The sequence below is a fragment of the Cannabis sativa genome, unplaced genomic scaffold (genome assembly GCF_029168945.1).
Source record: "Cannabis sativa cultivar Pink pepper isolate KNU-18-1 unplaced genomic scaffold, ASM2916894v1 Contig5, whole genome shotgun sequence".
Taxonomy (NCBI): domain Eukaryota; kingdom Viridiplantae; phylum Streptophyta; class Magnoliopsida; order Rosales; family Cannabaceae; genus Cannabis; species Cannabis sativa.
The window spans coordinates 89,820-378,177 of NW_026870041.1; the positions used below are offsets into that span (position 1 = coordinate 89,820).

The 288,358-nt window shown below is 31.5% G+C and overlaps 24 protein-coding genes, 2 long non-coding RNA genes, 2 other non-coding genes and 4 pseudogenes across 37 annotated transcripts; 17 read left to right on the forward strand and 15 right to left on the reverse strand.

Moving 5' to 3' along the window:
- Nucleotides 1-25,594: 25,594 nt before the first annotated feature.
- Nucleotides 25,595-29,350, forward strand: LOC133033363 (uncharacterized). The gene is made up of 12 exons (XM_061108079.1): nt 25,595-25,866; nt 25,983-26,081; nt 26,159-26,243; nt 26,551-26,620; nt 27,010-27,070; nt 27,178-27,231; nt 27,368-27,524; nt 27,763-27,853; nt 28,042-28,151; nt 28,386-28,492; nt 28,619-28,729; nt 28,801-29,350. Exons 1-12 carry the CDS (start codon nt 25,663-25,665, stop codon nt 28,918-28,920), a joined length of 1,269 nt encoding a protein of 422 aa, XP_060964062.1. The 5' UTR covers nt 25,595-25,662; the 3' UTR covers nt 28,921-29,350.
- Nucleotides 29,351-33,705: 4,355 nt separating this feature from the next.
- LOC115714805 (xanthine dehydrogenase 1) lies at nt 33,706-43,056 on the reverse strand. 2 transcript variants are annotated; one of them, XM_061108099.1, is made up of 17 exons: nt 42,906-43,040; nt 42,037-42,086; nt 41,830-41,946; nt 41,030-41,229; nt 40,802-40,901; nt 40,299-40,407; nt 38,675-40,189; nt 38,307-38,549; nt 37,801-38,115; nt 37,429-37,668; nt 36,977-37,261; nt 36,639-36,860; nt 36,396-36,557; nt 35,723-35,857; nt 35,407-35,643; nt 34,713-34,886; nt 33,706-34,200 (listed from the first exon to the last, which is right to left on the reverse strand). In XM_061108099.1, the coding sequence occupies exons 4-17, from the start codon at nt 41,148-41,150 to the stop codon at nt 33,958-33,960; spliced, it is 4,101 nt and encodes a 1,366-aa protein (XP_060964082.1). In that variant the 5' UTR covers nt 41,151-41,229; nt 41,830-41,946; nt 42,037-42,086; nt 42,906-43,040; the 3' UTR covers nt 33,706-33,957. The 2 variants fall into 2 exon arrangements, with proteins under 2 accessions (XP_060964082.1, XP_030499422.1); XM_030643562.2 differs by lacking the exons at nt 41,830-41,946; nt 42,037-42,086 and having other exon boundaries at nt 42,906-43,056.
- A 2,805-nt stretch (nt 43,057-45,861) lies between these two features.
- On the forward strand, nt 45,862-49,949 carry LOC133033382 (putative E3 ubiquitin-protein ligase RF298). The gene is made up of 3 exons (XM_061108100.1): nt 45,862-46,103; nt 46,947-49,108; nt 49,222-49,949. Exons 1-3 carry the CDS (start codon nt 45,926-45,928, stop codon nt 49,738-49,740), a joined length of 2,859 nt encoding a protein of 952 aa, XP_060964083.1. The 5' UTR covers nt 45,862-45,925; the 3' UTR covers nt 49,741-49,949.
- Nucleotides 49,950-51,275: 1,326 nt separating this feature from the next.
- Nucleotides 51,276-53,387, reverse strand: LOC133033383 (reticulon-like protein B14). The gene is made up of 4 exons (XM_061108101.1): nt 53,198-53,387; nt 52,368-52,497; nt 52,117-52,186; nt 51,276-51,552 (listed from the first exon to the last, which is right to left on the reverse strand). The coding sequence occupies exons 1-4, from the start codon at nt 53,242-53,244 to the stop codon at nt 51,383-51,385; spliced, it is 417 nt and encodes a 138-aa protein (XP_060964084.1). The 5' UTR covers nt 53,245-53,387; the 3' UTR covers nt 51,276-51,382.
- A 2,619-nt stretch (nt 53,388-56,006) lies between these two features.
- LOC133033373 (LEAF RUST 10 DISEASE-RESISTANCE LOCUS RECEPTOR-LIKE PROTEIN KINASE-like 2.4) lies at nt 56,007-57,145 on the reverse strand (annotated as a pseudogene).
- A 19,510-nt stretch (nt 57,146-76,655) lies between these two features.
- On the reverse strand, nt 76,656-80,168 carry LOC133033376 (LEAF RUST 10 DISEASE-RESISTANCE LOCUS RECEPTOR-LIKE PROTEIN KINASE-like 1.1). The gene is made up of 4 exons (XM_061108094.1): nt 79,431-80,168; nt 79,221-79,268; nt 78,278-78,523; nt 76,656-77,744 (listed from the first exon to the last, which is right to left on the reverse strand). The coding sequence occupies exons 1-4, from the start codon at nt 80,119-80,121 to the stop codon at nt 76,798-76,800; spliced, it is 1,932 nt and encodes a 643-aa protein (XP_060964077.1). The 5' UTR covers nt 80,122-80,168; the 3' UTR covers nt 76,656-76,797.
- A 1,473-nt stretch (nt 80,169-81,641) lies between these two features.
- Nucleotides 81,642-83,823, reverse strand: LOC133033368 (uncharacterized). The gene is made up of 3 exons (XM_061108088.1): nt 83,634-83,823; nt 83,352-83,557; nt 81,642-82,183 (listed from the first exon to the last, which is right to left on the reverse strand). The coding sequence occupies exons 1-3, from the start codon at nt 83,724-83,726 to the stop codon at nt 81,850-81,852; spliced, it is 633 nt and encodes a 210-aa protein (XP_060964071.1). The 5' UTR covers nt 83,727-83,823; the 3' UTR covers nt 81,642-81,849.
- A 2,187-nt stretch (nt 83,824-86,010) lies between these two features.
- LOC115715477 (U5 spliceosomal RNA) lies at nt 86,011-86,126 on the forward strand. The gene has a single exon (XR_004011346.2). It is a non-coding gene; the product is annotated as a U5 spliceosomal RNA (small nuclear RNA).
- A 593-nt stretch (nt 86,127-86,719) lies between these two features.
- LOC133033375 (uncharacterized) lies at nt 86,720-91,613 on the reverse strand. The gene is made up of 6 exons (XM_061108093.1): nt 90,833-91,613; nt 90,489-90,697; nt 89,456-89,741; nt 89,284-89,369; nt 89,105-89,196; nt 86,720-87,455 (listed from the first exon to the last, which is right to left on the reverse strand). Exons 1-6 carry the CDS (start codon nt 91,163-91,165, stop codon nt 87,223-87,225), a joined length of 1,239 nt encoding a protein of 412 aa, XP_060964076.1. The 5' UTR covers nt 91,166-91,613; the 3' UTR covers nt 86,720-87,222.
- A 14,884-nt stretch (nt 91,614-106,497) lies between these two features.
- On the reverse strand, nt 106,498-107,920 carry LOC133033377 (uncharacterized). The gene is made up of 2 exons (XM_061108095.1): nt 107,058-107,920; nt 106,498-106,944 (listed from the first exon to the last, which is right to left on the reverse strand). The coding sequence occupies exons 1-2, from the start codon at nt 107,376-107,378 to the stop codon at nt 106,498-106,500; spliced, it is 768 nt and encodes a 255-aa protein (XP_060964078.1). The 5' UTR covers nt 107,379-107,920.
- A 99-nt stretch (nt 107,921-108,019) lies between these two features.
- Nucleotides 108,020-116,495, reverse strand: LOC133033372 (uncharacterized). Its single transcript, XM_061108091.1, has 2 exons — nt 116,246-116,495; nt 108,020-108,928 (listed from the first exon to the last, which is right to left on the reverse strand). Exons 1-2 carry the CDS (start codon nt 116,252-116,254, stop codon nt 108,131-108,133), a joined length of 807 nt encoding a protein of 268 aa, XP_060964074.1. The 5' UTR covers nt 116,255-116,495; the 3' UTR covers nt 108,020-108,130.
- Nucleotides 110,972-111,078, reverse strand: LOC115711769 (small nucleolar RNA R71). Its single transcript, XR_004010645.2, has one exon. It is a non-coding gene; the product is annotated as a small nucleolar RNA R71 (small nucleolar RNA).
- A 6,123-nt stretch (nt 116,496-122,618) lies between the features above and the next one.
- LOC133028924 (uncharacterized) lies at nt 122,619-125,482 on the reverse strand. 3 transcript variants are annotated; one of them, XM_061108084.1, is made up of 2 exons: nt 125,340-125,482; nt 122,619-124,276 (listed from the first exon to the last, which is right to left on the reverse strand). In XM_061108084.1, exon 2 carries the CDS (start codon nt 124,248-124,250, stop codon nt 122,931-122,933), a length of 1,320 nt encoding a protein of 439 aa, XP_060964067.1. In that variant the 5' UTR covers nt 124,251-124,276; nt 125,340-125,482; the 3' UTR covers nt 122,619-122,930. The 3 variants fall into 3 exon arrangements, with proteins under 3 accessions (XP_060964067.1, XP_060964068.1, XP_060964069.1); XM_061108085.1 differs by having other exon boundaries at nt 122,619-124,306; nt 125,340-125,480; XM_061108086.1 differs by having other exon boundaries at nt 122,619-124,271; nt 125,340-125,467.
- A 608-nt stretch (nt 125,483-126,090) lies between these two features.
- On the forward strand, nt 126,091-128,868 carry LOC115714304 (monooxygenase 2). Of its 2 annotated transcripts, XM_030642953.2 has the most exons (6): nt 126,091-126,350; nt 126,441-126,587; nt 126,987-127,052; nt 127,570-127,732; nt 127,849-128,077; nt 128,178-128,868. In XM_030642953.2, exons 1-6 carry the CDS (start codon nt 126,148-126,150, stop codon nt 128,684-128,686), a joined length of 1,317 nt encoding a protein of 438 aa, XP_030498813.2. In that variant the 5' UTR covers nt 126,091-126,147; the 3' UTR covers nt 128,687-128,868. The 2 variants fall into 2 exon arrangements, with proteins under 2 accessions (XP_030498813.2, XP_030498815.2); XM_030642955.2 differs by lacking the exon at nt 126,091-126,350 and having other exon boundaries at nt 126,446-126,587; nt 126,979-127,052.
- Nucleotides 128,869-130,143: 1,275 nt separating this feature from the next.
- On the reverse strand, nt 130,144-133,129 carry LOC115714305 (uncharacterized). Its single transcript, XR_004011041.2, has 3 exons — nt 132,866-133,129; nt 132,487-132,564; nt 130,144-130,218 (listed from the first exon to the last, which is right to left on the reverse strand). It is a non-coding gene; the product is annotated as an uncharacterized LOC115714305 (long non-coding RNA).
- Nucleotides 133,130-135,251: 2,122 nt separating this feature from the next.
- On the forward strand, nt 135,252-136,732 carry LOC133033378 (LEAF RUST 10 DISEASE-RESISTANCE LOCUS RECEPTOR-LIKE PROTEIN KINASE-like 1.2). The gene has a single exon (XM_061108096.1). It carries the CDS (start codon nt 135,950-135,952, stop codon nt 136,730-136,732), a length of 783 nt encoding a protein of 260 aa, XP_060964079.1. The 5' UTR covers nt 135,252-135,949.
- A 4,158-nt stretch (nt 136,733-140,890) lies between these two features.
- Nucleotides 140,891-156,585, forward strand: LOC115712167 (LEAF RUST 10 DISEASE-RESISTANCE LOCUS RECEPTOR-LIKE PROTEIN KINASE-like 1.2). 3 transcript variants are annotated; one of them, XM_030640416.2, is made up of 4 exons: nt 140,891-141,970; nt 154,576-154,614; nt 154,713-154,952; nt 155,278-156,585. In XM_030640416.2, exons 1-4 carry the CDS (start codon nt 141,151-141,153, stop codon nt 156,225-156,227), a joined length of 2,049 nt encoding a protein of 682 aa, XP_030496276.2. In that variant the 5' UTR covers nt 140,891-141,150; the 3' UTR covers nt 156,228-156,585. The 3 variants fall into 3 exon arrangements, with proteins under 3 accessions (XP_030496276.2, XP_030496278.2, XP_030496277.2); XM_030640418.2 differs by lacking the exon at nt 140,891-141,970 and adding an exon at nt 149,330-150,144; XM_030640417.2 differs by lacking the exon at nt 140,891-141,970 and adding an exon at nt 151,984-154,234.
- Nucleotides 145,422-148,938, forward strand: LOC115712170 (LEAF RUST 10 DISEASE-RESISTANCE LOCUS RECEPTOR-LIKE PROTEIN KINASE-like 1.2). The gene has a single exon (XM_030640421.2). It carries the CDS (start codon nt 146,730-146,732, stop codon nt 147,597-147,599), a length of 870 nt encoding a protein of 289 aa, XP_030496281.2. The 5' UTR covers nt 145,422-146,729; the 3' UTR covers nt 147,600-148,938.
- A 1,485-nt stretch (nt 156,586-158,070) lies between the features above and the next one.
- On the forward strand, nt 158,071-159,221 carry LOC133033374 (uncharacterized). Its single transcript, XM_061108092.1, has one exon. The coding sequence runs from the start codon at nt 158,296-158,298 to the stop codon at nt 159,016-159,018; it is 723 nt and encodes a 240-aa protein (XP_060964075.1). The 5' UTR covers nt 158,071-158,295; the 3' UTR covers nt 159,019-159,221.
- A 2,322-nt stretch (nt 159,222-161,543) lies between these two features.
- On the reverse strand, nt 161,544-164,855 carry LOC133033364 (nicotinamide adenine dinucleotide transporter 1, chloroplastic-like). Of its 2 annotated transcripts, none has more exons than XM_061108081.1 (9): nt 164,336-164,855; nt 164,124-164,207; nt 163,582-163,688; nt 163,331-163,379; nt 163,092-163,201; nt 162,595-162,689; nt 162,383-162,471; nt 162,212-162,306; nt 161,544-162,123 (listed from the first exon to the last, which is right to left on the reverse strand). In XM_061108081.1, the coding sequence occupies exons 1-9, from the start codon at nt 164,412-164,414 to the stop codon at nt 161,776-161,778; spliced, it is 1,056 nt and encodes a 351-aa protein (XP_060964064.1). In that variant the 5' UTR covers nt 164,415-164,855; the 3' UTR covers nt 161,544-161,775. The 2 variants fall into 2 exon arrangements, with proteins under 2 accessions (XP_060964064.1, XP_060964063.1); XM_061108080.1 differs by having other exon boundaries at nt 163,092-163,210; nt 164,336-164,853.
- A 13,120-nt stretch (nt 164,856-177,975) lies between these two features.
- LOC115712168 (probable protein phosphatase 2C 15) lies at nt 177,976-181,112 on the forward strand. The gene is made up of 9 exons (XM_030640419.2): nt 177,976-178,483; nt 178,808-179,144; nt 179,338-179,509; nt 179,590-179,743; nt 179,825-179,888; nt 179,975-180,082; nt 180,162-180,287; nt 180,386-180,615; nt 180,702-181,112. Exons 2-9 carry the CDS (start codon nt 178,935-178,937, stop codon nt 180,919-180,921), a joined length of 1,284 nt encoding a protein of 427 aa, XP_030496279.1. The 5' UTR covers nt 177,976-178,483; nt 178,808-178,934; the 3' UTR covers nt 180,922-181,112.
- A 7,970-nt stretch (nt 181,113-189,082) lies between these two features.
- LOC133033379 (receptor-like kinase TMK4) lies at nt 189,083-190,427 on the forward strand. Its single transcript, XM_061108097.1, has 2 exons — nt 189,083-189,598; nt 189,918-190,427. Exons 1-2 carry the CDS (start codon nt 189,083-189,085, stop codon nt 190,425-190,427), a joined length of 1,026 nt encoding a protein of 341 aa, XP_060964080.1.
- A 1,625-nt stretch (nt 190,428-192,052) lies between these two features.
- Nucleotides 192,053-193,198, forward strand: LOC133033380 (rust resistance kinase Lr10-like; annotated as a pseudogene).
- A 6,434-nt stretch (nt 193,199-199,632) lies between these two features.
- LOC115712166 (receptor protein kinase TMK1) lies at nt 199,633-203,953 on the forward strand. The gene is made up of 4 exons (XM_030640414.2): nt 199,633-200,603; nt 200,872-201,450; nt 201,597-201,632; nt 202,666-203,953. The coding sequence occupies exons 1-4, from the start codon at nt 199,784-199,786 to the stop codon at nt 203,781-203,783; spliced, it is 2,553 nt and encodes an 850-aa protein (XP_030496274.2). The 5' UTR covers nt 199,633-199,783; the 3' UTR covers nt 203,784-203,953.
- A 7,806-nt stretch (nt 203,954-211,759) lies between these two features.
- On the forward strand, nt 211,760-212,395 carry LOC133033381 (uncharacterized). Its single transcript, XM_061108098.1, has one exon. It carries the CDS (start codon nt 211,760-211,762, stop codon nt 212,393-212,395), a length of 636 nt encoding a protein of 211 aa, XP_060964081.1.
- Nucleotides 212,396-225,637: 13,242 nt separating this feature from the next.
- Nucleotides 225,638-228,350, forward strand: LOC133033366 (rust resistance kinase Lr10-like). The gene is made up of 3 exons (XM_061108083.1): nt 225,638-226,453; nt 226,610-226,648; nt 227,164-228,350. The coding sequence occupies exons 1-3, from the start codon at nt 225,760-225,762 to the stop codon at nt 228,282-228,284; spliced, it is 1,854 nt and encodes a 617-aa protein (XP_060964066.1). The 5' UTR covers nt 225,638-225,759; the 3' UTR covers nt 228,285-228,350.
- Nucleotides 228,351-230,088: 1,738 nt separating this feature from the next.
- Nucleotides 230,089-233,404, reverse strand: LOC115712381 (phenolic glucoside malonyltransferase 1-like; annotated as a pseudogene).
- A 9,350-nt stretch (nt 233,405-242,754) lies between these two features.
- LOC133033367 (phenolic glucoside malonyltransferase 1-like) lies at nt 242,755-248,282 on the reverse strand. Its single transcript, XM_061108087.1, has 2 exons — nt 247,832-248,282; nt 242,755-243,869 (listed from the first exon to the last, which is right to left on the reverse strand). The coding sequence occupies exons 1-2, from the start codon at nt 248,168-248,170 to the stop codon at nt 242,850-242,852; spliced, it is 1,359 nt and encodes a 452-aa protein (XP_060964070.1). The 5' UTR covers nt 248,171-248,282; the 3' UTR covers nt 242,755-242,849.
- Nucleotides 248,283-255,664: 7,382 nt separating this feature from the next.
- Nucleotides 255,665-257,325, reverse strand: LOC133033371 (phenolic glucoside malonyltransferase 1-like). The gene has a single exon (XM_061108090.1). It carries the CDS (start codon nt 257,212-257,214, stop codon nt 255,775-255,777), a length of 1,440 nt encoding a protein of 479 aa, XP_060964073.1. The 5' UTR covers nt 257,215-257,325; the 3' UTR covers nt 255,665-255,774.
- A 7,601-nt stretch (nt 257,326-264,926) lies between these two features.
- LOC133033370 (uncharacterized) lies at nt 264,927-266,845 on the forward strand. Of its 3 annotated transcripts, XR_009685591.1 has the most exons (4): nt 264,927-265,933; nt 266,077-266,173; nt 266,275-266,357; nt 266,447-266,844. It is a non-coding gene; the product is annotated as an uncharacterized LOC133033370 (long non-coding RNA). The 3 variants fall into 3 exon arrangements; XR_009685590.1 differs by having other exon boundaries at nt 266,063-266,173; nt 266,275-266,845; XR_009685589.1 differs by having other exon boundaries at nt 266,275-266,843.
- A 614-nt stretch (nt 266,846-267,459) lies between these two features.
- LOC115714776 (uncharacterized acetyltransferase At3g50280-like) lies at nt 267,460-269,360 on the forward strand (annotated as a pseudogene).
- A 2,697-nt stretch (nt 269,361-272,057) lies between these two features.
- On the forward strand, nt 272,058-277,686 carry LOC133033369 (rust resistance kinase Lr10-like). The gene is made up of 3 exons (XM_061108089.1): nt 272,058-272,944; nt 275,325-275,357; nt 276,586-277,686. Exons 1-3 carry the CDS (start codon nt 272,116-272,118, stop codon nt 277,680-277,682), a joined length of 1,959 nt encoding a protein of 652 aa, XP_060964072.1. The 5' UTR covers nt 272,058-272,115; the 3' UTR covers nt 277,683-277,686.
- Nucleotides 277,687-288,358: the final 10,672 nt, after the last annotated feature.

Below are 288,358 nucleotides of genomic sequence, written 5' to 3' on the forward strand. Positions count from 1 at the left end.
TTTTCTCTCAACGTGTCCAAGAGAAAAGTGATGCACAACGGTCTTGGCTAGGCCCCCGTGAAATTTCATGATCTTTGGAGATGTGTAGGTTGAGATTTTAACAGATAACTAACGAGTGTAAGAGTAAGGAAAAACTTGTTAAAATTTCCCCTGGAAAGAAGAATATTTTCAATTAGGGGGCCATTTCAACAAATTTTAACCCAAAACCATTCTTCATATTCATTTCTTAGTAGTACAAATTGATTGTGACTAGTGGCAAAAAATATTCCGAGATTGGTCCGGCCACATTTCACAAAGGGGTACCACTATCGTAAATGTGAGATTTTCACTATTTCGATTAAAACGATCGTTAGTGCAAGAAAACTAATTTTTCTCTCAACGTGTCCAAGAGAAAAGTGATGCACAACGGTCTTGGCTAGGCCCCCGTGAAATTTCATGATCTTTGGAGATGTGTAGGTTGAGATTTTAACAGATAACTAACGAGTGTAAGAGTAAGGAAAAAACTTGTTAAAATTTCCCCGAAAAGAAGAATATTTTCAATTAGGGGGCCATTTCAACAAATTTTAACCCAAAACCATTCTTCATATTCATTTCTTAGTAGTACAAATTGATTGTGACTAGTGGCAAAAAATATTCCGAGATTGGTCCGGCCACATTTCACAAAGGGGTACCACTATCAATGTGAGATTTTCACTATTTCGATTAAAACGATCGTTAGTGCAAGAAAACTAATTTTTCTCTCAACGTGTCCAAGAGAAAAGTGATGCACAACGGTCTTGGCTAGGCCCCCGTGAAATTTCATGATCTTTGGAGATGTGTAGGTTGAGATTTTAACAGATAACTAACGAGTGTAAGAGTAAGGAAAAACTTGTTAAAATTTCCCCGAAAAGAAGAATATTTTCAATTAGGGGGCCATTTCAACAAATTTTAACCCAAAACCATTCTTCATATTCATTTCTTAGTAGTACAAATTGATTGTGACTAGTGGCAAAAAATATTCCGAGATTGGTCCGGCCACATTTCACAAAGGGGTACCACTATCGAAATGTGAGATTTTCACTATTTCGATTAAAACGATCGTTAGTGCAAGAAAACTAATTTTTCTCTCAACGTGTCCAAGAGAAAAGTGATGCACAACGGTCTTGGCTAGGCCCCCGTGAAATTTCATGATCTTTGGAGATGTGTAGGTTGAGATTTTAACAGTATAACTAACGAGTGTAAGAGTAAGGAAAAACTTGTTAAAATTTCCCCGAAAAGAAGAATATTTTCAATTAGGGGGCCATTTCAACAAATTTTAACCCAAAACCATTCTTCATATTCATTTCTTAGTAGTACAAATTGATTGTGACTAGTGGCAAAAAAAATTCCGAGATTGGTCCGGCCACATTTCACAAAGGGGTACCACTATCGAAATGTGAGATTTTCACTATTTCGATTAAAACGATCGTTAGTGCAAGAAAACTAATTTTTCTCTCAACGTGTCCAAGAGAAAAGTGATGCACAACGGTCTTGGCTAGGCCCCCGTGAAATTTCATGATCTTTGGAGATGTGTAGGTTGAGATTTTAACAGATAACTAACGAGTGTAAGAGTAAGGAAAAAACTTGTTAAAATTTCCCCTGAAAGAAGAATATTTTCAATTAGGGGGCCATTTCAACAAATTTTAACCCAAAACCATTCTTCATATTCATTTCTTAGTAGTACAAATTGATTGTGACTAGTGGCAAAAAAAATTCCGAGATTGGTCCGGCCACATTTCACAAAGGGGTACCACTATCTGAAATGTGAGATTTTCACTATTTCGATTAAAACGATCGTTAGTGCAAGAAAACTAATTTTTCTCTCAACGTGTCCAAGAGAAAAGTGATGCACAACGGTCTTGGCTAGGCCCCCGTGAAATTTCATGATCTTTGGAGATGTGTAGGTTGAGATTTTAACAGATAACTAACGAGTGTAAGAGTAAGGAAAAACTTGTTAAAATTTCCCCGAAAAGAAGAATATTTTCAATTAGGGGGCCATTTCAACAAATTTTAACCCAAAACCATTCTTCATATTCATTTCTTAGTAGTACAAATTGATTGTGACTAGTGGCAAAAAAAATTCCGAGATTGGTCCGGCCACATTTCACAAAGGGGTACCACTATCAGAAATGTGAGATTTTCACTATTTCGATTAAAACGATCGTTAGTGCAAGAAAACTAATTTTTCTCTCAACGTGTCCAAGAGAAAAGTGATGCACAACGGTCTTGGCTAGGCCCCCGTGAAATTTCATGATCTTTGGAGATGTGTAGGTTGAGATTTTAACAGATAACTAACGAGTGTAAGAGTAAGGAAAAAACTTGTTAAAATTTTCCCTGAAAAGAAGAATATTTTCAATTAGGGGGCCATTTCAACAAATTTTAACCCAAAACCATTCTTCATATTCATTTCTTAGTAGTACAAATTGATTGTGACTAGTGGCAAAAAATATTCCGAGATTTGTCCGGGCCACATTTCACAAAGGGGTACCACTATCTAAATGTGAGATTTTCACTATTTCGATTAAAACGATCGTTAGTGCAAGAAAACTAATTTTTCTCTCAACGTGTCCAAGAGAAAAGTGATGCACAACGGTCTTGGCTAGGCCCCCGTGAAATTTCATGATCTTTGGAGATGTGTAGGTTGAGATTTTAACAGATAACTAACGAGTGTAAGAGTAAGGAAAAACTTGTTAAAATTTCCCCGAAAAGAAGAATATTTTCAATTAGGGGGCCATTTCAACAAATTTTAACCCAAAACCATTCTTCATATTCATTTCTTAGTAGTACAAATTGATTGTGACTAGTGGCAAAAAATATTCCGAGATTGGTCCGGCCACATTTCACAAAGGGGTACCACTATCGAAATGTGAGATTTTCACTATTTCGATTAAAACGATCGTTAGTGCAAGAAAACTAATTTTTCTCTCAACGTGTCCAAGAGAAAAGTGATGCACAACGGTCTTGGCTAGGCCCCCGTGAAATTTCATGATCTTTGGAGATGTGTAGGTTGAGATTTTAACAGATAACTAACGAGTGTAAGAGTAAGGAAAAAACTTGTTAAAATTTCCCCGAAAAGAAGAATATTTTCAATTAGGGGGCCATTTCAACAAATTTTAACCCAAAACCATTCTTCATATTCATTTCTTAGTAGTACAAATTGATTGTGACTAGTGGCAAAAAATATTCCGAGATTGGTCCGGTCCACATTTCACAAAGGGGTACCACTATCATAAATGTGAGATTTTCACTATTTCGATTAAAACGATCGTTAGTGCAAGAAAACTAATTTTTCTCTCAACGTGTCCAAGAGAAAAGTGATGCACAACGGTCTTGGCTAGGCCCCCGTGAAATTTCATGATCTTTGGAGATGTGTAGGTTGAGATTTTAACAGTATAACTAACGAGTGTAAGAGTAAGGAAAAAACTTGTTAAAATTTCCCCGAAAAGAAGAATATTTTCAATTAGGGGGCCATTTCAACAAATTTTAACCCAAAACCATTCTTCATATTCATTTCTTAGTAGTACAAATTGATTGTGACTAGTGGCAAAAAAAATTCCGAGATTGGTCCGGCCCACATTTCACAAAGGGGTACCACTATCAGAAATGTGAGATTTTCACTATTTCGATTAAAACGATCGTTAGTGCAAGAAAACTAATTTTTCTCTCAACGTGTCCAAGAGAAAAGTGATGCACAACGGTCTTGGCTAGGCCCCCGTGAAATTTCATGATCTTTGGAGATGTGTAGGTTGAGATTTTAACAGATAACTAACGAGTGTAAGAGTAAGGAAAAAACTTGTTAAAATTTCCCCTAAAAGAAGAATATTTTCAATTAGGGGGCCATTTCAACAAATTTTAACCCAAAACCATTCTTCATATTCATTTCTTAGTAGTACAAATTGATTGTGACTAGTGGCAAAAAAAATTCCGAGATTGGTCCGGCCACATTTCACAAAGGGGTACCACTATCGTAAATGTGAGATTTTCACTATTTCGATTAAAACGATCGTTAGTGCAAGAAAACTAATTTTTCTCTCAACGTGTCCAAGAGAAAAGTGATGCACAACGGTCTTGGCTAGGCCCCCGTGAAATTTCATGATCTTTGGAGATGTGTAGGTTGAGATTTTAACAGATAACTAACGAGTGTAAGAGTAAGGAAAAACTTGTTAAAATTTCCCCGAAAAGAAGAATATTTTCAATTAGGGGGCCATTTCAACAAATTTTAACCCAAAACCATTCTTCATATTCATTTCTTAGTAGTACAAATTGATTGTGACTAGTGGCAAAAAAAATTCCGAGATTGGTCCGGCCACATTTCACAAAGGGGTACCACTATCAGAAATGTGAGATTTTCACTATTTCGATTAAAACGATCGTTAGTGCAAGAAAACTAATTTTTCTCTCAACGTGTCCAAGAGAAAAGTGATGCACAACGGTCTTGGCTAGGCCCCCGTGAAATTTCATGATCTTTGGAGATGTGTAGGTTGAGATTTTAACAGATAACTAACGAGTGTAAGAGTAAGGAAAAACTTGTTAAAATTTTCCCCGAAAAGAAGAATATTTTCAATTAGGGGGCCATTTCAACAAATTTTAACCCAAAACCATTCTTCATATTCATTTCTTAGTAGTACAAATTGATTGTGACTAGTGGCAAAAAATATTCCGAGATTGGTCCGGCCACATTTCACAAAGGGGTACCACTATCGTAAATGTGAGATTTTCACTATTTCGATTAAAACGATCGTTAGTGCAAGAAAACTAATTTTTCTCTCAACGTGTCCAAGAGAAAAGTGATGCACAACGGTCTTGGCTAGGCCCCCGTGAAATTTCATGATCTTTGGAGATGTGTAGGTTGAGATTTTAACAGTATAACTAACGAGTGTAAGAGTAAGGAAAAACTTGTTAAAATTTCCCCGAAAAGAAGAATATTTTCAATTAGGGGGCCATTTCAACAAATTTTAACCCAAAACCATTCTTCATATTCATTTCTTAGTAGTACAAATTGATTGTGACTAGTGGCAAAAAATATTCCGAGATTGGTCCGGCCACATTTCACAAAGGGGTACCACTATCGAAATGTGAGATTTTCACTATTTCGATTAAAACGATCGTTAGTGCAAGAAAACTAATTTTTCTCTCAACGTGTCCAAGAGAAAAGTGATGCACAACGGTCTTGGCTAGGCCCCCGTGAAATTTCATGATCTTTGGAGATGTGTAGGTTGAGATTTTAACAGATAACTAACGAGTGTAAGAGTAAGGAAAAAACTTGTTAAAATTTCCCCGAAAAGAAGAATATTTTCAATTAGGGGGCCATTTCAACAAATTTTAACCCAAAACCATTCTTCATATTCATTTCTTAGTAGTACAAATTGATTGTGACTAGTGGCAAAAAATATTCCGAGATTGGTCCGGCCACATTTCACAAAGGGGTACCACTATCGTAAATGTGAGATTTTCACTATTTCGATTAAAACGATCGTTAGTGCAAGAAAACTAATTTTTCTCTCAACGTGTCCAAGAGAAAAGTGATGCACAACGGTCTTGGCTAGGCCCCCGTGAAATTTCATGATCTTTGGAGATGTGTAGGTTGAGATTTTAACAGATAACTAACGAGTGTAAGAGTAAGGAAAAACTTGTTAAAATTTCCCCGAAAAGAAGAATATTTTCAATTAGGGGGCCATTTCAACAAATTTTAACCCAAAACCATTCTTCATATTCATTTCTTAGTAGTACAAATTGATTGTGACTAGTGGCAAAAAATATTCCGAGATTGGTCCGGCCACATTTCACAAAGGGGTACCACTATCGAAATGTGAGATTTTCACTATTTCGATTAAAACGATCGTTAGTGCAAGAAAACTAATTTTTCTCTCAACGTGTCCAAGAGAAAAGTGATGCACAACGGTCTTGGCTAGGCCCCCGTGAAATTTCATGATCTTTGGAGATGTGTAGGTTGAGATTTTAACAGATAACTAACGAGTGTAAGAGTAAGGAAAAACTTGTTAAAATTTCCCCGAAAAGAAGAATATTTTCAATTAGGGGGCCATTTCAACAAATTTTAACCCAAAACCATTCTTCATATTCATTTCTTAGTAGTACAAATTGATTGTGACTAGTGGCAAAAAATATTCCGAGATTGGTCCGGCCACATTTCACAAAGGGGTACCACTATCAGAAATGTGAGATTTTCACTATTTCGATTAAAACGATCGTTAGTGCAAGAAAACTAATTTTTCTCTCAACGTGTCCAAGAGAAAAGTGATGCACAACGGTCTTGGCTAGGCCCCCGTGAAATTTCATGATCTTTGGAGATGTGTAGGTTGAGATTTTAACAGATAACTAACGAGTGTAAGAGTAAGGAAAAACTTGTTAAAATTTCCCCGAAAAGAAGAATATTTTCAATTAGGGGGCCATTTCAACAAATTTTAACCCAAAACCATTCTTCATATTCATTTCTTAGTAGTACAAATTGATTGTGACTAGTGGCAAAAAAAATTCCGAGATTGGTCCGGCCACATTTCACAAAGGGGTACCACTATCAGAAATGTGAGATTTTCACTATTTCGATTAAAACGATCGTTAGTGCAAGAAAACTAATTTTTCTCTCAACGTGTCCAAGAGAAAAGTGATGCACAACGGTCTTGGCTAGGCCCCCGTGAAATTTCATGATCTTTGGAGATGTGTAGGTTGAGATTTTAACACATAACTAACGAGTGTAAGAGTAAGGAAAAAACTTGTTAAAATTTACCCTGAAAAGAAGAATATTTTCAATTAGGGGGCCATTTCAACAAATTTTAACCCAAAACCATTCTTCATATTCATTTCTTAGTAGTACAAATTGATTGTGACTAGTGGCAAAAAATATTCCGAGATTGGTCCGGCCACATTTCACAAAGGGGTACCACTATCAGAAATGTGAGATTTTCACTATTTCGATTAAAACGATCGTTAGTGCAAGAAAACTAATTTTTCTCTCAACGTGTCCAAGAGAAAAGTGATGCACAACGGTCTTGGCTAGGCCCCCGTGAAATTTCATGATCTTTGGAGATGTGTAGGTTGAGATTTTAACAGATAACTAACGAGTGTAAGAGTAAGGAAAAACTTGTTAAAATTTCCCCTGAAAAGAAGAATATTTTCAATTAGGGGGCCATTTCAACAAATTTTAACCCAAAACCATTCTTCATATTCATTTCTTAGTAGTACAAATTGATTGTGACTAGTGGCAAAAAATATTCCGAGATTGGTCCGGCCACATTTCACAAAGGGGTACCACTATCAGAAATGTGAGATTTTCACTATTTCGATTAAAACGATCGTTAGTGCAAGAAAACTAATTTTTCTCTCAACGTGTCCAAGAGAAAAGTGATGCACAACGGTCTTGGCTAGGCCCCCGTGAAATTTCATGATCTTTGGAGATGTGTAGGTTGAGATTTTAACAGATAACTAACGAGTGTAAGAGTAAGGCAAAACTTGTTAAAATTTCCCCGAAAAGAAGAATATTTTCAATTAGGGGGCCATTTCAACAAATTTTAACCCAAAACCATTCTTCATATTCATTTCTTAGTAGTACAAATTGATTGTGACTAGTGGCAAAAAAAATTCCGAGATTGGTCCGGCCACATTTCACAAAGGGGTACCACTATCGAAATGTGAGATTTTCACTATTTCGATTAAAACGATCGTTAGTGCAAGAAAACTAATTTTTCTCTCAACGTGTCCAAGAGAAAAGTGATGCACAACGGTCTTGGCTAGGCCCCCGTGAAATTTCATGATCTTTGGAGATGTGTAGGTTGAGATTTTAATAGATAACTAACGAGTGTAAGAGTAAGGAAAAACTTGTTAAAATTTCCCCGAAAAGAAGAATATTTTCAATTAGGGGGCCATTTCAACAAATTTTAACCCAAAACCATTCTTCATATTCATTTCTTAGTAGTACAAATTGATTGTGACTAGTGGCAAAAAAAATTCCGAGATTGGTCCGGCCACATTTCACAAAGGGGTACCACTATCGAAATGTGAGATTTTCACTATTTCGATTAAAACGATCGTTAGTGCAAGAAAACTAATTTTTCTCTCAACGTGTCCAAGAGAAAAGTGATGCACAACGGTCTTGGCTAGGCCCCCGTGAAATTTCATGATCTTTGGAGATGTGTAGGTTGAGATTTTAACAGATAACTAACGAGTGTAAGAGTAAGGAAAAAACTTGTTAAAATTTTCCCTGAAAAGAAGAATATTTTCAATTAGGGGGCCATTTCAACAAATTTTAACCCAAAACCATTCTTCATATTCATTTCTTAGTAGTACAAATTGATTGTGACTAGTGGCAAAAAATATTCCGAGATTGGTCCAGGCCACATTTCACAAAGGGGTACCACTATCAGAAATGTGAGATTTTCACTATTTCGATTAAAACGATCGTTAGTGCAAGAAAACTAATTTTTCTCTCAACGTGTCCAAGAGAAAAGTGATGCACAACGGTCTTGGCTAGGCCCCCGTGAAATTTCATGATCTTTGGAGATGTGTAGGTTGAGATTTTAACAGATAACTAACGAGTGTAAGAGTAAGGAAAAACTTGTTAAAATTTCCCCGAAAAGAAGAATATTTTCAATTAGGGGGCCATTTCAACAAATTTTAACCCAAAACCATTCTTCATATTCATTTCTTAGTAGTACAAATTGATTGTGACTAGTGGCAAAAAAAATTCCGAGATTGGTCCGGCCCACATTTCACAAAGGGGTACCACTATCATAAATGTGAGATTTTCACTATTTCGATTAAAACGATCGTTAGTGCAAGAAAACTAATTTTTCTCTCAACGTGTCCAAGAGAAAAGTGATGCACAACGGTCTTGGCTAGGCCCCCGTGAAATTTCATGATCTTTGGAGATGTGTAGGTTGAGATTTTAATAGATAACTAACGAGTGTAAGAGTAAGGAAAAAACTTGTTAAAATTTCCCCTGAAAGAAGAATATTTTCAATTAGGGGGCCATTTCAACAAATTTTAACCCAAAACCATTCTTCATATTCATTTCTTAGTAGTACAAATTGATTGTGACTAGTGGCAAAAAAAATTCCGAGATTGGTCCGGGCCACATTTCACAAAGGGGTACCACTATCAGAAATGTGAGATTTTCACTATTTCGATTAAAACGATCGTTAGTGCAAGAAAACTAATTTTTCTCTCAACGTGTCCAAGAGAAAAGTGATGCACAACGGTCTTGGCTAGGCCCCCGTGAAATTTCATGATCTTTGGAGATGTGTAGGTTGAGATTTTAACAGATAACTAACGAGTGTAAGAGTAAGGTAAAAACTTGTAAAAATTTTCCCTGAAAAGAAGAATATTTTCAATTAGGGGGCCATTTCAACAAATTTTAACCCAAAACCATTCTTCATATTCATTTCTTAGTAGTACAAATTGATTGTGACTAGTGGCAAAAAATATTCCGAGATTGGTCCGGGCCACATTTCACAAAGGGGCACCACTATCAGAAATGTGAGATTTTCACTATTTCGATTAAAACGATCGTTAGTGCAAGAAAACTAATTTTTCTCTCAACGTGTCCAAGAGAAAAGTGATGCACAACGGTCTTGGCTAGGCCCCCGTGAAATTTCATGATCTTTGGAGATGTGTAGGTTGAGATTTTAACAGATAACTAACGAGTGTAAGAGTAAGGAAAAAGTTGTTAAAATTTCCCCGAAAAGAAGAATATTTTCAATTAGGGGGCCATTTCAACAAATTTTAACCCAAAACCATTCTTCATATTCATTTCTTAGTAGTACAAATTGATTGTGACTAGTGGCAAAAAAAATTCCGAGATTGGTCCGGCCACATTTCACAAAGGGGTACCACTATCGAAATGTGAGATTTTCACTATTTCGATTAAAACGATCGTTAGTGCAAGAAAACTAATTTTTCTCTCAACGTGTCCAAGAGAAAAGTGATGCACAACGGTCTTGGCTAGGCCCCCGTGAAATTTCATGATCTTTGGAGATGTGTAGGTTGAGATTTTAATAGATAACTAACGAGTGTAAGAGTAAGGAAAAACTTGTTAAAATTTCCCCGAAAAGAAGAATATTTTCAATTAGGGGGCCATTTCAACAAATTTTAACCCAAAACCATTCTTCATATTCATTTCTTAGTAGTACAAATTGATTGTGACTAGTGGCAAAAAATTCCGAGATTGGTCCGGGCCACATTTCACAAAGGGGTACCACTATCGTAAATGTGAGATTTTCACTATTTCGATTAAAACGATCGTTAGTGCAAGAAAACTAATTTTTCTCTCAACGTGTCCAAGAGAAAAGTGATGCACAACGGTCTTGGCTAGGCCCCCGTGAAATTTCATGATCTTTGGAGATGTGTAGGTTGAGATTTTAACAGATAACTAACGAGTGTAAGAGTAAGGAAAAACTTGTTAAAATTTTCCCTGAAAAGAAGAATATTTTCAATTAGGGGGCCATTTCAACAAATTTTAACCCAAAACCATTCTTCATATTCATTTCTTAGTAGTACAAATTGATTGTGACTAGTGGCAAAAAATATTCCGAGATTGGTCCGGGCCACATTTCACAAAGGGGTACCACTATCGAAATGTGAGATTTTCACTATTTCGATTAAAACGATCGTTAGTGCAAGAAAACTAATTTTTCTCTCAACGTGTCCAAGAGAAAAGTGATGCACAACGGTCTTGGCTAGGCCCCCGTGAAATTTCATGATCTTTGGAGATGTGTAGGTTGAGATTTTAACAGATAACTAACGAGTGTAAGAGTAAGGCAAAACTTGTTAAAATTTCCCCTGAAAGAAGAATATTTTCAATTAGGGGGCCATTTCAACAAATTTTAACCCAAAACCATTCTTCATATTCATTTCTTAGTAGTACAAATTGATTGTGACTAGTGGCAAAAAATATTCCGAGATTGGTCCGGCCACATTTCACAAAGGGGTACCACTATCAGAAATGTGAGATTTTCACTATTTCGATTAAAACGATCGTTAGTGCAAGAAAACTAATTTTTCTCTCAACGTGTCCAAGAGAAAAGTGATGCACAACGGTCTTGGCTAGGCCCCCGTGAAATTTCATGATCTTTGGAGATGTGTAGGTTGAGATTTTAACAGATAACTAACGAGTGTAAGAGTAAGGCAAAACTTGTTAAGAATATTTTCAATTAGGGGGCCATTTCAACAAATTTTAACCCAAAACCATTCTTCATATTCATTTCTTAGTAGTACAAATTGATTGTGACTAGTGGCAAAAAAAATTCCGAGATTGGTCCGGCCACATTTCACAAAGGGGTACCACTATCAGAAATGTGAGATTTTCACTATTTCGATTAAAACGATCGTTAGTGCAAGAAAACTAATTTTTCTCTCAACGTGTCCAAGAGAAAAGTGATGCACAACGGTCTTGGCTAGGCCCCCGTGAAATTTCATGATCTTTGGAGATGTGTAGGTTGAGATTTTAATAGATAACTAACGAGTGTAAGAGTAAGGAAAAACTTGTTAAAATTTCCCCGAAAAGAAGAATATTTTCAATTAGGGGGCCATTTCAACAAATTTTAACCCAAAACCATTCTTCATATTCATTTCTTAGTAGTACAAATTGATTGTGACTAGTGGCAAAAAAAATTCCGAGATTGGTCCGGCCACATTTCACAAAGGGGTACCACTATCGTAAATGTGAGATTTTCACTATTTCGATTAAAACGATCGTTAGTGCAAGAAAACTAATTTTTCTCTCAACGTGTCCAAGAGAAAAGTGATGCACAACGGTCTTGGCTAGGCCCCCGTGAAATTTCATGATCTTTGGAGATGTGTAGGTTGAGATTTTAACAGATAACTAACGAGTGTAAGAGTAAGGAAAAAACTTGTTAAAATTTTCCCTGAAAAGAAGAATATTTTCAATTAGGGGGCCATTTCAACAAATTTTAACCCAAAACCATTCTTCATATTCATTTCTTAGTAGTACAAATTGATTGTGACTAGTGGCAAAAAATATTCCGAGATTGGTCCGGCCACATTTCACAAAGGGGTACCACTATCGAAATGTGAGATTTTCACTATTTCGATTAAAACGATCGTTAGTGCAAGAAAACTAATTTTTCTCTCAACGTGTCCAAGAGAAAAGTGATGCACAACGGTCTTGGCTAGGCCCCCGTGAAATTTCATGATCTTTGGAGATGTGTAGGTTGAGATTTTAACAGTATAACTAACGAGTGTAAGAGTAAGGAAAAAACTTGTTAAAATTTCCCCTGAAAAGAAGAATATTTTCAATTAGGGGGCCATTTCAACAAATTTTAACCCAAAACCATTCTTCATATTCATTTCTTAGTAGTACAAATTGATTGTGACTAGTGGCAAAAAATATTCCGAGATTGGTCCTGGCCACATTTCACAAAGGGGTACCACTATCATAAATGTGAGATTTTCACTATTTCGATTAAAACGATCGTTAGTGCAAGAAAACTAATTTTTCTCTCAACGTGTCCAAGAGAAAAGTGATGCACAACGGTCTTGGCTAGGCCCCCGTGAAATTTCATGATCTTTGGAGATGTGTAGGTTGAGATTTTAACAGATAACTAACGAGTGTAAGAGTAAGGAAAAAACTTGTTAAAATTTCCCCTAAAAGAAGAATATTTTCAATTAGGGGGCCATTTCAACAAATTTTAACCCAAAACCATTCTTCATATTCATTTCTTAGTAGTACAAATTGATTGTGACTAGTGGCAAAAAAAATTCCGAGATTGGTCCGTGCCACATTTCACAAAGGGGTACCACTATCATAAATGTGAGATTTTCACTATTTCGATTAAAACGATCGTTAGTGCAAGAAAACTAATTTTTCTCTCAACGTGTCCAAGAGAAAAGTGATGCACAACGGTCTTGGCTAGGCCCCCGTGAAATTTCATGATCTTTGGAGATGTGTAGGTTGAGATTTTAATAGATAACTAACGAGTGTAAGAGTAAGGAAAAACCTTGTTAAAATTTCCCCTGAAAGAAGAATATTTTCAATTAGGGGGCCATTTCAACAAATTTTAACCCAAAACCATTCTTCATATTCATTTCTTAGTAGTACAAATTGATTGTGACTAGTGGCAAAAAAAATTCCGAGATTGGTCCGTGCCACATTTCACAAAGGGGTACCACTATCAGAAATGTGAGATTTTCACTATTTCGATTAAAACGATCGTTAGTGCAAGAAAACTAATTTTTCTCTCAACGTGTCCAAGAGAAAAGTGATGCACAACGGTCTTGGCTAGGCCCCCGTGAAATTTCATGATCTTTGGAGATGTGTAGGTTGAGATTTTAAATGATAACTAACGAGTGTAAGAGTAAGGAAAAAACTTGTAAAAATTTTCCCTGAAAAGAAGAATATTTTCAATTAGGGGGCCATTTCAACAAATTTTAACCCAAAACCATTCTTCATATTCATTTCTTAGTAGTACAAATTGATTGTGACTAGTGGCAAAAAATATTCCGAGATTGGTCCGTGCCACATTTCACAAAGGGGTACCACTATCAGAAATGTGAGATTTTCACTATTTCGATTAAAACGATCGTTAGTGCAAGAAAACTAATTTTTCTCTCAACGTGTCCAAGAGAAAAGTGATGCACAACGGTCTTGGCTAGGCCCCCGTGAAATTTCATGATCTTTGGAGATGTGTAGGTTGAGATTTTAACAGATAACTAACGAGTGTAAGAGTAAGGAAAAAACTTGTTAAAATTTCTCCCGAAAAGAAGAATATTTTCAATTAGGGGGCCATTTCAACAAATTTTAACCCAAAACCATTCTTCATATTCATTTCTTAGTAGTACAAATTGATTGTGACTAGTGGCAAAAAATATTCCGAGATTGGTCCGGCCACATTTCACAAAGGGGTACCACTATCGGAAATGTGAGATTTTCACTATTTCGATTAAAACGATCGTTAGTGCAAGAAAACTAATTTTTCTCTCAACGTGTCCAAGAGAAAAGTGATGCACAACGGTCTTGGCTAGGCCCCCGTGAAATTTCATGATCTTTGGAGATGTGTAGGTTGAGATTTTAACAGATAACTAACGAGTGTAAGAGTAAGGAAAAACTTGTTAAAATTTCCCCGAAAAGAAGAATATTTTCAATTAGGGGGCCATTTCAACAAATTTTAACCCAAAACCATTCTTCATATTCATTTCTTAGTAGTACAAATTGATTGTGACTAGTGGCAAAAAATATTCCGAGATTGGTCCGGCCACATTTCACAAAGGGGTACCACTATCTTAAATGTGAGATTTTCACTATTTCGATTAAAACGATCGTTAGTGCAAGAAAACTAATTTTTCTCTCAACGTGTCCAAGAGAAAAGTGATGCACAACGGTCTTGGCTAGGCCCCCGTGAAATTTCATGATCTTTGGAGATGTGTAGGTTGAGATTTTAACAGATAACTAACGAGTGTAAGAGTAAGGAAAAAACTTGTTAAAATTTCCCCGAAAAGAAGAATATTTTCAATTAGGGGGCCATTTCAACAAATTTTAACCCAAAACCATTCTTCATATTCATTTCTTAGTAGTACAAATTGATTGTGACTAGTGGCAAAAAAAATTCCGAGATTGGTCCGGTCCACATTTCACAAAGGGGTACCACTATCAGAATGTGAGATTTTCACTATTTCGATTAAAACGATCGTTAGTGCAAGAAAACTAATTTTTCTCTCAACGTGTCCAAGAGAAAAGTGATGCACAACGGTCTTGGCTAGGCCCCCGTGAAATTTCATGATCTTTGGAGATGTGTAGGTTGAGATTTTAACAGATAACTAACGAGTGTAAGAGTAAGGAAAAACTTGTTAAAATTTCCCCGAAAAGAAGAATATTTTCAATTAGGGGGCCATTTCAACAAATTTTAACCCAAAACCATTCTTCATATTCATTTCTTAGTAGTACAAATTGATTGTGACTAGTGGCAAAAAATATTCCGAGATTGGTCCGGTCCACATTTCACAAAGGGGTACCACTATCAGAATGTGAGATTTTCACTATTTCGATTAAAACGATCGTTAGTGCAAGAAAACTAATTTTTCTCTCAACGTGTCCAAGAGAAAAGTGATGCACAACGGTCTTGGCTAGGCCCCCGTGAAATTTCATGATCTTTGGAGATGTGTAGGTTGAGATTTTAACAGATAACTAACGAGTGTAAGAGTAAGGAAAAACTTGTTAAAATTTCCCCGAAAAGAAGAATATTTTCAATTAGGGGGCCATTTCAACAAATTTTAACCCAAAACCATTCTTCATATTCATTTCTTAGTAGTACAAATTGATTGTGACTAGTGGCAAAAAATATTCCGAGATTGGTCCGGCCACATTTCACAAAGGGGTACCACTATCGAAATGTGAGATTTTCACTATTTCGATTAAAACGATCGTTAGTGCAAGAAAACTAATTTTTCTCTCAACGTGTCCAAGAGAAAAGTGATGCACAACGGTCTTGGCTAGGCCCCCGTGAAATTTCATGATCTTTGGAGATGTGTAGGTTGAGATTTTAACAGATAACTAACGAGTGTAAGAGTAAGGAAAAACTTGTTAAAATTTCCCCTGAAAAGAAGAATATTTTCAATTAGGGGGCCATTTCAACAAATTTTAACCCAAAACCATTCTTCATATTCATTTCTTAGTAGTACAAATTGATTGTGACTAGTGGCAAAAAATATTCCGAGATTGGTCCGGCCACATTTCACAAAGGGGTACCACTATCGAAATGTGAGATTTTCACTATTTCGATTAAAACGATCGTTAGTGCAAGAAAACTAATTTTTCTCTCAACGTGTCCAAGAGAAAAGTGATGCACAACGGTCTTGGCTAGGCCCCCGTGAAATTTCATGATCTTTGGAGATGTGTAGGTTGAGATTTTAACAGTATAACTAACGAGTGTAAGAGTAAGGAAAAACTTGTTAAAATTTCCCCGAAAAGAAGAATATTTTCAATTAGGGGGCCATTTCAACAAATTTTAACCCAAAACCATTCTTCATATTCATTTCTTAGTAGTACAAATTGATTGTGACTAGTGGCAAAAAATATTCCGAGATTGGTCCGGGCCACATTTCACAAAGGGGTACCACTATACGAAATGTGAGATTTTCACTATTTCGATTAAAACGATCGTTAGTGCAAGAAAACTAATTTTTCTCTCAACGTGTCCAAGAGAAAAGTGATGCACAACGGTCTTGGCTAGGCCCCCGTGAAATTTCATGATCTTTGGAGATGTGTAGGTTGAGATTTTAACAGATAACTAACGAGTGTAAGAGTAAGGAAAAACTTGTTAAAATTTCCCCGAAAAGAAGAATATTTTCAATTAGGGGGCCATTTCAACAAATTTTAACCCAAAACCATTCTTCATATTCATTTCTTAGTAGTACAAATTGATTGTGACTAGTGGCAAAAAAAATTCCGAGATTGGTCCGGCCACATTTCACAAAGGGGTACCACTATCGTAAATGTGAGATTTTCACTATTTCGATTAAAACGATCGTTAGTGCAAGAAAACTAATTTTTCTCTCAACGTGTCCAAGAGAAAAGTGATGCACAACGGTCTTGGCTAGGCCCCCGTGAAATTTCATGATCTTTGGAGATGTGTAGGTTGAGATTTTAACAGATAACTAACGAGTGTAAGAGTAAGGAAAAACTTGTTAAAATTTCCCCGAAAAGAAGAATATTTTCAATTAGGGGGCCATTTCAACAAATTTTAACCCAAAACCATTCTTCATATTCATTTCTTAGTAGTACAAATTGATTGTGACTAGTGGCAAAAAAAATTCCGAGATTGGTCCGGCCACATTTCACAAAGGGGTACCACTATCGAAATGTGAGATTTTCACTATTTCGATTAAAACGATCGTTAGTGCAAGAAAACTAATTTTTCTCTCAACGTGTCCAAGAGAAAAGTGATGCACAACGGTCTTGGCTAGGCCCCCGTGAAATTTCATGATCTTTGGAGATGTGTAGGTTGAGATTTTAACAGTATAACTAACGAGTGTAAGAGTAAGGAAAAACTTGTTAAAATTTTCCCTGAAAAGAAGAATATTTTCAATTAGGGGGCCATTTCAACAAATTTTAACCCAAAACCATTCTTCATATTCATTTCTTAGTAGTACAAATTGATTGTGACTAGTGGCAAAAAATATTCCGAGATTGGTCTCGGCCACATTTCACAAAGGGGTACCACTATCAGAAATGTGAGATTTTCACTATTTCGATTAAAACGATCGTTAGTGCAAGAAAACTAATTTTTCTCTCAACGTGTCCAAGAGAAAAGTGATGCACAACGGTCTTGGCTAGGCCCCCGTGAAATTTCATGATCTTTGGAGATGTGTAGGTTGAGATTTTAACAGATAACTAACGAGTGTAAGAGTAAGGAAAAACTTGTTAAAATTTCCCCTGAAAAGAAGAATATTTTCAATTAGGGGGCCATTTCAACAAATTTTAACCCAAAACCATTCTTCATATTCATTTCTTAGTAGTACAAATTGATTGTGACTAGTGGCAAAAAAAATTCCGAGATTGGTCCGGGCCACATTTCACAAAGGGGTACCACTATCAGAAATGTGAGATTTTCACTATTTCGATTAAAACGATCGTTAGTGCAAGAAAACTAATTTTTCTCTCAACGTGTCCAAGAGAAAAGTGATGCACAACGGTCTTGGCTAGGCCCCCGTGAAATTTCATGATCTTTGGAGATGTGTAGGTTGAGATTTTAACAGATAACTAACGAGTGTAAGAGTAAGGAAAAAACTTGTTAAAATTTTCCCTGAAAAGAAGAATATTTTCAATTAGGGGGCCATTTCAACAAATTTTAACCCAAAACCATTCTTCATATTCATTTCTTAGTAGTACAAATTGATTGTGACTAGTGGCAAAAAATATTCCGAGATTGGTCACGGCCACATTTCACAAAGGGGTACCACTATCAGAAATGTGAGATTTTCACTATTTCGATTAAAACGATCGTTAGTGCAAGAAAACTAATTTTTCTCTCAACGTGTCCAAGAGAAAAGTGATGCACAACGGTCTTGGCTAGGCTCCCGTGAAATTTCATGATCTTTGGAGATGTGTAGGTTGAGATTTTAACAGATAACTAACGAGTGTAAGAGTAAGGAAAAACTTGTTAAAATTTCCCCTGAAAAGAAGAATATTTTCAATTAGGGGGCCATTTCAACAAATTTTAACCCAAAACCATTCTTCATATTCATTTCTTAGTAGTACAAATTGATTGTGACTAGTGGCAAAAAATATTCCGAGATTGGTCCGGCCACATTTCACAAAGGGGTACCACTATCAGAAATGTGAGATTTTCACTATTTCGATTAAAACGATCGTTAGTGCAAGAAAACTAATTTTTCTCTCAACGTGTCCAAGAGAAAAGTGATGCACAACGGTCTTGGCTAGGCCCCCGTGAAATTTCATGATCTTTGGAGATGTGTAGGTTGAGATTTTAACAGATAACTAACGAGTGTAAGAGTAAGGAAAAACTTGTTAAAATTTCCCCTGAAAAGAAGAATATTTTCAATTAGGGGGCCATTTCAACAAATTTTAACCCAAAACCATTCTTCATATTCATTTCTTAGTAGTACAAATTGATTGTGACTAGTGGCAAAAAATATTCCGAGATTGGTCCGGCCACATTTCACAAAGGGGTACCACTATCAGAATGTGAGATTTTCACTATTTCGATTAAAACGATCGTTAGTGCAAGAAAACTAATTTTTCTCTCAACGTGTCCAAGAGAAAAGTGATGCACAACGGTCTTGGCTAGGCCCCCGTGAAATTTCATGATCTTTGGAGATGTGTAGGTTGAGATTTTAACAGATAACTAACGTAAGAATATTTTCAATTAGGGGGCCATTTCAACAAATTTTAACCCAAAACCATTCTTCATATTCATTTCTTAGTAGTACAAATTGATTGTGACTAGTGGCAAAAAATATTCCGAGATTGGTCCGGCCACATTTCACAAAGGGGTACCACTATCAGAAATGTGAGATTTTCACTATTTCGATTAAAACGATCGTTAGTGCAAGAAAACTAATTTTTCTCTCAACGTGTCCAAGAGAAAAGTGATGCACAACGGTCTTGGCTAGGCCCCCGTGAAATTTCATGATCTTTGGAGATGTGTAGGTTGAGATTTTAACAGATAACTAACGAGTGTAAGAGTAAGGAAAAAACTTGTTAAAATTTCCCCTGAAAAGAAGAATATTTTCAATTAGGGGGCCATTTCAACAAATTTTAACCCAAAACCATTCTTCATATTCATTTCTTAGTAGTACAAATTGATTGTGACTAGTGGCAAAAAATATTCCGAGATTGGTCCAAGCCACATTTCACAAAGGGGTACCACTATCAGAAATGTGAGATTTTCACTATTTCGATTAAAACGATCGTTAGTGCAAGAAAACTAATTTTTCTCTCAACGTGTCCAAGAGAAAAGTGATGCACAACGGTCTTGGCTAGGCCCCCGTGAAATTTCATGATCTTTGGAGATGTGTAGGTTGAGATTTTAACAGATAACTAACGAGTGTAAGAGTAAGGAAAAAACTTGTTAAAATTTCCCTTAAAAGAAGAATATTTCCAATTAGGGGGCCATTTCAACAAATTTTAACCCAAAACCATTCTTCATATTCATTTCTTAGTAGTACAAATTAATTGTGACTAGTGGCAAAAAATATTCCGAGATTGGTCCGGGCCACATTTCACAAAGGGGTACCACTATCAGAAATGTGAGATTTTCACTATTTCGATTAAAACGATCGTTAGTGCAAGAAAACTAATTTTTCTCTCAACGTGTCCAAGAGAAAAGTGATGCACAACGGTCTTGGCTAGGCCCCCGTGAAATTTCATGATCTTTGGAGATGTGTAGGTTGAGATTTTAACAGATAACTAACGAGTGTAAGAGTAAGGAAAAACTTGTTAAAATTTCCCCTGAAAAGAAGAATATTTTCAATTAGGGGGCCATTTCAACAAATTTTAACCCAAAACCATTCTTCATATTCATTTCTTAGTAGTACAAATTGATTGTGACTAGTGGCAAAAAAAATTCCGAGATTGGTCCGGGCCACATTTCACAAAGGGGTACCACTATCAGAAATGTGAGATTTTCACTATTTCGATTAAAACGATCGTTAGTGCAAGAAAACTAATTTTTCTCTCAACGTGTCCAAGAGAAAAGTGATGCACAACGGTCTTGGCTAGGCTCCCGTGAAATTTCATGATCTTTGGACATGTGTAGGTTGAGATTTTAACAGATAACTAACGAGTGTAAGAGTAAGGAAAAAACTTGTTAAAATTTCCCCTGAAAAGAAGAATATTTTCAATTAGGGGGCCATTTCAACAAATTTTAACCCAAAACCATTCTTCATATTCATTTCTTAGTAGTACAAATTGATTGTGACTAGTGGCAAAAAATATTCCGAGATTGGTCCGGGCCACATTTCACAAAGGGGTACCACTATCAGAAATGTGAGATTTTCACTATTTCGATTAAAACGATCGTTAGTGCAAGAAAACTAATTTTTCTCTCAACGTGTCCAAGAGAAAAGTGATGCACAACGGTCTTGGCTAGGCCCCCGTGAAATTTCATGATCTTTGGAGATGTGTAGGTTGAGATTTTAACATATAACTAACGAGTGTAAGAGTAAGGAAAAACTTGTTAAAATTTCCCCTGAAAAGAAGAATATTTTCAATTAGGGGGCCATTTCAACAAATTTTAACCCAAAACCATTCTTCATATTCATTTCTTAGTAGTACAAATTGATTGTGACTAGTGGCAAAAAAAATTCCGAGATTGGTCCGGGCCACATTTCACAAAGGGGTACCACTATCAGAAATGTGAGATTTTCACTATTTCGATTAAAACGATCGTTAGTGCAAGAAAACTAATTTTTCTCTCAACGTGTCCAAGAGAAAAGTGATGCACAACGGTCTTGGCTAGGCCCCCGTGAAATTTCATGATCTTTGGAGATGTGTAGGTTGAGATTTTAACAGATAACTAACGAGTGTAAGAGTAAGGAAAAACTTGTTAAAATTTCCCCTGAAAAGAAGAATATTTTCAATTAGGGGGCCATTTCAACAAATTTTAACCCAAAACCATTCTTCATATTCATTTCTTAGTAGTACAAATTGATTGTGACTAGTGGCAAAAAAAATTCCGAGATTGGTCCGGCCACATTTCACAAAGGGGTACCACTATCGTAAATGTGAGATTTTCACTATTTCGATTAAAACGATCGTTAGTGCAAGAAAACTAATTTTTCTCTCAACGTGTCCAAGAGAAAAGTGATGCACAACGGTCTTGGCTAGGCCCCCGTGAAATTTCATGATCTTTGGAGATGTGTAGGTTGAGATTTTAACAGATAACTAACGAGTGTAAGAGTAAGGAAAAACTTGTTAAAATTTCCCCTGAAAAGAAGAATATTTTCAATTAGGGGGCCATTTCAACAAATTTTAACCCAAAACCATTCTTCATATTCATTTCTTAGTAGTACAAATTGATTGTGACTAGTGGCAAAAAATATTCCGAGATTGGTCCGGCCACATTTCACAAAGGGGTACCACTATCGAAATGTGAGATTTTCACTATTTCGATTAAAACGATCGTTAGTGCAAGAAAACTAATTTTTCTCTCAACGTGTCCAAGAGAAAAGTGATGCACAACGGTCTTGGCTAGGCCCCCGTGAAATTTCATGATCTTTGGAGATGTGTAGGTTGAGATTTTAACAGATAACTAACGAGTGTAAGAGTAAGGAAAAACTTGTTAAAATTTCCCCTGAAAAGAAGAATATTTTCAATTAGGGGGCCATTTCAACAAATTTTAACCCAAAACCATTCTTCATATTCATTTCTTAGTAGTACAAATTGATTGTGACTAGTGGCAAAAAATATTCCGAGATTGGTCCGGCCACATTTCACAAAGGGGTACCACTATCGTAAATGTGAGATTTTCACTATTTCGATTAAAACGATCGTTAGTGCAAGAAAACTAATTTTTCTCTCAACGTGTCCAAGAGAAAAGTGATGCACAACGGTCTTGGCTAGGCCCCCGTGAAATTTCATGATCTTTGGAGATGTGTAGGTTGAGATTTTAACATAACTAACGAGTGTAAGAGTAAGGAAAAACTTGTTAAAATTTCCCCGAAAAGAAGAATATTTTCAATTAGGGGGCCATTTCAACAAATTTTAACCCAAAACCATTCTTCATATTCATTTCTTAGTAGTACAAATTGATTGTGACTAGTGGCAAAAAATATTCCGAGATTGGTCCGGCCACATTTCACAAAGGGGTACCACTATCAGAAATGTGAGATTTTCACTATTTCGATTAAAACGATCGTTAGTGCAAGAAAACTAATTTTTCTCTCAACGTGTCCAAGAGAAAAGTGATGCACAACGGTCTTGGCTAGGCCCCCGTGAAATTTCATGATCTTTGGAGATGTGTAGGTTGAGATTTTAACAGATAACTAACGAGTGTAAGAGTAAGGAAAAACTTGTTAAAATTTCCCCGAAAAGAAGAATATTTTCAATTAGGGGGCCATTTCAACAAATTTTAACCCAAAACCATTCTTCATATTCATTTCTTAGTAGTACAAATTGATTGTGACTAGTGGCAAAAAAAATTCCGAGATTGGTCCGGCCACATTTCACAAAGGGGTACCACTATCGAAATGTGAGATTTTCACTATTTCGATTAAAACGATCGTTAGTGCAAGAAAACTAATTTTTCTCTCAACGTGTCCAAGAGAAAAGTGATGCACAACGGTCTTGGCTAGGCCCCCGTGAAATTTCATGATCTTTGGAGATGTGTAGGTTGAGATTTTAACAGATAACTAACGAGTGTAAGAGTAAGGAAAAAACTTGTTAAAATTTCCCCTGAAAAGAAGAATATTTTCAATTAGGGGGCCATTTCAACAAATTTTAACCCAAAACCATTCTTCATATTCATTTCTTAGTAGTACAAATTGATTGTGACTAGTGGCAAAAAATATTCCGAGATTGGTCCGGCCACATTTCACAAAGGGGTACCACTATCATAAATGTGAGATTTTCACTATTTCGATTAAAACGATCGTTAGTGCAAGAAAACTAATTTTTCTCTCAACGTGTCCAAGAGAAAAGTGATGCACAACGGTCTTGGCTAGGCCCCCGTGAAATTTCATGATCTTTGGAGATGTGTAGGTTGAGATTTTAACAGATAACTAACGAGTGTAAGAGTAAGGAAAAACTTGTTAAAATTTCCCTTAAAAGAAGAATATTTTCAATTAGGGGGCCATTTCAACAAATTTTAACCCAAAACCATTCTTCATATTCATTTCTTAGTAGTACAAATTGATTGTGACTAGTGGCAAAAAATATTCCGAGATTGGTCCGGGCCACATTTCACAAAGGGGTACCACTATCATAAATGTGAGATTTTCACTATTTCGATTAAAACGATCGTTAGTGCAAGAAAACTAATTTTTCTCTCAACGTGTCCAAGAGAAAAGTGATGCACAACGGTCTTGGCTAGGCCCCCGTGAAATTTCATGATCTTTGGAGATGTGTAGGTTGAGATTTTAACAGATAACTAACGAGTGTAAGAGTAAGGAAAAACTTGTTAAAATTTCCCCTGAAAAGAAGAATATTTTCAATTAGGGGGCCATTTCAACAAATTTTAACCCAAAACCATTCTTCATATTCATTTCTTAGTAGTACAAATTGATTGTGACTAGTGGCAAAAAAAATTCCGAGATTGGTCCCGGCCACATTTCACAAAGGGGTACCACTATCAGAAATGTGAGATTTTCACTATTTCGATTAAAACGATCGTTAGTGCAAGAAAACTAATTTTTCTCTCAACGTGTCCAAGAGAAAAGTGATGCACAACGGTCTTGGCTAGGCTCCCGTGAAATTTCATGATCTTTGGAGATGTGTAGGTTGAGATTTTAACGGATAACTAACGAGTGTAAGAGTAAGGAAAAACTTGTTAAAATTTCCCCTGAAAAGAAGAATATTTTCAATTAGGGGGCCATTTCAACAAATTTTAACCCAAAACCATTCTTCATATTCATTTCTTAGTAGTACAAATTGATTGTGACTAGTGGCAAAAAATATTCCGAGATTGGTCCGGGCCACATTTCACAAAGGGGTACCACTATCAGAAATGTGAGATTTTCACTATTTCGATTAAAACGATCGTTAGTGCAAGAAAACTAATTTTTCTCTCAACATGTCCAAGAGAAAAGTGATGCACAACGGTCTTGGCTAGGCCCCCGTGAAATTTCATGATCTTTGGAGATGTGTAGGTTGAGATTTTAACAGATAACTAACGAGTGTAAGAGTAAGGAAAAAACTTGTTAAAATTTCCCTTAAAAGAAGAATATTTTCAATTAGGGGGCCATTTCAACAAATTTTAACCCAAAACCATTCTTCATATTCATTTCTTAGTAGTACAAATTGATTGTGACTAGTGGCAAAAAAAATTCCGAGATTGGTCCGGGCCACATTTCACAAAGGGGTACCACTATCAGAAATGTGAGATTTTCACTATTTCGATTAAAACGATCGTTAGTGCAAGAAAACTAATTTTTCTCTCAACGTGTCCAAGAGAAAAGTGATGCACAACGGTCTTGGCTAGGCCCGCGTGAAATTTCATGATCTTTGGAGATGTGTAGGTGGAGATTTTAACAGATAACTAACGAGTGTAAGAGTAAGGAAAAAACTTGTTAAAATTTCCCCTGAAAAGAAGAATATTTTCAATTAGGGGGCCATTTCAACAAATTTTATCCCAAAAAACTTTAGTTCGAGCTTCATGTCAGTAAACTACTTTGGAAGTTAACCAATTTTCCTTACAGTCATTCGAGAACAAATAACCTCCTGAATCCCTAAACGGTCGAGGCATGCTTACGCAACAGTCCGGGCATATTTCACGTTTTGGCTTTAAACTTCTTTTAGTATAAGTTTCTAAAAATCTCAATAAGCACTAACTAATCACTAATCCAATTTTTTAAAACTCAAATAACAATAAACAACCCACTACAACCAATTAAATTGCAAAATATAAATTCCACAAAACAAATTCAAATTTGTATTTCAAATTCATTTTTCAATTTTCCAATCACAAGTCTTTGTTTTTGCTTTGATTGAAATTATTGGGTCTTTCATAAACAATAATAATAATTGGAAAATTATATAATGCAACCTCTTAAAAGGATGCAGTGATACATTTTTATCTTTTTTAATATTCGAAATAATTTTTTAGTCTAACTTTTTTGTATGGTCATTAAATTTTAGTTATTTAAGACATCCTGTAAAAATTTAAGAAATTTGAAAAAGTTCAAAATACCAAAAATTGTGTTTAACCAATGTGTCACACGCGTGATTATTTTATTTTATCTTGCGTGTAAAATAAACTATTTAAACATTATTTTCTATATATTGTAAATTATTTCAAATTTCTCAAAATTTTGTGCAGAATTATGTTAAATAGTTATAGCGTATTAGAGTAAAAAATGCTGAAACAAAAGATGCATTCAAAGAATCACCTGTAATAATATTTATAAAAAAAGTCAAATCTAATACACTTATTTTATATATTGAACGTGTGAATTCGTGAGAGGAGAAGGAACAAAAACACGTGACACTGTCGTTTTACACTGATGAATAAAACGACGTCGTTTACAAGTCTTAATCAATCATCAGAGATCGGAGAAGAAGAAGACAAAGACAGAAATCGTTGTACGGAAACGAAGAAAACAACCACCACAAAATCCATGGCGGACTCTCGTATCAAACCTTTAGTCGATGCAATTCACGCTACTCCAACTAAGTGCGTCCTCTACCTCGCCGGCGGAGCCTCACAGGTCCACTCTCTCTCTCTCTCTCTCTCTCTCTCTCTCTCTCTCTCTCCAATTTCTCACGCGCCGCCGTATATGTAACTAAAACTAATCGAATTGAGTGACTGTTAATTAATAATCAGGCGATTGGGTATTTGCTATCGGTGCCTGGAGCTTCCAATACAGTTCTCGAAACTGTAGTCCCTTACTCTCGGATGTCCTTGATTCAGTTACTTGGGAAGGTGAAACGACGTCGTTTTAAGTCTTCGTATTCATTTTCTTTTACTGAAGATTCTGATTTTATAATGTGAATTTGCAGATTCCAACCCAGTTTTGTAGCCAGAATACTGCTGAAGAAATGGCTTTGATGGCTTATAATCGCGCTCTCAAGCTCTCCCCACCAGGTTCTTAAACATTATTCCATATTTTTTTCGATAAAATCTGTAAAATTTTCAAATGTAAAAACGTAATATAAACTGTATGAAAATTTTCAAAAAATTGGAGATTTTTTATTTTCATGACGATTTTGGATATAGTTACTGTAAATTTCCAGAAAATTCTGATTACGACAAAGATTCTGATATTCCAATTTATTGCTTGTTCAAAATGTAAGATTTAAACTTATTTTCGGTACTGTAAACTATTTAAAACTTATTTTCGGTACAACTATGTAGTTAGTATGTTGACACTATAATATTGATTCTGCAATAGGTTCTCCAGTTCTTGGTGTGGGTTTTACTGGTGCTTTAGCTAGCATGCCTCCAAAGCGTGGGGATCACAGGTATGGTTTATGTAAAATTCGGTTTGTGACAAGTTCATGTACATCTCAGTCAACATACACATGCATGAGAATGTTATCTTGATTGGATTGAATCTAGTGTTATTGCCTTGGCTTGTTTTTATGGTTTTGAAACTGTTTATCTGAACCCAACCCATGATGCATTTGTCAAGGCTTTGTTATATACGTATAGAAAGCAGTAAAATTAAGTACTTGATTTTGCCATTTTTCTTATTCTTTTTGTTCAGTTTGTATATTCATTGGTTAATTATTGACTGAGATGTATGTTAGTCTCATAGTCTGAAATGAAATGTTGCACAAAATATTAGCTTAATTTTCGGATTTTTTAGTTTTTGACTAGCTATTTACCCTGTTGTTTAAACTATTAACAGGTTTTACTTGTCAACAAGAACATCTGACCGGCTTTGTATATCGACAGTTACCTTTACTAAGGTGATTGTACGATCATTCTTGCTCTATCTTTTTATGCAATCCATACTTGAACAAGTAGAATTGCGAAGTGTAACTTGGCTCAGCTATTGTGTTTCTCATCTTTTTAGGGTTTGCGAACCAGAGAGCAAGAAGATCATCTGTCAAGTCAAATTTTTCTGAAGGTATGTGTGTTACACTTAAACATGATTTCTAATGATTAGGCTGTTTGTATAAAATTCATAAAAAAATATAAATCTGAAAATCTTATATTTTGACAATGTTTCTCATGTGGCTATGTTATAATGTTGTTGCTTACAGGCAATTGCAAATGCATGCAAAGTACCAGGAACATTTGTCCCAGATTTAATAGAATCTGATGTATCTGATGAACAAGAAAGAGAGTTCAGTGAAGATCAAGAGCTAGAGCAACTTATAAATGGGGAAATAAGCTTCAAGGTTTATCCATTTTCAAAAGGTATGATTTAGTCCTTGGTTTCAACCAAACCAATGTACATATATGATATATTAGCGAAAAAACTGGAAGAAAATTCTTAGTTCTATGATTTGATCAATAGCTGAATGATTTACTGGGAAAACAACCTTACACAAAACACGCATCACCAGTAATCAAAAGCAGAAAGTAATCCATATCAATCCTTCATCAGTGTGCATCTACATATAATCATGTACTGGATTACCATCTCTTGTCGCAGATAACTCAAACGGAGAAAGAAGGATAATATTACCCGGTTCTTTCAATCCACTGCATGAAGGTCACCTCAAGCTTTTGGAAGTTGCTACCAGGTACGTATGAATTTGTTTTCAAGCTCAAATTCTTTTGATCTTCAGAATCTCAATTTCTATCTTCGAAATAATAAAACAGAGTTTTAGTATCTTAACACTTCTGAAGTAAGGAGGATTAATGTAGTAATGCATGTCCAAGACATTTAACCTCTGAAAATATTAGTGAGTGGTTAATTATTCTCATGCAGCATATGTGGAGGTGGATATCCATGCTTTGAAATATCAGCAATCAATGCTGACAAACCCCCACTTTCAATATCTCAAATCAAAGATCGTGTTAAGCAGTTTGAAAAGGCTGGTGAGTCTAGTTGTGTTTCTTCCATCTTGGTCCTACAACATGCCGTTTATTGTGACCTTTAGTTTCTTTGGCATGACAATATAGTGCGTTGACTATACCTTAGTAGCTTTGCACTTAAGCTAATCCCAATCCTTCTGTCATACTCTGCATATTTTATAATTGAACCTTTTTTTAAGTGAGCTCAGCTTCTTATTTTAGTTTACATGTATTAATTTAATTCTCTTTGTGTGTCAGGTAAGACGATAATCTTATCTAATCAACCTTATTTTTATAAGAAAGCTGAAATATTTCCAGGCAGTGCTTTCGTAATTGGCGCTGACACAGCAGCCAGGCTTATTAACGTATGGTCCTCTCAATACAATTAGTAAATTTTGCATCAGTTGTGGTCCCAAAAAAATATTATCAGCAACAAAATCATTCTATGAACTACAAATTATAATCATCATATCTGTTTTCTCATTTTCCAGCCCAAATACTATGATGGGGACTACAATAAGATGTTGATGATTCTTAATGGATGCAAAGCAACCGGCTGCACTTTTCTTGTGGGTGGTCGTAATGTAGATGGCGTTTTCAAGGTACTATTCTAAGCCTTGAAAATAACTACTTTGTGGGAAATTCCAATGCTTATTGTTGTACAATTCTATAGGTGCTTGATGATTTAGATATTCCAGAAGAGTTGAAAGACATGTTCATCACAATACCCGAAGAGAAATTTCGTATCGATATATCTTCCACAGAACTTAGGAAAAAGCTTGGAAAGCAATAGAGAAGTCCACTGTTTCTCGTTTACAAACATTTGATACTGAATAAAAGGACAATAAATTGACTAAGGAAGAAAATTGAAGCATATTTGAATTGAATTTTTTTGTTAATTGTGTGAAGATTTAGAGAAAGAAAGAACACAGATGTATTGGAATAAAAGATATTGAGAGTTAGTTACAGATCTTATTCTTTTGCTTGTACAGAGAGCATGGGTAGGATTGTCATTTTCAGGAATATATATATATGTGTGTGTATAAAATTGAAAATTGGATGAATCTTTTGTTACTTTGTATTTGTCTTTGTTATTCTATACTCTTTTAGATGTAGTTTCCTAAATCAACTTGGCATAGAGTATATGGACCATGTGTAATGGTACTTTGTCTTTGTAACTTTTTTATCATACTTTTCTTATGTAATGGAATTTTTTATCATTATAATGTTGACATTTATATATATTAATATTATTATTCCAAAGATGGGTAGGTTGTAAACAATGGTAGCACCCTACCCTTGTAATTAGGTGTGACATATGTATTGACTAGACATTGATTTTTTTAATACAAGAGGTCATTATTGCCATAAACAAAAGAGCAATGTCAAAAAATATCTATGATGTCTAGCATTCTTTTCGTTGTCATCCTGTTATTAATGCAATCAAGTGTTAGATTTTATATAATTTAATATAATAATTTTCAAAGAAGATCATTAACTAATCACGGGATGTCACCTTTAGAAATCTTAAGCACTACTAATGCATAATAATAATGCTCTAAACAAAAATTATTTAAGAAAATAATAACAAAATTACTCCATATACTATTTTTTAACTTTTTTTTTATTTACGATTTGGGTTGCTATAGTGATTTCTTCGGTAGTTTCTATGTGGGTTGCTATACGGATTTTGGTTGCGATTTATGTTGCTCCGTTAGTTGCTATAGGGGTTTCTGTGTGGAATTTCGTGAAAAAAAAAAAAAACTATTTTAAAGGGTTAAAATGAAAAAATTCCAAAATAATATTACTTTACTTACACTATATTTGGTAAGGTAGACAAAGGTGGAGGGGTTGATGAATTCTTCCCTTTGACAAGAGGAAGAGGAGAGAGGAGGGAAACACAATCCCTTGAAATACACAAATTTCAATTCTTTCAAATATAGTAGATTTCAAGAAAACCCATTTAAAATGTCTCTTGTACCCTATAAAAATAATATATAATTGTATTAAAAATGATAAGATAGTAATTTTAATATTTATTTTACATATTTCTAACTTTACTCTTAATACGAATCAACAGAAAGTAAAACGACCAATTATACTCTCCATCCCTCTTACCTCTATTTCTTTTCGAAATTCTCTCCAATCATACTCTCCTTCATTCTTACGAAACATATCCTTAAAGCAATGATGCATGTCTCGATTCAAACTCACAACTCGAATCACGTGATTGCTCGGTATTTACACGAGTCTCAACTAATACCGAGCAATCACATCACATAGTTCGAATTATGGGTTTCAATCATAATCAAACACTTCATTTTAATATTTGAATCATATATAACTCGTTCTTTTTTCTTTCTTTTAAACTATTTTCATTATTTGCTAAGCACAATTAGTACTGCAATCATGTATATTAGAGCTCAAACTGACTGAATTAAACAGTGTTATAGATTGTATTGTAAGTTATTAACAGTTACATCAATAATAACTAACTTATCCACACAAAAAAACCAGTTGGGCAGTTCATATATTTTTTTTATTATGAACTGTAAATTCTGAAATATATAATTTTCTATGTATATATATATATAAATATATATATATATATATATATAAAAATATAACTAACAGAAGAGAAACAACGTAACCGAATCTTTAACCGCCGCAACCGCCACCACAACCACCGCCACCGCAGCCAGCACCTCCGCAGCCACCGCTGCCGTAAGTATTACCGGAATCTTTTCCTTCTTTAGAGGGTCCATCGGCACAGACGAAGACCAGAGCCGATATGAGAGCCAGAGTCATCAAAAGAGCCAATAATACTGTTACGAAGCCGGCTAAGCTCCCTGTTGAGCCGAAGCCGATCTCTTTCAAAACTCTCACCATTGATATATAATCTCTCTCTATATTTTCTCTTTGGATCACTAAATCTTGTTCCTTATATATATATATTATGAAAGTGAAATGATAAGGCTCTTTCCTTTCACAGCTGACTATTCTAAACTAATTGTAATTTAATTAAATTAATTAATTAATGATTATATAAAAAATGTGAGAGTATTAAGTTTTAAGTATTATTAACTAGGGGAAGTGGCTAATATGATTCTTCTTTGAGGATTGAAGTCAAAGTCAAGAATAATTTTATATTCATGTAATAACCAATTATGATGAGCCACATAATATTTAAGCATTGGTATTAGGGCCTAGTGCATTCTAGACTTGTCGTTTTGTGATTGGTTAACGATACTATTTAAAAATTATTACATTAAATTATATAGAACCCGATACTTAATTGGACTAATAACGATATTGACATGTTGTAGGAGGGCGCTAGGCACTACTGGTATATTTTAGTATTTCTCTTTTGGTAACAATATAATTAGATCATTGCTATGACATCTTATAATTAGTTAGTTGTTCTCTATAATCTTTATTAAATTAAAATAAGAAGAACCCAATATTGAATTACATCAATAGCAATATTACATCTCATAAGGGTACCCTTTAGCATTTCTCATATAATTAAGGCACCAATGTGTTTAGCACTACTAATAGGTGGCGCCTTACATTGGAAAATTTGACTAATTAGGCATTTATTGGGTCAAAATTGTTTTTCTATAATCAATATTAGTAAAATAGGTCATTTTTTCTTAAAACCCCATTCTACCCCTCCCATTTGAACATCTCTCTCTGTGTGTGTGTGTAAACACGCACACGGAGGAGCAAACAATCAGACCACCTTGACCTTGTGACCACATATCTTCGTCAAAGGTAATCCCTAATTTTTTTCATGAATTTTTAACTGTAATCGTTTTATTTTATTTTTCATGATTTAGGGTTAAAGCAATTATATTTAGGGTTAAGTCTGTATTTTTAGGGGAAAATATGTAATTTTTGAGAGTTTTAGGCTCAAATCTGTGTTTTGGGGGGGGGGGGGGGGGGGGGGGGGGATTTGCGATTTTCGCCTGGTTCGATGCAGGTATGATGTAGGCCCAATATAGGGCCCGATGGTAGGTTAATGTTAGAGGGGTTTAAGGTTGAAGAAGATAGCTCGATAGGTTCGATATAGGGCCCAATAGTAGCCCGATGATCCTCATAATTTTAATTTTTATTGTGAAACAATGGGTCTGATATCAACGAGACAATATCAGACCTATTGGGCCTTATATCGAGCCCATCGTGTCATAATAAAACTTAAAATTATGAGGACTATCGGGCCCTATATCAGACCTATCGGGCTATCTTCTTCAACCTTCAACCCCTTCAGCATTAAACTACCATCGGGCCCTATATCAGACCTGCATTGGGCTAGGCAAAAATCGCAAATTCTTTCCCAAAACACAGATCCGAGCCTAAAAATCTCAAAAATCACATATTCTCTACTAAAAACACAGACATAACCCTAAATCTAATTGCTTTAATTCTAAATCATTAAAAAATTAGGGATTACCTTTGACGAAGATATTGTTGGTGTTGGGTGGTGGTTGCGGTGGTTCGTGGGTCGTGTGGTCGCGAAGTCAAGGTGGTTCGTGAGTCGTGGATCGTGTGGGTGGTCCAATTGTGTGTTCCTCCATGGGTGTGTTTACAGAGAAAGAGAAAATAATTTTAACTTAATAAATGTGTAATTAATAAAAAAATTCTCTTTATATTTCATTCGCAATATTTTATAAAAATTGTTATGTTAAATTATATAAAATTCAATCAAAGTTGATATGCAAAGGTGGGAAATGGTATTATATGCAACGACATTGAAAATTAAAGTTCATATGGGGAGAGACGACTTAGTCTAAATCTTATCTTTTTCAATTTTTCAATTTTTTCTTTTTCTTCAAGGCAAGCTTCATATTCACAAAAAAATAAATTAAAAAAAGAAATAGAAAAATTGTGGAAATGACTTGGAAAGTGGAACTAGTTTATTACGGATTAAGTTACAAAGAGATCCAATCCAAGCAAGTTAGATAGATTATACTTTATTTATTAAGGCTCTTTGGATTTGATGTGCTCATGTACACTAAAAAGTGTTTGGTTAACTAGTTTTTAAATACTTAATTAATATATGATTATATATGTGGTTAAGAATCTACACATACATGAGGGGACATTTGCCCCTTCAAATTAATTTTGTTATTTTATTTTTTTTAGTTATTTAGAGTGATAATACTCAATTTTTTAGGTAAATTTTTACAATATTATGTTTTTTTTTTGTTTTATTTATAACTTTACGATTTAAAATTTTTAATTACAAAAATATGCCTATAATGTTTTAAAGTTACAAAAATACATTTTGTTCAGTAAAAAGTAAAAATAAAAATAAAAACTGAAAAATAATAAGAAATTAACTTCACGACAACTATAAATCATCTATAAAACACCAAAAAAAAACTAAAAAAATAATTTCATGACAATTATAAATAAATTTAAAAAACCACAAAAGTAGTTTATTATTTTTAGTGAAGATGTATTTTTGTAGAGAGAACTAAGAACAAGATATTTTAGGATAAAGAGTTCCCTAATGTAAAGAGATTTGTGCAAAATGTTAAACAAGTTGTTTGTATTAGAATTAAAGTCTTAGACATAAAGAAAATAATTTGTTTAATTTGTATAGTCTGTTTAAGCAAAAATCTTTGTACATATTGTTGAGGATGGAATATACATGTACTTGTTTACCAAAAAATCATAATGGTACTATAATAAATAAAAAACGTAAAATTTATTGTGAGCTAAATTTGACACAATACTATATCTTGTATCAAATTTGGCACAATTTTTAACATGCGTTAAATTTGATACATTTTTTATTTGACTACTAGAGGAGGAGAGAGTCGAACTAGACGCTAAGTTTAGGCTGAAAATCGGAACCAATGAAAGGCGCTGTGAATTTATCTAAACAAGCCATTCGGATTCTTTCGGGTGTAGCTGGATTATCAAGAGGGAACCAGTCAGTGTTCCCCACTTCTGCTCTTGAAGCTGCAATGGCATCTTTGATTGCAAAGAACACTGCTGATGCTAGAAAGAATGGGGGCTCTCCAACAGCTTTAGATGAATGGATTGCTTTTACATTTGGATGTCCCTACAATACAATACACAACTCAGAAATCAGTGTATGCAATTGCAAGCTATCCAAATCAGAGTAAGTTATGAGTTTAGGTCCATTGATGGAATAACTTTTCATTGCTAACAAATAAACTCAGCAATGTAAAACATGAAAGAGTGAGCAAATCATGTACTAAATCATGTCCTGCATTTTTTTGACCGTTAAAAGAGTAAGCAAATTATGAACTAAATCATACTTCCCAAACTTTGATATATACCAAATCATGTTTCTCGAACTTTAACTTATACTAAATCATGTCCCCTGAGTTTCATTTCCTTATTAAAATTAGACAAAAGTCTTTAAATCCAACAATCTCAATAGTTCATGGGAGATTTTTAACAGCCTTAAAAAGTTCAGGAAACATGATTTGGTATATGTCAAAATTCGGGAGACAAAAATCCTAATTAGCCTTTCTTTTATTCTACATGCAAGGTATTCGCGTTCTATTATAATTTTGTGTTTCATTAAGAGAGAGAGAGAGAGCATACCTTCAAGAGTGAAACATTGAATTTGAATGGAACATCATTTAGAGAAGGAATTTTGTAACTCCCAGGGCCACATGTGTATAGATGACCTGGGAGTATCCACTTATGAGCTGGATCTCCCCATTTCAGTTCTTCTAATGCCACCCAACCCAAACCTTGCATGAAAGCTCCTTCAATCTGCATTTTCAAGTATATCATTCCTTTATGTTTGCTTAATCTAATTCTAGATTTGCTTGCAAGTGTCAGAATAGTAGGATATGAAAATGATGATATGATATGTTGTTAATAGAGATGGAGATTTATACTGCCCCGCCGCTAAAGGGGTGGCTTGGCGGTTAATGGGTCGGTGGTGGAGGTGATTTCAATACCGAAGCGAGGATAGGGCGGGGTCGGAGATAATACTATCCGTACCATATTCAATAGATATATATATAGTTTCCTTTCATTTTTTAATTTAAAAGTTTTTTCAATTATTTTAAATTATTATATATTTTTTCCATGTTATTTTAATGGATACCCGATAGATTTCCCATAACTGGTAGTTATTTCCTTACTCTGAATCTGTTAGTTATTAGATGGGGATGAGGCGGGGATAGGGGCATAAATAAGTAGCGGGAATGGGGTTGGGGATTGTATTCTCCGTACATTAACTGTCCAATTTCCATCTCTAGTTGCTAAGGGAAAGGCAGATACATACCTGCCCAACATCAATGGCTGGGTTGAGAGAATATCCAAGGTCCAAAATAATGTTTGTCACTCTAGTGTGAAAATCCCCAGTCAATGTGTCAATTTCAACCTCTGAGAATGCTGCCCCATATGTGAAGTACCGGAATGGGTTCCCTTTACCAGTCACCCAGTCAAAGTCGATGTCTGGTGTAATGTAAAATCCATGAGCAGATAGGTCTATTCTAGCCACATAGCACGCATTGGCAAGCTGAAGATTATAACAAATCACAAAGTGTGAACATTCTTCGACTGATCTGCGAAACAGAAATACAAGGCAATAATAGTACCTCGGCAAAAGAGCTGAAATTGTTCTGTGAAGCTATGGGCTCCATACGCGCCTTAATTTGCTCACAGGCATCCAAAACTGCAGCTCCATAGATATCTGAACTTGCAGAAGCGGCCGTGGGTGATGAATTGGGAACCTTATTAGAGAACAAACACAAAACACATTAACACAACAATATCACAGCTTATCAAAGAAATATACTCAAATCAGTTTTGTTGTGTTTGGTCATCAAGTGAGGTTGTTTCTCTTTTTAAACAGTTCCTAACTGTTTTAACTAACTGTCGGTTATAGCCAACTCTTTCTATATCATTTGGTATTAGTTTTTAGAGAGATCATTACAAGTAGAGTGAGCTAGTTCATTCAGAGAGAAAAGAAGAGCGAAAGAGTGTTGTAATTGAAGCAAAGCTTCATTGAGAGATTGTGTCCGAGAATACATTTGTGTACAACAGCTTGTAATCGATTCTTTCTAGCTCAATAACAATCTAAAGCCACTGGGGCTGTTCTGACCGAGGAGTAGGCAGGTGATACTACAATCACTCTGTTCGAACCTCGTATGTTCAGTTCTACATGTGTTTAAGTTTTAGTTCACATCTAATTCTTGATCAAGTTATTGATCACAACAAGTTTCAAGGAAAATGCAAAACATTTAAACAATGCAATGTATTGCCCATTACCTTATCAGTACTTGTTTCTGATATAAAGACAGAACTGAGAGGGATATTGAAGGCAGAAGCAGCAACCTGAGCAATTTTAGTGTGTAAACCTTGTCCCATTTCAACACCCCCATGTGTAACTAAAACCGTTCCATCGGTGTAAACATGAACAAGAGCACCTGCCTTTACTCATTAAGGAAAACAAAGTTAATAATCAACTACATCTGCTTGAACCTTTAGAATGATAATGACACTCAACCCTACCTGATTCATAAGCTTTAAAGTAAAAGATATGCCAAATTTTGTAGGTATCATGGAGATACCACGCTTCTTCCACCGATTTTGACTATTAAATTGATCAACTTCTTTGCGAGCTTCTGAAAAGAGACAAGATAACTTGAGCTCATTCCAGACCTGGGACAAAGTACTGTGTTCAATCTTTTGGCCGTAATGTAAAACTGATCCTTCGCCTTGAAAATTAATTTCCTAGAAAAATATTGAAGTTAGAAAATCAATGATGCAGGAAAACCACAACAGAGATTGTAGTGCTAACGAATTTCCTAGGCAAAGAAACTCTAGTCTGAAACTACTACATAACTTACTCTAATTTCCTCTGGACTTCTTTTGAGCTCTGCAGCGATTCTTTGAATCCAATTCTCGGTTATAATCATTCCCTGAGGACCACCAAATCCTCTAAAGGCAGTGTTACTAGTGATATTAGTGAAACACACTCTTCCCATAATCCTTACATTTGGTATCTCATAAACATTATCAGAGTGAAACATAGCACGCTCAAGCACGGCAAGAGACAAGTCTAATGAGTTTCCAGCATTATTATAGATTTGAAGATCCAAAGCCAGCACTTTCCCATCAGTTGTGAATCCAACCTGAGCCACCAAAGTAAATTTCCACAATCATTCCAATAGATAAGAAGTAAACAGCTCAAGGAAATGTAAAAGCAAACCATAATAAGCAAAATATTCATAGAAAGACCATGCTTTGAACAAGATGAAAATAAATGAATTATGAATCGATAGTGAGAACATGAATGAACCTTGTATTTCCCAAGAAAGCTATGCCGTTGCCCAGATACCATCATGTCTATATCGCGATCTAGTGTTATTTTAACTGGACGATTCAATAGATATGCAGGGATTGCAGCTGCAGCAGCAATGAAAGCAGATCTTGTCTCCTTCCCACCAAAACCACCACCGATACGCTTTGTTTTACAAACTACTTTTGACATTGGAATGCCAAGAACATGGGAAACATATTTCTGATGCTTTTGTGGGGCCTGCACAGTGATAATTGATAATTACAATCTGAATATTCAATTTCAACTGAGCCTAAGGAAAACTAGCTCAATTTACATACAAGTTGATTCAGATTGCTAATCATATCAGTTAATAAATGGGATATCACATACTTGTGTTGATGAAACCATATGAACTTCATTACCGCCATCTATTGTCCAAACTACACTACTATTCGGCTCCAAGTAAAAGTGTTCCTGTCCTCCAACATGAACATCCCCCTCTATAACCTTATCGCATTTCCCTGATTGGAAACATAGATCAACATCCCCTTTCTTCATCCACTTCTCTGTATTAGGATGGAAACTTTTAGCATTGATGGCATCTTCAATCGATAAAATTGCTGGAAGCTCTGCATACTCAACATGAACCTTTCTTGCCGCTAACTTTGCATTTTCATGCGTATCAGCAACAACAACTCCTATAGGCTGTATTTAAATAAACAAAGCCTCTTATTAGCATCAGTGAGAGCTAGAGTATGAATATCAGAAAATGCTTGTTGCCAATTGTGTTTGTTGAAACATTTCTGGCAATCAAGGAAATATAGAACATTACTTTTGGTTGGTTTTCCATCTAAGAAGAAATTGAAGAATTCATATCAATTAAAAGCTAATCATACCTGACCAACACAAGTTACAAATTCTGAAGCAAATAATTCCTCATCAGGAATAACTGGTCCAATCTTATTATCACCTGGAACATTGTTTGCAAAGTAAATTCCTACAAACCCAGGTGAAGATTTTGCTTCTGAATCGTCTATTGAAAGTATCCGAGCATGAGGTTTTTTGCTTAGTACTAAAGCAGCATGCAAACCATTAGGAGGTAATGTTGTGTCATCAGCATATTCAGCCTCCCCAGTAACCTGGTTAAAGTTCATATATGAAAATCATCGTGGAGCTTAAAAGCATAATGTTTCTACAATCTTCAACTAAAATTTCACTGGAAAGAAATAGAAAACAATGCAACTTTTACCATTGAAATACATACCTGGAGTCTAGCTGACATATGAATCTCAGGAGATCCCACAGCTGTTCCATGTTTTATGATCTCATAGTCTTGACTTCCTATAACGGTTGGTCGGGGAGATGATTCAACAGCAGATAGATGAGATAATGGAAAGCTCTTGGGAACACATTGTGTTGCATCCATTTGATGAGAAACCCATAGGAAAAATTTGAAAAAGAAGCTAAGAGTTAGTGATTTCCTAAACTCCACCATGCCACCAGGGGCATCATCCTTGATTAAAACATCCTTTTGTAAGACTCTTAAAGCATCCTGAAGTAGCTCTTGGTTCCAACTCTTTCCCATGAGATATTCTTTTGTTGTTCTTGCAGAAAGAGAGAGAGGAGCCACTCCACCATAAGCAATAGATGCATCTGAAACAATCCGATTTTCACCTTTGTCCTTGAAATAAACACGAAATCCAGCATTTACAATTGCAATATCATCCTCTCTTCGGTGAGCCTGCTTAAACTCTTTAACAAACTCAAAAGGTCTAGTCCATGGTAAGAACACTGACAACAAAATTTCATTCATTTCTAAATCCACCTTACGATAACCCAAAAAAAAGCTTTCTGCAGGAGTTGTTCTGATGATTCCTTTGCAATCAATAATTCGAAACTCTGCTCTAGCCACCATCCACAAAGGGTTCAAGTCAGATATTGGACTTGCAGTGCATATGTTCCCACCAACAGATGCAACATTTTTTATCTGTGTCCCAGCAAACCATTTTAATTGTTCAATAAAGGCCTTGCAAGATGTGGTTTCATGTGCAGCACGCTGTGCCACGACCTTTCTGAAAAATTTCATTAGTTCAGATAGTCTTACTGCTGCACCTATCTCTATACCACTGTCTGTTTCATTCAATGTATTGAGTTCAGGTACATGTGTAACACAAATCAATATCTTATACTGAATTCTTTTCAATCTCATCTCAATTCCCACTTCGGTATTACCTACCAAAATCTTAGCATCTGGAAGCAATGCTTTCAAATCCAGCAATTGTTGAAGTTTCAAGGGTCGAAACCACTTAAGCCCACCAAATCCGCTCAAACTCAAAGACTTTGATTTCCTCAACAAAAGTTCAGGAGGAAAAATTAATTCTTTGTCACTATAAGTGCTTCCATCTATTTCAGTAAACGATATAGGTTCATACCTCTCAGCAAAAGCAGTCCCTTGTCCGGCTGCACATTTGTCATTGCTTTCAACTTTTGATCTACATGAGCAAGGCTTTCCAGTAGAAGGGCAAATGAACTCATGTTCTTCAGGACTTCGAGAAGAAGATATATCTGTATATAGCTTGTCATCCGTTTTAGCAAAGACTCGAAATGCATCAACTATTGGCCTGTAACCTGTGCATCTACACAAGTTTCCCGCAAGGCATTCTTCAATCAGCTCCTCGGTAGGAGCTGTTTTACTTGATCTTAGCAATGCATACATAGACATAATAAACCCAGGTGTACAAAACCCACACTGTGAGCCATGAGACCGTGCTAATGATTCCTGTCGAACAAACCATAGAATAAGAATATGAATCTACCACAAGAAAAAACAAATAGTGAGAAATGAGAGCATAATATAAAGAAAATAGTACAGAAGAAGGTAATGTTACTTGAATGGGGTGCAGGCCAGTTTTGCGGTTTCCTACTCCTTCCACTGTGATAACATGCATCCCTTCGACTGAGTACAAAGGAGCCAAGCAAGCATTGATAGCATAGTGCCTATTGGTTTTTTCATCATACATTTGGCAGTTTATATTATGACTTGGGATAGGAAAGTAAGAAATGACAATTCATATTATCGTGTTATTTCGTGATACATGTAGCACAAAGACACAACAAAATCATTACTTCGCATCATCATAGGCATATCAAAACACGAACAAACAGTTAACACACGACATGACACGAATTACCCCACTCGGGCATTTGGCAAAAACACATCTTCTTAATATTACTTTGTTCATTCTTTTGACAATGCTTTGACTATCAAGTTTACTTGACACCTTATCTTGTTCATTTTTAGATATCTCATTAATTATCTGTTTAATGAATTATAAGGTATATATATTCCATTACAACATGTGTGTGTGTGGAGAAAAAGAGGAAGACTTACACACATTTCTTCAACTTCTCATCATAATAGGAAACCATAACAGTACAAGCTCCACAACCACCTTCACCACAGCCAAGCTTTGTTCCAGTCAAACCAATATCTTTATCACCAAAACCACAAAAAAAAGTAACAATAATGATCAAAAACCTTTTCAATACACAAAAATACAAAAAAAAAAGTAAATGGAAATTGTCAAAAATAAGCCTATCCCACAACAAGATTCCATACCTCTGAGGTACTCAAGAAGGGTGAGGTGAGCCAGCCCGTCAGGCAAAAGTCTTCGAAGTCCATTAACATAGAGAATTGCTTCCATTGAATCCTCTCCACCAATTTGTTCCAAAGATCCCATATTTTGATAAATTACCAGCTTTCTTCTTCTTTTTCTAAACTAATCAAGCTTATTCTTCTTTGAATGCCATTTGGTATACCTGCAAATGGCATTCAAAGATGTTGTTAGTTGCTCTAATATATACATTAGAAAAGTATTCTAAAAAGGAGCAACTTGTTTGCAAAAGAGACACCAACAAACATGATAATTCTTCTTGAATTGAGAAAAGTACTACTTAAATGTCATTAAGTAGTTGTTCCACAATATACTTGTCCATGATCTATATAACATAATTAAGTTTAATAAATATAAAAGTAAATAGCGGCATAAGTACTCAATGTTTATAAAATTACTCTGTTATTATCTTAAACAGGACACATATAAAGCCCAAATTCTAGATCATTGGGTCTAGATAGAAATATATAGTATTAGTTACTTCCAAATATTCTTTTAATAAATTCAATCAATACTGACGAAACTGGAAAAAAATTACAATTTTACAAATATTGAGTACTTATGCCGCTAAAAATAAATATTGAGTTTATGCCGCTTACAAACTTAAAACTTTAAATACTTATGTTTCTATTTACCCTAAATATAAACATGAATATATCAATACTTAGAAGCCTAAAATTTAAAGGATAAAACAAAGCTAATCTTGTAGTACAATAAGACCAAGATAAAGAAGTCAATATCCTACCTTTTTAAATACCAAAAACAAAGCAACAAGGGAAGTATACGCAGTAGTCAGTATTCCGGCCTCGTCCTCAGCCGAAATAGGCAGTTGATGTTGTTATGGTGGCTGAGTTTGCAGCCTCTGCAGTTAGAATTTATTAGTTTTTTTAAGAAAAAAAAAGAACTTGAGCAATGTGAATTATTGGTATTGGCAAAGAGAGAAGAGCCTTGCCTGATTAGGGTGTTCTTGATCTTTTCTTGAGCTGTGTTCATACAGAGAACCTAACAGTAATTAGAAACAGCATAAGAAAATAAAATTGATTAAAGCCATTAATTTTTTGAGTTCTTTTACAGCTTTAAAACAAATGCGTTATAAACTATGAAGACCTTCTTCAAGAGTTTAAACTTTTCATAATTAAATATAGGGTAAATAGCAGCATAAGTACCCAAAATTTTATGTTTGTAAACGACATAAACTAATGTTTATTTTTAGCGGCATAAGTACTCAATATTTGTAAAACTGTAATTTTTCTCTAATTTTGTCAGTACATACTCTATTATTGTCTTAAACACGGCACATATAAGGCCTAAATTCTTGATCATTGGTCTAGATAGAAATATGTAGTATCAATTACTTCCAAATATTCTTTTAATAAATTCAAAACAGAGTCTGTACTGATAAAATTGGAAGAAAATCACAGTTTTACAAACATTGGGTACTTATACCGCTTACAAACATAAAATTTTAGACACTTATGCTGCTATTTACACTTAAATATATAATAAACTCTGATTCAGGAAGTGTTAAGTTCTTCATAATTTTCCATACAACAATATGAATAACAAATACATATACATACACATACACAACAATTAAAAAAGAAAGATGAAAATCATTACTACCCATGTGAGCAAATTGGAAAATTATTCAAGAGACCAAAAATAAAAAGAATCGAATCCATATGCATCTGTTAAAACATATTATAAATCAATAAACAAATTAAATTGAAATTATCAAATCTACAATTTTAAAAAAATCAGACCCTTCTCATCAAAAACCCTCAAAATCTTATTGGGACCCGAATATGTAGAAACAAATACCTGGAGTAAGCTTAAACTGAATCTGTCTCTGCTTCAGAAATGAACAGTTGAGAAAGAATCGGAAAAAATAAGAAGAAAAGATCCTTTCTTTAACTATTGACAGAAAGAAACAAATTAGAAAAAGACAAAATAGTTGAAGTTTATATAAATTGTACAGAAAAGATAAGTTAAAAAAATGTGGAGATGACTTGGAAAGTGGAATGTTTGGTACACAGGCTTCCTTTACTCAGGAATGGAATACTAAGTCTAACCTGTGTTTGGTTTCTATTTTTATGTTTGGTATTACATTTTTATTTTTTTTTTAGCTGGGGATTCATTTTACTATGGGCTCAACATGGAGGTAATAACCACCTCTTGATAACACAAGCAGAGCATGGGTTGGGAGCAATGATATGTTTCATTGATATATATTTATGGTGATTTCAAGTTTTTTGAGCCAAGACATAATACATGGTTTTGGAAAATTCTACAATACATCCCCTTAAAATGGATATATTGATGCACCCCTATCTGTTTTAGCATTCGAAATAATTTTTTAGTTAATTTTTTTCTCATGGTCATGTACGTTATAGTTATTTAAGAAATCCTGCAAAATTTTAAGAAATTTGGAAAAGTTTAACACGCCGAAAACTATGTTCAAACAGTGTGTTGCATGCGTGACTATTTTATTTTATACGCGTGTAAAAGAGACTGTTTGAACATTGTTTTCTATATTGTAAATTATTCCGATTTTTTCAAAATTTTGTAGGATATCTTAAATAGCTATAACGTACATGAATATGAAAAAAAATTAGATTAAAAAATTCTTCTGGATGTCGAAACAAGTTAAAAGTGCATCAGTACATCTCTTTTAAGATGGTGCATTGTAGAATCAGCCCATGGTTTTTACTTTGATTTTGTTTTCTACATTGTAAAATACAATTGTACTATCACCAGTGCTCAGTTTTCATACTCATACGTGAAATTAATGATATCTTGATAAATGAGGGTCTCTTCTATTTTATGTATTTTTTTGTGTAAGCCACTAATGATGGACTAATATGTTGGATGTTAAGCTAACATACATAGGGGAAGATAATTATTTTATACGCATATATTTTAAAGGCTTTTTTCATAAATGTACAACAAAAATAAAATAATTACAAAAAATATAAAAAAAAAAAATTATTTGAAAAATTATACATTTTGAAAATTTATTACATAAAACTATAAATTTTAATCATTAAATAATATAAATCATTAATGATTAAACTAATTACCATAAATAGATTACTGTAATTAATGTTTCTAATATTATTTTTAATATCTTATTTTTATGTTTATTATATTAATGTTTTAAAAATTATTAATAATAAAACATGTTTATTAAAATTAAAAATGAAGAATTCTATAAAATTAACTAAATAAATAATAAAAAGTCTTATAAAAATAAACAAATTAAATATTTTTTTTTATTAAAGAATAAATGTTTATTATCTATTTTAGTATGAATTATTATAATTTAATAAGTTTTTTTTTTTTCAATAAAATACAATATCAAAATTATAAATGTTAATGTATATAAATATAAATCAATGCTTAAAATTACTAAAAATAAACATTTACACAATGTAGCCGATATAATAAACATATCTGAATATTATTATTTTGTTTATTAAATTAGTATGTTTAATAAATAGAAAACAAAATAAACATATATATACAAAGTATTTTATATTATTAGTATGTTTATTATAATTGTAAATATAAAAATAGACATAGCCAATTTATACTATACTAAAATAAATGTATTTTCTTTTTATTGTGTCTATATATTTATTATTTTTTAATGATTTAGTGGACGAATTTTCTATTGAAATACAATTCTTACATCAAAAAATAAATAAACAAACATAACTTTATAAACTCCAAATATTATTTAATTAGAAAAAATAAACAGGATACAATAAACAAAACAAAAAAAAAGATAAACAATTTTTTTTATAAATATTATTTATTCTCTAAAAAATTACTAAAAAATAAACATGACACTAATATAATAAACCTATGTAAATATTATTATTTTGTTTATTAAATTAGTATGTTTAATTAATAGAAAATAAAGTAAACATATATACATACAAAATATTTTCAAAGATTTTTCAAAAAAAATGTCATAATACATATTATGAATATTAAATTAAACAACATAATAGCATTACCAATATGATAATATATAGGACATATATGACATATTTTAATAAAAAAATCATGATTATATATGTATTGATTTTAAAAGATATACCATGCAATTATTAATATACAGATTATATACGTCATATTAGTAATATTGTAATACAAATTTTATTATTAATGTACAGATTATATACGTGATATTATATACCATGCCTAATACAAATTTTATTATTTATTAGTAATATTATTGATTATGGTTTGAAAGCTTACTCATTAAATGTTGTACAATTTAGCCATAAAATAATTATAAAAAGGATAAAAATATAATTATAGTAATCATTTTCATTAAATATATCCAATATAATTAAATTAAGAATTTGTATGATTTTATGTAAAAATATTTTCAAATGTGTACATTGTAACAATTAATTTTTTTTTGTACATTTTTTGTAATTATTTAAGAAAATATATACAGTTATGTATAAAATATCATATATTTAAATACTGTTTTTTATATTGTAAATTATTTTAAATTTATCAAAATTTTACAGAATTATAACTTATCCAAAAACACAAGGTCCAATCTGTAATTTTTGCAAAACACAATGTCCAAAATGTTATTTATCTAAAAAAAAATAAGTGAGGAAAAAAAAAGTAATATAGGATTTGTATTTTCAATTTTTTTTTTCAAGAAATTTAAGTTCATTCTATTATTAGAGTACACAAATCTATTTTTACTTCTAAAACTTATATATATATAGTTTCTTTTTTCTTTCTTAGTATTCTTTTTTTTCTCACTTACCAAACAATACAATACATTGTCTAGATTGAACTAAAGACAAAAAATGGGAGACCAAAGCAAAAATAATACATCACAATTTCACACCCACATGACTCCCAAACTCACTCCTACATCCCTTCCTCAACGCAATAACCAGGATTGGTCGCCGCCGGTCGACGAGGCTTCCTCCACTGCACCCACATCTCCTCCTTCATCTACTACTCAAGATTCTTCTGTTCATAGTAATCAACTTTTTTTTTTTTTTTGCATTTACTTTGTTTCTCTGTAAATCATTTTCCTTGCGTTTCTTGAACAATGAAATTGGGTACATATGGTATTTTATTGCTTGGTTTTTGGATAATTTATGTCTCCAAGAATCATAAGATAGGATGATTTGGCTTTGCCAGCTGATGAGATTGTCTTGCTGTATGATTCTCCGATGATGTTCTGAGACTGGCCTGTATATTTTGATTGCTATAACAATATCTTGAATCGGGTGTGTCTCGATTGTTTGAGTGCTGATTAAGTACCTTAAGTATCTGTTTTCAGAATCTATAGATTGACAGACTTTTACAAGAACTATATTGGATTTTTGCATTTCTTGGGATTCATTTGGTGTGTTCTTGATCTATGGGCTGGTTTTAATTGCAAGTTTGTATTGATATCGGAAAGATAGCTTATAATTCTTTTGGTTTAATCAACTGGGTATGTGGCAAGTGCATTGAGTGTTTAATTTGGCTTCTAGGTAGTTTATTTATTTGTTAATGTAATTTCTTTTTAGTTTATGTATGAATATATTGTATTGTCATTGGTTTTGATTATAATTTGTAATGATACGCTGTCTTTTTCTTCTTCAATGCAATCCTTTAATGCGTCGGTGTTATTTGTTGGTCCTGTTTTCAATATCAGTAGATTAATTTGTGTTTTTTGAGCTGGTTAATGTTCAAGAATTATCGAATTTGATTATAATATTTTCGCACCATCTTGTTCTGATAGAGTTATTCCATTTCTATTTCTTAGTGTTGTTGCATTAGGGACTGATAAAACGGACTTTGAATGTACTAAAAGTGGATTGTGTTTTGCAGCTGAAATGACTTCAATGGTTGCTAAGGCAGGTAGTTGTAGCGGCCAAGTATCTTCACCAGTAGCTGTTCAAGAAAAGGGAAGTAGGAATAAGAGGAAATTTCGGGCCGATCCACCTTTTGGTGGCACACATAAGATTGTCTCTTTACCTCAAAGTGAATGTTCAGCTTATGAATTCTCTGCTGACAAATTTGAAATTGCCCCAGGTCATGAGCAATCTGGTGTCTGTGACTATTGTAGTTCCAATCTAGAGCAATCTGATAATTTAAAACTTGACCTTGGCTTGTCTAGTAACGTTAGTTCATCTGAAGTTGGGCTTAGCCAACCTAGTGAGGAATTAGAGGTAGATGAATGTGAAGATGCTGGTTGGAATGATCTTACGGAAGCCCAGCTTGAAGAACTTGTTTTGAGTAATTTGGACACTACCTTTAGGACTGCAATAATAAAAGTTATGACTTGCGGCTACACTGAGGAAGTTGCTAGAAAGGCAGTCTTAAGGTCTGGCCATTGTTATGGGAGTAAAGACACGGTTTCAAATATAGTGGATAATACTTTAGCATTTCTTAAAGGTGGACAAGAGAATGATCCTTCAAGGGAGCATTGTTTTGACAGCCTACAACAGCTGGAGAAGTATGTATTGGCAGAATTGATCTGTGTTCTTCAAGAGGTTCGGCCTTTTTTCAGCACTGGGGATGCAATGTGGTGCTTGTTAATCTGCGATATGAATGTGTCTCATGCTTGTGCAATGGATGGTGATCCCTCGTATACTTCTGGTAATGATGATGCTCCAAGTGGGAGTTCATCTACTTTAAACCAACCTCAACTTAAAGTGGAATGTAAAAGTTCAGAATTGCATCTTTGTTCGCATAGTTGTCAATCTGAGGCACCTGCTGTAGCTTCAGTACCCAGCATAACAAAGCCAAAGGCTTCCCTTGGATGTGGTAGATTGGTTTCGAAGGAGGGAAAGAATTCCATTTCTGATTCTATGGATAAATCTTTCAGTGCTACTGGAACATCTCAATCTACCGCGTCAGAGGAGAAGCTTGGAAGCAGTAGAAGGGTCCATTCTGAAAGTAGCAAGAGAGAATACATGCTTCGGCAGAAGTCACTTCACCTGGACAAAGGTTTCAGGACTTATGGAAAAGGGACTTCAAGGTCAGGTAAGTATAGTGGTTTGGGTGGTTTAATGTTGGATAAGAAACCAAAATCTATGTCAGATTCTACTGCTGTAAATTTAAAGCATGCTTCCTCAAAGATAAGCAAGGCTATGGGAGTTGATGTGCCTCAAGATAATGGGAACAATAAGACTTCTGTCAATGCTGCAACCTCTTTCCCAGTAGCATCAAGCCTGGATACCGATAATGCATGTTCAATTTCTGTCCCTAAGAAGGATAATAGTCAGTCAACGTTACCTGCAGTCAGTAGTGTAACAGCAGTACCTGTGGTCGACACAGAAGTGTCATTACCTGCATCAGATACTCACCATGCTTTATCAGCTGCCGATACTGAGCTTTCTCTATCACTTTCTACAAAAAATAACTCTGCTGCTATTCCAACCCATTGTACTGCCGAGGCATCAAATTCTAGTTATGCTGGAATACCATATGATAAGTCTTTGGGGCAATGGGTTCCTCGTGATAAAAAGGATGAAATGGTTCTGAAGTTGGTACCAAGGATAAGGGAATTGCAAAATCTGATGCAAGTGTGGACAGAATGGGCAAATCAAAAGGTTATGCAGGCTGCCCGTAGGTTGGGTATGGAAAAAGAGGAACTTAAGATCCTAAGGCAGGAGAAAGAAGAAGTGGAGCGCCTAAAGAAAGAGAAGCAAACTCTAGAGGAAAACACCATGAAGAAGCTTTCTGAGATGGAGTTTGCTTTGAGCAAAGCTAGTGGTCAAGTTGAACGAGCTAATTCTGCTGTTCGGAAGCTTGATGAAGAGAATGCAGCACTGAGGCAGGAAATGGAAGCTGCAGAACAACGTGCTGCAACGTCTGCTGCAAGCTGTGAGGAAGCATCAAAGAGGGAGAAGAAAACGTCAGTGGAGTTTCAGTCATGGGAAAAGCATAAGACCTTTCTGCAGGAAGAATTAACAATGGAGAAGCACAAGCTATCGAAGATGATCCAGGAGCTAGAGCAGGCAAAGTATAGGCATGAACAACTTGAGGTATGCGTGAGAAAAAATTGTCATTTCTGATTTCTATAAACTTCCTTGGTCCTTTTAGTAATCTTAAGTTACTGTTTTGAGCTCTTTTCTCATTCAAAAGAAAAATATCACAGGCTAGATGGCAACAAGAGAAGAAATTAAAGGAGGAACTATATATGCAGTCAAGTTCAGTGAGAAAAGATAGAGAGCAACTAGAGGTTTCAGCAAAATCATCGGAGAACATGATGAAATTTAAAGCAGAAAACAATCTAAAGAAGAACAAAGATGATATTCAGAAGCTCGAAAAAGAAATCTCTCAACTCAGACTGAAAATTGAGTCTCCAAAAATTGCTGCGCTCCGAAGGGGGAATGATGGAAGCAATGGTCGCAAGTTGGCAGATGTCAAAAGTGACCAGTATCAAAATCAAGCAGCTGCAAAGATGAATGACCACTCGGAGACAGGCAGTGTAAAACGCGAAAGAGAGTGTGTTATGTGCCTCTCAGAGGAAATCTCTGTAGTATTCCTTCCATGTGCTCACCAAGTGGTTTGCACAAAGTGCAATGAGCTCCATGAGAAACAGGGTATGAAAGATTGTCCTTCTTGTAGGAGCCCCATACAGAGGCGTATTTCAGTACGTTATTCTCGCTCTTAATTTTTTTAATTTTTATTTCATTTTTGTTCTGGAATTTGATTTGAGTGGTTTTGAATAATAGATTGTGGGACTCCATATGAATATTGGATAATCCATTTGAGTTCCAAATTGGTCTCTTCACAACATATGATGTTAAATGTACCTATAAAAACAGTTTTGTTGACTCATTTAAAATGAGTCTAAGATATAATATTGCAAATTTTAAAGAATACCATTACACTCTCTCTCTCTAGTGAAATAGAAATTGGAATTGAATTTGCACATCTTGAGTAATGTTTTGAATTTTCTTTGAGAATTAGTGAATTTCTTAAAATAAAATTGATGAGGATAATACCCTTTTGACTTATGCTAGGGAAAGAAGGGGAAATTATTTTGCTCAAATTTTATGATTTCTTTTGAATCATTTTATAAAAATTTTGTTAAATTGAAATTTCCTTTTCTAATTTCTCAAAAAAAAAAAAAAATCTTTTTCTAAAAATGTGTTCTCTCATTTTCATTAGTGTTGACCTCGCTTTTAGCTAACAACAGTGAGTAAAAAATAAAGCGATTAAGTAAGATAATTAAAAGAAAGTAAAAACAGTATAGTAGAGTGAACACCAAATTTAAAGAGGTTTGGTCCCGTAAGTATGGTAATAGTCTTTTCTCCTAGTATTTCTCTTGAAAGCTCTTACAATTGATCACTGAGTAACTTTTTCTCTTAGATCACTCTTTTCTCTCTAGAGTATATTTCTGCAACAATTTTCTCGATCCCTTTTATAGTGAGGATTCTGTTATAAATATAATATATAAAAATAGATAAGGATTCTGTTATAAATATAATATATATTGTTATATAAAAAAATTGAGATAAAATTACTCTAGATGTCAAAAATAGAAAACATTAGTATGAGAAAAAATAATGCCGTCTAAGAATCTCCCCATATAAATCGAAGTCTATTTATCATTTAAAAAAGAAAAATATAAGGTTTAATAATTTAACATTAAAGAATGAATTGTATCATAATAATGTTTATTAGTGGTCTTAAGTTTTTTTTTTCATTGTTTGGTTCCTTTTAAGATAATATTATTGTATTCATTCCATTGTTATAATGAAATCTAAATAAAGGGATGAGTAATTGTGTGTTTTTAAATATCTTCTTAGCTCTGCCAAAGATTTTAAAATCTTAGTTTTGGATAACGATAAAGAGTCTCTTGCGATCACAACAACAAGGCTAGAATTATGTTCGTACAAGGCAATAATAAATTTCACAATTGGAATTGAAAATTTTCGATATCTGACAATTATACTTGTTTCAAATTCAAATTTTCTCTTTCAAATGTTAAACTTTATCTTATTTTGTACGAACATAATTCTAGCATTGTGGTCGTGATCGAAAGAGTCTCTCTATTGTTTTCCACCACTAATATTTGAAGGCTTTTGGTAAATTTAATAACATAGTTGAACACACAATTTTTTTTTTTTTAATTTTGATTTGGCTATAGTAATGTAATCATACAGTAATAATTACATAGAAGGAATGAAAGAGTGAAAAAAATAGATAGAGTGAATTGGACAATTCATGTTACATTGATATATAATTACATATTTTCCAATACATTTTCTCATTATTAACAACTTAAATTATATTTAATTTGATTCTAATCAATAATATTTGTTTTGTTTGGCTGGTCCTCTTGGAATTTTGTTGAGAACATTGTGTTCAAATTTGATGTACAATTTTTGGGAGTCTCGATAGAGTTTTGCAGCAAGATTATCCACTTCATTTCGATGTCGTTCATACAAACCTGGAAGTGTTTCGAAGCACAACACCACTTCATAGTTCCATCCACACCAATAAAATTAAACAAAGTTAGTTGAAATTGAAATTATTAAATGTAATAGCTAGCAATAAATTTGTACTTTGTATGCAATAACTCTAAATATCATGTATTCTTTGTATGAAAAGAGTTATTTATATTGTAAAAATTATCGATTGAATTCTGTTTTATAAAATGATACATTGGCTCTTGTAATTTTCCAAATAATACAAAATGGTTACTTGAACTCAATTTTTGATAATTTTTTTTATAATCTACTTGAAAATAATTCTTAACACGAACAAATACAATTTATGTACCAAGTTTTGTCATAATAACTCTAGATCAAGTTATTATTAACTTTTATTTTGACAAAAAAAATAATCCAGTGTACTATTTTGTATCATTTTAGAAAATACGCAGTCTAATTGTCATTTAATAAAACAAATGATTTTGTAGAATATAAAAATATAGAATCTATAATAATATTTAGCATAATATATAGCTGAAATAATTGTAATTATTGATTGTGGAAGGTATAAATATGTAATTCTAATAGTTATATTTTGTTATTCTTACCAATGTAGAAAAGATTCAAAGTGTCCACATAATTCCCAATAATTGATAACATCCAAAGAGTTAATATTGCCTGCACAAATTGAGAATCCAAGAGTGTAAATTGATGAAAAAAATGAATTTTTCTTTGTTGACAATTTTGAAAATACTACATAAAAAATGTCATTTTTGCAAAAAGAGTATGATATTCACATATGCATATTTGGGAGGATATAAATATAAATATAAATGAACAAGTGTTTTTTCATAATTACCAGAAAAAAGAGTCGAATATCTCTTCCACTTGAAATGTCATAAAATTTCATTAAAACCCAATTCACATTTCTAAAGAAAGATCTACATGTTGATTCTGGCAGAGTAAATTCATCAAAATGTGGTGGATTCCTGTAATAATTAATAAACAGTAAAATTTCAATGTAAAAATATACTTTAAACTAAACAAATTATATTTTAATTGAGATATTATAATTAATAAATAGAATATACTCGAAAAAAATATCTAAAATATCACTGTAATAACAATAATTATAAATAATTTTTAATACTGTGTCATAATAAAATTATTTTGAGTAAATATAATATTTAAATATGATTATAATTTAGAAAAAAAACTATTAATTTTACATAAACATGTACGTATATATTTTATTAAAATATAATTATTCTTATATAGAGATATACTTTTTTAATATATGATTTAAAAAATATATAATTAATTACGATTTAGAGATTATTCTTATGCATTTCAAAAAAAAAAAGAGATTATTCTTATTTATAACTGTCCTAAATTGATACTTAATTTTTTTTATATAACAAATTATAAATTATTCTTGAACAGACTCGGCCTTGAGCATAGGCGGACTAGACTTGTGACTAGGGCCTACCTAAAAAAATAATCTTTTAAAATTACATAATTTTTTTTACTAATTTTTAAAAATACTATATATTTTTTTAAATATTTTCTTTTATAACCCACTAAATTTTAAACTGGACCTATTCTTGAATTAAATATTCTTAAATATTACATTGTAAGATTTTTTAACTAATATGTAAAGAAAAGATGTATGTATTTATATAATAATACCTATTGAATAGCCATGCTGCTCGAAACCAAAGGCATATGGTTACCATTGTGAAAAGAAGAATATAAGAGAGAAGAGTAACTAAATGGAACTCAGCTACTTCGAAAAGAAACCATATAATTGTTAACCCAGCTAATATTGCACCAGATACTTTCTTGTTCCTCCATAACAACACATCAGCAACTGCATTAATTTATATATTAACAATAATTAATATTAATTCTCAATTATCTAAAATTATTATACCCTTCTTTTAGGAATATTTGTTTTTATGTAACACCAAAAAATAATGCATTGTATATGTAAGTAGTCTTGACTTCTAAATTAGTTAAAATAGTGAAAATTACATATTTTATGAATTTTTATATAATTTGTGTAAAAATGTAAATTTTTAAATAGTTATTTTGTGGGAAAATTTAAAAAAATAAAAAATATGGAAAAATAATATAAGGTAACTAGTTACCCTAAGGAGGTAACTAGTTACCCTAAGGAGGTAACTAGTTACTCATTTGATAATGGGTAACTGAATAACCTATATTCCCCAATAAAATATGATATTTTAAAAAGTTTAAGGTTTCTTGTAAATAAAAAAAGTGGTATTTATAACAAAAAATGGGGCCAAAATTAAAACAAAAGGCCGTGTCAAAACTTTATAAAATCAAGAAACTAGAAAAAATTAGTGCATGTTTGACATCATAACTAAAAAATTGTTTTTTGTTTTTAAAAACAGAAAATTATTTTTAAAAACAATTTGGCTTGTTTGGCCTTGTTTTTTAAAAACAGTTACAAAAAACAAGTTTTCTGTTTTAAAAACCAATTCACTTTTAGTCAATATTGTTTTTAAAAATCACTAAACAAACGTGACTTGTGTTTTAAAAACTTCAAAAACTATTTTTTGTTCTCATTTCTAAAAACAATTTTTTAAAACAAAAAACAAAAAACAATACCAAACATGCTCTTAAGCTCTACACAATTTAATAGAGGATTCCAAAACAAATTATATTTGGTTCTTTATTATTATTATTAGAGAACTTATTGAATTTTTGGTCATGAATTAAATTCTATGGTAGCTAGTTGGCCATTCAAAACAAAAAGAAAAAAAAAACAAAGTGTAGTGTTTAATTTATTATATATAAAAACTATATAGTATATAGAATTATTTCATGAACAAAAACAATTAATACCTTTTCCTCCTCCAAAGGTGGCATGAAGAGACCTTCCACGACCATATAACCTAACTGGTTTTGTATGGGGACCAATCTGATCACGATGAAGATGATGATCAATATCAGAATCAGATGATATTGAATCATTATTATTATTATTATACATGATTATTATATATATATGTATGTGTGTTTAATTTATTTTGTCAAATAATTATAAGACAATTAATATGGATGATAGTAGTTTATATATGAAACCAATTAAATTCTAAACTTGAAAGCCAAGAAAGTCATAATCATAACATAACAAAGAAAAGAATGGCTTACTTACAAGGTTTGCTTCACACACACGTGCATGCATGCATGTCTCTAATCTTAGCACACGTCACATAATATTAATTATTAACAAAACCCCTTTGAATCATTAACTTTAATTAATTAAAAAAATTAAATTTAATTAATTAATTAATATTAAGGACTATTCATATTGTTGGGTATAGGTATATGCTTTTCCCTAATAATATAATATATATACTCTAATATGGGGATTTGGTGTGCTTGAGAGTTGAGACATTTGTCCTTCAACAATATATAAATTAAATTTCAGTCCCTTTTATTTAATCTACGATCCTTTAATTAGTTCTAATTTTAAATTCATTCGTTATAATTTAGAAATAGAATTACAACATTTCGTCCCATAATATGACAGAAAGTTATTTTACAGGCATATATATAAGAGAAAACTATAAATTTTATGTTTTTATATTATCTCTGCAAAAATTTTACTTTTATTTTTCAAAAAAATTATCTTATAAAAAAAAAATTTAACAAAAAGTTAAAAAAATATACGAAAACCTAACCAAATATATATATTTAGGTAACTACAGGGGTACTCACACTATAAATTTTTTTTACCTCTAGTCACAATAAAATTTGTGACTAAAAGTGAAACGTTGTGACTAATTATAAATTGTTATTCTTATGTTGTGACTAAAATGTTCGTGACTATAAATTATTATTGAGAATATGTGATATTTTTAAAAATTACTAAAATATTTTATGTATTTTTTAAAAGTATATTTTTTATAGGAGTTTTTGTTTGAATTTATGATAAGGTGTATGAGTTTCATGTAAAAATTAATTGACAATGAAATGAGTAATTCATTCATCTTATATATAATATTATTTTTCTACATATTAATAATGTGGGACTATTTCTAATACACAGGCTAAATTGGTAGAATTTGTGAGTGTACATGTCCGAAAATTTATGGATTTTTTCAAAATAAGTCAAAGACTACAATATTAGAAAATGGTACACATATGCCGAAATAAATAGAGGTTAAAGGCGAAGACAATTGATGCTTTTAATTGTTCTAATACCGTGTTAGAATTTAAAAAGTGTGTGATTAAAATGCATGTTTCATCGCAAAGTTAATTGTCTCTGAGAAGAATAGCTCATTATCTTATATATTGTATTATTTTTGTAAATATAGAACTATTTCTAATAGTCTCTTGATTGAGAGATGTGATGTGATTATAGGGAAAATTCTAGGTAACTTATTTGTCATTTCAATATTGAATATGAAAAACTGTTAATTAATTATAGAGTGACAAGTGTGGATAATTAATTCAAGAATGATTTTCAACTTTCCTGTCTTTTAACTCAAGAAGGTGATATGATAATGATCACAAATGGCTTGCTTATATAATGCATTACAATATATATGAGTGATGAGATCCATGAGGTGGATACAAATATTTACAATTATACAAATGTTTGAGAAGATTCTAGGGGTGGTGATCTTGGAGGTGAATACAAGAATGGTTTGGGTGGAATTTCCAAAGAATCAACACTCCCTTCCAACATTTCAATAACTCGACTCATAGCTGGTCGATTTGAAGGATTGGTTTGAATACACCACAAACTTACTATTATCATCTTCTTCACTTTCACACTATCTTCTTCATTAACAATTCTCTTCAATCCAATATATGTCACTTGTATTATTAGCTTGGATATTAACATTTTTTCTTCCTCCAATCATTTCTAACACCATCATTCCATAACTGTAAACATCTGACTTATGTGACACACTTCCAAAGCTTCTGTTAAAAACTTCAGGAGCAATGTATCCAACTGTCCCTCTTGGACCAAACATTGAAACAATACTTTCTTCTCTTTTACAGATTTTGGCCAAGCCAAAATCTGAAATTTTGGGGACAAAGTCAACATCAAGAAGAATATTATGAGGTTTGATGTCAAAATGTAAGATTCTTGTGTTGCAACCGCGATGCAGATACTCGAGTCCTCTGGCAATGCCGAGTGAGATTTGATAGTATGTTTCCCAATCCAACTGATGAATGTTTTCATTAGTTGTTCTGTCATCAAATATAAACTTCTCAAGAGATCCATTGGGCATGAACTCGTATATTAAAGCTCTTTTAGAACCTTCAAAGCAAAATCCCAATAAAGTAACAACATTGACATGGGAAGTTCTGCTTATGGTTGCTACCTCATTCATGAAATCTTCCCCATCTTTACCTTTGGATTGGTTCAACACCTTCACTGCAATAAGAGAGCCATCATCCAAGTTTCCTTTGTAGACATCACCAAAGCCTCCTTGGCCTAATTTTTGAGTGAATGAGTTTGTCATTTTCTTAATTTTTGAGTAACTGTATCTTCTAAGTTGAAGGTGTCCATGGATTTTCAGGAAGTTGTCAACATTTTCATAAGTTTGACTCTGTTTTTCCCAAAGTCGGAAGAGTACTATAAGTACTACAATTCCAATTCCACCAAGTGCACCCCCTGCAAGAATTTTGTAAGGATAATCTCACATAAGTATATATATATATATATGGTCATATTAACTGTATCATCTATCAAAATTGAAATGAATGTAAGAACAATTTGAGATGATGTATCTTACCTACTCCTACTCCTATCTTTATTAGCTTTCTCATCTTCTTTTGTCCTGAAACAATATTCATGTAGAAAACATGTGTTAACTAGTTAAAGAAATAAATAACAATAAATAAGAATAATTAGAATGTATGAGTAGTGAGGAACTAACTCCCCAAGATTATTAGTGCCTTGTGCTCCAATACCAAATACCTTTTGAATGCAAAACACACCGAAATTTATTATCTTTATCATTGTAGCATTTCCCTCCATGAAAAAAGCGGCATTTAAAACAATCACGATTTATTTCCACTTGAAAGATCAATTGATGAGGATAAGGATATGGAGGTGGAGGTGGATGTGAAAATGGAAGAGTGATAATTGGACATTGTTGTTTGAAGAAGCAAAATAGCCACTCACGACGAACCTTTCCATACTCTTGGATTTATTAATCTCATTCAAGGCCTTCACTCTTTGCTTTTCAAAGTCTTTATAAAATGTTTCATTTGGACCCTAAAATACGGCAAAAGAAAAAACACACAAGGACTAGTGAACATGATGATGTTTGTGGCTTGTGGGGTCATTCATCACTTTGAGTCTGATGTTGATATACTTACTAAAAGGGAATCAGACCCAAGTGGTTATTCTGAACCCATGACTGTTTCCCAGTCTTCATCCAGGTACAATTAATCTTTTATGGTCTGTATTCTATCCTCAGTTAAGGCTTTTACATCTAATTTTTTTTCTAGTTCCTGTTGACAAAATTTGGAGTTGGTTGTGTCGTTTTTCCTGGAAAAATCATAACTATGATTTCCAACTTAATGTTTTTTTCTTTTTGGCTTGTTTGATCCATAATTTCCTCATGGATCAAGCTTGAAATTAGAGAGAAATGAGGTGATTATAGTCAGCTCTAGTTGTTTTTGGTTTTGTTTCTCATGAGTCTGGACAGTTAGTTTGTTTCAAGTTTAGTTCTTTTCAGATCAAAAATTTCCTAATCTCTCTATCTCTCTTGTGTATTGTGTTCTTGTCTTACTGAAAAGAAACTTATACACAGAAAACTTAAGCAAAGAAGCTTGCATTTTCTAGACTCACTCTTCAACAAGCTTATTCATGTTTAGAGGATTGTAGTAGAAATCATAGTCTGTGCACATAATTTTATTAGTATTTTTAGTGTTCAGGCCAGGATTGTAATTGTGGCTGCACTTGTAAAGGGTTGTTGAGTTGTCAGCTGTATAATTATAGGAAGAGAAATGAGATGGATCAGTTGGGCTGGGAAGGGAGTAATAATTGATATGTTCACAACGGAAATTAGAGAATCTGAGTGAGAGATGGTGTCAATGTCAATTCTATACCAGTGCCCTTTTGCTTTCAATTGGATCTTCAGTCCATCTTCGAAACATTTCTGTTTGAGCACCCCACATTCATGGTTCATCTGGTCATCATCTCCACAAAGAAATTGTGGACATTTTGGAGGGAATCCCTCTTCTTCAGCTGAGCTTAGAAGCAGAGAATGTACCTGTATATTTTACCAAATATATATTGAGATGTTACTGTTAAGCCAAAATTTCACATTTAGAATATTAAAAATAAATGCAAAACACAATTTCACCTATGCCAAAATTATAGCATAAGAGTTTATTAACTTAAGTTCGACCCATCCAAGATTATAAGAATAATCTCTTAATTACAATCCTTTTATTTAAAGGAAATACCCTTTGATTCCAATTACAATGACATTAAATAATTAAAATAAATTTGGGAAATTTGGGGTAAATTTGGAATTGCGGCTGAACTCAGTCGATTTAATTAACCGAGCTGCCTACATACCTTCTTTGTGAAGGATCAAGCCACTTGTAGTTCAGAATGCGGTATTTTAGAATTTGGATATAAGGATTCCGGTAGATGACCATTTTCAGGAATCCTTTGCTATTTTTGAAAATTTGGAAAAATTCTTAGGTGTATGACCTTTTATGGAATTTTAAGATTTGTATTTTTTTCATACCATTTTGCGGTATTGGCGACTGCACTTAGTCTTAGCAACTAAGTTGCCTACGTATCCTTTTGTAGGAATCAAGTCAAACGTAGTTCCGAATTTTAATTTTTTATGAGGTGAATGACCTCTCTTTTGGAATGCCATTTAATTTGTATGGCTTTGAATTTTAGTGCACTTTTTTAATTTTTTAGGTAAAATTACCATTTTTGAGATTTTTGTGAGGTTAATGACCTCTTTGAAATTTGGTGAGGTAAGTGACCTCTTTAATATTCCAATATTAATTTTGGTGAGCTCATTTGGAATTTTGTGCCATTTTGTATGGCTTTGGAATTTTACCATTTTTTGTGATGAATTTGAGATTTGAGATCTTTTTATTATATTTTATAAATAAAAAGATTATTTGGCTGATATTTTAATTAATTTAATATAATTTCCAAAATTAGAAAAAGAAATAATTAAATTAATTATCTTTTTTTACACCTGCCATTTAAATTTAAAAATCGTAATTTTTAAATTTGAGATATGATCTATTGCTTAGATATATATCTCTATATAAACTTTACTGCTGCCCACTGAAGCATCCTTAAAAAAATTAGATTCCTCAATAATATTATATTATTTTTTTTACTTCATGTTGATCAATTTTCTTTGAGTATACTCAAGCGTTGGACTTTTAGCAGCATTCTGTGTTCTCTTTCTTTTTCCGAAGACTTCTCGGTTGTTGTGGTAATATACCGCAATTTAGGTGAGTGATTATAATCTTCCCATTTGTTCATACTAATTGTATATACATTTTGAATCAGATTTTTTTATATATGTATGTGCCTTGTATGTATTATTTTTACTCAGCAGTATATACATATCTTTCGTCTCTTCCTTTTTTGTAATCATTAGGATGATATGGCATATTTTTAAATTTAAGAAAATCCTTTGTTTTCTTTGGCCACGTGAGAGCCATGAAGTGTAATATATATGTATATATATACTTAACAGAAAACTTTTAGTATTTATACATATAAATATACTATACATATATCTATAACTGAACTGACGTATATACATATATATATATACACATATTACTTTTACTGATTCATACATATATAATAGCGAACCATCAAATCAGATTTTTTTGATGAAAAATCATGTCTTTTGGTATACTATTATTATAGCAGGTTTGTTTTCACAATCACTCTCGAGTAGTCGTATATCACTTTAACACACCACTCGGCCCACATATCATCGTAACTAATTTATATGTATATATAATTTCAGATGATCCAACAGAAAGATGATATTTCGACTGCAATTTTTTTATACCATTCGAGTAGTATATTTTATATTTTATACATTTCAGATACAAGCCATATCAAATTTTATATATACTTTCGATGGTGTCTTTTTTTCTTTGAATGGGAGGATTTTTTTATAAAAATATCCAATTTTTTTAGTGGAATGAGAGCATTCCATGGATGAGAGCATCCAATTTTTTAGTGGAATGAGGGCATTCCATGGATGAGAGCATCCAATTTTTTAGTGGAATGAGGGCATTCCATGGATGAGGGCATCCATAAATTTAATGGAATGAGGGCATTCCATAAATTTAATTTTAGTGGAATAAGAGTATTCCAGAGATGAAAGCATCCAAATTTTTAGTGGAATGAGGGCATCCCATGGATGAGGGCATCCATTTTCATTTATGGAATGAGGGCATTCCATAAATGAATAGAGAAACAACAAAAAAAAAATCAGAACGAGAGAGGAGCAAAATAAACATCAAAAGAAAAAAAAAAAAATAGGAATGAGATCATTCCCTGAACACTTACCCAAGCTTTTTGATTGTTGGTAGAAAAGTATCGTAGTTTTTTTTTTGTGTTTCTTTTCTCTCCTTCTCAGATTTTTTTTTCAAAATATCGATCCTTTTTCATTCTCAACTTCTCCTATTTATAGACCCTATTTTTTCCAATAAAATTATTATTTTTTTTTATCCTGTAACGTAAAGGATGAGTAAAAATAGGGGAGTGGGGAGTTGAGATCCTATTTTCTCTCTATTTGACTGATATTTTTTTTTATTATTATTTTAAAAACCAATAATGAAATAATAATAAATTTATTTATTCCTCTTCTTTTTTTTTTATCGTTCAACAGATGCCCCCTCAAGCAAGTGCGTGTCATTTATGTACACACATCTTGCTTGAGAATTTTGTATTTTATTTTGTCTGACCTACTTTTTTTGTGCAGTATGTCTAATTTTAGGGGACTTGGCTCTCAAAGAGCTCCGAACAATTTAGGAAGAGAAATAGAGGTTGGACCATCTTATCGACGCTCCATTTCATTGAATGAAGTAAAAGCATCCAATGACCATCAAGATCCTGTTTCTTTGTGTAAGATTGAAGATGTAATCTCGGGTGACTTACAATATAATTCTTCGCTTGATGATAATGTTGTCCAGCACACTCGAGGCTTTGGTCCCAATTTTCAAGCTAAAGTTCTTGGGGATATTGACAATAAACAGGATGCTGATATGGATCACCAAGTCACAGTGGACTTTTATCCAAGCCTTCATCGTGTTTTAGCAGAGAAAAAGGCCAATAACAATTTTTTCTTTCATGGACATGCTATATTTGCGACATATCTTATTGAATGGACAGACCTTATTTTGCGCACAAATCGAGATACTTTGAATCATGCTGGGATTTATGGAGCTGTTTATATATCGAGATATCCATTCAACTATGAGAGATCTGTATGGCGAGCTTTTTCTGAACTCTGGGGTCCTCTGTCTAACACATTTCATCATAGCAGTGGTGAGATGGGAATATCTCTGTATGATTTGAAGGTTATTGGAGGGTTACCTATTTTAGGAATTCCTTATGAAGAGTTCATACCTCTTAACAAAAAATTGGTTGGTGGCACTCCATATCATTCTACTACTGCAGAGCTTTTAAGGTTCCACACTCAAATTTATAATTATTTGAAGAGTGTCAAAGTTTATGCCAAATCAAATGATATAAATGTATCTTGGGAGCAGTGGATAGAATTTTTCTATAGAGGGAAAAAGATGTTTCAAGGTGTGAGACAAAACTCGACTTGTGAGGCCATTGGAGAAGACGACCAAAGGAAAGGTAAATCAAAAGTTAATCTTCACTCTATTCCATTGAACATTTCAAAAGAGGGTAGTCTTGCAGCCTTTCTGTCTTTATGGCTAAGTCGTTTTGTTTTTCCTACTGAGGGCTCCAACATTAGACCTGAAACTTTTTATATGGCTTCAATGATGGCCCACGGACACAAAGTTTCACTTGCACCCTCTGTTTTGGGATACATTTATCGAGCTTTGTATGATTCAGCCATACATGGCCAGGGACGAGGTCAAGCCTTCTTACCTATGCATTATGTGATAGGTTGGTTAGCCGAGCATTTTCGCCATCTCTATAGTGGTTGGGATCTTATGGATCTTCCTCATTTAAGTAAGTATGGCGGGATCCCTGCTGAACGTCGAAGCATGAATGGGGCTAGACATATTTTAAGGGGAGAGGATTATGTTATGCATCGGCCATATTCATTTCCCATGGAGAAAGATCTAGACTTTCTAGATAATGAAGATTTATCTGATGAGAAATTTGAGTTACTGATTTCTATGCGCTCTTCTTTGCTACCCGTAAGAGTGGGTAATGATGCATATTTAGAACCTTATTATCCTAACAGATTTGCTCGCCAGTTTGGTTTCGATCAAGGTGTGCCCTCAGATAAGTTTTGTCTGAGTGTTCCTAGGAGGAGGCAGTGTGGAATAAGCGAAATCGCTAAAGCTTGGGTTTTAATATTAAGGAGAAATACTGGCATCCACTTTCACATTCCTAGGACTCTCCGTATGGGTCAATGCACGTGGTGGTACTGTCGTTGGTGGGTGAGGAGTTGCATTCCATACTTGGGGAGATCTGTGAAGGCCATTCATTCAACATTGTCCAAGCAACCATTCAAAGAAGAGGAGTCAAATTATGTGATCAAAGACATTCGCTTACTTTACTCCAACCACCGAAGAAGTTTTTGAGAGATGTCCTCCCCAACATAATGAATTCTACGGCGCCAACTATGCTGATACTGAGTCGGACATTGGATCAGAAAATGTCCATTCCTTAGTCCCACATTTCAAGCAAAAGAAACGTGCGAAGCATGACGAGTCTAGTCGTATTGAAGATGTCTTCTTCCCACTAACTCAGAGTTCAGAAATGCCACCATCTGATACTTGCTTCGGAGCTTCTAGCTCTAGGGATGAACAACTTATCGACTTTGATGGGTTTGATGATTATGTTAACAAAGAATTTGACAGTGAGGCATTGCCTGCAGAGCCAACCATTCCACCAGAACCGATTGTCTCAGCAAAGACGGGTACTCCATCATCACTTGTTCCTTCAGATTTGCTTATCCCTCGACCGAACCCGGTGTTGACAGTGTCAGCTTCAGCAATCACCAACTCAGACTTGAATGAGCATACCAAAAAGTTTGTGATTGAATGCATGAAAGACATTCTTCATTTGTCATCTTCTCCTCTGACCACATCAGACATTTCAAAACATCGTGCTGACGTGAGTATGCAACTCGACGTGTTGAGTACCCTTTGCGGGCATTATAAATGTGGCTTAGCAGAAGTTGCATGGTTCACTGATAATGTTAATGACTTGCTCAAAACTCAAGAAAAGTTTCTCGCTTCTGCTCAAGTTGTTGAGAATGCCCTTAGTCTTGATGAATCTCTTATCATAGATCTTCTTCGTCGTGATAAGGATAATTTGGCAGCTATAGATCATTTGTCCATATCTGTTACTAACAAGACAAAGGATTTTGAAGATTTTAAAGCAAAGGAAGCAGAGATTATTGCGGCAGAACTAGCCATACAACAGCGGCGAGCTGAGTTCGAAGCTGAAAAAGCATCATTTGAAGTAGATCTTTCTAGTCTCAATGATTCCTTGAAGGAGAAACGACATCTCGCTGAGGAGATAGATCAGTCAAAGAACCAAGCTAATGTGGAAAAATTCCATGAAGCTGAGAGAGCGAAAGCAACACTCAAGATTCAAGAAGAAGAGATCCAGAGGAGACTCGGCGCTTTGACTTTATTTCTCCAGATGGACTGAAGATCTTACAACTTTGCTTAAAAATTTTTTTTTAGCTTTAGTTTTAGTTTTTGTTAGCCCTTTTTTTTGTTTATTAGCCTTGAGGACTAATAGTATTTTGTCATTTAGACCTTTTAGAATTTTGACTCCTTTGTTAGGAGGAATAAAGAATATTTATTTTTTTATTTTGTGGCTGCATCCAATTTTTGTTCAGATTGCCTACGTACCCTTTTAAGGGATCAAGCCGTTCGTAGTTCTTTACAATTTTTTTTTTTTTTGAGGAGATAATTTTTTTATTTTGTGTGGCTGGGCCTAGTTATAAACTAGATTGCCTACGTACCCGGAGTGGGATCAAGCCTTACGTAGTTCATTGCACACTCGCTTTTTTTAAGTGCGCTGTCTACACCATGGGTAAATACCCTTTTGTTTAAATGTAGAACTTTTTGATGAACTTCCCATTAACACACGGATAAACGCGTTGGCCTTCTGCATTTGAAAGTTCATATGCCCCTCTTAAGAAGACCTTAGTAACAACATAAGGTCCTTCCCATTTTGCCTCAAATTTGCCTTTCATCCTTCTAGTTATGACAATTGGTCGTTTCACAGTAAGCACTAGATCTCCAACCGAAAAAGATCGAAATTTAACTTTCTTGTTGAATGCCCCAGCTACCTGGGCTTGGTAAATTTCGAGCTTTTGTTGAATAGCAAGCCGCTTTTCATCTAATGCTTCAAGCTCGGCTAGACGGACTTGCACATTTTCATCTGGGTTTGTTAGTTGAGTAGCAATTCTTAATGAAGGTATTTGTACCTCCAGAGGTAACACTGCCTCAGACCCAAACACCAAGTTATAAGGTGTACAACCAGTCGCAGTCCTCACAGTGGTTCTATATGCCCACAAAGCTTCTAAGAGGCGTTCATGCCAATCCCTCTTATTCTTTGTCGCTGTCTTCTTCATGATTTTGCATAACACTTTGTTAAATGCTTCTGCTTGACCATTTGAAGACGGGTTGTAACTAGCCGAGAAACTGTGGTTGAATTTGTACTTGTTCATCAATTTGACCATTGCCTTACACTTGAAATAAAGGGCATTGTCGGAGATAATTTTTGAAGGAACCCCGTATCGATAAATTACGTGGGTCCTTATAAAATCAGCGACATCTTCCGCCCGTACTTCTTTTAGTGGTACGGCTTCGGCCCATTTAGAGAAGTAATCTGTGATGGCCAAAATATACTTATGGGCTTTGGAAGAGGGTGGCGTAAAAGGACCAATGACGTCCATTCCCCAAGTTTCGAAAGGCCATGACAGTATAGAAGGATGGAGTGGTTGAGGGGGTTGATGGATGAAATCTCCATGTAATTGGCATGACTTACAACATTTAGCAAAATTAATTGCATCTTGAACCATAGTAGGCCAATAGTAACCCAACCGCTTTAATTGAGCTGACAATTTTGGGCCAGCTTGATGGGCGCCACATGCACCGGCATGAGTCTCTTGAAGTGCATGTGCCGCTTCTTCTATCGAGAGACATCTCAATAATATTCCATCGAATGAACGCTTGTACAATGTGTCATTAAAGACCACAAATCGAGGCGCTCTTCTTCTTACATCCACTCTTTTCTTCAAGTCTTCTGGCAAGACTCCTTTTTGGATGTAGTCTTTGATTGGCTGACGCCAGTCATTTTCATTTGCACTATCCAGAAAGTTATCAAGTTATTTGTATTTCCTTCTTCAACTCTTTCCATAGATTGGGATAATACATGGCGTTCCCCTATGGTAATTTGAAGATCCCTTTCTTCGAAGTGTTAGTGATGCAGCTAAATTAGCCAATGCATCAGCTTTACCATTTTTTGATCTGGGGATGTGATTTAGAGTTATATCTTGAAATTGGCCAAGCAAATATTTAGCCTTTTCGTGATAAGGGACTAAATTCTCATGCTTGACCGCAAATTCACCACTCATTTGTTTAATAACCAAAAGAGAATCACCAAATACCTCCAATGATTGTATTTTCATTTCGAGTGCAACTTCGAGGCCGATAACTAATGCTTCATATTCTGCTACATTATTTGTGCATATAGCTAGAATATGGAAAGAGTAAGGTATTAGGCCTCCTGACGGTGTCACAAAGACAATTCCCGCACCTGCCCCACTACTTCTTGCTGCCCCATCAAAATATAATTGCCACGATGAAGTATCAATTGCGAAGACTTCTTCATCTGGAAGATCCTCTCGCAACTCCATATCATCTGGAATTGGGTGTGCTGCCAGAAAATCAGCCAAAGCTTGTCCTTTTATTGCTTTTTGCGGGACAAAGTTAATTTCAAATTCTGACAACATCATGGACCATTTGGCAAGTCTTCCAGACAACACGGGCTTGGATAGGATATATCTTAGCGAGTCAGCTTTTGACACTAAAGTCACAGGATGTGAGAGCAAATAGTGTCGTAGTTTTGTGACAGCAAAGATTAAAGCCAAACGCACTTTCTCAATTGGAGGGTAGTTTTGTTCTGCCCCTACTAAAGTTCTACTTAAATAGTAAAGAGCAACTTCTTTTCCCTCCTCATTATTTTGCGCTAGCATTGCTCCCAAGGAGCGGTCGAGTGAAGTGATATATAATATCAATGGCTTTCCTAAGATTGGAGCTCTCAACACTGGTGGGTGCAACAGGTACTTTTTAATGCTTTCAAAAGCATTCTGGCATGCCTCATCCCAAATGAATGGGACATTTTTCTGCATCAATCTCGAAAAAGGTTGACATCTACCAGACAGGTTTGAGATGAATCTTCGAATATACGCAAGTTTTCCCTGTAGTCCACGTAGTTGACGTAAATTACGCGGGGGAGGCATTTCCAAAATTGCTTTGATCTTTGCAGGGTCGATTTCAATTCCTCGATGTCTGACGATAAACCCGAGGAACTTTCCAGATGTTACCCCAAATGCACATTTTAAAGGATTCATCTTGAGATTGTGTTGCCTGAGCCTGTCAAAGACTCGTTTTAAATCATCAAGATGATTTGTCCTTTCTTTTGTTTTGACCACTAGATCGTCGACATAACATTCGACAGTATTGTGCATCATGTCTTCAAAAATTGTGGTCATTGCTCTTTGGTAGGTTGCCCCTGCATTCTTGAGGCCAAATGGCATAACTGTATAACAAAATATGCCTTTTGGTGTCCGAAAAGCAGTGAGCTCTTCGTCCTCGTGTGCCATTTTGATTTGGTTGTACCCAGAAAATCCATCCATGAATGATAAGGCATCAAAACCAGTGGTAGCATCTATCAATAACTCAGTGATGGGGAGTGGGAATTCATCTTTTGGGCAAGCCCGATTAAGATCTCGATAATCCACGCATATGCGGAGTTGCCCATTTTTCTTCATCACTATGACGATGTTTGCAAGCCAAGTAGGATACTGAACTTCCCGAATAAACCGACAATCTCTTAACTTGTCAATTTCTGCCTCGACTTTGGGAAGTAATTCCGGTCGAATCCTTCTTTGAGATTGTTTAACAGGGGTAGCGTCTTTTGATACTGCCAACCTGTGGACAGCAACCTTTCGGTTCAACCCCGGCATGTCTCGGTATAACCAAGCAAATACATCTTTGTTCTCGCGAAGGACTTGTATGTACTGTGGTAACTCTTCTTCGGATAATAAAGCACTGACAAACACAGGCTTTGGATCATCCTCGGTCCCGAGGTTGATCTCTATTAAGTCATCCACAGTTGCTTGTCCTCCATCTTCGAATTCCTGAGGTGCTGGTTGAAAGATGTCTATAAAATCTTCCGAAGGGTTTGAGCTTGAGCCTTCATCTTCTACGGTCAAGCTTTCTTCGAAAGAGAGGTAATTGACTTGAGCAAAATTTTCTCCATCTTCTTGTGTTTCATGTCCCTGAATAGTAATTCTCAAAGATTTCTTCTGTTTTGGCATCCACCGTTTTTGCTTTTTAGTTCCCTTTGACTGTGGAGCACTTGGGAAAACAAGCCTTTCAAATGCTGACACTCGTGGGGTGGATGTGCTTGGCTCAAGTCTATCAAATACTGAGACTCGCGGGGAAGGTGTAGGAGCATCGTTGCTGTGAAACATCTTTTGTTCCTCCTCTGTTAACTCATCTGGTTCAAAAGAAGCTTTTAAACAATCACTATTTTGATGGATTGTGACTCCTTTTTGCTTCTTAAAATGAACATTTTTCTTCGTTGTTTTGAAGGTTTTCGGAGTTACAGAAGTGGAGGACGTTTTATTGAGAGTAATGACTCTTTTATTTTTCTTGCTATCTTTACCAAAGGAAACCGAAATTTGCATTTTACCCTTGGGTAGTGACTGATCGATTTTCCTTAGTGGTAAAGTAAAGCTTGTCATCAAGGCTGTCATCGAATCTTCGATCGGTGTCAAAGCTTTTTGCCCTACTCCTCGTTGACTTTTAGGGATATACTTGAAGGTTCGTTTTTGGCTAGATACCTTCAAGTTCTCCTCTTTGGACTGAGGAGATTTCACAAGGGATAGTCGCTTAATTTGTGGAGAGTTTTGTACGACTGAGTTTTCGTGACGTTTGCTCTCCTCAGGTTTCCCTTTCAAGATGGTGACATTAGCTGGCTTGTAAAACTTTGCATCAGCATAATTCACTTGTTCCCCATAAAAGGGATTCGGGTCTGCATTGACACTTTTGACTTTGCCTTCCTTGCAAAACTTAAAGCATTGGTGGAGTGTTGAAGGAATGACTCCATATTCATGAAGCCATGGTCGCCCTAACAACACATTGTAGGATGTGTCTGAATCGATAACATGAAATAAGGCTTCAGAATTTAACTCGCCTATTTCAATTTTTAGTGTGATACTTCCCCTTACTTTTTCTCCAGCTTGGTTAAAACCTTGAATAGTCAATGATGATGGAGACAATTGACGTGGGTGTAACCCGACATCTCTCAAGGTTTTTAAGGGGAGTACATTCACAGCCGATCCACAATCCAACATGATGCGGCTCACGCGATTATCAGCAACCATACCCGTCACGTACAGAGGTCGATTATGTAAGGCAGCTCCCAACTGACGATCTTTATCATCGAAAGTTATGCATGCCATACAAGAGGTGTGCGTCTCAAGTGATATAGGTTTCATTGGCTCTATTTTCTCCGTATAAAATTCAGGACTTGTCAATGCGACAACAAGTGCATTTCTATGCTCAGGAGACATTTGCAGTGCATCGTAAACGCTTAAAAGGGCAGGGATGCGTTTTAGATGAGCCAATATGTCATATTTTGCTCGTGTCATCTCATCTTCACCAGTGTTTTTACATCTTCGATTGTCAATGGCGGATTCTTGGTTGGCCGAAGATGAAGGCTTTTGAAGGTCTTGTTTAGCTTTTTCAAGCTCTTTCGCCTCTTTTTCCTTCTTTGCAAAAATTTTCCGCCGCATATCTTGCAAGGTAATTTCATCTACCTCTTTTTCACTTTCAGGTGAGATAGATTCAGGATCTTCTTTTGTTAAAGTCATGCAGCAATCCGACACACTGTCATTACAACTAGCTGCCTTGCCCCGTAACTCTTTTGGTAAAAACTCCTCCAGAGTTACTAGATTTCGTTTTGGTTGTTCGAGTTCATTTCTTTTGGAAACGGCCTTTTGCTTGCCGATCCTTTTCTTACTCTTTTGATCCTTTATATCTGGTCTACTCCGAAATTTGACTCCGGAGCTTCCAGATGGCTTCCGAGATGGAATTTTTGCCGGTTTTTTTCGAGTATATGTTTGCCATGTACTTTCTAAATCCTCTTCACTATCATACCAGTCCTCCCAAATTTCTAAATTAGGCTCTGTCATGAGCTCATATAATGTAGGAATATTTGGGTTTCCTGGCCTTGGCATGTCTGAGTGGGCTTGGACTATTGTAACTTCCTTGTCGACTTCAAATGCCACAGAAATTATGTCCCTTTGTGTGGGATCATTTGGTATTTGGTCATTCTCGGTTAAGGAAGTTGTATTTGTCGTCGCTTTTCCGAGAGAAGAGTCAATCTCGATCTCTTTTCTCTTGATCATGCCTTCGATAATGTTTTTAAGGATGTAACAATCCGACAATGGGTGACTCACAATTTGGTGGTACCGACAATAATTTGGATCATTTGTCATACTAACCTCGTTGGGTCGTTTCGGCTCGGGGAGTCGTATTGCCTTAGCTTTTAACAACTCATCGAAAATTTGGTCGACGTCATCATCGTCGAATGAGTACTTAACTTCTTTCCTTTCTTTGAGAGTTAATTTCTTTTGCGGCTCCCGTGCCTTCCCTTTATCTTTGTTGCCGGTATTGACAAAAGTTGCCATTGATTCTCCCTTCTTGAATGGCTTTTTATTTTCGAATCTCGGTGAAGGTTTGCCACCCCTTTGTCGAGAAATTTGTATCTCAACGTTGCAAGCCTTCGAGACGAGCTCATTAAAAGTTTTGGGTTCTGCTGTGCCCACAAAAGTTGCCACCTCAGGGTTGAGGTTTTTGGCGCACATTGAAACCGCCGCTTGTTCCGATATCCTTTCTGGACATTGGAGATTGAGGTTTCTCCATCTGGTTATGAACTCATTAGCGTTTTCACTAATTCTTTGCTTTGTTTCCACCAGGTCATGGAGACTTATGGTCTTCTTTGAGCTCACGAATTGTGCCAGGAAAGCTTTTTGCATGTCATCCCAAGTAGTTATCGATCCTGCGGGTAACTGAGTATACCAGGTGAATGCTGCCTCTTTTAGAGATTGCACAAATTGCCGGATCAATAGTGCATCTGATTGGGCAGATTCACCACATGCAGAGGTGAAATAGGCCAAATGCTCATGAGGAGAACCATTAATTCCATCAAACTTTTCAAACTTTTGTCTAATGTAGTTTGGTGGAAATGGAATTTGATCATAGTAAGCCGGGTATGGCTTATGATATCCAAGAATAGGCATTGTTGCAGCCTGATATTCCCGAATACCCTCCATGATAAGAGCCTTCAGGTCCTGCTGAGGTTGGACACCCGCTATTGGTGGTTGCACACCTTGTGGTGGCGGTTGTGTGTTGCCTACAGGCGGCACTGAGGACGAGGATTGTTGCCCAATCTCATTCTCCTTTTGTCTCATATTAACTTGATGAGATAATTCTGTTGAGAGTCGAGCTACTTCTTCGTCCCTCTCAGCCAATAACCTTTGCAGTTCCTGAATCTTCTCTTCATTACTGATTGTCCCAGTTACTAACACCGGCATATTTTTATCATTGCCAATGGTTAGTGCTTCGAACTGAGTAATGAGATCAGCAGACACCCCCTCACTGTGTTCAATAAGGGGAGTGTCTTCTAAAGAGTGTTCAGATGTACACCCTTCTTCCTGAACTTTTTGAAAAGAGGGATTCACTGATTCCTGCATGGCACGAGCTTTCGATCGAGTTACAGGGCCCGTATAGGAGGGCAGCTTAGCAGTTGAGGTGACCCTTGTTGGTCGGTAGCCCTGGAGAAACATCCAGTCGCCATGTTCTCTTCGGAATGAGTTAGGGCTTGCTTTGGGAACCCTTACACTATCGCTTCTAGCCTTCTTTGGGAAGGAGAAAGGCGTCCTACACCCTTCATCTAATAAAGGGCGTTCATTGATCTCAGCAGATGCCCCCTGTTGACCTTGGCGGTTGACAGAGATTACGATCGGAGGCCTAATCGGGGTGCCTCCTACTAATTCCCTCATTTCAAGAGGGTTTGGTGAAGGTGAAGTGTTTGTCCCCCTCCTCCCTTTTGTCGCCTTCCTACCTCTCCGAGGTTGAGAAGTCGGTGTTGCCTCAGTTTCCTCCGCAGAGGTAACCATTACTGAGACGATAGTGGGCAAGAAAATAGGAACAGAACCAATCAAGATACGCTCCCATTCCTGGATCATTACGGGGGAGCCAGTCTTCGTTGGCTTCCCTTCGGTCTTGGCAACCTTCGCTGCAGACCTTTTCACTGCCCGGGCTTGCCTCTTTCTAAAGCCCTTTGCTGCCTTGCCTCTTAAGGCCTGTGCAGTCTTAGTAATGTTTTTCACACCTTTCCCTCTGCCAGCCTTTTTAGCTGGTGTAGGTGTCTTCACATTCTTTATTGGTTCGGGCACCCTGCATGAAATGGGTGCTCGATCAATAGAGAATGCTGCCAAAAAGCGGCTCTTTTTCCCTCCTTGGGCAGAAGAGGTTGTTGGTAACTTGTGGAAGTAAACCGTGACTTGTGGTGCCATTTTTTCCTAAAAACAGTAAACATGATTAGCACCATAAAGTTAAAGTTGAATAATAATCATCATATTTGGAGATGAAAAGGAGAATGGGTCCCACGTGTACGTGCCAAAAATTATGTTAAGCCAAAATTTCACATTTAGAATATTAAAAATAAATGCAAAACACAATTTCACCTATGCCAAAATTATAGCATAAGAGTTTATTAACTTAAGTTCGACCCATCCAAGATTATAAGAATAATCTCTTAATTACAATCCTTTTATTTAAAGGAAATACCCTTTGATTCCAATTACAATGACATTAAATAATTAAAATAAATTTGGGAAATTTGGGGTAAATTTGGAATTGCAGCTGAACTCAGTCGATTTAATTAACCGAGCTGCCTACATACCTTCTTTGTGAAGGATCAAGCCACTTGTAGTTCAGAATGCGGTATTTTAGAATTTGGATATAAGGATTCCGGTAGATGACCATTTTCAGGAATCCTTTGCTATTTTTGAAAATTTGGAAAAATTCTTAGGTGTATGACCTTTTATGGAATTTTAAGATTTGTATTTTTTTCATACCATTTTGCGGTATTGGCGACTGCACTTAGTCTTAGCAACTAAGTTGCCTACGTATCCTTTTGTAGGAATCAAGTCAAACGTAGTTCCGAATTTTAATTTTTTATGAGGTGAATGACCTCTCTTTTGGAATGCCATTTAATTTGTATGGCTTTGAATTTTAGTGCACTTTTTTAATTTTTTAGGTAAAATTACCATTTTTGAGATTTTTGTGAGGTTAATGACCTCTTTGAAATTTGGTGAGGTAAGTGACCTCTTTAATATTCCAATATTAATTTTGGTGAGCTCATTTGGAATTTTGTGCCATTTTGTATGGCTTTGGAATTTTACCATTTTTTGTGATGAATTTGAGATTTGAGATCTTTTTATTATATTTTATAAATAAAAAGATTATTTGGCTGATATTTTAATTAATTTAATATAATTTCCAAAATTAGAAAAAGAAATAATTAAATTAATTATCTTTTTTTACACACCATTTAAATTTAAAAATCGTAATTTTTAAATTTGAGATATGATCTATTGCTTAGATATATATCTCTATATAAACTTTCTTGCCCACCGAAGCATCCTTAAAAAAATTAGATTCCTCAATAATATTATATTATTTTTTTTACTTCATGTTGATCAATTTTCTTTGAGTATACTCAAGCGTTGGACTTTTAGCAGCATTCTGTGTTCTCTTTCTTTTTCCGAAGACTTCTCGGTTGTTGTGGTAATATACCGCAATTTAGGTGAGTGATTATAATCTTCCCATTTGTTCATACTAATTGTATATACATTTTGAATCAGATTTTTTTATATATGTATGTGCCTTGTATGTATTATTTTTACTCAGCAGTATATACATATCTTTCGTCTCTTCCTTTTTTGTAATCATTAGGATGATATGGCATATTTTTAAATTTAAGAAAATCCTTTGTTTTCTTTGGCCACGTGAGAGCCATGAAGTGTAATATATATGTATATATATACTTAACAGAAAACTTTTAGTATTTATACATATAAATATACTATACATATATCTATAACTGAACTGACGTATATACATATATATATATACACATATTACTTTTGCGATTCATACATATATAATAGCGAACCATCAAATCGATTTTTTTGATGAAAAATCATGTCTTTTGGTATACTATTATTATAGCGGAGTTTGTTTTCACAATCACTCTCGAGTAGTCGTATATCACTTTAACACACCACTCGGCCCACTTATCATCGTAACTAATTTATATGTATATATAATTTCGGATGATCCAACGTAAAGATGATATTTCGACCGCAATTTTTTTATACCATTCGAGTAGTATATTTTATATTTTATACATTTCAGATACAAGCCATATCAAATTTTATATATACTTTCGATGGTGTCTTTTTTTCTTTGAATGGGAGGATTTTTTTATAAAAATATCCAATTTTTTTAGTGGAATGAGAGCATTCCATGGATGAGAGCATCCAATTTTTTAGTGGAATGAGGGCATTCCATGGATGAGAGCATCCAATTTTTTAGTGGAATGAGGGCATTCCATGGATGAGGGCATCCATAAATTTAATGGAATGAGGGCATTCCATAAATTTAATTTTAGTGGAATAAGAGTATTCCAGAGATGAAAGCATCCAAATTTTTAGTGGAATGAGGGCATCCCATGGATGAGGGCATCCATTTTCATTTATGGAATGAGGGCATTCCATAAATGAATAGAGAAACAACAAAAAAAAAATCAGAACGAGAGAGGAGCAAAATAAACATCAAAAGAAAAAAAAAAAAATAGGAATGAGATCATTCCCTGAACACTTACCCAAGCTTTTTGATTGTTGGTAGAAAAGTATCGTAGTTTTTTTTTTGTGTTTCTTTTCTCTCCTTCTCAGATTTTTTTTCAAAATATCGATCCTTTTTCTGTTCTCAACTTCTCCTATTTATAGACCCTATTTTTTCCAATAAAATTATTATTTTTTTTTATCCTGTAACGTAAAGGATGAGTAAAAATAGGGGAGTGGGGAGTTGAGATCCTATTTTCTCTCTATTTGACTGATATTTTTTTTTATTATTATTTTAAAAACCAATAATGAAATAATAATAAATTTATTTATTCCTCTTCTTTTTTTTTTATCGTTCAACAGTTACCTTTTAAATTTGTGATTGCTTTAGTTTAGCATTAATATTCTTAACAATTTTGACAAAAGGTTGTATGTGTTGTGTACATTGTCCCACATAAAATAAAGGGTAGAGAATTGAGCCATATATAGGAACATGACTACTCCACTGATTGTTAATTGGTTTTGAGATGGAACCCATGATTCTCAACAGTACTAAATAAATTAGTGATTTGGAACTAAGAGGATCTACAATAGAGACTCCAAAATCTATAAATACGGTAAAAGTTGTGACAAATTTTTTCAGCTCATAATAAATACCACATTTTTTAATGAATATTAATGGTGGTATTACAGGAACACACATACAAAAATGATGTTAAATTTAACTCAAAATAGATGGTCTAATGGTTGAAGAGGCCATGAAAATGGAGTGGTTGAGAAAACTAACATTGGGCGGAATACACTTAAGAGGTTGAGGCTTATCTGGGCAGAAGCATGTGAAACGATTAATATGAGAAAGGAATCCACACTTGCCATTGGTGTCCTCGCATAAGATTCGTAGTAAGGGTCTGATGCAGCTTCAATTACTGAGTAATATGAAGAAATGAAAATGAAGAATATTAATAGGAGATAGAAGAAGAAGAAGATTTTCATATTGAAACTTGAACATGAAGATGAACATAGTCCTGTTAAAGTGAAGACCATTTATGTATTTCCTTGACTCTTGTTAAGTTTCCATAAGTCAAGATCTAAAATTTGTGTTGAATTTAGGCCATGAGTTTGTGCTATATTTGTGTTTTAATTTAGTATTCTAAACCACAATGTTAGTATTACAAATGCTCTTCTTCACTGCAATGTTCACAGCCAAAAAGATGGCTATAAATTTTGCTTCAAGCACACGACAAATAGCTAAAGCCATCTTGTACTTGCTTTGGATCCTTCCAAGGAACCCACGATTACTGTACGGAAGTATAGTGTTGAGAAGCTATTGTTGAAGTCTTGCTCTTACTTTGTTATCTCTCCAAGACATCATCAACATCAATAGCTAAGAACTACTGAACCTTGTAATCAAGGGAGTTCAGACAAGGGGATTAGGCTCCCAAAGTTATTTGGGGAAGTTCAAACCTCTTTAAATTGATTGTGTTCATTCTCTATTTTGTGTTCTTAATGTTTTTGATGATTGTTAATGATAAACCTGTACAACAGTGTGTGTTTGTGTAGTGTGTGCAGGTTGTTGCTTAGCTATATATTATAGTTATAAGATCTTTTATTGTCTTCCAATAATCTCTATATAATATGAGATTTTATACTCGTAACTATAGACATCCGACTTATGTGAGACACTTCCAAAGCTTCTGTTAAAAAATGACAATAGAAGGGCAAACTATCTAGTGCATCAATGATACTTTTACACTAAAATAGAATTTATCCAATTATCAAAACTCTACATGGGTTATGGTTTAGTAGCTATTACTAGGTGTAATTGTATCATTAATCTCAACAGCACAATCAACCAAACATGACTAATTATACACTTCTATTCAAATTTTAGCAAAAGAACTAAATTTAGGCACTGAAATTAGGAGTGGTAGGCGTACTAGTACTAGGCCAATTTTCAATCACAGCATTGGGAGATGGCAATTGCTCATGTTTCATTTTCTTTGACAATCCAACATTACTCATATTGATCAACTCAGAAGAACTATTTCCACCAACAACCTCATAATTCTCAATTTCAATTCTCTTAAGTCTCTCCAAAACCTCATCCATTGTAGGCCTCATTTCCTTATCTTGTTGTAAACACTCAAAAGCCAACTCTGCAACACCAATAGTCATATTTCTAACTTCAATATTTGAACCAAACCCAAGTTGTTCATCAATCAACTCATTATAAGCCCTTTTTTGAATCTTGCATATAGCTAAGTTAGAGAGATTGATCTCATCTCTATGTCTTGTTATATCAACAGCAGGCATAGATGATAAGAGCTCAACAAGAACAACTCCAAAACTATAAACATCGCTCTTACTCGTCAGTTGATAACACTGATGATACTCTGGATCAACGTAGCCAGGGGTCCCCTGTGGCGCGGTTGAAACATGAGTTACATCGTTGGGAAAAAGCCTTGATAGGCCAAAATCCGCAACTTTGACACTAAAATTGTTGTCTAGGAGAATGTTGTTGGTCTTGACATCGCGGTGGACTATGTCTGATGCATGTAGGTAGGCCAAAGCGCTGGCGGTTTCTATGGCAATGCTTAGGCGAATTGGCCATGTTAAGGGGCTGGTTTTTGCATGGTGTCCGTGGAGATGGTCGGCGACTGTGCCATTGGGGATGTACTCGTAGACAAGGAGGAGTTCTCTGCTGCGGCGTGAAGTGCAGCCATAGAGGGATACCAAGTTTTTGTGGCGCAAGAGTGTGAGGATTTTTATCTCGTTCATGAATTGTTCTACTCTTTTGTAGTTGTGCTCATAGAATCTCTTCACTGCTACTTCTCTCCTATCTTTGAGTTTGCCTACATTTAAAATTGAAAAACAAAAGAAAAATTTACACATCAATTTCATTTTAAAGAAATTTACATTTCTTAGAGAATTATTAAAAGGTTAATTTTTGTAAAGTGAGGCCGACCATGTATACATACACTCTTATCAGGTGTAATATCGTTATTAGTGTAATTCAATATCAGTTCTCACTTATTTTAATTTAATAAAAATTACAGAGAATCGCTAACCAATTATAAGACGTCATCTCATAGTGGTGTTAAGCAACTTAGTACACATAGCAATGCTTTTAAAATAATCTTTAGTAATTATAGAGAATCGCTAACCAATTATAAGACGTCATCTTATAGTGGTGTTAGGCACTTTGGTACCCATAATAATGCTTTTAAAATAATCTTTAGTTTAGTGTTAAAGGGTCATTTTAACACACTTTTCTTAGTCCCCTAAACTTATAGTGTGTAGTTGGCTTGTTAGATGGTTAGACTAACAGGCTAAAAAATCCTTCAATTAATGAAAAATTATTTAAACAGATGAAAATGTTTGTTACCATAGTAAACAGTTCCAAAACCTCCATGTCCAAGTTCTCTTTTAGAATGGAAGTTATTAGTAGCTTGAGTGAGATCTTTGTAAGAAAAGACAAGAACACCCCCAAGATAGCCACTTGTCCTTCCTTGTACATCCTCTATATTCATATGAGGATCATCAGCCATGGTTTTTGTAACATGTTTTTGTTTCCTGCGCCACATAATGATTCCCAACCCAATTATGGTCAAAACAATTCCACAACCTAACCCTGAAAAATCAAAGTCTTCATTGTTAATGCAATGGAACAAAATGCAGTGAGGTAATAGAGAAATAATTAATGGAAATTTACAAAGAAAATAAGAATATGTTACATGAAAGGGTTATCAATGAAAATGAGAAAATAAAACTTTAGTTCAATTAAGATAACGGATCATCGAGATAGGACAAATCTCCGAAATGCACTAATGAGTATAAATAGCAATTTGGAATTGACTCAACAAACTATGTAATTACACAATAACCTCATACTAATGAAATGGAGGAGGCGAAACACTTATATTCGAGACAATTGTTGATTATTCTTCTGATGTGAGACTTAGATTGATACTCCAACTGCTGGAATTTAAGTCACTTAATTCCTGCCAAGTCACTTAATTCCTTACTGTTTTTGAGTTGTAATTCTTGGAGATATTCAAATGTGTACTGTTGACTATTCTTATTAATAAATATTCAATTTGATTCATTCTCGAACTAAGTTTATTCTTTCCATTGCTTTCAATTATGTTGAGTTTTTAATTCTTTGATTGGTTCTAGCTCAAAATGGTGTTCTTGGACACTGTGACCACACCAACAATATTAAAGAAATTAATTACTAAAATCACCATAAGATTAATTCAGGGACATGAATTAATTAATTTCCAAAGCTTTGTACAAGAATCAGATATTAAATGGAAGAGAATTCTTACCTAATCCAAGTCCCAGTCTTAGTGCTATGCTAACTTTGGCTTTTTCTTCTCATCTCCTGAAACAAAACTCATCAAGAATGTATAATATGTCAGTTACAGAAACAGATCAACTGAATTAACATCATTAAAAATCTCATAACTCATCATGATGTAAAATCCTTATCTAAAAAACTCACTAACTGATTTGTTTATGACTATTTAATTAATTACCTTTAATATCAGTTAAACACACTAACTGATTTTGGTCATTGTTATAGCATTTCCCTCCTCTTAAGTAGTGACAACTTGCACATTCAAAGCTTATTTGCACTTGAAAAGCAAAAAGAATCGACAATGGATCATTTTCATGATGTTTTGGTGTTGGAAGTGGAAGCTCAATAAGTGGACATTGTTGTTCCAATGGAGAACTTGTGTTTTTGTAGAAGAAGAAATCATAGTCTCTGTCTCTGCACTTAATTTGATCAAAATCTTCCAATCCAACACTATGGCTGCAATTGTAAAACTTTAGTGAATTCTCAGCTGTTAAGTTGTAACTGAATAGCGATGAATTGCGTCGGGGAAGAGCGAAACTATTGATAGTTTCACAATCATTGGCGAAATTCGAAGAAGGCAATGATGTTGTGTCCTCAATTAGAATCGAATTTGCTTGAGAGATGTTCTTAATGGCATACCAATGTCCTTCTTCTTTTAGTTGAATCTTTGGTTTGTTTTCTTCTGAACAATCAACAGTGAATACTCCACATTCAGGATTGGTTTTATTGTTGTAAGGAAAGCTAATTGAGCCAAGTTTACCACAAAAGAATGGTGGACATTTATCATGAGCTGAGATTGAAAGGAGAGAATGAGTAGTGATGATGATGAAGAAAACCAAGAGAGGAATAGGAATAGGAATAGGAGCCATATTCTTCAAAATATCCCAAGAAAGAAAATACTCTTGTGCATATTACTTTAAATTAGTGAAGGAGAGGTTGTTGGTGTGCTTGACTTGGTTGTTGACTTTGAATTTTCTATATAATATGAGAGAATAGTAAGTAAGAAGAAGCTAAAGACTACTTCACTAGTTGGCTTTTCAAAGTCCTTCAAAAATGTTCATTTCAACCCCTCACAATAAGGTAAAACGGATATTCTTTTCTGCCCGTTTCACCCTTTGATGCTAGCAATCGCGTTTGACCATTTTTCGTGCTTGTTTATACTTTGCTCGTGTTACAAACCCCGTGGGCTTGCCTGCTTAGTGTAGAAGTGCGTAAAATAGGCTCAGTTTCTTATCTTATGACAGTTAGAGTTATTGTAGATGTTTACTGAGGCTTCAATTCAGTGTTTAAGTTTGATTACATGATACTATATTTTCTTATAACTAAGATATTTTCGTTGCAAGAAAATAATAATTTGAGTGCTACGAACTTAAGTAATGTTTGGGTTTCTGTTTAATTATTTAGAAATTAAAAAAAAAAATTATAAATTTTTGTTAAGTTGATTAAAGAAAAACAAATAAACATTACCGAACACGTCATTAATAATTTAACTATCTTCGCAGTTAGAAGAATAATTTATGCTACAAAAATAATTTAGTTCAGATACTATCATCGCTAAAAAATATAATTTAATTTTGATACTTGAGTGTTAATTACTTTTGATGTAAATATTACTAAAATTAATGAGTGGCACATAAACTTAACAATTGAATATTAAAACAGAGTATAGGCAGGAAATAATGAAAATACTTAGTTGGTCTTAGAAAACGACATAAATGGTCCATAATAAGACTTTGAACAATTTTTTTTGGTGCTAAATTGAGAGTGGTGAATAGACAATGATAGATGAGAAAATAAAAATTACATGGTCTACAAAAATATATGGTAAAATGTATAAATGGTATTAAGTTCTTATACGAAATTATTTGTGGTACCATTTTTCATTATTAAGTCAATAAAAAAAAAAATAAATGCTAAAAGGCATTAGTGGTGTTTAGTACCTTCCAATGTATCATATTATAGGCTAGTACCACCTTAGAGTAGGATTAGGTATTAGCTCATGAGTCATGAATTAGTTATATATGTACTTAATTTTAATTATTTTTAATGAAGTGATCCTTGTCAAAATAAAATAAAACAAATAGATAGGTATTGGCTTTTAAATTGTACATATTAGATTTTTTTTTCCTCCCCATACATACCCAGATATATTTTCAAATAATAATGTTTTAATGCAAGGGAAATTAAGCCTAATTTATTTGTTTAGAGTCTAATTCCAGCTAATTAAACAAATATTACAATCTTCAAAACATGATTAGCAACCAAGTCTCCTAAATCCATATACCATTTATTTCTAAAATTTAACTCCAATTGAAAAGTAACTACAACAACAAACAAGGATGATCAGAAAGTAATCTTACAAAAGAACACAGCAAATAGTAAATAGAAATAGACAAAAGCAACATAGCACAACTATATTATATATAATTTCCAACATCCACAATATGAAATGCTTGAACAGAACATTTCTTTTTCACCATCTATAGCCCATAAAGTAACATTTTGATATATCATCTATGTGATTTTTAGTTAACAGATATCTCCAAAACTGTAAAATTGAAAAACTAACCTACTAAACATCAGATCATAACAAATTATTACACTTTCTGGAATTCATTGGCGTGCTGCTGCTGTGGGTGTGGGTGTGGGTGCGGGTGCTGCTGATGTTGTCCATAGTCAGAATTGGTCATTCCAACGCCTTCGTTTTGATGCTTTTGCCATCCACCAGTATCAGCTTTAGAGTGTGCCCAGTAGTAAAAAACAGACCCCAGAAGTGACAACAATGTAAGAGCAGCTCCAGCAGCAAAAACACCCTTTCTTAAGGTTGCACACGACACATGATCAACTCTAAAAACTCCTCTGTACTTGGTATGGTATGCATTTTTCGCCGAACCTGCCAATAAGCACGCCTCTGCCCCTAAAAAGCTTGTCCTACATACATAGAGTTTCAAATGTTTGTTCATCCTAACATATTGGAAAATTTAACCGAGCCACCAAACCAGCCCAACCAGCAACCAAAATTGTATGCATTATATGGACAGAAAATCAAACGGCGAGGATCATTCAATCCGACTGTATGAACATGATACCAAGGCACTTTCTTTCTAGAGTTAACCAAAAGAAAGAGGTTATGAGAGTATAAACGTGAATTTTGCTTACTAATTTAGTCAATAATTTAATCAATTTTCTCTTTTCTCCCACCTTCATAAAGTATCATTAGACATATTCCTTACTGCTCAAAAAAGAAGTGTGATACCCCTTCTCGCTACCGATAGATCTCTAGATATATTCTTCTTATTCCATCACCTAATCTTATTTCTTATTCCTGAATTCCGAAAATTTTTGAATTTTCACGTATTTTTCTAATTTAGATGTGTATCGAAATTTTATATATTTTTTTAAGGATATTCTACATCTCACTCATAGGAAAAACAATCAACCAGAGTTAATCAAACAAATATATCTGTTAATTGAAAAAAGGGGTGGTCTTTTACTAATACTAAAGAAAAAGACACAAATGTGAAAGTGAAACTATTCATTTGAAAAACAGAATGAAGGGTCTATTTCAGTATTGTGTAAAAAGACAAAAAATAATGCAAACAAAAGTCATGATAAGTTTGACTAAAGTGCACAAATAACATAAGAACAGCTTGTTCAAAGTATAGATTGGATCAACCCTATACCCCTCCACCTGGTTTACCAAATTAAAATACAGATAAAAAGTTAAAGTAAAGTAAAGCTAGCATAACACTACTAGTGTTCATAATACATTTAAAATAAAATCATGACTGACCCACTTTTCTTTCTCAGATTCCAGAGTAATCCCAAATAAGTTAAATTATTAAATTATCTAATCATCATCAACAATGCTACTTTATTCTTTCTATTTTTGCTTTTTAACTTGTAAACATTTTTAACCATGTCTTAAAAATCCCAAAGTGAAATCAATTAGGTTTCAAATTCAAATAACCATTATTCAAACTTAGCAGAAATAGAATAACAAAACAAGTAATTAATTAATTATCAGTTCAGATCATCAAATTTAAACTAAACAAATTATATCAAAATCAAAAGAAAAAAGTGAATCAATGAAAATTACCAAGAAACGATGAAGAAGAAGACTGTACAAGTAGTGGTTCTACCAGTAACTAAGCCTCTTCCAAAACAAAGACACCGAGTAACGCCGTTAAGTACCGTTTGGCTCAAGAGAAGCAAACCAAACGCCGATAATCCGTACACCGTCGAAGCGTCCGAATCGTAACGGCAGAATGTGTACTCATCGTACTGATCAGGCACCACCTTAGCCTAAAAAAAACAAAAAAGTGAGTTTGTTTTGAGCTAAAAAACACAGTATAGAGAGATTCAGCTCAAAAATACTTACCGTGCTACGGCGTCGTTCTGCTCCAACAGCGAAAACAAAAGCTATGAGGTGTAGTGAGACGACTATGGCCAAGATGGGGACTGAGACCGCCATTGTAGCTTCTCTCTCTCTCTGTGTTTCTCTCTCTAGTTGTTTCTCTCACTAAACTGAAAAACTGTGAATGTGAAGATTTGAAATAATCGGCTAAGTTATTATTTTTATTTATTTATTTATTTATTTATTGCTTTAAAAAAAGAGAAAAAACATAAAGAGAGGAGATTGATTATTAATTAATGAAAGTGAGATTAATTTAATTTAATTTTAGGTACTTTTGGCTTCACCTCTTGCTGATTTTTTGGGTGGTGTTTTTTTTTGGATGTTTGTGTTGTTTTTGTGTTAGAGAATTATTCATCATTCATAATCACAAAAATGGAATTTAAATTCTTTTTTGGGTTTATTTTTGTGGTTTGGTTTTGTTTCAATTTTCTTTTTTTTTTAGTTAAAATAGTAATGTTAGTTTTTTAAAATTTAAAATCGATTTACTTAACAATGGATTAGTTTGGTTCTAAAGCATGAAATGTAATTTGTAAATGTTTTATTATTCTGAATTATTTTTATGTTAAAGCTTATAATACGTAAATAATAATGAAAATAAATATTTTTAACATAATGTTAAGATAATTATCAATATTATGTCTAAGATTTTTTCTAAATATTAAACATTTGATTTGATTTGGTTTGAATCACAAGCGAACATTTTAAAACGTGATCGAACCAGATAATTATAAATGATCCAAATTGACCAAACCATTGACATTCGATTTATTTGGTTCAGATTGGTTAGGATTTAAAATTACGGATTGTAAATTATATGAACAACTCTACTTCAGGCAACTGATTTTATCCAATTATCTTCTACCATTTTTCATGTCTATTTTTTTTCTTTTTATAAAAAAAATCACATTAATCATAAAATAATTACAAATCTACTTATTTATAAACATCACTGATACCTAATAGCTTCTCAGAGAAAAAATCAAGAGTGAATAGGAGTGTTATTTTAATTTGATACATGTTTATTCTGTGATATTTGAAGACATTGTAAAATTTGATTGGCTCCATGCATAGACAGGTAATGTACTATTTTTGGGTGGGTGGGACCCATGTACCCGAACAATGTTGACTAAAATTGGACTCTTTTCCCAGGCTTACAGTTGGCTCGTCTGATTTTGAGTTTCTCACAAGTGTCATAATTGGGCTATTACAGATGGGCCATCAAAGCCCATTAATATTTTAAGGCCCAATATATTTTCTTACGAGGGACCTCGAGAGCCCGTGAAATGAGTGAATGAAACCAGTATAAAAATGTGAAATTTTTTTAAAACCATCAACTTTATTAGAATTTGATTGAAAAGCAAGTTTGTTTTAAGAAAATGATTTCTGAATTTCTAAGAGAACTTAAGTAATTTGTAGAGTTATATATCTTTTATTACTATTAAGAATTTATGTGTACAAGAACAACAATGTTTGTAATGATATAAATATGAGTAATTTATAATATAAATACTTAAATTTAACTTTTAATTTTATGTGTATATTTTAGTTTGATTTGTAATATTAATAATAACTAAATTATAATTTTAGGATTTTTGTAGGAACTTAGTCGTTAAATGTCAAGTAAATTAGCAAGTGACAGTCATTGATATGGGAAAATCAATTACTCTATAAATATTAATCACTCTATAATTATTATTAGTATTTTGTAAATATATGAGTTGTTCGGGAACAATTAAAAAATCAATTTTTTGATTAATTAATCAAAAACCATAAACAAACTACAAAATTTTGTTAAGTAAAATTTAAAAAAACAAAAAGTAAAATTATTCCCGAACAGGCCATAACTTTTGAAAATCAATTGTGAAAATTAACAAATCTAATTAATAATTATTGGGGTAAGTTGAAAAATGCCTCTTTTATTAATCAATTAATCAAATTTGCCTTTAATTTTATATTTATTTGAAACATACCTCTTTTTATATGTATTGTACCCAAAATACCCTGACATAAGAGAGTCACATGGAGAGTATCTTGAAGTGACAGGGGCAAAATTGGTACAATGTTTAAAAAAAGAGGTAAAAATGATAGAATTTAAGAAAGAGGGTAAAAATGAAAGAGGACAATATAAAAAAAGTATGGAGTGTAATTTTCTCATAATTATTATTATACCTTGACACTATTGAAATATCCAAAGTCGAAAGCTTCGGAAGCTTTGAGTAGAGTACTGAAGTGGAGGAGAGGAGAGATGCACTTACGTTAAGTCCCACATCGAAAACAAAGAAGGAAGCTTAGTAATAGAGTATCTATAAGATGACAAGTTGGGCTTCGAACCAAATTACGCAGCCACGCGGTGAGCACAAAGCGAACTATTCTTTCGCCTTTTACTAAAGAATACCGTGTGCTAGCCGCTATTAGTGGCATACGCCTATTTTTGGAGGAGCCTCTCTTTAGAGTGCTCCTAAAATACTAAGTTAAAATTTTTTAACTAAAGGTAACTTATTCTACATAATAATTTAGATCCAGAAACTAAGTAGATGTGTTCTAAACAAAATTGAAATATATTTTACAAAAAGAAAAAAAAAAATTTGTGATAATTTTATATCAATAAGTTTTACCAAGTCATTTAATGATATAAATTGAGCTATATTTGCTCTTACATTATCAAATATCAATGTATTTACATAATCACCTTGCAAATTATTATTAATATTTGATGAAATGACTTTGCAAATTATAATGATGGTAGACAAAAAAGAAGACACATTAACCAAAGAAAGGTAAAATCATATTTCAGCCAATGACAAATGTTTGTTCTAAGCAAAAACGAGAAATCTTCAAAAGTTTAATTTGGCCATTCATCCAATTGCCATTTCAAACATTCCCAACAAGCAGATAGAATTAGAAGCAAGTTACAAAATCATCATCAGTGGAGTGATAATTCATTCAAACCACAGATATATAGCTCTTAATGAACATAAACAACAGAAGTTAGTTAGCAATAAAAACTTATATGGGGAAACCTCAAAGTTGACACTTACATAAAACCTCTATTGCCAAAATCCCCTTATATAAATTATAAAATACATCCTAACATCAACAACATCATCAGGACATTAAAAAAAAATCCTGGTTTTTCACAACATACTAAAAACAGATTACAGAAAACAGGGCAAGATCAAGACTGACTACTTGCCAATACTAAGCACATTTTTTTTTACCTTAAAAAGCTTAGCCCTTCTTCTACAACTCTATATTTTCGTCTATTCATATTCATTTGGTGGAGCTTTTTATTACGGCACCTCGTTACCCGTTCAAAAGCTTCACCACCTTATGCTGTATTTCCGTTCTTTTCTTGCTTCTTTTTTTTTCACTTTTTTCTTTTTTTTTCTTCGGTCGTTTTCTTTTCCAACAAAACCAAATAACACAAAAACCAAATCAAAGAACTGCAGAAAAACTTGCCATCCAGTGTTCAACGGAACCATCCAACGGCTGTGCTTCACAGGCTTCACTTTTAGAACGGCAGGAGTATCAAAATCAAAGTCGCATTTTGATATCATCGACGGCTGAAAAACAGGAAATCTGGGTGATTGACTTGAAGCTGTCTTAACCAGTCATCTGCAGCTTGAGAGAGGGAGTTTGCTAATATGCGCTCAGATCCCCCATTTGCAGTCCACAAGGATCCTCTAAACTTGTAAGAAGCAAGACCGAAAACAGGCAAGGACATTTTAGGGACGCCTTCTGTCGCACTAGGACGCATTACAACTGGAGCACAAGCATTCCATACACCTGAAAGAAGACATGACATTGCTTGGTTTACAACATAGCTGAAAATATGAAACTGATATACACATAATTACTATTACGTGACACAACAATCTACAAGTATTTTACGAATCCAGGTAGGTAAATAACAAGCTATAGAGTTATTTCCAGAACTCAAAGTAATATAACATCTATTCCCAAACAGTCAAACTTCTTCTCATATATAAATGGGAAAACATGTATCCCTTTTTGCTAAAATGATGATTCTTGCTCTACATCCATTAACAGAGCAAAGCCATAATGCCCAAGCAACAAAGTTGTGAAAAAAGGAATTCTGCTGAAAAATGATGGAAAGAAAAGAATAAAGGTGTTTATGGTAGATTTCTTATTTGAAATCAGTGAGAAACTTAAAGTACTTGAATACTATAAATAGCGAAATAAGAATAATGTGAAAGCATCTGGAAGATCATATCATTCATGTCTATTTCTTTACCATTGTTTACATTAATGCATAAATGATATAACTGTATAGATAAAAGTATACAAATGAAGCAAAGCAAATAAGCAATTTAAAAAATACATATAGATAAAAGTACGCCGATTTCCAATTTGTAAAGCAATTAGGTCATTGAAAAATTATTCCAGTTATACCTCCGCCACTATTGTTTGACAAGTTTTTTGTTGTTGTTTCGTTTCCAATTTCTCCACCCTTCAGAAATTAAATGTACTAGCAACAAACCACATGAAGTAATCGAAGAACTATTTTTTTTTAAAAGACTAAGTTTTGTTACAATGACACTTATTCCATCCATGTTTATGGCCCCATGCTTAGCTAGCACAATATATCATATGTCTTACTAATTAGATTGACATGAATTATAAAGAGAAAAAAGTGACAATCATACAATACAACAGAGAAGTGGTTAGATTGTCTATTGTGTAATGTGTAAGAGACTTGTGGTTCAAACCCTAGCCAAATAATTAGACAAATGGATACCTACTGCCAGTTTCTTATTGATATGTGGTCAACTTATAGATAAAATCAAAGTGGGTGTTGCATTTTGCAATTCATATGTTCAGAGTTGCACAACATCACTTATGTCTGTGCCCAAGTCTTTATGACTTAGGCACCCTCTAAGCTGTCCACCCTCTAACAATTTTTCCACCCAAGACAAATGTTAACAAAACCTTTAACATATTAATTTCTTTCTCATTTATAATTTAATGGGGGCACCCGTCCTCCCACTTAACCCTATCATCTTTAGATACAATTGCTAAGGACCCACGAAGAATCAAACACCGGACGTCATGGGGCCAAACCCGTTAGGCTCATACATCATGCATGTGCGCACACATTATTTTATTCCTAGAATCCTCTATACAGCTAAACAGTTCTGATTTTTATGCCAAAAATAGTAAAGATGGGAACAGCCGAATAGGCAATTAAATCCCCTCAAAAATCAATAATGACTACAAAAAGGAGCTCAAATATCATTGCACTAGTGTGGAATGAGACAACATTAGATGGTTAAAAAGTACCATCTATAAAAAAATTACAAAATTAAATCAGCTAGTGCAAAAGACCTAGTTAATGGTGTTCTACATATCATGGTATCTACAAAAAAAAAGGAGCATTCAAATGTGTAAGCAAATCAATTTCAAACATAGTTTACCTCCCATAGGCGTGTGAAGATGATGGTACGTTAGAAAGCAAGCATCCAGATCTTTTAAAGTTGGCCCAGTTGGAATTCTATATATTGGATACCTACATCAATTCCAGCAACACAAACCAATTAGATAGATGACCAGATATAAACATCACAAGTATAGAGTTTAACAGTGCTGGCAGTACCAGGCAACAGAAATCCAGCTGGATCTTAAGAGATCACAACTTCTTAGCGACTTCAGCTCAGGAAGCCGAAATGCAAGATCTGCTAACTGTGAAAATAAAACAAATTAAAGCTCAAGCAGGAGTGATACATAATTTTCTAAATCTATACAAAAAGATTTCCAGCTTTCCTCACCTTATCAGCCAATGGTACACGACTATATGGAGGGTCCCGTTCAAGATACTCAAATATTAAGCAAGACTGAGAAATAGCAGATTCACCATCATCACTAGAAAAATCATCTTGAAGCGAACTAGGATGGTCTCTCAAAGATAATCTGTCTATCCTCCTGGAAACATCACTAGACAAATTATGTTGACTATGTTGCTCCCGCATATATTTTAATCTTTCAGTTTCGCAATCACTGCTTCCATCACTACTTGAATCTCTAAAATCACTGTCACTGTCCTCATCTGGCCGCCTATCACAAGCATGAATAAAGGATGAGAAAGTAAATCAAATATAAAACAAATGTACTCCATACTACATAAGGATGAGAGTAATAGGATAGGAGGGGAGATGCAATTTTGACTAAATTTCCATAGAGGAATCTCACTCTAAAAACAAGTCAAGCTGAGGAAAAGACACTAGCAAGGTGGTCAATGATCAAGGCCCCAATTAAAATATTCAATCTTCCTACCACCAGCAATGAAACCCAATCTCATTGACTCTATGATTTCATCTATTTAAAAAGGGCTCTAACTAAGCAATGTAGTTTAGCAAACAAGGCCCCAATCAAACTTATTCAGAGATTTCACACTTCCTGGTTCCTGCTACACATAATTAAGAAATACAGCTACACCACCAGCTCCCCATCTACACATCATATTGGCGCAGCTAAAAAATCACATATAAGAACAGATATGGAACATGGAATGTTGAATTGAACATGACTAACTCACAAAGTAAAAGAGTACCGATAATCAAAATTGAAGAACCCCATACTCTGAATTTATTCTCCATTGAAGCCCAAAGAAAAAATAAATGGATTAGAACCAATTAGCAAACAAAACCAGAGAACCAAAGTTACAAAATTACACCAATACATACACCACAAACGGACCAATTTCTAAAAATAAAAACACACCAAATGCTTCCAATTGATTAAATTGAATGAAAAAAAGACGGCAAACTCAAATTGAAACTAAACCGGTGGTAAGATTAATACCTTTGCTTTACGGATAACTTGGCAGAGTCTCCATATATTTGAATACCGGATAAGTAAGGAACATAGTACTGAATCACACAATCACTGTCATTCAATACTAGAGGAACTCCTGCACCATAAGCGCTCCACTCCTTGAAAGACTCCCACAGATCACCCAACACAAAAAATGGCCGGGATTCAACTTCACCACTCCACCCTTTCATCGTCGTCTGATATCAAAAAAAAAAACCCACAAAATATTAGTTTGAAAACAAAAGATCCAAAAGAAACATTATCAAGACCAAAAATATGAAATACAGAAACAAAAAAGCCAAAAACTGAGTCGAATCCAATTCGAACAAGACCTTAGAAGGGTATTGAGTAGGTACGGACGGCGTGATCGACTGAACGAACCGCTCAAGATTACTCAACGGCGAGACAGGTTCAATAACCGGCATCGCAATCGGCTTCTGCGGTTCACCAAAGCTAACCCGGTCAACATGGTTATCGGGCTCCCTTTGAACCGTAGTTTCCTTGACCGAAGAAGAAGAAGAAGACGGAGATGGCGTGACGTCACTCTGAGCTCGCCGTAGTTGTTCGGCGCGTTGGTTCTGTTGAGCTCTACGCGCTTTAGCAGAGTTGTAAAACCGATCTTCACCACGTCCACGACCCCCGAACTGTAAACCGGTTCCCAACATGGCCAACGAAAACCCTAATTTGGTTTTCTCCTCCTCCAATAAACCCTAGAAATCAGAGTCAACGGGATCGGAAAAAAAAAATAAAAAATTGGGGCTAAACCGGAAGAAGATGCAAAAACTGTGACTACAATAATTTAAGCTGAAAAGAAGAATGCGAGATTGAATTGAAGGATCTGAGTGTGCAAAAATGGCGAAAATGAGAGTTGGATGAATTTTTTTTTTTTTTTTTTTTGGAGAAAAATGGAGTGAGAGGGTTGGAGTTTGAGAAAAGCTTTGGAAATAATAAAACCCTGAAAATGGATCTGAGGGATCTCTTTCTAGGTGTCGAAGAAGGGCAAAATGGTAAAATCACATTAGAGAGAGATTGAATGAATGAATGAATATATGGAGAGAATGTATAAAAGGTAGCTATGGCGGAAGAGAGAGAAATTAACTCACTACTCTCTCGACGGAGGGAGGAGAAAGAAACAATTCTTTCTCTTTTGTTTTTTTTTTAAATAAAATATAAATAAAAATAAATAATAAATTACAATTTATTAAATAAAATTAGATGAGTCTTACCTTAATTTTTTATAACAACTTTTTAATTAATTTTTATGTCCGAAAATACGCTACAATATTGTTTTTTAATTTTTTTTATAGACTGTAAATTATTTATAAAATTTTAATAATTTTTAAGAGATGGACTCACATCAAAGCGAGGTAGAACAGTTTTCTTAAAGAAAAAATATATAGTATTATTACATACATTTGTAATAAAAAAAATAATATTTATAAGTATCAAGGCTAATTATAATTTTTACCTTTAAATTTTAATATGTACTAAATCATGTGCTTAAATTTTTCTGATCATTAAAAATTCTCCCTAAATTATTAAGATTGTTAGATTTAAAGACTTTTATTTAATTTCATTCAATTTTACTATATCAGTGATTGTTTATGTACTAAATCATGCTCACAAACTTTGATATCTACCAAATCATACCCTCGAACTTTGACATATACTAGATAATGTCCCCTGAACTTTCATCCATGTTAGACTTTTTTTACTCAAATTAGACAAAAGTCTTTAAATCCAACAATCTTGATAGTTCGAAGAGCATTTTTAACGACCTTAAAAGTTCAGGGCATAATTTGGTACATGTTAAAGTTTGAAGATAAAAATCTTAATTAGCCTAATATTAAATTTGGTGTAATGGTTAAACTAGATTACGAGTATTTTTTTTTCTTTTTAAGTTTACTTTTGTCTCCTACTAAAATTATAGGGTAAATACCATTTTGGACCCTGTGTTTTGTAAAAGTTACATATTGGACCCTGTGTTTTGTTAAATGACAAAATGGACCCTGTATTTTCTAAAATAGTAAAAATAGGACCCTAAACTTAATTTTTGACAACTTTTTTTTTAATACAACCAACTTGAAGACAATACTTAATACGAACAGATACAAAAAATGTAAACAGTTTTATCATAGTACTTTTAGATCGGATTATAATTAAGCTTTATTTTGACAAAAAATTAATTTAGGGTCCTATTTGTACTATTTTAGAAAACACAGGGTCCATTTTATCATTTAACAAAACACAAGGTCCAATTGGTAACTTTTGTAAAACAGAGAGTCCAAAATGGTATTTACCCAAAATTATACCCCCTTTCACTTTAAATTTTAAGTTCGCCATTAATTATATTATAGCTATAAAAAAAATATATAATATAATTTTAAAGGTAAAAATTAATTAAAAAATTATAATTGGTACGAAATTAATAGTACTTCTTTATTTTCTTTCAAGATTATTAAATAATATAAAGAGCAGTCCTTTCAATTAATTTTTTAAAAAATATGATAAAAGATTAAAAAAAAAAAAAAAACCCCACTAAGCTAACGTGTGCTCTAGTCTCACAATTTTGTCCTGAATTTATATATTTATATATAAAAAAATTAAAACAAATTATAATACATCTCCCAAAAATATTTCCGTACACAATCTATTTCTGTTAACAGAGTTCTTGAGCTTAATTTTTTTATGTATACATTGTAATTATTTATAAATATTATAAAATATAAATAATTTATACTATAGAAAATATAATTCAAATTGTACTAAAAAAATCTTTTGTAGCATATTCACTAATGTAAAATTTTTAAATAATTTATAATATTAAAATGGTATAAATAGTCTTTTTCTACAAAAAAAAATATATATATATATATATTTGAATGATATTTTATTTTCTTAATAAGCTCGTTTGGAACGTCGTATTAAGTTATATTCATGGCCGGTCATGATGGAGTGCAAAGTGGGCTACTGCACAGGGCCCAAAACAATAAAGGGCCTAATATATTTTTTTCTTTAATGCTTAATAATTTTTTTTAATGAACCTAACTTTTGAAAGAGCTAACAATTTGTCATTAGTCATTTCTATCCCAATGCCCAAAGCTCATTTTCAATTCTATTAATGCTTTTAAGTAAAAAAATCTATTACTGCTATTTATTATTTTTTTCAAATTTTTTATATTCTTTTTTTCTTATAATTTTTTTTTTGTTCTATTGGAATCAATAACAATTTTTATAAATAGTTGGAATTTGTTGGTGTTTTGTAAAATATACAACTGAATGATAATATTCAAAAATATTATTTATAAATTACATTTTTTTGTAGGGGCCCAAATTTTAAATTAGAACAGGGCCTCCAAAATGTTTAAGACGGCCCTGGTTATATATTATATTGTATTATACTATATTAAATTGTATTTTATGCTATATTTATTATGTTATATTGTATTGTATTGTATTATATTGAATTGTATTTTACGCAATATTTTTATGTAAAATGTGGTATTAATTTTTATGGACACCTAAATATATAATATTTTAGTATAAATTAAATTTTAACATAATATTATATAAAAATATAATATATAATTTAATTTAATATAATATAATACGACTTAATACGATGTTGGAAACAAATTCTTATTGGTTAATTAAAGGATAATGCTTTACTAAATCAAGGAAATGAAAGCATAATGTTGATTGCCAACCATATGAAAGGTTTATAAATTTAGGTACATTTATAGTCACTATTTATGTATATTAATTTTAGTGATAAATTTATTAAGGAAAATATATTATTGGAATAAACTATGATATTTGATTTGGTAGGTTTTAGTGTTTGACACCTGTATTGTGATGTTTCTATCAGACATTATTTTTTTTAAAGTGGAAACTTCCTTAGTAAAGTTTTTTCATTATGTTTATTTATAATTAATAAGGAAATAAAACTTAGTTTTGTTCATTCTAATAATATTTCAGATAATTTTTTATTATTCTAATAATTTTTTTCTTTGAAACACACTCTATTGTGTTTGATAAAATAAATAAATAAATAAAAAGCCATACTCATATAACACGTGCCCCTCTATTTTTTATTTTTAATTATAAAATACATAGTATTTGTGTATTTTTTAGGTTAAATATTACAAAAGTTATTGATTGGACTCTGTTTTGTTAAATGACAAAATAGGTCATGTATTTTCTAAAATAGTAAAAATAGGATCATAAACTTAATTTTTGATAATTTTTTTTAATATAACCAACTTGAAGACAATTCCTAACACGAACAGGTACAAAAAATATAAACAGTTTTGTCATAACACCTTTAGATCGAATTATTATTAAATTTTATTTTGACAAAAAATCAGTTTAGGGTCCTATTTGTACCATTTTGGAAAATACAAAGTCTATTTTGTCATTTAACAAAACAGATAGTCTAATTGGTAACTTTTGCAAAACACAGAATTTCAAATAGTATTTACCTTATTTTTTATATAAAAAAAATCTCAAAATTATTATTGTTTATTTTAAATAATAAAATTCAAGTTTGTATTCATCTCTGTAATATTGGATGGGTCGGAAAATATTCTTTATTTAATAACTTATTTATATATTCAAATAATTACAAAAAAAAAAAAAAAAAAAAAAAAAAAAAAAAACCTTATATTCAAATATTTATTCAGACATTTTATCAAAAAAAAAAAAAAATACTCTTACAAAAAATGTATATATTTACTCAAAAAATTCCACTTTAACGCACATTTTTTATTTGAATTTCACTTGTTTATTTATTTTCTTGATATGAAATTAGCTCGAAATAGTTTAACCACTTATATACTTTCACAATATTTTTGTATCAAATGACATTAAGAATAAAAGTTTAGACATATATTAGGCTTTACAAAATAAAATTTTAGAATATTATTAACAATAAAATATTTTGTTATTAATTATAGAAATTTTTACATGAATAATCCATTTTGCACAATTTATTACCTAAATACCTCTACACGCCTATGTCTACATTTTTACTTACAAAGTTGGTTTTATTACACAAATACCACTTAGTCATCATTTCATCCATCATCAATCAAATCCTACTCTATTCCCTCTCTTTTTTCATTTTCTATCAATCAATCCATCATTTCACTCTCTTTTTTTCTTTTTTTCTTTTTATTTTTAATTTTATTTCAGTTTTTAATTTTTTATTTTTAATTTTATTTCAGTTTTTAATTTTTAATTTTTAATTTTATTTTCAGTTTTTAATTTTTAATTTTTTTTCCATAACAATTCTTCTTTTCTTTTTATTTTTAATTTTTAATTGTAAAGCTAGTTTCTTATATATTGTTACAGGTCTGTGATTGACTTCTATCAATCAATCCATCATTTCACTCTTTTTTTTCTTCTTTTCTTTTTATTTTTAATTTTATTTCAGTTTTTAATTTTTAATTTTTAATTTTTTTTCAGTTTTTAATTTTAAATTTTTTTTACATAACAATTCTTCTTTTTCTTTTTATTTTAAATTTTTAATTGTAAATCTAGTTTCTTATATATTCTTACGAAGAAACGGACCTTGATAACATATGGAGCGACTGTGTAGAGAATAAAGCCAGAAAGAGTATAGAAATCATTGTGCTTCTTATGTATGTTTGCTCAACAAATAATGCAGAGATTTCATTGTCAACGTTTCTGGGAAAAAAGCTAATGTTGGTGCTGATGTTCGAACCGAGGTTTGTTTTCGGTTTCTTTTTGGTTTTCTCCCATATTTGAAATTTTACACCTTCTGTATGTATTTTTTTAATATGTTTTTTATCTAGTTGTTTCCTGTCCATTTTTATTTCATCAATGGGTAACAATGAGATTTATCATGGATGTTGATGTTCAAAGAGTTTTTCCTGTATTTTAGTTTGTATACAGTTGTTTTGTAGTTTTATTATAGTTTTGCTACTTGCATATGTTATTTCACTATGAAATTAATATGCAACTATTTGCACAAAACTTACTATGTATAACTACTATTTTTTAGTCCCCATCAAATTAAATTCTTGCATAATATATAAACTATCATAAAACGATAATGCAACTATAAGGCAACTATTTGCACTTGCATACAGTTGTTTTGTAGTTTTATTATAGTTTTGCTACTGGCATATGTTATTTCACTATAAAATTAATATGCAACTATTTGCACAAAACTTACTATGTATAACTACTATTTCTTAGTCCCCATCAAATGAAATTCTTGCATAATATATAAACTATCATAAAACGATAATGCAACTATAAGGCAACCAAAACAAAAAATAAATCAAAATGTAACTGTATATAACGTAGATGTATTATTCATGAGGTTTTTTTAAAAAAATTTCACATCATACATTGTTTTGAATTTGGTGGGAGGTCCAGATCTGTTTGTTACTGATCTACATTTCATGAATCTGGATTTCGATATTAGGGGGAGTTGTTTTGATCGAATAAAACAGAAAACAAATGTGTAATTTCAGTTTCTTCACAGTTTTTCTGATTTTTTTCGTCATTTTCAGTTTCGATCATTGCAGGTATTTTTTTCCAGTTGATTTTGCCAGAATTAATAGTTGTATTTTTCTCGTTTTGGTTTCATTTTGGTTGTTTTGCGGTTTTGAAACGAGGGCGTATTTTCATCTGGTTCGCTCTGTACAGCTGAAGGCTTAGTGCATGTGGTATTTTTGTAAATATTTGTATGTGGACTGTATAAATGTTTAATGGGCCGGCCCAAAGTATTTTTGTAATTTTTTTTCCTTTTTTGTATTTTTTTGTTTTTTTCCCTTAATTATATATAAATTGCGCACGCTACTAATTCAATTATGTATTTTAAAAATAGAATTTTACACTCTTTTGATAATTATTGGATCTTTACTCTTTAATTAAGGTTATTGTTAGAGTTTTCTTTTTTATAGGATTCGTTAAATTTATTAGGGAAATTTGAAATTTGATGCTTATAATATCTTAAATTTTTTTTCCTAAATTCATAATTATTAAAATTGGTCATATATGACCACATTACTATTTTTTCACAAATACTCCTCCCATTTAAAAAACTATAATCAAAAGGCTTAGTTCTCTCTCTCCCTCTCGCACAATACACCCACACCCACCACATCGGCTTCACCTCTGACGACGACGGACGACCACCCACCGCCACCGATAGCACCGCACGATGACGGACGACCACCCACCGCCACCAGCACTGTTATCGGACCACTCCGATCGAGACCCGCACTGTATCGCACAAAAACCATTTTTTTGGGTTTTTAAAGTCGGGTCCGATGGGCCCATCGGACGGGGCATCAGACCCATAACCCTAAACTAAAGTATTAAGCTATATAGAACACGGGATTAAAGCTAATTAAGATTTTCGTCCCCTAAACTTTGACATGTATCAAATCATGTCTCCTGAACTTTTATAACCCTTAAAAATTCTTCCTGAACTATTAAGATTATCAAATTTAAGGATTTTTGTCAAATTTCATTCAATTTTACTAATTTAGTGATTGTTTATGTACTAAATCATACTCCCCATACTTTAATATCTACCAAATCACACTCCTCAAACTTTGACATGTGTCAAATCATATCCCCTAAACTTTCATCTATATTAGACTTCCCTTACAAAAATAAATAAAAGTATTTAAATCTAACAATTTCAATAGTTCATAGGATTTTTAACGATAAAAAAAATTAAAAAAATATAATTTAATACATGTCAAAATTCAAAAAAATAAAAATCCTAATTAACCTTCTATTATCACCAATTAAGGTTATTAGGAAATTTCATAATTCTTTAACATCTCTATGTATATCTTAAGATTAAGAAGAAAGGATAGAAAGGTTGGTGATTGGTGGAAAGGTTTGGTATTTGGATTAGAATGAAATTTACACGTGTGGATGTCGAGGACAACAGCCTCTGCACACGTGTATGGTGAGATTAACATGTGTTCGTGTTTGGCAAAGAGCCCTGTCTTTTTCTTATCCCTACAAAGAATAATAATAATAATAATAACCTTTTTTATTTATTTATTATTTTTTTTGAACAATAACCTTTTTTATTTTATTTTTGATAATATGTAATTTTTTTTTTCAAATAATAAATATATAATTTTTATTTAGGGCCACGGACTCATTGTGAGCTTTATTAGAATACGCGACGCGCCGTTTAGTTTGCTGAATTGGTGGGTCACTCACGTTATCACTCTTTTACTAATTCGGGGGTACTTTCGTAAATTCATACCCAAACTAACCCAAATTCATTTGAGGAAATTACACTCTATACCCTTTTTATATTGTCCTCTTTTATTTTTACCTTCTTTTTTAAAGTCTATCATTTTTACCTCTTTTTTTAAACACTATACCAATTTTACCCATGTCACTTCAAGATACTCTCCATGTGACTCTCTTATGTCAGGGTATTTTGGGTACAATACACATAAAAAGAGGTATGTTTCAAATAAATATAAAAGTAGAGGTAAATTTGATTAATTGATTAATAAAAGTGGTATTTTTCAACTTACCCCAATTTATTTACATTTCAAAAATTTATAAATATATCATGTGTTAATAATTTTTATTTTATATAAATGTATATTTTTAATTATACAATTTTTTTTTAATGTTTTCCTTCCTATTCATAAAATATACTTATTAAACAAAAAATAATTTATTTTTTTTAATATTGTGATAAAAAAATATATTCAAAGTAATTTTTCTAATTATTTAAATTTATTTTTTAATAATAAAATATATTTATTATTTTATAATGTGTGAATAAAAGTTATTATGACTTTATATTTACGAAATGACGATCATTTAAATGTTGTTTTTTTTTTTAAATTTTTTTTTTACAAAATATAAATAGATTTTGTAGTGGTTAAAAAATGAAGTATTCAATGTACCAAAATTATTTTAAAAGATGCGATAACAATATGTAGTATATATTATAGAGTATTGTTAGCGGAACTAGGAGTGTCTAGTACTATTCAGAGATAGCGTCTTATGATTAGTTAGTGATATTTCTTAAAAAAAATATTACAATAAATTATATGGACTTGATACTTAATTATACCAATAACAATATAACACTAAAGAAAGTATTAGACATCATTGATATATTTTAGCATTTCTCTAAATTATAAGGTCCTACTATGTAGATATATTTTCGTTTATTTTTTTTTCAAAATAAAGTCATTTATACATCACTACAGTTATATAAGATTACACAAATCCTATTGCAAAACAAGATTTGTACAAGAAAGATTAACCTCTACATAATAGTAACTTTGTTAATTAAAACTTAATTGACTAATACATAAACTACCCCCATTAGCTTCATAAAATACAAAAAAAAAAAACATTATCATATAATAACAAGTTTCGAATTTGGTCTAAACATTCTTACAGCCTTTCTCCTTACTTTAGACTAAATGGATTGTTAGAGAGTCTCACATTGCTAATGTGTAGAAAGATAATAAAATATATAAGATGAATGCGCTACTCCTTCCATTATCAATTGATTTTGAGATAAAACCTCACACTTTATCCCAAATTCTAACATGGTATCAGAGCAAAAAAAAAAAACAACAAAAAAACCCTCTAACGACTATCCGACCAAAAAAAGAAATCGATCAAAGTAGAGCCAAAAAAAGCCACAAAAAATCTAAAAATAATTGATCCAAAAGCCAAAGTCAAAAAAGTCATTTGTGATTTGGGAATAGTAAGCCAAAAAAATAGCCACCAATCCAGAAAGTAGAGCAAAAGAGAGAAAAAAAAAACCGTTTATGATCGAGTTGTCCAAGATGGTGAACAAATAAAATAGCTACCATTTTGAGATGTAAAGAGTCTCACATTGTTAATGTGTGGAACGATAATAGAATATATAAGATAAATGAGTTACTCCTCCTATTACCAATTGATTTTGAGATGGAATTTTATTCACCTTATCTCAAATTCTAGCGTGGATGGTTTCTACACAATCAAACTCTATATTAAACTTGCTTTGGATTAAATGGATGATTTCAAGACAATTAGACTCTACGCTAAACCTCAAAAAAAAAAAAAAACAGTCTTTTTCCTTGGTTTGGATTAAATAGATGACTTCTAGACAATCACACTCTCTATATCAACATTTTTTTTATGTTTTTCTTAAGAGGAAAATATTCTCTAGTCTTTAACTATTTTAGAAATCTACTTAAACATGAGTAAGATAGAAGAGATTGGATATTTTTATAAATATCTAAAAAAGACAAAAAAATTGTAAAAATATAAATTTATAATTTTTTAATATTTTTATGGATAATAATATTTTTTAATAAAAATATGTAAAGTTGTTTTTTCATGAAAAATGGGTAAAAAAATCCATATAAATACAAAAAATATATAATTTTAGGTATTTTGTATAAAAATTCATATTTCTAATTCTTTTCCTTGAGTTTCATCAGATAATTCTTGTAGAATATAATAAAATGTTGATGAACACAATGAAAAACTTTTTTGTGAAATAATTTAATTGTTAAACATAATTTTCTAGAATCTAATGTTTATGATATTTCTTAGTTATTGAATATAGTAGAATATCAATTTCGAACAAAAAAAAAAGTAAAATATCAATATCATTGAAAAGCTATTGTTTAAGTTGAAATTATGACAATGATGAGTACACATGAAAAAATTCTCTATTTATTTTTCAAATAATTTAATCATTAAGCATAATTTAGTAGAATTAATGATATTTTTAATTATTAAAATATGTTGTACCAAGTTAACATGCAAGAAAAATGTCATTTGTGTAGTTAAACATCAATCAAGACTTTTATTGTAGAAAAATGTTTTAAAAAAAAACAGTGTATTCTACATTAATTTCTTTTTATATTAAATCTACCCTATAGAATAATAGGGGAGTGGTAGAAAAGTTTACTTAGCACTTCTTTTATTTTATTTTATTATATTATGACTAGTGGGCTACACATTATTATAAGCAAAATATATTATTATTATTCTTCTTATTATTATTATTATTATTATAATTATTATTATTATAATTGTACAAGGCAATGTATACCATTCTTAATGACAATTACACTACATGCAATGTTTATAGGAACAAGACAAATGTGGAAATCCTCAATCGAAATGGTGAGCCAATGAATATGAATATGTTACATCTAAGTTAAGTATGGCAGAGTCACACAAGGTTTGTCACGTGGTGAATATATTATCTATAGGGAAATTTGAATTTGTATGCTTGCATTTAATTAAAATTTATCCTCAAAACTCATAATACCTTATATTTAAAATATATGACAATTTTTCTATTATGCCCAAAATACCCTCTCTTTTTTCCTTCACCCCCCTATCACTTCTTCTCTCTTTCCCTCTCTCTTCTTTTCTCTAACCGAAGCTACACAGAGGAGGTCAAATTTTGCTCCTCTATTCTCATCCTCACTACACTAGCACCACACTGCACAAGGCTCACCACAAGGCTCACCACATAATTTCTCTCATTTTTGGACGAGCATCATACACTAACTTATGGGTAATTTTTTTTTTGTTTGAACAATCTTGTTTGTTGTTGTTATATTTAGTTTAGAATGTTATTTTGATGCTTGATCTGTAGATTGTTGCTGTTATTTAGCTGTTTTTTCTGATAAAGTTTGCTGCCTGTGAAATCTGGATTTGTTCTGGTTTTCTGCATTTTTTTCGTCGGGCCCGATGCTGGCCCGATGGGGGTCCGATGAGCTGAAAAATTTGATGGCAGGGAAGACGGCCCGATGGGTCCGATGGTCGGACCATGTGGGTCCGATGGTCTGACCCGTTCTGTATTTTTTTAATTTTTTTTTTATTTTTTGGACCTGGGTCCGATGCTCTTTATGTGGGCCCGATGGGTCCGATGGTCGGACCATGTGGGTCCGATGGTCCGACCCTTTTGGTTTTTTTTCTTAATTTTTTTTATTTTTTGGACCTGGGTCCGATGCTCTTTATGTGGGCCCGATGGGTCCGATGGTCGGACCATGTGGGTCCGATGGTCCGACCCTTTTGGTTTATTTTTTTTATTTTTTTTTATGGGAAATTTGATTTTTTAATTTTTTTTGACCCTGGGGCCGATGCTCTCCATATGGGTCCGACATCGGACCCGAGTGGTTTTTGGATCTTTTTTGAATTTTTTTTATTTTTTTAAAGGATGGTCCGATGCACCTCCATGGGGTCCGATGGTCGGACCAATCGGACCCTACTGCAAGTTTTTTTTTTTATTTAATTAATTATGATTATTTATTGTTTATTATTGTATGCTTAATTTATTTTGTAGTGATTTATTAATATTTGTGTTATTAATTTTTCTTTTATTAATAATTATTATTTTATTATCAATTAATAATTATTTTTTATTATTAATTATTATTTTAAATAATAATTGTTTTATATTATGAATTATTATTAATTATTGTTTTATTAATTATTGTTATATTTTTTATGGTTTTAGTAATAATTATTAATTATATTCTATTATTATTTTTTTTAATTTTTTATTATTAATTATTGTTTTATTATGAATTATTAATTATAGTTTTATTTTTCATTTTTTTATTAATAATTATTTTATTATTATTTATTAATTATTAATTATTATTTTATTATCAATTAATTATTATTGTTTTGTTATTAATGATTAATTAAGATTTTTTTCGGTGAGATTTTTGTTGTAAATTATAACTGTGTTTTTTTAAATGTTTGTGACAGATTCAACTGTTAATGCGTGTGTTATGTATAATGGTGTTTGGGAGCTTGATGGTAGAGATTGGATTTATAAAGGGAGTGCCGCTTTGACAATTGACATTGATCCGAACCTAAGCTACTCAGGTTTGGTTGATGTTTTGTACGAAGAACTGGATGTTGACAAAGCGGAGTATGACTTGAAATTGGAAGTAAATTACAAGTACAGGAAAGGCTATGAGTATCCTGCTGAAGTTATTCGAAATGATAAGCGTGCAAGGTACTTTTTATCTACACTTGCGAAGAAGCCAGATGAATTTATTCCTTTGTTTGTGACTTTGTTAAAGAAGAATGTTTGGGTTGATCCTAGTCCCACACCAAGTTCTGTTAAGGATAATCGTAGCGAGGTTGGGAGTTTTGTTCCAGAAACAAATCCAGAGGTGTTGGTTGCGGATGTATTACCTGAATTAAACACTATGATGCCGAGTGCTGATATTGTAGCACAAATGCCCTTCATTGATGGTTTTTGTGATGGTCCAGACCCTGAATATTATGTCGAGGGCAATGATGGCGTAAGAGACGACGAAGGTACAGAGGCCCCTGTTGCTGTACCTTTGAACTTGACTCCACTATCGTACCAAATACCACCGAGGCCACCGACACATAAAAGAATGCCCCGTAGAGAAAATTGCCAAACACTGGTACTAGTAGTAGTCGTCCATGCGAAACCAGTCATGCTAGAGGAACTACCGACAAGACGGGTCCTAATAATGGTAGAGAGACCAATGATGTTAGTGGTCCTACTGATGCTCGAGGTACCAATGTGACTGGATGGAGCGATCCATTTTCTTCTTCGACAAGTTACGGTAAATTCAAGGAGAAAATGTATACAAGAGAAGACATCGAGGATCATAGTCATTATATATCTACGGTGGCACACCAGGCAGGGAGTTACATGTGGGAAAGTTTTTTAGAGACAAAGAGCATTTAAAGATGGTTGTTGGCCTGTATGCAATGAAGAAAGGGTTTGACTACTACGTTAGGAAGTCCCAGACGATATTTGGTACGTCACATGTAAGGATACAGATTGTGGGTGGAGATTAAGAGCGAAGAAGAACGTACTTTCTAACATGTTTGAGGTGAGTACATTTCATAATGTACATACATGTTCCCTTGATCTTCGAGGAAAAGATAACCGTCAAGCATCACCTGTAATAGTTGCCCATCTAATTAAGGATAAGTTCACAACTGACGGCTCGGATCGGCTTGCCCTCTCGATATAAGAAAAAGTATGCACAAGGATTACGGGATCCAAATGAGTTACGAAAAGGCATGGAGGTGCGAAGAGAAGGCAATACACCTGACTCGGGGTACACCTGAAGATTCGTACTCTTTATTACCTAGTTACTTGCACATGCTACAGTTGCGGAATCCAGTACCATCACAGATTTTGTGGTAGAAGATGGTCGCTTCAAGTATTGTTTCTTCTCTCGGGTCCTTCTATTCGGGGTTTAAGTTTTGTCGACCTGTTATATGCGTTGATGGGTCTTTCTTGAAGACTAGGTATGGTGGGCAAATGTTGTGTGCAGTGGCTTTGGATGCAGGGAGTCATATCTTTCCGATAGCTTTTGCTATAGTTGACAGTGAAAACCACAATTCCTGGACCTATTTTATGAGAAAATTGAAAGAAACGATTGGTGATGTTGAGAACTTAGCTTTTGTTTCGGATAGGCATCAAAGTATTGTTCGTGCTTTGGATATCGTGTTCCCTGATGCACACCACGGTGCATGCTACCACCACATTATTATGAACGTGAACCACAAGTTCAAGACTGACGTCTTCACGAATCACATTTACACGTGTGCGTACACGTATTCAAGATCAGAGTTTCACAGAGAATTTGAGAACATTCGGGCCATGAATCCAGCGGTTGCAAAATATCTTGAGGAAATCGGATTTGAAAAATGGGTTCGGTCGTACTTTCCAGGGGTACGTTACAATGTAATGACGAGCAACCTGGCCGAGAGCTTCAACAACACAACTAAGGATGCACGAGACTTCCCGATCCTTCTTCTGGCATAGCATTCCTGAGGTCCAAAGTCCAAAAGTGGTTTGCTTCACGAAAAGAAAAAGCTGACAAGTGGACGAAACCCCTAGCACCAGAAATGGAGGAGGACTTGGCATTGCATTTTGAAAAAGGTCGGTTTTTGAACGTTGACTCATGCGGGCCTTACACGTTGCAGGTTCACCCTGGAAGAACAGTTCTCACCGGTGGCGTAGTGGACTTCCAGGAAAAGAGTTGCACTTGCGGCTTGTTCCGGGCATGAAGTTTCCTTGTCCTCATGCATGTGCTGCATCTCAGGAGCGAAGTATTAGCGTGTACACACTATGCTCGCCATATTACACAACCGAATATTGGAGGAGAACATATGAAGGAACAATTATGCCAGTTGGTGACGAGGATGATTGGGAATTACCTGATGACATAAAGAACATGACAGTTGGAGTGCCTGTTGAGAAGCAACCAGTAGGGCGACCCAAGAAGCAAAAGGTTGGAAGAATTAAGAACAACCGAACTGCTTGTAATGGTGAAAGGATTATAAAATCACGAAAATGTAGCAAGTGCGGTGCCACGGGACACAACAGAAGCACTTGCACCTACCGAGGTTTAACATAAATTTTTAGTTTATTAGTATTGTGATGCGCTGGACTATTATGTTATTTATATTTATGGTGTAAAATATTTTTAATTTGTGGCATGAACATGTGTTGTACTGTTACGTATTTCGTATTGCATTATTTCTAAACTTTGTTAAAAATCTGAGCCAAAAACAAGTTCTACTGATAAAATAAAATAATTTTAGTGAAAGTAGTTTGTTCAAATTGAAAAGTGTAAAAGTAAACATTGTTCAACAAATATAAAAAATTAAACATCTAAAGTTCATGCCAAGTTCTGGTAGAATAAATCTACTGCCCATCTCTGCCGAAAGAGCGACATATGCTGATCATGTACTCCATCGAATGGTAGATCCAATAACTTATGCTCAATATGCTCTATGACGTACATTCCACAATCGCCGCTGCAATAGTAGGTAAACGCCAAATTTAATAAACCATAGAGAATATTATAAAATTTTTTTCTTAATTAATAAACATACTATAAAAAAAATGCATTTAAATTACCTCGATTTTGTCTGAGGTACAACTTTATTGTCCATCATTTCCCAGTCGAAGGTCCGACTCGACTTTCGGAGGTCGTCATTCGAGGACCATCACCATGTAATGAGTGTCACATACACCACACTGGTCCACCAATTCGGCTAGTAAAGGGCACCACACATCCATAAGCGAATTCAGTTCGTCTTTCGTTAGAGATCCAAGACTCGAATCGAAGAGGAATATCTTCCACAACTCAAGATTGACCTCCATAGCGATCCAATGTTTCGGTCTGTTCAAGAACATGGACATGTATATGCACTCCATACCCTTCCAAGAAGGCAAAAATTGGTTTGGATCCCCACGAAGGAGTTCCAAGATGGACTCATCCCAAACAAAACCATCATGGTCAGTATTGCTCTTCCAAGCATCCCACCGACCCCTCAACGATGAGGTAAACCAAGATGGCATCACAGTACACTTACGTGGGTACAACTCCGGGAAGAAGTGTTGCCTCCTCCTCATCATATGGAAAGCAGCATCCAAATGCTGCACAGCACATATAAATAAGTCAGCAGTAAATAACAACATTAAAAAAAAAACAAATAACAACGGTAAAAAGCAGTAAATAACAACATATAATACTTAGTTAATAAACTTACGTCATCAGAAAGCCATAGTTTGTCTGTATTTAGGGTCGAGAACCAAGCCACGCCACACAGACCGGTGAAGACGTCCCTCGGATACTTGTTTCCGATGGTTCCCACTAACCAATTTCGAAAACTATGTAGTAGCTTCTCATCAACGGGCCGAAGTGGGTCAACATTCACATTGGTTGTTGATGGCTTCATCTTCTTCTTCATTTCGGTGTACTCGTCAAACCACCTTGGCCTTTTCTTCGTTCTCTTCTCCACCGGTGTTGGAACGGTCTCTAAAACCTGAACCTCTGAATCTTGGGTATCTCCAATGGACGTGACCGACATGTTCTGAGGTGTCCGGAGTACATCTTCCTCATCATTAGGTCTGTAATCATTCGGAAGAATGAACTCATCTCCTGGAGACACGGCGTCTGGCTGTGGCTCTGCCTCTGCGCTGGCCTTCTCTGATCTCCCATAAGAGCCAATAGGGTCTTCAAGTAACCCATTATCTCATTCTGCCCTTTCAAAATATCAGTCTGGCCTTGCTTCAAAGCAAGCTGTTCCTTTTCAACACGCTCCAATCTTGCCAATATGGCAGAAGATATTGGCACCTGAGGCTGTGAGGTGCTGGGAATAGATGCTGACTGCGGCATAGATGCAGAATCGGGCATTGAGGCAGACGGTGGAACAGAACGGGCCCCTGATGGTGGAGAATGTGGTGGTGTATCATCTCTGAAGATTCCAGCTTCCTCCGCTCGCTGTTCTAGCGTGAGTGCAAGCTTTGAAGCTTGGCTGCGCAAACTATCCTGAGTAGGCTGGCCATCATCGCCAATAACCAATTCTTCCATATCCACAAATAGAGGCGCCTCACCTCCAGTGACGTGGCTCAAAAACCCGGCCTCATTACTCCGCGGACATAAAACGGAGTACACTGTCAACTGCAAATTATAACAAATTGATTATTAGACTTAAATTAAAATAAAATAAATAAATAAACGTAAGCAAATGCAATGAATTAACAAACTCACTTTTTTTGCAAATAATCTGATGACTTCCTCTTTCCCGAGTGGGGCATCCTTACTCTCCCAGTTCACCATTCAGGGAAAGCGATGCGATCTTATGATTGCAAATTTCTCAGCAAGCTCGAGGATGGACTCATAAGCCCAATACTGCAATGCTACAACATATCCATAGGCCGAATACTTTGACTCCTTCTGAGTCGTTCCCTTCACAATCTTCTCATCCATATGCTTTTTCTTTTGTACGAAGTCCTTACTCCAAGTATCTTTCAACAAGTTGAAAGAAATTTTCCCCCACGGGTAATTGTAGAAAAAAGGGAGGTCCTCAACCATTCTAATGATAAATGGGGGAACCAGGTTCTTCTCTTCTTTCCCAGTCAGAACACCCATCACGAACAGCACCAAACCCAACTTGTAACAATCATCCTTCTCAGTGCAACTCTCAAAGACGCTGCGCAGACGACCAATGCTGATAGATGGATCCCCATTAAAATATTCTACTATCAAACGGTCTGACGTCGCCCTCTCCGAAACCTCAGCCTCAGTCGGTCCACGTAACAAATTAAGCCCAGTCACCAAGGCAAACTCAGTTCGGCCGAATCGGCATCTCTTCTTTGCAATATAAAAATGCACCTCATCATCTTTATCTGATTTTATCTTATGCATGAAGAGCTGATGGATAAGAGCACCTGAAAACGCTAATGGCTCTCTCTCAAAAAAATTGTTGAAAGGGGATTCCTCCTTCACCCTTTCCAACAACTGCATTTGTACAAACTTGGCTTTTACTTTGGGGTAATAGTAACTACCGCCCCGCCAAGTAACACGACCAGTGTAATGTTCAGACACTGGCAGTAAAAGTCGTGGAACTTTGGAAGACTGAAAAAAAAATTATATTACACCCTAAACCTATAAATAAACAACAATTAATCATTAATAATAAAACAATAATCAATAAATAATAAAAAATTAATAAGACAATAAAAATTAATACAAAAAATAATAATTGTTAGGCTATTTTTAGCCTATGTTTTGGATCCAATTTATGTGCATTTTTAGCTGTGTTGGGACGGAATTACGCTTGTTTTCTATGTTTTCAGGTTCTTTGGAGTAAAAGAGGTCTCGGGTGCAGAAATTCATTAAAAGACGTGCTGAGCCGAAGAAAAACTTAATTTTTGAGTTTTTTGCATATCTGGCCGCGGCGATGAAGAGGCTCGCCGCGGCGAGTTACGAGATACAGAAAGCACCTAAAATTTCAATATTCTCGCCGCGGCGAGAGAAAGCTTGGCCGCGGCGAGATCCCGTACGGACCAGGGGCATTTTCGTCCATCGAACCCTAAATTTCAATTATAAATAGAAAACTGCGATTGGAAGTCAGGCAGAGAGCGATTTGGAACCCTAAAACACAGCTGAGAGCGGCAGGAAGAGCATAGAGATTCAAGTGAAGATCCAGAATTCATCCACCAACAGTTCTTTTCTTTATTCCTCTTTAATTTATTTATGTTGAATATTGTCATAGGAATGGTTATGGATTTGTTTCTGAACTAAATTTCCTATTTAGGGAGGATGATGATTGTTGTTTAATGTTTTGCCTAGTTAATGTTTAATTACCATTCCTCAATTCTTGTGTGTGAAATTATCTTAGTTTGTGTTTAATTTCATGTTTAAGATTGATCACCTTGTGCATGTTCTATGATCTCAATTCAAAATCTGAAAAGTGAGAATTGAGAATGCTAAAATTAAGATAATCAATGTTCTATGTGAAACGAAAGTATTTGCATGACTTATGTGACGAGTAGATTATTGCTTAATGCTGATTTCATGTTAGTTTAATTAAGGAATTAATTAGATAACATGTGATTTAGAATCTAGAAGATCTGAAAGGAACTAGGTTATTTCATAATCTGTCATTCACTCCAAGAATAGGATAGTAATTAATCATTAACAATTTGGGTAAACAACAACAGGATTCTCCTCCCTATTGCCTCATCTTGCTCAACTTTAAAGTGTGTTATTAAGTTTTCTGAATTTCTTTCATATTTTACTGCTTTTAATTCATAATTGCTTTTGATTTACCGAATAGAATCATAAGTATAATTTAGTGGTACTTAATCCAATTCCCTGTGGGATCGACCTCACCTGTGTGAGATTTACTACTTGATTGCGTATACTTGCGTAGTGTTTAAAAATATAGCAACAAGTTTTTGGCGCCGTTGCTGGGGAATTGTTAAAGATTAATATTACATAAAATTATACTAACTTCTACTTTGGTATATTTTCTCTTGCTGATTTTTCTAACCTTTTTCTTACAATATTTTCTTGATTTATTTCAGGAATCCTAAGTGCATGCGCCGTCAAGGACAATCAGTCATATTACCAGTTGATCCTGAAATTGAGAAAACTTGCAGAAGAATCGAAAGAACAAAAGGCAAGAAAGAGTTTCAAAGAATCGCCGAAACATCGTAAATCATGGCTGCCAATGTGAACAATAATGTTGGGAACAATGGGCGTAATAATGGTAATAATGGAGGCGCTGTGGAAGATCAAGCTAATGGCCGTAGCTTGAGAGATTACATTCTCCCTACTCTGACGGGAGTGCAGTCATGTATTAGGCCACCGGCAGTGGATGCAAACAACTTCGAGATAAAACCTGCCATCCTTCAAATGGTGCAGTCTTCAGTTCAGTTTGGTGGTCTCCCTTCTGAAGATCCTAATTTGCATCTCTCTAACTTCATGGAACTTTGTGAAACTTTTAAAGTTAATGGAGTTAGCGACGATGCCATTAGATTGAGGTTGTTTCCATTCTCGCTCAGAGAACGAGCCAAGAGTTGGTTGAATTCTTTGCCACCGAATTCTATTGCTACATGGAATGATCTGGCAACAAAATTCTTGTCAAAGTTCTTTCCTCCAGCTAAGTCTGCAAAGCTAAGAGGAGAAATCAATAATTTCTGCCAACAAGATAATGAATCTCTCCATGAGGCTTGGGAGAGGTTTAAAGATCTGATCAGGAGGTGTCCCCATCATGGCATAGAGAAGTGGATGCTGGTTCACAATTTCTACAACGGGTTGGTTGGTAACACTAGAACTCTGATAGATGCAGCAGCTGGTGGAGCTTTTATGAGAAAGAGTGCTAATGAGGCTTACGATCTATTAGAGGAGATGGCTCTAAATAATCAGCAGTGGCCAACTGAAAGGAGTCAAACTAAGAAAGTAGCTGGTGTGCTAGAGGTTGATGCCATCACAAAATTGACAGCTCAAGTTGAGGCCTTGACAAAGCTGATTGCAGGGCAAGCTAAACAAGCCCAAGTTATTTGTGAGATATGTGGAGGCAACCATCACTTTTCAGAGTGTCAGGCAGATGTGGATAATTTGCCAATGGATCAAGCAAAAGCCATTGGGAACTACTCCCAAAATAATAATTATGGGCACAACCAACAGGGGTTCTACCAGCAGAGAAATCAGCCCCAACAAAACCAACAACAAAGTCCTAGTGGCTCCAATATCCAAGCTGATTTATTGCTCCAATTCATGATGGAGACTAGAGCCTCTATTAAAACTCTAGAAACTCAAATGGAACAATTGTCTACTCAAGTGGCAAACCAAGCTCAAGGAAATTCAGCTAGCACTAGTGAGGCAAAAGGAAAAGAGCAATGTAAAGCAATTTCCTTGAGGAGTGGAAAGAATTATGATGGGCCTGATGTGGTACAACCATTCAATGAAGAAGTTAAAGATCAATCAGCACCAACTCCAACATCAATAGAAAAGAAAACTACTGATAGCCCTGCACCACCACAACAGTCTCCACCAATCAGTATTGATCATCATGTGAAGATACCTTATCCTCAGAGACTCCGAAAGACCAATCTAGACAAGCAGTTTACAAAATTTCTAGAGGTCTTCAAAAGACTACACATCAACATTCCTTTTGCTGAAGCCTTGGAACAAATGCCCCGTTATGTGAAGTTCGTGAAAGAGATATTGTCTAAGAAGAGAAAAATGGAGGACTATGAAACAGTGGCATTAACTGAGGAGTGTAGCGCCATTTTGCAAAAGAAACTACCGCCCAAGCTTAAAGATCCGGGTAGTTTCAATATTCCATGCTCTATAGGGGGTTCAGTGGAAACTAAAGCTCTATGTGATCTGGGAGCAAGCATTAATCTAATGCCGTTGTCTGTCTTCAAAAGGCTAGGATTGGGAAAAGCAAAGCCCACAACAGTGACTCTACAACTAGCGGATCGTTCTCTAACTCATCCTCGTGGCATAATTGAAGATGTACTGGTGAAGGTTGGTAAGTTTATCTTCCCTGCTGATTTCTTAATTCTTGATATGGAGGAAGATTCAACTATTCCCATTATTTTGGGAAGACCATTCTTGGCCACGGGTCGAGCATTAATAGATGTTCAAAAGGGGGAGTTAAAGTTGCGAGTCCAAGATGAAGAGGTCAATTTTAATGTTTTTGCCCCAACTGACATTCCTACCTGTTGCAAGATTGAGGTGGTGAAGGGTTCTTTTGTTAAAACTGATAAGAAGAAAGCAAAGCCTAAAGAGCGACTTCGAACGATTCAGCGTCGTTGGAAAAGATTGATGTGTGGTAGTTCTGAAGGTGAGCTTACTCTTGTGCAAAACTCTGAAATCAACACTATTGGTGGTAAATTTTCTTCATTTAGTGCGAGGGCTCTTTTGAATGCAAAGGGTGGACTTGATCCCTTCTGATGGGGCTCAGGTAAGTTTCTCTCACCCTGGTTTATTTTCACACATTGGGGACAATGTGCATTTTAGTTTGAGGGGAGAAACTTAAATTTTTTTTCGCGTTTATTTGTTTTAGTTTTTTTTTAGTCTTGCGTGATAGTTAAATTGAAAGATGGATTGAATTGTTGTTATTCACTTGTGCAATGGATTAAAACATAACTGTGTGCTTGACTTGCAACTGTTTGAATTAAATTGGATGTGTGCTAGGAAGTGATTCATGTAGATTTAAAACATTTGCCATTCTCACATATCACCTCTGTTCTATTTGGTTTGTGGAATGATTGATTGAACATGGAATAGAATTTGTTTGACATACTCTCTTGAAGCGAAATCCTTGATGATTTTTGTTTGGAAAGTGATTTAGGCAAGTTTTCTTTGGAACGATTGAGCCTTTCAAGCCTACCTAAAAAAGTTTTATCCTTAGTATACCCAAAGTTGAGCCTTAGCCTGTTTTTAAAAAAAAATTTCACCACTTAACTGAGCTAAATTCGTTATCTTCAACTCTTTTCACCCTGAACATATCTTATTATGCCATGAGCCTTGAAGCAAGTTTGGGGGGAATAAGTGCTGTAAGTGAAAAAAAAATATAAAGTGTAGGAATGAGAGATTGAAAAAAAAGAATAATATTGTGTGTTGTGCCTATGAAAAAAAAAAAAAATGTGTCTTCTTGAAAAAAAAAGTTAAGAAAATTATGAGGTACACACATAAGAAAAATTGCAATCTCTTATTTCTGTTTTTGGGATATATGGGAAGAAAGCAAAAGAATTGTCTAGGTTTGTTTGGTATAATTGTGCTTATGGTATAGTATAGCCTAAATGACTTCTCACCTACCCATGTACCTAAGCCATGTGATGCTAACCGAAAAAGACCTATTGATTCCAAATAGAAATTTGTCAACATTAGTGGAGAGAGGTATGTCATTCAAACTTATTGATCATGTGTTAGTGGGATGTTGGAAAGTTAGAACAGTTGTGATATTGATGGAAATTGAGATGCTTTATGTTTGTATGAATTACTTACTTGTAAATTGCACATTCACCTTAGTTCTTAGAGTTGGCAAGTTGAAATTCTGGTTATTGATGGATTGAAGTTGTGCAGGTGGTGGTAACAATTAAATTGTTGGAAAGTTCAGCTATCATTGTCAGTTTTTTTTAGTTTAGTCTTAGTTTACTCGGGGACGAGTAAAGAGTCAGTTTGGGGGAGTTTGTTAGGCTATTTTTAGCCTATGTTTTGGATCCAATTTATGTGCATTTTTAGCTGTGTTGGGACGGAATTACGCTTGTTTTCTATGTTTTCAGGTTCTTTGGAGTAAAAGAGGTCTCGGGTGCAGAAATTCATTAAAAGACGTGCTGAGCCGAAGAAAAACTTAATTTTTGAGTTTTTTGCATATCTGGCCGCGGCGATGAAGAGGCTCGCCGCGGCGAGTTACGAGATACAGAAAGCACCTAAAATTTCAATATTCTCGCCGCGGCGAGAGAAAGCTTGGCCGCGGCGAGATCCCGTACGGACCAGGGGCATTTTCGTCCATCGAACCCTAAATTTCAATTATAAATAGAAAACTGCGATTGGAAGTCGCAGAGCGATTTGGAACCACTAAAACACAACTCGAGAGCGGCAGGAAGAGCATAGAGATTCAAGTGAAGATCCAGAATTCATCCACCAACAGTTCTTTTCTTTATTCCTCTTTAATTTATTTATGTTGAATATTGTCATAGGAATGGTTATGGATTTGTTTCTGAACTAAATTTCCCATTTAGGGAGGATGATGATTGTTGTTTAATGTTTTGCCTAGTTAATGTTTAATTACCATTCCTCAATTCTTGTGTGTGAAATTATCTTAGTTTGTGTTTAATTTCATGTTTAAGATTGATCACCTTGTGCATGTTCTATGATCTCAATTCAAAATCTGAAAAGTGAGAATTGAGAATGCTAAAATTAAGATAATCAATGTTCTATGTGAAACGAAAGTATTTGCATGACTTATGTGACGAGTAGATTATTGCTTAATGCTGATTTCATGTTAGTTTAATTAAGGAATTAATTAGATAACATGTGATTTAGAATCTAGAAGATCTGAAAGGAACTAGGTTATTTCATAATCTGTCATTCACTCCAAGAATAGGATAGTAATTAATCATTAACAATTTGGGTAAACAACAACAGGATTCTCCTCCCTATTGCCTCATCTTGCTCAACTTTAAAGTGTGTTATTAAGTTTTCTGAATTTCTTTCATATTTTACTGCTTTTAATTCATAATTGCTTTTGATTTACCGAATAGAATCATAAGTATAATTTAGTGGTACTTAATCCAATTCCCTGTGGGATCGACCTCACCTGTGTGAGATTTACTACTTGATTGCGTATACTTGCGTAGTGTTTAAAAATATAGCAACAATAATTAATAATAAACAATAATTAATAAATAATACAAATTAATAATTAATAATTAGTAAAAAAATAATAATAATAAAACAATACAAATTAATACAATAGTTAATAATTAATAATAAACATTAATTAATAATTAACAAAAATTTATAATTAATAACTAATAATTAGTAAAAAATTAATAAATAATAAAACAATAAAAAATAATACAATAATTAATCATTAATAATAAAACAATAATCAATAAATAATAAAAAATTAATAAGACAATAAAAATTAATACAAAAATTAATAATTAATAATAAAACAATAATTAATAAATAATAAAAATTAATAATTAATAAAACAATACAAATTAATACAATAATTAATAATTAATAATAAAATATTAATTAATAAAAAACAATAATCAATAAAAAAATAAAAAATAATACAATAATTAATTAATAATAAAACAAAATACAATAATTAATTATTAATAATAACACAATAATTAATTAAACAATACTTAAAAAATCAATACAAATAAAATAATACATAACAAAATAACTAAATCATTAATATTTTTTTTTTTTTTTAAAAAAAAAAAAACAATCGGACCCATCGGTCCTCTCTGTGTAACACACTCCCCACCCAGCATCGGACCCCCCTATAATTGACCCATCGGACCCGAGCCAAAGGACAATCGGACCCATCGGTCCAAACCGTCCTCACCCCTATAATCTACCCATCGGGCCTCAACAACACCCATCGGACCCTTGTACAATCGGGCCCAACTATGACCATCGGACCCATACAATCTGACCCCCTATGACCATCGGACCCACACAATCGGGCCAACCAAATTTGACCATCGGACCCCCCCCACACCATCGGACCTTCATCTACCCAGTCCGAAACACATCCGAAACAAGCCTCCTCCTTTCACAGATCCGAAACAACCCCACACCAAATCGAACCCAAACAATTTTTTAAATCTAACAACTAACAATTCCAAACAAAATCACACACTTAATAAATCTTAAAAACACTTTCTAAAAAAAACAAAAAAATCACACCTTGGCCATTTTTTTGCTGCGCCGTCACCGTCGGTCCTCTGCTGCGCCGTCACCGTCGGTCAAGGAAGGGGCTGCGCCGTCACCGTCGGTTGAGGAATGGGCTGCGCTGTCACCGTCGGTTGAGGAAGGGGTTAGGGTTGCGAGTTGGAGAGGGTTCGGTTTGAGAGAATAGGGGACGAAGAGAGAGAGAGAATTTTGAAATGAGAGGGGTAAAATTGGGATTTAGGGAAAATGTATCCCACTTTACAAATTATGTTTAGTATTGTATTAGGATTCAAATTTTATTATTTATTAAGCATACAAATTCAAATTTCCATATCTATAACTCTATAAAAGAGAGAATGTGTTTTCGGCTTTTCAAAGTAAATTACAAAAAAGTTACTCATTTTTTTGTTAATTACTATTATATCCTTTTATTTAATGGCAAGAATAATTATAATTTTTCAAATATAATTTAATTATATAAAAAATGACAATAGGCATAGATTAGAGTTCCATTTTTTTTATAGAGATACATATATTTAATAAGTGATGAATAGTATTGATATTTTTAAATTATTATTTTGTAATTTTGATTCTTTCTTTTTTTAAAATTAATAATTTAATGAACTAATTTATATATTTTTCTTATAGCATTTTGTAATATAGTTTAAACTTTTACATATAAAAGCTAAATTATTGTCTTTTTTTTTTGAAATATTGGTAGAATTCAATGTATATTCAAAGTTCATTTTTCTTCTTCATTTTATTTAAAAAAAACCCATTTATAAGTGATAAATGTACTGCTATTTTTAAATTAATATATTTTGTAATTTTGATTTTTTAAAATTAATAATTAGATGAAATATTCATGTATTTTTCTTGCAGTACTTTGTACATATAGTTTAAATTTTAACATATAAAAATTAAATTAAGTTATCGTAATTTTTTATTTTAATCTTAATTTTTTATGATTCATTTTAATTTTATGTACAATTTGGAGTATTTTGCCTAATTTGATATATTTAGGTTTATTTCAGTATATATTTCAGTTTTATTATTTTAATAAGTAATATGTCTCGTTTCAATATAATTATTTTTTAAAGAAAAATTAAAAATACTTCACGTGCGTAGCACGAGTACTCTCACTAGTATTATTAAATGACAAAATAAAATAACCACATTTTGTAAATAATAAATCAATTAATTAAACACAAAAGAAAAAAAAAATGGATATTTAGCTCTACTAGGGTTTCCCTCTAAACATTGTGTAGTTGCTGCCTCCTTTCCCTCCGGCTAGAGCTCGTCGACCATCTTTGGCTTGGTGCATATGCGTAGAGTTGTAAATACGGATTGAATTTTTTGATATGGTATGAGTAGTACAACTCAATAAGATACGAAAAAATATAAACTTAGGTACGATATTACAAATTGGCACAACATGACATAAAAATTAGGCTTAAGCACGACATAACATGATAAGCTCGAAGGCACAAGACTAAACACAAATAGACTAACTTGAAAGTACAAAAATTCCTATAATTTGATGTTGTTTAGTAATTCATAGAACAAACAAAATCAGATTACAACAGTTTTAACTAACAACTATTAAGTTAGTTACATGCTGCAACATCGATTCAGTAATATTAACATTTTGCTTAGTTAGTTAAGTGCAATCTAAGTCTTTCTTTGCCTATTTAAATATTTTAGTCATGCTTGTAATGTAACATACAATTCATATTGAATTGAGAGTGGGTAAGATCCAGTGGGAGACATATATAGAAAGAGAGAAATAATTTATTTTCTAGTTTATGTTATTGTTTGATTCAGCCATTCCAATAGTTCTTATTTTATTAATGCAAAATTCTATTTTCCTTTTTTAAAAGAGAAATAAATAACCATAATTTATAATAAATGAAATTTCTTATATAGTCACATTTCATAATAAATTTTATAAAATATTTTTTCAGGGAGTTTGCACCTGACTATATTATCTCTCATTTATATTATTTGGTATTTAGAGAAAGGTTTGATGAATGGTGGGGAAATTAGTTGGTAAAATTACTATAATATATATTCTTTTCAATATTAATATTTTTTTTTATTTTGTAAAGGATAATTTTGATATTATTTAGCATATATTAAAAATTTATAGCAAAAATTATTATGAAAAACAATTTGAGAAAAGATATTTTAATATATAATTTAAACGTGGAAGTTGACTAAAAGATTATAGCATAAAGGATTGTAATTATCATTCTTATTTTCTCTAAGAGAATTGCTAAAAGGCACCATACCCTTTTCAGTGTTATACCTAATTAATTATCGTGTACCATATAATTTAAAAAAAGAATTTTTAAAAAATATCGCTAATCAATTATAAAGCGCCACCTATAAAAATAACATTGTTCTTTCTCTAAGCTGAGGTCAAAGCTATATGAAGAAGTGGGTTGGGGACCATAACGTGTTGACTATTACCAACTACCCTCTTTTTCTTGACCATATCGATCGAAACCAAACCCAACAATGATATCAAAAAACAAAATTAATTTTCTTATGAAAAAAAAAATATCTGAAGAAATTAATTAATACTCATGTATCTATATCTATTATCTATCTAATTAATCTATTTTATATTAAATCTAACTACCTACATATTCTATCTGCCACTTTATAATAATTAGATTTATTTAAAATGATATATATATAAAATTAAAATAGTGAGTAAATTTAATGTCCAAACCATCCAAAAACAAAAATTAATATATGAATGTGGGGTTGCTTGGTATTCCAAATTGAAGCACCGACCTAAATTAGATAAGATAATGTATATAAATAAAGATTGTTATTGGGTACTAGTAGTGTCTAGTAATTTTTATAGGTGACGTTCTATGGTTAGTTAGCAATATTCCTTAAAAATTATTTTTTTAAATTATATAAAATTCGATACTTAACTACACCAATAACAGTATGACACCGAGAAAAGCACTAGACACCAATAATATTTTTTAATAATTTTCTTCATAAATGTATACTATAAATAAAGTTGTTGGTTTCTTTATTAACATAATAAAACAGCTTTGCCAAAATATATATTATTGTCATAATAATTTTGCAAAATAATTCTTTTAAAAAAATGATCTTTCAAAGACCTTAACAACCCATCTCACTCAAATTATCCATTCAAATACCTCAACAATACATCAGAATTTTTCTTTTAATGTAAGTATATCACTTTTACATTTATTATATAGAGACATTTTTTTTAGTTTTAGTATTTGCCAAAATTATAATTTAGTTATTTTATATGACACATGTATTATAGTTATGGCATAAATCATGTTAATTTTTTTTTGAAAGTTTCATTAAATTTAAGATACCAAAAATAAAATTCAAATAATTAATTACATGCATGCTCATTTACATTTCGACACTAATTGTCTATTGGCAAAAGAGGGTCGCATATCCTCTTATTTCGGTATGTTGGTTGAGGATTGTAAGATTTTGTTATAGTCTCTACCTAATGTGTCTTTATTTTTTGTTTAAACGGACTGCTAATAAAGTTGCTCATAATTTAGCTCAAATATTTTATTTTATTTTTGATTGTGTGTTTCAAGGAATTGAAGTTCCTTTGATGTTCAAAATGTTTTATCATCTAATATGAATTAATGAAATTTAATCTTTGATAAACATTTTTCTTTGGTATCGTAAATTATTTAATTTTTTAAAAAACAAATAACATATTTATTATCACTACAATTTACACTGTCGTATTAAAAGCTAAATTATAATTTCTTATGTAATAAGTAAATTTTTTAATATTGTTAGAGTTAGTTACATATTGCTAATGTGTGAAAATAAAATGTAATATATAAGATGAATGAACTACTTTTTTCATTATCAATTGATCTTTGAGATGAAACCTCATGCATCTTACAATTTTAACATGGTATTAAAGTAATTAAAAAGCTTCGGCTATCTCCACCTTTGACCTCCAGTGGGTAATGAACAGGGAATGTACCCCCAATTCAATTCCCGCTCCCTATTTATACTAATCTCATCCCTGCCCCCACCCCACTTATTCTCCAATAAATTTAGGGTAGAGAAATCTCCATTGGATATGAGGATTCATTGAGTACCTATAAAAATAAAAAAATTATATTAATAAAATAGTGTAACGTAATTCAAAATGAAATAAATAGTTTTTTAATTTGAAATAAATATTATATCTAATTTATACTTCATGTTATATAAATTATTATAACAATAAGCTATAAATATAATCAACACATACATTTAAAAAATTATACAAATAACTTTAATACGATTATACAAATAATATTTAAAAAATTATATGAAAACTATATATTGAGCTCGCATATGGGGTGGGTAGTATTAGCCCCGACTTCGCCCCATAACCCACAAAAGTGGATATTCCCTCTCTCATTTGGGGTGGATACCCACGGGTTTCCATCTACGCGGGTCAAATTTTTATCTCCAATTTGAAACCTTTTGACCAATGTGTGTCAATTTTTAGTATTGAGACCTTTGGTCTTGTGGATTTTTATAACAGGTCAAAAACCTAACAAGAGGTGACATAAGTTTTTAGTTTGACTCTGATATCATGTTAGAATTCGATAAGGTGCATGAGTTCTATCTCAAAACAAATTAGCAATAAGAGGAGTAGTCCATGAATCTTATCTATGATTTTCTCTTTCTACGTATTGATAATGTAAGACTAATTCTAATAAACACACTTTAAAACTTTATTTTGTAAGAAATTATGTAAAGAATATTATTTTATAGAATGATACTAAATAATGTATTGCAAAATTGTATGATATGAAATGTGGGGGTACTTTTTTCTTTGTTTGTTCCATAAGGGTGATGATGGGCAATAAAGAAATTGTAATGGATGAGTTGAGACCTTGAAAAAATAGTTGGTTGAGAATGATCCATCGTGTGTTTTGGTGCTACTTGCACAAACCATACACCACACACATAACAAAATGAAACTAAAAATTGGCATATAATATATAAATAAATTTATATATATTGAAAAAGGGGTTTCAAATTTTTGGAATTATATGCTAAAGGGAGATTTTGAGCAAGGCCATCAAATGCTTTGTTCTCTTTAGTTGTTCTTTGGCCATAGGATGTGAATAAATGCTGTTGTTAATTGTTATTTACAACTTTATTTTTTGGAATGTCACATAATTCCTATTGGATTTAAAAAAAAAAAAAATTATTTAGAAAAACAAAAAACTATATAAAGTCATTTTATTATGATGATATACATGCAATGAATTTTGGTATTATAACCTTTATTATATATATTTTTTTTATGTGCATCGAACAAAGTCATTTTTTAATGTCAATATGACTTTGGTCCCATTTGGCTAATTCTTTTATGACTTATTTTTTTTTCTTTGGATAACTATTATAGAAAAGTATATTTAGTGTTTAGATAACACTAAAAAAAAATATTTTATATGCAAATTATTCTAATTTTTTAAAACTTAGAAAAACAAAACTTGTAGAATCTAAGCCAAATGAGGCTAACAAAACTTGATAAAATATTGAGGTCTAATTAATAAGAAGCAATAATATAAAACTGATACAAGGAGAGAAGTGTCATTTTATTTATTTATTTATTTATTTTGGAAATTGAGAAAGAAATTAAATAGACATTGTAATTATGGTATGGTTCCATGTCGATTTCAAACCATCTAAATCATATTCTATCTCATATATCACAAACTTCAAGTCTAGTATATCAACAACAACAACAACAAATATCAAGTTAAATCAATGCTAAAATAATCTATATTTTTCTATTAATTATTTTAGATTTGTATTTTACAAAAGTTATTGATAAATTTTTTTTATTTTGTTAAATCACAAATTAAACCCCTATTTTTTTTTTTTTTTAAAATAGTACTAAATAGTATCTTGAACTAATTCTTTGTCAAAATAAAATTTAATAATAACTCAATCTATAAACGCCATGACAAAAATAATTACGTTCTCTATATTTGTTCGTGCTAAGAATTGTCATCAATTTAGTTTTACTAAAAACAAAAATTATCAAAAATTGAAGTCAAGAGTAATACAGAATCTATTTTGTCATTTAACAAAATAAAAAATCTAATTAGTAACTTTTACAAATACAAAGTCCAAAATAGTATCATCCCTTTTCTAAATTAGATTGAAATTTCCTACTTTTAAACACAATCAAATAATTCTTCTGGTCCACTAAAAAGATCACTTTTTTATTTTAACCCACCTATTATTGCTCTTACTTTAGTTATCTCAACAACCCAACTCTAGTCTTGTTCCACTAAAGAGGAAAAAGATTGAACATTAAATTTATTCAAAAAGCAAAGAAACAAAATAATGAAGAAAAAGTGGATTGATAATGTTCATGAGTGACATAACATGAAATATACTTAGTTGAAAGTATTTCAAGGCAATAAACAAAAGGTTTTGGATCAAAGCCTATACAAGTAAAAACAAGGCAGAAGCTAATGAAGAACCAAAATACACCAACTATGTACAAAAAACTTCACTCATCATAGTTTTCATAGCTCCTTACCCGAAACAAGCTTTCTCCATTTGAGTTTTTGCTAATAAAGCATTCACATTTTTGTTACTACAAGAAGCCCCTAACCTGCCAAGATCATCAACATGAGTCATAATTAACTAATCAGTAAGCAAGGAAATTGTTACAATACCACCATAGAGGTGTAGTGAGCCAGATGGGTCCCCAATTGTCACGATCGCCCCGGAAGCAAAAGTGGTGGTTGTCTTTGTTTCCAAGCCAGAAGATGCCCCAATGTTTCCTGCCAGAATTATCAAGACGCATACGAGATGACATTCCTTGAAGATAACCAGAATCCCATTCATTCCACCAAGGAGCAACATTGTCATTCGAGAAGTAAATACGATTGGTCATTGGGACCCCGAGTTCTTTTACAGACAAGGATCTTGAGCAACATTTACCTAGAAACAATACTCGATCCCTCAAGTGTTCAACTTTTTTCCAGGACATCTCCCCAACATCCAAAATATAGACTTCGAATTTTCGTGTTTCAAGTATAGCACCGAGATTTGTACTGAAAAACCTACAGACAAGCAAAAGCTCTCCACATGACTCCACAAGATACCTCAACATATTATCATTTGTAGGGTTTCCTGACATCCTACTTACTTTATGGGACTTAATTTTGATTTCAGATACAGAAGCAGCCGAAGCATCAGCCGAAGCCTCAGCTGAAGCATCCACCGAAGCCTCAGCTGAAGCATCCACCGAAGCACTATCTTCGCTAATGGCAGCAAAAATGCTAGCTGTGTCAATTTGACAAACTTCATCATCCTTGCTCAACAGATAGAAACTTCCATTGTAGAAAATACCATCCTCAAATGGTTCACCAACAAGTTTAAATTGTTTCCACGATTGAGCTCCCGAAACCCAAACAGCAATTTCTCGTCTTTCATTGTGCAAAAGCATGCAAACAAAGTTTTTCTGAAAAGGAAGCCCTGAGAGGACTATCTTATGGTAATCGTCCCATGTTCTAGGTAGTTTTACTGTGCTTCTAGTGAACGGATTCAACAAACTGATTTCAACCGAGAGATAAATAGAATTATCCACTAGGATCAACCAATCATGAAAGGAACCCCAACAATATTTCTTATGTGCCTCGGGTAGCTCCATCTCCCAAGCTCGTTTCTCCAACATACTTAAACAAGTTCTGTTCTCTCTTCTATGTTGACCACACATTATTAAGGATGGAATGCCAATCCTTTTCCAAGAAGAAACATCCGATGCAAAAACATATCTCCATGGCTTGCACACATTACTAACCGAAATGCAATCAACAACTGAAAGTTTCTCGAAAATAATCTCAAGTACAGTTCTAGGGAGTTCTGCCCAATTCACACTAATTAGCTCGCTATTACTCTCACTAATATGTTGTTTCCGCTTCTGCTTCTTTTGCTTACGATTTCTTTTTCTTCGAGCTTCCATCTCTAGACTCCGAAATTTTACCTAACCTAGAAAATAAATCCATTTCACTACACCTCCTTTAACAAGAAATCAAAAGTAAACAACACATGAAGACACTTGAGATAATTAGAATATAACTTAGCAACTCAACTGGCATTAAAGAGTGACAACAATCAGACATGATAACTAACCAAATGATATGATTAAAGAGTGATACCAATCAGACATGATAACTAAGCAAATGATATGATTACATTTATAAAACTAGAGAATGTAGAAATAATAAAGTATAATCAAGTAAAGCATATGACTAAACTCATAGCACAGTCCGAAACAAAAAAGCCAAACAACTTGAGAAATGACATTCAGATATACATAATTATTGTACCAATATATAACATTGTAAACTGATTGTTTGACACATAAAGCTTCTTAGGGTTTTGCCACACATCTCTAAACAATCCTAATTCCTAACATTTGAGCTGCAATAACTTGAAAAATATAAATATATGCTGAATGTGAGTGAATAAATGGGATTGATTAGAAAAATTACTACTCTACAACAGCAAAACTAAAACTTTATTTCCCAAAATGAAAGATACCCTCATTAATAATATTAATCAAATTGGGAATGAACCTCCTAAGAAGGGAAAATCAGTTATCAAATATGAGCAATGAACCATCAAAAAAAAAAAAAAAAATTACAGAAGATGAGCATACCCTAAAACTGAGGTGAGAATACAAAGGCCCAACTGGAATTTTTTTTCATTTTTTTCTTAAAAAATTAATAATAAAATAAAAACTATTATAATAATAAGAAGAAAACCCCATGAAGGTGACACAAATACCATGTACTAACTTGGTTTGTAAACTAAACTTTGTTCTTTCAATTCCAGTCAATGCATGTGAAATTGATCGTAGTCTTTGCACAGAGTAACCCAAAAATGATTTCTTCATTAAAAATCACACAAAAAAGAAAGCATAAAAAATAAATGGGTACATTGTCATTCGTTTAAGCAGAGATGAAAAATAACAAGAAAAAAAACGAAACTTGAGATAAGCAAAAGCAAAAGCAAAAGAATGGTTAAAGGAGATTGAAGTATAACTTACTGGGTAGGGAAAATGTTGGAGTGGATGATCGGAAGAGGAGGAGAAAGGTGACCGGAGAAATTTAAGTGAGAAAAGTAAAGAGAAAGAAAGCAAAAATGGCGGTGAGCTTTGGTGATTGATTGGATGTCAGTTCACTCATATCAATGCCTTTTGGGCTATATATTGGGCCCATGTAGACTTATTTAGGGCCCAAAAGTGTTTTCAAATTTTAATTTTTATTTTGGAAAATACTTCTAATTAATGTAGTCCTATCTATGTAACTCTTTTTCTTTATGTTGAGAATGTTACAAAAATGTATAAACCTAATGTAACTAAGAAAATAGTCTTTTTTATATATTTATTTATTTAATTTAAAAATAATATATTTAAGTATTTGTAACATAAATACCTAAGTTTAACTCCCAGTTATAAATAAATACTAAGTTTAATTTTTAGCAGTAATAATATCTAAGTTATATTTCTAAAATTTTGTAAATATCTGTTGATGGTCAAGTCATTAGCCACGTATCATTTTCTTATTAGTACAAATAATTTTTTTTTTTTAAAAAAAAAATTAAAAATTTATAACTTGGACCAATCAAATATTGTTACGTGACAATTTACTTAATATTTAACAACTCGGTACCTACAGAGTTACAGAAATATAAGTTAGTTATTATTGCTGCCAAAAATTAAACTTACATATTTATTTACCATCTTAATTAAACTTAACTATTTATGGTGCAAATAACTCTTTCCCTAAAATATTATTAGTTTCACTACTCTCCCTCCCACTTGTTGGGGGATCCAATCCTTATCTCATATATATATGTGGACATGGCTTAGAGCCACTCAGTCATTACTACAACAAACTCTTTCCATGGCTTCAGCTTCATTCTCCTCACTCTCAATGAACCCACCTCTCTCACTCAATCGTTCCAAACTCAAACCAATAATCAAAGCTCAAAAGGAGGATGTTGTCATAGTGGGCGCCGGAATCGCTGGCCTCGCCACCGCAGTCTCCCTCCACAGGTTCCATGGTTTATAATGTCAGAATTAAATTGTCTGGATTGTGAATTGTCAATTGTATTTATATAAAAATGTGTTCTTGAGATTGTTTAGGCTAGGGGTTCGATCATTGGTGCTTGAGCAAGCTGAGTCACTAAGGACTGGTGGAACTTCACTAACCCTTTTCAAGAATGGTTGGAGAGTATTGGATGCAATTGGAGTTGGCAATGATCTCAGAACCCAATTCCTTGAAATTCAAGGGTACACTATATTTACACATCTCTATTTTTTTCATTGATATTGACAAAGTTCTCTTTTTTATGGCAAACTCTATGTTAGATAACACTAAAAATTACACTTATATTATGTTCTTTATTATTATATTATTTTATTAAATTATAAATATATTATTTAAATATAAAAATTTAATAGAAAAATAGTGTTATTAGTGGAACACGGTAGACATCAACATAAATAGAATAACTTTTGAAATTCGGTTAGATTATTTTAGTAGAGAAACTTTACCAATTTTGAATTTATGACTCGCCATTGAAAATGGCCTAATTTGGCATATCTTAAGCTAAAAATATTTAAATCACCTTAGTATTGGGTGCCACTGGTTTGTTTTACTTGAACTTGTACATGGTATCAGCTGTGCAGGATGGTGGTGAAGTCAGAAGATGGGAGGGAATTGCGCTCCTTCAAGTTCAAGGATGAAGATGAAAGGTACCATATTGTATATATTCATCATATTACTGTATTTAAAATTTTAAGTTTGTAAGTAGTAGTATAGACCCAATAATTTTTTTAGTGTCATAAATATTCAATTATAGTAAATAGTCAGTCCATCATTACAAACTCTGATAGTTTCATAAACAAAAGATATGTAGATGAAAATATGTGGTGTTAGTTATTGTAAATCTTCTTTCAAAAAATTCAAAAACTATATTTGATTATAAATTTAAGACACTAATGGAATATATACTAACGAAATTAAACGGAAATTATAGTTTTACTAACATTGATATTTGTATCGCTAAAAAAATCTATCAAACTTATAACGGTTACAAATTCAAAACTTTAAATACTTATGCCGCAAATATCATATAATGTATACACGATCATGATCTTTCTTTAAAACATGCACAACATTGCACCTATGTTTTCTCACTCAAGAGTTTGTAGAAACAGTAAACACTGTACTTTCACTTATTATTCTTTTGTGTAAACATAAATGGAATAGCCAAGAAGTTCGAGCTGTTGAGAGAAGAGTACTATTGGAGACTCTTGCCGATCAGCTACCGCCGGACGCTCTTCGATTTTCTTCCAAATTGTCGAAGATTAGTAAAAATGGAAATGGAGAAACTATGTTGGAACTGGTTGATGGAAGTCGATTTTCTTCAAAGGTTAGACTTAAGTTACATCTACTAACTATTTGACTTAAGTTCTTTTATATGTGAGCATATGTAAAACCAATTGGTTAGCTATAAATATTAACATTTACTTGTGTGGTTATTAACAGATTGTAATTGGTTGTGATGGGATTAGATCTCCAATAGCCAAATGGATGGGGTTCTCTGATCCAAAGTATGTTGGGCATTGTGCTTTCCGGGGACTTGGCTATTATCCTAATGGGCAACCATTTGAGCCTAAAGTAAGCTACATTTATGGAAGAGGGCTTCGAGCAGGATGTGTTCCTGTCTCTCCTACTAAAGTATACTGGTTTGTCTGTTTCAACCGTCCATCTCCAGGTCTACTTTGTTATCTAATTAATAAATGAAGTTATTGGCAAATTGAAGAATCATCTACATATTTTCGAGTTGTTCTAAGATGTTGGATTTGTCACTGCAGGTCCTAAAATCACTGACCCGGCTGAACTTAAGAAGCAAGCTAAAGAGCTAGTCAAAAACTGGCCTACCGATCTTCTTAGCATCATAGACCAAACCCCAGATGACACAATTATCAGAACACCCCTTGTCGACCGGTGGTTGTGGCCTACCATTAGCCCACCGGCTTCTTCAGGTGGAGTCGTGCTGGTAGGAGATGCGTGGCATCCAATGACTCCCAATCTAGGACAAGGAGCTTGTTGTGCACTAGAAGATGCAGTTGTTCTGTCTAGAAAGCTTGCCAATGCAATCAAATCCGGATCAACACAATCAGTGGAAAATGCTCTGAGTTCATATGGAAACGAGAGATGGCCCCGAGTGTTCCCTCTAACCATACGTGCCAATCTCGTTGGGTTGGCTCTGCAGTGGGACAATCCAATTGTTTGTTCTGTTAGGAACAATTTTGTCATACCTAAGCTGGTTAGGCTTGGACCTTTGTTGGAGCATACCAATTTTGATTGTCAACCCCTTTAGAAAGCAAAGAGTTTTGACTTCAAATCCTTGAATAAGCTCAAACAAGTATGTGCAAATGTATACCCAATAATTTATTGTAAAAATCCCCCCCTTTGTGTTCAAAATATGATAGAATATATATTTGATTATTGTACTGTATAGACCAGTGTAGTAAATGCATCAATGAAATCATACCAACCAAATCAAACACCACTTGTTATTACAAAACTACAATACCAATAAGCTAACTACTGAACTTAATAAAAATGGATCGAAATCAATATTTTCAGCAAAATTTTTCTAAACGTAATCAGACAGGCACACACCACCCATTCTCAGTAAGAAGTAAATAAAATAATATATATTGAAAACAAAAAGATCAAAGATTTGTATAACAAATTAAAAGAGGTCCCTATTGTGCCATCCACAAAATCTTTGTTGGTGGCTACATGTAAAGACGAGGAATGCTGTTAATCTGTGTACAACTGCTACCCACATTCACAGCAATTATATCATAACTTTGGTTCTGGCAAAAACAACAAATACAATAGTTTAATGAGAAAAAAGAAAATAATCAGAACAAATATGTTTTCAGAACCCATATTACCAAAGCATCAAACAAACACAAGACTCCTAAAAATATAATCCACTTTCTTTCCCCTCTTTCGGTTTAGTAAAACAACTTTAAAAACTAAAGTTACTATTTTGGACCCTGTGTTTTGGAAAAAGTTAACGATTAGACTTTCTGTTTTGTCAAATGATAAAATAGACCTTGTATTTTTTTTATATAACCAGCTTGAAGACAATCTCTAGCACGAACAGATGCAGAAAATGTAATCAGTTTTGTCATAACACATCTAGATCAGAATATTATTAAGTTTTACTTTGACATAAAATCAGTTCAAAATCTTATTTGCACCATTTTAGAAAATACAAATTGAATAGATGGTCCAATCGAAAACTTTAACAAAACACAGGGTCCAAAATTTAGTAAGGTTCAAAAAAATAAAAACATATGTAGCCCATAATTGTATTAGCAAGCTTGTATTTGTATACACAATGTCCAAAGTCCAAACAAATCAGTAAAGCAATGAAGATGACTCCACTCCTTTCATGAGGCTTAAAATATTTGCAGATGTAAATGAAACAACCCAAATAAAATGCAAAAAGATGAATTTAAAGGAAGAAAAATAAAAACCTGGGTAGGAAAAGAACCAGAGGACGATGGCGCAAAAAATAAGGAGTAGAGGTATAAGGTGGATGGCATTATGTGCGGATTTGATACGAGACTGCTCTCTCATGGCAGCTTGTGAGAGGGGATCGTAGGTGGGGAGGCACTGCTGCGGCTCCGGTTCCAAATCATCAAAGGTAGTATCTCCATACGTAGTAGTAGTGGTAGTAGTATAAGAGGTAATCAAATTTTCTGACGAGGATAGTCTTGAAGCCCTTGAAGAAGATCTCTGCATCGTAATTTTGAACAATGCCTCCTCTCGTCCTCCCTCTTCTTCCTTACTCCGTCTCCCCCACACCCCACTCTTTCTCTCTTATTTACACTTCAACACAAAAAAAAAAAAGAAAATGAGAAAATACGAAATTATACATCTTTATGTCACCATACAAATTAAAGAGACATACTCTCAATCACACTAACCACTATACAATCAAAATATGTACAATCAAGAAAATATACAGAAACTATGTAAGGGGCCATCATCCAAATTGACAATCACATTCAAAAAGAAAGATGAGAAAGGTGGGTAATTAGTTCTTTGTTATTTCATTGGATGAATGTACAATTTGTAAAAGTATTTTCGTTGTTGTCTAGGGTGGACTTCATGTTTGCTCCACAATTGTCACTTGTTAAACAATAAGTAGTAGATATACAAGTAGTTGATATAAAGTAATTGATAGTCATCTAGAGCAATACTGTTGACACAATTCTTAATATCAATATACAAAAACAGAGATTAACATAAGATGTAAACAATAAATAAGTGGATAAAATTCTAATGCATTATGTGATAATGCATTAGAGTTCACAAATAAAGAGGTCGGGCCTGATGAAAATAGTGAATATAAATTGAGTTTACAAAAGAATTCTACTAAATCTCAAATTCTGCAAATATTTTGTATTTCAAAGAACAACATTAGTTGAGGGTTCTCATTAATTGTCCCTAATCTTGTAGACTCCTACTTGAAAATACTTACTATAGAAAAGGAAGAAGAAGGAGAAAAACTAAAAAAAAAGCAAATAAAGTTGTAGCAAAAATATTCTCTATGGTACTTGAAATGCAAATCTATACATCATTAATGAAATGTGAAATGACATGTTTTTTCATTCATGTTATAAGTATCTGAAAGTTTAATCAGGTGCAAAATTATTCAAGTCTTATCAAATACCTATATGCACACAAGGGTTCAACTTTTCAGCAAGCTAAACCAATTGACTTGCACCAGTTGGTAACTAATATATTCAAGAGTCCAAAATTGAATAGTTAATAAACCAGTTGCAAGCTAATATACTCTGTTATCTTGAAACAAAATCATGCAAAAAAAAAAAAAAACAGTTGCAACATTTAGAATAACAATTTGGAAGAACATTTTGGATTCAAAATAGATAAAATTATATTGATGCAAAATAGTAATTATAAAATCCACTTTCATTGTCAATATACAAATTACTTGAGTCTTGACTGAGAAAAATGAGGACAACAAAGATATACGCTATGTTTTAGAATGGAGGACTACTTCAATAATGGTCTTATTTTATTGATATAAATTCAACTTGGGCAAGTGTAAAAATAAGTAACAAAGAGATGCCCTCTAACTAATGCCCATAAAAATTTTGTACCTCACATTACAACAACCCTTAATTAATTTGGAAAATATGATAGGTTAAAAACAGAAAAAGAACCTAGTATAGAGGTGCTAGCTAAATTGTTGAACATCAAAATGTCTAAGCCTTTTCCTTAGAGATTACCTAGCCAACGCCACTAATTTATTGTGCAAGAGCATAACTTATGCACTGGTACGTACATATTCATTTATAGACCATTTTCAAACGCTCTATGTTTGGTTTTAGGTCTATATCTGCATCTCCTATTTTGTCAACCACTGTAAATGTGTCTTTGTCATACACTATCTGTAGTGCACAAATTCATTCATTAATAACTTAATTAAGTAATAGTCACATATTACTATTAATTTACAAACAGAGCTCTATTTTTGGCTTGATTAAGAAAATGGACAAAATGGAACCGAAACTAACACTGATAAAAACATGAAATATAGACAACCATTTCAAAATCTAGAGAAATTTCAATTCCTGTACAAGTTATTGCAATTTCAATTGAAACAGTAAATAGCATTGGCTGCAGAATTATACCAATTATGTTTCATTACCCAAGCATGAAAATCCAATTACCAATCAAAGCTGAGAAAGAACAAAATAACTATAAAAAAGTTAGCACATTGACATAGATATTTTATAAGAATTCTTGCAATAAACATGTGAAGTTATAGTTAATGAGGAGGACAGCCAAATCAGTATACCAATATACTTTCCAAAGACACATTTTACATAGCAATACACAGAAAAAGTCAAATCATTATAACATACGAAGAAAGATGTGAATTAGATTGGCGATTGTGAAATGACATGAAAACATTGTCAGCACACGAAAAAAAAGTCTGTCTCAAGCTCAACAAAAAGTTCAGACCATACATTGGTGTACCTCAGAACCATTATCAAACAACTGACCAACCCCATGTCCATACAAAGCTAAAATAGATAACAATAAGAAAGCTAAAAAAACACCAACCTGAGGTGACCAAATCCTCCAGTGAACCAAGAGCAAACCCAAGCAAAGGAAAAGATGTGGCTGAGCCTTCAAAAGAAACTGGTTATCATGACAAATCCCCAATGAGGCAATTCATCGAACAAGTGAGTTGCAATAATAAAAGAGTGATCATTAACAAATTATTAATACATATGGAATCATTAACAAATTAACACCAATGATGATGATAATAATAATCCCATCAAATCAAAATCCAAAGCTGATGCAGAAACTCTTAATGAAAAATTCCCAAGACTTAATATTGGTGAAACGGAAGGAACAATATTAGTTAATTATATACACAAGAAAACTAAGAATTAATTAACAATTTCAACTTGAGAAATGAAAAGCACCAACCAACCTTGAAAGAGTATCTGTGAGGCTGTAAATTGGGGAAACCTAGAAACATAAACCCTTTCAAATTACAGCCTTTAACCCAAAGGGAGAAAATTGTTTGGCCAGATCAAATGGGAAGAAGAAGAAAGGAGAAGAAGAAGAAGGAGCGCCCACCCAATATAATTTTTTAACCCAAATTCAGAGAAATGTGTTGTGGTGTAATGTGCTTCTGGTCAAAGGAGGCTGCAAAAGAGAATTGCTAAATTGCCTAATATGCTTATCGCTAACTAATTGTGAGACGCTATTATAAAAGATATTGGACACCACTATTGCCTAATTATATTGCTCTAAAATAAATAATATTTTTACTTTTAAAACAAATTTATTTTATTATAGAATTATTACATGAAAAATAAAAATTGGACACTTTATTTACAAAATTACTTGCATAAGGTGTGGATAATATTTATACTTTATATGTGCTTATAATTATCAAAATATCTCTTACACTATTACTTACACAATCAGACGATAGTTGCTGGGTGGTTGATCGAAGGTTGCATCAGACGAAGGTTATTGGGTGGTTGGCCAAAGGTTGCATCAGACGAAAATTTTAATCAGACGAAAGTTGCTGGGTGGTTGGCCTAGGTTGCATCAGACGAAATAACTGTTAGCAAAATATTTATGCAACTGATATGAAACATTAAAAATCAGAACATTGTTTCTACATACGTAACTCTATCTACATGTCTCTTCATGATTTAATATGAACAAATTCACTATTAGAAATTTAAAAAACAATAAAAGTACACTAGAATAAACATTTTACTATAGTATTAATGTAATTTTTTTAGATTCATATTTGAGTTGAATTGTGGAGATGACAAAAGTGTCATACTCACTAGGCAAGCCTTTGAAAATGGCAGCCACATGATCTAAAACACTAAGGGCCAGTTTGGCATCTTGTGGGGAAAAGCAAACATCTTGTGGGAAAAAGCAGTATGCAGAAGCGTGGAAAAATCTGAAATTTGAGTGTTTGGTAAATTATAATTTTTAAAGTGCTGTGAGTTGTTAAGATTCTATTACAATAATGATAATATTTTAATCTAGTTCATTATAATTACAAATATATATATAAAAAATATGTTATATAAATTTTTATTTTTTTTATATATTTTTAATTATTTTTTTCTATAGTATAAATTTATATGCATTTGATAAAAATAATTTTTAATATTTTTAAATTATATTTTTATCACTTGCAAAAGATAAAATTGTAGTTTATAAGAAACAGATATTGTTTGTTAATAATAAAAATATAAATATAAAATATTTTTTAAAATAAAATAAAAAATTAGAAATTTAAATATTATTTATTTTTAAATATTTTTTCATTTAAAAAATATTTTTATTTTTTATAATATATAATAAATAATTAAATAAATTTTTAGTAAAAATAATTTATTATAGAGTCTTTTAATCAAAACAGCTTTTTCTAAAAGTTGGGTTGTACCAGCTTTAGCTTTTAGCTGTAGCTTTTCCATAATTTCTTCAATAAGCTGTTTTTTAACTGCTTACCAAACACCTTTTTGTCACTTTTTGAAAAGCACTTTTAGCTTTTCCAAAAGCTGTGCCAAACGGGCCCTAAGTCTTTCACCAGCAGATGAAAGTAAACCTACATGATGTTTAACTTTGAGAAGATAATCAGTTAAAGAAAGTGAACCTTACTTGAGATTTTGTAATTTGATTTGAAACTCCAAGATCATAGCTGAAGTTTGTAGAGTGAAGCGTTGCTCCAAGGTATTCTAGATCTGATGAGATGAATGGCATCCAACCATCCTCGTGAATAAGCTCTCTGACATTGATGAAAGGAGTCAGGAAACAAGAAGCTCGTCCTGAACCTCCCACTCTGGAAAAATAAGATTGTACGTTAATGAGGCTTGATACGCATCCGAGAGCTTGTGGTGGCAGATTCCCTCGGATGTAATTCTAAAGTCGATTCCCCTTAATTGCGGCTAAAAATTGTTGCTTCAATAACAAGAAGTTTTGATCGTTTAATTTCATCAAAAGATTGTGGTTGAAATACACGACATTGTCATCACCAACTCTGGTTTTGTTTCTTGCAGTTGCATTAGCGTTCAAGGTGGCATGAGTAGCATTAGGATCAGAAGTAGTTCTCATGTTATTGCTCTTATACTATGTTGAAACGTTTTGCCATATGGAAGAGACAAAAAGAAATAGAAGAAAGCATAGTGAAAGGTAGAAAAAAGTTATTGCAAGAAAAAATTCTTCTCATTGATTAGAAAGAATACAACATCAACATTTATACAATGTGAAGAGTTAGTTAGAGTAGAATTAATACAGCTGAAGGCATAATAAAAACAAATTAATTCTAACTAACTCCAACAGTTAAGTGACAACCATAAAATGTATGTATTATTTTTGTGTATCTCTAAAATTACTCTATTAGTAATTATACATTTTATCTCTCTAATTTGTAGGACTCCTTTATCTTTCCCCTTCTCTTTTCAATTTATTGAGAAATATAATTTCATCTTAAAACTAATTGGTGATGAGTAAATAGCTCATACTCTTATATATGACTCAATACTTTTACATTTAATCCATCTGCGACAATATTCTCCAATACAATCTTACCAAACATGCATTTCTTTTTCCTTTCTTTTTCACTTTTTCCTTCAAAATTTTCTTTCCGCTCACTTTTCTTCCTTACCAAACATAGAGTTAAGTTTAACAATTATGTATTGGATCACAATTATTCACTCTAGTGCTTTTAACATTTCTTGTGATAATATGTAACAAATTTAGTCCAAATCATGATATGAAAGGGTTACCAAATTTCCTCAAGTCAAAGTTGAATGTGTCTATTGTTAAAAAAAAGTTGAATCTGTCTAAAACAAGGTGGTCAGTAAACTATGAAAGATTATTCTAAGTAAAGAAAAATATTACCTGCTTCCATCTACATCATTAATCCAACACTTAATTTTCCAAACTACACTCTCTTTTCTCCATTATTGTTCTCTAAATTTTTGGTATACTTATCTTTATGTCTCATTAATACTATTAGTTTTGTTTATTCTTAAGCAAAATGTACCCTTTACTCCATTCTTCTTCTTCTTCTTCAATCTTCATCACCATAGTAATTATATCACTAGGATTATCAACCCCATTCAAAATTCTCAAAGATGAGTCAAAGTTTGAAGCTTGTAAGCTCCCATTCACTTGTGGAAACAAATCTTTTGCATACCCTTTTTGGGGAGGTGAAAGAATTCAAGATTGTGGTCACCCAGATTTCAAGCTAAATTGCCATAATCACACCTACCCTGAAATTGAGATTGTTTCCAAAAGTTTTTATGTATTGGATATGAGAGAATGGGATGAAACCATAACAGTTGTTGGTGCAGATATGGTGGATGATGGTTGCCCTGACAGAGTTACCAGTCTCACAATTGAAGCTATTGAGCAAAGTCCTTTTGAATGTGCTTCAAATAATGCTAAATTGACTTATTTGTACAATTGCTCAAATGGGATTATTCCAAATACAACATCATTTTTGAGATGTACAAGTAATGTTGAAAGAGTTTATGATGGTTATTACCTAAAGAATCCCTCTGATCATCAAAACCAATCATGTAAGAGTTTGATTAACATTCCACTTCTGCAAAAGTATTACACAGATTTGGTGACTAATAAGTTGACTACAAAAGATGCTTTGAGAAAAGGTTTTGATTTCAAGTACAAATTTGATTATGGGCAAAAAACTTGTTGGGATTGCCTTAAATCTTATGGCCAATGTGGGTTCAGCAAAACTTCTCATGAATTTGTGTGCTTCTCAGTTTCAGGTATGTATTTTATGAGTACATTTTTCTAATGTATAATTATTATTATTGTTGTTTTTTCTATGAAACTGCATAGTTTGCAAGGAAATGATCCATTTGAAATTTGAAAAGTTAGAAAAACACTGCATTTTTTGGACATTTGAATTTCCGAAAACACTTCTGTTGCTAGTTGAGTAAGCTTTAAGTTTCAGCTTTTCGCTCTAAAAAACTCTCTAAGCCAAAATAAGCGTCAATAATTACCCGAAAAACTAACAGTAAAAGCAAAAGTAAAAATCTAACCAAACAGAACCTTAAAAAACATTCACAAGTACAAGATGGGAATAACTTTACCTGGGTTATGTCATTCCTTCATGAAAAACAGGTATAGTAGAAAGCAAAGCTCTTTGCATAATTTTTGAGTAAGATATTATATATGTCAACATTTTAGAACTTTGTTATATTCAACTACTCTTTTGACCTTAAGAGAAGAGAACCAATTAATATGGTCCATTTTGATTTTTCAAGGTCAAAGAAGAAATTTCCTTTAGATATAAATATTGCCAAACTCTCCTTTATATGATATCCTATTCTTCTCTATCTATATGGCTTAGGTAGTTCATTTCATTACTGGTTTTTTTTTTTAAGAGGTAGGCATTGAAAATATAGATTAGAAGAACTTCAAGTTAAGGTGTAGAAATTTGTAGTGACCAAAATTTCATAGTTGTCGGTTTGAAAATTGAAATCATGCATAAACCCCTTTAAAGGGTTTGATTATGTTCAACTTTGACACATTTTTATGTGTATGCTGTGTATATAATATTTATATAATAATAATAATAAGGGTCATGAGTTATGACCATTTCTTCATTAGCCATTAAATGTATATAAACCAATAGATCTTTCTATCAAACCTATAGTTGATATGTGGACCAATTGCAAGTGGGCAATAGTACTCTTCTTTCTCACTTTTTCTTTATAGAGACAAATTGGGTAATAATGAATTTGGTTTCATGGAATGGAATGACCAAACAACTTGAGTCAATTCTTTTGTCTTTTTTGCAAAATGAATCTTTCAACTTTCAAGATTACAATTTCATATGGATATTTCCATGTTTTTTCTTTTATCTATATTCATTTTCCTTTCCCCTATCACACGTTGTTTTTCTTTATATTTTGACTATGGTAGCTAAGGGTGTTCATTGGATCACATCTAATATTTTTAGGCCTATTCAGATCCGATGAAATCATATATTGGATGTTAGATTAAACCATCCGATCCGATCCAATTAATTTCGTCATCCAATCGATCCAACATCCATTAGATGTTAGATTGAATCGGTTCTATCCATTGAATGTATTTCATATATATCTATTTGTTTAATTTGGATTTATCTAATATTTTAGACCTAGTATTTTTTGGATCGGATCGAATCCATCCAATATTTTAGATCCAGTATGTATTGGATTGGACTGGATACATCCAATCCAAGAAAAAAAAATAAAACTTTAATGTTAATTTTCATATATACATATAGATTTGACGTATAACACTATATAAAATCTAATTACTCTTCCAAACTAAATGAAAATTCTAATTAGTTTGATTGGATGTATTGGATTTTGAGACACCCCATCCACCATCCAATCCGATCCAATTGGATATTTAAAAATAACATCCAATCCGATCCGATCACAATTGGATATCCAATGTTTGGCGGTCGCTTGTTATTGGATCGGTCGGTTCTCATTGGATTAGATCGATTTATGCACACCCCTAATGGTAGCAAGATATTAGTAGTGTCTAGTATCATTTAAATGTGATACATTATAATTAGTTTATAATTTTAATAATAATTAATTAATCAAATTATGTAGACTCAATATCTAATAATAGCGATGTTACTCTTTGGAGAATACTAGACACCAACTACTTTTTAGTATTTCTCTTATATTTATAGAAATAAATATCATGCTAGTTGGCTCTATCAAATTTTTGACCATTCATGTTGTTCCACATGGCTTCAGTCGCCTAATTTTGTCAGAATAGAAAGTATTTTTGCTTTAGAGCATCTCCAATGGTAATATCTTTTAAGGATGCTAAAAATTTTCACATCATGTAAAAATATAATATTTTATTTTATCTCTTTTTTATATTATTTTTGACACTCTTACTTCTAAAAATACTCTAATGGTATAACACTCTTCAAAGATACTATAATTATGATATCATACAATATTAAATAATATTTATTTTAATTTTTAGCAAAAATAACTTTTTAACTTTAAATTTGTATTAAAATAAATGAATAGCATCAATGCTATAGATTACATTCATACAAATTTTTAGAATGAAATATATTTCTCTCCAATAGTATAGCATCTCAATATTTTGCCACTTAATATGTCCACAATAACAAGTATTCTCTAAATTTTTACCATCAAAAATATTTTTATTAGTCATCCATGTAATGACAAAATTTAGAAACTCTCTCTCTTTTGACCTATTCATTAGAGTGAGGATTTTGTCATGCATAGTGTTATAGTATACTACATGAAATTCTAAGATTTATCCTAATTCCATAGTTTTTTCTTAATCTAATGTCACAAAGGCCAAAACAATTAGTGCTTTTGACATTACTCTAATCAATATAGGTGTCCTTTACATTCAAATACAAAGTGGATTATTCCTCTAGATTTGAGACTTAATGATTACTCATTAGAAGAAAAGAAAAATAAGAAGAGAAAGAATTATTTCTCTCTTTTACCAAACACAACAAATGGAAAAGTCTCATCATATCTATTAATAAAGTTCATCTATAAATATATAGAGAGTGCTTTTTCATTGACCGCAGCCTTGAATTACTTACCCAAAAAAAGGGCAAAAACTACTAATTGTGAGAATTAATTAATTTAATCAAAAAATTAATTTAATCAAAACAACGTTTTAAAGGGGAGATTTATTTGAAACTCATTAATTAAGATTCATTGTCTCATGATCAAGATATGTATCATGTGGGGAGCTATACACCAAAGGAAGCAGTTGAATTTAATATATTTAATTACTATTTTAAAATTTTTCACTTAAATTTAATATATACTAAATCATGTTCTTTGAATTTTTAAAATTATTTGATTTTATTTTTTTTTTTTTGTATAATTTCATTTAATTTTACTAATTCTGATTGTTCATGTACTAAATTATAATCTCAGGACTCATTTGTAACGACGTATTAGATCGTATTGTATTATATTAAATTGGATTATATATTATATTTTTATATAATACTATGTTAAACTTTAATTTATATTAAAATATTATATATTTAGGTGTCCATAAAAGTTAATACCACATACAGTTTTACATAAAAATATTGTATAGAATATAATTCATTACAATATTATACAATACAATACGAGGTAATACGACATACAAAACGAACCCTCAGACTTTAATATCTACCAATCATGCTTATTACACTTTAACATGAACTAAATCATATCCCCCAAATTTTCATCTATGTTAGACTTTTCTTATTAAAATTGAACAAAGTCCTTAAATTCAACAATCTCAATAATTTAGGGAAGACTTTTAACGACTTTAAAAGTTTAAAATATAATTTAGTACATATCAAGATTCGGGAATCAAAATTCTCCAAAAACTACTTCTAAAAAATTATTTTAAAAATAAATTATATAATTCTTAATGTACTCAATTTTTTTTTTAAATATAATATTCAAACAATTTCAAAAAGTATCTTTCATTAAAAAAAAATCACATAATAGTTATAAAAAAAAACCAAAATTTATACTTATTTTATATTTTTAATTATAAATAAAACTATAAGTAAAATTAAAAATTTTGCCAAAAAATAATATGAACACCAAGATTCCAAGTAGCTATAAGCCTATAACCATATCTATTGAAAGAGAAAAAGTTGAATGTGATTATTGGTCAAGTTGGTGGACTAAATTAATTATTTTACTTTTTATAGTTTATATATATTTATACGACGAGCATTGCTATTGAGTACCAGTAGTGTCTAGCACCCTTAAAACGTGTCGTTTTATAATTGGCTAGCGATACTTCCTAAAAGTTATTATATTAAACTATATGAGACCCGATACTAAATTACACCAATAACAATATTGATACGTAAGAGGGTACTTGACACTATTAGTACCTTCTAGCATTTCTCTTATAGGACTAAAGAAGATGGACCCATTTTGAGTTTGCACATAATGCAAATTGCAGATATGGTTTCACACTTTCAACCCATCTCTCTATATATATACATACATATTCAATAGTCTAAACTCTAAAGTCCATGGCAAAAAATACAGTACATACAAAATAATCCAACCCAGCCAACCTCCAAGTCAAACCATTCAACACTCACCACACTCTTATTATTAATGTCTCATACCATTTTCCTTTCTCTAATTCCTACACCACACCTTAATATTTTTCCCAATGAAAAACTCTTTCTCATTATTCCTTCTTCTACTTTTCAATTTCAATTTCATTTTCTATAATTACTCAGTTAAAGCTGCATCAGATCCTCACTACGAATCTTGTATTGTCCCCAAAATTTGTGGAAACCAAACAATAAGCTTCCCTTTCTTCATTCAAGGCCAACAAGAGCCTTATTGTGGTTACCCTGGCTTTAATCTCACGTGCGATTCACGTGGCCGCTCCATTATCAATCTCTCCTCCCAAAACTACGTCGTTTTACAAATCTTTTACCAAAACCAATCTGTTATCGTATCAAACGCTGCGTTTTTGGATCTTGACGACGAACAAGCTTGTTTCCCTTTTATACGGAACTTAACTGATCTCTCCCCTGATTTCAAGATCGCCGAAACGGATGATGATCGGAACAGTGTGGTTTTGCTCTATAATTGTCGATTTTCTTCGATTGAGAGGAACAATGATTTTCTCAAGAACAGGATCGGTTGTTATGGAGAGAATGAAACGAATTCGGTTTTGGCTTTTTATGAAAGCGAAGAAGATGAATTGGTTGAGGCGTCGAGAATGTGTGTGCCTGGTCCGAACGGAGATGTTATGGCGGCGAAGACAGCGGTGGTGGAGAATAATGAATTGGGAATGGTGACGATGAGAGATGTGGTGAGGAGTGGGTTTATGGTTAATTGGATAGCTAGTAACTGTAGCGTATGTGAGGAAAGCGGTGGGAGGTGTGGATTCCTTTGGGATATCTATCATTTCAGATGCTTTTGCCCTGATAGGCCTCACGCCTTGAAGTGTTTTCCGGTGACGGCGGCGCCGGCGGCGGGTTAGTTTTTCTTCAACCACTCATTTTCACTTTATTTATTATTTTTTTTTTTTTATAATTATCTCTTTTTTTATTTTGTTTTTGGTTTTACCATTTTTTTGGGGGTTTTGCATGCCTACCATATTTGACCCAAATAATTGAGTCGCATTGATAACGTTGAACTTAGCTTGTATACAAAAATTAATGAATAATTTTCGTCATGAAAATTGCAAACCACTAATAATAATAATAATAATAACAATGTATCAAAATAGTTACCTTATATTTCCAATTGATCATAACTCACATCCCATAAATCTTTTATAAAAAATACTAAGATTATGATTTAGTTTGGGTTGAGAGTTGAGTATGTATTTCCATGCTTCGATTGAAATGTGCCCCAGTTCACGTGGGAAGATATTAAAAAATTAATTATCTTGTCAGAAATAAAATGGCATGATAATAATGATGAGTAAATATAAAAGAGAAATGCTAAAGGGCACTACTGGTGCTGCAGACCTCCTACGTGTTAATATATTTATTGGTGCGATTAAGTATCGGGTCCCATATAATTTAATATAATAATTTTTATAGAGTATCGCTACCAATTGCAAAGTCGACACATTTAGAAGGTCTTGACGCATGCGATCTTGCGAAATGCTCAATATAAAATGGTAATAAGTAATGATTTGCCTAAAATATGATTACTTTTTACTACTCTCTCTCCCACTTGTTGGGGGATACAATCCTTATCTCATATATAGCAAATAGGGCCACTTTAGAGCCATTAGGCAGTTCGTGGTTGGACCAGTGCTGCTAATGGGTGCTCTTGTAATGAGTACGTAGAAGACTATGTCTATATATAGACATTCAAAAGTAGAATTATTCTTCGCCATTCTGGTTCATATATATGATCAATCAATCCCATTACCTATGTGATTGGCCTATATTTTAATCCTTTTTGAATCCTAAGAAGATTAAGGTGCATGCATTGTAAGAGATGCATATATATTATTATTAATATAATTTAATATTGTATCTTATATATTTTATTTTAATAAATAATATAAAATATCATTAATTACACATATTTCATTGTATTGGTATAATATTAGACACACCTTAAAATGTCTAATAATTTATAAGAATAGAACTAATTAATGGAAACATGCATGGTTCATTATCACAAAGCTCGATCCAAAGCACAAAATATATTAAACTTGATAATATTAGTCTTTTTTAGCTTGTGTTGACACCACTAAAATTTAATTTAATACGTAAATAATATAACATGTTTTTATTTACATGACATCTTATTATACTGACAAAAATATATACAAGTCATTTCACAACTACAAGTGATGGAATTATTCACATTGAAAACCAATAAATAAATATCATTTATCACCAAATGATAAGGATAACGGTATTTATTGGTTTTTTTCAACAATTGCAGGAACTGTGACTTGAATTTAATGAAATTCCTTGTTAAAATATTTGTAAGTCCTAGAGTTGACATGTGATTTATAATGACTGGTAATATTTCAGTATTAATAATAGTAATAGAAAAAATAGTGTTTATTTATTCATTCATGATGTGATGTGTTAGCTATAGCTAGGGTAGGTTTGGTTGATAATTAAGCTTTTAATTAAACTTAAAACAAATTTATGCAGCGGTCAAATATAAATTCACATAGTTAGATGTCGTTTTCTGGACGATATATGTTAGATAATCCAGATTTTATCTGCCATAATAAATCGTGATTTTCTATGGAACAAATATGCGGTTTGATTTGATTCAACGTATATATGTCATCATTCATGAAAGTGATTATTATAAATAAAATGTCAAAAAGTATATTATATGGTCTCAAAGCTTACAACAATGCTGTGATATATTCAGCAAGTGTTTAAAAATAGTTACAAAGGGGATCTAAATATACAAAAAATACAAACTCAATAATTCAATAAAAATTCAAACTTTATTAAGTGAGTTGAATATTAGTTTAATTTGCCAATGGAGAATGTACATATAAGTCTATGGGGTGACCTGGCTCCTCTAATATTTTTGGGAATTTATTTTTATATATAATTTATCTAAAAGAAATTAAGAGAATTGTAAAAAAATATTATTGGTGCTAAGTATTTTTACTAGTGATATATTGTTATTGGTGTAATTAAATATCGAGTCTCATATAATTTAAGAAAATAATTTTTAAAAAATTTCACTAACTAATCATAAGTTGCTACTTATAAAAATTGTTAAATATTATTGATGCTTAATAAAAATGTTCTTAAATTTAGTTATTAGAAAAAAAATAATGTTTGTTGTACTAAGAAGAACGTGATGAAACAGAAAAAAAAAAAATCAAATTTAATATTAAATTGAGAACTCATTTGTGGTATTTTTTATTTGTTGTAACCATTGTATAGTGGTATTTTTTTTTATATTAGAAAAATGATAATTTGTGCACACATAAATATGACATTAATTGTTTCAAATTTTTGTGTGATTGTACATGATGTTTTTTTTTTTTCTGAAATGTACAAATGATATTATTATTTTTATTTGAAATACTAAATGATAGCTATATACTAAAAGAGAAAAAATAACAAGAAAAAAATTAACTTGGCCCCTCTTTTCATTTTTGCCTGGTTTCACCACTGTATTCGCCCATGCAATAATTTGAATAAACAAATTTATATGTTTTTTTAGTATGCAGCATGGGAAATGTAACATGTTAGATAAGAGTTCGAAATGTTAAATTACATTTTTTTTTTTTTGGAATCAAAAGTTTATTAATTAGTTGAAAGTTTGATTGTGACACGTCCAAAAGAGCATATAGTATAATAGTACTACAGTCTATAGCGTAAGGAATTTATTTTAAAAAGTTAAATGTTATGGCATGTAACTTTTCTTTCAGATGATGTCATGAAATATTTAATTCAAAGGAAAAAGTTGAATAAAGATGGATCATGATTGTGGAGGATAATGATTATTTAGTATATATACACATAATAATTATCCCACCATATGATCTTTTTAATAATTAATTATACAAATTGTTTTTCTTAGTGCAATTAATGAGACATGTGTGATGTGACTATGGTCAAAGGAGGCTGCAACCTAAAAGAAATAATATTAAGTCCACAATTTTTTTTAATGGATATACATCCTTTTAGGTCCACAAATTTTTATATAGAGATACTATTGGATTGTACCTATTGGTAGTTTCAAATTTTATTTTTGATTTTTTTTAAACAAATTCATTTTATTATACAGGGGTTTATTCAAAATAGATTAGTATTTTAAATTTGTATTTATTAATATACTTTTTTTTTCTTGAAAATGGTATTAATATAGTATTTTAAGTATATTATTTTACAGTGTGCGAGTTTATTTTTATATCTACAGTTAATTGAAATTAGGTGAACTTTTTAATGACTATATGGCTCACTTGCACTGCAAAACAAGCATTTAAACAATTATTTTTAAGTTTTAACTTCCAAGAGCTTGATAAATAGCTTGAACTGTATTATCCATTTATCAATTAGTAGTAGGTGTAAAAATATATTTAAGTACTATAAGAAGGGTAGAAGTTTAGTACCAAATGCTGCACACATTGGTCTATCATAGAATTTTTGGATCACAATAGCAATTTCTTGCTGTGCCCATAAATAGTTATTATATAACACTTTAGTTTATAGGAAAGATAGGATGAGATAGTCATTGTGACACTTTGGCAATCTCTATTCTTGTTGTTTTGGACTGTTTCTAAGGCCTGCAAATTGTTTGGTGGAGTTTCAACTTTAGATGCTTAAGTCATCTCATTCCTTGTAGATGTTGACTTGACTTTTCCAATACACGTTCTTTTCATAAGATCACCTTAACTATATATAAATAAAGCAATGAAGTAGTGTGTATCTGGGTAGAAAAGGGTCATATTTATACTGTTAATTTTCCAACTCACAAAAACCTTTTTGGTAGTTAGTTAATAGTTAGTAAGAAACCTTAAAAGTCTGTAATTAAATCTATATAAAGAAACAAAAAGGAAACCTTAAATGTTCTTTTTTATTATTATTATTATTATTACTTTAGTTTAGATTTTTGTTAAAGGTCTAAAATGGACGAAGGACATGGTACATACATGTCTTACAAACATTGACAGTGCCCTGACCCTTGAAAGACCAAGCCATTTCTATCTTGAAATGAAAAATAAGGCAAAAATGAATGAAATGATTAGTCCCACTAAAACTCTCAACTAAATTTCCCAACAAACCCGACTAGCCAACAATACTAGATTTTTTCTTATTTAATTCCACAGTATCTGCCCATAGTAATAATCTTTAAAATGTAGTCATAGATTTTGACAAACAGAGTTCTTCAAATATCACAACCAATTAAAATTCCATGTTCAGTGAACTATTTTAGTCTGTTATGGACTAAAGTTCTAGATATATATATCAGGATTATTAAACTTCATTTTTGTCCTTACTATTTGTTCTATCTAAGAGGACAAGTAAATGCTTCTAAAGGATTTATATATTCTCTTAAATAGCTTGGACTGACTAGATTAATGTTTATGGAAATAGCTCACACAACAGAAACATTTGACTATTCTATAATGCTCTTTGTTGTTTCTTGGTGGGAATTAACAATTAGTATATATTTGAATGGTTCAAGAAAACAAAGCTACTACCCTTTAGTTATTATTTAATGACCATTGAGCTATATATTTAGAGTTTTAGTACTGTCTTCCTTTCATGAAACATCAACCAAATGAGGCTGCAGAAGTTGATTATTCATGAGTTACTCTTCCCTGTTTGGATCAGTATCCTCTTCAACAGCTTAGTAGTAATAAACTCAGCTATATCAGCAAACCCGAGTTTCGAATCATGTAAGCCTAGAAACTGTGGAGATGGTCCCAACATAAGCTACCCTTTTTATGTTGAAGGTGCCGGAGCAGACTTTTGTGGTCTCCAAGGCTTTAGAATTACTTGTCAAGAAAATAAAACAATCTTTATGACCTCTAGAGGCCCTTACCTCGTTAAGAGTATTTCATATGAAAACCAATCAGTTCAGTTGGTTGATTTGGATGTTGTCAATGCAAGTTGTGTTGTTCCTAAACACTACTTCAGTTTTGACAATGATTCTCCATTCGATTTCAGCTCAAGCCATGCCAATCTTCACTTCTTCTATAGGTGTACCAAATCATTTTCTCCTCCTTTTGAAACAACCTCGGTTCCTTGTGCTTCCAATTCTTCTCATCACTCATTTGTTGCTTTATTCCAAGACAACAACTTCGAAAGAAATCGTGTGACTTCAAACTCGGATCGGTCTTGTAAGTCTGAAGTTGCTGTCCCGGTTGATTTGGAGGGAAATTGGCCATTCAATCAAACCATACAGACTGTAAACTACACTGAGTTATTGATGGGTGGATTTAGTCTTGTGTGGCATGGTTCTTATGGTGATACTTGTGTTAATTGCAAAACAATAGGCGGTCGATGTGGATTTCAAAATAATCAAAGTCTGTGCTTTTGTGCTCCTGATGGACCTCAACACTCATATTGCAGTGTTGGTGTTATTGTTGATAAGTCATATTATAAATCATTAATTACCCTTCTTTATCTTCTCACCTTTTTTTTGTAATGAAAAATTCATCTTTAACAACCATTAATTTCCGTTACCAAACATGGTAACAACTCAATTAGAAAGAAACCCTAAACTGAAACGACGATCAGAATACAAAATAGTAATTCGAGCAAAATTGTGAGCTCGTACATTAGCTGACCGATTAACAAAAAGTAATAAAACATTGCACAATTCAGCAAGCAATTTTTTACAATCTTGAACGACGTAACCAAACAAGGATATCATATTATTTGAACCCTGTAAAGCTTGCACAACACAAAAACAAGGTTACTTGATTATGTTACTTGATTATGTTGTCGCCTTATTTAGACTATGTTTGGTAGGAAGGTGATAAAATAGGAAGGAATGAGATATGTATTAGTAAGGAGAGGAAAGGGAATTTGTTTTTCGTTTGTTATGAAAGGAAAGAGAGAAGATTTGAAAACCAAAGTCTTCTGTTTGCTTGACAGGAGGGAGTAGTTGAAAGAAGGGAAGGGATTTTCAACACTTATTGACTATAATCACCTTTCTTCCACCTGTCTCTCCTACCAAACACACTAATTAAGTTCTAGTTTCATCTGTTTAATCTCCAATGTAGTAAACAGAGGAAATCATGAACCTAACAAACCATAGAGCATTAAGATAAAATTGAAACTTTTTTTATTCGAACATAGGACTGTTGAGAACAAGTGTAGTAATATTAGATTATGCCTACAATAAATTTGAAACTCTTAAGTGATGTTATTAGTAAAACCCCATCTCCAAAAACTATTTCATTTTGTTTTTCATTGGAAAAACGCCACCACCAACTTTCTCTTTCCATACTAGGAATTTTTTGTTTATTAATAATACATAATTTGACTACAATCCATAGAAGATTACTTGAAAAATAATAGATTTTGTTGAATTGGAAACAATCCTTGACTTATTGGAGAGCATTTATATAAACTTAGCTTGACATAATTGCCATTAGCCAATCCTCTTAGTTTTTGTTTAACCCGTCTCCTACTCCTACAAGAAATATCACCAGAAAAAGAAAAGCTTATCTTGATTATTCATAATATCAGACCATTTCTAGTTGATGAAAAATCTTTGTTTGTTCTAATATGACCCACAAGCCTCATTTCATGTTTACAAGTCATAATGCTTTCTTTCTCTTTCTTTTTCTCATGCAACGTTTTCCATTCATTATTCTCAATTTCACAACCAAAGATCAAATCAATCCAATTCAACAACAAAAAAACTCCATTCAAATTCATGTGGGGGCCATTTAATGTCATTTTCTAAGTCTGTAGAAAACCGCGTTATCATCATACAGCCAGATTTTTTTTTTTGCTGCTGTACATCTGTTTACTCAGTCAAAACTACATAAACAAGTGGAATTTTCAAAATCTCTAAAATTTTGTATATATATATATATATATATATATATCAAAAATACAAATTCGCAAAAATTATATATAAAAAAAACAATAAGTTTATTTTTATGATAACAAAAATTTACGAATTTATAATTTTTTTTTACAATTTATATTTTTGTAATTAATTATCTTTTCCGTATTTACATATTTATAAATCTTTCTAAAAACTGTAATATTTCCAATAAAGAACCATGGTGAGTCAAGTCCTCATCGTTTGTAATCGAATGCTCAACAGGGGATTGTTATGAGTATGGGAAGGAAGGTTCCTCCTTGCTGACCAACCCCTTTTGCTTATTTTTTCTAAACGTACTTTCTATGAAAGTATTCTGTCATCCAAACTTTCCAAGTCAACAACCAGGTCAACAAGATGAGCTTCTCTTTATTATGAGGAGCAAGCAACCTCAGCCTCAGCCAAAAAATAGGATTGTAAAACATACCTGTTGTGTTATGCATTAGAAATCCAAATTATTCTTGGGGGACGTTGAACATGGCTGCTATTATTCCTCTGTTTGTTATATTCATTCTCACTCATTCTCTGCTTCCAAGCTCCGCTGAAGAAGAGGGAACCCTTTCAAAATGTGGGGTGTTCTCAGTGAGTTGTTCAGAAGATGGACCTAAGATCCAATTGAAAAAAGAAGAAGAAGGGCCTGGGCACTGGTATAGAATTGACTCAGTTCAGTCAGGCCCAGACTCTTTAATTTCCATTGTGGTGAAAGAGGAAGCAACGCTGTCTTCCCAAGAAGAACCTTGTGAATATATCAATGAATACTCCTTTCCCACCACCACTGATTTTGATTCATTGTATTACTTTACACCTGATAACTCACACACCCTTTATAGGTGCACCCAAGATCATGGTCCTACTACCATCAGAGGTTTTAATCAAACTAAGTGCCACGACCACGACTTCTATTGCGGACCTCCAAACATGAGTTTTCCTTTTCAATACCAACAAACATGTCAAAATTTCACGCTTCCATTTCCACCTCCACCTCCACCTCCATTTCCATCTCCACCTCCACCTGTTAATATTCATTTCAGTTTTGGATTGCGTGCAACTCCTGCTTGTTTCGGATGTTACAAGGAAGGAGGATATTGCAGCAACACTCCACAGGAAAATCAATTTCAGTGCACATCAAAAGGTATTTGTATCCGAACACAAATCACAAATATTCACAAACCTCACTACTCTCATCATACATACGTGTTTTTGGTCTTTCTCAAATCACATTCTTCTAAATTTATATAAAGTGCCATATTTCAAAACCATCGTTCCTTCCACTGCCTCATTCTTTTCATTCTAAATTTATATGCACATAGCTTGTTTGTTAATGTTAATCAATAGCTCAAAATAACAGTATAATAGATAGATTTTATCAGTCTGTCTGCACATTTTGATTTTAATTAAATGCTTCTGAAAGATTTTATTTTAAGTAGCAACTAGTTTAATTTTTATGAAAATAGCTCTAATATATGAAGACGAGGATTTGAGAATATTACATAATGCTCTTTGATGTTACTTTACTTGGAGGGAATTAACAATTATTTGGCTAGGTTAGCTCCAGGGCCGGCCCTAGGCATAGGCGAGCTAGGCCCGCGCCTAGGGCCTACTCATTTTAAGGGTCCAAATAAAAGAAAATATATTTTAAAAAATATACATATTTTTTTAATAATTTTTAAAAATACAATTTATCTTTATAGTAAGGGCTAAAAAAATTTGCTTATAGCCCATTTCAACTCAGGGCTGGCCCTGATTAGCTCTTACTAGAGAGTTTCGTTATGTTTGGTGTGTCCAGGGCCGGCCCTAGGCATAGGCGGGCTAGGCCCGTGCCTAGGGCCCACACTTTCCGGGGGCCCAAAATAGAAAAATAAAAAAAAATTATTAGGCTTTTATTTAAGTAAAATTTAAGTGTAATATAAACAACAAATATTTATAGCTTAGTTGGTTGAGGTGGAGGACATAATGTCCAAGGTCATGGTTCAAATCCCATGACAATCTTTTTTTGATATATTTTTGAGGGCCCCAAAATTTAATTCGTCTTGGGCCCATAAATTTTCAGGGCCGGCCCTGGGTGTGTCTACCCTAATTATATTGCATTTGCTATTTTCTTGAATGATTCCTCTTGGTTCTAAAGAAAAACACCCAATTATTTGATGAAAACACAAAAATAAGATTGAGAATGGTAATAATAATTAAATTGATTCGTTTTATTTATTTTTATCCTTAACTAGAAAAATTAAATGACATTTTAATATTTTAAAATGCAACAAATAAAAAAATAAAATTAAAACCCCCAACCAAATGTACCCTTTGTTATTGTTCCATGGCTTAAATGTTTAGGTTGCGTTTGATTAGGAAGAATGAGAATAAGAATAGAAATAAAAATAGGAATAGAATGAAATTAAATTTAAAATACATAAAAGAAATTTATAAACAATGGAGTGGTCTTTCCTTTATTTGTAAATAGAATAGTCATTCCACCAAAATGATGGAAAAGTCATTCTATTAGAATCACATTCTAATACTTTAAAATACAACCCAATAAAGGAATAAAATAAAAATAATCCCATCTCTATTTCATTACCTCTAACCAAATAGTATCTTAGCTGACATTTGGTTGGAAGGAATGAAAACATAAGAATATGAATGAAAATTAGAAAAGGAATAGAAATGCAATGAAATCAAATTTAAAATTGATAAAAAAAATATATTTAAATTTTTTCCATCTTGCATTGGAATGGTCATTATTTTTATTTCAAAATGAAATAGTCATTCAACCAAAATCAATAAAAATCTTGAAATGACATTCCAATACTTTAAAATGTAACCAAATAAAAAAATAGAATAAAAATAGTTTCATTTCAGTTGTTTCGATAGCTTGTAATGTGTTTGGCAGTAATAACTAATAAGGAAAGTGGTTTGGCTATTTACACCATATTTCAAAAACAAAGCAGGATTACATTTTTATAGAATTCACTTGTATAAATTGTGAAATCTAAAGATACACCTCAACTGAAATTTTCAATTATTATTAACATGTATCACAATTTATGAAGGTACAAATCACACATTATTCATGCAATAGAAAATGCAAACTGTAACTGAAGATACAATCACACTAAGTGATTTTAATGTCCATAAATCACAAAGAAGCTGGTTGAAGAACACAATACACAAGAATGAGTGAGAATTAAACCAAAAACAGCTTTCACAAACAATCATAATTTGGATAATAATGGCCATATATTTTGTATATATATATATATATACATAAAGGGAAAGAGGAAGGAAGGGGAGCACTTTTCCCTTTGTTATTGAAGAAATGAGAGAAGAATTGAAAAAGCAGTCTTGTGTTGCTTGGTAGGAGGAAGTAGTTGAGAGAAGGGAGCCATTTTCAATTGTACAATACTAACACTTGAGCTTGACTATAATCACCTCATTTCTCTCCTTTCTCCCACTTCACCCTCTTACCAAACACACTCATTAAGTCCTATATTTGAATTTGTTATTTCAAGCTTGGTTACCTTTCCTCTGTCCAATCTCCATGAGAAAATTATGGATCTAATCAGCCATGCATAAAACAAAAAGATCATTTGGAAAACTCAAGTGGTTATTAGTAACACCCTATCTTCAAATTCTTATGATTTTGCCAGGAAAAATCACACAACCAAATCCAAATTTTTTCAACAGGAACTAGAAAAAATATCTATGTAAAAGCCTTAACTGAGGATAGAATACAGACCATAAAAGATTAATTATACCTGGAAGACTGGGAAACAGTCATGGCCTCAGAATAACCACTTGGGTCTGATTCCCTTTTAGTAAGTATATCAACATGAGACTCAAAGTGATGAATGACCCCACAAGCCACAAACTTCATCATGTTCACTAGTCCTTATGTGTTTTTTTCTTTCTCATGCATCATTGTCCTCTCATTACTCACAAACTAACACCAAAAGCTATATTAAAAGTCATGTGGTCCCACTTGTGCCGTTTTCTAAGTCTTAGAAAGGGAATAAAAAACGCGTAATAGCATTATCAACTTACAACCAGATATTTTTTTTCTCTTTGCTGCTATATGAATCTGTTTACTCAGTCAAAGACTACTCATAAAAAACCATGCCTAGTTCATGTTCCACCATACGTAATTTTTCATTTTTTTTGTGGGAAAAGAAAGAAAATATCTGTTTTGCCGTATTTTAGGGTCCAAATAAAACATTTTGTAAAGACTTTGAAAAGCAAAGAGTCAAGGCCTTGAATGGGATTAATAAATCCAAGAGTATGGGAAGGTTCGTCGTGAGTAACCCATTTTACTTCTTTTTTTCTTCAACGTATGTTGTTCTTAAAAACTATCCAAATTTCCAAGTCAACAACTAAGTCAAGCAGAAACGCCTCTCCTTAATAATACGTTGTGGCTTAGCCAAAAGAGGAGTATAAACCTCCAACCCCTCCTGTTTTGCATTAGAAATCTAGAATAATTATTCCTGGGATGTTCAACCTCAGGATGGGTCCTACTACTCCTCTGCTTGCTTTCTTTTTCTTCTTTCTCAGACATCTTCTGCTTCCAAGCTCCGCTGAAGGAAAGGAAATTCCTCGTCCTCATAACTGTACACAATTTCCTTGTGGAAAACTTGGCATGATTGGTTTCCCTTTTAGCAATATCAGTAGACCTGATTGTGGGGTGTTCACACTGAACTGTTCAGAAGAACAAGATCCAAAGATCCAATTTAAGAAAGGAGGAGGCTGGTATGGTGTAAAAAATATCAATCAACCAGATTTTAGTTCTTTTGTGGTCTTGGAGAAAACACTACCCTTTTACTGGAATCATTCCAGGGATAGATGTAAACTTATCAATGATTTCTCTGCTCCCACACCTAACATTTCATTACTCTTTTCTTCCTATAACTTTACAGCTGAGAAATTGTTCACACTTTACAATTGCAGCCACAATGTTAGCATCACTCCATCTTTATTAGATGTTGATAAAACTAGTTGCCAAGGAGACTATGACATCTACTGCAACACTCAAAACATAAGTTTTCCATTCAAACAACAATGTCCAATTATCACTCTTCCATTTTCACATCCACCTCCACCTCCATATCCTTATCCTCATCAATTGATCTTTCAAGTGGAAATAAATCGTGATTGTTTTAAATGCCGCTTTTTTAATAGAGGGACATGCTACAATGATAAAGATAATAAATTTCGGTGTATTTTGCATTCAAAAGGTATTTGGTATTGGAGCACAGCACTAACACTAATCTTGGGGAGTCAGTTCCTCAATGCTTCATATGCTTGTTTTTTACTCTCTTTCAAACCATACACTCTAATGATTCTTCTCATCAATTTACACAACTTATTTATTGTCATATGCACGTGGCCTGGCTATTTGTTAATGTCAATCATTATGAAAAATATGTACAATAATATTTTAGATACAAATTTCATATAATATGAGTCTGGACATGTACATTTTGATTTTTGTAAACTCTAACCATCTATGTCTCTCTCCCATTTTATTTCTTTAACTAATTACAGATGATTTATTCATGAATGTTTGTTGTTTCAGGAAAAAAGAAGAGAAAGTTAATAATAGGAATAATAGCAGGTAAGAAACATGAGACATCATTCTGGAGATAAAAAAATCTTACATTGATTCTGTGCATTCACTCTGTACGCTAACATTTGATGACTTTCATATTTCAGGGTTGAGTTCGGGAGTTCTTTTAACTACAATTGTCTTGGGAATCATTATGTGGCGCAGGAAACATAAACCTGCTACTTCAAGGAACATCCCTGATCCATATTTGAATGTGGATGATCCAGAGGGTGCAAGTGGCCATCTTGGGGTCCTTGTGTTTTCCTATAAAGATCTTACTGAAGCCACTAATAACTTTGATGCTGAAAAAGAACTTGGAGATGGAGGCTTTGGAGCTGTATACCATGGTAACAAACATCATTTCATTCTTCACCAATAAAATTTCATAAACTGTGTATTAAATTTTTCTAAAATAAAGTGTTACACCTTAATATTAGTCTGACTACTTGATTAGGATTATAGATGCCAGAGTTGTCAAATTCTTAACGACTGAGATAGATGTTTTAAGTGAACTATGCTAATAGTCTTAAGGTGTTAGTTGAAGAAACAGTTTGGGATGAGTTAGTATAAATAGAGGCTGTTAAGAGTAAAACATTGCTCTAGGGAGATACGAATTGGATCAATAGTGTATCATAAAGTTGATGTATATTTTTCTTTTATTTTGTAATCTAGGCGTGCTCAAAGACGGGAGAGAAGTAGCAGTGAAGCGATTATACGAGCACAACTACAAAAGAGTAGAACAATTCGTAAACGAGATAAAAATCCTCACACTCCTGCGCCACAAAAACTTGGTATCCCTCTATGGTTGCACTTCACACCGCAGCAGAGAACTCCTCCTAGTCTACGAGTACATCCCCAATGGCACAGTTGCAGACCATCTCCACGGAGACCAAGCCATAACAAGCCCTCTAACCTGGTCAATCCGCTTAAGCATCGCCATTGAAACAGCCAGTGCATTAGCCTACCTCCACGCCTCAGACATAGTCCACCGCGATGTCAAGACCAACAACATTCTCTTAGACAACAATTTCAGTGTCAAAGTTGCGGATTTCGGCCTATCAAGGCTTTTCCCCAACGATGTAACACATGTTTCAACTGCACCACAAGGAACCCCTGGCTACGTTGATCCAGAGTATCATCAGTGTTATCAGCTGACTAGTAAGAGCGATGTTTATAGCTTTGGAGTTGTTCTAGTTGAGCTCTTATCATCTATGCCTGCTGTTGATATAACAAGACATAGACATGAGATTAATCTCTCTAACTTAGCTATATCCAAGATTCAAAAAAGGGCTTATAATGAGTTGATTGATCAACAACTTGGGTTTGCTTCAGATATTGAAGTTAGAACTATGACCATTGCTGTAGCAGAGTTGGCTTTTGAGTGTTTACAACAAGATAAGGAAATGAGGCCTACAATGGATGAAGTTTTGGAAAGACTAAGGAGAATTGAAGATGGGAAAATTGAGACTCAACCACCACCGCCACAACCTTCCCCGGAATGTGGCGATGAAGTGGGGTTGTTAAAAAATATGAAACATGATCAGCATTCGCCATCATCGCCGAATGCTGTCACTGAAGCTTGGCCAAGTACTACTTCTACTACGCCTAATTTCAGTGCCTAAAGAGTAAAGATTCTATTTTTAATATTTTTTTTCACTCTTACTTCTGCTAAAATTTGAATAGGACAGTATAATTAATCATAATTTGTGGTACCTAAAAATGTGATAAGTGAGTAAGAGTTGTAAGGAAGGTAGTGTGATGGGTTCAAATTTGTTTTTGTTTTTCCCATCAACTTGTTTTGTTTTGTTTTTGTTGTTTATGATTCATGATTAAATAATTCAAACGCACATTAAATTTAAATTTGTAGAAAAGATATGAGAGTTGTATGTATATATATAAAGGGATTGATTTATTAGGGTTACTTTTGTTTTGAAAATAGTTTATTGCTACGAATAATAATGATATATGTTTTTGGTATTATTACTTTGTGTCCATACTCCATAGAGATATAATTAATGAACAAGAGGAAAAAAAGAGGACCATGCCTATTCATAATTACAAGTATAACAGCTCTATTTGAATTTGTATTTCTAGAAGAGCTATAACGATATTGTTTCATGGGATGAAATTTAATTTTGGAGGTTTAATGATGAATAACAAGCATGCTTCATTTAAGCACTAGTAAGTGACAAGTGTAATTAATGAAATGAGATTGTGTATACAATTTCTTTTGAATTGTCCACTTATTTGAAGAGAAAGAGTAATAATAAATAGTGAATCTTAGTGGTGAGGGAAGGATGGGAAAAAAGAGAAGGCATAGATTCGAATCCAATATTTTTATATTATTAGTAAATTGTAATAGTATAGATTTTTCTTTTAATATCTAATAAAAAATATTGTAAATTCAAATAATAATAATAACATGAATAGTTAAATAATTTAAAAGTAGAAGTTGAGAAAGAAAAAGAAAATAAAAATGTAAATAGTAGTCTTACCTAGAATAGTAACTTTGGAAAGAAAATAAATCTTTGTAGTACAATGACGACTTTTTCATTATTTATTTCATCATCAAATGACCACCGTACCAACATTTTCAATAAAAATTTACCAAATATACCTAAAGTAATATTGTTCATTGTGTTTATTGAACAAAAAATATTAAACTTTGGCCCAAAAAATAAAATTAAACTAACCAACCAAACACTTTTCAGTTAGAAATTAATTAAAGTTTGTCATTTACTAAACCTTCTTCCGGAAAAATCAAAGTAGCATTGACTATTCAATTTTTATTGAGTATTGTTATTTGTTTAAAGGTGGTGATTTATAATTGATTAGCATACTATATGAAATTCAATACTTAATTATATCAATAACTATACAACACATGACACATTAAATCTCTTTTAAAAGTGTCAGTGTCGGCCCTGAAATTTAGTGGGTCATAGGAAAAAAAATATTTTTAGGTTCTCATTTAAAAAATTAATATGATATTTTTCAAAATTGATAAAAAAAAAAATGTATAATTTTAAAAGGGGATAAATTTTTTTTTGAACCCGTGAGCTAGGTGAGCCCTAGACACAGGCCTAGCCCGCCTATGCTAAAGGCTAGTCCTGAGAAGTGGCACCCTAATCTATGTTTGAAATAAAAAGACAAACTATTTGGTTACTGAATTTCATTACCTAAATAAAAAGAGTATTGTTATTTAGAGTACTGATTTGTGATTCGTTATCAATACTCTATAAAAATTATTATATTAATGTGGTATTTGGTTGAAAGTAATGAAATAGACTAGAAGGGAAATGAGACAAATTTATTTTATTACTTTATTTAGTTGTATTTTAAATTATTGAAATGGAATGAGTTTTCTATTATTTTGGTAGAATAACACTATTCTATTATAACTTTTAACCAATTATAAATCGTCATTTATAGAAAGTGTTGGACACTAGTAGGAAATAGAGAGAGTCAAACAGAAACTATTAGACTAGTCTAGTCAAGACTATTACTAGACAAAGTAATTAACCTCTTTTTCACAACCTCCCATAGATTTTAGATCACCACCCTTAGAATTTTTCTCGGAAAATGAAAAATAAACCCACTTTTATTTTCTCTCTCTTTCTCTTTCACTTTCTCTTTTCTCCTCCTAAGCCCTAATCTATCTTTGAAACATATTTTCATGAAATAAAAAAAATGCATTCGAGTCCTAAAAACAACAACAACAACAACAACAGATCCATTTTTGAAAAGAAACAATCAACAACAAAAAAACCCATAAGTACTCTCTCTCCTCATCCTCAAACTCAATCATTATCATCATCAAATTCACCATTCAAATTCAAATTCAACCTCAATTTCACAACTATAAAACAAAACCCTAACCACACCACTCACCTCAAAACCATGGCTGCTCTTCAAAGATTCAAGCTCCTCGCAACTCAGTGCGGCGTCACACAGAGCCCCACACGTAGCCCTAGAACTTCTCCGGTCATCCACCTCCGTCGCCGGAAAACTACCCTCCGTATGCTTCTCGGCCGATCAAAAAGCACCGTCAATTACCGTACTTCTCCTCCTCGACAACGAGACTCCAATTCCAATTCCAATTCCACCTCCTCCGTCATCGACCGGTTTCGATTCCTCAGGGCTGCTGCTACGGCGGCTCCGGCGCCGGAGAAAGCTACTCCGGTGAAGAGGAACAGTCTTAAGGAGCTTTTCGGGTCTTCTTCTCCGGTTGAATTGGAAGAAGAAGAAGTTAAAGGTATTTATAAGGAGAACAGAGTGTCGGTTATGGTTGTCGGGTCGACCCGATTACAATCCGGGTCGGGTTCTCCTAGACCCGCGGGGTGGTCGGGTTTCCGTTATAGGTCGTTATTGAGGAGGACGTGGCGCCCTATGCTGGTTTCTATCCCTGAGTAAATTAATTAAGTTAATTAATTAATATTAGAAAATTGTTAAATTAATTTCTTTTTTCTTTTTTTTTACATTTTTGATCCTATTTTAAGGATTAATTCCAAGAATTTTACTCTAGATTTTAGCTAAGGAATGAAAAATCATATCGATTTGACACCCAAAAAAGAGAAGGAAAAAATCGTTATATAGGAAAAAAAAAATTAGCTTAATTTGGTTTTGACGTGTGATATTTTTTTTTTATGGTAAGTTTTTATTTCTAAAAATCCATTAAATTCTCTAAGTATTAATTCATTAGTGTTGATATAATTCAAATATATATTTTTTTTCCTTTCTTGTTTAATCTGCTGTTAAATGGTAAGAAAATAATTTAAAATAAAAAACGATTGCCATAGGGAATAGGGATTATAAAATATTGAATTTTTATAATAAATTACAAAATAAATTCTTTATTAATATTTCTCTTTTTGGCAATGATTAACAATATAATATAATATTTGTTGTTATTTGATCCAATAATTTTTTATGTCGGTCACATCCAGCAAATGTAATTAAATTTATGTGTTATTGAAAGTAATTATACTATAATATAATATAATATTCTATATGATGTTAAAAAATAATTACAATGTAATTAAATTTATGTGTTATTGAAAGTAATTATACTATAATTGTATAATTTAAAAGAAAAGAAGAGTTATTATACTATGTAATTACTAATTTTTTTTATTTTAAACATTAACTACTAAAATTTATTAATTTTTTTATAATTATAATATATTTTAAAATATAATAAGTAATTATACAATTATTTCTAAACACACATTATAACTAATATCATCCAAAGTTAAGAAAATATATATATTTATGTACTTTTTTTATCAAATCAAAGTTAAAAGTAAATAATTAAAAAACTATGATTGAGATGATCATATGCCCAAAATACAAAACAAAGAAAAAGTTAGCTTACACTTTTTGAGTTGCAAGCTAAGTATAGTGAAAACGTGTATAAGTGAATTTGATATATGTGAGTTCAAATTAAAAATGTCACATATTTGTATTATAATATTGAATCAAATTAAAGTTCAATTTTGTGATTAAGAAATTAATAAAAGAGTCTTAGAAAAATAAGAAAGTAGTAGTATATAGATCATATAGGAGTAGGAGTAGGAGTAGGAGTAGGAACAAAGCAATTCTTTTTACTCAAAAAAGTAAAAGTGGAATTTGGACCAGACAGCTCATGGAAGACCATAAAACATGCAAATAAAGCTTTCATTTTTATGCCCCAAAAGCATAAGAATTCCCTTCCAATATTTAAATTTTAGCAAGGATACAAAAGAAAAAGAAAAGAAACTTACTTTTGAATATCCTAGTGTTTAAAACATAAGATGTTACACACTAATATAAATTGGATTTTTCTTAGTCCATTACATGAAGATATCACTCACTAAACATGGTCAACAAAAATGAGCTATAGAAGTAAGAATGAAAATTCTAATAACACATCTAACTAAGGGCATTAATATTGGGGCACTAGTAGTGTTTAGCACTTCTAGATATGTCGCGTTTCGATTGGATAGTGATACTCCCTAAAGGTTATTATATTAAACTATATAGGATTTAATACTTAATTTGACCAATTAGCGATATTAACACATAGGAGAGTGTTAAGTATTACTGGTGTCTTTTAACATTTCTCTCTAACTAAAGGTCTAATGAAATTTTAATAAAATATAAAAAAGAATGTGAATAGCGCTAGATGAGTGAAAAATTTTATTATCTCTATAGTTTGGAGTGTTTTTATTTTTTTTGGCCTTCGAGAAATTACAATTCAAATTTCTTTTTGAAAAGAATCAATTTGTTCTATAAATAATAATGTACTTATTTAAAATATAAAAACTGTAGGAAAATTCAGAATGCATTTCTCTTAAACTAGTGCAGATGCACCCTTATTAGTTTTTGTATGCAAGAGACTTTTTTGTCTGATTTTTTTCATGATCGTGTATATTATAGTTATTTAAAATATTTTGCAAAATTATGAAAAATTTAGAAAAATTGAACGCACTGAAAACAAGGTTCAAACTATTTATTGCAAGTGTGACTCTTTTATTTTATATGCACGTGAAATAGATTGTTTGAACATTGCAATCTATATTGTAAATTATTTCAAATTTCTCAAAATTTTCTAAAATGTTTTAAACAATTCTAGCGTACACAACTATAAAAAAAATTAGACTATTTTAATTGCTCAAACAGATAAGAATGAATCAGTGCATATTATAAAGGTTCATTATTATATTTTTGAAATAATATAACTGCAATTCTTTCAAATCTTAGATAAATATATCTCAATTATATATATTTTCTTTTATTTATTGTATAGACACTAGATGGATAAGGTCTAAAAGATGATAAGAATATTATTTTTAGGCCCAAGAGATGGAAAGTGACATTACTCAAAGAAAGGTGAAGAAGATGAGAATGGTCCAACTCCAACATAATCATAAATCAATTTCATGTGTCATTTCATTCCCTTTGAAAAATAAAAATACATTTATATTATTTGCTTGCTTGCACATTACTTAACAAAGAATTGTTCAAACTATATTCAATCAATCCAACACAAAAAGTTTCCTCACAAAAAAAAAATGCAATTACAAATTACTTATTCACCTTTCAAATAAATCTGACTCAATTCTTAGTACTAGAAATTCACTAAATATGATAAGAACATCAATTAGTGTCATGCTTTGTTAGCACCTCTCATTAAATTGGTGTTGTTCTTGTATTTAATTGGGATTGAGATTGGCCTAAAACTGATTTGTTATTTTCTTTCACCATCTCTCCATTCCCATCCGATGTTTTTTTCGGGTAATCTTGTGAATTATTTTCGTCGGGAGGAACAAGCCCTTGCAAGAATCTATGTATCATCTCGTAACTTGTAAAGGTTATGATGGCGGATGGGGTTGTTCTCAATAGATTGGTAGCGCAGCCTCGGTAGAAGCCGGGAATACCTTCTTTTCTAAACACCTTCTTAACACAATCTATAACCCCTGCATATCGTACCTCAGTATTTCGGGAATGCCCTTGTTCTTGCAACCTCGAGCGCACAACCTTTTGGCACCGTAGAAAAACAAAACATAAGAACATTGTTTGTAAAGAAAATTCTCAGTTCGAAGAGAGGGGTTATGACCGAACATACCTCGTGAGGGTATGTCAATACCGATGCAACTACTTTCGATATTGATGAGGCAATTGCAAAGCTGCCACTGTTTAGCTTATCAACAGTTGTATTATCTGAGAATTTTCATATTTAAAATCAGCAAGCTTTAGAAAACAAACGTTAATTTAGTAGAATCATAAACATAATTACTTTTTTTAGCTATGTAATACTTGATCTGCTCGTATGCTGGAAACTGAATCGCGACATGGCTTACTCCCACCAATGAGGGCAGGACTCCACTGTTTTCAAACCAATAAGATATAGTGTCATGATTTCTTAGAAGAGAAAAATTGAAAAGGAACATAACTGTTACAATCATTAGCTCATATAAAAGTTCCCATCAAAGAAATACAAGAACTAACCTATATAATCCCCGAAAGCCCTCCTCGTGTGCAATCCTGGTTAAAGCGGAAAATATGCTTTTGTATGGAATTACATCAGGCCTCATTCCCTGTGTCTATATGAAAATGAAAAAGAAAAATAAATGTACAGAGTGACATAAAATTTTATATCTGAATCGATTAGTTAAGCACGAAACCAAGAATCTGTAGACACTGTTGTTATAGCAATGAAATTGAGCTAACAGTAATAATACCGAAAAGGGCAACTTTTGGACGAGGTATGTATGCAAATCAATTAGTAATCCCTGTCTCTTTTTTCATACACCACACATAAAGATTATGCTTTGCCTAACATCATTTACTATTTTGTATATGAAAATACTTGGAATGAACAGGCCTATAATCTGGTAATGGCATACCAAACATAATACGATCAATCGTGAAAGGAAAAATTTTGGCATTCTCTGTATATTGTATGCCGATGAATCAGGTTAAAAATGTAAGACTGCGAAACTTACTTGAAGCCTAGTCTTTACAACCCACAATGGATTTGTTGAAATAGCTGTGGCGGCCCCTGCACCAGCAGCTGCTACCATGTTTGCGCCTATTGTGAGGTGATGGCTGTCGTCTGCTACAGCTACAAACACAATAGTTTGTTAAAAGAAATAAAGCCAACAGACCCAACAAAGGCAGTTATAAACGGCTCAAAACCGAGACAAAAGATCAAACGAGTAAATAACACCATTAAGAAACCAACCATGTGAATGAAGAAGGTGCTTTAGTCGCTCATATACAGTGAAATAAACCTGCATATGAATTAAAAGAAAAAAATTTGTCAATGGGAATATACAATGCGCTAATACGAAAGGATGAAACAATAAAAACAAATGATATCAGAAAGAAAAAGTTTCAGAAAAACATTCTATTGAATGTGAATTTTCAATATTTTCCACGCAACATGATAAAAATGGTTTTACTATAAAATCAAGGAGGAAAAACAAAACTCACCGCCCAATTCGGAAGTAAGGCTAGTATTGTTGGTGAAAGGCCGCGATACAACCCCCGCAAACCTTCAGTTTTTATTATGTTCTCTAAACTGGAGACAATAATACTACCTGTGCAAAAACCAAAACAGAAGAAGAAACATTGGTAACTCACTATGAATTTAACAATAAGCAACTAACACTGCTAACTTGACTTCGAATTATGCTAGTATCTACCACATATGTCCAAGTTCAATAACTAAAATCTAAGCTTATAAGATGGTATTCAAATATAGTAATCCTTTACACAATCATAAACATAATTCTAATAGGTCCATTCCTCTTGGAAAGTTGTATGTAGCAAAACTAATTTGAACCATACAATATCGGTTTTCGATGATTCGAAAAGAGCCATGTATTGAATCATTAACACAGTACTGAATTCAGTCATCACAAAAAGCAATCCATTGAATGAACAGATTATATTCAAAATTAGTAATTGTCATTATGCATACTCTACTCTAACTATAGCTTAATTTGTTGTAAAGGACATAGAAACTAGTTTACCTTTATGGCCAGAGGGAACTCCATGGACCTGCAACCTTGTCTTAATCACATCCAAAGGGCACACAAATGTAGCAGCAATAGCACCTAAAAAAGGAAAAAATCCTCAAAAGATCAAAATCTCAAATCCCATTTCAAAAATCAAAAACAGAACCTTTACAAAAACAAAAAATTCAACGAAATTATAATTTAAACAGAAGGGGGGGAACACTAACCAGCGGAGGCTCCAGAGCCAGCATGAACTATGAAATCTCTAAAGGTTTGCCCATCTGATGATCCGCCATGTCCACCCATCTCAGAAGCTATTATTCACAATGTTTTAACAAAACCCAAGTGAGATATCATGGTGAATCGTCGTGTATATATACATACGCATGAAATTGCATCTGGGTCTGTTACATTGACCTCAAAGACTGGATTTTGAAAAGGTAAAAGCGAGAAAGAGAGTGTCTTTTGGTTTTGGGGGACTTGGGTTTCTTCGTAGAAGGGGTTTTAGGCGGTGAGTTTGGCTTTAGGATGAATTGGGTCAGAAGATCAAGACGTGTTTGGTACTTTTCTTATGTTGAGTTTGAGAGTCTATGAATCGAAAACGAAACTGGGTTTGGTTTTTGTGAATGAATTTGTAGGTTTCTAATCTCAAAATTCCAAATATAGAAAAGTGTTTGGGTTCCACTGTTTCATCTCATCTCTCTCACCACTCAATTTAGTACCCACACATTTTTTTTCTTTCTTTTTTAGTTATCTTTTGTTTTCTTTCTAATTTGTTTTTTAAACTTTAATTTATTATACATGTAAAAATCTATCATCTTACACTTAGTCCTTTTCACATTTTCAAACCAATCCAATCATGTTTAGACAATTTTGTCCATTTGATATGGTCAATTTTGTATAATGTAATCAATTTATAATGTTTTAGGAATTTTATGACAATGTATAATGTAATTGTTATTTTTGGTAAATAATAAATTTGTGAGAAATTCAAAAAATTTAATATCATAAAAATAAGATTTAAATAGTCTGTTGAATATAAATATTCTTTATAATAAATTATTTCAAATTTTAAATGATAAATCATTGAATAGGTATCATGATATTCTTAATTATTTTTTAATGTAAATTATGAATTATCACTAACATAGGATAGGAGCTAAAATATGCTATATGCTCCCATAATCACCTAAAGGGAACAATAATATGTTCATTAATTGAATGAAAAAACCAAAGCAAAATCAAATCATTTTGTTCTTGTTTTGATTGAATATATATATATATGATAAATCATTTAATAGGAGATAATGCCTTTTTTCTTGAAAGGGGAGATATTGATTATAATTATGCATAGATTGCTCATTTATATGTACTTTGCTTTTTGGCTATTATTTTTATTTTATTTTTCATTTATTAGATTTATTGTAAATATTTTTTCTTTAACGTTAAACAATAATAAGTTGGGTTGGCATTTTGTGATGAGGTGATGAGCAGTTTCAAGGCCCATGGCTAGTTTCATTTGAAAAATACTACTTTTATTAATCAATTAATCAAATTTACCTCTACTTTTATATTTATTTAAAAAATACCTCTTTTCATGTGTATTTTACCCAAAATACCCTGACATAACAGAGTCACATGGAGAGTATCTTGAAGTGACAGGGGTAAAATTAGTATAGTGTTTAAAAAAATAGGTAAAAATGATAGACTTTAAAAAAGAAGGCAAAAATAAAAGAGTACAATATAAAAAGGGTATAGAGTGTAATTTTCTCTTTTATAATTGGGTTAAGTAATGAGTAATGTATTACCACTTCTTCTTTGAATATTAGCCTGAATGGAAGCACTCTTGGTAGGATTATTTCCAAGTGTGCCTTAATGCAAGGGGACCCATATCCCCTTATATTTTTATTTGGACAACAAAAATACTTTCAAGACTTATTAAGGAGGCAGTTAAAAATGGGACTATCTTAGGTATTAGATTGAGTAGAGGAAGTCTGATTTTGTCGCATATTTTTTTCGCAGATGATTGTATTTTGGTGTGGGTTAGACTAATCTAGTTGAGGCTAGAGACATTTAGGCTTGTCTGGAGAAGTTTTGTTCATGGTCTAGACAGCAAGTTAACAAGCTCAAATCCATCATAATTTTAAGCGAAAATATTTTAATATATATTTCAAAAAAAAAATTATATACACAGGTAATATTTTAATATAAAAAATAATAATTTAGAAATGTAATACACGTATGATATAAATATATTTCAAAATTTAGTAGTTCAGATATATATTTCATTATTATTTATATGAAAAATATAATTTAAAATAAAATTAAATATTTCTTTATACATGTACAATTTTTTTCGTTTTCTTTTGAATTCGTTATTTTTTATTTTAGATTGTTGTTAAAGACATGAAACAATAATATTTTATGTTATTTTATTATTTTTTATGTGAAGAAAAACATATTTTTTTAATAAATAATTTAATTTAAAAAGTAATCAATCTAAAATAATCGATCTAATCCGTATTTTTGCGAATTTAATTGAATAAGATTTGAGTTATTATGCGAATGGAATCAGATTCAAAATATAAAATCTGTACCTTAGTGCGAATTAAATACACTATAAACAAAATAATACAAATTGAATTAGACGAACGACTTCTTTTTTTCTTTCCAAAAGCTAAAAAATGATGGAAATTAGAGTGTTGGAATATGCAAGTCTAAAAGTAAAACCACAAGAAGCTGGTTTTTGACCAGTTTTTCAAATTTGGGCTTTTGATAAAATAGGCCCAGTCCAAAGGTCAATGTGGGCTAATATTTAGTAGCACTGATGACCCAGTCCAATCTGACTATGGCCCATAAACCCCGCCGGGTCGTCCACGGCCCAACTTTTCTATCTTCTTGTTCCCACCTTTGCATGACTCACACTCAAATGCATCATTCCATTTTTTAATTTGTTCCTAATTTATATATATTTTTCTTGATGAACTTGTTCCTAAATTCATAGCTTGAATTCTGATGTTTTTATTGTAATCTAAATTTCCTTATTTTATTTTTTAATAATAACCAAAAAAAAAAAAATCTCCTTTCCTCTTTATACTTTAAATAATAAATTTGTGATCGAAGTTGTGATAAATTCGAATCGATGACTTGTTGCCTATTTATCCTGCGGGTACTGTTACTATTTTTGTGGATGTAGCATGTAGAGATTCGGGGTCGTTGGTGCTATCATTGCCAAAAATAATGTCGTTGTGGTGTTGGAAACATTGACTGTCAGGTTTGATATATTACTTCTGATCCCCCTTCAGGCCAAAACTATTGTTCTTCTCCATGCAATTTCTCTTTGTTTTTTGTGTGAATGTCAAGGTTTGGTACTCCATTCGAATTGTGAGGTGTTGGTTGATGGTAGGGCTGTACAAAAATTTTCGTAAACCGCCCAACCCGAATAATCCGACTAAACCAAACCGACAAAACCGAAAAAAAATACAAACCGACATAACTTGACAAAATTCTAAACCGCCCAATCTGTAAATTGGGCGGGTTGAATTTTGACCCAAACCGCCCAATGAACTCGCCCAAACCGATTTAACCCGATTTTCAGCTTTTTTTTTTTTTTTTTATATATATATATATAATATATAATAATATATAATATATATTAAAAAAAACTCAAACCCTAAATTGAATTTAGATTTGGAATATTATGTATTTAATGTTATTAATTTTTATTTTAGTTGAATCTGAAAAAAAAAAAAAAAAATCCTAATTCGGTTTGGGCGGGTTAACCCGCCCAACCCGTCGGTCGGGTACAGAATTTTTTTTTTAAAATTGGGCAGTTTGCATGCAGAATTTTATAACCCGATCTTTATGTTGGGTTGGAAAATATATAGTATAAACCGACTAAACCGACCGATGTACAGCCCTAGTTGATGATATTTCTTTTAATTAAAGCTCTTTACTGGAAAAATAAGTACCAGTTGATTCTTCTCGTAGGACCTTTACATAGAGACGAGTAGAGCAATCACTACTTTTAAAAAAATTAAAAAAATATATTTTTTAATTAGTGACAATATATATATAATTAAATATAATATTAACTACGACATATGATAATTAAATTATTTTACCTATATTAAAATATTAACTTTGGTATGATGCATATATGTATATATAGGAAATGTTGAATAATGGTAGCTATAGAGTTAGTAGTTTTGTTGGGTTGGTGGAGTATAGGTCTCTTCTTGAGTGGTTGATTGTCTCTAATTTCCACAACATTTGTCACCCACAATACACTTCTATATATCTTCTAATTAGTATATGTGATGATCATTCATCCTTCTCATAATATTATTGAAAAATTAATTTGGTTGAGAGATATTACTTTTGTCTTTATTAGTAGTGGTATGTCTAGTTTTTGTATACACATTATAATTTATTGGTACACCATTCTATGTATATTTAAGATAGAGTAAGTCTACAATACACTTATTAAGAATGTTTCATTAAGGATGTTTCAGTACATTTTTTATTTGTATATTTTACATTCAAGATAATATTTTAGTTTTCTTTTTTTATTTTGTACATTGTTAATTATTTAAGACCAACTATAAATTTTATAAAAATTTCAATAGCTTACATCAACAAAAATAAAGGTCAAATATTTGTTGGACAAATAGTTATATTTTTGGCATAATTTTTTATACTGTAATAAATAATTGTTTAAATCTTATTTTTAATACTATAATGTATTCATAATTTTCTTAAAAATTACAAATTGTCACACATTATCATAAGAAGAACTTGAACTAAGAAAACTCTTTGAATACTAAAACATCCCTTTAGCGATTGCAATTCAAATTTCTCCTATAATGTATACTCAAACAGTTAGTAATTTTACCTCATGAATTTTTAATACTACTTAATTCTTCCCTTTAAAATATACGCTTACTAAATTTTTTTCATAAACTTTATATTTATAAAAAGAGTAATTTGCAACATAAATACTTAAGTTTAACTCCCAGTAGTGAATAAATACCTAAGTTTAGTTTTTAGCGGTAATAATACCTAAGTTATAATTTTGAACTTTTGTAGGTACCTAAATATTATTTTAATTTCTATTTTTTAAAAAAAAATAAATTATATTTTTATTGAATTTCTAATTACTTTTCATTATTTTTTGATACATGATTTTATAAATATAAATAAGTTTAATTTTTTCTGCACAAACTCTTAATTCGTTTAAATTATTTATTGAATTTTCATTTATTTTGGTTTATTTTTTTAAGATATGTATTTATAAATAATTTTTTTTTTAATAATTTATGTTTTTTGAAGTAAACTTAATATATTTTTATTAATTTAATAATTAATTTTATCAAGTTTTTTAATAATTTTTTTAAAAAATTAGAGAAAATTATAATTTTTAAAATTATTTTTTTGTAAATAAAAGGGGACAAAATTTTATATTAGTCAAAGTTTATTGGGTAAAAATATTAATTTTTAATAGCAAAAGAAACATAACCTAACATATGATAATTATGTAATTGTTATATTTTAAGTTGCATTTTTAACAAGTTGTATATTTTAAGGATAAGATCAGGTAGCGTGTTCAAAGAAAAAAATGTTAACTATTATTATATATATATATAAAACATTGCTATTAAGCACCAATGATATCCAACACTTTAATTTCTAAATGTGATATATCTTATAATTGGCTAGTGATATTCTTTAAAAATTATTGCATTAAATTATTGAGCATTGCTAGATGTCATCTTATAATTAGTTAGCGATATTTTTTTAAATTATATATGTGACTCGATATTTAATTACACTAATAATAATATGATGTGAAGTATAATATTGCAATACTACATTTTAACATACTTATATGAGACAAAATATGTATAAAAGGAAAGTAGTTATAACTAGTCCTAGCTAGTAGAAATAACATTAATTATTAGATCGCCAATTTCAAAGCATGGAAGTTCTCGAAAAGATATACATAGCATAGTAAGTCATTTTGTTGAAAGTTAAAACGTAATTAATTAGTGGAGTAGTTGTTAAATATTTTTTATATATTTATTTTAATCAAAACTAAATTAGATTACAATATTTAGATGTGACATTTCATTTGATTAAATTACCTTCTTAATTAATTAAACATGGCCTCATCATGTGATGGCTATGGCTCTATATAATATACCTATCTTTGTCACACTAGCTACACTACACTACACTACAATTATCACTAACTCACAATTCTCACCAACTCACCACAAACAAGAACTTTTTAATTATAATATAAATTTGTTACGATTAAAATTACTTTTAGTTATAACAAAAAATTATTTGTAATTAAAATATAATACATATTTAATTATGTTACTGATTAGTTTTAATTACAATAAATATTACAACTAAAAATATATTTAATCATAATAAATTATAATTTTTATAACTAATATTTTTAACTACTACAAATATTCTAATTAATCACAATAAAAGAATAATAATTTATAATTAATTATAATTTTATTTAGTTTAACTCACAAAAATAAATTTTTTTATAATGCTTAGTTTGTATTCATATATATTCACATCACTCCTTTTTGCTTCCTATCTAAGAATTATTATTTATTAATTGGTACGTACTATTTTGCTTCATTTCAAATAATATTAATTAATATATACAAATTACTTTTAGGTTAATTATAATATACTTTATTTGTGATATTATTAATTTATTGACTTATTAATTAATAATTTCTCAACTTATTTAGAACGAACATGGTACCTACTTTTCATACTTAATTAATTATTATCTACTTATAATAGGGAAATGTGTGATTATAGTAATCGTATAGCTCTTGATCTGAAATGTTAATTAATTAGTTGTAATTTATTTATGAGAAATGCTAAGGGCTATTAGTGGTGTCTAGCACCCTTCTATGTGTCAGTATCGCTATTGGTCAAACTAAGTATCGGGTGTAGTTTAATATAATAGATTTTAGAGAGTATCCTTAATCAATCGCAACGTGACATGTCGAGAAGGTGCTGCTAACCACTACTGGTGTCTAATAACAATGCTCTTTATTTATAATTTATTTAATTAAGGAAAATTATTGGTAAGATAGATATGTTACAAACTTACATGTTAATATATATTTCACCTATATGATTATTCAATAACTCCTAATAATATATATATATATGTGTATATATATTATATCTGGCCACATGTTATTTTTTAGGGATAGAGAAATCACTCACTCAAATAATATTAATAATTGATATTATGGGTGAGTGAGTATATGTATATATTTATAGCTTTACAAATTAAGTGTCTAATGTCTATATCTCCCAACTGTGCCAATTTTTGTTTCTTCCCAACTATATATTTTCCCTATTTTCATTATCAATATGTATATATAAACACACCCATTTGCATATTATATTAAATGTGAATATGAATGAAACTTATTCCCACTTGATTAATTAATGATATATTTATATATAATAAGTGTACATATATAATTTAACCACAAAATTCTAGCTGCTTCCATAACATGTGGTATATATATCCCTATAAAAAAAAAAAAAAAACATAATATATATCATTCATTTACATAGATATTAGGGTTTTGTACTTTAATTTTTTAAATAATTTAATAAACCTATTATTATTGATCGATTTTTATTTGATTTACTTAATGAAAATCTTATTTTTTTTTTTTAAGAAAAATGTTATAATTAATTAGTAGATATTTGAATTGTGAGACTTAATATTCTAACTATATTATAATTTCATACAACATCGGATACCTATCATGTATTATAATATATATATATATATATATATATAATATTGAGGGTTATTTACATTAATTTATATGTATAAAGATGGAAATAAAATATAAACGACAAACATGCATAGATTGGCAAATGGTCCAAAAATATTTAGAATTAATTAAAATATTAAGAAAATATTCTAGATTCTTCCTTCAGCTTATATATTTATTTTTGTATGTAAATTTTTATACGTAAAATAAAACCTTCATATTTTCATAAAAATAAATAAAATTCCTTTTTTTTTCTTGAGAAAATATTAATAATATGCACCCTATTCAAGTATTTTGTATAGTAGTTGTTCTAGCTAGGTTTGTAGGATATAATTGTGAGTTTGTTAAAACCACTTTGTCTTATTATTGTTGACCAATTCTAATCCACTTAATTAATAAAAGATATTATATATTTATAGTCTTTTTTTTGTTTTTTTTTTATTGTTTATGTTATTTAAAGTTCACTTAAGCACAAATTAATCTCACATATGTAGTAACAAATTTTCAGGAAAAAGTGTAACATGGGATTCATATTAATGCAATCAAATGTAAAACTAAACTTAATTTGAAAAAAGTAACAAACTTGTTTTATATATATAATGAATTAAATCATAGAAAATATTACAACTATAATCATAAGAAAATCAATTGCTAACCTTAAAACATAATTAATGAATTTAAAAATGAAAAAAATGGATTTAAGAATCTGAAATGATTTTTTTTTTTTAAAAAAAGATAGATTTATAATTTAGGAGGAGACATAAATAAAATAAAATTTAATAATATATAGTTATAACTAACAATTTTTGTAGGAGTGTGATTTTTTTATTGGTATAAATATATTTTTCTTGCATTTAAAAAGATTATAACATTTTTTTATATGACTTTAGTTCTATTTTTTTATTAATTTTAAAAAGTTTATTAAATAATGTATAATTAATATCCAAAACAAAATTTAAAATAGGAAAATTATTCATATATTATTTTTTTAATTTTTTTTTAAGTTTACGATTTGAGTTTTTAAAATAATTTTTTCGGTGGTTGCTTTGTAGATTGTTATATAATTTTTAGTTGCGATTTAAATTATTCCGTTAATTGTAATAAATTTTTTTTATGTAAAATTCCGTAAAAATAATAAAAAAAAAACTATTTTAAAATAATCAATTACAATATATAATATAAAATATGAATTTTATTTTGAGTAAACTAAATTAATAGAGTATTGTGTACTACTTATGTAAAATTTGTAGAAAATACCAAAAATAAAAAGGTTGGAGGGTGAGAAAAATTGAGTATAGAAGAGAAGAGAGGGGATCACAATAGGAAGAGGCTGCCGTACGGACCACCCATTGAGACAGCTGCAGCGCAATACTCTAACGTGCGCACTGAGCACCGTGTCCACTTCATTCCTTCTCCACGTGTCACCATTGAGAAAGAATATTTTATTAGATATTAAGTGTCTAAAACATTTTAGACATGTTAAGGTATTACATTAAATTATATTAGATTTGATACTTAATTGTACTAATAGCGATAGTGACACGTAGAAGTAAAATTGTAATGTGTAATATCACTGTGAGTTATTGGCAAAATTTAATATCGAATCTCGTATTATTTTACATTAATAAAAATTATAGAAAATCACTAATAAATTATAAGACGCTACCTTATTTAAGATGGGTCTTACTTATCAAAAATAACTTATTAAATAATTATGTGCTATATTTGTGTGTAATTTATGTGGTATATTTTATTACTCTAGGTCTCGCTTGAAACATCATATTAAGTCGTAGTGTACTGTATTGTATTATATTAAATTGGATTATGTATCATATTTTTATATAATACTATATTAAACTTTAATTTAAACTAAAACATTATATATTTAGGTGCCCATAAATGTTAATACCACATATAGTTTTATATAAAAATATTACATAAAATGCAATTCAATATAATATTATACAATACAATACGATGTAATACGACGTACTAAACAAACCCTTTAAGTCATTATTACTATCTTCGATGGATATACTATTTATACTTTTTTTCACTTATTTATTGTGAAATGCAAATAATTTACACTAAATAAATATATTTTAGTTATAAGCACTAATTTAGTGTTGATTCAATGTGAAATTTGATGGACACTAATTTAAGTAAATCTAAGTTGAATAGTATAAAATTTTTACATTAATTTAATAAATAAAATAGTTCACAAGATGATTTGAAAAAAAGTTTATCAGAGGTAGTCCCACATTGTTAATGTGTGGAAATAAATTGTGATATATAAGATGAATGTGCTACTCTTCCTATTGTCAATTGGTTTTGAGATGGAACCTCATTCACCTTATCTCTAAATTCTAACATGGTATCAGAGCTACTTGTTATCCGTTACACCGGTCCAAAAAGCCGTTTGTCATCCGTTGTGAGCCAAAGTGTACACCGGTCCAAATAGATACTTCTGCTATCTCCCCTTTAACCTCCATTTGGGACCTTTCGGCCAATGTGTACCAGTTTTTAGTGTTGGGTCTTTGACCTGTTTCAAAATCTACAAATTTTCTAACGTAACGTGAGCATGGTATATTAAAGTTAGTCCCACATTGATAATGTGTGAAAATAAATTGTGATATATAAGATGAATGAGCTACTTCTCCCATTGCCAATTAATTTTGAAATGGAACCCAATTCATCTTCTCCCTAAATTCTAACAAAGTTTAAACTTATTTAAGTAATTTTCAAGTTTTTTTTTTTTTTTTGGTTCAATATGAAAGTTCTCTCTGAAAAGGGAACAATATGTCTTTGCTATCTCTATAAATTTGTTTTTCAAAATTTCATATTTTTCTGAATTAAAGTAAATTTATTATAGTCAACAAACATATATTTCTCTTTTTCAAAAAAAAAAAAACTTATATTTCTGGATTGGAAAATTTTTTTAGGTCCTCTAGTCTCTATGTGATAATATTTTTCTTAAGTGGAGAGAAAATAAGTGTGGACAAAAATATAAGTGTAAATTACTAGAGTAACTAAATTACTCTTACTAGTAATTATTAAAATTAAAATTAATTATACAAACAAAATAATAACTTTCATTTAAGAAAATTTTATCCCTTCTTATTTATCAAACAACATAGAAGAAAATAATTTTCTTTTCTTTCCTTCAAAATTTGTCCATCCTTCTTATTTTCTTTTCTTCTAACCAAACATGGTGTAAAAGGTATTTAAATGGTGAAAAGGTTTGCTTTCTTTAAGTTTTAGAAAAGCTAATCATTGCTTTCTCAATATTTTTAGCTATTTTTTTTAGGTTTTCTTTTACTCGCGATCACATACTTATTAAAATTATGAATGGGAATTACTACTATCAACTTTTTATTAAGATTGAATATTTTTACCGGATTTGATCCGACCCAACCCGACCAACTAGGAAATTTAAAAAAAAAGTGTTCAATGCAGGCAATTCGGTTTCAACCTGGTGGACCTTTTGGGTGGGTTTTAAGTTTGATTTTTTAGGTGATCGAGTTTCGGGTTGGACTGAGAACCCCCGCACGAACCCTCTCCTTCTTCTTTTACTCTTACTTGAACTTTAACAATATTATAAGTTTATACTTTGCAATGCACTTCAAATATAATAATATTAACTATTCCTAAAAAGGAATTACATAATACAATATAGATTATATGACCATACACTTCTTCTAAGGTTTAGTTACATGTTTATAAGTGTTGAGGTTTAGTTATATGTTTATATGTAATTAGGTATATTTGTAGAAAATTAGGTGAGTGTAAAGAAAAAAAAAATATTACTGGGTCAACTCACAAATTTATTGTGCAATTTAGTTTAATTATTATATCAAAATTAATATTATCTGATAGAAAATATTTTAGATCTGCTACTATTGTGTGAAAATTTATTTATAATTTATTTACCATTTGAATAATTTTGTTACAAATAGAATAATCTTACATTATATCAAAATTGATGCAATCAATTTTGAAAAAATTACATAGTTATTTTTGATAAAAAAATTTATATTTTTATCTTTAATTTTTTTTTACATTATTACAATATTATATAAAAATATAAATAAACAAAAAAAAAATATAAAAAAACCACAATAAAATAATATTAAAAATAATATACAAATAACAAAAAAATTAACAATAAAATAACAAAAATATAACATAAAAATACATCAAAAATTATACTTTATATACATAAAATTTTTAAAACCATAAAAATATTTACATAAAATGAGGAGGATTTGGGATGTTAAGGGAGAAAGAAGTCTAATAATGACCACAAAATTAACTTATGAGCATTGCTATTGGGCACCAGTGGTGCCTAGCACCTTCTAAATATGTCAACTTGCAATTGGCTAGCAATACTCTATAAAAATTATTATATTAAACTATATAAAATCCGATACTTAATTGCACCAATATCGATATTGACACGTAGGAGGGTGCTAGGCACCAGTGGTGCCCTTTAGCATTTCTTTATAAGTGAGAAATACTTCTTATCTTTTCCAAATCATAATAATAATTTTGGAAGTAGTTGATGAGAGAGAAATCAGAACAAAAATTATTGGATGTGTCAAAGTCTTTGACTAATGTAATTAATTAAATCTTAATATTATTTTTATTACTGCTTCTAAATTAAATTAAACTACAGTTTTAAGCGTCAAATGCATGCAATCTCAGCTACTCAATATTTGCCACGTAAGCACATCATCCAGCTGGCACATATAAAGAGAATAAACCACAAAGAGAAAAAGCAATCCAAACAATGGAATCTACAATCTAGTGTTTCATTATTATTATTATTATTTTATTAAAAAGATTAATTATTATTATTGTTAATTTTTTAATTTATTGAAAAATACACTAGCTATCAATAAATTTGGAATATAATTAGAATTATTTAACCACTAAACAATACTACTACGTGCCGATAAAATAAGTTTGACCAATGTATGAGCAATACTATTATAAGATCTATTATCATAGACAAAACTAGCAACTTAAAACCTAATACAAAAATCAATGATATCATCTAAAATAAGACTCGAAGTAATAACTGATTTTTTTTTTTTTTTAATTTTAAGCACAACATTCAAATAATTAAACTCAAAAATGATGTTGTCATATTTAAAGAAGAGGCATTGAAACAATGTATTTCAGATAACCAAAACTTCAGCGACTTCAAGAACAAAACAACCTTCTAAGTGCCAACTTGTCGAAGCATTAGCCACTCCCAAATAATTACGAATCACCATACCCAAACCACAACACTTGCTCGTCGAATTAATTGCAGCGTCTGTATTCACTTTGAAAAAATCAGGAAGGAGAGGAGCCCCTTCGGAGATTGGCAGAAGTGAACTCGGCATCACCACCAAGCTTCCGTGAGGCACATCCACTCTTGCCTAGGAAGGGAAACCAGTCATCACTTGTTTGTTGTTTGTTGTGAAAAGTCCCAAGGTAGTCACGAGCCCAATTAACAATGAGCTCAAGAGTCAACTCAACATTATTAAAGACTTTTTTGTTACGACGAAATCAAGCTCTCCAAAAAATTAACATAATTAATTTAATCATCTCTTTTAAAAAAGAATCGATAAATCTATGAATAAACAAAAAAATGTTTCGGCATTATGTCAATAAATTACAACCCTAAAAACATGTTAATGATAATGTAAAAAAAATAATTTTAATCTTGTATTTATTATATAGTAAAGTAAATTGTAATTATTTAAAATATACTATAAAATTTCTAAAAATTTAACATAATTTTATCCATATTGAATATGAAAACACCCATTCAAATATAAAACACTCAAAAGTCAAAAATTTATCTCTAAAAAATAGCCCTTGAATAATAATAGTAATAAAAAAAGCAACTAGTTCTTTTATTCTCTTTCAATTTTCAATTTTTCCCAGCCAAAAAAGAAAGATGGAAAGAAAAAAAAAAATTTGTTTTTTTGTTTTTTTTTTTTTTTAAGAAGAAATTGTTATGAGAAAGAAACTGACTTTTTAACTGAAGCAAAATGGTTTTATAGAGGCATTCCTTTATAGTCGGCAAAACCCATTGTTTTTTCTTCTTCTGTGGCAGATTTCCTTTGCGTTCCTCTTCAAAATTCATAACTCTATTTCCTTTTGGCACCGAATTTCCCGACCTTCATATTTTTTTTCTATTAAAAATTCAAACTTTCTTGCTTTATTATTATAATTATTTTATTATTATTATTAACATTTTGTGGGTGTTTGGTGGAAAGGAAAATGTTCTGAAGCTGACTAACTCCCATAAAACTATTCAATGAATTTCCCTTTTATACATAAAAAAGAATATATTTTTATGTTTTTGAAGATTTGGGTTTTCTTAGATTAATGGGTTTTACAGTTCATATCTTGTCATAAACACGCTTTACATTTCCGTGTTGATTTTCCTTTTCTTCATTTTGTGTTGGGCTTGCTTACATTTTCATACCAGATCTCAATTTGGCTTTGCTTGGAGTACATTCAGACATTCATTCTTCCCTGGTAAACATCTCATTATTGCTCTCCTTGTCCTTTGGAACTATTTTTTATTTTTGTGTTTTTTTTCCTTGAAAACATTAATGAAAAGGTTTGCTTGGTTTCTGGGTACTTGGGAAATGTTGGAATATTTATGGTATGTTGGATCTTTTGTTTGATTTTGTTTTTGGGTTTTGGGCTTAAAAAAAAAAAAAAGAAATCTTTGAAATATTTCACATTTTTCCAAGCAAGAACAGAACATGCAGTTGTTTAATTTTAATTAATTCTACTTTATTTTGTCTGAGAATTTTGGGATCTAAGCTTGATGTTGTTTTCAATGGTGAAATGCAGATCAAATTTTGTGTTATGTACACATAAAGTTTTGATCTTTTCATATTTTTGGTATTTGGGGTAAATTTTAGTATGCTTTTGAGACAAAGCAGTGTATAGTTTGAAGGTTTTAAAAAAAAAGAGAGTGATGGCATCTGGTGAAGGGAGAAGGAACCATCATACTCTTGTACCTCTTGCTGCACTGATTAGCAGAGAAATGAAGACTGAAAAGATGGAAAAACCAACTGTGAGATGTGGGAATGCTGCTCAATCTAGGAAAGGAGAAGACTATTTTCTCATCAAGACTGATTGTCAACGAGTCCCTGGAAGTCCTTCATCTACTTTCTCTGCATTTGCTGTAATTTTTCTCTCTCTTATCTTCTAAGTTCTACCCTTTTAGATATTATGACATTTAAGACTTGAATCTAAGGAGCTTATGTATGATTTACTTGATTTTGAGTAACTAGTTTTGTTTTGATTTTGCATGTGAAAAATTCTGTGTTATTAGCTATTATTTGCTTTGTTTTTCTTATATGGTGGTGGAATTTTAGATTTTTGATGGGCACAATGGAAATGCGGCTGCAATATATACAAAGGAGAATCTGTTGAATCATGTTTTGGGTGCCCTACCCCGCGGCCTAGGGCGAGACGAGTGGCTGCAAGCTTTACCTCGAGCATTGGTTGCGGGGTTTGTAAAGACAGACAAAGAATTTCAGAGCAGAGGTATGAATGGACTGTGGTGGAGTTTGCTTCTGTTTTAGTTTTCTGGTTTTACTTATTCTTCTTGTTGTTATTGTTTTCAGGTGAAACTTCTGGAACTACAGCCACATTTGTAATAGTAGACGGGTGGACGGTGACAGTGGCATCTGTTGGAGATTCGCGTTGTATTTTAGATACTCAAGGTGGCGCTGTTTCTACTTTAACCGTTGATCATAGGCTCGAAGAGAACATAGAAGAGTATGTTTTCATTTGGTAATGAATCACTTGTTGTTTTGCCTTCTGCAATAGATTGTCTAATTGTTTGTGGTGTTTTTTTAGGAGAGAACGCGTTACTGCTAGTGGTGGTGAAGTCGGGAGGCTTAGCATTGTTGGCGGAGCAGAGGTATGGTGCATTTTATATAGTGTCATTCGGTTTTACTACATGCTATGATCACTTGGGGATTGAGATTTTATTGTTAAAATTTACAGATTGGTCCTCTTCGATGTTGGCCTGGGGGATTATGCCTTTCTAGATCAATTGGAGACATGGATGTTGGCGAGTTTATTGTTCCAATACCATATGTCAAACAAGTGAAGGTAATGTTTTTTCGGGTCTTAAGCTCGTGGTTGAGCTTGTCGAGTTAAGATAAACTGACATCCTTTTTCGGTGTTATAGTTATCTCGTGCAGGTGGGAGGCTTATAATTGCTTCTGATGGCATTTGGGATGCTTTATCCTCGGATATGGCTGCAAAATCTTGCCGTGGTTTGCCAGCCGAACTTGCTGCTAGACAAGTTGTAAAGGTAATTTCAATGATTTCGATATTCTATTATTTCTCCTTAACAAGTAAATCTTTGATGGAATGCCCTTCTAATTACTTTCGGTGTGGATGATCCTTTAGGAGGCTTTAAGGACAAGGGGTCTAAAGGATGATACAACCTGCGTAGTTGTTGACATTATTCCTCCAGATGCACCGGAACAACCTTCAACTCCCCCGAAAAAGCAGAGCAGGCTTAGAGCTCTGTTTAGGAAGAAGTCCCGTGATTCTGTTAGTAAACTTTCGAAGAAACTATCAGCTGTTGGAATCGTTGAAGAACTTTTCGAGGAGGGCTCAGCAATGCTTGCAGAAAGGTTCCCTTTTTTGTATATGTTATTATTATCGATTCGAGTTCTCATCATGAGTGTAGATGTTTTACCATTTTCCACTTGCCTTGCAGACTAGGAACCGAGGAACCAACGGGACAATCAACAACCGGAATATTCATGTGTGCTGTATGTCAAGTTGATCTTGCTCCAAGTGAGGGAATCTCAGTTCATGCCGGCTCCATCTTCTCCACGAGCGCCAAGCCTTGGCAAGGTCCATTCCTCTGCTCCGATTGTCGTAATAAAAAGGATGCCATGGAAGGAAAACGCCCGAGCGGAGTTAAAGTAGCTTAGATCCATATCCTTCAATGTTTTTAGCTCACCATTCTTTATTTTAACCCTTTAATTTCATTTTTTTTTTTGGGTATCTTAGGCCAGGAATTATTTAAATCTTACTTTGATTTTGCATCAAATGTAAATGTAATGTGGACAAAATAATGTAAAAAAGAGTGTTAGCAAAAATGAGAAATATTTGGTTAAATGTGCATGTGTGTGCATAATTGAGATCTTGTTTTGGTTACTTGTTATTAAATGTTATTTTGTATGTTTAGATTAGATTTTACAACCTAGAACAGGTTATGTTCAACAAGTAATCCACACAGCTGGATTCTATGTTGTGTTTCATTATTATATGTGTGCCTTTTTCTTTTTGTCTAGACATAGTAAACCTTTAAGCTTTTTTTTTCTTTATAGATAATAAAAAGCTAGTTATTCTCTTTATGCTATGCCTTTATACATTTTTTTATAAGTACATTGTGGACGTACCTAAAAGACAAAAGAGATAAAGAAATAGATTTATCATGTTCATCTTTCATCAACAATTAACAGAAGTTTGACACTGATAATTTTTTTTTAAAAAAAATGTTGACTGAGAGTTGATCGGGTCAATCTGTTGACCCCGCCAACCCAAACCTGTGGACCCGCAAGCTTGAATTCTTTGAATGGGTGGGTTTGGGTTTCATTTTTTAGACCCAAAACCTACGAACTCGAAATCCGATCAATTTGTTTGATGTTCAACCTTAGATTTAAGTACTTTTTGGAGCATTTAGTATAAGGGTTCAAAATAATATGATATTGAAAATTTGTAATTGTGTTTGTTATTTATTGTTTGGTTGTTGTATATAAGAATATTTAGCTAGATTTTTCTTAATTGAATTACATTGGTTGTGGGGTGAATATGAGAATTTGATGTACTATTTTTTAAAAAGACTAATTATGATTTTTGTATTCTAAATTTTGATATGTTCTAAATTATGCTTTGTAAATTATCAAGCCGTTAAAATTTTCACACGAACTATTGAGATTATTGAATTCAAGAATTTTTGTCCAATTCCGTTCAATTTTACTTATATGACGATAATCCTTGTATTAAATCGTAAGGGTTCGTGTACTACACCCGTAGTCCACTTACTTGTTTCCTTGTTTTAACTCTAATTACAGGTTTAGGTTCCTTTCCTATTACTAGTTTGTATTAAATTATTTTTTCGAATTTTAATATGTATCAAATTGTGTACCTAAATTTTGATATATATTAAATCCCACCTTTTGAATGACATGATTTGATACATGTTAAAATTTGAGTATAAAAAATCTTAATTAGACTAAAAAAATCATCGAAATATAGTTTGTGTTCTAACAATTAAATAAAATTATGGGTGCAATGTAACCTTCCTATCAATTGAGACCACCCATTTTGATGAATTTATAGGGATATTATTTTATGTGTATAAAGAGGTTTAGTGTAATATTTGGTAGAAGAAGGACAGCTAGTGTTACTGGTTTTGAAAACGATGAAACAAGTGAGAGTAGTTTTTTGGGAACTTGGAGCCGATGGGAGTGGACAGTGAAGAGTGAAGACTTTAGTCCAACTACTCAGCTTTTTGCAGAGAATTAAATAAGATAACACCATTCCTATTAGACACCAGTGATGCCTATCACCTTCAAGACGTATCACTTTACGATTGGCTAGCGTAGTCATATTTCTTAAAAATTATTACATTAAATTATATGGGACCCGATACTTAATTGGACTAATAGTAATATTGACACATAAGAAGGTGCTAGATATCACTGGTGCCTTTTGACATTTCTCATAAGATAAATAGTAAAAAAATATCATTGATGTTTAGCATATTTTTAGTAGGACTGTACAAAAAAATTTGTAAACCGCCCAAACGGAATAACCCGCCTGAACCGAATCGAAAAAATCGATAAAAATTACAAACTTAAATAATCTGAAAAAAAAAAAATTACAAACTGCCCAATCTGTTAATTGGGCGGGTTGAAAATAAGTCCAACCCGCCCAATTAAATCGAATAACCCGACCAACCCGACTTTAGCTTTTTTTTTTTTTTACTTTTTAGTTTTTATTATATATAATATAAATGATTAAATATATAATAATATAAATACTTAATTGTTAGTTTCAAAGTCATATATATTGTGTTGTGCTCAGGGCCGACCCTGAAAATATATGGGCCCAAGACGAATTAAATATATGGGATTTGAACCCATGACCTTGAGCATTATGGCTTCCACCTCAACCAACTAAGCTATAAATATTTGTTGTTTGTAATACACTTAAATTTTACTTAAATAAAAGCCTAATAATTTTTTTTTATTTTTTCATTTTGGGCCCCGAAAAGTGTGGGCCCTAGGCACGGGCCTAGCCCGCCTATGCCTAGGGCCGGCCCTGGTTGTGCTTTGGTAGAATTTGATTTTTATTCTTTGAAACCAAAAAAAAAAGTTTGGCAGGTTTGGACAGGTTAACCCAACCAAACCGCCCAAACCGTTGGTCGATTTACAATTTTTTTTTTTTTTTTAAATTGAAGGGTTGCACTTAAATTTTAGCAAACCGAACTTTAGATTGGGTTAGAAAATATATAGGATAAACCGCCCAAACCGATCGATGTACAACCCTAATTTTTAGGTGTTATAATGTTTGGATCCCATATAATTTAAGGAAACAATTTTCTTATTCATATCTCTCATCAAAGAATGTTATTCGATAATATCTATCTAACAACTAATTAATTGTACGACGCTACCTACAAAAAAAAATTAGGCAGAATGTACCCAATATCACCCACCCACCCACCCCTCTCTCTCTCTCTCATCTATTCCCACACGTGTTATTATTTTGTGTTTAAGCTTAATTAAGGAGCTATAAATAAACCATGATTCTTATTGCATAATGAGTGAATGATCCGGCTTGATTTACATGATTGAGCACTGTTAAATAATAAAATAGGGCTTGGCAAAGTATGCTCTACGGTTATGTAACGTCCCCGCTTCAAGCCTCCATTGGGCCCTTACACCCACGAACTCATGGCTCTTATACACGAGTATGCCACTCTAGCTGCTTCTTGGATTGATGACTGACCTTACAAACCAACACGAGTGTTTCCAGCGTGCCTTGTCCTCACTATGCACCTTGTTGATATATGTAGTACCAATCAATCCATTTAAGCCCTCTTCAACTGTGTAGTCCCATACCTACACAGTCTCAGAATCATCCTACTTGACCTTCCCCAGGCGGTGTGGGATTGCACAGCTTACCCGGTGTTTCCCCTTACGGATCACGGGACTAATGACTGTCACAGGTTAGACGATGAACTATCCTGGTTCGAGGAGGTTCTAGCACCGGTGGTAGACGTGGGCGTCGTAAATTCATGAGTGATTCTAATCACTTGGTCAAAAAAGAAATAATTTACATATTAACTAATTTACGTTATAAATACTTAATTTTAATTTTCAGTTATAAATAAATATTTAATTTTAATTTTTTGGTAGCCTAAGTTATATTTTTGAAATTTGGTGGGTACCTTACCATTAAATGTCAAGTCATTATTCACGTGTTATTTTTTTTATTGGTATATTTAAACTATTTTTTAAAAATAATAATTTATGATCTAGATTACCACGTAGTAATTTACTTAACAATCAACAACCAAGTACTTACAGAAATTCTAGAATTATAATTTAAATATTATTACCATAAAAAATTAAAACTTAGGCATTTATTTAAAACTGAGAGTTAAACTTAAGTATTTATATCGAAATTTACCCTATTTTAATTTTTTTTACACAAAGTACTTAAAATTATATTTTTTTTATTTTATATTTTTACGGATTTGTGATTTTTTTTAGAAGAAAAACAATGTTGTTTTCCTGTTGCTGTAATATTATACTATTTTTTCGCAATATGAAAATAATGACATTTTCTAGATTAACCTAGAAACAACGGTCTGTAAGAAAAAAAGCTGTAAAAATAAAAAAAAAATCAAAATTCCATAAAAACATATATTTTGATTGTTTTTTGGGTAATTCTGAAATAATCACTATTTTTTCCCAAGATTATACATTTAATTATTAATTTTTTGTGTATATTGTAATTATGATATTTAGAGATGAAGCCTAATTTTAAAATTGGAGCAGCTAAAATGAAAAAAAAAAAAAAACTAATTAAGATTTCTGTCCTTTGAACTTTGACATGTATTAAATTGCGCTCTTGAATTTTTGAGACCGTTAAATATTTTTTCTAAATTATTGAGAATGTTATATTTAAGGATTTTCGTCCAATTCTACTAACCGAATGCGCAACGTAATAAAAATTCAGGAACACGATTTGATATATGTCAAAGTTTTGAGGATACAATTTGGTATACATCAAAGTTTTGGGGACACGATTTAATACATTGATAAATTGCCATGTTTGTAAATTGAACGAAATTGGACAGAAGTCCTGAAATCTAACCAATAATTTGAGGAGAATTTTTACCAGTCTAAAAAGTTCGAGGGACAATTTTTTTGATAATTAGCCTATATTTTGAGGTGGCCAAAACAATAATTTAAGAAAAATAATTGCATTTTTTAAGGGAATATATATATGGAGGAAGTTTTAATAGTTACATTAAATATGTATCCACATGAGTTATTTGTATTTTAGTCGTTGGATCATTATTAAACGGTTGTGATTACTTTAGTAATAAATAAAAATAATTAAAAAATTATCTGTAACATGATACTAACTTAATTTTATTTAGTTTATTATAAATAAAAAATGATAAATATTTATAATTTATAAACATTAGTTGTAAAAAAATATCTTATTAAATATTTTCATTAAAAATTTAGTTTATTTTAAGTATATAATTGTCTATAATTAATTTGAGTCTAAAAATTAAATTTTTACTTGTTATTGATTTGCTATAGTAGATTATAAAAAGATGTAACTATTATAATTACATTTTTAATATAATAATTGAATAATCAACCATAATATTTTCTAAAAATTCGGTGTGGCAAGACTTTCCTTGGCTTTCATGAGCAATGTCAATTATTTTCTTCACTAAGGCATATCAGAAAAGACTTGAAAGAATTACAATTAGGTGTAATAGAAAGTAATTAGTAAAAGAGCATTGCTATTTATTTATTTTGTTTGATAAATAAAAGAGCATTACTATTAGGGTAGTACATACTATCTAGACGTAGCACTTTATAAATTTATAGCGATAATGCTAAAATGTGCTATTGATGTTTAATACTACTTAAAATGTCATATCACTATTGATGTAATTAATTATCAAGCTCTATGATTAACAGGGCCGACCCTGACTTTTAGTGGGCCATAGAAAAAAAATTATTTTTGGGCTTTTATTTAGAAAAAATATGGTATTTTTCAAAATTAGTAAAAAAAATCGTATAATTTTAGAAGGGAAATATTTTTTTTAGGCCCTTGGGATAAGTGGGCCCTAAGCACAGGCTTAGCCCGCTTATGCCCAAGGCCAAACCTAATGATTCATATAATGACTTTAATGAAATATCGATAACTAATTACAAAACTATCACTTTGAAGTGGTGTTAGGTAGTAGGCACTATTGTTATAACCATTGTTATCTTATAACAATTCTCTTTTATAATAGTTATTAAATTAAATTATATGAGATTTTATATTTAATTATATTAATAGTAATATTAAAAAACATATTATTAGTGTAGTTAAAATACAGAAGATAAAGACGAGATAAAATCTTATTGATATTGTAATTTCTTTCATAGTAACGTTGAAAATGTCTTAATTAATCATCACATACTTTATGTTTCGAAAAGTAAAAAATCATCACATACATTTGAACTGAGAAAAGAATAGTCCTCCATCATAGCTTGCCAAAAAATATCAGTGGTGTTTATTATTTTCCTATGTGTTAATATTATTATTGGTAAGTATCAAATGCCATATAGTTTTACGTAATAACTTTTAGGGATTATCGCTAGCTAATCGCAATATGACATATCTAAAAGTGCTAGGCACTGCTAATACTTAATAATGATACTCATTAATTATATAAAATACAATACTTAATTACACTAATATTAATAGCAACATGTTAAACAACATTCATTCCTTTTATCATTTCTCATTTCATAAATGCAATGTACGGCTAGAACCAACCGCTAATTTAGGCAACGTATTGTTACTGCCAAAATTAATTAAACCATTTTCTGCTTCAGACTTTTCAACATGTACAAATAGATGCATAATTTGAAAGTTGGACTTGTACAGTTCAAAGTATTCACCAAGTCAATATTTTTGTAAAAATTCTCACCTACCTCTTCATTTTGTTTTATTTTGTTCCTACAAACACTCCATGCATATATATTTCATGAAATTACAATACTACTTTAAAGTTTCTTCACTTTGAAATTGTTGGATGTACAACCATAGTTTTATATTGGTAAAAAAATAGAAAAGATTATGAATATATAACGATAAAGACCTACTCTATTAGTATGAGGTCTTTTAGAAAAGTGTTCAAAAATAAAAACGTAAGGGCAACAAGGTAGAAAAACGAGGCAAAAATCTTAACCATATGGTTATTTCATATTCTGTTAACCACAGTTAAATTATTAATTTTATATACTGTGGTATAGTTCCTCAAATGAAAATATATCCATATGTTTAGTTATGAAAGTTAGTTGTCTCTCGGAAGTATGTTCCCAGATAGCTAATTTGTCCATCGGGAAAAAATCTTATGGAATGATAGTTACCATCTGGAAGGGCGTTCTCGGACGACTATCATGACCACTCCGAGTATAGTCTTTGGCTAGCTGTTCCTTCTGGAAGAGTGTTCTGGATAGTCGACTCCAGTTGACTCTATTCCTATCTAGAAGTCCCTTCAGCATTCACTTCAGTCTTTTGTCAAGAAGCGTATATCTCATCCAGAAGCACCTTGTCTTGTGCTGGTGTGGAGAATCTATTACGAGGAGTTTGTTAAGTTTGTTACGTTGTAACTAACGTAACTAACTTAACAACTTATTGGTTACAGCCACCGACCTTATTAGGATCATTATCTTGAACTTATATATACCACCAGCACTTATCATTTTGCTAGATTTGATGAGTTTTAAGAGGAAACGAGTTTGAGAGAGAAAAAGATTGAGAGGTAGAAGAGAGGTGTAGAGGAAATAGAGAGATTGAGTTTGTGTTTTGTATAAAGAATTTTCTGTAGATGAAGAAGATTTTTGGGTAAGAGTGTAAAAGTTGAAACACTTTTTAGAGTATCTAATAGAGAATCTTCCTCGACTATATTGTATATGTTCTTACTCAATCAATAAAAATGATTTGGCGGTGAGTAGAGCCATAGATCACTTCAATTTATCGAACTTGAACCTGTATATATCTTTGTGTTGATTTTAAGTGTTTACACACATATGAAAAAAGTAATTACACGTCCAACAAAATATTTGAACATTATTATTGACAATGTAATATATTCAAGTGGTTCGAAATAATCAACATATAAATAAAAATTAGACTAAAAAAAATTCTTGCCAAAATAAATTAAAAATATAATGAAACAATCCTTTCTTGATGTATACCCAAAAATTATCCTAAAATATTTATTGAAGAATATTGTATAATTTATTTTTCTTATATAGTTTTTTTTATTCAATAAAAAAGGTAAACAAAAAATTAGAAAGCTTAATACTTTTTCGATGTTATATTACTATAGGTACAATTAAATATCGAATATCATATACCTTAAAATAGTAATTTTCATAGAATATCGTTAACCAATCACAACGTATTACCTCTAAGTAGTGCTAAATAACTATAGAATATTACTATTAGTCACTAGTGGTACCTAACATTTTCTATAGATGACACTTTATGATTGGTTAGTGATACAATACCTAATATTTAATTACACCAATAACAATATACTATCGTAAAAATACTAGCGACTTTTTAGCAATTGTCATAGCAATATCACACGATTAATTATATAGTCTTCTGTCACAAAATGTCTACCCACTATTATATAAAAGTTTTTGAAAGTCTTTCTTGCGACTAAGGGTAAAACCGTAATATAAACCATAATTTCCAAGTTAGTTAAAAAGGGCGCCAAGTACCGTTTGACGGAACAAAGACGCTGCAGCTCTAAAACCCCAAATGAAACTCTCTCAATTCACTCCCACACCTTCCTTCTTCTTTCTCATCTTCGCCGCCACTATCTCGGTGGCCGGTGCCACCATAGACAATGACGCCGCCGTTATGTCAAGCCTCCTCAAGGCCATATCTCCTGCCCCAACAGGCTGGTCTCACTCCACTAACTATTGTTCGAAATGGAGAGGCGTATGTTGTAGCTCAACCGGCCGAGTAACCGCCATTAACTTACCGAATCTCTCTCTAACCGGAACTCTCCCTTCGAATCTCGCTTCTCTTTCACAACTCACTTCCTTAAATCTCAAAGGCAATTGCTTTTCTGGGCAATTGCCTTCTTTCGCTAACCATTCTGTGATCCAAGAAATCTTCTTGGATCATAACAAGTTCGCGTCTTTACCCGTCGCTTGTTTTCAAGGACTAACCGATTTGAGAGTGTTGACAATGGATAATAATCTCAATCTACCCCAATGGGATTTTCCCATTGAGCTTATTGAGTCACCAAACTTGGTCAATCTAAGCATGGTGAGTTGTAATTTAAATGGTTCAATTCCAGAAAAATTCTTCCTTTCCTCATTCCCCAACTTGCAAAATTTGTTTCTTTCTTCAAATTTTCTCAATGGGGTTTTACCTCAAACCTTACCCAAGTCTAAAATTCAAAAACTGTCTTTGTCAAAACTCTTTCACCGGTCCAATCCCGAACTTATCGAAACTAGAAAACCTTTTCGATCTCCAACTCAACGACAACCAATTCACGGGCCTCGTTCCAATCTCATTAATTTCTCTCCCAAAATTAAGAAGTGTTTCTTTGAAGAACAATCTGTTACAAGGTCCTCTGCCTCAGTTCAATTCTCATGTGAAAAAGGTTGATATTTTAGGTACCAACAGCTATTGTAGGGACACTTTAGGACCTTGTGATTGGCAAGTGATGGTGTTGCTTGAAGTGGCTAAAGATTTGGGTTATCCTTCTATGTTGGCAGATTCTTGGCGAGGTAATGATGTTTGTAAAGGTTGGAATTATGTTAAGTGTGATTCACAAGAGAAAAAAGTTGAGGTAGTGAATTTTCACAAGAGGCATTTTAGTGGGAAAATCTCTGCTGCTTTTGGTAAACTAACAGAGTTGAGAAATTTGTGGTTGAATGACAATAACTTGATTGGTTCCATACCATATGAGTTAACACTCTTGCCTCATCTTTTGTTACTTAATGTTTCTTATAACAATCTTAGTGGAAAGATTCCTAAGTTTAATAATTCTATGGTGAAGTTAATTACTATTGGTAATCCACTACTGTTGGGGAATTATAGTGATGGAACTTCATCCAATGGTACTGCTCCTGTTTACACTGGTATATAAATCTTTGCACATTTATTAATGCCACTTTATTTTTTGGGTTGTGTATGTGTGTGTGTGTTTTTTTCTTCATATTGATTAATTTAAATCTTGGTTGGTAAAAAGGGTTTAGAGGGTAGATGATATGGCAAACAAAGACATCTTTTTGATGGTGAAAAGGTTGACATATCAAATTATACAATATCAGTGGGGATAATATTTTAGGGAGAGTAATTTTTTTGGGGGGGTTTAATTGTCAAAAAAATGCATTTTTTTTTTGGTTTGATGAAATATAAGGTTATTAATCCATGATTTATGTATAGGAGGAGGACGAGGAAGGAATATCAAGCCTATAAAAGTAGGAACAGGTAAAATTATTATTTGCTTTGTACTGATGGAGATTTATTTAACTTTCTCTTTTTCTTTATATTAGAGAATATAACACAAAATAAAAATCAAGTGAACTAAATTAAACTAAGATTTTAATAATAGTTCATGGGTTTGTTTGGTAAATTGTGTTGTATTGTATAGTATTGTGTTAGATTATATTATATTATATTAGTATTATTTAATATAATTTTATATTTGATATTGACTTGTACTAATATATTGTGTAAAATTATACTATATTTACCATTAGCTCGATTCCAATCGTGACCCTAGCCCTGAACAAGGTTCTCAGGTCAAGGATCTAGGGTCGGGATCAAGTCCGAGTTAGGAGTTGGATCCGGCTTCGGGTTCGGGTGCAAGGTCCGGATTAGGGTTCAGAGCTGGATTCAGATTCAGGTCCAGGGCCAAGTTTTCGAGTCGGGTCCGAGTGCAGGTTGGAATTCAGGTCTAGGGTTTGGTTAGGTCCAGGGTCCAAGTCTGGGTCCGAGTTCTAATCCGAGTCCAAGGTTCATGTTTAGGGCCAGATCCCCAACCACAAACCCTTTCGTAAATATTATAATACAAGCTAACACATATTATTTGTTATTACAGTTTAAAGGCTCGTTTGGTACATCGTATTGAATTATATTGTATAGTATTATGCTAGATTGTATTAATAGATGGTATAAAATTATGCTATCCTTACCATAAACTCGACTCCAATCCTAACCCTAGCTCTGGACAAGGTGCCTAAGTCCGAGTCAGGGGTCGGGCCAGGTTCAAGTCAGGGTCCGTATCTAGTTTCAGGGCCGGAGTCCAGGTCAAGGCGTGGGGCTAGGTCCAGATCTAGGTTCGGGTTCATGATCGAGGGCGCCGTCCGAGTGCAGGGGTCCGAGGCCGGGTCCGGGTCGGGGTCGGGGTTGGAGGCTAGGTCCGCAGTCAGTGGACGAGTCCGGGTCCAGGTCCACAATCCAAGTTGAGATTTGAGTCTGGATCTAAAGTTCAGGTTTAAGCCGGGGTTTGGGATCAATCATAATGTTCCTTGTTAATACAATAAATCTAAAATGTAGCAAATTTTACTTGTATATTTAAATTGATGGTTTATTTTACTGTATTGTTTATTTTGCAGGAAAAAGTAGAAGTTTCATGTTTAATGTCACAATAGGTAAACTTATTGCCAATGCCTACTTTATGTAATTATGGTGAAAGATACCTTTTTTTCTCACAGTTCTATGGATGAACAAAATAATTGAGTCATACATTTCAAATGTGAGTTTTCTTTAATTTTCTTCACTAATGCAGCTGCAGTAGCCTCTTCAATTGGGCTAATCATCATGATAATACTGTTCTTCTGCCTGAGGAATTTTCCAATAAGAAAATCAATCTTCTTTTGGAAGAAGCAAAACCCTGCTCATAGAAACATTGAGATTTTCCTAAGGAATTGTGGACCACTTCAAGTTAGAAGATATAGTTACTCTGAGGTTAAGAAAATGACCAATTCCTTCAAAGAAAAATTAGGCCAAGGAGGCTTTGGTAGTGTCTACAAAGGAAAGTTATTACAAGATGGCTCACTTGTTGCTGTGAAAATGTTAATAAATGAATCAAAGACCACAAATGGAGAAGATTTCATCAATGAAGTTGCAACCATAAGCAGAACATCTCATGTCAACATTGTTTCTTTGTTGGGTTTTTGTTTTGAGGGTTCGAAAAAAGCTCTCATTTACGAGTTCATGCTTAATGGATCTCTTGAGAAATTCATTTTCAACGAAAACGATTTCAACTTAGATTGGGAAACACACTACCAAATTTCACTTGGCATTGCTAGAGGATTAGAGTACTTGCATCGCGGTTGCAACACAAGGATTTTGCATTTCGATATTAAGCCTCACAATATTCTTCTTGACGCGGATTTTGTCCCAAAAATCTCTGATTTCGGCCTAGCTAAGATTTGCACTAGACAAGAAAGTGTAAGCTCAATGTTGGGTCCAACAGGGACAATTGGATACATTGCTCCCGAAATCATTAGTAGAAACTTTGGTGTGATTTCTTACAAGTCTGATGTGTATAGTTATGGAATGATGGTTTTATAAATAGTTGGAGGTAGACAAAATGTCAATATCCAAGCTAATAGCACTAGTGAAATATATTTTCCACATTGGGTTTATAGGAAGCTAGAATTGGATGAAGAGGTTTGTTTGAAGAGAATAAATGATAAAGAAGATAAAATAAAAGTGAAGAAGATGATAATTGTGAGTTTGTGGTGTGTACAAGCTAACCCTGAAAAGAGACCAAGTATGAGTAAAGTGATAGAAATGCTTGAAGGGAGTGTTGATTCATTGCAAATACCACCTACTCCTTTCTTGTCTTCTTCTTCTTCTTCAACTTCACCTCTCTCTTCTGAGTTTTCTAGTGCTTTTTTAATTTAGTCCTAAATAATAAGAAAGCTATCTCAAAAAATTTGAATGCAAGGACATACATGGCTATTTGGATTGGTTTGCTCTTTATTATGTAAGATGTTTTGTGATGTTAATTTGACTCTTTTATATATTCCTAAAGTGAAAAAAAAAATCACCAGTCTCAAATTTCCCTCTGTCCCTCCAATTAATGATTGCCACTTATTTTTATCTTTTCTACCTCATTTATTAACATAATTTTTGTATTTGTCATAACAAGTATTGTGACTAAAATACATTTAATCACAGTAAATTGTATTTGTGACTAATATCTTTAATTATAGACTTTTTAGTCACAACATAGAAATAATGATTTATAATTAATCATAATTTTTTTACTTTTAGTCACAAATTTTGTTGTGACTAAAAATAAAATTTTTTGTAGTGATATTTGGGTGGCCAAATTGCAAAAAGAAAATTTAAGAGGGGCCAAATAAATTTTCTAAAGAAAGCTAATAAAAAGTATAAATGATCAGTTTGTTTTCATCACGAGAAATGTTAAAATGTTCTAGTAGTACCTAGTACATTTTGATGTGAATATCACTATTTGTGCAATTAAATATCATGTTATATGGATTAATGTAATAATTTTTAAAGATTATTACTAGTTAATTGTAAGACGAAACATCTAGAAAGTACTAATTAAACACCACTACAACTAGTGACTAATAGCAATACTCTTTCTTAAATCATCATTTGAGGATAGTCAATGAAATCAAGCCACATACACTAGGTTCAAAGTTCCAAACAAAATACATAGGATTGTTCTTTCTTTGCCTTAGTTTTATTATGATGAAGTTTCTATTTTAGATTTTTTTTTGTTCCTTTTTTAGTTTTAGTCTATCTAGAACTTTCTGTGAAATGTCCTGACTGTACACTTGTCCCACATCAATTATTATCATTATTTGTTATTCAAATAAGCCCTTAAAATGAATGAATGATAGTGTATTCTTTTTAGATATTTGTTGCAATTTTTTTACTATTATTTCATAGGTATATTTTGACAATTTGTGAATTTGTAAGATGTAATTGTGGAGGTATTTTTGACTTCCTTAATAATAATTTTTTACTAACAAAGAGTTTAAAATAATAAATTAAGTGTAAAAATAAAGATAATTAATTGTTTGAATTATATTATCTATCAACACCATAAATTATTCATTTTTTTTTTTTTAAAAAATAGGTGAGAATATGCAAATTTAAGTTATAATCTCCTCACAAAGCCAAAACTAGATCAATCGACACACTATAAAACTATTTATATATATATTTTAAAAAATTTATACATATATAATTAATATTTTAATAGATAAAAATAAAATTATTCTTTTAAAAAATAGATATAGTAATCAAAGATTAAAATCTTGATATAAGTTATACATTTTCTTGTTTTATTTGTTATTGAATTTAAAATGGAAAGAGATAATATTTAATTAATTTTGGTGAAGTAAAAAAATATTATAAATAATTATTATGTAATTTAATATTTAAAAAAATAATCAACTTAAAATAACTGATTTAATCAACATTTAATACAAATTAGATATATATTATGAATAAAAAAAATAGATTAAATTATATCAATACTATTATAAATATTCCAAAAGAGCGTGACATCACCGATTCTCTTAAGATCCACTATATTGTAAAGAAAAATATTAAAGCATCTCTAATGGTAATATTTTAGAAAATACTTAATGAAGTGAAAAATTTAAGTGATAATAAAAGAAGGTTATTCTTAAAATTTACATTGATGTCACACAATGACATTGATGTTATGTTTTTTTTTACAATAAAAAATTAAAAGTGCAATATATTAAAAAATATATATAATAATGTGTGAGATCATAATTATATCATTTTTAAAAAGTATTATACTATTAGAATATTTTTAGAAATAATTGTGCTAAAAATGATGTGGAAATATATAACACTTTTAAAGAATGCTACTATTGAAAACACTCTTATATATCCTGATAAAAACACACATTCCAATCCACTTGGTAACTTTAGATTGGTTTAGAAAGCTACAAGATGCTACAACTTAGCAACAACTTGTAGTCCTCCAGATCGATTTGAAGTTACTAGGGCATAAATCAGTGTTTCCATGGGGATATTTTTTGTAGTGTACAATATATAAAATGACAATCACTACTACTTAAAAAAAAACTTTTATAGGTATTTTTTTTTTTCAGTCACTAAAAAGAAAACGTTGCCATAAGGTCCCTTACAGGGTTTTTTTTCAATCCATTTAGCGATTCTTAGAATGCCAACGGTTATAAGTTTCGCTAAAAACATCTCAAAAGACCATTTTTATAGTAGTTAGCAGGGTTGATCTTAAGCTAAGGTGGGTAGGCCCGCGCCTAGAACTCACTCCTATTAGGGGCTCAAATGATTTTTTTTTTTAATAAATATGTATTTTTTATAAATAATATTATTTATTTTTTAAAAAAGGGTCTAATTTTTTTTCTAGGGTCGAATTTTACTCAGGGCCGACCCTGATAGTAGTCATTCTCGGAAGGTTAGCATGAATGAGCTATCCTTTTGTTTTGTATTGTACTCTACCTTTGATTATTATTTATTTGGTGTGGATTTTTCACACACTTAGCTAGTAGTAGCTCTCCTCATTTGTCAATTTTTCACTAGACTTTTTATTGGGTCATCCAAAGGAAAAGAGAAAGGGACATGAAAACAACATTAATAATAAATGTACATAGAAAATTAAGGAAATATATGTTGCAACCCATGAAATAATTTGTCCAATCAACTTTACTTTTTTTTTTTTGAATAACAATCAACTTTACTTTTATTTACCTCTTTCTCTATATTAATTTCTTAAAAGTCTATATTTAATCATTAAATAATCCACCACATGTTTTCATATAGAAATATAAAATTATACAAAGAAATAATCAATGCACATATTTTCGTCACTTTTAAAATCTTTATAAAACGTATTGTGGGGGTGGAACTTAGATGTGGACAATTTGGTCATTATGATCCAGTAGTATTGCATTTTACAAAAGAGAGTTTTATTTGCACTAGGGGTGTTCATCACATCCAATGAATTTGGACCGATCCGATCCAATTCAATTATTTATTGGATATTGAATTTTGCCATTCGATCCAATCCAATTGAATTTAGTCATCTGATCCGATCCGATCCAATAGATGTATTGGATTGGATCGGTTCCATTCATTGAATGCTTTAACTGGTTTTTTTATTGGATTAGATTGGATCCATCCAATGAATCCGAATCCAATTGATGAATCCAATCCATTTTAGCCACTATTTAGGCTGATTTCATTAAAAAAAAATATATGAAAAATATAATTTAAAACCTAATAATCCAATAATAAACAATAGTTTAATCCAAATGCAACTTAATTTTCATGATCCCATAATAAAACTATAACACAAATCTAACTTAATAAGCAAAAGTCTTAATAAACAAATCCAATACACCAAATACAAATATTATATAAAATATTAAATCAATGTGTGCAGGTGCACAGTAAAACATATTAATAATTAATATATTTTTTAAAACAAAATAATTAAATATATAAAATTATAAATATTAAATATGATTGGATGGACATTGGATGATATTGGATTGACTTGGTTCGGTTATCCATTGGATCGGATGTCTCATCCAACATTCGATCCGATCCAATTGGATTTTTAAAATTTGCATCCGTTCCGATCCAATTATGATTGGATATCCGATTCTATTGGATCGGTTGGGATTGGATCGGATGACTTTCTGCACACCCCTAATATTTTGCACATCAAAAATTTATAAATATATTCTATTTTAATATTTTTTATTATATATATATTAAAATACATAGGAGAATTACTATATAATACATATACTATTTTTTAATTTTTTTTTAAAATATTTCTATGTGAATTACTATGTGGATTTTAATTACAATTTAAGTTGTTATGTTAGTTTCTATGTAGGTTTCAATGTAGATTTCCGTAAAAATATATATATAAAAAATACAGCTTTTAAAGTGTAAACATGAAAAAAAACCAAAATATATATCTTAAATTATATTAGTTTTTCTTTAATTTTTTTTTCCAAGTGATATTCTTAAAAATTGTACCTATCAAACATAAATAAATTAGATTTCAAAAATTTTATATTAGAAAAATTAAATAAAAATTATGTGAAATTTTTATTAAAAAAAAAATATACACGATTTAAAAAAATATATGAAAATAAAATTAAATATAAGTATTGAAATTAACAGAAAATAATATGAGATTTTTTTTTTTAAAAAAAATATTAAAAATTATTTTAAACTTAACTTTTTTTTTTTATATTTTTTTTTATTTTTAAATATTGGGATAAACTTATTATTTTTGTATTTGTGGGGTGCAAATAGAATTTCTCTTTACATATATTTAAGTTTTATTCGGACCATCTCCAATATAGAATCTTATACTTTTGGTTCAATAACTCTAATGATTCACATTAAATATTTGACTAAATAAATATATTTTACTTAAAATATTTCGTATTTTATATTATTTATATTAGTAACCCAAAAGAACTAATTTATGATATAATTATAACACAACTACTAGTAAGAATTTAAAATCTTAAAATAACTTAATAAAATAAAATATTTATTAAATCAATTAAAATATCATATTTTTTTTAAAAAAAGAAAACTTAAATAAAATAGATTTTTTTATTTTTACACTTCAAAACAATTTTCTTTTGTATTTTTACGGAATTTTACATAGAAATCCTTATTGCAACTAGCGCTGCAACCTAAATTGCAACAAAAAATCGTATAGAAACCCTTATTGCAATTAGTGTTGCAACCACTTTAGAAGCCCAAAGCGTAAATTTGAAAAAAAAAAAGGTTAAAAAAACAGTATATGAAGTAATTCTCCTAAATAAAATTACACATAATATTTATTAAATTATTATGTTACTTAATGTTTATTTTTATTTATGTTTATCTTTTTAGTTTCATAACTTAGTTTTATGTTGTTTTTATTTTATTTAATATTAGTATTTTTGTTATGTCGATTTTGTATTTTTTTACTATATTAGTATTTTAAATGAATTATTATATTTGTGATAAATTTTAATTTATTGACTAAAATATAAGATTAATTTTTAAAATAGATTAAAATAAAGATTAGAATACAAAAATAAAAAAAAGTTTTAATACCAATTTAGTACGTAGACCTAAAATCTAATATGTAAAATTTAGTACCTACCAATTTAATTTATAATTTAGTGTATTATTAAAGTAAAATGGTATGAAACTTCTATATCTTTCTAATAAAATAATACACCATTAAATATGCTCTTAGAGATACATATATTTAGTTAAGAATTTATTTATAGTATATATCCCAATTAATTTATTATGATCTTAGACTCTAGTCAAGTCATTTCCACTAGACTCTAGTCAAGTCATTTCCACTAATAAGTTCTAATAATGTAGAACTTTATCATATGAGCACTAAAATCGCTTTGTGAATTGTCATCCTTAATAAATATAAATTAATATAAGCTAGATTTTTGCCCTCCACTTATAATATGGGCATTATTATGTCATTTCAACCGTGTCATTTGAATTTTTCAGTTCGTCACAAATAGTTTTTGAATTATTCACATTATTATAAATTAATTATTTTCTTAAATTTTATCATCGCGACAAATAAAATTATGATATGGTTGCTTATCAACTTACTACATCAGTACTGCGTATATAATTTAAAATTAAAAAAATTTATATATTTTTAAAAAATCATTAAATTAAAATCAACTAATGATTAAGAAAATTACGTAAAATTATATTTAAAAAATAAATTATTTTTTTAAGACATTGATATGATACTGATGTGTCAACTAATTAAATATTCATGTATTATTTTATTTGTTAGGTGTGACAAAACTTGAAAGAAAATCTATTTATAATACTGAATACTTCAAGAACTTTTTTTATAAAAAAATTCAGAGGCTACAATAATACATAAGGCACTAGTTAAGTATCCATGTATTATTTTGTTTGCTAAGTGTGACAAAACTTAACATAAAACCTATTTATAATACTGAATACTTCAAAACATTTTTTATAAAAAAATTCAGAGGTCACAATAATACATAAGACACTAGTTAAGTATCTGCATTATTTTGTTTGCTAAGTGTGACAAAACTTGACAGAAAACCTATTTATAATACTGAATAGTTCAAGAACCTTTTTTATAAAAAAATTCAGAGGCCACAATAATACATGATCAAAAAAGTCCTCCATAAATATATTATCACCTTATTTTGCTTTTTTTTTTTTTTTTTTTTAATTATAATTTATTTAGTCCAAAAATTCAAAAATAATAATATAAGGAAGAAGGAGAAGAAGAAGAAGAAGTCATAATAGTTCAGGTGAAATTTTCCATTTAAAAAGTCTCAATCTCATAATACAAAACAACCCAAAGTCGAATCCCATCAACCTACGCCACCTGACCAACAAAACATACTCAAATCCATAAAACTCTTTTTCTTTACTTCAAATCCATAAAGAATGGAACTTTCTCAACTTACTCATCAAACTCCTCTTACCCTTTTCTTCTTCCTCTGTTTCATCTTCACCACCACCACCATTGCCGACGATGAATCAGCCGCCATGGCAGACCTTCTGGCCTCAATCTCACCCACCCCATTAAGCTGGTCAAACTCGGTCAACTACTGTGATAATTGGAAAGGAATCGAGTGCAGTTCCTCTGGAAAAGTCACCACCATTAACTTAGCTAATCACTCTCTAATGGGAACTCTCCCTTCAAATCTTAATTCTCTCAAAAAACTCACTTTTCTTAATTTACAAGGCAATTCCTTAAATGGGTCTTTGCCTTTGTTATCTAATCTCTCTTTACTCAAACAAATCTATCTTGATAGTAACAATTTCACTTCAGTACCTTCTGGATGTTTCCAAGGACTTAAAAGTTTGTTAACTTTAAGTATGAGCCAGAATTCAAATCTCAATCCTTGGCAATTTCCAACTGAACTTGTTGATTCATCCAACTTGGTTACTCTATCAATCTCTAGCTGTAACATGTTTGGTTCAATACCAGATGTTTTTGATTCATTTCCCAATTTGGAAATCTTAAAGCTTTCGAAAAATCGTTTGACAGGATCTTTACCACAAAGTTTTGCTGTAACAAAGATTCGAATCCTCTGGCTCAATGGTCAGCAGAGAGGTTTGTCTGGTACCATTGATGTGTTATCGAAAATGACAAAGTTGTACCAAGTTTGGCTACAAGAGAATCAAATGACAGGTCCGATCTCGGACCTTTCGAAATTGGACACCCTTTTTGATCTTCAACTTCGTGATAATGTCTTCACAGGTAAGGGTGGCAATTCGTGTTCACGAGTCCTGTTTGTATTGAGTAAAAACTTAAGTAATTACAAGCAAATATGAAACTCAAACTCGACTCATTTATTGTCCTGTTCAAAACTAAACACTTATTTATAAACGGGTTGACCTGACTAGGCCTGTTTAACTTATTTACATAACCAACTAAATATGTTAATGTCTTATTTAACTAAATAAGAGTGTCGTCATTTTTGAGTTGTATTATCATGTCTGATCCATTTTGCCGTCCCTATTTGCAGGTGTAGTTCCAAGCACTCTGATGTCTATTTCGAGCTTGCGAAATGTCACACTATCTAACAACATGTTGCAGGGTCCTCTCCCTTCATTTCCATCGACATTAACCAATGTTGATCTCACCGGCACTAATAGCTTTTGTAAAGACACTTGGGGACCTTGTGATGATCAAGTCATGACTTTGCTTGAAGTTGCTAAAGATTTGGGGTACCCTTTGGAATTAGCAAACTCATGGAAAGGAAATGATGCTTGTGAGAATTGGAAGTATGTTGATTGTGATTATTCAGTTGGGAATAATAATAATAATAATAGTAATAATGTTGTAAGTGTTGATTTTCAAAGGTGGCAATTGTCTGGTTTGATATCCCCTGCTTTTGGTAATCTCACAACTTTGAGAAGTTTGTTTTTGAATGATAATAATCTCACTGGTTCCATACCATTTAGCTTGACCCTTTTGACTCAACTTGAAATTCTTGATGTTTCTAATAACAATCTTTCTGGGGTGATTCCTATTTTTCCACCCAAAGTGAAGTTAATTACTTTAGGTAATCCTTTATTGAAGAAATCAAGGAACTTGAGAAAAGGTAATGACATTGCTGGTGCCATTATGTTATTTTCTGGTCTTTTGTGTTAAGATGTTTTTTTATGTTATGATCAATGATTGGTATGCTTTCTTAAAGAGCTGTTATCTCAAAGTAAAGTGCTTACATTCTTTCTTTCTTTTTTGCAGTTAAAGAAAGAAAGATTGTGCTTAAAGCAGCTTTAGGTAAAGTTATTCCTTAATCTCCTCTTTCTGTAATTTGGGCCTACTTAACTTTTTATCTTCTAACAACCAAATGAGAACACATTATTATTAGGTAGTTATAACTAAATTACTACTCATAAACCCATGATAGAATTTTCTTAATTGAATAAATATTATGTATGTGATTAAAATCTATCTAAAAAATATTACTACTCATAATAATTAGGGAGTGTTTAGTATGAGGCGTTCAAAATAATCTGATATTGAAATATTAAAGTGGAGAATATGATCGTATGAAAGTTTATGTTTGTGTTTGATTATGCATGAGAATATTTAGTTAGATAAATATTAATTAAAGAATAATTTACCGTATAAATATTTAAGTTTAACTTCCAGTTATAAATAAGTATTTAAGTTTAATTTTTATCCACGTGTCTTTTTTTATTGATATATTTAAACTAAATAATAATTTTTTAAAAAAATAAAAATTTAATAATTTGGACTAATCAAGAATAACTACATGACAATTTATTTAACACTTAACAGCAGCCAGGTATCTACAGAAGTTTCAAAATTATTACTTATGTATTATTACCGTAAAAAATTAAACTTAAGTATTTATTTATAATTGAGAGTTAAACTTAAATATTTATACCGTAAATTACTCTTAATTAAATTACATTGTTTAAAAAGTTAGTTTAAAATTATTAAAATGTAAATTGATTGTATGGAGATTGAAAGGAAGGTTTTAAAATTACCCTTTTTGGCACTTAAAATAGTCTAACCTCAAATATTGAAATCAGGGACGGACACACTAATAAGATTGTGGGGGCTATAGCCCCCACTAAAAAAAAATTAGTGTGAAAAAAAATTAAATATCTTCTATTTAGTTAAATAATTATACAACAAAATAGTAAAAAGCCCCTACAAAATAGTTATAATTTTAATGTAAAGTAAATAATAAATATTTTATAACAATTAAGCCCCTACAAATCAAAAATTCTGGGTCCGTCACTTATTGAAATGAGTGTCATTTGTTTCCTATAATTAACAGCTACAACAGCATCTGTAATTGGGGTACTCATGATTTTCTTGGTCTTATGCTGGAGAAAGCTTTCATGTTTGAGAAAGGAGAAAAATCCTGCTCAGAGAAGTATTGAGGATTTTCTAAGGAGCTGTGGACCACTTCAAGTTAGAAGATACAGTTATTCTGAGGTTAAGAAAATGACCAATTCCTTCAAAGAAAAATTAGGCCAAGGAGGCTTTGGTAGTGTCTACAAAGGAAAGATCTTACAAGATGGTTCACTTGTTGCTGTGAAACTTTTACATGAATTAAAAACAAATGGAGAAGAATTCATCAATGAAGTTGCAACCATAAGTAGAACTTCACATGTCAACATTGTCTCTTTGTTGGGTTTTTGTTTTGAGGGTACTAAGAAAGCTCTCATCTATGAATTCATGGCCAATGGATCTCTTGAGAGGTTTGTCTTTGAAGATAATAATAAATTGGATTGGGATACAAATTATCAAATCTCACTTGGGATTGCTAGAGGATTAGAGTACTTACACCGCGGTTGCAACACAAGGATTTTGCATTTCGATATTAAGCCTCACAATATTCTTCTCGACGCAGATTTTGTGCCCAAAGTCTCTGATTTCGGGCTAGCCAAGATTTGTAACAGAAAAGAAAGTCTAATCTCTGTGTTGGGTTTAAGAGGGACTATTGGCTATATTGCTCCTGAAGTGTTTAGTAGAGTGTTTGGTGGGGTGTCATATAAGTCTGATGTTTATAGTTATGGAATGATGGTTCTTGAAATTGTGGGAGGGAGAAAGAATGTTAATGTTAGAGTTGAAAATAGTAGTGAAATATATTTTCCTCATTGGGTTTATAATAGACTTGAGTTAGATGAAGAGTTTAGTTTGAAGAGAATAAGCAATGAAGAAGATAGAGTTAAAGTGAGAAAAATGATCATAGTGAGTTTGTGGTGCATACAAACTGACCCTTCATGTAGGCCAACAATGAGTAAAGTGATAGAAATGTTGGAAGGGAGTGTTGATTTTTTGGAATTACCACCTAAGCCTTTCTTGTCTTCACCTTCAAAATTTACACCAGCTGATCAATCCTCTTCTTCTACATCACCACTTTCTCATTCCTATACCTCATTTTTGTAGTGGCAAAGTTGAAAAAGAAGTAATGAGTTTTCTTTTATTTGTGTTTATGAAACAAGTTGTAAATACTTATGATACTAAAGCAAGTTTGTAGTAACAACACAATGTTTAATTTTGGAAGTATGTAAAGTTTTCCCAATTGGATTCTTGAAATTGAAAGAGAATTTTAGTTAGTTCTAATTTGATGATAATAGCAATATATTGACCCCTAGTACTTTTTGTAGTGGCTAATTAGTAATTTTTCCCCAACTTTGACATGTACTAAATCGTGCCTCTTGAACTTTTTTGGCCGTTAATAATTCTCCCGAACTATTGAGATAGTTAAATTTAAGGACTTTTGTCTAATTTTAGTAAAAAAATTCTAACATGGATGAAAGTTCAAGGGGCATGCTTTAATACATATCAAAGTTTGAGGGACATAATTTGGTAGATATCAAAGTCTAGGAAGCATGTTTTAGTACATAAACAATCATTGAAACAGTAAAATTGAATGAAATTAGATAAAAATCCTTAAATTTAACAATCTCAATAGTTCGGGAGAAATTTTTAACGACCAAAGAAGTTCAAGGGGCATGATTTACTACATATCAAAATTCATGGAGAAAAATTACTGGGTAGCCTAAATAAAATAACTCATTCATATTCTTTTATATCACTCGATACTACTAAGTAACATATGTTTTTATATATATACTATTACTATTACTATTCTTATTCTTACATTATCATTAACATTTCATTATACCAAACCAAAAACCATTTTATATATATACTGTTGCGAAAATTATTAATTACTACGCAAGTGCACGCAATCAAGTAGTATACTCACGCAAGTGAGGTCGAACCACTGGGAATTAGATTAATTACTACTAAACTATACTTATAATTCTATTTGGCAAATCAAAAGTATTTATGATTGAAAAAGGAAGAAAGAAATTCAAGAAACTTAAAGAAACAAGTGAATATTAATCAAGATGAGAGATTAGGGAGGAGAATCCTGTTGTTAGTTTACCACAATTGTTAATGCCTAATTGCTATCATTTTCTTGAAATGAATGACTGATTATAAATTAACCTAACTCTTTTCAGATCTTTTAGGTTCTAAATCACATGTTCTTTAATTAATCTCTTAATTAAACTAACATGAAATCAACATTAAGCAATAATCTAAATGTCACATAGGCTATGCAAATACTTTCGTTTCACATCAAAACCTAGATTATCCAATTTTAGCATTCTCAATTCTCACTTTTTAGATTTTGAATTGAGATCATAGAACATGTAGAAGGTGATCAAGCTTACACATGGAATTAAGCACAAATATAGATAATTTAACAAATCAAGACTGAAGGAATGACAATTATTCATTAACTAGGCAAAACTTAAAACAACATTCATCATCCTCCCTAAATAGGAGTTTAGTTCAAAACATCCATAATCAAATCTATAATTAACATTGAAACAGAAAATAGCATAGAAAAATTAAAGAGAAGAGAAAGAACTAGTTGAAGCAATTGATCTGGGTCGCCACAAGTCGCTCTTCTAGCCTCCTCCTTTGTTTCTAGGGCTCCAAATCTGAATAATCCCTAATTTTCACGAGCTCTCTTTATTTAAACCAAGTCTCATCTTTAAAATTTGTGAAATTACGAAACTGCCCAAAAAATTCCGTCACTGGGGTCCCGTCGCGACTGGCAATGCCCCCGTCGCGACGGGATTAAACATCGTTTTCTCAAAATTTTCTCTGCCAGTTTCCGTCGCGACTGGATATTGCCCATCGCGACTGGATTAGGCAGCGACACGATTTTTGGTTTTTCTTCTCGATTCTTTCACCACGCGTCCTCAATTCTTGTACATACTTTCTTTAAACACCCGAGGACCTGAAACAAAAGAATCAAGCGTAATATAGCCTTAAAACTAGAAACAAAGAGTGAAAACTAACCGAAAATATGACCCGAAACTTAGACTAATTTTAGCCTAACAAATTCCCCCAAACTAGATTCTTACTCGCCCTCGAGTAAGATAAATACTACTAACTACTAATCTACTAACTACGCTATGAGATAATCACAATACTACTGCCTCTTGTTCTGTTTTCTTCCTTTGCTCAAACTAGAATTTCAATTCCACCAACTCTAACAATTAATTTAGATGTTCAATTTGTCACATACTGTACAAACACAAGATGACTTCACAATCGAAACAATATTATAATGGTTTTACTCTTTCCAACCATTCTACTACCCGATAACTCATATGCTCACATGCTTACCTCTCTCCACTAATGTTGACAACATCCTTTCGGAATCAATAGGGCTTTTTGAGATTTAGAAAGTATGGCCCAGATATTTAGAAAATGAAAAACAATTTTTGGCTAAAGATATCATAAGCACAAAGATAACCCACAAGCTTCTTGTAATTTCAAATTTCCCAAAGTGTTCCCACAACTAACCATGATTGAGAAAAATTTGTTTTCTTTCTTTTCCCAACATCACTGAATTTTATTATTTTTTTTCTTGAATCATGTTTTTTTTTTCTTTTTTTCTTTCATTATTTTTTTTTCAGTGATATTGATCTTACCAAATATCTATTTTTCTCAATCTTGCAAGTTTTTTTTTTCCCGATCTTCTCTTACACCATGCATTTTGCTCCCCCAAACTAATTATATAGCTTATGATATCATTGATAAAATAGTGAGGAAAAAATTAACAGTGTGGATACATATTTCGGTTAAACATGGTGAAGAACAAAACAAGTTTAGGCTCAAGAGGGTTAACTAAGGATAATCATTTCATGGTAGGCTTGAAAGGCTCAAACTATCCAACAAATGCCTAAATCATATTCCTATTGAATGTTGTCAAGGATTTTGCCTCAGAAGAATAAGACATGCAAGTTCTAAGCTATCCAGTCAATCTTACCACAAACCATAGTAAAACAATTATAACATATTTCACAGATCATCAAATTGCATTCTTACACATGTTATACAAGCATCCAAACTAATCCAAAGAGTTAACAGAATTAAGCACACAGTTATTTTGCAATTTCAGAGCACATTACATTAAACAACAGCACACAATTATCCTTTAGCTTATTGCCCATTCCTAACTAAAACAGAAAATTAAAGCAGAAAATTAAAAGTGCAGAAAATAAAAAATTTTAAATCCCTCCCCCCAAACTAAAGATTCACATTGTCCCCAATGTGATATAATATTCAAGGTGAGAAGGACTTACCTGAACGCCACATCAACAAGCGGTTGACGCCCGTAATAAGTGTCATGCAAGACAACTTGAAAATTGTTGTTGTACTTGCCTTCAATCTTGGCAAGTGATGAGTTTGAACTAAAATCAGCACCAACAACATAAGACTTTGGATGATGTGCTTGGGGAGAAGCCTTTCGTAGCTTGTAGAGGATATAATATGATGTAGATGAAATATATGGATTCATTGGTGGTTTATCAGTCAATATCATTGATGAAGTCGAATCAATGATGCCATGTTCTTCTTCATCCTCCAATGTCACAGTTTCTACACTTTCATCTAACAATTCTTCTTCTTGTTGCTCACTCTCCACTTGGCTATCCATACCCTTACTTGTGATTTCATATTCAATGATTTCCTCTTCACAAGGATCTTGATCTTCAATTGTAGGCTCATTATCTTCCTTGTATTAAAATAATGACCCTTCTTCATTGTACCAACAACTCTCATAACTTTCATCATTGGAGTTATTACATTCTGAATCATGAGTCATTGAATTATCACATAAGGATCTCAAGCCATGGTTGAGTATTTTGGTTGAGGCCATGGCCATGGTTGAGTAGTGAGTAGCATATGCAAACTTACTATATATATACACAACTTAAAGGCTTGGTTGAGGCCATGGCCATGGTTGAGTGATGAGTAACATGTGCAAACTTACTAAAATACAGGAAAAACTCTTTGAACATCAACATCCATGATAAATCTCATTGTTACCCATTGATGATATAAAAATAGACAGGAAACAACTAGATAAAAAACATATTAAAAAAAATACATACAGAAGGTGTTTACACTATTAAAAAACTATGAAAAAACTATTCCAAAATGAGAAATCAATAAACACAAAACCCACAAAAGTTGAATATGAAAAAATTTCAAAAATGGGGGAAAACCAAAAAGATTCCGAAAACAAACCTGCGATTGAAGAGGAGCACCATCCTAATCATTTTTTTGAGCAGGAGCATGAGAAATTTTTTCATGGGCAGTAACCTTTGATTTCTTTTTAGGAGGAGCTCGCTCACGTTTCAACAATTGAGGAGCAAAATCAGAGTCATCATCGTCTTGAACAACAGGACATTTGCCCTTATTCCTATTAGCTACAAATTTCAATCCCATTTTAGAACTTTTCTTTGGCACAGGGGAAGGAGAAGAGTTCAGCTATGGAGGTTTTATTTTTTTTAAAAAAAAAACTGAAAAGAAATTGAAAATAATAATAAAAAAAAAAAGAGAAAAAGAGAGGGAAATGATGGAAGGTATGATTGATATAAGTCATCAATGGAAGTTACAAGATATTTGAAAAAAAAAACTGAAAAGAAATGAAAAATCAAAGGAAAAAATGAAAAAAAGAGAGGGAAGTGATTGATGGTTGATTGAAGAGGGATTGGGGAGATGCACGTGTCATATGGATGGGGGGAGTGTGCATGTGGTATATATGTAATAAAATAAAGAGAAAAGGTAAAAATGTTGAGGTAACCGTGTGTAAGTATTTATGTAATAAAAATTCCATTTTGTATTTTTGGTGTAAAAATTTCTAAGTTATATTTTAGAATTTCGATAAGTATCTAGTCATTAAGTATAAATTATTATCCACGTGTCATTTTTTTTATGGGATAAGTTGAAGAGTATCTTTTTTTATTTTTTTGTATCCATTAACTAAAAATACTCTCATATTATATTTTATTAAAATATACTCACTTTTATAAGTGATTTGCCCAATGTACTCTCATTTTCTACTTAAATCTAGCATATAATTTACATTAACCTAAAGGGTTTAATAGAGACATCATCTATAAAAATGAATATATTTTAAGGAATGTGAAAATAAAAGATAAAATTAAAACAAGTAAAGTAAAGTGGGTATACAATGCAATTTCATCTTTTTTTATTGGTATATTTAAATTAATTTTTAAATAAAAATAAAAATTTAATAACCTGACCAGGGACTGTAATGTGACCATTGACTTGACACTTAACGGCTAAGTGCCTATAGAAGTTCTGAAAATATAACTTGAGTATTATTACCACCGAAAATTAAATTTAGAGTATTTATCTGTACAAAGAATTAAAATTAAATATTTATGCTGCAAATTACTCTAAAATATATATCTTCTTTATTAAATGATATGTAAGTGTGGACCATTCATTGATTCAACATGCATGTGAGTTTGTCCATTTCCTTTTCCTTACCTTTCATCTTTTTTAATAGAGCATTGCTATTAGACACCAGTGGTGCCTAACACTTTTTCGACATGTCGCGTTGCGATTGACTAGCGATACTTCTTAAAAACTGTTATATTAAATTATATGGGACCCAATACTTAATTGGACCACTAGCGATATTAACACATAGGAGGGTGCTAGGCATCACTGGTGCCTTTTAGCATTTCTCTTTTTAATAGAGCAAACGTTCTATACCTTTCCTTTCATTGATTGCATGATGCAAGTGTTGGAAAATTGTTGTGCTCTAATATAAATATATCAAACCAACAAGATTACAACTCAATGACAAATAATACAAATGACAAAAATATAGATTAAATAATATTACAACACTAAACAAAATATACACATAAAATAAATAATATAGAGATGAGGAGAAGAATTACAACTCAAAGCAATAAGCTACACATAAACACAATATATAAATAAATAGCATATATATATAAGAAATGCGAGAGCAATCTCAACACCACATACACCACAAGTGTATAATACGGGAATCACCAAACTTGAACAAGGTTTTACACCTCTGTCCAAAAGCTTATTTCCCCCTACCACAAGCACTTAGGGAAAAGAAAAAAATGGAAATAACTTTCTGGATTTATCAAGCCTAAAGTGTTTCTAGCAATGTGCTCTTTTGATAGAAACTTGTTCACTCTCAAAGTGAATTCAAGACCTCTATGTATAGTGTTTTGAGGATCACATATGAAAATCAAAGTCTCTTCACCACATGGCTGTTACCAACACTTTAATTGGTGTTTAATGGGAGAAAAACGTTGGACAAGAGAACTGGAAACATGCTCAATCAATTTATGTACGTTTATGAACGTTTTCAAAAATTGATTCCAGGTGTTCATAAAACAACCATAAAACAACATAAAAATAACTGTTTCCAAAAAAAATAATTAAAATTTGGTTTTTGTAACTCCTCTCCGAATTAAATCTTTCTCCAACGTCCCAATACTCATTTAAACGATATAATTGAGTATTGTAACAGTTTCTAACAGCTAGAAACTTATCCCATTGATTCTATAACTTTCATATGTAATAATTCACTCAATTACATGTAATCCTTAAGTTACAATCTATTTTCAGATTTATAACTCCTTATATGTTACAACTTTTATGTGTATTATTATACTATATATGATATAATACAACCTCCAACACATAATATATATTAATCTCATATTAATATATAATATGTTACATTTAAATATTTTAATCTATATTCTATTATAACAAATAATATAACAACAGGTGGAATAGTAATTATTGTGAGTGTACTACTCTTAACCCACACACTATGGAAGAGGCACCAAACTAATGAAAACGTTGAGGCCTTTCTTAATAAGAAGGACTAATTTTTTGATGACAGTGATAACTCTAATGAGTGTTTTAGTGATTTTTCTAGTGATAATGTCAATTTCGGTGACTTTTTCGATATTGGCAGTAACTCCAACGACTTTTCGACACTGATAATAACTCTGATGAATTTTCTTGCACTGACTGTTGACTTTCCAATCGCCGGTGACAATTCTGACGATCAATGTACTTTCATTTGTTTCTAAAGTTTTATTAGAAAAATATGAAAGGGATTTTGATATTTTTTATGATAATACAAGTGACATATTCTATATATATGTTAAGTTTTTTTTTTTTATTTTAAATGCATATTTTGTTTTCCTATCAAAAAAAAAAATGCATATTTTGTTTATTAAGTTTTCTTACTTTAAATATGTTATACCTTTTTTTTTTTTTTTTTTTTTTTTTTTTTTTTTAAAGTGATATGAATCATACTATGACAATCGTTGATGCATAGGAATTTCTCGTCATAAGCTAATTATCTAGCCAAAGATATACAAACTCAGAATTTGAATCGCTACAAATAAAATGACTTATATAAGACTAAGTTATCTCAGAAATTTAGACAAAATAACTTGAGACCACCTTCAAGAGACATCCGATCTAAATAACCAATTTGACCAAAATTACATACAAAATAAATAAATAGAGAAAAGTGAATTATCACTATACAAGGATAATGTATTGAATTTTTAAATTAAGATAAAACACAATTATTATTTTAACAAGAAAAACTTATCTTTGAAGGTTTTTTTATTAATGTTGTCACCATTGTATCGAAACTAATTTGTTATTACCAACTATTAGAGCTAAGTCTTTAAGGCAGGAATATACTAGTCAATATAACTTGCACTATATATAAAATTTAAAAGATTAATCAAATTCAATAAATTATAAAATACCAACTAAAATTAACTATTTTGCCAAAAAAAGTAACAAAACTAAATTAGCTTACAAGTAAAAGATAAGAAAACAATGAAATAAAATAATAGAAAGAAAATTCTTCTAAATTTATTAATATAAAATCAAAAAACAAAATCCAAATTTATTTGTAAAAATCTGTAATAGCACTTTTAGAAGTTGTATCAATGAACCATCGAGCCAATAATATAGTATAAAATAGCCAAAACAAAATGGCACGTAACGAAGTTTTCTGGCAGAAAAAAACCAGCAATGCTTCGAGAGTAGTTCAGTCGGCTAGAAAGGTTTTTGATCAATGGCGAGTTGCGAACTCGAACACAGCAGCCTCTTATGCTACTGGTGTTCATTCTGGCAGCAACAATTGGACCAAACCAATGAGTGGTAAGATCAAAATAAATGTTGACGGAGCTATTTTTGAACCCCAACAATTGTTTGGTTTTGGGTGCTTGGCGCGTAACCATACGGGTCAACTCTTGGAAGCTTTTGCGGAGTCTAAGTTCGGTGTGGTGCTTCCCGAAATTGCTGAAATCATGGGCATGAAGGAAGCTTTAAGTTGGATCAAGAAGAAAGGGTGGGAGGATGTGATCGTTGAGACTGATTCGTTGATTGTAGTTCAAGCTCTCAACAGTTCAATTCACATGACTTCTTACTTTGGGTTGTTGGTGGAGGATTGTCGCTTGATTTTAACTACTCTAAAGAATGTTTTAATTTCTTTTGTTTATCGATCTGCTAATAAGGCTGCCCATTGTCTTGCTCGGGAGTCTTGTTCTTTGTCAGGTTGTTTGTTTGATGAGCTGAATGCTCCTTCTTTTCTGAAGAACATTGTAATGGCTGAGGCTATTTCTTAATAAAATTCCTTTCAAAAAAAAAAAAATGGCACAAACTAGCTAAAAATATGGCACAGACAAGCCAACCAAACTCAAAAAAACAAACCAAAGCTTGATGTTGGTTTTGTTCCCAAAATTTCGGATTTTGGCTTGGCCAAAATCTGTAAAACAGACGAAAGTCGTGTTTCAATGTTAGGTCCAAGAGGGACGGTTGGATACATTGCGCCTGAAGTTTTTAATAGAAATTTTGGAAATGTGTCACATAAATCTGATGTCTACAGTTATGGAATGATGATCTTGGAAATGATAGGAGGAAGATCGAATATTAATGTTCAAGTTAATAATACAAGTGAGATATATTTTCCAAACACCTTGAATTAGATGAGAATCTTGAATTAAAGAGAATTGTTAATGAAGAAGATGATAATAGTAAGCTTGTGGTGTATTCAGACCAATCCTTCAAATCGACCAATTATGAGTCGAGTTATTGAAATGTTGGAAGGGAGTGTGGATTCATTGGAAATTCCACCCAAACCATTTTTGTATTCGCCTTCAAGATCACCACTCCTATAATCTTCTCAAACATTTGTATAACTGAACATACTTGTGTTAATAGTTTCAATACGAATATATGCATTAGATATTGTTGGAAATTTTCTCATTGCACTTTGAATAAGAGGATTTCAATACTTGTGGTATATTTTTTTTAACAATGTATCATCAATTTGACATTTCATTAGAGATTTTCTTAGATCTACTAAATAAAAAATAATTTTTCTCCCTATGTTAATTGTTTAGTAGATGGATTGAGAGGAAGATGAATGTAGAATCTACAATGGACAGAGAGAATAGTAAATCTGATTTATGTTGTTTGTAATAGTAATAAAGGTAGAAAGATGGAGAGAAAGTTAATTATTAAAACTACCACAGTATCATTTTTAGTAGAGTTTTTTGCGGCAAAACCTTTTCACTTGTATTTCACCCTCCAAGTTCAAATTTTGGCGGTAAAACCCTCCAAATTACTGAGCTAGTAGCAAATTTAAGGTGTCATTCGGTTAACTGTCACTATAGGCTGCTTATGTGTACACCTTGTACACATGACACATTTATAATAGTTACCTAATATTAGTATTAAAAAATTATTTTTAAAATTAAATAAAATTATAAATATAAAATAAATTATTTTAAAAAATAAAAAAAAATATTATAAATTTGGAAATAATTTATATACTTTTAAAATAATAATATTATGTGTACCAATATAAATTTGACATATGTACAAAAGTGTACACATAAGTACTTTATATTGGCAATTAACTATGAAAAATGAATGATATCTTGAATTTGCAAGCAATTCACTAGTTTTGGAGAGTTTTAACGGGTACAAGTAAAGTAATAGTTGAGAGAATTTAGCCGCAAAATACTCTTTTTAGTATAAAGATAATTTGAATATTTGGTGTATTTATTTTATCTTTTACTTCTATCCTTCATAAAATAAAGGAAGTGGAATTTTAAGATTTGGAAGGAGAAAGTCTACGTCCACTTCTCCCCACCCTCTCTTTCTCCCTCCTACCAGATAATGGAATTAACCACCCCTTTCAACTCTCTCCACCCACCCACCCACCCATTCTTTCTACCAAACATAGTGTTAATATCTAATTTACATTTATATGTTTCACTGCATAATAAAATAGGAAAATTTGAAAAACTATACTTTAAAAACTCTAATATTTTATGCTTAAACTAATACATTTTAAAATAAAACATATATGACACTTTTATAAAAAACACAAGAATAACCCTCAACCCAACCGAACCCTCAACCCCCTCACCCCCACTCCGACCACGAGACGACCCAGCCCCCTCACCCCCACTCCGACCACGAGACGACCCCCTCCTCCGACCGAGACGACTCCGACGGAGACCCACAGCCCCGATCCGACCGAGACGACTCCCACCGCCCCGACCCACATAACCTTCAATCTCAAATTTTAACCCACAACACCATCGGACCCAACCCACATAACCCATCAGACCCCCACCCATCGGACCATCAGACCCCCACATAACCCATCGGAGCCAACCCACATAACCCATCGCACCCCAACCCCATGAGAATGACCATCGGACCCCAACCCACAACCCCATCAGACCCAACCCACAACCCCATCAGACCCAACCCACAACCCATCGGACCCAACCCACAACCCCATCGGACGGCATCGGACCAATAGGAGGTCCGATGTCTTCAACCTCAGATCTCAAAAAATCCAAAACTGACCGAGGAAAAACTAACCGTCGACATATTCACGACTGCGGGTGGTGGTCGTGCGTGGCGTGGTCGGGGGTTGCTGTCGGTGGTGGTGGGTGGTCGTCGATGGCCGGGCGTGGTCGGGCGCTGAAGCCGTGGTCGTGCGTGGTCAGCGAGAGGGAGAGAGAGAAGTTTTGATTTTTGTTTGGGATTTTTTTTTCAAATAGGAGGGGTATTATGGGAAAAAATCAAATGTAGTCATATATGGGCAATTTTAATAAATATAGATTTAGGGAAATAATTTTAAAGTGCTTTATGGATAGTTTTTCAAATTTCTCATAAAATATATGGTAGATAGCAACATAAAATTATCTCTAATAGGAGATGTAACGTTGAGCTATATTTGACATAAAATTGGTTTTCTGATATTTCTATATCAAATTTTATTATCGTGTTTCATTACATAACTGTAAATATTAACGTAAAATTTAATATATCATTTAATGTAAAATTTATTAAAAATATAAAGTAATAATAATGTAGAAGTAAATATATGTGGGGTTTATACACTGCAAGTTAAACATTTTTGTTAGTTAAAATTTGTTTGTTAAATTCTGTTAAGTTGGTTGGTTTGTATACACTTATACTGGGTTTTATACATAAAGACCAATGTTACTATTCAATAGGAAGATAAAATAGTGAGAGTGAGTGTCATTGTAAAGGCCTGAGTTGTTCAAACTCTTGTCCCTTGAGAGAGCCATTTCAGTAAGAGCAAGATTCCATTTTGTGCATGTTTTTGTCACGGTCATGTATCAACTCTCAGCACCATCTTTAATCAATAAAGGTAAAAAGCTCAAGGCGGTTCTACCTAAGGAGTTTCTAACTTGTGATCGAACCTTGTAATCCAAAGTGTTCATACTCTGTTTTAACATTTTCTTGTTGTGCTTTTCTGATTTTAGTTTTCTTTGTTAGAGCAACTCCAAGGTAGCACTAAAACTTAGATTTAGTGTATAAAATCCATCCAACGTAGCACCAAAGTTTACAGCATATATACCGTGTGGCTACAGTAGATGGTATGTTAGAAAATTAATAATATACCCAAGATCTATTTGTATATAACATAGAACACAATAATAAGATATAATAATTAGGTATGTGTACCTGATTGATCCATAGCAATTATCTCAGTTTGATCCACAGCAGTTACTCCAATTTGATAGTGCAATACTATCAACTAAGTCTTCCTCCCTAGATCTCTAAATCAGAAGCAGTTTATTTTATCTGATTATCAAAAGGTATACAATTGTGATGAGACAATATGTATTTATAGAGTTAGGGAGGGGACTTAGCTACAAAACCCTAGTTGGGCTGGGCCTGCTCATCAAAGGCTTCAGTCAACTAGAAAAGCCCACACTTCTGCTTCACCTAGACTTTACACACAGATGATAAGCCCATTAACAATTGATCACCAACAACATGGGCTAACACAGCAAAGAACTATCCAATCAACCCAAGTTTTAATAAAACCAATAAAATTTAATGTAAGCCCAAATAAAAGTCTAACATTCTCCCACTTGGGCTACATTGATTTTAATACATATATATTATATATCAAAATAATTTTGTTTGAAAACGACTCATGGGTTGAACAACAGGAAAACATTTGTGGCCACTTTAAAAAATGATAGTTCTCTGATAGCATCTCGGCTTATCTTAGGTCCAATTTAACCTTTGATAATGAACTATGACAGTCATATTGTTTTTAACTCAACAAAAGACATTCATAATCACAAATACCAAAGTATTAAATCGACATGGTCAATAAGTCTAGTAGTGTGGTAAGGAATTATGTTCAACATGTGATCAATTTAAAATAACATAATATCCTTATCAGTCCTCAATTTCACTGATACCGTGATGCTTAATAAATAAGCCAGTGAAATTAAACATACACCACTTAAAATAAGTTAGTGTCACTAAATATGCTTAAAGAATTAAGCCAACAACATATCATTGTCAATAAGCAAATAAATTTAAAAGACAATGATCACAACAATATGAACCACATGCTTTCAATTCAATCATTCTCGAGAATATAACAAAACATAATTGAAAACATATCCATTCAATAATAAAAAATATTGAAACAAAAAAATGTAGTTCATAACTTTATTCAGAAAATTATAAATAATAATTTCTAAAAACAAACAGAAAACAAAACTCCCACTAACCCAAAAGATCAAAAGATTCTAAAATGCCCATATTAACATGTTTATTAAACAACACGGCACTTAACCCTTTGGTTAGAGGATCAGCTAACATCGACTCGGTCTTGCAATTTTCAATGACAATGTCTCCTTTCTTGACCAAGTCTCTGACAGTGAGATACTTTATTTCCATATGTTTAGAAGCACTACTAATCTTGTTATTCTTTGAAAAGAAAACAGCAGCATTATTATCACAATAGATTAGCATAGGTGTGGAAATAGAATCAACCACTCGTATCTCCGAAATAAAATTCTTCAGCCACAAAGCTTGCAAAGATGCCCCATAACATGCAACAAACTCAGCATACATAGTAGATGATGTGATCAAAGTACACGTTTGACACTCTTCCAAGAAATAGCGACACCACTTAGAGGTGAAAATATAGCCAGAAGTTGACTTCAAATCATCTACACAACCACCAAAATCTGAATCTGAATAACCAGCAACTCGAAGATTGTCAACATGCTTATACACAAGCATAAAACTCTTCGTTCTTTGAAAATATCTCAAAACTTTCTTGGCTGCAACCCAATGATCATGGCCAGGATCAGATAAATATCTCCCAAGAACATTTACTACGAAAGCTATGTCAGGTCGAGTGCAAACCTGAGCATACATCAAACTCCCTACTACACTTGCATAAGGGATGTTCTTCATTGCTCCTCTTTCCAAGTCGTTCTTAGGACATTGCTGCTTAGTGAACTTGTCCCCTTTCAGAATAGGAACAGAACCAGCTTTACACAAATCCATGTTGAACCTTCTGAGCACACGATTAATGTAAGCTTCTTGAGATAAGCCAAGAACTTTTCGATTCCTGTAACGATGGATCTCAATCCCCAAAACATAGGATGCCTCTCCAAGATCTTTCATATCAAAATTGGAAGACAGAAAATTTTTGGTCTCATTTAGTAGTGACAAATCACTACTTGCAAGTAAAATGTCATCTACATAAAGAACAAGAAAAATATAACGACTCCCACTGATCTTCATATAAATACACTGATCAAACTTGTTCTCTACAAAACCAAACGATGTCACAACCTTGTCAAACTTCAAGTACCACTGGCGAGATGCCTGTTTGAGACCATAAATGGATCGTTTCAACTTGCAAACTAAGTGTTCTTTTCCATTCTCCTTGTAGCCTTCAGGTTGAGACATATAGACTTCCTCATTCAATTCTCCATTCAGAAAAGCAGTTTTAACATCCATTTGATGCAACTCTAAATCAAAATGCGCAACTAAGGCCATAATAATTCTGAATGAATCTTTAGTGGAAACAGGTGAGAAAGTTTCAGTGTAATCAATACCTTCTCTTTGAGTAAAGCCTTTAGCCACTAAACGCGCTTTAAACCTTTCAAATTAGTCCCTTTTTATCCCTTTTAGCATTTAAAATCCACTTACAACCTATTGGTTTAAAACCATCAGGTAATAAAACTAGCTCCCATACACCATTTTTCTTCATGGAGTCGATCTCATCATCCGTAGCTGCTAACCATTTTGAAGATTGTGGACTATTAAGTGCTTCACTAAAAGTGACAGGATCCACAAAATGATCAATATCATATTCTCCTTCTCCAAGATAAACAAAATTATCATGACACTTTGTTGACTTCTTTTGTCTCTGAGATCTTCTTAGAGGAGGTACTTCTGGAATAACTTCTCTTTGTTGATCATTGTTTTGAATAACATCTTCCACAACTGGAATTTCTTCAATAACAGGATTCTCATTAACAATAGGAGCTTCATCATTAATAGGCCCTTCATCAATAATAGGACCTTCATCATCTTCGATATCGGGAGCAATGTATTCATCAACAATGGGAGCATTACCAACTGGAGTAGGATTGAGACTACTATTATCATCTCTTGAAAATGACACAGGAATACAAATTCCTTTAGATGACTCCCCCATTTCAAGAGATGTTGAAGGAATTTTTTTAGCAACATCAAATTCCGAAATTTAGCGATGCTGCGATTCAACAATTCGTGTACCACGAGTAGGACAGTAAAAGCGATAGCCTTTCGAGCGCATTGGATAACCAATGAAATAACAGCGATTTGTTCTCGGATCTAACTTTTTCAAATTAGGATCATAAATCTTTACTTCAACTGGACAACCCCATACACGAAGATGATTCAGACTAGGCTTCTGCCCAGTCCACAACTCAAAAGGGGTTTTGGGAACAGATTTACTCGGAACACGATTTAAAATATAAGTTGCAGTCATAAGTGCTTCACCCCATAAAAACTCTGGAAGATTTGTTCTACTCATCATACTTCTAACCATATCCATGAGAGTGCGATTTCTCCTTTCAGCAACGCCATTTTGCTCAGGTGAACCAGGCATAGTGTATTGAGCAACTATACCAATTTCTTGTAAGTACTCTGCAAAAAGCCCCATGTGTTGTCCAGATTCTATATAACGACCATAATATTCTCCTCCACGATCAGAATGAACAACTTTGATGACTCTTCCTAATTGTTTCTCAACCTCATTTCGAAAAATTTTGAGTTTATCAAGGGCGTCAGATTTTTCTTTAATTAAATAGGTGAATCCATAACGAGAAAAATCATCGATAAAAGTGATAAAATACTTATTTCTGCACAACGTGGTGGAATAAGGACCACTGATGTCCGTGTGGATAATTTCCAATAAAGATTGACTGCGGTTTGCAGTCTTCTTTCTTGTTTTAGTCAATTTTCCACGAGTACAATCAACACAAGTATCCCAATCAGAAGCATCAATAGGAGGAAGTATTTCAGATTTAATTAAACGATCAACCCTTTCTCTGGAAATATGACCCAATCTTTTGTGCCATAACAATAAGGATGTTTCCTTAATATGAGGTCTTTTACCCACAGTATTCACAACATTAAAAGAGGAATCTAAAGGAGCCAATGACAACTTGTAAAGACCATCAGAATAAAAGCAATTTCCAATAATTCGAGAGTCAAGCATAATGTCAACATTATCATTTGCAAAATGAAAAGAATATCCTTGTTTAACCAAAAGCGGAAGCGAAACTAAATTCCTTTTAAAAGTAGGAACATAAAAAGTATTGTTCAAAATAATCTTAACACGAGAATCAATAGGAACATCAACTAGATTAGATTCAAAACAAACACATACTAATGGATTACCTGATTGTGCTTGCTTCTTTTCTAACCAAGTCTTAAATTTGTGACAGTCCGTTCTCCGATGCCCCAATTTTTCACAAAAGTAACACTTCACATTAGAGTATTTGGACTTTCCATTGTTATTCTTCTGTTTATTCTTATGCTCCTTACCATTACCATTCTGTTTAGTAGCACCATCATTTTTATTCTTGAATTTTCCTTTTCCTTTGTTGGGCTTGAGGTGAGAAACATAGTTAGCAGATTCATTCTTCTCCCTTTTAAGCTTGCTTTCTTCAGCTACACACTGGAAATTAGGTCGCTGATAGTTCATGTTTGATTTTAAGTGTTGTAATTTTGTCTTGATAAAAATTTGAAAGAGGCAGGAAGATCATGAAGAGCTCGATGAATAATGAAAGAGTCAGGAAGAGGAATATTACGATCTTTCAACTTGGACCGAATATTCACCAATTTCAGAATAAAATCTCTCACTCCTTTTAATTTATCATACTTAATGGTTGTCATTTCATCCATTAGATGTCCAGCTTCAGCGTTTTCACCAGTGTCATATAGTTTTTCTACAGCATTGAAAAACTCTTTGGCATTTGTAGTGTCTGGCAAACCACTCAATAGATATTCAGGAATGGATCTTTTCATAGTAAGAAGACTAAGAAGACTTGACTTTTCCCATTGTGCATGATGAGTTCTCTGGGCAGCTGTACTTGAGTCAGTAAGATCAGCAGGTTTTTCTTCTCGTAGGCACAAGGCCAAATCCATTATGCCTAAAGTAAATTCCACATCTCGTTTCCATGTCTTGTAGTTGGAAGCATTCAAAATATGGATGGAAGCATTATTGTTGTTCATAGAAAAGGAGACTGAAAAATTCAAAAAATTAAAACTTGAATAAGCAATATGAGCAATGTATTAGAAAATATTGTAGAATCAACTGGTCATTATAAACTCCCCTTTGGGGTGAGAATATAACACACACATGATCTACCTTCATGAAGTTAACAACAAAGAAAAAATACATATCATTTAAGAATTTTATTACCTTTGGGCAAATAAATTTCTTAAAAATATGTATTAATTCAAGCAAAAAAATAATAATAAATTTATATATTTAAATTATTACCTTTAGGCAAATAATTAAAATATATATATTTAATATTAACTCACTTCATGGAATGTGAACTAATATATGTAAATACTACCTTTGGGCAAGTAATTACACATATAGTCAACCAAAAGATATAATATTTTCTTCAACATGTGAAATTTGGTGATAAAACAATCTTTGAAGATTAATAATTTTCAACTAAATTTCCAAAAGAGATATATAATTGCTTTTATTATATTGATAATCAAAAAATAAAGTGTCCACCATAACACATTATTTTTGTATCAAACAACCAAGTTTTATAATTTTAGAACAACAAATAATCAAAAGATGTGAATATGAGAAAATTGGTAGAGATTACATAGTCAAGATAAATCAAATAAGAGAGTGACTATGTCTGAAGGAACGAGAAGAAACCCAAAAAAATTTCTATGATCGATAGATTTCGAAAAATCATCAAAAAATATTTTTAATAATTTTTTTAACTACATAATTATTATTAAAATAATAATAATTATTTAACGGAATCAAAAAATTAATTAAAAATTATAGAAAAATCAGAAATTAAATTTTAAGCACGCTGGAAAAAAGAACGTCGAAAAATAACGTCTGACGTGGACCCACGCGCCCCCACGCGCTGCCTGCGCGAGTGGGCTTTGCGGTGGGAGTAGGGAAATTTGAACATCGGGCGGGTTCTCGGGTTTCGGGTTGGCGGGTTTCGGGTTCACGGGTTTCGGGTTCAAAAAATTGAAACCGAACCCGGACCCGAATAGGGCATGGGTTGGCGGGTTGGCGGGTTGGCGGGTCACGGGTTGACGGGTTTTGGTTGGTCGGGTTTAGCGGGTTGGCGGGTTGACCCGGTCAACTCGTCAACTCGGTCAACTCTTTAAAAAAAATTAATTTTTTATTCAAATAATTATTTTTTATTTTTTTATTTATTAAATTAAGCATATATAATATAACATTTTGTTCATAGTATCTAAGAAAAAAAATACATAATCAATCTAACCAACAAACAAACAACCTATTTATCAAAGATTCAAATCAAACTTCATATTCATGTTCATGAATCATGATAAAAGTGAAAACTAAAATATTTCAAAATACATCCATATCCAATATCCATAATCCATAAAAATCTAAAGTCCATATTATATATATATATATAAAGAGTAATAAAAGAAATATATATATATATATAATATATTTATAAACCGGGTTGGTGGGCGGGTTCGCGGGTTCAACCCGAAACTCGGTACCCCTAAAATCTCAACCCGCCAACCCACCCGAAGGGTACCGAATACCCAACCCGCCCGAAACTTTTTTAAAATTTTTTTTTTGCGGGTTCACTAGTTCGGGTTCGGGCGGGTTGCTCGGGTTCGGGTCAAACCCGTTCAAAATGTTCAGCCCTAGCTGGGAGTCCTTCTTCTTCCTCCAGCCGGGTTGGAGGCGGGTCATGTGACCCGGTTCGGCCCAGTCGGGTCTGCTCGTGTTTTCCGGCCAAAAAATCGACGAAAACACCGGATTTTGCATGGGTTTAGTTCGGGAATCGATTTCTAGTCAATCTATGTCTCTAATTTCGGCTATTAATTGCTAAAAAAAAAAAATAGATCTAAAGAAAAGCTATCCAAAAAATAAAGAACATAAAAAAAATTATTTGGATATCAATCTTGATCAAAATACAAAATTAATCATTGAAGAACATTCATAAACAATTAAGAGATATCTATAATCAATTTTAGATTAAAAAACAATAAAATCAAAACACACAAATTATAATTTTATAATGTAATTATATAAACCCTAAAACTTTAAAGTTAAAATTCTCATAATATACATAATGATTTCATGCATATAATATATCAATAGAACGAGAATTTAATGATATACAAAACTCCTAAAGTTTTAAGATTTAAAAAACAAAAAATTCAACATAAAATAATAACGAAATTAATATGTAATTATGGATAATTAACATATACAAATTAATTATACTAATTATAGGTTCTAAATCATATACAATAGGCAATCTGATACCACATGTTAGAAAATTAATAATATACCCAAGATCTATTTGTATATAACATAGAACACAATAATAAGATATAATAATTAGGTATGTGTACCTGATTGATCCATAGCAATTATCTCGTTTGATCCACGAGCGATTACTCCAATTTGATAGTGCAATACTATCAACTAAGTCTTCCTCCCTAGATCTCTAAATCAGAAGCAGTTTATTTTATCTGATTATCAAAAGGTATACAATTGTGATGAGACAATATGTATTTATAGAGTTAGGGAGGGGACTTAGCTACAAAACCCTAGTTGGTGGGCTCGCTCATCAAAGGCTTCAATCAACTAGAAAAGCCCACACTTCTGCTTCACCTAGACTTTACACACAGATGCTAAGCCCATTAACAATTGATCACCAACAACATGGGCTAACACAGCAAAGAACTATCAAATCAACCCAAGTTTTAATAAAACCAATAAAATTTAATGTAAGCCCAAATAAAAGTCTAACATGGTATATATGCTGTGGCACTGTAGCTACGACATTCTTTTTTTTTTAATTATTATTATATATTATTTAATTTATATTATAGGTATTGATATATATTATTATTTGTATTTATAAAATTAAAAATGTTATTTTTACAATACACTCCCTTAAAATAGATCAATCGATGCAATTCTATTTATTGTATCTGGGATAATTTTTTAGCTTAATTTTTGTATAGTCGTCTATATTATAGTTATTTAAGACATCTTACAAAATTTCAAAAAATTTGAAAAAATTTAACATGCCGAAAACAAGGTTCAAACTGCCTATTGCACACGAAACTCTTTTATTTTATATGCGCGTGAAATAGACTGTTTAAATCCTATTTTCGGCGTGTTAATTTTTTTTTTTGAATTTCTCAAAATTTTACAAGATGTCCTAAATAACTGCAACGTAGACGACCATGAAACAAATTAAACTAAAAAATTCTCTCATATGCTGAAATAAAGAGGGGTGCATCGGTGGATCCTTAATGTATTGTAGAATTTTAGATTATTTTTTTTATGGTCATGTACATAATAGTTATTTAAAATATCCAGTAAAATTTCAAAAAAATTTAACACGCCGAAAATAAAATTCAAACTATCTATTGCACGCGTCTCTTTTATTTAGATGGGTGCATTGTAAAAGCACATTTTAATTTATTGTGTGTAAATTTAAATGTGAATACTATAATTATTTTTATTTTATTAAAAAATTAATATAATAATAATGAATATTTTTTTAGGATAATTTTTGGTGTTGTGGTTGGAGTAAAAATATTTTTTGACACCAAACTTAGTGATAGTGTGACACCAAATTTGGTGAGCTCGTTGAAAATGCTCTTAGTCTTTAATTTCTGTGTGTTTGTTATGCTCTTGGAGGGTGATTGAATCACCACAATATAAAATTTAATAATAAAATAATAATACTAATAGAAGTCATTTAATACAAAGGAACATGTATAATGGTAAATATAAAAGCACGATATTTATTGTGATGCATATTTTCTATCATGCTATATTGTGATTTATATTTGGATCACTTTTTGTTATGTGACAAATTTACATTACAATTGAGCATACTATTTGAGTAGACTTTTTATAAAGTGAGCTATATTTTGTATTTTTATTACTTATTTGCATCTTTATTGGAGATGCTCTTAGTATCCAAAATTTTGCGTTTGTAAGGGATATAAATTTAATGATATTTTACTAGTGGCATAAATACTTAATGTTTGTAAAATTTTAATTTATCAATTTTTTCTAATTCTTCTTTTAATAAATTCAAAGTAGAGATTGTACTGATAAAATTAAATAAAAATTACAATTTTACTAATATTTAGTACTTAAGCTGCTAAAAAAATCATTTAGTTTATGCTGCTCACAAACTCTAATATTTGAATATTCATGCCAAAATTATCCCTAAAATATATAAACCTTTAGGGTGTTCGGTCCATCAATGCACCCCTCTGTTTCGGTATCTGAAAGAATTTTTTAGTTTAATTTTTTTTATGCTCGTCTATGTTGCAGTTATTTAAGGCATCCTGTAAAATTTGAGAAATTTAAAAAAATTTAATACACCGAAAAATAGGATTCAAATAGTCTATTATACGCTAGACTCTTTTAGTTTATACGCATGTGAAATAAATTGTTTGAATCTTATTTTCAGCATTTTAAAATATTATGAATTTTTTAAAATTTTACAAAATATCTTAAATAAGCTATGATATAAACAACCATAACAAAAAATGAGACTAAAAATCTCACAGATGCATGGAGAAACCCCATTCTTTAGAATTTTCCAAACCTTTATCCAGTGGAAATCTACTCATCAACATCTATTAGGAGACTTTTGAAAAACCCAACAAGTGAAGTCCTCACCGACAAAGACAGCTACCATAACTTTTAACTTCATCTATTAGATTCATTATAATTATTCTCTCATCCAAGTCAACCAAAAATAATAAGTCTTTGTGACTCTTACTCTTACCCAAAAAGTAGTACAATAATTCAACTACACAAACAACTAACCACTCTTCTCCTCTTTTGCATTAAAAAATCCTTACCCCATCTTCAACCTCAACAATGTCTTCAAAAATTCCTCTCTTCATTTTCTTATTCATTTTAACTCAAAATTCTCTTCTTCTTCTAACCTCAGCTCAAGCAAAGAAATCTCTTCCAAAATGTCACCCAATCTTATGTGGAAGAAATCAAAATCAGATGAGCCCATTCAACAACAAGATCATGAGCCCAGAATGTGGGGCCCTAAAATTGAATTGTTCTCAAGATGGGCCAAGGATCCAATTGAAAAAACAAGGCCATTGGTTTAAAATTGAGAACATTTCTCAATCTCAACCACAATCTTTAATCTCTATTGATATCAAAGATTCACTACCCTCAGATTTGAGTGAAAGTTGTAAATTAATGAATCAATATTCTCTTCCAAGCCCCACTGATTCATCTCATTTCTCTTCTTATAATTTTACAGCTGAGGTCACTTCAACACTTTACAATTGTACCCCTAATATTGGGTCTATTGCCAAAGATTTTGTTAGGACTGATTGTAAAGGGTATGATTTTTACTATAAGCCACCAAATATGAGTTTTCCTTACCAAAAACAATGCCCAAATGTTACTCTTCCATTTTATTCACCTTTTATTCCTTTTACTTTACATTTGAAAATAAATCCTTATTGTTTTGGATGTGATTTGGGAGGTGGGAAATGTCACAATAGTACTACTCAAAGTCAATTTCATTGTACTTTGTTCCCTCAAAAAGGTAATTTTTTTTTTTTTGGTCTAATTATTATTCTGAATTTATATACAAATTATCATATTTCATTGTTATTTTTATGTGGGGATCTGGCTTTATTTGTTAATCAATACATTTAGCTATGTGAATCTGAGCATTTTGATTTTTGTTTCTTCTTTTCAGGACCAAAGAAGAAAAAGCTAAATTTAGGAGTGGAAGTAGGTAAGAGTTCTTCTCAATTGAATTAGTGATTATTTTAGACATTTTCCCATTTCTATCCCATGTTTTTTTATTATTTTTCAATTTATATTTATAGAAAAAAAAATCCATTACATTCTCATTCTTCATCAAATAAGATAGATTGATATAGTAATAATAAAATTTTTATACTATTTATTGCTGAATCATATGAAATTTTACTTAATTCCATATATAATATAAATAGATAGAACAATACGTATGAACAGAGAAACAAAGAGAATTTTTTTTTTAAGTCGGAATTTGCAATGGGTACCAAAGGAAAGGGGTGGTTGATAAATGAAGATTTTTGGTGTTTTTTTCTCTTTAGAAACACCTTGTGTGAAATATTAATAAACATATTTATAAGGGGAAAAAAATATGTATGGGCATTTGAGTTTGGAAAATAAAATTGGGCAAAGTAATAGCTTCTCTGTTTTGGTAAATATTTTGCAATGTGAGTTTGTCATTTTTCTTTCTTTCTTTCTTTCATAATGCAGCTATTATTTTTGGTGGAATTGGTACACTTGTGATTATGCTAATATGTTGTTGGAGGACATTTTGTTGGAAGAAACATAATCATGTTCATCAAAGTATTGAGGCATTCATAAAAAATTGTGATCCTCTTCAAGTTAGAAGATACACGTATTCCAACATCAAAAAAATGACAAACTCATTCAAAGAAAAGTTAGGCCAAGGAGGTTTTGGTAGTGTCTACAAAGGAAAATTACTTGATGGGCATCTTGTTGCAGTGAAGATGTTAAATGAATTCAAAGCCAATGATGGAGAAGATTTCATGAATGAAGTTGAAGCAATAAGCAGAACTTCCCATGTCAATGTTGTCCGATTGTTAGGGTTTTGCTTCGAGGGCGCGAAAAAGGCTCTCATTTATGAGTTCATGCCTAATGGCTCTCTTGAAAAATTCATTTATCATGAAAATGAAAGTGAAGAGAATTTTAAGTTGGATTGGGAAACATGTTATGGAATCTCACTTGGCATTGCTAGAGGACTTGAGTATTTGCATAGAGGTTGCAACAAGAGAATTTTACATTTCGATATTAAGCCTCATAACATTCTTCTTGACGCAGAATTTGTGCCCAAAATCTCTGATTTCGGCCTTGCCAAAGTTTGCACCCGAAAAGATAGTTTACTCTCAATGTTGGGTCCAAGAGGTACAATTGGGTACATAGCTCCTGAAGTTATCTATAGAAACTTCGGAGCGGTTTCTCACAAGTCTGATGTGTATAGTTTTGGAATGATGATTTTAGAAATGGTTGGTGGGAGAAAAAACATGAATGTTTCAATTGATAATAGTAGCGAAATATATTTCCCGCAATGGATCTATAAGAGACTTGAGGCCGAAGAACTCGGCCTCAAGAGGATTATGAATAGAGAAGAGAATGTAAAAGTGAGGAAGATGATTATGACAAGCTTGTGGTGCATACAAACCGATCCATCGAGTCGACCAGCAATGAGTAGAGTCATAGAAATGTTGGAAGGTAGCCTTGAATCATTGCAAGTACCACCGAAGCCTTTCTTGTGTTCTTCACCAAGCTTACCAAGCTCATCACCATCTTGTTCTTCTAACACATTTGTATCTCTACAAATCTCAAACATATGAATGAAAGCACTTGGTAGTTATTTAAATTTTAAACTCACTATTAATAAAAGTTCAATGAAAGACAAAGGGAAAGGTATTTTCTATTTTTTATTTTTTTTATAAACCGTCCTAACAAAACCGAAAAAACTAACCAAATCAAACCAAAATTCAAACCGTCCAATTAATATATCAACATCTCCAATATCCTAGAATATACTCTACCAACAAATTCAAATTTTGGAGCTCCATAGTGAGGCCTCGACAATCTCATAATCTCTCAAGAAATTGAAGTTGCTTACCATCTAGTTGAGCCTATTCAATTCCAAACACGAAACCAAAGAACCCATACATAAAGCTAAGAACAGCATCTTGAGAATTAAAAGAACACACTGTTAAGAATCTTTATTGAACTTGATTATATTTAGTACATTATGAGCTTTAAGTATTTAATGAATGAAAGTAAGGGATATTTATAGCAAACATACCCCTTAGTACACTAGAACTAACCAATTAACTAACTCAGTTAGTCAATTAACAATATTAACTAACTGATCCTTATTAACAATTTATTATAAAAGCCTACCTAGACTAATTGCAAAGGCATACAAATACAACAATTCTCCACCTTGCCTTTGTAATTACTTGACTTAGGCACATAAACTTTTGTCAATCAGTAAGGGCCCGTTTGGTATGTAGGACCGGATTAGATTAGACAGACTCATTTGTCCAGTCCAGTATTTGAACATGTAGAAACTCTGGATAATTAATTAAATTACTGAAGTTTTTTTTATAATTAATTTTAATATTGTGTATATAATTAAAAATTCTCCAATATAATTTTGTGTTTTTTAGTTGGATTGATATTAAAAAGACAAATAGTTAATTAGTGTATATATGATAACGTAATGTAAATTATTAACTATAATATTTTTGGTTGTAGTGATTTTAAAAAAAATAAATAATATCTTTAGTAGTTGTATTAATTTAGATTTATCTTAAGATCAAGGGCTCAAGTTCCCATAATGTCATTTTTCCTTTTAAACATATGCAATTTTTTTTTTCAAAAAAAAAAAAAAAACAAATTTAATACGCTTATGATTAAGTTAAACTACAATTTTATTATTAATTATAATTTTTTATTTTATGTAATATTAATAACTACAAATTCTCATATTTAAAATATATATATATATATAAAATAATTTGTGGCATAAATACTTAAATTCAACACCCAATTATAAATAACTTAAGTTATATTTTCAAAACCTTACTACTCCATAAATATAAGCAACCTAGAGTTTAAGATGCATGTTTACTATTAAGCAATTGGAATCAATAATAAAAGAGTCATTCTTTTATATTTGTTTAGTTAATTTATCAAATTTAAGAAAATGAGAACTTAATTAAATAAGGGAGAAAAAAAAGAGAGAATTTTCTCCACTAATTTTCTAAGGAATACCATTAACGCGTTTACTAAATTGTAATTGTAATCAGAATAATCAATGGAAGAAATGAATCGGTTTAAAATAGAAAATAATTTGAAACAATATTTTATTATGTTATTTACTAAAGTGTGCGAAAAGAAAACCAGAATCATATTATTTTGTTTACATAATTGGGAAAGGTAATCGGAATGCTGACAAAATTGTCATTATTAAAACATGTCATTATTTTCTGTTCATAGATTTTTAAATGGTATATTTGTCTTTTTTTATTTTTAATTAATAAAATTAAAATAAAAATAAATTAAATTAGGAAAGGGAAATATATTCTCTATAAAAATTGGGGGAGAACCTTTGTTTTCTCCCTAATTTGTGTGGGTTACACTACTTTCTCCTTTTTTAAAATTTAGTAAACAATTGTATGAGAATCAATACCATAACATTCATTCTTATTCCCTTTTAAGAAAACATGTCATAAGAGTAATGACTTTTATTTATTTTTTTAATATTGAATTTATAATGATAATTTTATCCTTTAAAATATGGCTTATCCTATAGTTTAACTCAAAAGAGTAATTTAGTTAATTTAAGCATTCCGATTATATTCCCTAATAAAATAAACAAGATAAATCACTATTATTTATTTTCCAAACAATTTTAATAAATAATATATCACAACTATTAATGCAGATTATTTTTTATTTATTCAGGTACATTTTTCTATTAATTTATTTCAATTCCGAATACAAACATGAATCTAGAATGTGCTTAATAGATGTCTCCTCCATCAAAAATAATAATCTTTAGATTGTAGTAAACAAAATCAAACAATATTATTATTATGGGAAAGACCATTGTGGAAGAGGGAAGCAAAACAATCCATTTGATGCTTCTTCAAAACTAAACCAACCTCAATGCCACCACTTCCATCTCCACATTCTGCCATTGAAATAGCACCATTCTCTATTGTAACGTCCCCGCTTCAAGCCTCCATTGGGTCCTTACACCCACGGAATGAATGGCTCTTATACACGAGTACGTCACTCTGGCTGCTTCCTGGATTGATGACTGGCCCTACAGACCAACACGAGTGTTTTCAGCGTGCTTTGTCCTCACTCGCACGCTTCTGGGAAAACTTCCCGAGGAGGTCACCCATCCTAAAATTGCTCCCAAGTCGAGCACGCTTAGCGTGGAGTTCTTTCGAGATGGGCTACCGAAAAACAAGATGCACCTTGTTGATATAGGTAGTACCAATCAATCCATTTAAGCCTCTTCAACCGTGTGTAGTCCCATACCTACACGGTCTCGAATCATCCCACTTGACCTTCCCCAGGGCGGTGTGGGATTGCACGGCTACCGGTGTTTCCCCTTACGGATCACGGGACTACCGATCGTCACAATCACCCCCCCACGGGTCCGACGTCCTCGTCGACCACACTTCCGGCTGGGTCAAGGCTCTGATACCATTTTGTAACGTCCCCGCTTCAAGCCTCCATTGGGTCCTTACACCCACGGAATGAATGGCTCTTATACACGAGTACGTCACTCTGGCTGCTTCCTGGATTGATGACTGGCCCTACAGACCAACACGAGTGTTTTCAGCGTGCTTTGTCCTCACTCGCACGCTTCCTGGGAAAACTTCCCAGGAGGTCACCCATCCTAAAATTGCTCCCAAGTCAAGCACGCTTAACTGTGGAGTTCTTTCGAGATGGGCTACCGAAAAACAAGATGCACCTTGTTGATATAGGTAGTACCAATCAATCCATTTAAGCCCTCTTCAACTGTGTAGTCCCATACCTACACAGTCTCAGAATCATCCCACTTGACGCTTCCCCAGGGCGGTGTGGGATTGCACGGCTACCGGTGTTTCCCACACGGATCACGGGACTGCGGCGTCACAATCACCCCCCCTTACGGGGTCCGACGTCCTCGTCGACCACACTTCCGGCTGGGTCAAGGCTCTGATACCATTTTGTAACGTCCCCGCTTCAAGCCTCCATTGGGTCCTTACACCCACGGAATGAATGGCTCTTATACACGAGTACGTCACTCTGGCTTCTGGATTGATGGCGGCCCTACGTACTAACACGAGTGTTTTCGGCGTGCTTTGTCCTCACTCGCACGCTTCCCGGGAAAACTTCCCGGGAGGTCACCCATCCTAAAATTGCTCCCAAGTCGAAGCACGCTTAAGCGTGGAGTTCTTTCGAGATGGGCTACCGAAAAACAAGATGCACCTTGTTGATATAGGTAGTACCAATCAATCCATTTAAGCCCTCTTCAACTGTGTAGTCCCATACCTACACAGTCTCAGAATCATCCCACTTGACCTTCCCCAGGCGGTGTGGGATTGCACAGCTTACCCGGTGTTTCCCCTTACGGATCACGGGACTACTGACTGTCACATCTATAGATACCACAACTAGTTTTTTTGGCCGACCCCATCCAAAATCTGTATTGTAAAAGCCCAAACTCGACGACCCAGCTACTCCAACGTGGCAAGAATTATCAGACTCCGTCGCCGGGAAAGTCACTATTTCATTCTCTATTTCGCAATATAAATCCTTTTCTTTTCCCACACTTTTCACTAAATCACTTACTATCATCACAATAGCAGTGAATGAGTCCACCCCCTCCTTCTCCTTACAGATCACGTACTCCCTCATATCGTCGATATTGATCTTGGATACCAGACAATTGCCCAAGTCATTTTCTGGCACCGGAGGTGTCAAACGATTCCGGTAATCGGCGGCAAATAATATAAAAACTTTACTTTTAGTTTTATCTTCATTTGTTGCTTTGAGAAAACAATCGAAAATGTAAGCGTAAGTAAGAACAAAAGAAGATAAATGAAGGTTATTTGGATTTGAATTTGGCACCTTTCGACGGAGTTTATCTATATCTGATCGACTTAGTTCGAAAATGGCTCTATATAATTCATCAAGATCAGAGCTTTGAAACGATTCAAATTCAAACAGTTTTGGGTTGTTTCTACAATCTGAGGACGTTGATCCAGGATTGTTCCCTATTATATGATTCAAGACCTTCATTTCAAACCCAGATGGGTCTTCTATAACAGTCCGATCATAAAAGGGTGTAAGCTTCTCCGGCAACAATGGCGGCAATGGGGAATTTTCTTGAGATGATAAGTAAGCCCACGATTTCATAAACATAGCTGCGGATTTCCCATCTACAAGACCATGATGGGTAGTGAGGCCAATACAAAATCCTTTATTAGGGAAAACAGTGATTTGAAGAGCCATTATCGAAACCCCTGTTTCCGAAACATGTAACGGAGAAACCAAAGGTCAAACCTTTGAGGCTTGGAAGGGTTTGTTTCCAGAAAGGGTGTCAAAGTCAGCATTGGATTCGGCGATTGAGAGTGAAACGACGTCGCCTGGTGTGTAAAGAGCGATTGGTTTGGGGGAATGTTGAGGCCATGTTAGTTTTCCGGCTAGAGGTAAAAAGTGTTGGAGTGTGAGAGAGAGTGAGTGTTTGAGTTTTGGGAGAAGAGAGTTTATGAAAAATGTAGTGTCTTTGGGAAGAGAATAGAAGAATAGAGTTTGGACTGGTGGGAATTTGAACCAATTGATGTCGAAGCTGGTTAATGGGAGAGTGAAGTTGGTGGTGGTGGTGACACTATATGGAGCCACATGGGAGAGCTCGAGTATTTTGGGTGAGACCATGGCCATGGCTGAGTAGTGAGTAGAGAGTAGAGAGTAGTGAGTACTGAGTAGTACATACAAACAACTTATAATGTATATATAGTAGCTAAATTGTTATCATCCTACGTCTAATAATAATTGCCACTATATGGAGCCACATGGGAGCTCTCCCCGAATTCAAAACAATGTATGATGTGATCTGTAACAAACAGATCTGGAGCTCTCCCCGAATCCAAAACAAGGTATGATGTGATCTGTAACAAACAGATCTGGAGCTCTCCCCGAATCCAAAACAAGGTATGATGTGAAAATTTTAAAAAAAACCTCATGAATAATAGATCTACGTTATATATAGTTGCATTTTGGTTGATTACTGGTTTCCAATGTGGAATATATTTTTTTTAAAAAAAAACAATAAGAAGAGAAAATTTGAATTAAGGGATAACAAGTTACGTATAAGTTTGTTTATTTTTTTGTTTTGGTTGCATTATAGTTGCATTATCGTTTTATGATAGTTTATATATTATGCAAGTAGCAAAATCATAATAAAACTACAAAATAACTGTAAACAAACTAAAATACAGAAAAAAACTCTTTGAACATCAACATCCATGATAAATCAAATTGTTACCCATTGATGATATAAAAATGGACAGGAAATAACTAGACAAAAACATATTCCCAAAAAAAATACATACAGTAGATCAAATGAAGAAACTGAAATGAAAAAGAATAAAACATCTGAAAAAACAAAAACAGAAAAAAAAAAAAAAAGACAACAAAATGAAACCGTTTTTAAGACTAAACAAACGAAAATGAAAAACCCATAAAAAGAACAAATAAATTAAACTAAAAAAAATAGAAGCCCTAAAAAACTAAACAACCAAACGAAATGCTAAAATAAAAAACCTAGAATAGTAAAATCGAAAAACACAAGACACACAAATGGCAAATACAAACAAATTTCAAATAGGGGCGAAACCAAAAAGAAACTAAAATCAAAACTTATACCGAAGACTAACTCCATCTTGATCATTTTTTTGAGCATCATCTTGAGGAATTTTTTCATGGGCAGCCACCTTTGATTTCTTCTTTGAAAGATCTCGTCCACGTTTCGACAATGGAGGAGCAAAATCAGAGTCATCCTCCTCAACAACAGGTCGTTTACCCTTGTTTCTATTAGCTAAAGATTTCAACTCCATTTTAGAATTTTTTTTTTTTTTTTGAACAGGGGAATGAGTTGATGAAGAATGAGTTACAACCATATTTATATATAGATTAAGAAAAAAATAAAAAAAGGGAAAACTGTTAATGGGAGTTGAAAAAAATTTGAAGAACAAAAGGAAGAGGGAAAATGGAGTTGGGATTGTGGAGATGTAAGTGTTCAGCTATGGAGGTTACTATTTTTTAAAAAAAAAAAATTGAAAATAAAAGAAAAAAGAAGAGAAAAAAGAGAGAAATGATGTGTTGAAATAGTAATAAAATGTAGAAGATGAGTAAAAAAGTTGGTTTAGCCATGTATAGGTATTTATGTAATAAATTTATCATTTTGGATTTTTGGTGTAAAAATTTCTATATATTACAAAATAATAATAATAATAATAAATGAACTCCAAATATTTTACGTGGTTTTAGTTAAAATTTACATGCTACACTTAGAGATATTTATTTTAATACATAGTACAATTCTTAATAAAGGTAAATAATAGTATTTTATCTTAATTCGCCGCCTATTTTTCTATGAAATCTCCCCCTATTTATAGGTGTATAGGATGATAGTTATTTTTATTAGGATCTATTTACTAGCAACTGCTCAAGAAACGTGGACATTCTCCACGTTTCATTTATATGCGCATGGGATAATATCTAATAACTACTCAGCCATCCTTTGTCTTTATCCTTTAAACGGTTATGCTGACTAAGAATATTATTTCTCCCTAAATGTGAGTTATCCTTCTTATCCGTTTTCATAGAAAAAAAAAACGCTAAGTATAGATATTCTTCTTCTTGCAGTGTCATTTATATCGTAAAGTTATTTGCGAGGTGGCTACTCTGTTGTGTAAAGAGCGAGATGGGTGAATGTAGTTATATTTTTTATGTATAAATACGTGGGTCAATGAGTTGCAAGCTCCTTAATGTCTTGTCTTGTTAGTTCTTATTGGATACACTATTTATCCGGACATTGACATATCGTCTCGTCAACTATATTATCAATAGCTATTATTCTTATCTCGTGTATGCTCATATAGCTATCGAATTTGAATATTTCTATCAATTTTAATTAATTAGAACGAGTTAATTAAACCGCATTAAATAATGCAATTTAATTATTTATATTCTTTGAGCTGATTCTTATTTCTTTTGTAAGACCCGTGTTAACTTCTGGTGAATAGCCGAATTTCATGTATAAAAGCCAAAATTCATTATCTATATCTCTTTTTTTTTTTTTTGTATTATTATAGAAGATTGGTTTTTTATTAAACAATCTTCTTAATATGGTTGCTCCTTTATAGTAGTTGAAGAATAGTAGTTGAAGAATCGGATGTATTCAAAAAGTGGTGGTTTCCAGCGACTCATTTTTCCTACCAATTTTGTTAGGTTTGACCAATAAGTCATATTATTGTTCTATATAAATTTTAGTTTCTATATTAAGTTTTATTTTAATTAAATGTATTAACTTCAATTGCTTTCTTTTTAACATATCTGGTATGTTATATATATATATATACTAGTAAAAAATTACGTGCGAGACACGTATATTAAATTTTATGTTAGGTATAATCTACTTTATTTAAAAGTGATACAATTAATAATTGAAAAAAAAAATTAGTTATTAAGTGATTATTATTATGTAAATCTAAATAATGTAATTTATAATGTTGACAATTAAAAGTAAATACTGAATGTAATATATTAGTATTTAAGAATGCTTGATAATTTAACTGTAATATGTTCTTAAGATAATTCAAAAATAAACTAAAAATTAATGTTCAAATACTAAAACAAACACAGCTTAAATGTGTGTAAAATAAAAAAGAAAATTAAAAATTAATCTCTAAATTATTGATGATTGAAGATAACATATGCCTAAAAGTTGTGGATAAGAAAAATAAAAATACTCTTAATGGGTGGACTTAGAGACAATAAAAGCATATGAAAAAAGTAAATAATTCATCTTTGTATCAATCAATGAAAACTCTAAATATAAACGACAAATAAAAGAGACATAGGGACAATAATAATAATAAAAAAAATCAACACCCTCAATTGACTCCTTAGAGGAAAAAAAATGTACATTTACAAATTCTTAATTGATTTCCACATATAATGTCAACCTGAAACATCATCTTATAAAAAACTCACTGGTAAAAATTCTCAAAAAATTATGCAAAGGGAGAGAGTGAGGGTCTCGGTATCGAATTCAAAACCTGCAATAATACGAATAATTAATTAAAAGTGAGGGAGAGATCCGAAACTCTCTTGAGCTGACCAAATTCATGTAGTCAAGTAGAGACAAATTCACAATATGGGTTTTAGATTGGCAGGGCATGAAGAATGAAAAAACTGTAATATGAGTTGAGACATAAGAATAAAGATGATGAAGAATAAAAACTATATATGCTCGCTATTATACCATAACTTTCCATACAAAATTCAAATTTCTTAGCACTAACAGATTGAATTTTTCTTAGTAATATTCAAATTATTAAAAATTATACAGTTGAAATGAACTATAGCATGAAATGCCACAAAGGCTTCATGTGTCTGGTCAAACTTCAAGATTATTGCCTCTAACACAGAATGTAATTGATCAAAAAGTGAAGAAAAGAATGAGCATTGTCAATTTAATAAAAAAGCTCTTAATTTAACGATTGATACACATGTAACAAATCCTTTAATTGAAATCTAATCAATGAAATTGTACCAAAAAAAAAAGGCAAATACCTCCATAGCGAAAATTGAATTAACAAAATAGAAATTGCAGAATAAAGAGTGGCTGAGAAAGGAAGAACCATACTTGCGAAACCCCCAAAAAAAATTATAAATCAAAATTTTACTGTCATAAACACAAGCTTTTTGAACATCCCTAATCAAAATCGAATGAATATGTGGAAAGTAATTACCTTTGGGCAGCACTTGGCGCAGTTAGAGCAGAAAATCAAGTCGACTCATCGTTGACGATTGAAAATCAAGTCGATTGAATCTTTAATTTGGGCGAATGTGCAGGTCTCGTTCATCTAAAATCGTTCACCTGTCGTCGACTCATCGTTATCGATTGAAAATCAAGTCGATTGAAGCTTTAATTTCATAAGTCAGGCATAGAATGGTTGAAGATGATTTTGATTTTCATCTCTCACCTTCTTCCTCGTCATTTTGAACTTCATGTGATATAAATTAGGGCTGCACATTTGGACCCGCACACAAGAAAAACCCGAACACCCGCCCCGACCCGATGCCAAAAAAACCGACCCTCGGAAAACCCGTATAGTCGGGTCGGGTTGTACCCGAAAATGACTGTAACGGGTTTCGGGTTCGGGTCACATATTACATAATTTCGGTGGTCGGGTTAGAACCCGTAACCCGAAAATGATAAAAATTAAAAACTGTTTTTTTTTATTAAAAAATTAATACATTAATAATAATACCTAACTCTTGCTCTTCTATTCCTTTCGTATTCCACCACCAGACTTCCAGTATTCAATGTTCATTATCATTTCCATTGAAATGTACAAGTACTAAATTACATTTAAATTTTTAAATATGTTCAACTTTCAATACATTAATAAATGTATCAATCGACCAATTAATGAATACTAGGCTATTCATATTCTAAATTTTAATCTATTACTATTAGTATTTATCTTTTTTTTTCTTCAATCTTCATCTTTCTTCATTACTGTAAATGTGTAATATCACACACAGTCACACGACACACACACAGTCACTCACCGTCCCACTCGCCACTCCCACAGTCCCACTCCCACCCACCCACGGCCGGCCACACACCCACCGTCCCACTCGACTCGTCTCGTCCGACTCACCCACACCAGTCAGCGACTGGTTCTCTTCTCCGGTAGAGTCCCATCCCAGAGGTCCAACCAATGTTAAAAAAAAAATGGTATTCTTAAAAATTAAATTGTATTTCAGCCCATAAACTAAAAATTCGGGCTCAACCCAGTAGGACCCGAACCCGAGTAAACCCGACCCGAACATAACTGACCCGAACCCGATACACCCGTAAACCCGAACACCGGGTTCGGTTGTAGATTTACAATACCCGATACCCGAAAACCCAAATCCGATGGCCCGAAAACCCGAAAATCCGACCCGTGTGCACCCCTAATATAAATTGGGAATTCTATGAGTTGGCATGCTATAAACTGTGTTTGAGATTTGAAAAAAGAAAATTATAGATAAAAATAAATTGGAGATTTAACCCCGTTAACCTCAGCAAAAAAAATTGTATAGAAAACTTTAATCAAAATTTGGGGATATACAGTTTGTTAGAGAGATATGCGGTTGTTTTCTTTTTAAATGGGTTGTGATTATCAAATATTTAATATCAATTCAAATATTAATGGGATTTGTTTTATTATTATTTTATTATATATAAATAATATTTTATTATTTTATTAAATAGAAATAAAAAGTCACCCATGAATTTCTCATAAACCAAAAATTTCAATTATATAGGCACACTTTATATAGAATATATATATAAATATAGATATATATATATGGGTGACTATTCAATGGTTACATTTTTATTGTAACCATATGGTTACATTTTTCTTTAACCTGTAATAGCAGGTTACTAATAGGTAGACTTTCCTTTTTTAGATTTAATTAATTATAATTAACTATTTTATTAAAATAATTAATTAAATAGACATTCTTTTTTTAGAATTATTTAATTATAATTAACTATTTTCTTAAATAATTAATTAAATATTTAACAAGATCTCTTTTAGCAATTAATATTTATATTTAAATCCTTACTTGAATTATTTTAATAATTAAGCCATTTAATTATAATATTTACAATAAAATTTATTTTTTTACAAAAATTAAACTTCTTTTGACACAAATTAAAATTCTCTTCTTATAATAAATTTTCAAATAATTAATTATTTTTTAATGATATTTAATATTTTGTTACAATTATATGAACTAAGTATGAGGCCTCAAGCTAATCAATCGATAACAAGTGCAGCCATTTTTTTTCTAAAAAATCCTTCAACTTATTTCATTTTTTACTTTTTAAATATTTAAATAAAAAAATTAAATAATTAAGTGTAATAATTTAAAATTAAGATTACAAGAATAATAAAATTTAAATTATGAAATTATATGTGTATAATTTTAAATTATAAAAAGTTTTGCTATAAAATTTTAAATAATTTAAGTATAAAAAAATAAATTGCTAAAAGATCTTTATATAGTAATAAATTACAAAAAATTAATTAATAATTATAATTAATTTAATTTTAAAATATAATTAATCTTAATTAAAGTTTTATAAGGAAATAAATGATTAGGTTACTTTCAGGTTTCAAGTTATTTATTATTTATTTTTATTTAATTTCCAAATTAATCACAACCATTTAATAGTAATCCAATGACTTAAAAAAAATGTAACCATGATGGTTATAATAAAAATGTAACCATTGAAACCTCTTCCATATATATATATATATTGAGTAATCCTTTTGTTCTGATTATTTACTTCTATATTTGGTTTGTTTATTTTGAGTTTGGTTGGCTTGTTTGTGCCATATTTTTAGCTAGTTTGTGCCATTTTATTTTGGCTATTTTGTACTACATTATTTGGTTAGTTTGCGGTAGATTGTTGGCTCAATGGTTTGTTGATACAAATTTTAAAAGTACTATTACAAATTTTCACAATAAATTTTAATTTTGTTTTTTAATTTTATTTAAATAAATTTAGAGATATGATATTTATATTATTTTATGTCATTATTTTTTTATCTTTTACTTGTAAGCTAATTTAGTTTTGTTACCTTTTTGACAAAATACTTAATTTTAGTTAGTATTTGATGATTTATTAAATTTGATTAATTTCTCAAATTTTATATATGGTGCAGGTTATATTGATTAGTATATTTTTGCCTTTAAGACTTAGCTCTAATAGTTGATCATAACAAATTAGTTTCGATACAACAGTGACAATCTTAATCAAAAAAAGCCTTCAAATATAAGTTTTCTTGTTAAAATAAAAATTGTGTTTTATCTTAATTTAAAAATTCAATACATTATCGTTGTATAGTGTGCTAATTTAATTTTCTCTATTTATTTGTTTTGTATGTAGTTTTGGTCAAATTGGTTATTTAGATCAAATGTCTCTTGAAGGTGGTCTCAAGTTATTTTGTCTAAATTTTTGAGATAATTTGATCTTATATAAATCGCTTTGTTTGTAGTAATTCAAATTCTGACTTTGTATATCTTTAGCTAGACAATTAGCTTGTGTGCCGGAAATTCCATTCTAATCACTCTCAAAAAAAAAGTATGACATATTTAAAGGAGTAATTTGCGGCAAAACCCCTTATGTTTTAATTTTTATATACTTAACCCCCTTATCTTTATTTTTGGTGGCAAAATCCCCTTATATTTTAATTTTTATATACTTAACCCCCTTATCTTTTTTTTGGTAGCAAAACCCCCTTATATTTTAATTTTTATACACTTAACACATTATCTTTTTTTTGGTGGCAAACGCCCTTATGTTTATTTTTCTTTGCAAATTTGACACACCAGTTAAATATTACCGTTAAATATCATCTGGATGACCACTGTATACACCTGTGTATATGTAACGGTAAAACTTCGAAGTGGATACAGTAGTTATCCAGTTAGTATTTAACGGTAATATCTAACTAAAACTTTAAATTTGCAAAGAAAAGTAAACTGAAGGGGGTTTTGCCACCAAAACAAAAGATAGACGGGTTAAGCGTATAAAAATTAAAACAAAAGCGGGTTTCGCCACCAAAAAAAAAAGATAAGGGGGTTAAGTGTATTAAAACTAAAACATAAGGGGGTTTTGCCACCAAAAGAAAGATAAAGGGGTTAAGTGTGTAAAAATTAAAACATAAGAGGGTTTTGCCGCAAATTACTCTATTTAAAGTAAGGAAACATAATAAATAAAATATGCATTTAAAATAAAATAAAAAAAAAAAAAAAAACTTAATATCACTTGTATTACCATAAAAAATTATTAAAATCCATTTTATATTTTTCTAATAAAATTTTAGAAATAAATGAAAGTACATTGATCGGCGGATTTGCCACCGATGATTGGAAAGTCAATGGAGTCAATACTAAAAAATTTGTCGGAGTTACTGTCAGTATCGAAATGTTATCAAAGTTATTATGTATTTTTTTAACAGAGTTATTATGTATTAAATTAACTAAAATATGGCATATTTCTACCTTAAAGGCTTAACTCTAATAGTGTGTCATAATAAATAGTTTTTTGGCTAGAGGTAAAAAGTGGGTCAAAAGTGTTGGAGTGTGAGAGAGAGTGAGTGTTTTAGTTTTGGTAGAAGAGAGTTCAAGAAAAATGTAGTGTGTTGGGGAAGAGAATAGAAGAATAGAGATTGGACTTGTGGGAATTGAACCACAAGGTATCGAAGCTGGTTAGCTCCTCTCCCAAGTGAATTATTGATCTTTTTATATTTTTGTAATGTTTTGGTGATATCGGATCACTCTTTTAATTGTGTTGATTTCGTGGTCAAAATGAATCATTGTGGTCGGGAGTTGGCCATGGGACTTGCTGTGAGGACAGGGCCGGCGCTAGGTATAAGCGGGTTAGGCTTGCGCTAGGGCTCACTCATTTTATTATTATTTTTATATAGCAAGGACTCACTCATTTTAAGGGCTCAATAAAAACATACCTTTTTAAAAGATACATATTTTTTAATACTTTTTAAAAATATCATTTATTTTTATAATAAGAGTCCAATTTTTTTTTTTTTTTTTTTTTGTCTATAGTCTATTTTAACTCAGGGCCGGTCCTATGTGCATATGCGGATGATCGTGCTTAAAAAACGAGAAAGAGAAAGATAGATGGAGGGTGGTGCAAAGAGTAAATGCAGTGGATGGTGTCTTCGAGCTTGGTGAAATGAGGATTGGAACAGCAAGATGAGGCGTGAAGAGGAAAAAAAAAATAATTTGTATGATTTTAAAATAATTATTTTAGTTTTAAATTATTTTTAATTAAAAATTATAATTTAGGTTGCTCCTGTAATTTCTCCGGTAGTTTTTATGTGATTTGCTATGTAAATTTTGGTTGCGAATTAGATTTCTCCGTTAGTTACTATAAGAGTTTTTAAGTAAAATTTCGTAAAATTAAAAAAAAAAAAAAAAAAAAAAAAAAAACCCAAAATATAATTACATAATTTAATACAATACAATTTTAAAAAAGAAAAACACTTAACTAAACAAAATCAAACAACATTATTATTCTAATTGAGACCATTGATAAAAATGGAAGCAAAAAGATCTATTTGATGCTTCTTCAAAACCAAACCAACCTCAATTCCTCCGCTTCCATCTCCACATTCCGCCATTGAAATAGCTCCATTCTCTATAGATACGAAAACCACCTTCTTTGGCCGACCCCATCCAAAATCTATGCTGTAAAGTTCCAACTTCGGCGACCCAGCTACTCCGACATGGCAACAATTCTCCGACGAAGTAGCTATTATCCTCGATATCACTTCCTCTGTTTCGCTCTGTAAATCCTTCTCTTTCCCCACACTTTTCACTAAATCACTCACCTTTTCCACAAGAACAGTGAATGTCGACTCCTCCTCTCTCATGTCGTCGTAATTTGCCTTGATTACCACGCAATTACCGAAGTAATTTTCCGGCACCGGAGGTGTTAAACGATTCCGGTAATCGACGGCGAAATCTAAAAAGACTTTACTTTTAGTTTTATCTCCATCTGTTGCTTTGAGAAAACAATCGAACATGTAAGCGTAAGTAAGAACAAAAGAAGATAAATGAAGGTTATTTGGATTTGTCACCCTTCGACGGAGTTTATCTATATCTGATCGACTTAGTTCGAAAATGGTTCTGTATAATTCATCAAGATCAGAGCTTTGACTTGATTCAGATTGAAACAGTTTTGGGTTGTTTCTACAATCTGAGGACGTTGATCCAGGATTCCCTATCCAATAATTCAAGACCTTCATTTCAAACCCAGATGGGTCTTTTATAACAGTCCGATCATAAAACGGTGTAAGCTTCTCCGGTAACAATGGCGGATTATTCTCTTTAGTTAAGTAAGCCCAGGATTTTATAAACATAGTCGCGGATTTCCCATCTCCAACACCATGATGGGTAGTGAGGCCAATACAAAATCCCTTATTAGGAAAAACAGTGATTTGAAGAGCCATTACAGAAACCCCTGTTTCCGAAACATGTAATGGAGAAACCAAAGGTCGAACCTTTGAGGCTTGGAAGGGTTGGTTTGAGGAAAGGGTGTCAAAGTGTTATATTATTTATAATAATATAATATATAGATTAAATATGTGTAATAAACTAATAATATGTAACATATGACAATGTATATTAGTTGTCATCTTTTTGTAACATTTGGGAGTTACTTGTTACTATGAGTAACCTCCACCATCATCACCAACATTAAGAGTGTAAAAAGATGTTACACCTCTTAATTTGAAATTCTTAATGCTATAGGAGTTATGGTGTGTGTAGGAGTTACATTTGAGTCCATAACATCTATGGGGTTATGAGTTTGAATTTCAAATGGTGATGATATCCTAAACACTATATAAAGAGGTCTAAGGTGCTCATTTTGGAGATGAAGTTTTCTATCAAAAAAGCACATTGCTAGAAAACCCTAAGGCTTGATAATTCCCAAAGCTATTTCCTAGAGAGTTCCCTTAGTGCTTAGAGATAGGGGGAAATAAGCTTTTGGACAAAGGTGTAATACCTTGTTCAAGTCATGGTGATCCCCACTAATCTACACTCAAGGTTGTGAGTGAGTGTATATATATTATTCTTTTGTTATATATATACATATTTTATATTACATGTGTTCTTATCTTCTTCTATATTTTTTATATATAATATATATAGTGTATATATATTGTATATTATCTTGTTGTAACATTTATTTAATCTCTTTGTTGGTCCTTGTATTGTATTACAATAGAGTTGTAATATCTTGATTTTCTTCCATTGTAATAAAATCTCTAACAATCAAAAGCTTAATTCTTTTCAATGGAAGAGGTGATAAATCAAGATTGTGAGAATACAAGGATAAGAGATTTTATGTGAAAACCATTCATGTGTGAGCATGGTGTATATAATGTGATTTACTATTTTATATGATAGTAATGTGATATATGTGAGTTATATATATGTGGCATATATATGTGATCATGTGTTTATATCATATTATATATATGATATTTGAATTCTATATCATGTTATTATATGCATATATGTGAGATATATAATATATAACATGTATATATGAGTAATAATTATTAGTGAGATTAAATATGTAGAAATAATTATTTTTATGTATTTGTATGAGACATGCATGTATAATATATGTTATATATATGTATATAATATATATTATGTATATTAATGTGTATATATATGTTATATATGTGTGAGGTATGTAACATATATAGTTGTGTAATTAATGTATATATTATGTATATATGATATATATGTATATTATAGTATGTATGTTATATATATGAGATATGTAACATATATATTGTGAATTTAATATTGATATTATGTGTATGTTACATATGAAATGTTAATTAGTAAAATACATATTATATTAATATATGAGTTATATATAGTATGATAATAATGTTGATAGTAATATAATATTATTTATTGCTATTGATGTGAAGATTATTATCATCTATATTGTGAATAAAGTGAATATTTGGAATTCCTTTTCCAATATTGATTTTGAGAAAAGAAATTGTAACTTGTGAGAAGTTACATTTTTCAGAATTTAAAGTGATAATTATCTCATTTTATGAGATAAAAAAGTGAACTATGAGAGTTACACTTATGAGAATTGTCTTCTCATGCAAGAGCAAATGGATCAAAAGTGGATCCAAACTTGTGAAATGAGCCATAAATTGAAAGAGTAATTTAAGACTCAAACAAAGTGAATCAATGTGGATTCAAAAATTATGAAAAGATTTCAAAATTAGAGAAGCAATTTTGAATCTTAAATTACCAAAGTAGTGAACAAAATTGATGAGAATTTTGTTAACCTTAGTGTAATATTTGGGTTAATCTCATTGAAGAGATAACTTTAAAATAATGGATAAATAATCACATTATTTTGTAAGAGGTGATGTGAGTTTGATATTTTAGTTTTGTTGAGAAAACTAAAAATATCAAATGGTATTTTCAAAGAGACCTTAAAAAGTCATTTCAAGAGGAAAATACAAAAAGGTGATATTTAATATGCACTTTATGGTAGAAATGTGGGGGTGTACCACAAATTTAATCAAAATGTGATGAGACATTGTTGATATTTTTGATTTTGAATTCAAATTCTAAATCAAGTTTGGCTATGTGCATATGTGAAAATATTGACATATTTGGTGTCAAATTTTGGTGAAAATAATTTCAAGAAGGAAATTAAATTTAAGAGAAATTATAGAGACAAAGTGGTCTTCTATATTTTAAAATCAAGATATTGTCTTGATAATGAAATGTGAAAGTGTGGGGGTGTATACTCTAATATGAGAAAGTTTAGACATACTTGGTGTCTAAAAATAAAATATGAGAATTTAGACATGTTTGGTGTCTAAATTGGTGTATTTTTGATATGTTTGGTATCAAAATTATTGAGAATTTGAGTTGTGTGAAAATTAATCTTTTATGATTTAATTTTCAAAGCTTAAGTACTTAAGGAGAAAAGTGGTCACAAAGTGAACACTATATTTTGGCATGCATGATTCACATGGAATCAATAGTGAGAGGTTATAACAAATTGCTTAATCTTCGTACAAGATTAAAGCATGAATTTTTGAGGGATGAGACCTAAACTCCCTTAGTGTTTTGCTCATTGATGGTAACCTATCTTAACACTAGTAAACATCTAGTCTTAAGTTCAATAGGTAATAACAAGTCAATAGAGTAAATATGGTACTCAATTGTCTCATCTATGAATGAGTACATGTGGTGAAAATTGAGGGTTAAAACCGAAAGGTTTTTTAATGGAGCTTAAGCTTAAGAAAACTCACTTAAGCTTAAGAAGTGTCTAAACAGTGGTGAGACACTAAAAATCCACCTATATGGACTAGAGGTGGTGCCGCCTCTTATGAGAATTGGGAGTTATTCTCTAGAGAGTCCATGAATTGGAATTTTGCACATGGCCATTAACGGTGCAAGAGCGAGACATGCGGTCTCAAGTGAGCATTAGCGAGGGTGTGTGTGTTATCACCGGTTTGTATTAAAGGAATAATGGTTCAATGCTACGGCAACCAAAATTTCATCAAACTTTGTGGTAATTACACTAAAATAAAATTCAAGTCGAAAGACATTTTATCTAATGCACCTAAGCAAGACTTCTTAAAAGTGTGTATTTAGTCAATCAAAGTGGGGGAATGTTATATTTTGATATAATATTTTTGATTGATTAAATAAATGTTACAAAAGTTACAAGTTTGTTACTAAAGAGATAATATTTAATCTAGTGGGGGATTGTTATATTATTTATAATAATATAATATATAGATTAAATATGTGTAATAAACTAATAATATGTAACATATGACAATGTATATTAGTTGTCATCTTTTTGTAACATTTGGGAGTTACTTGTTACTATGAGTAACCTCCACCATCATCACCAACATTAAGAGTGTAAAAAGATGTTACACCTCTTAATTTGAAATTCTTAATGCTATAGGAGTTATGGTGTGTGTAGGAGTTACATTTGAGTCCATAACATCTATGGGGTTATGAGTTTGAATTTCAAATGGTGATGATATCCTAAACACTATATAAAGAGGTCTAAGGTGCTCATTTTGGAGATGAAGTTTTCTATCAAAAAAGCACATTGCTAGAAAACCCTAAGGCTTGATAATTCCCAAAGCTATTTCCTAGAGAGTTCCCTTAGTGCTTAGAGATAGGGGGAAATAAGCTTTTGGACAAAGGTGTAATACCTTGTTCAAGTCATGGTGATCCCCACTAATCTACACTCAAGGTTGTGAGTGAGTGTATATATATTATTCTTTTGTTATATATATACATATTTTATATTACATGTGTTCTTATCTTCTTCTATATTTTTTATATATAATATATATAGTGTATATATATTGTATATTATCTTGTTGTAACATTTATTTAATCTCTTTGTTGGTCCTTGTATTGTATTACAATAGAGTTGTAATATCTTGATTTTCTTCCATTGTAATAAAATCTCTAACACAAAGTCAGCATTGGATTCGGCCACTGAGATTGAAACGATGTCGCCTGGTGTGTAAAGAGCGATTGGTTTGGGGGAATGTTGAGGCCATGTTAGCTTTCCGGCTAGAGGTAGAAAGTGTTGGAGTGTGAGAGAGAGTGAGTGTTTGAGTTTTGGGAGAAGAGAGTTCAAGAAAAATGTAGTGTCTTTGGGAAGAGAATAGAAGAAGAGAGATTGGACTGGTGGGAATTTGAACCACAAGGTATCGAAGCTGGTTAATGGGAGAGTGAAGTGGGTGGTGGCCGTGAATGGAGCCACATGGGTGACCTCAAGTATTTTGGTTGAGGCCATGGCCATGGTTGAGTAGTGAGTAGCATATGCAAACTTACTGTATATATACAGAACTTAAAGGCTTGGTTGAGGCCATGGCCATGGTTGAGTGGTGACTAGCATGTGCAAACTTACTATATATATATAACTTAAAGTCACATATGTTAACTAACTATGAGGGGTTACTTATAAAAAGTATTGTCTAATAATAATGCCCGTATTTATAGAAAAATGTTAAAAAAACACGGCGTTTGGTTGGGAGGAATGAAAATATAGGAATATGAATGGGAATGGGAATGGGAATAGGAATGGAATGGAATAAAATTTAAAATGGACAAAAAAAATTGATAAAAAAATAATTAATTTTTTTTTCTTGTTACATTGGAATGGTCATTCCTTCCATTTTAAAATGGAATAGCCATTCCACCAAAATGGTGGAAAGAGCATTCCATTGGAATGCCATTCCAATACTTTAAAATGCAACCAAACAAAGGAATGGAATGAAAATTATTTCCTTTCCATTCCATTCCATTTCATTACCTCCAACCAAACGCCACGTATACGATTAATTAACGATATTTTTTAAAAATTATTTCTTTAAATTATATAAAACTCGATATTTAATTATATTAATAATAATATAATATCTAAAAAAATATTCTATATAAATCCAAATTGTTATCATTATTATTGAAACAATGAATAAGAAAGAATAAATAAAATATATATTTTTTTTTTTAAGGAATAAATAAAATATATTGAAACAATGAAAAAATAGAAAATATAGTACAGTTCTTTCTATATAAATCCAAATTGTTATCATTATTATTGAAACAATGAATAAGAAACAATAAATAAAATATATTGAAACAATGAAAAAATAGAAAATATAATTTCTTGAAAAGCTAACCTTACCAACTCCAGGATTATAGATATATATATATATAGATAGATTGTTATCATTGTACGGATGATAATAATTGTTACCAACTGCTTTGAAAAAAGGAAGTAAACTATGCTCAATTATTATTTTTGGTTGTTGAGTATATTGATTATATTGTTGTAATCTTAACACAAATAATAATTTTTTTAAAAAAATTTTAAACATAAAAATATAATTTCTTACAAAAAATAATAATACCTTATGTAAGTCCAAAAAAAAAATCAAAGAATTGGACCCCATCCGCCCAGTCCAATCTCATTATTACAATATCATGTAGAAATCCAATAACTCCACCTAATTTGTTAAAAAAAAAAAGAAAAAAAGGGTAAATCTAGTTTTAGAAACACTTTCTGTTTTACAAAAGTTACTAATTGGACCCTATATTTTGTTAAATGACAAAATGGACCCTGTATTTTTTAAAATAGTACAAATAGGACTCTGAATTGATTTTTTGTCAAAATAAAGTTTAATTATAATTCGATCTAAAAGTGCTATGACAAAACTGTTTACATTTTTTGTATCTGTTCGTATTAAGCATTGTCTTCAAGTTGGTTGTATTAAAAAAAATGTCATCAAAAATTAAGCTCAGGGTCCTATTTTTACTATTTTAGAAAATACAGGGTCCATTTTGTCATTTAACAAAACACAGGGTTCAATCTATAACTTTTGCAAAACACAGGGTCCAAAATAGTATTTACCCTAAAAAAAAGCAAATTAAATAGAAATTTCTCTTTACAGTTTTGTGTTTGGTATATTATATATTATTAATTTTAATATATTATTTGTATTAATATTTATCTATACATTAAATAAAGGAATAATTACATAAGCATATTTTTTGTAAAATATTTACATTTTTACGTTCAAAAAATATTTTTTTACATTTTTACGGTTTTCCAAAAAAACACGAAAACAACATAAAATCAACAAGAAAACTACATAAAAGTAACATGAAAATAACATCAAAATAACAATAAAAAAATAACAAAAGATAACATACATATAACAAAAAATTAACAACAAATGAACAGTATTTTAACATAAAAAGACCGTATTTAATGTAAATAAAATCAAAAAAATCGTAAAAATGTTTAAAATTCCGTGAAACCGTATTTTTGTTATTTTTTTTATTGTTTTTGTGCATTTGTGAAATTAACCCTTAAATAAATTTCCATCTTAGTTTATTTTGCATTGCCGTGTTTGTTATTATTGTAAAATTTAAAAGAAAAAATTAGTGACATATAAATTATTTATCGATTTTGTTTATTATGATTTTTATAAGGACTTATTAAAAATTACAAATATAAATCAGGAGCCCAAAAAAGAAAAGAGAAATTGAAAAAGGAAGCCATAGCAAAAAATCAGATTGGTTCTCTTTTTTTTTTTGAAAATGGCGTTTTATAAAATAAGGAGTTAGACCTCTCGGTCATTACAAAGGATAAAGACAGGAATGGAATGAACATCCACCCTTCCGTAAATAGAGTTAGCAAAAGCCCACCTGGCCACATTATGAGCCAAATAGTTACAAGTTCTAGGAATAAAAGAAAAGTTACAACTTAACATCAAAGTAGAAAGCTTTTTACATTGTTGAGTATAGTTATCAAATTCCCAACAGGTATGAGTCCCCGTCAAGGTCTTGATTACCGTCATTGAATCGCTCTCTACCAATACAAAGCGGTGTTGTTGAGAAACCGCCGTTTCCACGGCCAACAAGACAGCTGCAGCTTCCCCAACAAGGGGGTCCGAAAAACAAAGTGCTGAAGTAGCCACCCACAAAATGGTCTCCCTATGATCCCTGGCAATGGCCACCGCACACATGGAGTCAGAACCAACTCTAACATCACAGTTGATCTTGATCCAGTCTTCAGGAGGAGGAACCCAAACAGGAGACCCAACTACCTTCAAATGAGTAATTAAACTAGAGGCATAATCTGCGTAACAGCAAGAGATAGAGTCAATATATTTAGAAATACTACCCAACCCATTCATATGAACCTCATTGCCAAGCGCGCTTTCCAAATCGTATCAACTACTATCGAAGCATACAGGAAAACTTTGTCAATATCCACCCCTTGCGACTTTAAGTTCCAAATGAACTGTACCCAATCCCACATACGAGCACCCGAATCCACAACAGGCATGAGTCCCCAAGGGGAGGAGCGCCACAGGTGAGAAGCAAAATCACAGTAGAGAAACAAATGTTCTACCGTCTCATCTTCCCTTCCACACATAGGGCACAAGACCTCATCAATATGCATTCTTCTAGCAAGAGAGACACGAGTGGGCAGAGCATTAGAGAGGACACTCCACCAAAGAATTTTATGCCTCTCAAGAGTTTTAGAACTCCAAAGTTTGTTCCAAAGATGCGGGGCAACATAACACGGGGGAGCCCGTTCCAAAGCTTGAATAAGGCAAGCAGATTTGGTAGAAAATCCACCATTCGTTTCTTTAGTCCAGATCCACCTATCACCCTCCTGACCACTAGGCTTGCCACCTTTGATGATGTTGCTTATAGTTTCCTGGTCAAAAAGCCTGACAAGTTTCTGGAGGTCCCAGTCCCCATTAGGAAGGAGTAAGTCCGCCACGAGCCTAAGGTTATCCGGAGGCCAAGTAATGGGTTTCGGGGTGAAGTCTCTACCATGGATGACCCAGGGGTCCTCCCAAATCTTAGTGTCCTTCCCATTTGAAATAAGTTTGCAAGCCCCTTTCTTGAGAATATCCTTGGTACGAACAACATTTTTCCAGAACCACGAGTCTGAGTCCTTACAAGAGCTCTCAAAGAATTTTTTCCCTCGAAGGTACTTTGCCCTCAGAACTTGACAACACAAAGACTGGTCCTCGATCAGCATGGCCCAACCCCACTTAGCTAGTAAAGCTTTATTCATTTGTTGCAAATAATTTAATACACTTAATATAAAGAATTGTGTGAATGATATTGAGATTGAGAATCAATATGATATTACAAGTAATGAGAATGAAAAAACTTCAAGTGAGGAATAAAAATGAAGAAGGAAATCAAACAATGAATGAGAATGAAAAAACTTCAAGTAATATATTCAATTTTCCTTTTGATATTAATGATCTAGGAAATAGGGATAGGATTGCCATATTAATATGAGTGACTTTATAGTTGAAATAGGTTCAAAAAGAGTCCTTAAAGATGTACTAGGGATGATTTTGGTAGGTATTTTTCTAATGTGCATTATATTAGAGAATTACTAAATGGAGAGAAACAAGATAGAAAGTGGTTAGTATATTCAATTCTTTAAATAAAGTATTTTATTTTTGTTGTAAATTATTTGCAACAAAGAATCATCTTGTGAACTTTTTAGCTGAGGGAGGTTTGAATGATTGACATAATATTTTTAATAGACGAAAAAGTCATGAACGAAGTAAACAACACAGTGAGTCAATTGCTAGTTGGGTGGAATTAGAAAAGTGATTGAAAATGAAGTTAACAATTGATGCAAGTCTAGAAGAACAAGTCTATCAAGATAGAAATATGTATTAGAGAGAATAATTGCTATTGTGAAAAGACTTGGACAAAATAATTTAGCATTTCGAGGGAGATGGTGAAAAATTATATGAGAATAACAATGAAAATTTCTAACAAATTATAGAATTACTTGCTGAATTTAATCTAACTATGCAAGAATATGTTCATCGCATTTTGAGAGGTGAGATTCATTATCATTATTTGAGAACAAGAATAAAAATTAAATGATACAGTTATTGGCAAATGAGGTGAAAGGCTTGATAATTAGTAGAATTAAAGAAGCAAAATATTTTTCCGTCATACTAGGTTGTACTCCAAATGCAAGTAATGATGAACATATGTCTCTTGTTGTAAGATGTATGAGTATTTCAGAAACTCAAATATTTGTTGACGAGTATTTTTTAGAATTTATAAAGGTTCATGACACATCAGGGCTTGGTTTTCTTAATGAACTTTTAGATGCATTAAATATTCTTGGACTTGATGTTGATAATATAAGAGGACAAGGATATGACAATGGGTCTAATATGAAAGGAAAAAATAAAGGTGTACAAACTAGACTACTTGAAATGAATCCTAGAGCAGTTTAGACTCCTTCTGCTTCTCTTTCTCTTAATCTTTTACTTTTTGATATGGCTCATTGTTGTCCCAAAGTTGTGTCTTTTTTTAGTGTGGTACAACGAATCTGCTCATTGTTTTCAGCTTCTACAAAAAAGATGGAAAGTTTTTAGAGATCATGTATCGGGTCTCATTGTTAAGCCAGTATTAGAAACACGTTGGAAAAGTCGTGTTGACAGTGTTAAAGCAATAAGATTTCAAGCTCCACAAAAAGTGATGCTGTGACTTTAGAAATATATAATATTTAGAATTTCGAGTTCTTGGTGAGCATGGTTATTTGGTATGATTTGTTATTTACTGTTAATAATGCTAGCAAGATCCTGCAAAGTGAAAATATGTGAATTGATGCTGCTATCAAAGAGTTAAAGATTCTTCTTTCATTTCTTTAAGGGCCCGTTTTGTACGCAGGATTGGACTAGATTGGACTGGAAATGATTTGACTGGACTGGACAAGATTAGATAATGCTGAAAGTAATCATTTGTTTGGTTTAAGAATAGATTGGACTATTTTATTTATTTCTTTTTAGAAAAAAAAACTTAAATTAAAATAAAAATATATAATAACAAATTAAAATAAATATATATAATAATAAATAAATAAAAATGAAAAATTTACAACAAAAAACAAAAAATAAATAATAAAAATAATTAAATTATAAAATAAAATAAAATAATATATCCTATACAATCAAGTATATATAATAAAATAGTTTATCATGTTTTTTATTTAACAAATAATTAAAATAGTAAAATAAAAATACTTGAATAATATAAAATTCTTTATGTTAAACACTAATTTAATATAAATATTAATTTTCTAATAATTTAAAAATAATATATAATTTTATTGTCATATTGTTTCTCTTAAAATTAATTTAAGTAACTATTGTTTAATTAATAATATTTTAAATTTTGAAAGCTTATGTATAATTCAAAATTATACATTTTTACTAATTTTAATGAATAAGTTTTTGATAAAAAAAATTATAAATAAATGTGTGAATTCTTTCATTTAAATTCTTATTAAATTAAAAATATAGTAGTAAAATCAAAATTAAAAAAAAAAACAATAAAAAGAAAATCTCACCTGCATGGGATTATTTATCCCCTCCCTGTTAGATGGGATAAATAATCTCATACATATGAGATTAGCTGGATTAGTTATCCAGACTTTCAACATGTCCAAACACTGGATTGGACAAATTATCTTGCCTAATCCAGTCCAATCTCACGTACCAAACGGGCCCCAAAAGTATAGAAAAATTAGTTTTGAGGAGACTATAACTAAAGCTATTGAGATTGCAAGTATGATGCAAGTTGAACTACTATTTATGGAAAAACAAAGAATTTATAGAAAATGAAAGTGTCAATGAGGAGGTGACACAATCAGCAAAAGAGTCCTTTAAAATTGACTATTTCCTCCATATAATTGATTAAGCTATTTCATCATTTAAAAATAGGTATGCATACTTTCTTGGTATTTATTTAAAATTATCTTTTACTATTCCTACCATATTAACTAATAAAGATAATTATTGTTAATTTAGGTTTGAGCAATTTCAAAATTTTGAGGCAAATTTCAGACTTTTATTTAGTAATGAGAAATTAAAGTCTGCACATATCAGTCTTACAAACTTAATGAAGTATGGTGTGATTTCAAATCTTGACAGTGATGACTATACCAAGAGTTATATATGTTGCGTTAAAATTTACCAAAAGAAATTAAAAGTTATAGATGTATTGAGTTACATAAAAGAAGTAGATGGTAGTTATCCAAATGCTTGAATTACTCATAGGATTTTGCTAACTATTCATGTCACTGTTGCGCATACAGAATAGAGTTTTTTCAAACTGACCTTGATCAACCTTTTCTCCGTTCAATCATGTATATTCAAAAGGATATGATTGCAAAACTTGACTATGCAAATTTAATTATTACTTTTAAATTTAAAAATGAAAGACACATAATATTTCAGTAATATATTGAATTTTATAAGTATATGTAATGATTTATTAGTTTAAAATATATTTATTTTACTTAGTATATTTGAATTTTATTAAAAATTACACTTTTATATATATGATGTAATATATTTTTTTAATAAAATATATATACATAAAATATATTGTCAGGCCACCCTGATGCCAACATATCACGTGTCTCATTTTTTTTTTTTTTGTTTGTAACACTTTTTTTTTGGGATTTTGTTAAGAATATACTAAATTAAGTAACTTTTTACAAAAATAACGTTTTTTTTAAAACGAAAACAAAATGACGTGACACGTACAAAGAGTGTGTGTTTTAAAAAATTGGGCCGAAAAAACTGGGATTACAAGCCCAATATACAAATCGTTAAAAATAGAAAATTACCATAAAAACGTCAACTACATAAACAGAAACTTAACATAACAAAAATAACATCATTTTTGAAAATAATTGTCAAAATAAGGTGGCCCATGAAAATTTCCTTTTTTTTTTTCTATTTTATGAAATATTTTTATTGAATTCTAAATGATCCATTAATAGATGTGTACTCCATCAAAATAATAATGTTTAGATTGCAGTAAACAAAATCAAACAATATTATTATTATTATTATGAGAAAGACCATTGTGGAAGAGGGAAGCAAAATGATCCATTTGATGCTTCTTCAAAACTAAACCAACCTCAATGCCACCACTTCCATCTCCACATTCCGCCATTGAAATGGCACCATTCTCTATAGAAACCACAACAAATTTTTTAGGACGACCCCATCCAAAATCTGTATTGTAAAAGCCCAAACTTGGCGACCCAGCTACTCCAACGTGGCAAGAATTATCAGACTCAGTTGCCGGAAAAGTCACTATGTCTTTCTCTATTTCGTAATATAAATCCTTTTCTTTTCCCACACTTTTCACTAAATCACTTACTATCATCACAATAGCAGTGAATGAGTCCACCCCCTCCTTCTCCTTGCCGATCACGTGCTCCCTCATGTCCTCGAAATTGCTCTTGGCTACCACACAATTGCCCAAGTAATTTCCCGGCACCGGAGGCGTCAAACGATTCCGGTAATCGGCGGTGAATAATATAAAGACTGTACTTTTAGTTTTATCTTCAGTTGTTGCTTTGAGAAAACAATCGAAAATGTAAGCGTAAGTAAGAACAAAAGAAGATAAATGAAGCTCATTTGGGTTTGAATTTGACACCTTTCGACGGAGTTTATCTATATCTGACCGGCTTAGTTCGAAAATGGCTCTGTATAATTCATCAAGATCAGAGCTTTGAAATGATTCAAATTCAAACAGTTTTGGGTTGTTTCTACAATCTGAGGAAGTTGATCCAGGATTGTCCCCTATTATATAATTCAAGACCTTCATTTCAAACCCAGATGGGTCTTTTATAACAGTCCGATCATAAAAGGGTGTAAGCTCCTCCGGCAACAATGGCGGCAATTGGGGATTTTCTTGAGATGATAAGTAAGCCCACGATTTCATAAACATAGCGGCGGATTTCCCATCTACAAGACCATGATGGGTAGTGAGGCCAATACAAAATCCCTTATTAGGAAAAACAGTGATTTTGAGAGCCATTATCGAAACCCCTGTTTCCGAAACATGTAATGGAGAAAGCAAAGGTCGAACCTTTGAGGCTTGGAAGGGTTGGTTTGAGGAAAGGGTGTCAAAGTCAGCATTGGATTCGGCGATTGAGAGTGAAACGACGTCGCCTGGTGTGTAAAGAGCGATTGGTTTGGGGGAATGTTGAGGCCATGTTAGTTTTCCGGCTAGAGGTAGAAAGTGTTGGAGTGTGAGAGAGAGTGAGTGTTTGAGTTTTGGAAGAAGAGAGTTCAAGAAAAATGTAGTTTCTTTGGGAAGAGAATAGAGATATAGACATTGGGCTGGTGGGAATTTGAACCAGTAGGTGTCGAAGCTGGTTAATGGGAGAGTGGAGTTGGTGGTGGTGGTGGTGGTGGTGACACTATATGGAGCCACATGAGTTTCCTCGAGTATTTTCAGTGAGGCCATGGCCATGGTTGAGTTGAGTAGTGAGTAGTATATGCAAACAACTTATTATATATACAATCCGCAGTGTACTAATGAGGAAGAGGAACTTGTTTCTCTCCTAATCTTGACCCTTCATTTCATCTCTTCATTTTTGCAGCTACACTATTTCAATTATCGTTTCACTTGCACTTACGTAAAACTCTCCAAATTATTATACAGTAGAACCTCTATTTAAGAATACTCTATTCAAGAATAACCTCTAATTTGTTATAAGAAAATCAAGTCCCAATTTGGGCCAGTTATAAATAAGAATAACCTCTAAATTGTAATTAGTTATACATTTTCTAAGTCCCGTATTAACAAAGTATACCTCTATATAAGAATAATTACATCTTAATCAAATATATACATATGTTTTGTAAATTTATTTACATAAAATTAATAATTTTATTCCAAATTGTAACATATGTATTACCATTATATTTACTCTAAAATAATTCTATTATAATGTAGTATTAATAATTATTTATTGTTATTATTATTACATTGATATTTTTTAGTATTTTAATTTTTTTTTTCTAGTATAACTCTATTTAGTTATAACCTCTCAATTAGAATATAATTTGGTTAGTCCCAAGTCTATTCTTGAATAGAGGTTCTACTGTACTGTTAATAAATTTAAAGTATAATCTATTTTTCACATGCCGACATGAGCTATTTATGTACTCTTATACTTGACATATTTAAATTGGGACGCTTAATATTATTAATTAAAAATTATAAAAAATTATAATTTTGAAATAATAGTATTAAGTTTACCAATATAAACGTGCTACGTATATAAAAGTATACACATAAGTAGTTCATGTTAGAAGTTAAACGAATGACACCTTAAATTTGCTAACAGTGCAATAATTTAGAAAATTTTACTACTAAAATTTGATCTTAGAGGGTGAAGTACAAATGAAACGATAATTTAAAGTGTTTAGTTGTCAAAGTTCAGGAAAAAAAATTACTAATTAACCTAAAATGAATAGCTAGGGATAGCTTGACCATTGATTTTGTCTTCTAGTTGTTGCAATATTTTGTCCTCTATTTGAAGAAATATCCTTTATTTATTACATAAATAGGGATATTTGTGGTGACATATTTTTAAATTATGTATTGAATAAACTAAAGAAATATCACTATATATTTTTGAGCTGACACTTAACAGACTTAATTATTAGGGTTGTTCATCGAAACTGGAAAACCGTAGTTTAAATTCGAATCGCGACAATCTGAACCATTGTAGATCGTAACTGGGGAAGCCGTTTCTGGTGGTCTGGTTAATCCGAACCGTTTACCGCTAAATGGTTCGGTTACGAATCGTAATAAATAGTTAAATCTTAAACCGGACCAGACCGTATATAATAAATAATATGACTATATGTATAATTTTGAATTTTTTTGTGAGTCGAGATTTTTATTGCATGAATTTTAGATTTTTATGTTATATTTGACTTTTAAGAATGTTTTTATATTATTATTGATATGTTATAGATTTATTACTTATCATGTATAATATATATTTTGAAAAATAAAATTAAAAACTTAATAAAAATAGTACGATTACTTAAAAAAAATGAATAATTATAAATTCCACTTAAATTGTATTTCGAACAAAACCAAACCGTTTTTAATAGTCTAATTTGGTTTGGTTTGAGAGATTTATGTCTGGTTTGGTTTCCAATATTCAAAAAATCGTTATACTATTTGGTTCAAAAAAAAAATATAAAAATTCAGACCAAACCAATATGTGAACAGCCTTAATAAAATGTTGTCCTCTACCGACACCATAACTATCTTATTTTATTTTATTTCTGTGTTCTTATTAGCTATTGTAATTATAAATAAATTGATAATAACAACAATATGGCCCAAGCAAACAACATTAATGTTGTCTGCACTAATAATTGCTCTAAAGTTAATGCTCATTACATTGTATTTGATCTTATTCTATTATATAATATTATATTAAAATATATGAATTTATATGTGTTATTAAAATATTATTATATATAGTATTTTATTATCTATATATATAAAAAGAGATATGAGTTTTAAAATATCTTTAATTAGCATTATTTGTTCTCTTTTTAATTATCTCTTTTATAATTTCTTAATAAGATTAAAATCTCTATCAATTGTACAACAAATTTTATTTTATTATTCTCTTTTTGTTTTTAAATTTTTTGATAAAACTAAAATCTCTATCAATTATACAACAAATTTTATCTTATTATTTGTTCAAAAAAAAAAAGCTTTATTATTATTATTTTTCTTAATTCTTTATTAAGAAAACACTCAAATATAATTTTGGAAAAAAATTCTACAACTATTTATTTTCTAATAAATAAATTACAACCTAATATAAATACTGTAAGCGTACACCACTATTCAAATACAAAATGCTATATAATTACTTATATATATTTATATAATAGTAATAACAAGTTAATATAAATCACATTCCTCCCTAAATTAATTTTGGTATCTCTAATATGTATATAATTATCACTGTTTTGAATGCATTGTCTATTACAAGCGAGATACAATGACAACAAGTTTGAAAGAGTATAAAAGAGATACGATGATAATAATAAATTTGAATGCAGTAGCGGTATGGTAATTAAAATAATTTTGAATATAATAACAATTACAAATGAAATACGGTGATGAGAACAACTTAAAACTTTTTTTTTTCAATTTACGTAACTAAAATATAATTTCTGCATCAAATATGTAGTAAGTTATCACTTTAGATAAAATTTTATGGGTTATAGTGTTTAACACGTTTTTAATAAACCTATGCAAAATCATGATTTTTTCTATTTTTGTTAGTTATAAAGATTTTAATTTTAAATATTTACACGAATATAGAAAATTAGACTTTTCTTTATGTTTATTGAATCAATCAACTAAATAAATAGTTTATTTTGATTTGTTTGATGAGTTTGTTATTGTGACAGTCAGTAGTCCCGTGATCCGTAAGGGGAAATACTGGGTAAGCTGTGCAATCCCACATCGCCTGGGGAAGGTCAAGTGTGATGATTTTTAGGCTATGGAGGTATGGGACTATATACATAGTTGAAGAGAGCTTAAATGGATTGATTGGTACTACCTATATCAACAAGGTGCATCTTGTTTTTCGGTAGTCCATCACGAAAGAAGTCCACAGTTAAGCGTGCTTGACCTGGAGCAATTTTAGGATGGGTGACATCTTGGGAAGTTTTCCCAAGAAGCGTGCGAGTGAGGACAAAGCATGCTAGAAACACTCATGTTGGTTTGTAGGGTCAGTCGTTAGTCCATGAAGCAGCCAGAGCGACGTACTCGTGTATAAGAGCCATTCATTCCGTGGGTGTAAGGACCAAATGGAGGCTTGAAGCGGGAACGTTACAAATGGTATCAGAGCTTAGACCCAGCCAGAAGTGTGGTCGACGAGGACGTCGAACCCCGTAAGGGGGGTGATTGTGACAGTCAGTAGTCCCGTAATTCGTAAGAGGAAGTACCGGTCAGCTGTGCAATCCCACATCGCTTGGGGGAAGGTGAAGTGTGATGATTCTGAGGCAGTGTAGGTATGAGACTACATAGTTGAAGAGAGCTTAAATAGATTGATTGGTACTACTTATATCAACAAGGTGGATCTTGTTTTTCGGTAGCCCATCACGAAAGAACTCCACAATTAAGCGTGCTTGACCTGGAGCAATTTTAGGATGGGTGACCTCCTGGGAAGTTTTCCCAGGAAGCGTGCGAGTGAAGACACAGCATGCTGGAAACACTCGTGTTGGTCTGTAGGGTCAGTTGTCAGTCCATGAAACAGCCAGAGTGACATACTCGTGTATAAGAGTCATTCATTCCGTGGGTGTAAGGACCCGTCGAGGAAAGCATTGAAGAAGGGACGTTACAGTTTTGTTATAAATTTACATATGAAAATAATAAAGTATTTGAATTATTAACTCGATTTAATAGATATTATTTAAAATATTTATGATATATAATTTGAATTTTATAATAAGTATTAATTGAAAATATCTAACAATTTGTACCTAATTTTAAATATTCTTTCTCAGTAATATAAATATTTTAAAATTTCAAGTTTTGACTTTTATTTTATCATTTTAAAATTTTAAAATATTTTATTCATAAATAATAATTCAAAAAAAAATATAATTATAAATAATTTAAAAAAAATAAAATATCTAAAATACCTCAAAAGATATATTTAAAACCACTGCACGAAGGACAGTTATGTTACCTAATTTTAGTATAAATTATAATATGATCATATAATATAAATTAACACTAACATCACATTATAAAAGAAATATGATATATAACATAATTTAGTATAATAACTTAATACGTTGTACCATATATTTTGATTGTATGTGAAGTTTTTTTGAGTATTGCTATTAGGTGTCGGTAATACTCTATTAGTTAAGGATATTCTTTAAAAACTGCAGTTAAAGTTAGATTGTTTGCTAGCAGTTCAAGCTATTCGAAATTCATTACCTATACTTTTCTTTTTTTAAAGTTATTATAAAAAAAATTTCATAAATTTCTTATATCTTTAAACAATATTTTTTTAATTTTTTATTAAACGATGCTAACATAGTTGTTCATAGTCTTACCGGATGAAACTATGAAGTTTTCTTCAAAGAATTTGTTGTCCGAAAATTTCTTGTTTCTGTAGAGTTGAATTGTTATAATGGGATATATTGTAATATTTTTGTTATTGGTTTGTTCTATTTTTGCACCATTTTTATGGCTTTGGCGCCTTACAAGGCTATAGCGCCTATTACATGGCTGGCCCCTAATTATTTAGGGTAGTTTGTTTAAAATTTTCACGGCTTCTTGTATTGAAAATATAATAAAATGTTGGCACAATAAAATTACAAAATAAACAAGTTATGCACTAGACAAATTTTACTAGTTGGAATATAAGGGTTATTTAAGTTAAGGTATGATGTAAAGAAAATTTTAAAATGATATTTTAAAAATATTTTCAAGTGAAATAAGGTTTAAGGAGGATTAAGTTTAAACGATAATAGCTTTTAGCTATGGTTAGTTCATATTTTTAGGAATTATTAGCAAAAAGGGAAAGGGGTGGAATTTAATATTCGTATTCTAATATTTTTATTTAAAATTAATCAAGTAATTTAAAGAATAATAAATACGAAGATATTGTAATAAAAGGAGGTATCCTGTCAATTGCGAATTTATTGTGTTCAGATATATTTGGGAAGTAAAATTTTATGGAATTTGGTTTGTAATCTATGTGGTATAGGAAGGTATCATTATAAATATTTTTATGGTAACTTAAAGGATACAATTTTTGGAAGTTTTACAACTTTTTGGAAATTAAAATAGGAATAATTATGTCATAATAGCTAAATTGGATTATTTTAAGTAATTTCAATTCAATATAGATTGATTTGATTATAATAAGGTTTACCATAAATAAATATGTATAAAAATTACTTTTTTGGAATAAGTACAATAAAGGAATTTGTAATATTTTAGAAATGGGGACATTAATAATGAATTAATATGGTTGATTTTGTCTATTTTGAGAAGGATTATGGAATTAATGGGTCTTTAATGCTTAATAATCAAGGTTATTTGTTTTATTGTATTGAATTACACTAATCATTGATAATCAAGGTTATTGAAGTACATTATTCGTTGCTTACTTTATTATTGCGATAATTTTCAACGTAAACTTTTGATATCCTATGGATGGGAGCATTGCAGGATTTTTGTTATTACTAGATTACATATCAAAATTTTTAGGTTTTAGGGTCTTAGTAAGGGATAGTAATCCTAAGATGATGATGAAGTAAAATACAAGAGTTAAGTTGCTACTAGCCAAGGGGTCTCCCTTTGGCTAGTTATAGTATTTTGGGATCTAGTTTTTCAATTTTTGAGTTTTGAGTGTTTTGATCGGATTGATTATTTTCTAATAAATTTTTTGATTTTTTGATTTGTTTTCGGTTATTCATATTCGTTAGCTTTGGTGACTCGCTATCAACAATGGGGAGATGTAATTCAACAAGTTAGGAGCGTTGTTTGAAGATGTTATAGCTTTATTGTCTAAATTTCCGGGGCGAGTTTGTCCCATGTGGCTCGCTACGAGAATTTAGCGGCCCATGGCTTGGCAAAGCATGCTCTGCGGTTAGACGATGAGCTATCCTGGTTCGAGGAGGTTCCAGCGCCGGTGGCGGACGTGGGCGTCGTAAATTCATGAGTGATTCTAATCACTTTATCAAAAAAAAAATAATAAGAGACCCAATTTATTTGTGCGTGCGCTTTGTTTTCTTTTTATTAAACTTTATATAAATAATAAAGGAGGAAAAGGAAAAAATATAAATGTGGTATCTGAATTTTTTACAAAAATATAGCATACAAAAACTCATAAAAATGTAAAAAAAAAAAAAAAAAAAAAAAAAAAAAAAGCCATAATTTTTTTTTTGAATAAAATTCGAGGATATATATTAATAAAACTAAAAAGACGAGTTAGACCTCTCGGTCGTTACAGAAAAAGTTCCTTGAGATGGAAGAAGGATCAACTAATTTCAAAAAATAACAAATACAATACAAAAAAAAATGCTAACGGGAACATCAAAAGAGGTAACATATGGTTATTGGTGCAAATTAATATTGGATTTTATGCAATTTGATTTAATAAATAATATAAGAAATTGTTAACCAATCGCAACGCGCTATATCGGTATATGGTGTTGGGCACCAGGGGCGGACCCACATTGTAGCGAGGGGGGGCAGTCGCCCCCCCTGAAAAAAAAAATCGAGAAAAAAATGTATATGTATTTTAATTAGTTACAACATATATTTGTATTAAAAGATTATATTTATAGACATAATAGTAATCTTGGTGTAATGGTTAAGGTAATTGGTAAATAGGTTAGAGGGTAAAGGTTCAAACCCCACTAACTACACTTTATATTTTATTTTTAAATTTATTTACGCCCCCCCTCACTTTAAATTCTGGGTCCGCCACTGTTGGGCACCGTATGGTTCCTAAGAGCATCTCCAACTATGTTTTCTAAACATACTCATTACTAAGGGTGTTTATCCAATTCGCACTATTTTGTTTATAGTGCATCCGATCCGCATTAAGTGTAGATTTATATTTTGGATCCAATCCGCACAATAGCTCAAATCTAATTCCATCCAAATGTAAAAGTGCTATTGGATCAGTTACTTAAAATTGGTTACTTTTCAATTTTAAATTATTTAATATTTATGGAAAAATATAATTTTTTTCACATAACTAGCAACAAAATAAAATAAATTATTTTTATTTTATATCTCCAACAACAAATTAAAATAAATAAAATAACAAATAACAAATTCAAATGAAGAAAAAAAATTGTATGTATAAAGAAATGTTTAATTTTGTTTTAAATTGTATGTAGAATATATATATATATATCTTTATATATTAAAAGTGTCTATCTAACGGCATTTTCTTTGGTTTAACAGAATATACTTAAAAATATTCTGTTAAATTTAACGACTAGGTTTGATCTCCCGTTAACAAATAAACGCAATAATTAAACCAAAAAATTAAACCATCTTTTAACTAAAAAAATAAAGAAAATAAACAGAAGTTTAACGTAACAAACCTCAGCGAAATTTTAGTGAGGTTATTAAAAAAAATTAAATAAACCTCAGAAAAACAAATTGATGTTACAAACTACTAACAAACCATCTATTTTCCAACCCTAAAATTGATTAACATCTCTCTCATTTCATTTCAAAGCCTCGGCAAAACCCCCGTCCAGCCTCTTCTCCCAAAAAATTAATACCCATTTCATCTAAAGAATCACTCTTCTTCATCTTCTTTCACCATGATTTTTGCTTTCCTTTTCGAAAATTTTATATACAAAAATAATAATACTCAATATGTATTTTGATACAGTAATCGGCACCATGGAAAAAACATATGCATAAACAATAGGTGTAATTATTATTGCTTAAATTTTATTTTAATTTATTATTGTGATTTTTGAGTTTATTTTGATTTTGACATTAGTAATTTTCTTAATCTCTATTTTAACATTGGGGTTTTATTTTAAGAATCATGTGGTAAAGCCTTATTTATTTATTTTTTGGGAGCTTCTAGCAATTTCAGTTGGTGATAAAATGTTGAATTTATTGGTGATAGGATGTGGTCCAGCAGGTCTTGCTTTAGTCGCGGAATCGGCTATGTTAGGATTAAACATTGGACTCATTGGGCCAAATCTCCCTTTCACAAACAGTTATGGTTTTGGGGAAGATGAATTTAAAGGTACCTTGCTTTGTTTTTATTTTTGATTTTTTTGATTTCTATGCTCTATACTATTTATGATGTAATATATTATTTGACATTGTTTTAGTTTTTAATGAGTTATTTGGTTGTCGCTTTCTCTCAGCCAACTATTGTGAGAAAATTTGAGATAAGCTACTTAAATACTATATCATATTACTGACTTTTTTTCCTTTAGAAAAAGTCTACTTCTGCTATATATTATAGAATTTAATATATTGAAATATGCATTGTTTTCATATCTCGGACTTACAAGGTGTATTAAGCTTGTATGGCAAGAGACCATAATTTATCTTGACAAGATAATACTATTCTGATTCGCTGTGCTTATGAACGAGTTAGTCATCATTTGCTTCAGGGAGAGTTGTTAAGAAGGTAAGGCTTAAGGCATGTTCAGCAAAAAAAACATCATATTTATACATGCTAAATTGCTAATAGTAACTTTTTAGTGAGAATTATGGAAATGGTATCCATAAATATGTGAAACGTATTAATTTTTCCTAGATGTGTGGAGTCAGGTGTTTCATATCATGATTTAAGAGTGGCAGGCATTGTTGGAGCCGCCAAAGGTCATAGTCTCGTAGCCTGTGAACAAAATATCGTCATTTCTTACAGGTTTTTTGTTTGATTTCTTAAATGGGGACTTCTTTAATATAGGTATCATTGCCTCCTCCCAATTCTAACGTAGTATTAAAGGCTTGTTACTGTTGCATTAGGAACTACTTCAGGTAAACTAATGGAGTATGAGGTGGGCGGGCCAAAGGTTTCGGTGCAAACTGTGTATGGTGTGGAAGTTGAGGTAGAATACATATCTAATAACTTCTCTCAACTTTTTGGTTGAATTTAGTCCATATGATCCCAATCTGATAGTTTTCATGGACTATATAGGGATCACTTGTTCCAAGCATAGAAGAAGATTACCCAACTTTTCTCTATGTGATGCCTATGTCTACAACAAGATTCTTATTTGAAGTTCCTCCAGTTGTCATCATTAGTTTTGTTGTGTTATGTGATTCTTCACCATAATAGCATGAAGGGAAGAACATGTATATGACTGCTTATGATTTCAGACTATCTTTCCAAAATACAAAGTTATATAACTATGTTTTTCTTATTATTCCTTTTTAATACAAAATATTGTTCACTTAAATTAATGAATTTTATTAATATAGAATACAGTTTAAGTTCTTTAAGATTGAAAGAATAAAATTGAGCTCATGTAAACAATGGTTATAAGAGAGTTGGTAGTGGTGATCCCTCATTTTATTGGAGTCATTTCTCATATTTTTGAGCTGGTGGCTTATAGATTTAACTCTTAGCTCTTCCAAGGGCTATAGCTTCAGGAGTTGTTTTAGATTCATATGAGGCTTTTAAACATGGATCATACGTTTAAAGAAAATAATTCACAAGAAGGTGTCTTATTTATCTGTATTTGTTTAAGGCACACAATTAAGAATTCTTAAATATATATATATAAATATAAATTCTTAAATTCTTAAATATATGTATTTTTGTTGCATTCCCTATGAGCAAAAAGAAACGTCACTTTATCTCTTTTTGTCTTGTTTGTTTTTTTTTTTTTTTGTTGATAAGTTTTTTGTCTTGTTTGTTGATTTGTTTTGCTTAATCAATTCTTGAGAAGCGTTTTTTTTAATTATTAAAACAATACATTTAGAAAATTTTGTACTTTATTTTTTTTTTAATTTAAAGAAACTTAAGACATTGATTTAGCTTAAATTTCATATAGATTCATTTTGCTTTTATTATATTTAAACTAATTTAATTTTTATCTTTTAAAACTTTACACAATCTAAATTTATTTCTTTAAATTTTACACAATCTATTACTTTTTTCTTAAAAAAAAAATTACTACTATGCTTTCTACTATTATCACACTATGTTGAACATTATCTATTTAAAATTTACAAACAATATTTTTTTAGCATATATATAACCTTAAAAAAAATTAAGTATACGTGACTGACTTGGCACGTAACTTCAATCTAGTATATTCATTATGTGCGTATACTCATTTCTCACTACTCTCACAAAATTAAACCAAACCCCTCTTATACCCAAAAAAAAAAAAAATGGAGCAACATAATATTTCTTCAAAAACTCATGAAAGTAAGATTGAGTTAACTCAATCTGACCTATTACTCATACAACATTACTATATCCAAAAAGGTCTTCTCTTCAAAAAACCACAAGATCAAATTACCTTCTCTCATCAATGGATCCAACGCTTAAACAGATCTTTCCTTTTCACTCGATATTTTCTTTCCACTCTCAGGTTGCCTTGTCATGACCCCAAACGACGACGTTCACTCTACTAAATCATTCTTCATTGACTGTAATAACGGAGCCGGCGCTTCATTTGACCACGTGGCATTAGACGGCGTTACAGTGTCAGATATTCTCGACCCGATTTATATCTCGAACGACGTCGTTTACTCTTTCTTTCCATTAAACGATGTTCAGAATTACCAAGGAGTTTCGAAGCCGTTAGTTGCCGTTAAAGTAACGGAATTAGTTGACGGCGTTTTCATCGGTTTAAGTATGAATCACTCCGTTGCTGACGGTACTGTATTTTGGCTTTTCTTCAACACTTGGTCTAAAATCTCTAACGACAACGAGAACGACGTCGTTTTAGCCAACACTCCTCATCTCGTTTTCGACCGCGAACAGTTTTCTAACGGTAACGTTTTCCCAATTCGTGTACCGTTCAATATTCCAAATCACATAATAATAGAAAGAGAAATGCTAAAGGGCACCACTGGTGCCTAGCACCCTCCTACGTGTCAATATCGCTATTGGTGCAATTAAGTATCGGGTCCCATATAATTTAATATAATAATTTTTATAGAGTATCGCTAGCCAATTGCAAGTCGCATTTAGAAGGTCTTGAAAGCCACTCGCGCCTAATAAAGAATGCTCTAATAGAAACTCCCAATTCAGCATTAAAGCAAAGAATGTTTAGTTTTTCCCAACAAAGCATAGCCAAACTCAAAGCAAAAGCCAACGCTGAAATGACCGAATTACCCTTCCCAACAACAACCAAGATTTCATCCCTTCAAGCTGTTATGGCTCACCTATGGGTCTCCATAACCCGAAACCGAAATCTCAAACCCGAACAGGAAGTGAGCTACAGCATCGTAATGGGTCTGAGGCAAAGAATGGAGCCACCATTAGCAGAAGGGTATTTTGGGAATGCTGTAGTGTTTGGGAGAGTGGAGACCACAGCTGGAAAGCTGGTTGAGAGGAATGGATTGGGCTGGGCCGCATTGCAGATGAACATTATGATTGGGTCCTACACAACGGAGAAAGTAAATGAGTACTTAAGGAGTTGGGCCGAAAGCCCAAAGTTGGCCACATTCACTGCAGAGCCCGGGTTTGGATTAATGACTGGTAGTTCACCAAGGTTTAATGTTTATGGGAATGATTTTGGTTGGGGAAAACCAGTGTGTGTAAGAAGTGGTAAAGCAACTAAGTATGATGGGAAGTTGACTGTCTTTCCAGGGGTTGACCATGGGAGCGTTGACTTTGAGGTTTGTCTTCGAGCTGAGACACTTGAGTCCATGGCTTACGATCAAGAGTTCTTGGACACTTTATCTATGTGAAAGTTTGTTGATGAGTTTATTATTGTGATGTAAAAGTTGATGAGTTTGTTTTCATGGAATTAATGAAAAATTCTAACAATTATATATTGTTATTATTTTGGAAAGAAGTCCCAACACAATTTAAACATTAAGATGATAATTAAAAAAATAAAAAATTTTAGTATGAAGTGTAAATAATTCAATGATTAAATAAAGGAGAATTATCTTATATTGTTTTTTTATTTTTTATTTTTAATTTACGGTTTGGGTTTTTGAAGTAGCTTTTCCAATAGCTTTATATGGGTTGTTATACTATTATTTGTTGTGATTTAAAATTTCTATGTAGTATCCGTAAAAATATTAAAAAAAAATATATATTATTTTAAAGTATAAAAATGAAAAAATTCTTAAATGAATAAATAGGTATGTATTTATGAGAAAAAAAATTACAACCAAAAAGAAATAAATATCTAAAATAGAAGGAAAAATAAACATGGAAATTTCAGCTTTCATTTGCTGTCTCTTCTTTTTTCTCTTTTTACCAAGTCTTCGTAATTACATATACAAGTCAAAGCACAAGCAAAGAAAATTCTACTTCTCTTGTTTGTCCACTTGTACGTACGTACACCAATAATATAATTATTAATGATAAGCTTTAAATGTGCACATATACTCCATAGTCCATACAACCACACCCTCCAAGAAAAAAAATATCACGATGAAATTAATGTTGTTCTTGATTTGGGTGGCTACCCTTTTGTGTTGTTCACTAGCACAAAACCAAGCCATAGATAATTCAAGATACAAAGCTTGTGCACCAAAATCTTGTGGTACAGGTCCCAACATAAGTTACCCTTTTTACATTGAAGGTGTAGGAAAAGACTACTGTGGACGCCAAGGCTTTCGAATCGCTTGTCAAAACAACAAACCGATTTTCCAAACCGATTGAGGTCCTTAAATCATAAAGCACATCTTCTACAAAAACAATTCCCTAAAGATAGCCGATTTGGATGTAGTTGACATTATAAACTCGTTCTTATCAAGTTTGGAGAAATCTTTGGTTTCTTGTGCCTCGAATTCTACTCATTCAACTCTAGTTGCTTTGGTGCCAAACAACGACAATTTGGGGAATACTATTAATGGTTCGAAGCAATATTGTGAGAAATAAATTGCTGTGCCAATTAACCTGAGTGGAAATAATTATAATAATCAAAGTATTAAAAGGGTGAATTATATTAGACTTTTGAAGGATGGATTTACTTTGTTGTGGTACGAGACAAATTCTCATTTATGTGAAGAGTGTGAGAGTAGCGGCGGGCGATGTGGGACTCAAAATGGTGGCCTTGTTTGTTTCTGTCCTAATGGAACTCAATCCTCAACATGTGTTGTTCAACCTAAAGGAATAGAAGCTCAAGGTACTAACAAAACTACTAGTAAGTTTCATAATTTCATTTTAAAATTTGTGTTTTCTTTTTTCTAGCATTTGCTATTAGCACTCAAGGTTCCAAGTAGAAGTAGTGAGTATATTTAATATGTGTGATTTGTTATTAAATTTAATATAGGATATATTTTTTTATTTATTTATTAGTAATAAAGGAAATTATATTCTATATGATTTTTTAAGATTTATTTACAAAAATATGACATTTTTAGGTTTGGGCATTTTTTATGGCATATTTTAGTTTTTAAAGTATTTTATGGTATTTTTTATGTCATATATGTGTAAATTTAATTTTTAAAGTCCATATTTGATGTTTTGATAGATTATTTCAAAGAAAAAAAAATCTTAAAACTATTTCTTCTCCTCCATTCAAGTATCCTACATGTCTCATCCGTCAACAATCCACTTATCAACCTCCGTTCACCAGAGACACATGCGGCGACCGCGACCCACACATTCGGTGATCGATGGCTCAAACGTACCCTTAATATGAGATTTCCACCACCAAAACGTACCCTGAAACGTACACATTTGTAGGTACTGGTTAAATAAATTACCACATGGCAATTCTTGATTTGTCCAAATCATTAAATTTTTATTATTTAAAAAAAAAAAGTTCAAATATACCAATAAGAAAATGACGCGTGGATATAATGACTTTATATTTAACGGTTAGGTACCTACAGAGTTCTAGAAATATAACTTAAGTATTATTACTAAGGGTGTTCGCGGTGCGGGTGGTGCGGTTTTATTTTCATTTTTTCAAATCAATCTGCACATACGGTTTTTCTAATTTCCCAAACTATACCCGTACCGTGAAACTAAAAACTCACAGAAACCGCACTGCAAAAAATAGTGCGATGTGGTGCAGTTTCTGCGGTTTCTACGGTTTGGACTATCACTAAATAATTAAACTATCACAAATACAACAAACCATGAGCAAAACTTGTCAAAATACCATAAAGCTTGGAAATAAATATGAAAAAAATTAAGTGTCAACAATACAATAAGCTAAAGTGGGCTTTGGTTGGACATTCACATATTGGACCTAAATAAATATAAAAATTAGTGTATTTATAATGTGCGGTGCGGTGTGGTTTGAACCGCATATTTATAATTCAAAACCGCAAGCGCACCGCACCGTGCGGTTAGGAATAATTCAAACTGCGACTGCACCGCAAAAAATTTCAAACTGTATTTTTTTTTTTGCGGTACGGGCGGTTTAATGAACACCCCTAATTATTACCGCCAAAAATTTAACTTAGGTATATATTTGCAACTAAGAATTAAACTTAAGTATTTATCTCACAAATTACTCTACTCTTTTTCTCTTTTTATCAAGTCTTTGTGATTACATATCCAAGTCAATGCACAAGAAAAGAAAATTCAACTTCTCTTGTTTGTCCACTTGTACGTACACCAATAATGTATTATTAATAATAAGCTTTAACTGTGCATATATACTCCACACTCCATACTCCATACAACCACACACCCTCCAAGAAAAAAAAAATATCATGAGTAAGCTGATGATGAAATTAATGTTGCTCTTCATTTGGGTGGCTACCCTTTTGTGTTGTTCACTAGCACAAAACCAAGCCATAGATAATTCAAGATACAAAGCTTGTGCACCAAAATCTTGTGGTACAGGTCCCAACATAAGCTACCCTTTTTACATTGAAGGTGCAGGAAAAGACTATTGTGGACGCCAAGGCTTCCGAATCGCTTGTCAAAACAACAAACCGATTTTCCAAACCGATAGAGGTCCTTACATCGTAAACCACATCTTCTACAAAAACAATTCCCTAAAGATAGTCGATTTGGATGTAGTTGACACTGATTGTGTTGCTCCCAACCACTATTTCCAATTTAATAGAGGTCTAAATTTCACATTTAGCTCGAACCACGGGAACGTTCAATTCTTCTACCGATGCACAACCAACTCGTTCTTACCAAGTTTGGAGAAATCTTTGGTTCCTTGTGCCTCGAATTCAACTCATTCAACTCTAGTTGCTTTGGTGCCAAACGACGACACTTTGAGGACTACTAATAATGGTTCGGAGCAATATTGTGAGAAACAAGTTGCTGTGCCGGTTGATCTGAGTGGAAATAATTATAATAATCAAAGTATTAAAACGGTTAATTATATTCGACTTTTGAAAGATGGATTTACTTTGTTGTGGTACGAGGCAAATTCTAATTTATGCGAAGAGTGTGAGAATAGTGGTGGGCGATGTGGGACTCAGAATAGTGGTCTTGTTTGTTTCTGTCCTAATGGAACTCAATCCTCAACATGTGTTGTTCAACCTAAAGGAATAGAAGCTCAAGATGCTAACAAAACTACTAGTAAGTTCCACAATCTCATTTCAAATTTTGTGTTTTTTTTAATCAATATAGTAATATAGGACCTATTTTTTTTTATTAATTATTAGTTATAAAGGAAATTACACTCGTATGGTTTTTTGAAGACTTTGTTACGATGTGTAGATAGATTATTTTTTTTAAAAAAAAAAATATATCTTAAAACTATTTCTTCTCCTCCATTCAAGTACTCTTCTTGCCTCACCCCAACCGTCCACCTACTGAACTCTGTTCACCAGCGACACATTTGGCGACCAACGACCCACACATCTAGCGATCAATGGCTCAAACGTACCCTAGATAAGAGATCTCCACCACCAAAACCCCAAAAGAACGAACGAATTTCGCTGCAGTTGGAGATCTAGAAACCAATTTCTTAAATTGGAAAATCGGTTTCATAATAAACACATCTTATATGAGTTTTGGTATTCGTAACTAATTTCTTCTTTAAGAAACTAATTTTGCTTTTTTAATTCATTGCCTTAATAAAATTCTTTTTAATTGATTTTTTCATCAATAAACTAGTATCTTCATTATGAAAATAGTTTTCATTATATAGAAGTTAAATTTATATACAAATTTTTAAGTTTTTTATGGTATTCTTTCTTATTTATAGTGATTTATTCCATATTTTTAAATTTTTTGTAAAAAAAAAAATCATATTTGGTGTAATTAAATTTACATATTATATATGTATATATATTCATTTTTTTTTTTTAAATAACCCTTCGTTATATGATATGATTATTCAATATTTTATTAAGTGTAGAGTAAAATTTTAAAAATAGGTATTTTATTTTAAATATAAAATAAAATTTAATTAAGTTTTAAATAGTTTTTTTAGCATGTTCCAACCAATCAATTTTTATTTTTATTTTTGAAAAATATATATATTTATATTAATAGAAAAGTCTCTTGGACTGAGGGACCATAGACAACAATCTCAATCGTCCACCTTAATGACGATCCACTAATAATTATTTTTAAGATTTATTAGAGTCAGTTAGTCTTAGTACTATTACAAAATATCATTCCACTAATATTATAATTATGTATTATTATGTATCATATATTTTAATCTAATAATTATTATAAAAAAAAAAATCATTAATTATTTCTCATGGGTTACTTGGTAGTGTTGTGCCAAAATAATTTCCACAAGTGTATCTTTCTCAGTCATATTTCTACTTCTTTTTCTCATAAGACTTTTCAAGAGTAATTAAGCTACTGAAAATGAAAAGTCAAAGAAAGACCACGTGACTTTTCTGTACATATTCACCACACGACTCAATCAACCAACTGTTCAAGAAAATAAATGAATAAAAATAAATATAAAATATGATGAAGAAAATTTACAACCACAATCAATAAATAAATAGTTTGAAGGTTTTATGTATAGATTTTTTAAAAAATTAGCACCCGTTAAAATAGATACATTGATACACTTTTATTTGTTTTAGCACTCGAAATAATTTTTAAGTCTAATTTTTTCTTATGGTCGTGTACGTTATAGCTATTTAAGACATCCTGTAAAATTTTAAGAAATTTAGAAAAGTTTAACACGCTGAAAATTACGTTCAAACAGTGTATGCGTGACTATTTTATTTTATACGCGTGTAAAATAAACTGTTTGAACATTGTTTTCTATATTATAACTTATTCGGAATTTCTCAAAATTTTATAGGTTATCTTAAATAGCTATAACGTAAATGAATATGAAAAAAATTAGACTAAAAAATTTTCTGGATGCTGAAACAAATCAAGAGTGTATCAGTACATCTCTTTTAAAGGAGTGCATTGTAGAATCACCCAGATTTTTTTAGTGTGGCAAAAGTCTGGAATATTATTCTTTTTTATTTGCTCAACACTGAAATATTATACTTGAGTCCATAAGTAATTTTTCTCTTTATAACTGTAAAACTCACCCCTCACAAAGAATAGTTATTTTTAGTCACAAAATACTTATAATTACAACAAAAAATTACTTGTGAGTAAAACATAATATTTAAATACAAGTTGTCACTAATTTAGTTTTAGTCACAACAAGTATTGTGACTAAAAACACATTTAGTCGCAACAAATTGTAATTTTTGTAACTAATACCTTTAGTCACAAAATTTTTAGTCACAATATATAAAATGATGATTTATAATTAGTCACAATTGTTTTATTTTTAGTCACAAATTTTATTATAACTAAAAATAAATTTTGTTTTATAGTGCCTTCTAATTCTAATTACATTGATTCTAGAAATCTATAGTGATCTAATCAAAACAAAATATTAATGACAATACACTCTTTGTATTATGTTTACACAAATTGATAGTGTACTTACAATTAAATATATTTTATGGATCTTTTGCAGGAAGACACAACTTGGTCATTAAAGCATCAATTGGTAAGTAAAAAAGTTCTAATACTCTTATAATTAATCAAATTTTTAAATGCAAAATTATACTTTAACTTTCTATTTTAATTTCTGCGTCTGAAAATATATGTAAAATATTTTTTTATAACTTTTTTATAGTAATATTTATTATAGTTACAATATTAAATTTGTAATTTTTTATAAAAAAGAAATCGAATAGTTTATAGTATGAACAACAAAATTACTATTTCAGTTCACCATACATATTCAAAAAACTATAAATATACTTTCAACACTATAAACTATTTGGGATTTTTTTAAAATTATAGTGTAATTATAATGAACACTCTGTTGTGGAAAAAAAAAAAATACCCCGACACAGGGGCGGAGCCACAGCCAAAGGAAGAGTGGCCATGGCCCCCCCAACAATTTTATATCCCTTTTAATATATATATATTATATGTGAATATTTATAAATAAAAATACATATATAAATAAAAATAACTAATTAATATATATAATATATATAAAAAAAAAAAGTGTATAGACAACTAATAATATATATAGTATAAATTAAGTGTTTAATTTATTAAAAGTAAAATTGAAAGTTTTTTAGAAGTGAATTGACATAAAATTAAATTTATATGAGTAGAAGGTAAATAAAATAAGATAATTGCTTATTAATTATTATTTTTTTCATTTACTATTTCTACTACTTATTATTGTTATATTTTTTTTTACACATTTGACTCAAAATCATACACTAATTGATAATTTTCATCATTATGTAGAAGTTGAGATTTATGATCTCCTCTAGTTAAGTATTAAATTTTATTAAATATATTTTGTTCATATATACATTTTGTTTTATAAAATATGTACGCTTTAATTAAAAGTATATTAGTATTTTTAATTTGAATAATATAAAGTACTTTTTGTTTTATTTTGATATTTTTTATAGACAATTTTTGACATACAAAAGAATTTGGTTTTAAATTTAATATTGAAAATAAATATATGATAAAAATTTTATTTTATACTAAATTTTAAAATTTGGCCCCCCTTGCATTGAAGTCCTGGCTCCGCCCCTGCCCCGACATATGTTTTTGAGGTAAAAATTGAGAAAAAAGTTGTAATTAGCACACCTTTTTTAAAAATATTTTTTAGTACATATATTTCTTTTTTTGTAAAGATTTCTTGGTCAATTTTAATTAGTAATTACTATTAAATTGGTTGTTTTTCCTTCTATTGGTTTCAGCTGCAGGAGTTAGTTTTGGAATGATTCTAATTATAACACTGATTTTTTTCATCATGAAGAAAAAGTCTATTCTCTTTTGGAAAAAGAGCCAAACTCATCAAAACGTGGAAGCCTTTCTAAGTAACTATGGACCACTTCAAGTTAAGAGATATAGCTATTTAGAGGTGAAGAAAATAACAAACTCATTCACTGAAAAATTAGGCCAAGGAGGATTTGGTGATGTGTACAAAGGAAAATTAGACAACGGTTGTGATGTGGCTGTGAAAATTTTGAATGATTTAAGAGATGTTGATGGTGAAGATTTCATCAATGAAGTTGCAACAATTAGTAGAACATCCCATATAAATGTTGTCACATTATTGGGATTTTTTTTCGAAGGTTCGAAAAGAGGTCTAATCTACGAGTTCATGCCTAATGGATCTCTCGAAAAATTCATATTCAATGTGACCCCTATTGACTCGACCAAGAGCCAATTAGGATGGGATATGCTTTACCAAATCTCACTCGGGATTGCTCGAGGCTTAGAATACTTACACAGAGGTTGCAACACGAGAATTTTGCATTTCGATATCAAACCTCACAACATTCTTTTGGACCACAATTTCGTGCCCAAAATCACTGATTTCGGCCTAGCCAAAATTTGTACAAGGACTGAGAGTCTCATTAGCTCTATAATGGGCCCGAGAGGGACGGCAGGGTACATTGCTCCTGAAATTTTTAGTAGATGTTTCGGCGGAGTTTCACACAAATCTGATGTGTATAGTTATGGAATGATGATTTTGGATATGATTGGTGGGAAATATAATGAGGATATTCAAAGTGAAAATAATAGTGAGATATATTTTCCACATTGGATTTATAAACGTCTTGAGGTGAATCATCATGATGAATTGGGATTGGAAGAAATAATTGATGATGAAAAAGACATAGTAAAAGTGAAGAAACTTATAACTGTGAGTTTGTGGTGTATACAAATAGCTCCTTCAGATAGGCCTTCAATGAGTGAAGTTATTGAAATGTTGGAAGTTATGAGTTTCAACTCTTTGCAATTACCACCTAAGCCTTTCTTGTCTTCTCCTAATTCAAAGATGTTTTAAAAGTTGTTCTAGTGTTATAAATATTCAATATTATTGTGATCTAAATAATTTTCTAATTCAAATGGAATATGAGAGAGGAATGGATATTATAAAATCATATATAAGTAAGTATGGTTGTGTCATTTTCAATAGAGTCTTGTACTTAGTATAGGCACTAGAAGCAACATTAGTAGTATTAAGATCCTATCATTCAATATAGGGTGTGAAAATTTTGATAATGAAATTATAAATTTGTCAATTAAGGAAGATGGGGACTATTCTTCATCTTATTGGACTCTTCATCACTTGCCTTAGTAACCATGAGAATGTTAACACTCTCAAAATGTGCTTTACTTCTTGGGTGAAGAATGGTGATCGTTGGACTAAGAGCATCACCAAGGAGGCTTCATATTTGGTGATGCTGTGGAATTGGCCCTCCAACATAGCTGCAAACATTACAATAAATTATCGTGTGTGCTACAGTGCACGGCATATATGCGGTGCACTGTTTACACGGAATACTTTTTTACTTTTTTTTTATATATATAATTAATTTTGTATATGTTTATATTATTAATTGTATTTATTAAATTACAATGTGTTTTTTTTAAAAAAAATTGGTACACTGATGTACTTCTACCTATTTCGAAATTTTAGACTTTTTTTTTTATAGTAGGGTACATTATACTTATTTAAGACATCCTGCAAAATTTTGAAAATATTCAGATAAATTTAACACACTGAAAATAAAGTTCAAACTATCGGGTAACTCTTTTATTTAGAGAGTTTATTGTAAAAGCACCTTTTAATTTATTGTGTGTAAATTTAAATATGAATACTATAAATTATTTTTATGGTAATAAAAATAAATTTTCAATGCACATCTTTAAAAGTGGTATACTGATATACTCCTACTTGTTTCGGCAATCGAGAGACAAAAACAATTCAATAATATGAAAGATTATTTTCTGATCTACCGAGATAATCATAATATGGATTATAATCTTGTGGGGCATGATTAAGTTTTACCAATTTTACAGTATTATTATCTTTTAACAATTGTACTGATTTTATTAAATTAATGTAATATTAAATTTTTTACTATTATTAAAATTTTAATATAATAATATGGAATATTTTTTTAGTGTAATTTTTGGTGTTATATTTGGAGTACAAATAAGTTTTGACACTAAATTTGGTAATAGTGTGACACCAAATTTAGTGTACTCCTTGGAGATGCTCTAAGGCTTTGAAACAAAAGGGGTTTATCTTCTCAAGAGATTTATAGCATGTTTATTATACAATATTTAGAATCAAAATAAATTCATAGAGAAATATAACGGAATAAATAAAAAATAATCGAATCAATATTTGTAATATGTCGTTAACTAAAATTGTTTGGAAAATGAATGATAATAGTATATATGGTAATTATTGTGTAAGACATATTTTAAAAGATAAAATAATCATTATAAATTTAATATTAAAAAATAAAATAAAAATAAATATAAACCATTACCCTTAATGATATTCTTTAAAAAAATTGGTAAAGAAAATTCTCTTTTTCTTTTCACTTATTTAATCAAGTTCACATTTTTTAATTTAATAAATTGAATATGCAAATATAAGGGTGGGTATACACCATTATAGATTGGGTATGATCGAGATGAGAAACTTTTTTTTTTTTTTTGATTTAAGCGTTTATATATTACAATCATGTTTTACCTGGAACTCGAACCCAGGACCTCCAAGAGACACACACCTACCTATGACCACTTAAGCTAGCCTCAAGTGGTTGATCGAGATGAGAAACTGATATTGATAGACCACAATCATAATCATAATCATAATCATACACTAGTACTTCAAAAAAGTTGTAATCATATTTGTTACTTAGAAACTTTTGTTTATGTAGAGAGTTTGGTTTCAGTGTATCCCATTCCCATAATAACTCCCTATGTTTTTTCTCATCATTTAAACTTTACAATTTCATTTGATCAATTCCTTCTTGGTAAACATGGGAGAGTTGGCTTTGCATTTTGTTATAAGAAATAGGATTTGTGAGGATGACATACACATATATGCTTATACCTTAGTCTCTTGTAATAATGTCAGGTCTTTCAGTCACTGCTTTGAGTTGTATACAGTACGAGAATTCTTATGGTTGTTTGGTTGAAAGCTGCCAAAATTGAAAGGCTCAACTTTCAAAAAATTAATTTCTTTCCCACATCGACTAGGATCAACAAACTTTCATCTAATTTACTTTATAAAAATCTAATATTTAATTTATTGAATTTTTGTGTTATTTTCTTAGATTTGAAATTGATAAAAGTTAAAAGATGGAGAAACAAGCCTAAATACTCATGGCCCAATTATAAAGTGATAAGCCCACTCTTACGTCCAAATCTCAATCAAGCTTCAAAGTAACAATCCAAATTTCTCAGCCAACTGCTTCTTCAACTCCAGCATTCTCTTGTGCACGGACCCACTACATGATGCATATAACACCATTTTGAGCTTTTTGTGCCATTTGAGAAACTTTTTTTTTTTTTTTGATTTAAGCGTTTATATATTACAATCATGTTTTACATGGGACTCGAACCCAGGACCTCCAAGACACACACACACCTACCTATGGTCACTTGAGCTAGCCTCAAGTGGTTGATCGAGATGAGAAACTAATATTGATAGACCACATCATAATCATAATCATACACTAGTACTTCAGAAAAGTTGTAATCATATTTGTTACTTAGAAACTTTTGTTTATGTAGAGAGTTTGATTTCAGTGTATTTCATTCCCATAATAACTCCCTATGTTTTTTCTCATCATTTAAACTTTACAATTTCATTTGATCAATTTCTTCTTGGTAAACATGGGAGAGTTGGCTTTGCATTTTGCTATAAGAAATAGGATTTGTGAGGATGACATACACATATATGCTTATACCTTAGTCTCTTGTAATAATGTCAAGTCTTTCAGTCACTGCTTTGAGTTGTATACAGTACGAGAATTCTTATGGTTGTTTGGTTAAAAGCTGCCAAAATTGAAAGGCTCAACTTTCGAAAGATTAATTTCTTTCCCACATCGACTAGGATCAACAAACTTTCATCTAATTTACTTTATAAAAATCTAATATTTAGATTTAAACTGTTATATACTGATAAAGGCTCAAATTGATACATTTTTTAAGTTTTTATTTGTACACATATAATTAATATAAATTAAATATTTTATACATTTTAAGTTTTTATTTGTACACATATAATTAATATAAATTAAATATTTCATAGTCTTAATAATAAATTTATTTTAGTTAGAAATATTTAATTTATTGAATTTTTGTGTTATTTTCTTAGATTTGAAATTTATAAAAGTTAAAAGATGGAGAAACAAGCCTAAATACTCATGGCCCAATTATAAAGTGATAAGCTCACTCTTACGTCCAAATCTCAATCAAGCTTCAAAGTAACAATCCAAATTTTTCAGTCAACTGCTTCTTCAACTCCAGCATTCTCTTGCGCACGTACCCACTACGTGATGCATATAACACCATTTTGAGCTTTTTGTGCCATTTGAGAAACTTTTTTTCTTATTTAAGCGTTTATATATTACAATTATGTTTTACCTGGAACTCGAAACCCAGGACCTCCAAGACACACACACCTACCTATGGCCACTTGAGCTAGCCTCAAGTGGTTGATCGAGATGAGAAACTGATATTGATAGACCACAATCATAATCATAATCATACACTAGTACTTCAAAAAAGTTGTAATCATATTTGTTACTTAGAAACTTTTGTTTATGTAGAGAGTTTGGTTTCAGTGTATCCCATTCCCATAATAACTCCCTATGTTTTTTCTCATCATTTAAACTTTACAATTTCATTTGATCAATTTCTTCTTGGTAAACATGGGAGAGTTGGCTTTGCATTTTGTTATAAGAAATAGGATTTGTGAGGATGACATACACATATATGCTTATACCTTAGTCTCTTGTAATAATGTCAAGTCTTTCAGTCACTGCTTTGAGTTGTATACAGTACGAGAATTCTTATGGTTGTTTGGTTAAAAGCTGCCAAAATTGAAAGGCTCAACTTTCGAAAGATTAATTTCTTTCCCACATCGACTAGGATCAACAAACTTTCATCTAATTTACTTTATAAAAATCTAATATTTAATTTATTGAATTTTTGTGTTATTTTCTTAGATTTGAAATTGATAAAAGTTAAAAGATGGAGAAACAAGCCTAAATACTCATGGCCCAATTATAAAGTGATAAGCCCACTCTTACGTCCAAATCTCAATCAAGCTTCAAAGTAACAATCCAAATTTCTCACCCAACTGCTTCTTCAACTCCAGCATTCTCTTGTGCACGGACCCACTACGTGATGCATATAACACCATTTTGAGCTTTTTGTGCCATTTGAGAAACTTTTTTTTTTTTTTGATTTAAGCGTTTATATATTACAATCATGTTTTACATGGGACTCGAACCCAGGACCTCCAAGACACACACACCTACCTATGGCCACTTGAGCTAGCCTCAAGTGGTTGATCGAGATGAGAAACTGATATTGATAGACCACAATCATAATCATAATCATACACTAGTACTTCAGAAAAGTTGTAATCATATTTGTTAATAGTATCTTATGTAAGTTAATAGTATCTTTTATATAAGTTCAGTCATGCTTTTCTGATGTAAGTTAGGCTATTAATATTTTGGTATATTTATTATATTGTATGTCGTTTACTGCATTCTGTCAACTGTGGTATTTTGTCGATTTATGATATATAATATGATATGCTTTCAAGTTAGATGTGAGATTCAATTTGTGCAAGATTAATTAATTTGCGCTTTTATTATAAACATCTTCCAGTTGTAATTAATGGTGTAGAATTGCAACTGTGTTTTGAATTAATATCAGTATTAGAATTGGATTTGCATAACTACATTTCTACCTTACCAAACTCTTTATCTGATCACTCACATTCACTTACCATTTTATTATTTTTAATTCATTTATATTTTTACCATATTCTATTTATACTAATCTTTAGTGGTAATTTACCTCTTTGTGGAGCCCGTTTACTACCGTAATCTCAGTATAACTAATTGGGCGACATCATATATTTTTATGTTGAAAATATTTTATTTGAATTTAATTTTATTTTTATTTGAAGTGAAAGAGATCATTTGTAGCATAAAAGAAAAAGAAATTGAAAAGAAGTAAAAGTATGGCCCAAAACAATAAAAATATGGCATTTTTACAAGAAAAACAAATCAAAGAAAAAGTCCAAAGAAAATCATCACGTTGGCCCCAAGTTCTCTCTCACATTCTACCACATGTCACGTACGCCTTCGGCAAGGAGAGCCCTACACATTTGGAAAAATGTTAAAAGGTACCAATAGTGCGTGTCAATAGCGATTGGTGCAATTAATTATAAAATATAATAATTTTTAAGCACTATTAATAACCAATCGCAAGGTAACACATTTAAAAAGTGCTAAAGATTACTAATGTTAGTGTACAATAGCAATGCTCTACATGTTTATGTTTTTATATACTTGCATCAACCCCTTATCTCCTACTCTCCTATAGGTGCAAGTGAATTGCACTCTTCACTCTTCAACCAAGTGTCTGCTGCACACTCCTCTCTACCAAGTGGTTTCTTATGACATAACAAATTAACTAACAAACACCTTTCAACACTGGCGATTACTCACTTGCAACTATCAATAAAAATATGACACGTATCAACTCTAAATTTAACTATTTGTTCAATGATTTATGCTTTTTGAATAAGGAAAAGGGATTTATTTTCTCAAAAGATTTATGGAGTATGATCTAGATGAGGAACATCATGATCATAATCATATACTAGTACTTAAGGAATATTGTAATCATGTTCATTTCTTTTAAACTTTTGATTATGTATGTAGAGAGTTTAGTTTCAGTGTATCCCATTCCCATATTAACTCCCCAAGCTTGTTCTCATCATTTAGGCTATGTTTAGTCGGAATGAGAGAGTAGAAAGGAGGATGAAGAGTTTAGAAAAAATAAGGAGTAGGAACTATAGAGAAGATTATTGTTCGATAAAATAAATATTAAACTTACAATATTATTTAGTCTAATACAAATATATATTATTTTTTAAATTGGTATATTAAATATTTTATATATATCTTTTGTCTTTCTCTTAAATTTTTTCATATTTAAAGGGATTGATATTTTTATGTTTAGAGAGAGATCCCCTTCTTCTCTTCCTCTCTCCCTCTCCATCCCTCCTCTCTCCTCTACCAAATGTTTAACTTTACAATTTGATTTTGTCAATTTATTCTTACATATATACTATACCTTTGTTTCTTGCACACATACATACACACATATCTTATTTGTTTTGATCACACTTCCAATATATAAGCATCACATCATCATCATCATAAATGTTTGCCCATAGTATCCAAGAGCTAGGAAAGTTGCTTATATGAAGAAGATTATGTTTGAGAAATGATATGATTGGTTATAAAGGTAGTAGCTAGTCCTTTGATGATTTCAACAAGATTGTTCATTCTTGGTAAACATGGGAGAGTTGGCTTTGCATTTTGTTATCAAAAATAGGATTTGTGAGGATAACAAATGCATATATGCTCATATTTTAGAGCACTCAAAACAATTTTATTTTTTTTTTTTAAAATAAAGTAGCTTTAAAAAAAAAATTAAAAAAAAAACGTACTAAAAATAAGCTACAGCAAATATTCTAAAATTTTTATTCATTTTAATTAAAGTTTATTTAAAATATTATTCATTTATAAAATATTATTCATTACTCTAAACATATTTTATTAATTATTTTAGATTTTAATAATTATTTTTGTACGGGGATATGTGTATATATTAATATTACATATTTAAAATAAATAAAATATAAAAACATTAAAAAAAATATATATATAGGATTTGAATGATGTATTTTAAAGAAATTGATGCATAGTGTAATATAAAAATGTGTTGTAAAATAAAAAATAAATAAAAAAAAGCAAGATTTTGACGATATATTTTAAATGATAAAATAAAAGAGTTGTTGAAAGTGTTCTTAGCCTCTATAACAATGTCAAATTCTTATAATTATTTTGCTAAGAGGGTCAAAATTGAAAGGCTCAAATCAAAGCACTTTGGAAAAGTTCATTTCTTTCTTTAGCAAGGCCGACGTTGAGTTATATTTGATTTAGAAAAACAATTTATTTTTATTTTTTTATAAAAAAAAATAAAAATAAATGACATTTTTAAAAAATTGTTATAAAAATTGTTGAATTATATTTTTCGCACAATGTTTGAAGATCTAATTTGCAGTGTAACCCACCAAAATTATTTTGAAGTAGGAATTGGAATTAGAAGTAAGTAGTCAAAATTTATTTGTATTATATTTGTTCTAATTTAATGATATATATTAATATTAATTAATATTTGCTTTGGAAAGCGTTTAGGAATATATCGTATAACTCAAACCATAAAGTTGTCTACTAACTGCATCTACATTTCTAATCTTTTTCCTTTTATGTGTTAATCAAATATTTAGAGATTTGCACGAAGTTATTAGGGCTCATCATAATGTCATATAATAATGTATTTAATCATCAAAAAAATATATATTATTATTAATTTTAGTGTCAAGGCCGGTCCTGAAATATAGTGAGTCATTAAAAATAGAATTTGATCTTTATTTAAAAAAGGTTAATTAGTAATTTTTCCCCCCGAAGTTTGACATGTATTAAATCATGCCCTTGAACTTTTTTTGCTGTTAAAAATTCCCCTTGAACTATTAAGATTATTAAATTTAAGGACTTGAATTATTAAGATTGTTAAATTTAAGGACTTTTATCAAATTTTAGTTAAAAAAATTCTAACATGGATGAAAGTTTAGGGGGCATGATTTAATACATATAAAAGTTTGAGGGGCATAATTTGGTAGATATCAAAGTCTAGGGAGCATGATTTAGTACTTGAAACAGTAAAATTGAATGAAATTAGACAAAAGTCCTTAAATTTAACAATCTTAATAGTTCAGGGGGGAATTTTAACGGCCAAAAAAGTTCAGGGAGCATGATTTAATATATGTCAAAGTTCAGGGAGAAAAATTACTAATTAGCCTTAAAAAAAATGGGGTATTTTTTAACATTTATAAAAAAATATATATGTAGTTCTAAAAGAAAACAAAATATTTTTGGGCTCCTAAGCTAGATGGGTTTTAGGCACAGACTTAACACTTATAGAAACTATCGCGCAAAAAGAAAATTGTTGTATAGAAACAAGATATTTAAAAATTAACCATACATAAAATTATATAATTATTGATAGGGGTTTTTCTACATAAATTTTTTATTACAATAGAAACAAAAGTGATGTGGTGGATTATTCAAAAATAGAAGTTGATTTGCTATTAATGAACTATAAAATGGTTTCACAAAATTCAATCAATTGATCAGTTTCAAATTTTACATTTAAAAAACTATTATAACTTAAACCAATTTTAGTAGCTTTTAAGAGCAAAACATATATTCAGTATCTTTTAAGTTGATAAGTATGTAACTAAATTGTATTTGATTTCTAAAATTCTTTTAAGTTGTAATTTATTTAAGATTTCTAAATAGTTTAATTTTATTTCACGATGTAACAGATAACATTATTTATATGAACCACGAAATCTAAAATCTTTTGTTATCTATAAAAGCACTCACATTTTATGACCTAAAAATATAACTCAAAATGTGAAAATATAAGAGCATGTTTGGTATTGTTTTCTGTTTTTTGTTTTAAAAAATTGTTTTTAGAAATGAGAACAAAAAATAGTTTTTGAAGTTTTTAAAACACAAGTCACGTTTGGTTAGTGATTTTTAAAAACAATATTGAGCAAAAGTGAATTGGTTTTTAAAACAAAAAATAACATTTTGTTGTTTTCAAAATTTTTGTTTTTTGTAACTTTGTTTTCTGAAAACTGTTTTTAAAAAATAAGGTTAAACAAGCCAAATTGTTTCAAAAAACAATTTTCTGTTTTTAAAAACAAAAAACAGTTTTTTAATTATGATGTCAAACATGCACTAAGGAAATGTTGTTAAAAAAGAATTTCATCAAGTGAGCTAACATAACATAAAATTTTACCTCATAAATAATGCTTCTCTACATTTTCATAAAAATAATGCACAAAAGGATTATGAGTTCAAATTTTAGGTTAGGAAACAATACAAAATAAATATCTAAAACATTTTTGAATTTGTAAAAAGAACCCAATTGAGGTAGATAGAAAGGTAATGGCTGTCCAAAGAATATTTTTTTTAAAAAAAAAACAAATAAATCAATAAATAATTGTATAGTTGAAGAATAAGAATTAAGTAGTGTTAAACAATGAAGCAAAGGCAAAAGTTGTCAGCAACAAAGAAATGACTTGATTTTATAATATCACTTTATAAAGCAAAAGCAAAAGCAAGTGAGTGAAAAATGGGACAAATTTCGATTTTGAGACCAACCCTTTTATTTATTCCTTGCCCTAAAACTCAGCAAGTCCATAAATATTTAAAAGGTAAATACTATTTTGAATTTGTAGTTATAAAAATTATAAATAGATCATTTATTGTGTTAAATAATAAATTAGACGAAATAATTAAAATTATTTTAAATTAAGTTTTTGTCAAAAAAAAAAATAATAATAACTTAATTTATAGTTGTTATGATTTAACTATATACATTTTTGTATCTGTTCATGCTAGAATATATTTTTAAGTTATATTTAAAAAAAATTATTAAAAATTAAACTCAAGTTACTATTTTATACTTATTTTTTTTAAAAAAAAATACAAAGTTCAATTTATTATTTTACAAAACATTTAGTAACTTTTATAAAACACATTATTCTATTCTATTGACCCAAAAACAACAATTAAACTTTCTTTTATTTTCAAATAATGATGATTTATTTTTTAGCTCCAATTTTTATTTTTCATTTATTGATTCATAATTCATTATCCTATCCGTTATAACCAAACTTCTCTAGCTCTAGCAGTTAATGATTATATTTATTATGTATATTTTAATGCAAAATTGATGAGAGATAACATAAATAATAAAATATATTAATGATGGAAGAATCTGACTCACTGAGTCGCATTATTATATTTATATAAATAATGTATTGTTAAAATATCACAATTATCATTTTACTCGTATTTAAGTTTTTAAATTTAAATTTTTAATGTTGAAATTTTTTAAATTATTAAACTATTAATAAATTTAAGGTGTTATTTATTTTTCATAGTTAATTGTCAATTTAAATTATTTATGTACATACTTTTGTACATGTAACACGTTTATATTAATACACCTAATATTATTATTTAAAAACTTACTGATAATCTTAAATAACTACAATATACTTAATCATTATATATAACTAAAAAATTCTCATAAATATCGAAAATGTATCAAAATGACCATTTTAAATTTATACTTTAGATTTAGAGTATTGCAATGGGGTACTAAGATACTTAGAACCTCTATGACATGTTGTCTTAACATTGGTTAGCAGTCTTTTATAATCTTTATTAAATTAAAATAAGTGAAATTCGATATTAAATTATACTAATAATTACACCTCATAGTAGTACTAGGCAACATTAGTGACTTTTAGAGCATCTC

Coding starts and splice junctions, on each gene's coding strand:
- LOC133033371 (XM_061108090.1), bottom strand. CDS start 257,214: ATGGCCATGGCCTCACTGAAAATACTCGAGGAAACTCATGTGGCTCCA.
- LOC115712167 (XM_030640416.2), top strand. CDS start 141,151: ATGAAAAACTCTTTCTCATTATTCCTTCTTCTACTTTTCAATTTCAAT. Junction 141,971..154,575: donor GACGGCGGCGCCGGCGGCGG/GTTAGTTTTTCT, acceptor TTGTTGTTTCAG/GAAAAAAGAAGAGAAAGTTA. Junction 154,615..154,712: donor AATAATAGGAATAATAGCAG/GTAAGAAACATG, acceptor TTCATATTTCAG/GGTTGAGTTCGGGAGTTCTT.
- LOC133033366 (XM_061108083.1), top strand. CDS start 225,760: ATGTCTTCAAAAATTCCTCTCTTCATTTTCTTATTCATTTTAACTCAA. Junction 226,454..226,609: donor TACTTTGTTCCCTCAAAAAG/GTAATTTTTTTT, acceptor TCTTCTTTTCAG/GACCAAAGAAGAAAAAGCTA. Junction 226,649..227,163: donor AAATTTAGGAGTGGAAGTAG/GTAAGAGTTCTT, acceptor TTCATAATGCAG/CTATTATTTTTGGTGGAATT.
- LOC133033381 (XM_061108098.1), top strand. CDS start 211,760: ATGGCACGTAACGAAGTTTTCTGGCAGAAAAAAACCAGCAATGCTTCG.
- LOC133033369 (XM_061108089.1), top strand. CDS start 272,116: ATGAGTAAGCTGATGATGAAATTAATGTTGCTCTTCATTTGGGTGGCT. Junction 272,945..275,324: donor AGATGCTAACAAAACTACTA/GTAAGTTCCACA, acceptor GATCTTTTGCAG/GAAGACACAACTTGGTCATT. Junction 275,358..276,585: donor GGTCATTAAAGCATCAATTG/GTAAGTAAAAAA, acceptor TATTGGTTTCAG/CTGCAGGAGTTAGTTTTGGA.
- LOC133028924 (XM_061108084.1), bottom strand. CDS start 124,250: ATGGAAGCTCGAAGAAAAAGAAATCGTAAGCAAAAGAAGCAGAAGCGG.
- LOC115712166 (XM_030640414.2), top strand. CDS start 199,784: ATGGAACTTTCTCAACTTACTCATCAAACTCCTCTTACCCTTTTCTTC. Junction 200,604..200,871: donor TCGTGATAATGTCTTCACAG/GTAAGGGTGGCA, acceptor CCCTATTTGCAG/GTGTAGTTCCAAGCACTCTG. Junction 201,451..201,596: donor ATCAAGGAACTTGAGAAAAG/GTAATGACATTG, acceptor TCTTTTTTGCAG/TTAAAGAAAGAAAGATTGTG.
- LOC133033383 (XM_061108101.1), bottom strand. CDS start 53,244: ATGGTAACCATATGCCTTTGGTTTCGAGCAGCATGGCTATTCAATAG. Junction 52,187..52,367: donor ATATTCGACTCTTTTTTCTG/GTAATTATGAAA, acceptor CAATTTGTGCAG/GCAATATTAACTCTTTGGAT. Junction 51,553..52,116: donor TTTGAATCTTTTCTACATTG/GTAAGAATAACA, acceptor GGAACTATGAAG/TGGTGTTGTGCTTCGAAACA.
- LOC133033374 (XM_061108092.1), top strand. CDS start 158,296: ATGCATTCGAGTCCTAAAAACAACAACAACAACAACAACAGATCCATT.
- LOC133033367 (XM_061108087.1), bottom strand. CDS start 248,170: ATGGCCATGGCCTCAACCAAAATACTTGAGGTCACCCATGTGGCTCCA. Junction 243,870..247,831: donor CCAATGCTGACTTTGTGTTA/GAGATTTTATTA, acceptor CACTTTGACACC/CTTTCCTCAAACCAACCCTT.
- LOC133033379 (XM_061108097.1), top strand. CDS start 189,083: ATGAAACTCTCTCAATTCACTCCCACACCTTCCTTCTTCTTTCTCATC. Junction 189,599..189,917: donor ACTTGGTCAATCTAAGCATG/GTGAGTTGTAAT, acceptor CCTCTGCCTCAG/TTCAATTCTCATGTGAAAAA.
- LOC115714805 (XM_030643562.2), bottom strand. CDS start 41,150: ATGGGATCTTTGGAACAAATTGGTGGAGAGGATTCAATGGAAGCAATT. Junction 40,408..40,801: donor GAGAAGTTGAAGAAATGTGT/GTAAGTCTTCCT, acceptor AAAAACCAATAG/GCACTATGCTATCAATGCTT. Junction 40,190..40,298: donor CTGGCCTGCACCCCATTCAA/GTAACATTACCT, acceptor TTTGTTCGACAG/GAATCATTAGCACGGTCTCA.
- LOC133033377 (XM_061108095.1), bottom strand. CDS start 107,378: ATGTCGGTCACGTCCATTGGAGATACCCAAGATTCAGAGGTTCAGGTT. Junction 106,945..107,057: donor AACTATGGCTTTCTGATGAC/GTAAGTTTATTA, acceptor TGTGCTGTGCAG/CATTTGGATGCTGCTTTCCA.
- LOC133033382 (XM_061108100.1), top strand. CDS start 45,926: ATGGGAGACCAAAGCAAAAATAATACATCACAATTTCACACCCACATG. Junction 46,104..46,946: donor TCAAGATTCTTCTGTTCATA/GTAATCAACTTT, acceptor TGTGTTTTGCAG/CTGAAATGACTTCAATGGTT. Junction 49,109..49,221: donor ATAGGCATGAACAACTTGAG/GTATGCGTGAGA, acceptor AAAATATCACAG/GCTAGATGGCAACAAGAGAA.
- LOC133033363 (XM_061108079.1), top strand. CDS start 25,663: ATGAATAAAACGACGTCGTTTACAAGTCTTAATCAATCATCAGAGATC. Junction 27,232..27,367: donor CAAGTCAAATTTTTCTGAAG/GTATGTGTGTTA, acceptor TGTTGCTTACAG/GCAATTGCAAATGCATGCAA. Junction 28,152..28,385: donor TAAGCAGTTTGAAAAGGCTG/GTGAGTCTAGTT, acceptor TTTGTGTGTCAG/GTAAGACGATAATCTTATCT.
- LOC115712170 (XM_030640421.2), top strand. CDS start 146,730: ATGAGGCTGCAGAAGTTGATTATTCATGAGTTACTCTTCCCTGTTTGG.
- LOC133033376 (XM_061108094.1), bottom strand. CDS start 80,121: ATGGCTCCTATTCCTATTCCTATTCCTCTCTTGGTTTTCTTCATCATC. Junction 79,269..79,430: donor GTGTTTAACTGATATTAAAG/GTAATTAATTAA, acceptor TCAGGAGATGAG/AAGAAAAAGCCAAAGTTAGC. Junction 78,524..79,220: donor AAGACTGGGACTTGGATTAG/GTAAGAATTCTC, acceptor TTGATTTTTCAG/GGTTAGGTTGTGGAATTGTT.
- LOC133033364 (XM_061108080.1), bottom strand. CDS start 164,414: ATGGGTGGACATGGCGGATCATCAGATGGGCAAACCTTTAGAGATTTC. Junction 163,380..163,581: donor CCTTACTTCCGAATTGGGCG/GTGAGTTTTGTT, acceptor ATTCATATGCAG/GTTTATTTCACTGTATATGA. Junction 162,307..162,382: donor GTATTACATAGCTAAAAAAA/GTAATTATGTTT, acceptor GAAAATTCTCAG/ATAATACAACTGTTGATAAG.
- LOC133033375 (XM_061108093.1), bottom strand. CDS start 91,165: ATGTTGGGAACCGGTTTACAGTTCGGGGGTCGTGGACGTGGTGAAGAT. Junction 89,370..89,455: donor GTGTACCATTGGCTGATAAG/GTGAGGAAAGCT, acceptor TTATTTTCACAG/TTAGCAGATCTTGCATTTCG. Junction 87,456..89,104: donor TCTTCACACGCCTATGGGAG/GTAAACTATGTT, acceptor GTCTTCTTTCAG/GTGTATGGAATGCTTGTGCT.
- LOC133033368 (XM_061108088.1), bottom strand. CDS start 83,726: ATGGCGGTCTCAGTCCCCATCTTGGCCATAGTCGTCTCACTACACCTC. Junction 83,558..83,633: donor CAGAACGACGCCGTAGCACG/GTAAGTATTTTT, acceptor TGTTTTTTTTAG/GCTAAGGTGGTGCCTGATCA. Junction 82,184..83,351: donor TTCTTCTTCATCGTTTCTTG/GTAATTTTCATT, acceptor CTATGTATGTAG/GACAAGCTTTTTAGGGGCAG.
- LOC115714304 (XM_030642953.2), top strand. CDS start 126,148: ATGTGGACATGGCTTAGAGCCACTCAGTCATTACTACAACAAACTCTT. Junction 127,053..127,569: donor TTCAAGGATGAAGATGAAAG/GTACCATATTGT, acceptor TAAATGGAATAG/CCAAGAAGTTCGAGCTGTTG. Junction 127,733..127,848: donor GAAGTCGATTTTCTTCAAAG/GTTAGACTTAAG, acceptor GGTTATTAACAG/ATTGTAATTGGTTGTGATGG.
- LOC133033378 (XM_061108096.1), top strand. CDS start 135,950: ATGTACCCTTTACTCCATTCTTCTTCTTCTTCTTCAATCTTCATCACC.
- LOC115712168 (XM_030640419.2), top strand. CDS start 178,935: ATGGCATCTGGTGAAGGGAGAAGGAACCATCATACTCTTGTACCTCTT. Junction 179,889..179,974: donor GCATTGTTGGCGGAGCAGAG/GTATGGTGCATT, acceptor TAAAATTTACAG/ATTGGTCCTCTTCGATGTTG. Junction 180,616..180,701: donor TCAGCAATGCTTGCAGAAAG/GTTCCCTTTTTT, acceptor CTTGCCTTGCAG/ACTAGGAACCGAGGAACCAA.